The sequence below is a fragment of the Lycorma delicatula genome, chromosome 7 (genome assembly GCF_047948215.1).
Source record: "Lycorma delicatula isolate Av1 chromosome 7, ASM4794821v1, whole genome shotgun sequence".
Taxonomy (NCBI): Eukaryota; Metazoa; Arthropoda; class Insecta; order Hemiptera; family Fulgoridae; genus Lycorma; species Lycorma delicatula.
Genome location: NC_134461.1, coordinates 96,243,149 through 96,531,506, shown reverse-complemented (window position 1 = coordinate 96,531,506; position 288,358 = coordinate 96,243,149). Strand labels below are relative to the sequence as shown.

Genomic DNA, 288,358 nt, shown 5'->3' with positions numbered 1-288,358 from the left:
AAAATATCCTACGATCTTCTTGGATACCTTCTCTTGTTTATTTATTTTTCTCCACCTAATAAAGCGCTACATTAATTCAAAAACATTTTATTTGTGTGTAAGAGAAGAAAAGTTACAAAGATTAAATTTTTAATTTATCAACATAAGGAAGTTACAAATATTCAAAAAATATTTAATCAGATTTTAAAATCAGATTAAAATATTAGCAAAAGTAGTAAATTGTAAAATGATTCCTTATTCTTTTAGTTATCATGTTAAGCTCTTTTTAAGTTCGTAAATTGTTTTGGACTGTTCAAGAATTTACTTAGATGGTACCTTTTTATTTATTTATTTTTTTTTAATTGTAGAATTTATGTTATCCAGATCCGCGATATCAGTTTTATTTATTGCGTTTTTACATTTCAATAATCTCTACACATTTTTAATCTGATTAATTTTACAATTTACTACTTTTGCTTTTCCGTCTAGCGCTATAGCAGAGTTACAGCTTTAGCAGCGAAAGTATTGTAATCGATCCAATTTGTGTGTATGCGGATCTTGACGTTTTGACACATAAGGAATCCAGAAAATCCAAAAACTGGATGGAAATTTTCCGGATTTTCGTATATAAGAACTGTGTATGTTCGGTGTTACCCTCTAAATCACCTTATATCTCCAGAAATACTGGGCGCATTTTGACCAAACTTGGTCAGATTACTTCTATATATTGATGCGATTAAATTGGCATTGATGCGATTAAATTTTCAACACAAAAGGTCAAGGGGGTGAGGCTGCAAAGCAAGGTCACCCTCAGTATCTCGAGATTTTGCCTAATTAAGATCTAAGTTTTCTTAGACCTAAAACCCAATTAAAAATAAATATAATATTTAATTTAATTAAAAGACCCAATCAAAAATAAAAATCTTTGCAAAATCGTACCCCACCACAAAAAATGCTTTAAATAAACTAGCGGCTAAGTGGGTATACTGCGTCAATAGTACCCCTCTTACCACAAGGAGCACTAGTGTAACACTGACGTACAGCTGCTGTAGTCGACTACTATGTTGTGACGTCACAAGTGAGCGGTAGAATTAAATAAATAACTTTTAAAGTGTAAAAAACGTATTTAAAGTGGCCGCCAGTACCACCACATCCGTACGAATGAAATAGGATGTGTGCGCGCGCTTTACTTAGAATCACTGAATTAAATAAACAAAAAATATTATATTTAAATAAAATGATAAATATTTTTAATTAAGTTGTGCTTGTAAGTCGTACATCAGAAAAAAGCCGCGTGACGGGAAAGTCGTAAAAGTGTGTTGTCAGCTTTTTTTTTTGGACTAATGAAATCTAATTCACAAACTATTTAATTTTAACTATATTCTCTCTCTCTCTCTCTCTGCATACGTAATTTGTACGTAAACAGTTTATAAAAAAGTAACTAACTTACTTCTTTTCAGGTAGGAAAAAATGGAAGAAGAAATACCAACTTGGTTGACCAAAGATTACATAAAAACTGCTTTACAACATGATGAAAATTTAACCAATATTTCATCAATTGAAAACATGGAAATTGATGTGCCAGTTCCAAAAGGTAGCCATTACAGTTCTGTAATATTTAGAGTACAAGCAGAATATAAGTTAAAAAATGAAGAAAAACTACAAAATATATCATTAATAACAAAATCACTGTCGAAAAGTGAAACATCTGAATTTGTATCCCAACTAGGAACTTTTACAAAAGAAAATATAATTTACAATGAATTATTACCAAAGTATAAATCATTATTTGGTGAAAAATGGCCGAATATATTAGCAAAATCATTTTATTCCCCTAACAAAGAAATCGTAATTTTAGAAGATTTAAAATTAAAAGGTTACGTGTTAGCAGATAGAATTGAACGATTAAATTTTGAGGAGTGCGCCTTAGCGTTATCAAGTTTAGCTATATTTCACGCTGCTTCAGTAAAACTATACGAAATAGAACCAGAATTAATAAAAAAGGCCGGAGCAGAACCGGTATTCCGTGAAGATATGAAAGAATTTTTAAGCGTTACGAATAAAGGATTTATTGATATAGCAGCAGACGTTTGCGAAACTCGGCCTGAATTAAGAAAATATGTTGATTCGATGCGAAAAGTCGGGGAATGTATATTTGATACGCTTATTGAACTAAGCAAACCTAAAGAAAATGAATTCAATGTACTTAATCACGGTGATTTTTGGACGGGTAATATGATGTTTAAATATATCGATAATAAACCGGTTCATGTAATACCTATCGATTTACAGATATGTCGATATGCAACTCCTGCTCTCGATATTGAATACTTTATGAATGGTAGTGTAAAAGAAGAAGTGAGAGCTGAAAAATATGATGACCTTTTAGATATATATTTAGATAAATTAAATACATATCTTGAAATATTTGGTAGTGACAAAAGACTTGGTAAAGCCGAATTAAAAAAAGCTATCGACGATTGTGGAATTTACGGTGTCCAAGTTACAATAGGTATATTGCCTTTATTAATAGCGGATCCAGATAAAATTGAAATTGTGGAAATGAAAGATATGTCGATGGATGAATTCAAAAATATTGGAAGAAATAATACTATGGTTAATTATTTCAAAAATGAGGAGTATTTGAAAGTACTGAAACCTCGTTTCGAGGAATTTGAAAAGAAACAATGGTTTCTAAAAAATCAATAAATTATGTATTTGTATAATTACGCAATAATTCTACAATAATATTAATTTTAAGAACATACCATCCAAGGAAATGAAAATAAAGGAACCTGAGAACTGGTTACGTACTATAAGGAACTAGTTTAAGTAGATAATAAAATAAGACTCAAATAATCATTAATCCCCTTTTTCATTTATTTTTTAGTTTCAATTAAACAGGCTTGACTAAAAATTACCTTTAAATTATTAGTTGATCTTTTGTACTAAACATTTATGTAAATTGTACTACGTTGTGAATAAATAACCAGCATTCTAAATAATTAAAGTATTATTTTACTGTAATACCTAATTCAAGTAAAAGGTAAATCCAAAGGTATCTAGGAATAAACCAATAAGGAGTGGAAGTGCTGTTCTTACATACAGCAGTTTGTTAAAACGTAAATCTGTGCACATACAACATGACGCCACCTTTACCGTCAAATCAGTCTACAGTCGTTCTTAATAGTTCAGTTGAATCGTTTACCTTCCTTTTCTTCCTGAATCAGTATTCAGGAATAATCATCTTTTAATCCATTTTCATTCAGTCTTTCATTTAGAGTTCACTGTTTTCAGATGTTTGCAATTACTTGATAAATTTAGCAAAGCAAACTCCCTGTGCAAAGGTCTCGAAGAGCACCATGTTCATGCTCACGCGCGCACATACACAATAAAAACCTGTAAAATATATAATTATATAAAATTGTATATAATTTATATATAATTATTATTATTATTTTTAATTATAATTATATAATTTATGCATGTGTAATTTTTCACAAGTTGATGCAATAGTATGGAAAATTTCCTGTATGGAAAACATCTACTCGAACACTAGTATTGCAAACGTGCCTTGATGGTCCTTTGTCGCCTCCTGGGGCACCAGCCTCGACGAACAGGATCTTCCATAGGTATTTCTATCTCATTTACACACAACACACACTATCAGCATTTTTTCTTCACCTTTGATATGTCCTTGACCTTGTCTCAAAAGTCACTCCTAAAACGAGAGAATAATTTTTTCATAATGTTTCGTTTTGTTAAGTGGACTGTAAATAAAACAAATACTGATTCGAATTGACAATTGTATATTAACATGTTCGTGATTTAATTTACTTTGTATTACATTGTTGAAAAATATATATATAATTTAATGTATGTACATGTCTACTGTAGGATGTGTAAATTTTGACTGAACAATATTAGTCTTCAAATGACAGATCGAGACTAAATAGACGAGACGAGACCAAGACGACTAGATTGACTAGATTCTAGTGCTAAGCCGGCTTATATAGTGCAGATAGAGCCGAGTGAATCGTCAGAAACTGTGTCTCAATTTACTGCCTGCCATAATTTAACACATCTTACGATAATGAAATAAGATTGAATCCAACAAGCTTGGCGGCTAGGCCATATCGTATACTTGCGCGTTACGCACTAACAATTAATGAATAAAAACACATTTAATAAAATACAAACAAATTACGTTGAAAAGAAGGAAATACTAATATTTAACATCTCATGGTGCCAGACAGCAGTGCTACCTGAACACATAAAATGTTTGATAATAAAAAATTATTCATATACGAAGTCAGTTTAATAACTAAAGGAACAGATTTTTAAACAAAAAGGGGGAAACAGTCTGTTTGTAAAAGTGTTTAGAATATATTCTATTTCACAAGATAATTTTTATTGAAAATGTACAAATAAAGAATATAAAAATAATACCCATACCAGTAAGATACAGTATAGAAATGAAATAAAATTAAATTAATAGTTAAAAAATTGTGATCATATTAAAATAATTAATATAGTACTTATAATTAAAAAAAGAAAAAAATATGAGCTAAAAGAACAGTAAATTGTTTCCTTAACGTATAAAAGCCATTTATCTATAGTAATTATTAGGAACATATTATAAAACTGAGACGCTGCAGTTACTTAAAGATCAAAAACATATTTTTTTATTGTTGAATAACTGTTTGTAGTGCTGGATTGTGGTATATATATATATATTTTTTTTTATTAATATATTTTATCACACAAATAGTCTAGACTTGTCACGGAGCTAGTTAACAGAAAAGACGGCGTTCACTGAGAATTTTTATCGCGAATTTAAGATGTGAAAAAAATTTATTTATTTAGTATCAAAATAACTTATTATCTCTCTCTCTCTTTCCTTCTCTCTTAATTCATTGTGTAAGTATTCGTAACTGATGAGTAGAAGCTAAAATTCCAGAACGCAAGGTCATACTGTCCATTTCATAAGTCAATCCCCCACTAGATATTTAGCCTTCACTAGATACAATCACACATTGTAACAAACATATCCTTAAAAAAATACCCAACTTCCACTTACGTTGTTATACAAAAAATGCGTATAAAATTATATAACTCGAATACTAAAAGGATAAAAATTTTGAAAATCAAATATTAAAAAAATATTAAAAGTGCAATTATAATATCGACTTCCTAAATTTATTTAAAACTAAAACTCTCATCACTCCAACTGATTATTTAATAGGTTCAGGAGTTCTCATATGGCCTTCATTTACAGATATGCTCAGAAGCATAACCAAATGTATGCGCGCGAAAACTACGCCTCTTGTAACCGTAAGTCATTCATTAAAGGTATACCTGATATTATCATCGATATCCATATCAAGATATTAGTAATATCAAATTTATATATTTCAATTTATTTATACATCAGTTACTAATGATATTAAAGTTATTTGTTTATAAGAAAACCAACTTAAAAATCCACCATACATATTTACTTATGTTTTTAACGTTTTGTAAGTAGATTGTAATGTTTCGATAGAAGAGATTTATGTAGGGCTACACCTTCGTTCCTTTTTTCATAAAACCGGAACATATATATAAATATATTATTGAGACACTATTTCTACAGTTCGTTTGAAAAGCAAATATTCACCTATATTAACACGATTATATGTTGAGGGATTGTATTAAATGTGCTGCGAGTAATGATTTCTGCAAAGATTCGTAGTTCTGCTTTCCAGAATTGTTAATCCTGCAGATTAATCCAGAGTAGTTTACATCCTCAAGTCGGTCAGGTTGGTGACCTTGACACCAAAGTGATGAGAAAATGTAACTAGTTCTGTATTTTCATTTGTATGCTCATCGCCTTTGAACGATTGAGGCTTTCCATGTGCGCTCAGAATGGATTTTATTTTAGGACAGCAAATATTTCTCGTTGAATTCGTTTTCTCCTGAGCATGGCGAGTACATAAAGTTCCAGATACACCGGTTTCTAATCGACGTAGTGTAAGAACTCTAATCGAGAAATTTAGCGAGACGGGAATAGGAAAAGACAACAGTAATTCTAAACGCCTCAACCCTTCGGAGTATGGTGTTTCGATCTGGAATTGCACCTCTACGTTCAACATTAAAATTTCGACGGAAAAGACGTTGAACCGTGAAACATTATTTTCACAGAATCATTATTTCTAAAAAGGCTTCTTTTTCTTTTTCCTGTTTAGCCTCCGGTAACTACCGTTTAGATAATTCTTCAGAGGACGAATGAGGATGATATGTATGAGTGTAAATGAAGCGTAGTCTTGTACATTCTCAGTTCGACCGTACCTGAGATGTGTGGTTAATTGAAACCCAACCACCAAAGAACACCGGTATCCACGATCTAGTATTCACATCCGTGTAAAAATAACTGGCTTTACTAGGACTTGAACGCTGGAACTCTCGATTTCCAAATCAGTTGATTTGGGAAGACGCGTTCACCACTAGACCAACCCGGTGGGTATTTCTAAAAAGGCTGCTGAACAGCAAACACACGATGTTCTACGCTCCATAACGACTGAAACTGCGTAGTCTGGTATGTCCGCTAAAGATCGCCAAAGGTCAATACCCCCACACGCCGCTGAGTACTAGCGGTTTAAAAAGCATGCGTGTTTCTTCTGCTCCACTCTGTGTACATATGTATGTGGATATAGTTTTTACACTTTTTTAATTATGATTTGTGTGATTTCATAACTGTTCTTTTTTTAATAATATTTGTTTCGCTTAATAATTCTTATTTTTTTAAATTCATTTTTTGAGGAAATAAAAAAGTAAACATTTTATAAAGTGATAAAAATATTAATGAGTAAAAAACAGTTTAATCTCATGTTTTAATGTCTGTTTTTATTTAAATTTAATATTTATTTATTGTTTAATCTATCTCCCACTGATTTAGTTGAGCTATGAATATTCGACACTTTCTTTATAAAGTAATTTATGGGTTAAATTAAAATCAAATCCGAAACTTGGAACTTAAACTATTTATTTATGGAAGGAAAATTAAACTACAAAATGAATAACTAATACTTTCTATTAAAAATTGTGTTAATTTTTATATATATATTTCTTGTGTGCATGTGTATGAAAGTGAACTCCTCCTAAACGGCTGGACTGATTTTGATGAAATTTTGTGTGTGTGTTCAAGGGGATTCGAGAATGATTTAGATTCACAATTTGGTCCACTGGAAAATGTTTTTTTAATTAAATTTTTATTTATAAGTAGTTGTTGATTTTGGAATGTTTACATTGGATCCGGCAGACTGCACTACCATCGCAGTATCGAATAATATTCTATTTTAATTTTAGTTTGTCCCGACAGTTGGTGCTGCGATCAAATTGAGAAAAATATTTCGTAATTTTGTGTTATTATTGTGTTACAAAAAATCGCAAGAAAACTGTTTTTTAATAAATAAGAGGCTAATAAATCAGATGGAAATGTAAATAAAGGAAAACCAATCAGATCAATGCAAGATGGCCGCTGTCAAACACAAAGACCAATCACAAAGAGCCCGTATGGCCGTTGCCAATGTAAACAAAATCACAACTGATTAAGTAACAAGTAGGCAGCACTGCGATCGCGTTTAGGATTGTGCGCGTATTGAGAAATATTATATTATTATTATTTATTGTAATAACGTTTTAAAGTGTAATTAAAACATATACATTGTGCAAATTTGTAAGGTACAGTATTAAAGTGAAAATGTTTTTTTAATTTATTTATGTGTTGTTGATCTTGGGATGGTTAAGGTTCACAATTGGGTCCGGTAAGCAGAGCTGCGATCTCGTTTTAGAAGTTTTTTTTTTTAAGTTTTGGTTTATCAGTCAAACCCGGTAGTTGGTGCTGCGATCGGATTCTAGGATTTTTTTTTATTTTGTTGCTTTTTCGCATATCAGTTACTTGCGTCGTAGCTTAGTGTTGTTCTTACATTAAAATCCGCATTTTTAACGGACTACTGTGTTTAGAGAATATTTTGAATTAAATCCGATAGGTAGTGCTGTTCTGACAATTGGATTTATTTACATTCTGAATTTTATAAAGTTAAAGGTGACATTTTATAAGGTTCCGTAATGTTTTGTAAGTTTCTTAATGTTCAGTATTAATTGTAATGATTTTGCTTTTCAATTGTTGTCATTTAATCTGTATGTATACTCAGATCTAGCAATAGCGAAGCATGGCCGATTCTGCTAGAATTGCGCGCTCATTGAGAATATTATATTATATTATTATTTATTGAAATAACGTTTTAAAGTTTAATTAAAAAATGTACATTGTGCAAATTTGTAAGGTGCAGTATTGAAGTGGTATTTTACATGAATTTTAATGATGTATACACGTGCATTCAATAACAATCAACTTAACCTACAAATTTAAATTGTCAGTTCTCATTTGATTCTATGCAACTTATGAAGTATTGAACGGCTCTTTGAAAATAAAAATTTAAGTTTGTAAAATAAATTATAACATTTATAAAATTAAAATATAAGTTACTTATAATAATAATTATAGTTTAAAGTATATTTAAAAATAGAATTTATAATGTTTTTGCTGATTAATTTTATAAAAAGTTTTCTAAAATTATTTTTAATTTTCAATTATCTAAAATTTGGTAAAATAGATGTTAAAATAAAGAATGAGAAAAATGATAAAAATTTCTACTAAAATTTTAACTACGTTGTTTTTTTACAGTGCTTTAATTTTTTTATTAATTGATTAATTAAGCTGTTACATGGTTATGAAACATCAAAATTATTAAATAAAATGAAAAATATGTAGGAGGTACTTTTTTAGAATGATGTTAAGTGAAAATTAGTAGTAATGTGGATGAAAATTTATTAATTACACTAATTATTAATTTTATGACGTTTCGATTTTTTAATTCAATTTTCATCGGACATCTCAATAGTTAGTGAAAATTAATATTAACCATACTTCACATAATTAATCAATAAACCCATTACAATAATACAACAATCACAAACTGATAATATCATACTAATAGTCATTTTGATGAAATTTAGAACACATTCCTGCTAATTTTAACTTCATTAAGTTACTTATATTTATGTGTGTGCATTTATTACAGAATAATGCCGCGTCAGGACAACGTCTGTCGGGTCCGCTAGTATTTTGTAAATTTAACGCTTATATTAACATCATATTGTAATTTCTCCATAATCCTAGATCCTGAATAAAAAGCTTTCAATTCAAATTTATATCGTTTATTTATTTATTTTTTGTTGTACTACTGTTAATATTGTTTATTCCTATTTGTGATATTAGAAAATTAGTTTTAGTATAAAGTTATTAATTTTTTTTTCTCCTAACATTTAACAACAGTTAAAGTGGCGTTGAATTTAAGAATGATTTCAGTCATAAGAAATTTAATTAAATATTTTGTATTAAACCATAACATGTGTATCCATAACTGTTCACAAGGTGCAGTAATTTACTGTTTTATTATTTCTCGAATTAAGCTCTTTGGTTGATGGTGGATCCTGTTTTATCTATTTATTTAGAGTAATATTTTTTGACCTAACCGATGGTTTAGGTTCAACATTTAGTTTTAGAATATTCTTAGATACCACATTTTCTCGGGCAGAATCTTTAATTTAAAGAGGTTTAAAAAAATTTAAATTTCTTAATTCGCATAAAGGATTGTGTTTTTGTTGCCTTATTTTAAATGCTTTAATACTTCCTATTATTAGGTCAAAAGTCTCTAACCTTTTGGAGTTTTAGTTTTTTTATTTCTCGTTTAACGTCTTATATAGTAACGGCTGATTTCTTCTAATTTTTTATCTGTTTCTTCTGATATTAATCTTTTTTACGTTTGATTTTTTTCTTTTTACTTCCTGATATTAATCTTTCTACTTCCCGTGTGGTTAAAATGTACACTCAAGCAAATCTTCGAGTTTTTTGTTCAGATTAAATATTTCATTCATTGATGGAATTTATATTATATATCTTTTGATTTTTTTTTTTTTTTCTAGTAATTTTCTAAAGAATGTAGTTTATAACTGCAATCATTGATAACTTTTCATGAATTATTTCTGCTTTTAATTCTTTAATTTCTGTTCGAAACTACTATGTAAGATTGTTCAGTTTGCTTTTTTCCTGCGGAGCCCTTTATCTTAGTATCAACTCCTTAATTTTTTTTAATAGTTATTTCCAGCACTTCAGTTTTTTAATTTCTGGAGTGCACTTTCAAGCTGATTATTGTATATATGTTAACTAATATTTTTCTAATTTCTCATTAAGGTGTACCCAACAAATTCGAGTTCATTCTTTCTTCTAACGTACATTTAAATCTTTCCCGTGTAACTAGAAGTAGATTAGATTTCCCGTGAACGATGTCATTCAGTATCAGCAGAATTGGAGAGTAATTAGAGTTCAAATCAGGACTGTCTTCAATTTAAAATAACTGATTGTTATGTTTCTTATGATGATAATATACAGCTGATCGATCATTTTGATACGAACAGCGGTCAGTACGTTGGTTTGTCAGTTGACACTGATCCCCTCTTACATTCCTTTATCGCATTCAAGAGTTCTTCGTCTTTGGTTGTAGTTATCTCGATTTACAATGTGTGTTTTTGTATCGAAGCCTCCTTACACACGAATCAATTTCCTAAATTCTTAAAGAGTTCTACAGAATTATCTTTCTTTTTAGAGCTTAGGAGGGATATGTAAGTTCTCATTTTTGTAATCAGTTTCGTGACTTGAATATATTCACATATTTTATGTTTTCAAAATGTTAAATATTGTCCTTGATTATTGTGCACTTCCACCCTTAGGTGTGTTATCTGGTTTAATCGTACGATAAACTTGTTATCCTAATGTTAATTTATGTTTGCTTGGTAAAGTGTATTACAGACACAAAAAAAGTGTACATAAGTAGTACTTGTTTACTGCTTGCAGTTGCTCTTGGTGCTACAAGAGCCTATTAAAATTCCACGTCACTATTCATGACAATTTTATGCAATTTTCATGCAATTCATGACATTTTTTATGCTGCTTTCTAACTAGGTTAATCGATCTCCAAGTGTAGCAATAAGTGACTCCTATTTCTTTAGCTAAATCACTTGATTTATCTTATTGAATAAGATGGTAACGCTTGACTTATCTCGGTACAAATATCTTGTTCCTTGCCTTGTTTTTTTTTTAATATTTCGTAGCTTGCACATAAATGACACCTTCAATGCTTTTTATGAAGTATCAGTATTACTGTTCCCCTTCAGACTTTTTTTTTATTTGTAACATGGCCCTGTTATTTGCCTTTGTAATTCCTAGTCTTCTCTTATTCATATTTTTTATTTATTTATTTTTTGCAGTTTGATAGTTACACTGACTGAATCATCGATAAATTATTGGTTTCGTCTCGCAGCAATGGATAGGTTTCATATAACCAAAGTTTTATATAATGTTTTCTCCCACATTTAACGTATTTGAACTTTTTTACAATATTTTTGATCGTGTCTCTAAGACTGACAACGTTTGCATCGGGGTATCACTTTGATTTTCTGATCGATTCCTTGACAACTTTACATCCCAGTAGTGAGTATTATCATAATCATACCCATAAAATCTTTCATTTTTCACTTTTAACTTATTTACATCACCTAGAACCTGAACTCCTTTACTTTTCAGGGCGTTTGTTATCATTATGGGCTTGCACAGTCAGATTTTTTAACCATAATTATGATTGGCCAAGTTTGCTTATTTTCATACGAGTACCTTCATGCACCTTACCTTCAACTAAACTTCTGGTAACTCGTTTGTGTGTTTCATCATAAAATAAACTTAATTTTAAACCATCTCCGTATAATAATTTAACATTATTTAAGCCAACTGATACGATGTTCTCCAAACTTAGATGAATTTTTTCGTCTGATTAACATCATCCGCACAATCGGTGGAAGTGGCGGCTCTTTTTTTTAACCCTGTTCATTTTGTTCTAAGATTGTCTGTTGTGAGTTGACGTAGTTTGAGTTAAAGTCAGCTTCCATTTCTTGTTTTTATTTTTAACCCGTATCTTCGTCAGTGGAGTAGTTCGTAAGTACGTTCAGTAGTTCGTTCATATGTTCTTCAGAAGAATTTTTAAAATTATCTATGGCTTCAAATATCATGGAATTTATTTGCAAGTTCCGCTATGTGGAGCAACATACTGAACCATATTTAATAGTTTATTAATCGACATGAATTGTTGTCATACGGTATTTAAAGTTTGTTGATTATCTTGTAATTTATTAATTTGAGAATGAAAGTTTTTCGTTTAACAAAATACTGATACGACAGTGTCAGTAAGTGTTGGAAGTGTTTTTTTGAGGAGAGCAATAGAACGCGAGAGCGTCAAGGTTATCGCGTACAAAATTATTAGTTAAAAATAAAGTTAATATTGTTTTGTAAACATTAGTTTTATACAAATAATATGAGACTAACATAGTATGCTATTAATGGCCTTCACAACGTCATCTCCCTACAAACAATAAAAGCGACGATAAAATTATCGTAGTAAAACCAAAACAAAAACTGAAGACTATTCAAACCTAATGTAAAAAAATGATGATTAATATTGCCGGTTAAATCAGATGTAAATAAATATATTGGAGATACAAATAAATGTTGTAATTTTATAAATCGACGTTTCCGGTTTTTAACAAACAGGAACAGAAAAAATAGCAGTATTAATTTACTATTTCATAAAACAGTAAATAAATTATAAATATCTTAAATTGAAAATTAAATAAACCAATAAAAATTATTAAATTAAATTTCAGATAGTTTATAATAATCAATTAATTAATGTATCGACTAATTGTATAGCGGTAATAAAATATTGATACTAATTTAAATAATAATTATTATTATTAGTAATATAAGAATAACATAGTACTGTATTTGTCAGTGACCACTGACATCTGGGTTTCGTCGCCCCGGATAAAAAAATACAAATTGCCGCCCCTTAAGAATATATATATATATATATTTTAAATAAAGGTACATATTTTTTATTTTCAATAAAAATCAAATCATTTTATTTAAATTTTAATAAAAGCATATATTTAGAAAGAAACATATAACATAACATAATAGTGATAATCAAGCAGTACAAAACAGTAGAAATTAATTAAGAAATATCTGTACCTAGCCTCAAATTGTTAACCATATAATTTTTTTACATTTTTAAATGCTATTAAAAATGTGTATTATCGCACAAGCAATCAAAATGTCATTATTTTGAAAATAAAACAAGGTAACATCAGCTACTCTTAAATCATAAAAAACTTTTTTTTCTCACTTTCAGTTATGCAAACATTTTTATTACATCTTTTAAATTTACTTGATCAGAAACTTCATACTCAATTGCCAAAATGGCTAAACCATTGAGACGATTTTGTACAATAGTCGAATGCAAAAAGTTCTTAATTAATTTTAACTTGGAGAAACTTCTTTCGCCACTTGCTACAGTTGTAGGTAACAGTATTCTTAAAGCAATAGTAAGGTTTGGGGGCAAAATTTAACTTTGTAATTAAGCTCAGTAAATTACTTACGCTTTTTTTTGCCCAAAAGCGCAGTTACTGCTGAAATTTCTTTTGCTAATTCAAACCCATTTATGTCAACAGAATCACCAACAGTTAAAATACAGTGCAAATTCTTACAGTGTTTTAATAGCATTTCTTTGGACATGGCATTTAAATCGTTTATATTACATCTCAGTGGAGAACATACAGCATGCATAAACACAGAATGCTTGTAAAGCCTATGATTTTTGTTAGCACAACTGAGAATACTTTAGAAGTTTTGGGGCTATACTAGACACAGTTGTAAAAATAATGGTGCATCTTTATTAAATTCTATCTGACTTTAAAATGTTATATCTGATGTTAGAGAATGGCTTACTTCTGATGATGTTTTAACTGTTAATTGGCATTTCAGGGACAGTGTTGAGCTACTTGAAGATTTAGGACAGATTTAAAAAATGCTCCATTTCTTACAAAATAAATATCAGCATATATTTAAAGAAGCAAATGAATCAAGATTCATAACATAAATTAGGTAGGTCACTGAAGCCATCAATGGCGTAATAAAAAGATGGAAAGCTTTAGTACAGGTGACACCAAAACCAGAATCTTCTTGATTAGTGATTTTGTGTGAACTGTTTGTGCTAAACATAATGTTTTTGACCAGCTCCAGTTCAGAATAATGAAGAAGATGAAATAATTGTTAGTTGAATGCTCAATTGGTCGAATGACCTAATCCATTAAAATTATTAGTAGAATCTCAAAAATGGAGAAAACTATGAGTAGTTTAGCAGAAAATTCAATCAGAGACTTTGGAAAAATTTCCTAAGTTAATCATTGAGGAATTGCCCTACTTGACTACTGGGATATATCAAATAAACAGGCTAAGTACTATACTGAAGAATTCTTTAATGAGCTGGCGCTTTATGAACTGCAAATCCAATAGGAATGCAACAATATTGTATATGTTAAAGTACAATTTTGATGTATATCCTCAAAAATATATAGTGTTTGGATTCAGTATAACGCCTGTTGTTTGCCACTGATCTTTTCATGGTTTATTGTAAAGTTGATGCATAAGTGCTAAGTTGTACACACATTGCTGTAGCTTTATGGTATTTAAGCTATCAAAGGTGTATCAAAGCAGTAAAGTCTTGCAAAGTGTACTACAATGACTGAGTGGTTATTTTGGATGCACTGCATCACAATGATCAGATAGTGACAAACAATAATCACCTTAATTATCTTTAATTATGTTTTCCGATTTTCAAATGTTAAATATTGTTTTTATAATTATTTAAAATATATTCTACAATGTATTCATTTCATATTAGTATTGGAATTTTTTCTTATCACATATAAATAGACTTTTTGGACCAATTTATTTGTTTTTCTTTTGTATTATGACCTTATTCAACTTTTATATAAATAAAAACCTCAAACTCTATATGACCAAAACCTGCCTTGTGGATATACATCCTTTATGGGATAGGTTGTGTATGAAAAGCATTGATTCTATTAAATTTATAAAATGACTGAATTGGAAGGTAGGGTAATGTGTTGGAGATGCTATATGTCATAAAGAGAAGGATTGAAATTCATGCTTTGGAATATATTTTGTATTTTGAACCAAACAGGCAAGCTAACCATTAGGCTTATTGTACAGCTACCAGTTAGGAAAAAGTAATGCTTAAGTAGATCCACAAGTAAGTTTCCTCACCAAATCACATCCAGAATAAGTCAGCTCTTTACACAGAATGATTAGCATCCTCATAATGAATATATTTTATTTTCAGCCAATATATATTAAATTATAGATCTATCATTTTACAATAATCAGCAAATAATTACACTAGTAGGTATATTGAAAAAAGTACATTATTTTATTAATATTAATTTTTTATTAATGAACCTTTTTAAAACCCTGCGACATCACCATTATCCCAACGGTAGTCACAGTTACTAGTAATTATGTTATTTTCTTTAGAAATAGCAGTTACATGAGAAGACTTATCATTAGTTAAACGATGAACTTTATGCCCAATTTTCTGCAAATTTTCCACAGCCTTCTGTAATTAATCAATAAAAACAACTTTGTTATTATATTAAAATATAATATTTTATTTAAGTTATACAAAAAACAATGCATTAAGAATCATAAGATTAAACCAAATATAAGATTAAGGATTTTACAGTTAGCTATTTTAATTTATAAATAAAAATTAATTAGTTAATAAGCAGGAGAAATTTTATAATTAGTTATAAAAAAGGTGGTAATTCTTATGATATATATTAATTAGGAAATTTTTGCAAAAAGAAGGTCATCTTGGACCTGTCATAACAAGGAACTACACTTAATGAATGACATCGTAGAAAACTGAAATTATAACTTTCATTTTGTCTTCAAGTTAATTTTAATTATTCAGCTGAACAGTTGAAGACACTGAAAGTGGTACTGTAAATAAGCATTTTGACACACTTTTCCCAACTGCAATTTGGTATTTAAAAAATACAGATGAAGAGGATTAAATTATTTGAAGTATTAATATATATAAAATATACCCAGTACACACATATATATTCAAAAACACATAAATAAGACCTTTACGCATCAACTTATTTTAGTATTCTGATCAAAACTGTTTCTATAACTCTGTAGACAACTATTAGATCCACAGTATGTACCCTCAACTACTGCATTAAAATGTGTTTGCTATGTTAACCAAAACTTATCTGTCCTATGTAATACAATATACTTCATTATAACTTACTTCGTCTAAACCATATTCATACATCAATGTCATTGGCATTAATTGATGATGTACCCGTGGTTCATCAATAGCTTCTTTAATATTTTTGCCAAACCACAAATTCATCATTGTTACCTTAAAGCAAAAACAAAAAACACATTAAAATTCGTACTTTTATAATACATGAGAAAATAAATAAGTGATGAAAACTACACTAACTAATGATACAGACTGAAAGTAACAGTTTTGAGCTGTGCAGTCACCAGTTATAGTACATTGTTTATTGATAGTATTGAATATGGCAATGCAAACACATTGTGGTTCTGTAAAAATATTGTTACTGTAAGATACTAAAAGTTAGCTGATAATATTTCCTAGACACTAAATCTAACAAAATTAAATATCCAGTTACTGTAGAGAAAGTTTTGATAAAGAAAGGATGATCATGGACAGTGATAAAAAGTATTTGTAAATTAGGAAGAAAGCATCTCCCAATAATATCATTGTCAAGAATGCTATTATCCACCATCGATTTACTCTATGACATTACAACTGTTCATCTACATTAAAGTCAATTATAATTCCATTAATTACCAATAAAGAATATCTACTGTAAAATAAATATTAATAATTAATTATTTGACAAAGTAGTATTTTGCAGATAACCATAATTAACAGGGAAAAATAATAATAACATAAATTCAGCAGTACAGCTTAGCTTCAATAAATTATACATAATTTGTGGTTTCTTCTCATGATCTCAATTACATTTTTTTTTTCAGTTAAGAGAAGTTAAATACAAAAAAAATAAAAATCATGTGCAGGTTTACAAATTACAATAAATTCTGTTCTATGCAGTCTCTTTCAGTTAATCAGAAGTTGCTATTAAAAACAGTTGTTGGGATAACATCAATAAGAAAATAAGTTAAGAAATATAACATTTTTGGGCAAAACAAGAATAATTTGCTTAATTATTAAAACATACTAAATACAAAAATGTAGTTAATCATTACATTTGGCCAAAAATATTCTAATAAACTATGTTTCTTCCATGTACAAAATAAAAAGCAATGAGGGAAAATATACATTCTGCTACACTCATATCTTACAGCAGTCTCTTTTCAGATTTTATCATAACAATTTTATTCTTACATAAATACTGTAGTGAATAATTTCACTGTTGAGTTAAAATAGTATACATATCACATTGTTTGACAATACAAAGAGGTACATGAATTTGTTGCCTTACATTATCTGTTTTAGTCTTTCTTATGACTACAACACATGTAAAACACCTGATGTACACGACAGTTGTTTTCTCTCTGACTAATGATGTTGCTACACAACTAGGCTCTGTAGTGAATATAGTGAAGATGTCACTTGTAAAGTTTAATATCAACTACACTTTAATGAACTTTGCATGGTGATATGAATTTGTATATTTAGCTCAATGAAGAAGAAAATATGTGACTACTTTACTTTTTTCTTTCCTCAGTAAACAAAATGTTTAATCTTGTTATTTTTAACAATATTCAGTTCAATTATGATATATGCATAGCAAAACAAAAATACATGATAGAGGGTGTAAACAGACACCTCAAATAAAAGCTAATTAAATGAGCTGGATGTAAAGAGCTGTGATTCAGAGATATTAAACAACAAAACAAATGTGTAATAAAAGTAAGAAGGTGAAAATTTTAGATTGAATTCTACAAAGAAACCCATATACAATACTACCTTTTAAAGGTAAAGTAAAAATAACTTACATAAGCAACTGCTGTTGTTATTTTTGGACCTCCTCCTGAACCAATAACAAGTCTAACATTGTCATTTTCATCCACAATAATTGATGGAGACAAAGATGACATTGGCCTTTTACCTGGTTTTATAAAATTTGCTGGTGAAGGATGTATACCATAGATATTTGTAATATTTGGAGCAGAGAAGTCATCCATTTGACAATTTAATAATATTCCAGTACTTTTTGACACAAACTGACTACCAAACCTACCAAAACAGTAAAAAAAAAAAAAATAATATTAACACTTAGTATTATAAACTTACCAAATATATACTTATTTTAATATTGGCGGGCAATAACGGTAGCAACGATGTGAGCGGGGCGCACAGTATACGGACGCGTTGTTACAGCATCACTTCCACCGCGCAGTTCTCCCACCATAGCGGCGCTGCAGCCCCACCACTCTCAGGTACCAATAAAAAAGCGTTCACCACGAGGGTGAACGCAAAGGTTACTCAAGAGAAGAGTTAGGCAAGGTCTACGGCTTCGCAGTGAGGTCCCACCAAAGGAAGACAGGCGGACACGCTACCAAATTACACTCCGACTTCCATACCCTTCCGGCAGCACAGCTGCCTTAACCCGTCACCCCCACATACCACGGTGATGAAACAGCAATCTTTCTCACCCCTTTCAACCGCTGTGCGCTTGGGCTTTTTCTTTTTCAGGTGAATCACGAAGAACTCCAAGGACAGCTAGAAGAAAGCGTGGTTGGCCACACACCACCAGACACCCCAAACCCTCCGCGGACCATTATATTTTCTAGGACTAGACCAGCATCTGCATCAAGTCAAAGTTTACATATAATAGGGGGGCGTCTTATTCAAAATTGTCACCACCCCGGCGACAAAAAACACCCTGCGTTATGTATATCTCTCCTGCCTGCCCTTACGGCGGGCAGACATCTAATCCTTAATAGAGGTATATCGCGCTCAGACTAGTAAATCCTAATCCATACTCCTACTGACTGAGATAGCTCTGGGGCGCAACGCCTCAGAGCAATCCATCCAACCACATTTCCTTAATTCAAACTAAGTTAAATTGAATTGAATTAAGTAAATGATTAAGTGTAGGTCCAAAAATCGCCTCCGACGTCCTTTCCTTATGAGAGGACGCCCCCTTAAATGAAGGATTTCAGCCCACTCTTGGCTGAAATGGAGCGCGTCACGGAAGATAAGCTTATTAGCACATCGTTCCGTCGGGCCCCTACCGACAAACCCTCCATTGGATCGGAACGCAATCCAAACTTCACAAAACGAATAAACGTCAGCCACTATTAATAACCGCCAATCCATTAGAATCACCCAGTATCAAAGGACGTAAGTCCGTATACTGCGAAAAGTAGGATGGTATTGCACTCTCCGACATCCTTGCGTTCCGTTCCGTTCCGAGTGAACGCAATTCAACATTGGAAGAAGAAGAAGTCCCCTGGCGGATGCCAACATTCCTGCTGGAGCAGCAGGCCTGGCCGGCCCACCGAGGGAACCGCTGGACGCGGTCGCTACCTTCCCGCCCCAGCTCGCCGGGCTTCAATCGCCCTGGCCGCGGCGGACTCAGCAATAGGAGCCGGCCCAGCGTGGAATCGCTCGGTGAGAACCGCCTCGGCCGCACCGGCGAAGGATGACCGACGCCGACCCGAAACTGCGGGACTCTGGGGGTCACCACTGCCACGCTGTAGTGGGGACCCAACTGCCGCTGAGGGAAAGCCCGGTCGGACTTCAATGGACGAGCCGCAACTCCCCGACTCGCCGGAGACCAACTGACGGATCCAACAGCTCTACTAAAGGTAACGCTAAAAAACAACCCCTTTTTCGGGGCCACCGCAAGGTTATGAATTACGTACCATCGAAGCCATTCGGCGACAAGACGAACAAGAAAGTGAGAATAAAAAATGATATAATTTTTTCATCACTTCAAAAAAGTCCATACATATTTCTTCTGTAAAAATGATAATAAATAATTAAAACTGGCGAGTGGTAGAAAATAATTAGTCTAAAAATCATTTTATACATAATTTATGCTGTAATAAGATATGCTTTTATTTCATTATTTCTCAAATTTAGCTTCAACCACAATGGTTCATATTCATTCAACATATTAATAACATTAGAGTCAATCTGAAAATAATAATTTATAAATATATTAATTTTACTAAATAAAAAACTGATGCATGCAAATATAATTTTCTTTTTAATAGTTATGTATGTATTATAAAGTGAACATATGAATATTTATGCATACATGATTATATACATAAATTCCTCCTCTATGAATCATGAGACCTTGCCGTTGGTGAGGGGGCTTGAGTGCTCAGGGATACAGAGTAGCTGGACCGAAGGTGCAACCATATCGGAGAGGTATCCGTTTGAGAGCCAGACTAAGGAATGATTCCTGAAAGAGGGCAGCAGCTCTTTCAGTAGTTGTTAGGGGCGTGAGTCACAATGACTTAAACGGCCGTATCAACATCACTCAGTCCTCTGAGTACTGCGCAGCTGAAAGCAATGGAAAACTACAGCTGCTTTTTTTCCAAGAAAATGTGGCTCTCTGCATTTTCACATAGCAATAATGGAGGCGCCTTCCTTGGTAAAATATTCCGGAGGTAAAATAGTCCCCCGTTCGGATCTCCGGGTGGGGACTACTAAGGAAGGGGTCACCAGAAAATTAAAAAATAACATTCTACGAGTCGGAGCGTGGAATGTTAGAAGCTTAAAAAAGGTTGGTAGGCTAGAAAATTTAAAAAGGGAAATGGATAGGGTGAATGTGGATATAGTAGGAATTAGTGAGGTTCGGTGGGAAGAGGAAGGCGACTTTTGGTCAGGTGATTTTAGAGTAATTAACTCAGCGTCAAATAATGGGCAGGCAGGAGTAGGTTTCGTGATGAACAAGAAGATAGGGAGGAGAGTGGAGTATTTCAAAACGCATAGCGATAGAATCATTGTAATAAGGATAAAATCAAAACCTAAACCGACAACAATTGTTAACGTTTATATGCCTACAAGCGCCCATGATGATGATGAGGTAGAGTGTGTATACGAAGAGATTGATGAAGCAATTAAACACGTAAAAGGAGATGAAAATTTAATAATAGTTGGAGATTGGAATGCAAGCATTGGAAAAGGCAAGGAAGGAAATATAGTGGGTGAATACGGGCTGGGCAAAAGGAATGAAAGAGGGGACCGACTTATAGAGTTTTGCACGAAGTATAATTTAGTAATTGCAAACACCCAATTTAAAAATCATAACAGAAGAATATACACTTGGAAAAAGCCAGGCGATACTGCAAGGTATCAGATAGATTATATCATGGTTAAGCAAAGATTTAGAAATCAACTTGTTGACTGCAAAACTTACCCTGGAGCAGACATTGATAGCGACCATAATTTGGTGATAATGAAATGTAGATTGGGGTTTAAAAACCTGAAGAAAAGTTGTCAGATGAATCGGTGGAATTTAGAGAAGCTTGAGGAAGAGGGGGTAAAGAAGATTTTTGAGGAGGACATCGCAAGAGGTCTGAGAAAAAAAGATAGGTAGAAAATGTAGAAGAAGAATGGGAGAATGTTAAAAAGGAAATTCTTAAATCAGCAGAAGCAAACTTAGGCGGAATAAAGAGAACTGGTAGAAAACCTTGGGTTTCAGACGATATATTGCAGCTGATGGATGAACGTAGAAAATATAAGAATGCTAATGATGAAGAAAGTAAAAGGATCTATCGGCAATTAAGAAATGCTATAAATAGGAAGTGCAAACTGGCGAAAGAAGAGTGGATTAAAGAAAAGTGTTCAGAAGTGGAAAGAGAAATGAACATTGGTAAAATAGACGGAGCATACAGGAAAGTTAAGGAAAATTTTGGGGCACATAAATTAAAATCTAATAATGTGTTAAACAAAGATGGTACACCAATATATAATACGAAAGGTAAAGTCGATAGATGGGTGGAATATATTGAAGAGTTATACGGAGGAAATGAATTAGAAAATGGTGTTATAGAGGAAGAAGAGGAAGTTGAGGAGGATGAAATGGGAGAAACAATACTGAGATCTGAATTTAAGAGAGCATTAAAAGATTTAAATGGCAGAAAGGCTCCTGGAATAGACGGAATACCTGTAGAATTACTGCGCAGTGCAGGTGAGGAAGCGATTGATAGATTATACAAACTGGTGTGTAATATTTATGAAAAAGGGGAATTTCCATCAGACTTCAAAAAAAGTGTTATAGTTATGATACCAAAGAAAGCAGGGGCAGATAAATGTGAAGAATATAGAACAATTAGTTTAACTAGTCATGCATCAAAAATCTTAACTAGAATTTTATACAGAAGAATTGAGAGGAGAGTGGAAGAAGTGTTAGGAGAAGACCAATTTGGTTTCAGAAAAAGTATAGGGACAAGGGAAGCAATTTTAGGCCTCAGATTAATAGTAGAAGGAAGATTAAAGAAAAACAAACCAACATACTTGGCGTTTATAGACCTAGAAAAGGCTTTCGATAACGTAGATTGGAATATAATGTTCAGCGTTTTAAAAAAATTAGGGTTCAAATACAGAGATAGAAGAACAATTGCTAACATGTACAGGAACCAAACAGCAACAATAACAATTGAAGAACATAAGAAAGAAGCCCTAATAAGAAAGGGAGTCCGACAGGGATGTTCCCTATCTCCGTTACTTTTTAATCTTTACATGGAACTAGCAGTTAATGATGTGAAAGAACAATTTAGATTCGGAGTAACAGTACAAGGTGAAAAGATAAAGATGCTACGATTTGCTGATGATATAGTAATTCTAGCCGAGAGTAAAAAGGATTTAGAAGAAACAATGAACGGCATAGATGAAGTCCTACGCAAGAACTATCGCATGAAAATAAACAAGAACAAAACAAAAGTAATGAAATGTAGTAGAAATAACAAAGATGGACCACTGAATGTGAAAATAGGAGGAGAAAAGATTATGGAGGTAGAAGAATTTTGTTATTTGGGAAGTAAAATTACTAAAGATGGACGAAGCAGGAGCGATATAAAATGCCGAATAGCACAAGCTAAACGAGCCTTCAGTAAGAAATATAATTTGTTTACATCAAAAATTAATTTAAATGTCAGGAAAAGATTTTTGAAAGTGTATGTTTGGAGTGTCGCTTTATATGGAAGTGAAACTTGGACAATCGGAATATCTGAGCAGAAAAGATTAGAAGCTTTTGAAATGTGGTGCTATAGGAGAATGTTAAAAATCAGATGGGTGGATAAAGTGACAAATGAAGAGGTATTGCGGCAAATAGATGAAGAAAGAAGCATTTGGAAAAATATAGTTAAAAGAAGAGACAGACTTATAGGCCACATAATAAGGCATCCTGGAATAGTCGCTTTAATATTGGAAGGATAGGTAGAAGGGAAAAATTGTGTAGGCAGGCCACGTTTGGAGTATGTAAAACAAATTGTTGGGGATGTAGGATGTAGAGGGTATACTGAAATGAAACGACTAGCACTAGATAGGGAATCTTGGAGAGCTGCATCAAACCAGTCAAATGACTGAAGACAAAAAAAAAAAAAAATACATAAATTAATTTTGGAAAAAAAATTGCAATAAATTTATGTTAGGAACATTTAAAAAGATTTTTGTTATGGTTTTTACATAAAATTAAACAGCAAAATTTGTTTTATAATATGATGACATTAGATTTAAGATATGCCAGGTAGTTGTTTGTGTAAATTTTTACAAACATATTCATAATTGACCAGGTTTCTATGCTAGAACTGCCACCAACTATAGACTAATATGCAATATGTAATAGAAATTTTTTACTGCACACATCACCTGTGGTTTTATTTGTAGCAATTTTTTTTTTGTATTTATACGAGTTAAATCAGTAATATATTGAAATTAGATGTAGTTACTGACAAATACTTTTTTTGTAACATTTTATTTGAAAATGACAAATCACATTAATATCATGCTATTCAAAAAACTAAAGGTAGATTCAAAACAGTGAATAGAATTTAAAATCAACCACAAATTATTATTCTTGTAGCTACATATTTATATCTAGTCAATTCTTAAAAAAAAAGCATATATGTATAATGAAGTACTTACTCCAAGTTAATTGTGCTTGTTAAGGAAACTGCATCACCATTTGGTGCGAGAACAACAATATTTCCTGTTCCATGGTCTGGTTGCAAATCAAATTTGCCATCATAATATTTATAATCCTGAGAAGTATACATGTCTGAGATATTCTTTCTTACTGAATTTATATAATCATCAGATGATAATTCTTCTAATACCTATAATATAAAAGAAAAATTAATTAATTAACATTATTAAAAATTAAATACATTACACTGCATTTTTTTTAACTTTATACTTTCACAAACTAAGTAGCTGAAGAAGTAGGATGTCAGTATAATGATCTCTTAACATCCTAAAGTTGCTATGAGTACATTTAGCCTGAATAGCACCTTTCACTCATTTGAATAGTGAAGCGTAATACTCCCCAGTGATGGTCCTGCAAATAATTTTTTTGATTTTTGCTGAAATTCTAACAAATATTCTGAAATCATTTTAGTGAAATTTAAATGAGATCACCAGGAAAAGATACCCTTTCAAAAAAAAACAGTTCGAACAAGTTTAACCAATACAAAATTATATATGAACATTGCCAAAAATATATAAATATAGGTATGGGTTGAATTGAGAACATCCTCAATGGAATCAGCCACCATGTCCATTGCTCAACCTCAGCTCTGTCCCACCTATTTTGCCAGTTAACCTCTAATTCTTCCCTGGCACTCGTTTTAATCCTCCCCCATGGCTCTCTCAATTCTTTCTGCTACCAGTAACTCTACAGGAGGGAGTGATGACACGACCAAAATGGTCTCCGTTGAGACCATCCAATACACACACACACACACACCCTGATTACCAACCGGCTCTGAAGCCTCTCCAACTTGCTTAAAGCTTTCTTCTTATGAAGGGTCTGCTTCCACGCCGTAATTACATAAAGGGTATCGGACTGAACCACCAAAGCCAACATCCTTCCCTTGGATGTACTCGGCCCGCCAATCCTACTCATTAATGTGGAGGCAGCTGATAATGTCCTACTAGCCCCATCAACTGCCTCCATTACATGAGGCTGAAAATCAATTCAAACACCCAACTACTTAGCCTTACTCACCAGCTCAATATCAGCTCCTCTAACAGTGAGCCTGATATCCTCTAGACGCCTCCTACCTGCCATAAATACTACTCTAGTTTTTTTTTCTGCTGCCAAGCTAAGATTCCTCTCCGCTAACCACTTATCCACCAATTCAATGACCACATTACCAAGGTGTATAACCTTCTCCTCTGTTCTCCTGACGATTACTAATGAAACACTGGCAAACGCAGTAATATGGACACCCTCTGGATAACTCAATCTGAGGATGCCATGATAAGCAATGTTCCACAGGGTACCTTGTGTACCCTTGTATGTTCCACCGAACCCTGTGAAACACCACACTCTATCTCAATCTCCAGCTCCTGTCCCTCAGCCACTCCTACCACCACACGATCTGTGAAGTAATCCTCCAGGATCCTTATTAAATAAAAATAAATATCAAGCCTCCTTAGTTCCTCTAGGATGCATCCAAACAGCAGTGCATTAAATACATTACACACATTCAATAATGCCACCGCAGGGATAACCCTCGTCCTCCATGTGTCTGCAGCTGCTTTGTTCACCAAGCCCATCATTCTATTCACTGCATCCATTGTGGTACGCTCTGTCTGAAAACCATACTGTAGCTCACTGAATCCTCTTTTCCTATCCACTTTCTCCAGCAGCCTTTTCACAATTACTCTCTCAAATAGTTTATTCAAACAACTGAGAAGGCACAGTAGTCAAAACCTGCTTGAGTCTCCCACTCTGCCTTTCCCTTCTTCAACATAACTACCTTGGCTCTCTTCCATTTCTCCGGCCAACTAACTTCAGAAAGGATTCTATTAAACACCATTTAAATTTGGTATGATACCACCTCAACCGCCGCAACCACAGCCTTGTTTGGCACCCCATCCAGGCCTGGATGTTTCTTCCTGGATAGCTTCTTTGCTGCTTGTTGAATCTCCTCCGAAGAAAAAGGGGGATCTCCACAGCCACTACCTCTGTCCACTTCTTAGCCGGACATTGGGGAAAAAGCTCCTCTAAACATCTCATAATTTTCTTCGAGAGAACAGGTACCCTACCAAACTTTCCAGACACTATCTTGTAGGTGCTACCCTAGATGTCCTCATCTAATTTTGAGCAAAGCTCCCTCCATTTATCCTTCTTACTTTTCCTCTTCTGTACTCTCTCCTCTCTTCAGACAACTAGCTTCTGCAATGACCAACCTCCTCATCATCATCACCCCTCCTTCTCTCTCTCTGCATCCAAAGTTGGGCCCTTATATAGTCAACCCTTGCCACCACCACCTTCGCAGACCACCAGTATATACACATATCACAACGATGTCCACATATCAGTGATTCCTCAACCACCCTGGACATCATCTCAGTCATATGTCCAGGCGTTATTTCCTCCAAATGCCCAATGCGCTCCAGTATCTTACTTTAAAATTTTTTGGGCCCCGTTTCAGAAATAATTTTCTTATTTTGGCTAATCTGTCGCTCCACTGCTCCCACTTCAAAAAACACCACCTCATGATTACTGAGGCTCTCCTCCTCATTAAGCACTTTCCAGCCCCTCACCTTCTGAGCCAAACTTGGTGAGACAAATGTTACATTGACAAAAGAACACCTATTCACCTTCACCAAACTGGGCACCACCACACCATCATTCAGACAAGCTAGTCTGTGCCCCACAACCATCTGTTCGAGAAGTGTTCCTCTCAAGTTGATGACATTACCTCCACACGCCACACTTTTGGCATTTAAATCATCTGCCACAACCAAACTTTTCCTAGTTCAGTACATCACCAAGCTAAGCTCCTCCAAAATTTCCTCAAAGTACTGGACAGTACATTTTGGCGAAATATACACACTGAACACCACCATCTCAGCAAACTCAGCCCAAACAAAAATACATCCATTGTGTTTTCAGTTAAAAAATTGTTTATAGACAATCATATTCCTTTCACATGACAAATTTTGAATTTCACATTATTATTATTTAATTTTTTCTTTACTGTTTCAAGCACTGTGGCACACTAGCAGCATGCTCTTTCAAATATAAAACATTCTGGGATCAAACCTCAACCAGGATTAACTATTTTAGAGTCAATGAAATTTAATTTTTTATACTGATAAATAAGTCTAATTGAAAATCAACATGTCCATTACAAAATGTAAATAAATAAATTCGTAAACAGCTAGTAATAATGATACAATTTTGATATCTTTGTGTCTTTATAATAAATTTTATTAGATGTAGTAAGCTTTAAAAAAATTATATACTGGTAATGAATCTCTTCATTAGATTATGTCTTGTTTACTTTAGCAAACAAGTTTAATTAAGTTGTTTATTAAGATACTTAATGCTGTAATTGGAAAACAAATAAATTCTATAGAATTCATTTTTTGTTCATTATATAGTTATATGATTCAGGAAGGGATAAACACAAAAATTTATTAATTCATGACTGCAAATTACTTACATTTGAAATATTAACATACTTCGGATCACCAAACTCAGTACGTCTGCCATAAGCATGTTTAAATGTTTCTATCATTCGTTGTAAATTTATTACATAATCACTATTTTTTGATGAAACAAAACCATCCAATACTTGTAAAATAAAAGCTAATAATGCACCGGATCCTGGTGGTGGTACTGTATATATAGTCAAATTACTGCTAAGACTTCTGGTAATTGGATCAGCCCATTGTACTCTACAAAAAGAAAAAATTAGTCTTGAAAGTTGAAATTTATTTATTTTCTCAGACTATCAATTCTAAGATACTATTAAAAACTGATCAATGATGAAAGAAGAATGCCAACAAGGCTAATCAAATGCAATACTAAATAACTTTGATTTAAACAACAGCCAAATCACAAAACAGCACTTATAAGCTTTTTTTTTTTAATTTTTAATGTAATTAATTTCTATGGTCATTAACTGTAATAAATGCCAATAGTATTAACTCAAATTGCATCAGATGTTTTTTTAACATTAGTAATCTACAGGAACTGGTTAACTGAATATAACTTTGGCCATTGGCATTTTTATTTTTTAGAGTGATACTTCCTGAGATATTTTCAGATCTTATAGAAATATCAGGTTGTAAGGAATGCAGTTTACCAACTTATCTAAGACCCAGTTACTTATTAACATTATTATGCATTGCTGGTACTTATGTAATTTTATAAAATTAATAAATAAATAAAAGTTTATTTTGAAAGAAACACTTAAGAAAATTACAGCCAAAACTAAGTAATTATTTACATATTTTATTTTTATCAAAAACATATAATATACTTTGTAAAAAAATAATATATTTTTTCAGAATTTAGATATTTTTTTAAGCAAGAGTTTTCAGCATACTGCTAAACAGGTTTTAGTAAAATGTATAAATAAACAAACCAGAAAAATACACTCATATTAAGTGAGATGTCAACATTTCCCATACTCCTTTTATTAGGTAGCTTATGAAAATTAACAACAGAAATTGATTAAATTTTTTTTAAAACCTTGAAAAACTTGAAAATGTTATGATAAAATTATAAAGATTTCATAACAGTAGCACATACTGTTGCCTCTAACCTTTTGCACAAAAAGGTTAGAGAGATCAGTTATGATTTTCATTCACCAAAATTTAAAAAAGGAATTTTTTTTGTAAAAAATCATTTATTTGCTGGATATCTTATACAAGTTTTTTCAAATTAATTCAAAATATTTTTATATAAAGATAAAAAAGATTTCAGTTAATAATTTTAAGAAACTAAAATAAAATTCTTTCATTATAAAATAATATAAGATTACATTTTCAATAAAAAAAGTACACAACAGGATCTATGCCCAAATGACATTATCACACTGAAAGCAGTAGTTCAATAATTGCATTTATTAAATGAGAAGTTAAGATAGAATTAAATACCTAAATATAACATCTTTTTTTTAAAAATTAAATATTAGATTTACCAAGAGAAACTCATATTTCTAATACTATTCTTTAATTGGTATTATTTACGATATATATATATATATATATAATATAATATTATTCTTATTTGTTTCATATGGTAAAATTTACATCAAATCTTAACACAACTAGAAATCTATGTATTTATTTTTTTAATTAAAATATTATTTATACCTATAATTGCTCATGTCTTCTTTAGTTATAATTCCACCATCATTTTTAATATCTTCAACAAAAGCATCAGTTAATGTTCCATTATACAATTCATCAGCCATTCTGGGACTTTCCGCTATTGTTCTCAATGTCTTAGCTAATACTGGTAATTTTATAATGTCATTAAGCTCTGGAATGGATCCGTCTTCTTTTAATAAAATGTGACTATGAAGAATAAAATTAATATTAAAAACATACAGAAATAAAAAAATAACATACTTTAAACAAAATAATTCTCTTAAATATGCTGAAAATTTGATGTACTAAGTATAGTCACAATGAGAAGAATTCCATTACAGTAATAGTTCTTCCATACGCTACTGATTTTTGTTTGTTTTAAATTTGCCATTTTTTAAATTACTTAAGTGAAATTATATAACTATATCTGCTATAATGAAAAGTCTGGACTTTATATGATTGTTTAACTAGCTGTGATTGATATAAAACATCTGTAAGTTGTCATACATGAAAATGGTATAAGTTAAATGGTTATTAAATTAAGTGCTGACTATAAAGTTATAGTACGGAAAAGCATGTGATGTCCCATTTCATACTTATTTAAGAATTGTCGATATTAAAAATTTAAGTTCAGATTTTGCACTGATTTCTGTGAAATTGATTAAAATTAGAAATAACTCTATTCGCACAATTAAAACACCTGTAAAATTTATTGGATATAGATTATTTTTAATTTTCTATTTTTCAGAAAGTTTCTAGATTTTTGATTGATCATAAGAGGTGACAAGATAGATCTTAAGACGTTCAAACATGATCATAATGTTATGAATTGGCTTTTTTATCTTAAGGATACATACATTCTTTGTATGTATCCTTTATATTATCATTCTTTATATTCACAAGTAAACATGTGAATATAAAACAAAATTTGATGAAAAATATGTTTCTTAACTACAGCAGAAAGACATTTTTTCTTAATTTCCAATAAAAAAATGCAACCAGATGAAATTAAGATGTTTAACTATGTAAATTTATTAGAAAAATAATAAATACATCTTTTATTCATACCCCAAGTACTTAAAATATTACATGTATTAAAAAAAAAAAAAACAACAATATAATTAAAGAATAATTACAATTTATGAAGATGTTGAAAATGGCTAAGAGAAATTTACAATTTATTATATTAATTGTAATTATCTTTGTAAATTATAAGTCTACAATTACAAAAACCTATTTTAAAAAATGTTGATTTCTAAGTTAAATAATAAACTATACTAATTGTGAATAACCAGACAGCAAGTATTTAATCTCTGAGAGAGTATGTTTGCTTTTATCTGAGAGAGTATCTTTCCTTTCTCAAAGTCTATTGAGAGTAGATCAAGCACTGTAGATTACAAAAGCAATCTGAGAAACAGGTAAATAAAACAGAACAGTGATAATACACAGAATACTTCAAAATGTTTGATAACATATTCTGCTGCAGGAAGCAGTTTGATCTACAGTAGACAAATATATCACTGTCAATAAATGTATTAGGGTCAATCCATTTGAAGGCCAAAGGTGGTTGCTTGACCAATTCAAAAAAATTGAAACTTAGCCCCTTGTTTCCTACATGTTTCAGGAACTTAAAACTATTTTTTTAAATTTTTTATTTAAGTAATTTACCTGTGGCGACCATTTTTCTTACAGTGCGCACACCTACTTTTGTGATTGTAAGGTTTACAGAAAAAATAATATTAATGGTAATTTTCTTATCCCTAAAGTTTTATGAATTTTTGAAAACTAATTTTTTTTTTTAATTTCACATTTTGGCTTCAAATAATTCTGATGGGGCTGGTGATAAAAATCTCAAATTTGCACAACTTGCAGTGTACTATAATTGAAAAAGACTTGTTTGAACCAATCAACTGCAGTGTTCATGTTATAAAAGGTTCTTGAAGTCATTTCCAGTCAAAAGGAAAATTCATGTTGCAACATGCTCATTTATGCTTATTGCATCACTTAGCTTTGCAGTTACAGACTAGTCAGTGACATCTTTACTTAGATTAGTTCACATCTTTACTGAATGTCTCAAATTTCATCCTGTGTTTGGATGTGTTTATTAAATAAATAAGTTTTACTTAATAATTTCTTAATAATAAGAAAATATTATAATTGCGAATTTTAAAATCAGTTAAATTTTTACTTATTTTCAAGTAATTTCATATAAAATAATGGAAGAACAATGTTTCATAGGAATTTATGTGAATGAAGAGTGTCGTAAAATAGTGTCATACAGTGCCAAAAGAACTCAATAAATTTGTGAATTTAATGATGAAAACGATTTTGACTGCTGTGAAAGTGTTGTTGGTACTAGAAGCTACCAAAAGTATGTTCCTATGTCAGAAGGCATTGTAAGATGTTACTATACTTCAGACTCCAAGGACTATGAAGACCATCCTGTGTCAAGAATGGTACCATTTTCATTTAAGGAAAAAGACTCTATTGTGTGTATGTTGCTTGTGTGTATGACAATTAGTGGTGGATAGAAGTGGTAGATATTAGCCTCGAAAATGATGATGTGCGGGTTCATTTTTCCAACCAGCTGGACCGCGTATATAATTTCAAAAGTCTCAAACAAGACAAAGTGTGGGTACCAATCTGCAAAGTCCTGAGAAAGTTGACATCACTTGAACTAACTATAGTGACGGGTCGTTCTCACACAATTACAAGAGAATTGTCAGAAGAGATATCACAGCTGTTGGTTAACCACACTAAATAATAAATTTTCATTGCTACAAAAATAGGCTATTTCATTGAAGAATGATTAAAATTTTGCTACAATTTATTTTTTCTTTGAAAGTGTTTACAAAAATAAACTAATGTAAAAATAAAAATGAATTATTGAAAAAAGATGTAGGCTACTCATTGAAAACTCAGTTTGGGTAAGTTTTACAAGCATTTTTGAATCAAAATTGTATTAGGTTACCGGCATTGGTTAAGTTATCATTAAATTACAACCTATCATTAATAATTAAAAAAAAAATTTAAATGTTAAAAAAGCCAACTTCAACAACATAGGAGCTAAATATAAAAAATATATAAAAAATTTTAAATGCAAAGAAGATACGTAAGCCCCTTGGAGTACTTATTTAGAGAGTCAAAATGGTATCACTTTTAACAGGTTTTCATGATTTTTGGGTGGTTATAATTTTTTTAATAGTACAATACACAAGAAACTTTTTTATATGCCATAAATATCTACAAAAACACTCAAGTTGGGAAAATTTGAGATTTTTATTACCAGCAGCCCCATCAGCATTATTTGAAGCCAAAATTTGATTAAAAAACTTTAAGGGTAAGTATATCACTATTTAGTTTTATGGTAAAACTACTAACAAATAAAAAATAATTCAAACAGTTTATACCATCCCTGCCTCTTGAAAATAATTACTAAAAGTGAAATTTCACTGTTTTTCATGTTTAATTTTATTGGTAATTTTCTCATAGAAAGAAGAGAGAAAGGTAAATAAACCACTAGACCAATCTTTTACCTTGAGAAAATATTATTAAATTTCTTTTTGTTTCATCCTTCCAGGACCAATAGTTTTTTAGTTAATTTTTTCTGTAAACCTTACAATCACAAAAGGAGGTGTGCGCACTGTAACAAAAATGGTCGCCAGAGGTAAATTACTTAAATAAAAAATTTTAAAAAATAGTTTTAAGGTCCTGAAACAAGGGGATAAGTTTCAATTCCTTTGAATTGGTCAAGCAATCACTTTTGGGTCACTTAAAATAGATTGACCCATTACTGAGAGACAGAGAGAGAGAGAGAGAGAGAGAGAGAGAGAGAGAGAGAGAGAGAGAGAGAGAGAGAGAGTAAAAAAACAATTCACTAACTTAGACATCATTTTATGTTCAATCACGTTTCCTAATTTTAATTTACATTAAAAAAATTATTTTTTTTTAATTTGTTTTATAATCTAAGTAATGATTGGTCATCAAATCATAAAATCTATAAACAGTCTAGAGCTGAAAGATCTTTGTCAGTTGGTGAGGTGTTTTATTACTCTCACTCTCTCTCTCTCTCTCTGTCTCTTATATATATATATATATATATATATATATATATATATATATATATACATGCATATATGAATAAATTAAACCAAGTTGCTTACCTTAATGATTCACTACATCTAATATTGTTTTCAAATAATTTTAAATTATTAGCTAAAAATACTCCTACAGGAACACCTTGTTCACATAACTTAATCGTAGGCTGAAGCAAATCTTTCCATTCAATATTACCAGACTTATATTTTTCAAAAGCAGCTTGATAACCTTTTAATTCCCCAGGTACTCCAGCAGCTCTTGCCCCTGAAATAACATTTCAACCCAAAAAACTTAAACTCCATTAGTTTGAATATTACTCTCCTGAATTTCACACATTTTTTTAAGTAACAATTTACCACAGTAAAATTGTCATTATTATTTACTTCAACTTCTAAATATTAAAAATACTGTTAAATATCTTTACATTCAAAGAATAAAGTTTGGAAAATAATTTAGATTTAAAGAGCAATTACTAATGAAGCAAAGCACAAACGTACACTTTGTAAAGATGCTGTTTAAGTTCTAGGATGGATCTCAAAAATAAATACTAATTGTATTACATAGTTAAAATGGATATGAGTTGTATACATGGGGAGGCTGCATGCTATAAGAAAAGTAAAGGAGGAGAAAGAGTGAGAAGTTTTGAGACTTAATATTCTACCATGAATGTTGAAGTGGATGTGAATTTTTTGCTAATTTTTAAGGATACAAGTATTGTGAGTCCATTATAATAGATATCTGTATTATCTATAACTCTAAACAGAACCCATATAATTTTCATAATTAAAAAATTATTGAAATAAATTTATCTACTAATCTCAAAGTACACAAAATGGAATAAAATTAAATTTAAAAAAATGGGAAATTAAATAACTTTTATCTCACAATGATTTATTGCTAACATGTTTATTTATAATTTAAAGTATAACATAAGTTCAAAGTAGTTGGATGTAGTTGCCTTTTGTTGACTTCAGTATTTAGCACAATAAATCCACATTTCTTGCGCACATCTTGCAGCATCAGCAATATTATTTATAGATGCTGAACTTCTATACATTGTATGTTAATATATACAGAAAAACAGCTTCCAACAACTTCATCCAACAGATTTATTGATTACAATATGCATTACTTAAACCAAATAGATTTTCTTCCAAGAGTTCAATCAGATTTATTTGGAAGAAATTTAAGTACTGTACGCCTCAAAGCCATGATAACACTGATAGACAAAAAAAAGATTTTTAATGTTTCTCTGTGTGATACTATTTCTTGCTTTTTGCATGTTAATGTCAAAAGCAAGATGTTTCTTGCTTTTTTGCATGCATTAAAGATCTGTAAATTCAATTTTTCTATCACCCTTAGTTTAAATAAATTATACTTCAAAAAAAATTAAGGGAAAATATAGTTAAAATCTGTCAAATTTTGCATGCCCTTACCTGTGTCAGAATGATTTCGCTGATGCTTTCCTTTTGTAAATAGCCTCACGCACATCCTGCATTAATCCAACAGTAATTGGCTAGCATATTAGTATTCCATTTCCCTTTATAGCGGCTTTCCATTACTGAAATGTCTTTGTGGAAACGTTCACCGTATTCGTCACTTACGTCTGCGACGTTGTCCGGAAAAAATCCAGATGTGAGTGGAGGAAATGTATTTTCAAAGACATATTACATCCCATACCACTGTATGAAGTAAGAAGTTGATTAACAATATCGTGTTAATTGTTGGATTTTTGTTTGCCGAGAAAATTTTGCAAACGTCTTTAAATGAAGCCCAAGCTGCACTTTCTACATTATTTAACATTGAATTTAATACATCATCTTTGACCAACCTTCTTATTTGAGGACCAACAAATTTCCTTCTTTAATTTTTCCTTTACTTACATTTGAAAACTTCTGCCTAATGTACAAAAATCTGGGACTATCCTTCTTCATTGCTTTTACAAAATTTTTCATTAGTCCTACCTTGATATGGAGAGGGGTTAAAATTTTTTTTGGTTTCAACTAAGGGCTCATGAATAATATTTTTCCCATTTGGAGCTAAGTTGTCTTGTTTCTCCCACTCTTTGGTAACATAATGTTTATCTCTAGCTCAGCTGTCCCAATCACAAAGAAAAAAAACACATGTACTTAGTATAGCTAACTGCATGCCTAACAAAATAACCTTCAAATCATCACATGTTCCAGCTATGTTTTTTATAATTCATTTTCTCAAGAATGTCTTTCATCACATCGTATGTCTCTTTCAAATTAATACCATAAGCAATTGGTATCGAAGGATATTTGTACTGTTGTGCAGTAGAATCACTTTTAAATTATAAAATATTTTCTCGGAAACTACTAATGACACAAGTTTTAGAGAACCTGTATCTTTTATTTTTAATTTGATTTTTCAGCTTAAAAAACCTATAAAAGTTCAAATTGCCTCTTAATTTGGGTTCTAACATTTTTTTTGTTCATTTTATTCTTGTAGCAGAAATCAGAGAGTGAAATGCTTTGCTAGCAATAACTCAAAAACAAAGCATATATTACCAGTCAAAATAAGCATATAAAATATTTAAAAAAAACCTATAGTTTATTCTTATATACAGGGTTTTTTCTTATAACAATGTCCCAAATAAGCTATTGAACACTGAAATTTTGCTACACAATTTTCAATTGCCAATATATGTATAATTATTATTAAATGATTTACCACATAACAATAAAACTCAAGCAAAATTACTAACCAATTTTTGATGCCCATTTGCTACCATGAAACATATTCTCATTAGCAGCAGCAGGAGCTTTTTCCCGTGCAATTAATACAGATGCACTCTTAGTGTCTCTCTTGTATACTGTCATTAAAAATCCTCCACCAATGCCCATGCTCAGTAATTTTGTTACACCATCACATAAACCAGTAGCAATAGCTGCTTCAACTGCACTACCATTTTTCTTTAAAATATCACTGAAAAGAAAAAAGTTAAGAATAAAAATCAAGAAAATTTTAATTAGAATTAATGGAAAAATTCTATCTAACTAAAAAACCTGATAATCATTCCAAGCACTTTTTATAATAGATATCAGTTTTAACAATAGCTAGTAGTATAGTAATGGATAATAGATAATATATATCACTTTTGAATTTGATAACAGATTATCAGAGTGATCCCTCAAATAGAAGAACTTAAAAAATGAATTTAAAAAAAATTATTTTAAACCCCTTTTCTGAATATTTTAAAATTTGGTAGAATTAGAATAATTCATAAGCAATGACAGATAATTTCATAATTGAAGTTTAAATTAATATACGATAACAACAACAGAGGTAACACAAATGTAAACAGAATTTTGTAGCCAGGATTCTACCATTTTAGAAATCAGAGAACCTTCAAACATGCAGAAATATTAAAATTTAGTGTTCTCTTTCCAAGTGATAATCAATTTCTCATAAATGTACATTTTATATACACTTTCTTTAGTTTACATTATAATCATTATTAAAAGAATAAATTTTTATAGAGCATCTAATCTACTCTAATTATCTGTGAAACACTGCTTGAAGGCAATTGCTCACAGAGACTGGTTAGCCATTGCCAACTATAAACTGTTAAATTATTAAAGATAGTGCATTGCCTTATAATGACAGAAATTGTTTTTGTGAAACACTCTAGAAGAAATTATCCTTTGTAAGCTTTACTTGGAGCATATCAGGTTAATATATGGTTACATCAGATGAGTAGTTTTAAAACCTTAACTGCTAAGAGACACAAATATCCATGTTTAAATAAAATGTGGTAGGAAAATCCACAATCAAAAACAAAACAGTAAATTGTAAAATTACATACACTCCAATATGTGCACAAGGATAACTGTTGCTCACAACTGCTGCATGTTTATGCTGGCCAAATGCTGATGAAGAAGGAGCTAAACGCACACTAAGATCTTGTTGTTGTAATTTATGTTCAGTCTCGTTATTTTTTTTTGGTTCTGGGTCGTCTGTAGCAGTGATTATAAATATTAATCCACATAAACCTACAATTACAACACCAACACAAATGCAGATTCTCATACACCATGACCTAAAAAAAATTGAAAATAAACAATTATGAAAATTAACATTTACTTTAAAATACTAATAATATTTTTTTAAAATTAATTTTTAGTAACAAATCCTCAAACCTTGATGCTCAAAAATGATTTAGTCATAATTTCTACCTTCTCATACTTTTAATTCTAACATGAAATCAGTACCTTAAAAGTATTGTCCTAAAACAGTTATTAATTCCCATAGATTAATATTCTCAAACATTTAAAATTTTCCTTTTTCTTTCTTAATTTAAAAATTGCTTAAACTATTAATTTAATATGTATTAAAGAGAAGATTTATTAGAAGAGAAATCTTAATGAAGCAGTTATGCTGAAATTGATGTTTTCTCCAACCAGTTTTCCAGATACTGTCAGGTCTGGGTATGTGTATATAGGCAACTGCAATTACTTCTACCGGCTTGCCACGTCTGATTTAGCTGCAGACTTACTACTATAAAAGTATAAATGCACCGGTAAACATGCAGTATGAAACAGACCCGGGTCGACCACTCCTGAGATATGTGGTTAATTGAAATCCAAATAATAAATATAAATACAGAAAACAGTAAATCATGTACTTCCCCACCAATACTGAATTAATGGGGAAAGTTGTTTTAAAAAATTGTAAGTATATATTTTTATAACTGAATTAGCAAATAGCTTTTGTTAAAGTAGAATAGACTGAGATAGTATTGCTTAAAACTGTGATTAAGAAGAAAAATGTAAATAAGAATTATATTCAATATTTTTTTATAAAGTTTGAATCATGTAAGGTAATTTTCATGAATTAGAATAATTTTTCAGTTTTTCAATAACTAATAATCAATTTATTACCAGTTAAAAGTGATTTAGTCTAAATATCAATAATTTTTCAATAATTAAAAAAAAAATTAGCCCAATATTTTTCCATAGGGACTCATTTACTCTGTTTAAATAACTAATAAATTTAAATACTGTTTTAGAATATTACTTACCCAATCATATTTTCTTTATTAGTTACACTTAACAATGCCTGAAAACAAAAGAATTAATGAAATTTAATGATATTAATTTGTTAGAGCTGTAACCAAAATATTGTTGGTAATCTATTGTGAGAAATAAGTCACTCCAGAAAGTAGCATAACTATATTCACAAATAGTACTTCCCATGGTATTCTTACTAAAGAAAGATAAGACCTTTTTTTATAAACTCTTCTCTCAAAATAAATAACTCTTATTAGTTCTTCAAAACAATATAAACAAAAAAAAAACTGTTTCTTAATAACAATTTTCTGAAAATTAACTATAGGCATTAAAAATATATCTAAAACCTAACTATATAAAATAATAAACAAAAACATACAAACTGTTTCTGTTATTTAGGAAAGTAGTGGTAAGGCTTTCATGTGGTGTAGTAGTCATTTTTATATTTGACTTAATTGGTTATAGTTTTTATATCAAATAATTTGTAACTTTAGTGAATTTTTGTCTTCAAACACATAGGTAAACTGTTAGTCAGCTCTAAATATGCTGAAACTTATCTAATATCTGGACTTATCTAATATGTTTAAAATATTTACGAGTATATAAAAAAAATGATAAAGTGAATTAAAAACTTATTTATACATGCTAAATTCTTGATTTAATAATAAATAACAAAAAAGAAACTATATCGATTACAACATATAAATCTTTATATTATATCTTCATTCTAAATAGATTTTTAATGGTATGATCCGCATACTAACACTTTAAAAATGTTCATTTTTAAAAGATATGGAGTCTCTCAGATCTAATCATACAGTTTCTTCTTCAGTTAAGTCACAGTTTTTAATGACCATTAAAATTATCATTGCTATTGATAACATTGTTGAAGGAGGAGCTACACAAAAAATCTTTTAGAAGAACAATTTCTAAATAGTTTGAAAGAAGTATTTATTAGTCTTTAATAATTTTAAGGGTTTTAATTTGTAACAGATACAAAAAATACTCTATTAGATAAATTACATTAATATGAAGCAACTAAATATATTAGTAAGTTTTTAAGCTTCCAGTTTAATAAAAGAACTCTCATATTTTACCTAAAAAAAATTGTAATTTAAATAATTATATGATAATAATTAAATTTTTTAACATGTAAAATTTAAAAAGAAATGTAAAAAAAGAATAAAAATTTATAAAAACAAATGAGAAGAATTTTACATTTAGCTGTAAATTTTAGTTTTTTTGAGTAAAAAAATTTAATTTTAAAATATGATTAATAAATTACCTAAATCATTGCATAAATCATCAGTAATTATTTATAAAATATAATCAGAGCACATTAGAAGACAGTTTATTCTGTATAAAAAAATCATTAATAAATGATAATTTATAAATAATAAATCATTAATAAATGATTCCAGTCATTAATGAAACCATTAATTAATAAATTTATCATTAACAAATAGTAAAAAAAAAATAAACCTGACAAACTTGCAACCAAATTAAACACTTATACTTTTTAAAAATAATATTTGAACGAACTCATTTGTGAACAAGTTAATCTTTATTTTAATTTATAATGCATTAATAATTTACTTTGTTAAAATGGTACATAACTTCTTTTGATAAAAAATGTAACTAAGTAAGATGTATAGATTTTAGCCTAATAAATTGTCAATGACATGAAAAAATATTTTGAAACTGTTCTTAAGACTATTCATTTTCACAATTTCTTTTTTATAGATGTAGATCCTTTATATATATATATATATATAATCCTACTTTAAACATTTGTATAACTTAGAAAAAATTACCTCTACTTTTAACAAATTTTGAATTTAAGGATAAGAATTTTAATTTCATTGTTTTTTTTGTTTCATTATTTGGGAATAAGGTATAAATCTAATATATAAACCTAATTTCACTTTACACTGATTATAAATTTTCATTCCTTTATTTTTTCCATTTAAGTCAGCACTATTTTGTTTCAATACTGCTTCTTCAGATGAATCACATAGCTGTATGCAATATATATATATATATATATATATATATATATATATATTTAATAATGGAGAGAAAAAAGCTAGAGGTTCTCTAGTTATCTGATTATTTTGTTATTAATTTAATGTATTGTTTAGATTCAAAATGTATTAATCCATTTTTTATAAAACAGGTCTTGATAGATATTTAAACAACAATTAAATTATTCAATCAAGTTAAATATTCAATCAGCTTGAATCAAAATTAATTTATAAATAAAAATTAATAATTTTTAAATTCAGCAATATTGCATTAGAAGCAGAATAACCAGCAAAAAATAGAATCCATTTTTCTAACCACAGAAACATAAGATATTATTTTTCCAGCTTGCTAAAGACAACACAACAGGTTGCTTTATTCACACAAAAGAAAAAACTCAGCAAATAAAGCGATTAAAGATATATTCATTCTATTGCTAGGATGAATTATAACAAACTATTTAACCGTTTTAAAAATAAAACCTAACTACAATTTTACTTTAGTAACCTACTCCCACATTATCTAAGTCCCAAATATTTTGTTAGATAATATAACTAATTTGAATAAGTAAAAAATAAATATGATATTACAAATTAAACTATTTCAATCATAAAACCAAAAATATTTTTTTAGAAACTTAGACACTAATCTTTTTAAAATTCCATACAAAAAATCCCTCCTGGAATTTAGTTAAAAGAAATTTCAACAAATAATTTAAAGTGCATGGACAGATTGATCAGACAGAAGTATATATTAAATATAATTCAATTAAAAAAAAAGAACTGAAATATAATATAAAGGAAAATAATGATAAGTTAAAAAAAATATTTTGTTAGGGAAACTTAATAATTAGACTTTAATAAATTTTCTTATTTAGATAGTAAATTAACTATACTTACAATTTTCTATGACTGGATAAAATGTTTCAGTACTTAAACAAAAAAGTATAATTATAAATGCTTAATTACCTGTATAAATTAAAAACTTCTGAACAAAAAAATTATTTAATTAACAAATTACTTAATGTGTTAATAAACAGACAAGCTGTGACAAAATAACTGATTTTATAACAGTTTTTAACAATTATTTATATGAAACAAAAAAAAAAATAATAATAAAACATAAAACCCAACTTAAAAAAGATTCAAAAAGTAAACAAAAAATTAAGGAAAAACCATAACATGTGAGCATATCAAATCATGAGATTAAAAACAAAAAAACCAGCTACGCATATAGTCAAGTGAATAAATAATATTAATTATTCTTTAGATAACTTACTGATAGTAGATTGATTTCTTATATATTAAAAAAATAGTTTGAAAAATATACGTTCTTATGGTTTAATCCATGAATAAATTAAATTATTAAAAACAAAAAAAGCAAAATAGTAACTCTAGTAGTGACTATTTATTAAAATTACTTAAACAAAAAAATGATAATATCAAATTGTCCAACCCAAAAGATATACAAATTTAAAATTCTATATGGAAGTTACTTTGAATCATTTTTTATCCTCTTTTTTTCTGGTAATATAGTATTTTAAATTTAACATACTAATTTCATAAAATTTGATTTCCTTCCTTCTTTCTATTTCTCATACCTCAGTCAAAAATACAAACACTAAATAACAAACTAATCACTAAACTACATGAAAGAGTGATTAGCATCTACACTTTTCATCCAAAGGTTACTGAGTTTAAATTCCAGTCTAGCTTGACATTACTCACACTTTACTAAATTGATTCTAATCAAAAAAATGTAGGGTTTTTAAAAATAGTCTACTTGTAATTCTCAAAATGAATAAATATTTTTAAAAATCAGTTACTTCATTAAACTCAGCAGATTGATTGCATTTATGATTGTTCTTTGTATAGGTAATTTTTTATAAATTGTACTTGTTTTAAAATAAATTGGTTTTAACATAATATATTAAGTGTAATTAAACATCATTCAGGTAAAAAATATATAATCATTTAGGTTGAATTTAAGAAATATGTTCGGTGACTAAAGAATATTTTTTTATGTAAATCATACAATCAAGTGCAAATTAATAACAATAAATTTCTTGTTTTACCAGAAGGTTGAAAGATCAAATAACGAACAAGGATGGAAACTTAATAATTTGGGCAAGATGGTAAACTCAAATGATCAGAGTCAGTCCCTCTGTGGGTTGATCATTACCTACTTCTTCATTCCTACCTTTTCTTATCATCTATTCCTTTTTCCTTGGCTGACTGCCATAGGAATTTTATCAGCTACCACCCTTTTTCCAAATGAGTGTCATATTTGTACTTCCAACAGATGATGGTGGCTGTCCTACCACATGATAAAGAAGCTTTTTTATTAGGGCCCAATGGACAGCGACTCTCAATATCTGAAAACAGTCAAAAGAATGATTCTTAAATAAAGGTTACACAGAAAGCCAAGGTATTAACAGAATACATACTGCATAAAGCCTCATGTTATTCATGAAATGCAGTCTAATCTAAAAATGTTTTTAAAAGATGACATGTTAAAAAATATTGATTAATACTGTCTTACCATTTCTGCCTTTGTAAGTATTATTCATTACCACATCATTAATTAGCACCAACATTTATTAGGAAACTATTATTTCAACTACAGTAGAACTTTGATAATGTACTATAACCTGGGACTCAAGGAATGACAAATTACAGAATATAACAATGAAAGTAAATTTCAATGCATTTGATAAAATACATTCTTTGGTAATAATTATAATTTTCTGTAAATTTTATTTTACTATTTTTAAATTTTGTTATATCTTTCACACTCAGCAGCAAAAAAGGTGTAGTGTTTGTTTTATGTTATGCTGATGGGCCAGAAAATCTTAGAAAGCTATTAACATGCCAATGTATTTAAGATACTGAACAATAATGCTTATAGTTAATGAAATACCATACTTCTTAGTTTATTTTATTTATGATCATAATAAATAGGGAATAAACAGAGTTCATCTCTCGAACTGTAAAATACTAAAACTATATAAGTCGACAGCAATTGTTAAAACATTTTTATATCTCTAAGTTGACCTAACTTGCAGTCAAAAGACTTAAATTATTATCATATATTAACACCATTGCACAGGATATGTTTAACAGAATCATTCATCTTTGGTATAACACAACAAAATTAGCCTAAGCCACTTAACAAAATTAAAACAGGTTGCTAGAATGCAAGACAAATTAAAGTGGTGTGTTATTTAATTCTTTAAGATTATACAGCATTTATTTTTTGAAATTATCATCATTATTAGAACATTTCATCATCACATAACTACATTAGAAAATCTGCAATCAAGGATTCTTCATGTAAAGAAAAAAAGGAAGTCATACTGAGCATAAATTTAACAGAAATTAAAAAATAACACTGGTAAACACAATTTTTGGTTCTTAGCATGTGATCTATAAAACCAATCTGTTTTTTATTACTGAAAACAAATCTGAAGTCAGAATTTATCTTTCACTCTAATTTAAAAAAAATTCAAACATTTAGATTTTGAAAATTGTTGATATATATGCATGATTATGCATGTATATTTTCTATTTTATATGATTACTTTATATTTATGGGCTCAGTATGTATATATTTTTAACTCTATCAATTAGTTGTTAACCATGAAACAATAACTTAAGTTATAACACAAACATCACATATCATGACATCATACCTCTCTATTGAAATACATATGAAACATAAACATAACATAATACCGGTATGCTTTGGTGGTTGGGTTTCAATTAACCACACATCTCAGGAATGGTCGAACTGAGACTATACAAGACTACACTTCATTTACACTCATACATAACATCTTCATTCATCCTCTGAAGTATTATCTAAACAGTAATTGCCGGAGGCGTGTTTAATTTCAATAGTTGTTTTGAAGAAGATTCAAAACAACACAAAGCTTGTTGGCTTCATTAGCCTAGTGCTTTTAATAGTATAATCTCTTTGGTCAGTGTTATAACTTTATTAAGTGAGTGAACACTGAAGTTTCATAATGCTTCGTAAGAGTGAAAATGATTTGAATAAATTTTGTTACATTTGTGGTGAGTTTACTATATCACATAAGAAAAACATTACACCTTTAATTAAAAAATTTTATAAATTGTACTTTGTAAAATTGGTGACCAGGATAAGACATAGGCTCCTCATATAATATTTTAGGAACTGTGAGGTCAGCTTAAGAGGATGGCTAAAAGGCATATGAAAGACCTTGCATTTTGGTATCCCTATGGTTTGGGATGAACCAGATCACTAAACCAATTATTATTTCTATTTAATTAATGTGTGAGAAATTTCTAAGAACTCTAAACACACAGTATTCTATCCTTCAATGCCATCTGCACTTAGACCTGTACCTCACTGAGAATCCATTTCAGTTGCCAAGGTTCCTGAAAACTTGTTTTGTAAAAACACTGTTGAAGAAGGAGACATTATGGAAGAATGCAATCATGATTCAGACTTTGAATTACAATCCAGTAAGCCACATCACAAGGTGAACTAAATGATTCTGTAAGAGATTTGAACTTATCAAAAAATCAGGCAGAACTTTTAGGCTTAAGATTGCAAGGTTGGAATTTACTTTTAAAAAAAATACAAAAATCTTGAGTTATCAAAGCCAACAGAGAAGGTTTTTACAATACTTTGCTGAAGGAAATTACTTAGTTTTCGTTGAATATTGATGAGCTTATGTTACAATTATGGCAAGCTCATGAACCTGAGGAATGGCATCTTTCCACTGATTCCTTTAAGTACAGCTTTAAAGCAATTATGCTTCACAATAGAATTAAACATCCCACTATACCTAATTGTTGTTATTAATATGAAAGAAATGTATGATATGAAAACTCTTATTGAAAAGTAAATTATAAAAAGCAGATTATAATATGTGTGGAGATGTAAAAGTAATAGCTCTTCTGTTAGGCATGTAGTTAGGGTATGCAAAATACTATTGTTTTATTTATAAATGGAAGCCACTGGGGATCAGTATTATGTAGTAAAACAGTGGAAGAAATGTGAAAACTTAATTTCTGATGAAAAAAACATTATTCATGAGCCTCTAGTTAAACCAGAAAAAAAGTTTTTCTTCCCCTTCATATAAAAAAAAAATATTGTAAAAGCTATAAAAGAAGAACAGTCAAGGATTCTTGTCCATGTGGCAGAAAATCGCAAAATTAAACAAAGTAAAAGTTAAAGAAGGGATATTTGTTGGCCCACAAATAAGGTAAACTGGTTAGAGATGAAATGATTAACTTTGTGTTGACAGATGTAGAACTTTTAGAACTCACTGCTTGGACAGCATCTTAAACACTTGCAAAAATTTTCTGGCTGTCCATAAATCACAAAATTACTAGAGTATTGTAGATAAAATGATAAATTCATTCAGAGCAATGGAACATAATACGTCACTAAAAGTTCATTTCCTGCATTCATATCTGGATATCTTACTATCAAACCTTGGGTAAATGATGAATGTTTCCACCAACATATTTCGGTGTTGGAAAATCATTACAAAGGCAAATAGAACATTAATATACTAGCTAATTACCTTGGGCTTTAATTAGAGATGTTTAGTGGTGAACAAATTAATCCAATCAGTAATTTTAACAGAAAATTTTGAATTTTGTTTTTAAAAGAAAATATGTTTAATAGTCAAACTTATTCAAATTTAATAGTTTGTGTCCTCCTTTGTTTTTTATTATCTCATTAATCCTCTTTGGCATTGATGCCACTAAGGTAGAATAATGATTTTTGGTTTTTTCATCGCGAAACCAAATCTGTATCACTGAACTAATAACGTCAGTTTTTGTGCCACAATTCATTTTCCCAAGTCTTCTTTTTAGTATGGCCCATAAATTTTCAATGGGATTCAGGTCGGGGGAGTTCCCTGGCCACGATAGCACTCAAATTTTTTGATTTTCTTTGACTGAAAGAGAACTCTTTTGGTTTCTTTGACATGTAACATGGTGCAAGGTCCTGTTGGAAAGGGTGAGTTCTGGGTTCTGCTGCAAAAGTGGGACTATTTTTCTTTGGCATATGTTAATGTATTGGTCCTATTTCATCATCCCAACCACAGGCATAAGTGCTCCTGGCCCTTCATGTGTAAAACATCTCCAAAACATCTTTTTGGTTGGGTGTTTGTTGCAGGTGTGCTGGCGTAGTAGTCTTCTCATCTGCTGACTTATGAATGTAGGCTACTCTCTCCCCTTGGACAAAGAAATGAGTCTCATCTGAAAAAATAACTTTTTTCTATATCTCAATAGTCCATTCTTTATGTCCCTTTTTTAAGACTCAGGGTTATTTAAATCACTTATTTAATTTTTAAATACTCTTATAAATGTTCACTTTTTTGTTGCTCCTGTTTAAATGTTGGCTAATTTTTTTTAATATAGGAATTTTAGATTTAAAGATCTTTGGCTTCGGTTGGATTCACATCGGCTCTTTATACTTCACTCAGCTCCTTTCATATGCACTCTGCTCTTTACAATTCACACTGTTTGTTTCGGGTGCACATGGCTCCTGATGAATCAGCAGCTCCACCAAAATTATATAGGCAAGCTCTTCCCTACATTTGTGTCCAGTTCTACACCAGTCTAGTTTCAGCTCTACAGTTCGGTTCCAGTTCTACAGTTCAGTCATTTCACTTACAGAAATATTTACAATTACAATGAAACAATTATAATTAATGTTATATTCAATCATATTCAAACAATTAATGTTTTATATGTATATATATATATATATATATATATATATATATATATAATATTTCAATCACAGTAAAATATTTATTATAATAAGAACTCAAGACTTAAATTATTAAAAGAATCAGTGTCAACGTTCAACACCTTTGCCCATTGAAGTCTTTTTGTCTTCATAAACTGTGTCAGTAACTGCTTCTTTTTAGGTTTCCAAGCAATCCTTCCCACTGCCAACAATCTTCTACAAAGGTCAACATCTAACAATCGTGAAATAATTTGTAATTTTCTTATTAGTAATAAGAAGTTTTCTAAATAGAAGTGGTTTTATTTTTCCATCCATATTTTCCTTTTCTCTTTGGAGAGGTGGAACCTGTTTCCCAAAACCTTTTCACGATTTCATTTACACTACTTAACCCCACACTGCACTCGCTGGCAATCTGTCTTTGAGTCATTTGTGTGTGTTGGGACAGAGCAACAATTTTTGAACACTTTTTGTGAGGTTATATCCATTGTATTAACTAGAAATGAATAACAAACTTGCAACACAAACTCACAAGTTCGCCAAAACCTAATTGACAATGAATTATAAAGCACAAAAACCACTAATTCTGTTTGTATATGAAATAACTGCATAACCTGAAACAGCAAGCAGTCTGCCACAGAATGAAAATTCCCTACAGTAGAACAAAAACTGTTTGTTTAGATTAATTTGTTCATTACTGTACCTGAGACTAGCTAAAAAAGGAGAGAATCTGCTAAGAAGTTTTAAAGTAAGTATGTGAAATCCTAAATTATTTGTTATATTAACTTCTTCTTCTTTCTTTTCCTGTTTAGCCTCCGGTAACTACCGTTTAGATAATTCTTCAGAGGATGAATGAGGATGATATGTATGAGTGTAAATGAAGTGTAGTCTTGTACATTCTCAGTTCGACCATTCCTGAGATGTGTGGTTAATTGAAACCCAACCACCAAAGAACACCAGTATCCATGATCTAGTATTCAAATCCGTGTAAAAATAACTGGCTTTACTAGGACTTGAACGCTGTAACTCTCAACTTTCCAAATCAGCTGATTTGGGAAGACGCGTTAACCACTAGACCAACCCGGTGGGTTATATTAACTTCTGTAGACCTTTAATGGGCAATTTCTGTTAAAGTGAGGATGATAGAAAAATTCTATTTACAGATCTGTAATGTACACAAAAAAATACATGCAGAGAAAGATATCACACTTAGAGAAAGATTAAAAAAAAATTATTTTGTATAACAATGTAATTATAGAATCCAGTTTAATTATTTTATTAAAATAAAATAGTTCATTACAAAATTTATTATTTTTTAACAGCTTTTATAAGTATTTTATAGCATATATAGGAAATAATCAGTCTTTTAATCTTGTGTTTACTTTTCAACATCCTTTTTAAAAGATTGTAAAATAATGTTTATTTACAAACTACTTATATGTACTTAAAGTTTTACTTACCAGTTTTATCAAACATAATATTTTTAAATTATTATTTTTTTATTTTAGTGCTCAATAAGTTGACAGTATAAAACATAATTTATTCAATTCATAATTAAATTACCATATGCCTTTGCTCCTCTTATTTTGTATTTTAATTAATTTTACTATGCAATCATTATTAAATTTAATTTAATTTAAATTTTAAAAATAGCAATTTTAAAAAGTATTTAATTTTATTTCTAGGGTTGTGTTGTAAAATCAAGTTTGTGAATTAGAGTGAAGTTAAATTTACCTGTATATGTTACATGCAAATAAAATAGAACAATACTTGATTTACAAGAAAGGACCATATTATGATTTTCTTGCATTTTTAACAAATCATTGATCAATCTATAAGCTATTTACTTATTTTAATAAAGATCTCTCCACTAGTTTATTTAAAATTAAATGAAACAATTATCTTTAACAAAAACAATATTTTCTATGTTGATGAGTTTATACTAATAAAACACAACAATAATTTGTTTCTTGTTTAACATGTATGTATTTACTCAAATTTCTAGGAAAAACATAAATGTTAATTTTTTTTGTTCTGATTTTATTACTTTTTCTAAGCTGTACCCGCCACGCTTCGCTGTGGCACATTGTGGTCGCATAGATGAGAAATGAGAAACAAAACAAAGCATACGTTTCATAAAAGTTTAATTTTGCAATACTTGTGGATATACAATATTTTTTTGTTTTCCCACTGTCTGCGAAGATATAAAGGCTATCTGGTTTGCCGCTCGGGAACACGCACATACAGTTATCCATGTGAGTAGCAATCCACATCTAAATCTAAACCACACAATTCTAAAGATTGACCTTGAGCTTTATTGATTGTGATTGCAAATGCCAATCGAATTGGGAATTGCAATCTTTTAAATTGAAATGGTGTATCGGTCAGGATCATGGGTATTCGAGGAATGAGGTCATCTTCACCTTTGAAACGCCCCGTTAAAATCGTTGCTTCCACTACGTTATTCAACAATTTCTTAACTGCAAGTCGCGTGCCGTTGCAGAGTTTTGGCTGATTAATATTCCGCAATAGTATAATTGGCACATCTATTTTCAATTTTAATATGTGTGGTGGCATCCCTGGCAGATCAAGTGAGTTTAAAAATTCCGTTGGATAATTAACTACTTCATCTCCTTCCTAACGGTGTCTATGTTTCCTATTATATTATATGCAATGCATATATTATATGTAATTTCCTCACTTTGAATGGTGGATTGAATAACATTGTTAAGTTGATAGACATTTTTATTCTTTGCGGCAAGGATAGCTCGTTCACTGAGCCAATCGTGATTTCTATTATTAATTTGAATATCAGGAAATACTTTTTCGATCAGTTCTTCTTTCGATGTTACTAAATTACAAAAATTATCAGGAAATGATATTCGTTTAGACGTCTCATCGATTGGCAGCTGTCCATTTCCAATGTCCAGTAACTGTCGTGAGAATACCTCAGCTGATGGATCATTCTGCAACTGGACACGCATATTCGTAGTCAACTGCAATGTACGTACGTGTCGCCACAGTGCTGATTATTTCAGGCAAGCATTTATTTCGTCTGCTGGTGTTGATCGAGAAATTACAGGCAATGTTTGCCTAAAATCTACTGCGAGCAATATCAAAGCATTCCCGAATGGTTGAACATTTCCACGCAAAATCTTGTAACGATCGATCAAGAGCTTTAAGCGATTTTTTATGTTCCACGTGCATTCATCCCAAACAATGAGTTTACATTTTTGTAATACTTTTCCCATACAGAATGCTTTGGAAATATTGCACGTGGGAGTCTCGATGATTTGCACGTTTAATGGCAACTTCAGAGCTAAATGCGCAGTCCTTCCACCTGGTAACAATGTCGCAGCTATTCCAGACGAAGCAAGAGCTAAGGCTATATCATTTTTTGATCGAACCGTTGCTAGAATCAATTTAATGAGGAATGTTTTCCCAGTTCCTCCTGGCGCATCCAAGAAGAGGGTCCCCCCAACTCCGTCATTTATCATTTGCATTATGCGATCATAAATGCCTTTCTGTTCACGCGTTAATTTGGGAATGTTTGATTGGACATATGACTGAAGATCACCAATGTTGTAACTCTGTTCACGGCGTAAATCCACATCAAATGAAGCAATCGCAGCTCGGGTGGGTGCTGGCATTCCCAATTGACTAAGAACTTTATTTGCATTAGCTAAGCACTTGTCTTCAATATTTGTCAATGCTTCGTTGTAAATGCCTTCTGTAAATTCAGACAAAAGTGAATATTTAACCTAACAAAGGATTTTTTGGTCATTATGTAGGGATATTATTTTCTGTGTATTTCGTTATTTCGACTTTTTTTGTTTGCATAGTCTTAAGTCTATCTGGGCTATAAGAAAGTTGGGTGTTTTAATTTATTTACTGTAAGTCATCCTTCTTGGTGGCTTTTCTTTTTGTTTTGTTGTTTTTTTTTTATAAAATACAGATGTTTTAGCTGTTAAATATAATTCAAAGAAATTTGTTACTTAATCAGTTGTGATTTTGTTTACAATGGCAACGGCCATACGGGCTCTTTGTGATTGGTCGTTGTGTTTGACAGCGGCCATCTTGCATTGATCTGATTGGTTTTCCTTTGTTTACATTTCCATCTGATTTATTAGTCTCTTATTTATTAAAAAACTGTACAAATTAAAAATAGATAGATAAATTTATTAAAAATAGACGAAAACAATCTTTGATGCGGGTTATATATCGTGCTAAAATTTTTTTTTTATCGTGTTTTAAAAAAAATAAAATACAGTTGTTTTTGCTGTTAAATATAATTCAAAGAAATTTGGTCGTTGTGTTTGACAGCGGCCATCTTGCATTGATCTGATTGGATTTCCTTTATTTACATTTCCAAATTAAAAATAGATAGATAGATTTATTAAAAATAGATGAAAACAATCTTTGATGTGGGTTATATATCGTGCTAAAATTTGAGCTCAATCGTTGCAGAACATTTTGAGTTTTTGAAGCGTACACAAACAAACTTAACATTTTTATATATATAGATTTGGATACAGTAAAAATGTTCTAACTATTGTTTATCGTAATTGATGACATATATATATTTATCTATGTATATGTATATATAATTATTTTAAATTCTTATGCAATTTATTGTTTTTCATAAGCAGAAGAACAACCACATGTTTCATTCACTTCACTAGAAGTGAAATTGAACTATTCTGTGAGTGGCAACAGCTGGCAATTCCGGATTTCGTTCGTCTGCCCTTTCCCCTCTTCGATCCCTTTTGAAGATCTTTGTTTTATACCCGAGATGTTAGTAATATGTTATAAAAAGGTTGCCTTTAATAAAAATTCAACTTTTAAAGCAGGAGAATATATTTAATAAGTCAAACCAATTAGAATGAATTTTTGGTCCATTATCTACACAAGAACTAAATCATACTCTTATATTTTTCTTACTACAATCCCAATCTCTACACTTTTGTAATGAGATAAGTTGTCTTAAAAACAATCAAGCTATTGTTAGACAAAGTAAACTTGACTCTCTTTATCCATTCTTGGATGAATTAGGTTTAGTTCATGTAGTAGGCAGGCTGCAAAATTCTCTATTATATTATCATGAAAACATTCTATTATTATACTTCCAGATGCTAATATTATCAAATTAATCATTAATGGTGAGCATTTAAGACTCTTACATTCTGGCATTTAGTTAACACACCACCCTTTACACCAAATGTACTGTTAAATGATAAAATAATTATTTTGTCCGTCATTCATAATGTTTAACTTGCTTTAAGCTTACTGCATCAACCCAAGTTCAACAACTTGGTTACCATCCTTTACAGTGACTTTCTCTTGACCTTTTGCTGCTTGTGCAGCAGTTACAGTGGTCTGATTATAATACATCACAGCAGCCAGAGATCTAAGCCCTTGAATAAGGTTTATATTGCTCTTTTCATTTGCCTTGCTATTAAGGCAATACATTTAGAATTTGTAACTGATCTCACTACACAAGCATTAATTGCAGCCTTTACAAGATTTATATCTTGTAGGGGTATTCCTACTCAAATTTTTTCTGACAATATCTCTAACTTTCACTGCACTAAAAATATCCTCTACAATCTATATCAACTCTTTAAATCAGATAAATTTAGAATAGACATACATTCATTTTCAATTAAATAAGGCATCCAGTAGTCATTTATACCACCTGTTTCTTCCCATTTAGGTGGTTTATGGGATTCTGAATTGAGTTACTCGTATATGTAACTTTAACTTTAAGATTCAAATTTGTCTTAATTCTCATCCCATTTTTTCTGTTTCTATAAATAAGGATCCAGAACCTCTCTCTCCAGGTCATGATTTTATTAGATGTCCTCTTACGTCTTTGCTTGAACCCTGTTATCAGGAAGTTGAAATTAATCGTTAGACCACTCACAACTTATTCAAAAATTTATTGATTCTATCTGGAACAGATATTCTAGAGATTATCTGCATTACCTACAGCACAACAAATGGTGTGTTCCTTCCTGTAATCTTTCAGTAGATCTATTTATGATCACACAGGATTCTACTTGCATGCTTTGGAAGCATGGAGTTGTCACCCAGGTTTATCCGGGTCCTGACAAGCTGGTAAGGGTTGTAGATGTAAATACTGCTAAAGGTCAAATAAGAAGACCTATACATAAACTATGTTTATTCCCAATTTAATTTGGTATGTAATAACATATTTTTAAGGTCACAATAAAATTGATATTATATTTCATTTGATTTAATACTCATTGTGATGAATTGTTATTGTAACTTCAGTTATTTCATGATTGATCTGGCCATTGAAGACACTTCACTTTGATGGAGCCCCAGGAACAACATTCTAGAAGCCGTATCAATCTTTCAACACGTAACCAGTAAAGAAGTAGGTACCTTATTATTGGTTTTTGTATGTTTAACTGATATTATAATGCTGTGTGTATCGAAACATTTTTGAAACCTGGAGAAACCTAAAACCCATATTTTTTAAGAAGAATGGACAATTTCAAAACTAATGCTTCTGGTCAGTAACACTGTATCCCAAAATAACCTGAAAAAAATTCTAACATAATCTAAAACTACCATTTTTAATCATAACTTCAGTACCAGTGAACCAATTTTTATTTTATTTGTACCAAATTACTTTTCATTCAAAGGGCCTTCCAGTGAGGTGTCAAGCTAAATCGTCTCATTTAAAAAAATTACGTTTTCAACCCTTGAAAATTTAGAAACAATTTAAGGGTGAAATTTTGTGTTGATAATTTTCACAGCATTAATCCACAGATCATGATTATTTCAAATGGTTTAAGAAGTTATACCACATAATTTTATAGTTATTTTTATAGGGCTGAAATTTAAAAAAAACAATACTATCACAAATGGTTCATCACGGCTAATGAACGAAGGAGTGGGTGGATTTTAATTTACCTTTTATCAAAATCATTATTTTTTTTCAGGTTGTCAATTAATGTAATTAAATGTTACTGTTTCCATTTAAAATTTTAGAAATACAATGGGTCTGATAACTGTTGAATAATAAATGTGGTAACTTTTCAAATGATCATCTGATATATAAACCAAACCTTTTACTTTTTTCTATTTTGTTTTAATCAAAGAGTATTTGCTTATATACCAGACAGATTATTTTTTTACAATTTAAACATAAACCAAATAACTGCAATTTCTGTTAAGACAAATTGATATCAAAAATCAATTTATAATTGTATACCTTTTAGAGAAATAGTATTACGATTCACAAACTGCCAATTATACACAAATATATATATAAAAAAATAAATAAATAAAATTATTTACATTTCAAACAATTGATTATTTTTTTTGTAAAACTTTATCATATTTTTTTCCTAACAGTTGTTTTTTTTTAACTTTACAATTGGTAAAAACATTATGATAAGGAATACTTACTTCTACACTGAATTAATTGTTCTTCATTTATATCTTAAAGAGAAAAAAGAGCTCTTTCTTAGAAAACAAACTTAGAATCCATAAAGTAATATTAATCTAATTATAAAAATAATTCTTTAATTACAGTTATTTCCAATGAATTAAAAAAATACATCTTATTAAGATAATACGTGCTTATAAAATACTATATTTTTTCTTTCTAAAGTACTCTCAAAATTAAGAATTCAGAAACTTTTTTATATATTCTCCATTTTTTTTTAAATTTTATTAATTTATAAATTTTAAAAGTGAAATTTATAAATCTTTACAATCAGACATTTTTTAATTTATTGAAAAATCTATCATTGTTATAAAAAAATAAAACTGATCGACATTGATTTTATTAAATGAGAGTGAATAACTGATTCTTATAATATCTTTCATGATGATTTTAAATATAAAATCAGAATTCTTCTATCAGGCTTAGTTTTTTGTAACTACCATTCTTATTTTCAGGTAGTATCATGCATGAACTCCATAAACATAGCATTTTGTGAACTTATTTTATTATATTATTTATCAACTAAATAGCTTTTGTTTATTTATTACAGTCCCTTAATTGTTGTCACATTGATTTGTTAGACATTAGTCATCATGTTTATTATTTACACACTAATTAAAATGAACAAGAATGTGACTGATACTTCCTATTTTCATCTTACTATAAACATGTCATCCAGTCATTAGTTATTTCTGTCATTATTATATTTACTTATAAATGGTCGTGTAGACTAGAGAAATATTTTTAATTCTCATTCAAGTGCGGTTCTTGTATGTGTAACATTGTTTTGTAGCTGGTTTTCGTATTTGTGGGAATCTCTTTTTTAGAAAAGTGAGTGCAATTCCAATGGTTTTAGAGAACCAAAGGATCACACCACAGCCTGTTATTTTTGAGCAATAAAGATATGTGGGATAACAGCTAAAACTAGACATAATGTTAAATACCCTGATATTCCCTCTGCCATGCAGCCAGTGCCACATAGCCAACAGCTTCCAATTCCAGTACCACCAGAAACATGGAACTTAGATAAAAATTAAAATGTTGAATCTTGTGCTGACTTATCAGGCGATGAAGAAAGACCCAAACAAAGATAAAACAAAGAAAATAGATATACTGAACCCCATTAAATTAATCAGTCAGAATTAACTGATCTAGTTCAAATCTAAATTTATCAAAGAATCAAAGTAGAAATACTGGCATCTTTTACAACCAAACACTAAAATAAGTGCTTTCCATGACAGTCAGAATTTGAACATTTCTTTTCTCAGTACAAAAACTTAGTATACTGTAATGATGTAGACTCTTAATTGAAAGCCTTGGGACATATGCACCATCCTGACGAATGGTGACTTTTTATTGATTCGACAAAGTTTATTTTTCTGTTAGCTATTCTACTTCACATTGGAAATAAATACCCATCCATACCATTGGGAAATGCTGTTCACATGAAGGAGTCTTATGACAATATGAAACTTGTATTGAGCAGGATTCAGTATGAGAAATATTTATGGAGATCTATAAGTAACAGCAGATACACTAAGTTGTTCTTACAACTTTATTTTTTTTTGTGCGAGTGAGACAGCAAGGATAGGAAAAACCATCACGTAAAAGAGCAGTGGACAAAGAGAGATGTACTGACTGTAGGAGGGAATAATGTTGTTAGTCCGACATTAGTAAAACCAGAAAAAGTTTATCTTTCACTACCACACATTAAGCTAGGTTTATTAAAAAAATTTGTTAAAGCAATGGATTGTAATGGTGCAGGGTTTCAGTTTCTAAAAACCAAATTCCCTAATATAAGCGATGCTAAAATAAAGGAAGGTATATTTGTTGGACCACAAATAAGAAAACTAATGAGTAATCTGGCGTTTGAATGACTTGGAGGTTGCTGCATGGAAATCACTTCAAAATGTAGTAATCAACTTCCTTGGAAACCATAAGGCCGGTAACTATAGAGAATTGTGAGTGAATGCCTTGAAAACTAAAGAACTTGGGTGTAATATGTCACTCAAAATCCATTTCTTACATTCACATTTGAATTTTTTCTCTAACAATCTTGGCGCTATTAGTGACTAACATGGAAAATGCTTTCAGCAAGAGATATCTACAATGGAAATATAATACCAGGGAAAATGAAACCCAAAAATATAAGCTGACTACTGTTGGAATCTAAAGAGGGATCACTTACAGCAAATTACAGCAGAAAATCCAAAAAAATAAATTTTAAATGAGTACAAAATGCATATAATGTATTTTCATATTACAGTCACCATACATTTTTTGTTACAAAAGAAATTTAAATTACAAAAAAGCTGAGCCCGATAGAAAAAATCTATTACCATATATGAAATCAGCAAAAAAAATACTATAAGAATCAGTCATTCACTCTCATTTAACAAACATAAAATTAAATTTTGCTGACTAGTGTAATTAAACAGTGAGATAGGTAATGACATATATAATGATTATATGTAATCACATTTAAGTGTGCATCCATCCATATCTATTAATTTAAATAATTCATGCATTTACACTTTAAATATAATTAGCTAAATGAGTAGTTGCATGATAAATCCTCTATTACAAGTTATGTACGGTATATATATATATATATATATATAAACTTTTGAGCTGATGGTGTTTTTTGGGTATGGAGGATGTGCATCATGGTGAAGATATGTCTAAATTTTCCAGAAGTCAAATCATGGTACCCATTAAAATAGGTAGCTTTCTTATAAAGTATACCTAAAACAGTTTTGACTGGTTTGGAACTTTATGATTCCAACCAAATGTTAAATATTAATTAAATATTACATCATAATTACTCATTAAAATTTAAAAAAAAATTATACACTTATTTTAAAACAAACTAATGAAAAATTACTTCCCTTATTGTTTTCAGCACTATGTAGATTGAAAAAAGAGATCTTATATATAATATGGTAACACAGGCATAAAAATGAAAGTTATAAATGATGAAAATAAAATAATAGTAGCATGTAGTTCCTGGTATCATAATTCATTATTTAATAAAGCCAATATGATAGAATTGCTTTCCTTGTCTGATCCTAATATAAAATTTCATTCAGATTTACCTATTAACATGATTATTTTTTGTTCATATATTTATATTTTCTGTTATTACATAATTTATGTAGTAAAGCCACTTGCCTGCCTTATTGTTGATGTGCTCACTTTTATTGATTTCTTTACATCCTTCAGTTTAAAAGTAACACAGATTATGAACTGTGTTATTTATAATTTTATTTAAGATACAGGTTTGAATTTCTATCTCAACCATGTGATCAATATCAGTTTATTTATTAAATGTAAGTTATTCTTTGTTGAGTGAAAACGTTTCACTTTCATGTCACTTGATCAAATTTTTTTTAAAAAATCAAGGTACTACTTTATTCTTTCAACTGAACTTTGCCACTAACATGTTGACTTTTTAACATTTTCTGTTTATATACTACGAGGGTTATTTTTTCAAGGTCCGATCGGTCGCGAAATAAAATCGGATGAACCTTTGCGCATATGTGTTGCACAGCATCTCTAGTATGGCCTTCAATCACGCCGCGTCACTTCGTTTAGTTCTGAAGACGCAGCTAGCACGTAAACATGTCTATGACAATAGCAACTCCCGCCAAGTGTGAAGTGCGAGCGGTAATTAGATTTCTTCAGGCTGAGGGGTGTAATGCAGCTGAAATTCATCGTCGAATAAGTAATGTGTATGGTGAAACTTAATGAGTGACAGCAGAGTGCGATAATGTGCAGGAACTTTAAAGCAGGACGTACAGATGTTCATGATGCAGTTGGTCAGGGAAGGAAGCGAGTGGATGAGGCAATTCGAGAAAATAGTCGGTTCACAATTTCTGTATTGAGTGATTCGTTTCCTGAAGTTTCAAGGTCAGCTCTCTACACCATTGTGAGAGACTTCAGTACCGCAACTGTGTGCGAGATGGGTTTCCAAGATGCTGTCCGACCATCACAAAACAATGAGAATGGACGCCTCCCTAACGTTTCTCCAGCGCTACCACAATGAAGGAAAAGATTTTTTGAACAAAATTGTCACATGGGACGAGGCATGGGTCCATTTCGAAACTGAAGAAACAAAACAATCCAAACAGTGGATGCATTCTCATTCTCCCAGTAAACCAAAGAAGTTCAAGCGAACCTTCTTCAACAGAAATTGTATGGCTACTGTGTTCTGGTACCGGAATGGAGTTCTGTTGGTGAAATTCATGGAACGTGGCACGATCATCACTGCAGCCTCATACTGCGTGACTCTTCAACGTCTAAGAAGGGCAATTCAGAATAAGCGGAGAGGAATGTTGTCATCAGGCATTGTCTCCATGACAATGCTCGGCCGCACACTGCAGCTTTAACAAAGAAGCTCCTGCAGCGTTTTCGTTGGGAAGTGTTTGATCACACACCATGCAGCCCGGACTTGGCTCCACCCGATTTTCACCTCTTTATGCACATGAAACGGTGGCTAGGAGGACAACATTTTGGCACAGACATCGATCTGCATACCAACGTAGAAACATGGTTGAAAACACAGGCGGCTCCTTCTATGACGAGGGTATTGGAAAGTTGGTACCACGCTACGACAAATGTCTAAATCGGAGTGGTGACTATGTAGAGAAATAGCGTAACTATGTAAGTACTTGTTACAAATAAAACATTTTTTATTTTCCCTGTGGCTTTAATTTCGTGACCGATCGGACATTGAACAAAAATAACCCTCGTATATATACAGAATTCACATTTCTTTTTTTGTAACATCTTCTAAGTTTTCGTCGGTTTTGTTGTTAATAAAAGTAGACATGTTTAAAATTTTATTTCTTTTTTGTTGACATTATTTACATCAATCTTCTTATAATTAAATTCTCTACAATTTATGTTTAAAAAATGTATGATTTATTGTCAATTTAACAACGTTATTATATGTCAAACGTAAAAAAATGTGTTTTTTTGACCCTATTTTTGGCGTTTTACATGGGATATCTTAGAAACTAACAGAGATAAGTTCTGGGAACTATTTTTCGATTTCTCAGCTCAAAAACATAAGAAAAATGAATTTGCCCCTTAATTGACCTTCCCAGAATTTCAGAAAGCCTTAATTTACCCGGAGGAATTGAAACTCGGGCGAAATCGTTCACTCTGTATAACTCGCTAACGAAGCGTTTTCGGACCTATGTTTATATGAACATTTTTCTTATTTTTAGCCTCTAGAATGAGTTGTCAAAATATTGCCCTATTCTCCTGAATCACTCTGTATATATATATATATATTTCACTTGTGGATGCGATAACTGCCGTAATTTAACGCCAATCACTTTCAAATTGTTCCTTAAAAATAACTCATCCCCAATCTCGGCCGAGTTCGTAAATGGGCAAAATCGGACCTTGGAGGTGGAAATGGGGGGGCTTTTTCGAAAAAGCAAAATATCACTATAATTTTCTTATTAAGTAAAATACTGAATTTGTTTAACGTTCCTAATATTCTTTGGATAAGGGTCTAAAATCTATCTAAGAAAAGTTTTTTTATATCACCAACCATTGACCCAGGGTTGGAAAAAATGGGGTTTTGAAGACAAAAAAATCATACCTCCCAAATAGGCACATTATCAAATCAGTTTAAAGTGGTTGTTAGTCCTCTAAACATTACCTAAAACTTTTGTCTGAAACAATTTTTGATATGACCCTTACAGCAAGGGGTGACCAAAATGTTGCTGGAATTGGAAGAAGATGGGGCTTGTCATATGCCAAACATGTGAAACTTTTTTCACGTACAACACATGTTGTATTGAAGTTTTTCTTAACTTTAAGGTAGAAATCTTTTTTATCAACGAAAAATTCCCTTTCGGCACACCAGGTGTGCCAAAAAGGACACATAACTAGTTTCATTTTTTGTAATTTCAAGATTATAAGTCACATCTTTTACAAATTTATAAAAAAACATTAAGTTAAATGTGGGATAGGTACATGATAAATTTTTAATTTCTAATATTAATAGGATAATGTAGTTTGGATAAGTTAATTAATATAATATGGATAGGCAGGCTTATCCGTAGGAATTTTGCGGTACATAATTAAAAACTGAATAGTTTGTGTAATCACAGTTGGAATGAGTGAAGATGATTTGGCCAGGTAGTACTCACTAACTGAGATCTATAGGTAGTAATTTTAATATACTCATATGCAGTATACTTAAGCATAGTGTATATAATTATTCAAACTAGTTCTTGTAGCATTTTTCTACTTAAGCTTAAAAGTTTAAATCACATGACTTACTATAATGTTGTGCGACTACAACTGTGAGTTAACTCACTGTTCAACTCAAGTTGCTTTTCCACTTTACATAATAAATAATAAATAAGGATTGTTATTTTAAACTAAATAACACTTTTAAAAATTTACTTATGTATGTAAAATTGTATATGAATGCAAAATTTATAAAAAAAAAATTATACAATTTACCTTCATCTTCATTAATACTTTGAAAATTCTTCATCTATGTTGAAGTCAATGGTTAAGATCTTTTCTTTGCATTAACTGTTAACCAACCATATTTCTACAGCTTCTTTTTCCTTTTGTGTTTTTTTTTTTATAACCTTTGATAAGCTAATAAAGATTTTAATCTGCTGCAAGTGTACTAATAAAAACGTGGATCTTCTATGACCCACAAAAAAATTAAATTAAAATGAAAGTATCTTTGAGGTTCAAAATTATACTACCAATTATTAATAATATACTTTCATATTTAACAAATATGTACCAGATTTAATTTTTTCAAAACTAATCATTAATAAATAAAAATAAATAATTCATATTACTAAAAAAGCTACCTTAGTCATAAGAAAATATAAAGTTAATTTATCATTATAGGCCTCTTTTAACCATTCATTTTAGTTTTATCATTACAACCTCATAGATGAGTTCGATATGTGATTTTAATAAAGAAGAGTAATTTTTTTTTGCATGCTGAATTAATTCCATATAAGTGTGGGGTAAAGTGAAGGTGGAAAGATGTAGAATATAAATAGTTTCAACCAGAAATTGAACCGGGACCTCTGGATAAAAAGTGAAGATGCTACCATTTCACCACAAAAATAATTATGGCAACTAGAAAAGAATAATTTACATAATTCTGATATTTTCCTACACATACTTTTCTTAAATTTTTGGTGTAAGTAATGTTTTTCAAATAGCTACTTTTAAAAGTACTACCTTCTTTATTTACTTCTTTTGATTTGGTCAGAATAAAGTTACTGATGAGCTGACAATAAAAAAATATTGTTTTTTAATTGAGACCTTGCTCAATACTATCTTTAAGGACAATGAGAAGCTTTCTATAGAAAGCTTCTCATTAACAAAAGTGACTGAAGAAAGGTTTTGAAGTAATAATTGTTTTACTCTTTCAGGACAGGAAATTACATGGTTCCTACTACCTCCGTCAATATAGGACAGAACAATTAGTGCAATTTTCATGGTAGCATTTTTAAGTTTTTAAACTCATTAAACTATTGCAGAATTTTACTGGTTACATGACCACTACTTCTTCCAAAAGACTGCTTACTACAAATTTATTAGAAAATATTACAAAATATATATATATATTTGAGTTAACAAAAAATTTAATTATAGACTGTAAAATCAGCCAGTCAAAAAATAAGCGAGCTACAAATGGTAACTGTATAACCAATAAGACTCCTCTTTTTGTTGATAATAACTAATTTTATGCAATTATCCCTTTGTTCATGTAGGCTGCTTTTAAAAATAACATTTTTATTAGATGATTCTGTGAATAGATTTCACTCATATAAAAATCAATTTAATACATTGATTTCTATAAAGAATAAAATTAATAAGTTAAATTTAAAATAAACTACAAAACAGAATTTTTTTTATTAAACGCACTGTAGAGGGTTTAGTCACTTTCAAAAATATTATTACTGTATTAACAATTCGTAAGTCATACTGATTAGAACTGAACCAATAGTCATTTTGATTATAAACTTTGTTATAGGGACACTAGAATCATTGACTCATGTTTGTCAATTGGATTACCTCAGTATACTCCTTTTTTCCTTTAAATTTTTTTATACTCTAAAAATTACTTTTTTCTAAAAAAAAAGAGTTCAAGGGAAAAAGTAAACAACATTTATTAAAACTAATTCAAAATGTATAACACTGTAAAAAAACACTAGTGAAGAATGCACAATGCTACATAGTTATAGGAGACCGACTGATCAGAGATAACAAGTACAAGTACAATGTGAAAAAGGGAAGTGTCTAGTGCATAGACACTGACAAACAAATTAGAAGTAGTGTCTAGTGATAAGAGTAGAAAAGTAGGCTGCATCATTAGCAGAGGGGGAACCATGTGTTAAATCTGTCAATAACAAATTGGTTATAGAAACTTTCCCTCCATAAATCTTTTCCATCATAAAAATGTATCTTCTTTTGATACATCTGTCACCTTCTGAAAGATAAAATTTCATGAAAAATCATTTCACGTGTGTCATTCCATCTAACAGGAAATCTTATTGTAAAATCTCATAAAAATCATAAAATACCATAACTGAATTGCTAAATGTTTTCAGACAAATGCCAACAGTTGAATTAAAACAGTAACTTACTTCACTCAGTCATTATTAAAATCAGATATAAAAAAGTAAATTGTTTAAATAGCTAACTAAACAAAAATATGTATGATGTAATTTACAGAACATGAAGGTTAACTAAGTAATGGTGTTATGATTTGTTTGAACAGTATTATTAAAAATGGCCTTCATGTAAAAAAAAATCATTCATCATTGTTTGGAACTCTGAGTCATTAAAACATAACATCGTGTACCTACTTAATGTAATAACTAAAGAAAGCTTAACAAATATAACAAAAAAAATCTGTCTAATTGGCATTACTTTGCTTGTCAAATCCATAGTACTGTACGATTTTTATTTTAAAGTTTAACTTATAAGTTAGACATAACCTTGATTTTAAGAACTGACAAAACATTGTAGAAGCTGGTAAAATCTCATTAACTGTTAATGACATCTATAAATAATCATAGTTATGTTTGTGAAATATATTTCTTTCCTTCGAAGCGGATGATGGTTTTTCATATTATACAAATATTACATAAACATTTTTTTATTTTTAACTGAAGTCAAAGAATACCATTTTATTATAAGTATTTTATTTTCAAGGACTTGTACAATTATTATATTTTAACAAAGATGTTCTTAAAATTAGTAAATTATGATTGGCAGCAAAATTGTGTGATCATTTTTATGCTACTTTTTAAAAGTTAACAATCATCCAACTGATTTGATGTACTTTCAATTCCACTTTTTTTATTTTAATTTTTTAACCTCAACATCATTACTGCATCCTCATTTATCTGTTTTAAAAATTCCCATCTTTATCTTCTTGTACATTTTTTGGTTATCCCAATATTTCCTGGATACTTAACATAAGGCTCACCAACCTAGTGCGACTCTTCTTCTGTTCATCTTAAAAAACTCTTCATTTTTATTATACCGACACGGCAAATTTTAAATATCCTCCTGCAAATTCATTTTAAAGGTCTCTTATTATTTTTCTTTCTTCTTGATAATAATCAAAATGACTATCGGTTCAGTTCTAATCAGTATGACTTACGAATTGTTAATACAGTAATATTATTTTTGAAAGTGACTAAACCCTCTACAGTGCGTTTAATAAAGAAAATTCTGTTTTGTACTTTATTTTAAATTTCTGAATAATAAATATCTGAATAAAATGAGGCAAGGAAGAGAAACAGGAACTGATGAGATTAGTGTGAAAATGATGAAAACAGCAGAACAACCTGGTACCTATTGGTTGAGCAGAGTGATGAAGGCAGCATGGAGACAGAAGAAAATTTTGATTGACTGGTGTATAGGGTGATTATCTTTAAAAAAGGCGATAGAAAAGTGCAAAAATTACAGAGGGGTAACTTTGACCTCCCTTGAAGCAAAGTTATGCTAGGGAGGAGAATGAGAGATGAGATGGATCAGAAGTTTAAAAAGAATAGCATGGGTTTCAAAGAGAAAGGTATTTGATATATGCAATAAGCCAGATAGAAAAGAGTTGAGAAGGACAGGGTATTTTGTTTCATTGGTATTAAAAAGCACAACAAGGAAGTTAGTATGGAAAATGTTGGAAAGGAAAGGAATAGAAACCAGCATGGTGAAGATAATCCAAACATTGTATATAGACTGCGAGAATAATGTGAGGACTAAAGTGGAGGAGACAGATTGGTTTGCTGTAAAAACAAATCTGAGACAGTGGAGTATACTCTCTCCTCTGTTATTCATTATAGTGATGGATGAATTGCAGAAGTAAGTAAAGGCAAAGAGGGGAGAAAAACATGGCTATTTGCCAATAATGTGGTAATTTGGGATGATAGTGAAGAAAGGTGCAGAAACAACTAAATGTGTGAATGGAAAAATAGAGGATGGGGAATAAGAGGATGGGGAGATAAGAGTGGAGAGGAATGTGAGAGGGGTGAGATAAGGTAAAAGTAAAGGATGAGTTATTGGAAGTAGTTGAAAGTTTTGACTATCTTGGGAATTTAATAGTATAAGATGGGAAGTTGGACAAAGAAGTATTTAAGAGAACCCAGAAAGGTGAAGGGTTTTATCAGAACATTAGGAGCATGGTTTAGGATATGAAAGTGTAAGGAAGTGCTATATAAAATGTATTTCACCCAAATTCTATCATATGGATTGGAAACATGGACAACCTCAGGACAGAGGAAGATGGTAGAATACAGATGGAAATAAAAATTTTGTGAAACATGATGGGGAAAACTAGAAGAAATAGAATTAGAAATGAGGATATTTGAAGTAGTTTAGGGATGGAGAGAATGATGGAAAAAATAGAAAAGAACAGAATGAGATGGTTTGGGAAAATGGCGAGGATGACTGAGAAAAGGGTTCCAAGAAAAATGCTGGAATTGGGGGGAAGGAAAGGGAACATGAGGTAGACCTGTAAGGTGATGGATGGAGAAAGTGAAGGAGAATATTGGCAAGAGATTTGAATAGGCAGAAAGGGGGTTGGAGGAGGGAAAGAAGTAGAGGGCAGTCACTGATGCACCTACTGAAAATGGATAAGGGCTAAGAAGAAGAATAGAGAGTAATAACCATTTTAATCGATAAAGTATTTATGAGAATGAAAGATGAAGCAAGGGATGCTCAAATTGAGAAAATAAGTAGAGCACAATTTCATCACATAAACTCCAAGCTTAATTTTAATTAAGTGACAATTCATATATTTCGGATAATTATAAAAAGTTTATTAGTTTAATTTTTATGACTAGGGGTTCGGTGATGCTGCTAAAATCACCGGCCATATAATTTTTTAATAATAGATAAGATTTAATAGCAGTTTTTCCAAGTTTCATAACAATTATTTCCTGTAATGAAAAACTTATCGTTTTTTTCTGCTAAACAAAAAAGCACATGTTATACAAATGAAAGCGATGACCAGACTAATTTGTGTACAGAAACTCTGGAGTGGCAACAATCTAAAAAGAAGGCTTCACGCTACACAGCTTTCAGTCCTATGAATTTGGCACATACGCAATTCTTCTGTAGCAGCATTAGTCTCGTTATTTAATAGCCACTCCTCGTAACTTACAGAACATTAGTTGGAGACATATATTTGTAGGTAAGTCAAGAACAATTCAACTTTTGACAAATAGAAAAATACTTCAGGAATATTTTTAATTTCATGTATAAAGGAGCTTCAACACTAACATTTGGATCAATTTCAGATTCATCCTTATTCTATCCTTTATGTAATTTGTCAAAAACTGAATCATCATCATCCTCAATATCATTGTTCACCATAATGGCCGCAAATAAATAACAATTCATTATGTTGTATATTTCTTCTCTTTAGATAAGCATAATGGAAATTGGGAGAGGTAGCCATTCAAGTTCTATCAGTGTTATCAGTTTCCTACCTAACCGTTTTGAAAAAAAAAGAAGCCAACTAGTAAAAGATCTGACTTCATCCAATCTTTTAATCTATTTCTCACAGAATCTAATCTGAGATGTACATTCATGTTTGATTTTAAATGGGGCTAAAGCATTATCCCAGTCGTCAACTTGGTTTATTATTTTTTATGGTAATTTTATTTTTAAAATTTTTGAAAATTGTAAAAACATAATACAAAATAAGAAATTAATTTATTACGAATACACAAAGAATTATACTTCTAATTTTTCTAACTTTGATCCAACTATAGGACTTAACACTAACAGAAGAAAACTGGAAAATATTAGCTTATCACAGGCTAGTATAATGTTGATTAAATAATGAATTATAAATAAAACACAATACAACTTTGTTATGATCAAATTACATTTTTAAATTTTTTTATTTATCTGATAGCAGAACTATACATTAATTCTATCTGTTTAACATTATTATTAATAGACTGAATTTTTTCATTAATAATAAAAGAAGGATGATTAACTAAATTACCAATTACCCAAATTATTTCATTAATTAAATGAGGATAACAGTTTTCTGATTTAATTAAATTTTCAAAAATCATATAAATTTTTTCGAAATTATTAACAATAATTTCAGCATAGCGACCAGATTCTTCGGAAACAAGATTACCTATTATCCTAATAGCAGCTGTAGTTGTTATAACTGAATATCCATTCATATTTATTAACACATCCAAACAAAAATTTATCATTTCTGATATTACATTATCACAATAGGATGAGCAAGATAATAAATATAAAATCCACATTACACCAGGTGAAAATATATTCAATTCCATTACTGATTTTGCAACAGACACAAAATCTGAAGGTCTGAAATAAAAACCAAATACATTTTATTTATAATTGTTTGATTCCTTTTTTTACTCATACACAACATATTATTTCTAGTAGAATAAATATGTATGTTCTATCACAGTTTTAAGTTGCAGGCCGTCGCGGTCAGCCCGAACGCCTGGGGTGACTCGGCCTGGCTAGGGTGTGACCGTCACAGGCAGGGTGCCTGGATACGATCTATCTGCCTAGATGTAAATCTCGTGTCCTATGTAGGTTGGATGGTAGCATAGTTGAAGGTCATGTGACATCAGAGGTGTGAATTAGATCTAAATCTCGTATCTTATGTAGGTCCGATGTCAGTATAGCATTTACCAATCTAAACCTCGTATTTTATTAAGACCGATGTTAGCACCGTTGACAAACATGTGACGTCAGAGCAGTTGTCGCCTGTGACTGGGGCTCGAGAAAGTGGTGTCTAACCGACCTCGCAAGATAGGGTACGAAAGCGGGTGTCTATCGGTCACTTTAGCTGGTCGAATAGCGTAACATTAAACTGCTGGTACTAGCTTTCAGCCGGTATAGCTCTGGTGCTGCTTGGCAAGGCACATCCACACTCTTACAAAAGTAATATCTTTTTCGCGGCGGCATCATTAGCAAGCAAGTGTAGAATGACGAAATTTGATCATTCAACACGTCATCCTTTAAGAAAGTGCAATTACCGAATGATAGCCAATCAGCCCTCTCAACGGGATTTGCAGGTCGCTGGCAATGGGATCTGTGTTCAATATCGGCACTGTGTTTAAACTGCCGCCCCTCTGCAAACGTACTGACATTTCCGAGCAAGATGGTGTGATGTGTTATTGTTTATGAACAATTACTGAACAATATGAACATTTTTCGTTTAACTTTATCTAAGGTGAATGTATGTATGGATGGTCCAGTAGTGAACAATGGTGTTTGTTGGATGACTTGAATAAACCTAGATATTATATGTAACCGATCCTCAAGCAGCAGGTCCTTTTCTATCCATGCACCAAATACGTGTACAGTATCATGTATTAATTTTCCAAACAACAGGAATGATTTTATCTTTGCTTCTGGGAAGGCTATTATGGTATCGACATGCATCCTGATTATATTTTCTATGTTTTGATACAATAGATGTATTTGAAAGTTATACTTTTCACAGAACGATACCAAGTCATCATTGCACACTGGTTGTAATTCGCTGTAGTCGTCTGACAAAATTGAATCTATATCTACATCCAACAAAATTATATCCTCATCCTCGGTATCCAATTGTGATTCATTTACATTATTTAACTTCATGGTAGAGTTAGACTGTGGTTTTTCTATCTTCAATATTTAAACCAAGATTACAATTTACATATTGCATATTTACCCGTGTGTTAGATACCACATCTCGAACCCCATCTGCAGGCGACAACTACTCTTGACATCACACAGTCTTGAACTGTGCTTCCACCCGACCATAATAAGATGCTAGATTTAGGTCAGCTGCAAACTATAGTTACATCATCTATAGCACAATGGATAATGTAACAATGGCTAAGGTAGATGAAAATATAAGAACATCCATCAAAATGCAGTACGCAGTTCTTGGAGCTGACATTCTTAAATGCTTTTTAATTTACAAGTACAGAGAATATATAGATTCATTTCTTCAGTAAGATGAAGAAATGATAAAAGAGAGAAGAAGTCGCAAGCATTACAAATGGTGTATTGCAAAGACAGATGGAAACGATATCGATGATAGGGATGGGCCAAATCCAAAAAAACATTGTAAACTGTGTATGAAAAAAGGTAATTAATGTTATGTAAGTCATACTTTTTTATTTTGTTACTATTAACTGCTCTGTTGTCAGATGGCCTTCAACTGTGCTAATATCAGTCCTACATAAGATATATGATTTAGATCGTCTGCAGGCGACAACTGCTCTGATGTCAGATTGGTTTCAGCTGTGCTAACATTGATATTATAAAATATAAGATTTATATTGGTAAATTCTATGCTGACATCAGACCTACATAAGATATGAAATTTATATCAAACAGACACCTCTGACGTCACATGGCCTTCAATTTTTTTGTGCTAACATTCGATCTACATAGGATATGAGATTTAAATCTAGGCAGGCAGACAATCTCCAGGCAACCCACCAGTGATGTCAAACCTGAGCCAGGCTGAGGCAACCAGGCGTCTGGCCGACCTCAACAGCCTGTGACCTTGAACTGTGCTAGAACATACATATGTATTATACAGACTGATTCAAAGAAACGGGAAATTTAAAAAATTAAATAACGTTAATGAAATTTTTTTTTTAGAAAATGAATTTTATTTCATGTAATTGTACAAATGTTGCCATTTTAGGATACATACATTTTAGTTTATTTTTTAAAGAAGACATCGAGCAGGTGACCTCTTCTACTTAAACACTCACAAAGTCTCTTCGTTAAATTGTTCATGGTTTGACGTAACATCTCAACTGGAATTTTCGCAATTGCTTCTCGGATCTTTGCCTTCAGTTCTTCAGTTGTAGCAGGTCTACTGTGGAACACTTTGCTTTTAAGGTGACCCCACAAAAAGTAATCGCAAGCTGAGAGATCAGGCGATCTGGGAGGTCATCTAATGTCACCATTTTGTGAAATGACACGTTGTCCAAACAATCGGTGTACAGCTGCCATCGATATTCGTGCAGTATGTGACGTTGCTCCGTCTTGTTGAAACCAGGCTGTGTTAAGAATTGGTGGAAATCTCTTTTGTTGCTCCACAACAAAGGTTTCAAGCATGGCTACGTAACAAGCCGACGTCACTGTAATCGCAAGACCGTTGTCATCCTCAAAAAAATAAGGGCCTATAACACCGTAAGATGACATAGCACACCACACAGTCACTTTCTGGCTGTGCAACGGACGCTGGTGTAGCTGCGTACGATTTTCTTGTGCCCAGTATCTGAAATTTTGTTTGTTAATAAATCCACTTTGGTGGAAATGCGCTTCGTCTGACATCCACAGTTCGTGAACTAACTCTTCGTTACCATTTATCTTCTTAAACATTACATTACAGAATTGTGCTCGCACAACTGCATCATTCGGTTTCAGTTCCTGGACGATCTGCAACTGTATGGATGGAATTGCAAGTCCTTCACTAACATTCTTCGAACACTTGAACTATGCAATTGTAAAGATGCTGAGAGACGACGGATTGACCGATGTGGACTTCGTGTGACAGCATCTTGTAAAGCTTGAACATTCTGTGATGTACGGACGGTTCACTCACGGCCTGGAGGTTTTTTTTTCATTGCCGAACCAGTTTCCTCAAAATTAGATATCCATGTTTTAATTGCATGTGCTGATGGAACACGGTCGTGCCATCCCAGATTAAAATGACGGCGAAATTCTCTACGCGCTCCCTCCACAGTCATTGTTTTTGTAAAACGCTTTGATAGCAAATGCACGTTGCGCACCACTCCAAGGATCCATGACAACTAAATGGCAGGTTAGGTTAAAGAGGCTGGCGGCACTTATCAAGTGGTACCAATCACCCACGGCTACCAACACAACAATCAAAATTTCCCGTTTCTTTGAATCATCCTGTACAATAAATATACTATAACATACAGTATACTGTGCATAATGCTACCATATTACATTAGACTAAGGTACATTTTACAATCTATAGTCCTTTAACCTCTGATGTTTGCATCAAACTCTATTTCTATTTTGTAAATACCAATAGTTTTAAGAAAATTGAACAACTGAAAAAAGTTTACACATGGTAAAGCAATGAGCTGACATATGAACTCACAAAGCACAATGAAAATATTTCCTTTAACACCTTATACAAGGATGGGGTGAAAAGTTCTAAAACTGGATAAGAAAATAACATATTTTTGAGTACATTTTATTTATTTTTCAACATAGTCTCCATTAAAGTTTATACACTTGCCCAGCGTTCCACAACTGCTTATACCAGTTGCATACATCAATTTATCCAACTCCTTAAAATAACCATCTATGGTGGCAATAACTTAATTACTGGTCACAAATCTCTTCCTTCCTAGCCATTTTTTTTGGTGAGGAAACAAGTGAGTCATTGGGAGCCAAATCAGTCTCATCAACTGTCACAAATCGATGTAAAAATGTTTTTGGATTGAACTGAAAGAGCTCAAGACAATCACTTGAAAATATTTTTGTGACACTGTTTTTGATTGGGTGTGAGCAAAAATTTGTTTTTGATCGGTTGTGCCCAACTAGCACAAATTTGTTCATGTCCAAATTTTCATGCAAAATATTGTACATGCATTCTGCTAACATGCCTACAAACTCTGCTAACTCATTGATCTAAAAAAAATGACCTATGCACTTTTTCTATAATTTCTGGCATTGTCACTTCAGAAGGTCTTCCACTGTGTGGTTCATTGAGTGTTTAATCCATTTTAAATTCAGCGACCCATCATTTAACTGTTGTATTTGTAGAGAAGAGTCTCCCAGTGTTGTATCAAGCTCTGCTTTGATTCCCTTCGCATTAGCCTTTCATAAAAAGTATTTAATCACTGCATGGATTTCAAGTCCATTCCATTTTTGACGAATTGTAAGTGATGCAGTGACTTGAAACTCTTATAGTAAACTAATGAAGAATGGAATCATGGGCTGCCATAGAGAAATTAAGTATACTAACACCATCTCTGTGAGGCCCAGAACTTTTCACCCCCTCATATATCACAGGCAAAATGAAAGAAAAATACGTCCTCCTGGTTGAAGGTGATTGTTATGGCAAACTAAACATGTGGAACTGTCCAAGGACTTATTTCCTATACAGAGTTAGCATAGAAACTAGTGTTTAGATACCAATTAGATGTAGCTAGGCCTCCTACTCTTCAAATCTAACAGTCATTACATTTCACTTAACAACTACATACAACATCCTCTGAAATAACCAAGCTGGAATGATATGTAGAAAAAATACAAAACAGCTTAACAGTATTAGTATATTTCATTGTCAATATAAAGAAAAAATTAACAACTAAAATCACCTAATTTATGGAATGTACAAGCGGACAATCAACTTTTTTTTTTATACACTCTGAATAATGTATATACTATCTAACTGCCTTAGAGATGTTCGGAATTAAAAAAAAATTCAATAAAATTTGAGAAAAATTGGTAACACTACTGAAAAACACTTTGGTGAATAATTTCTACTGCTAGGAAAAAATGTTAGGGACAGATTTAATTTTATCTTCATACTTCACCAAATGTATCAATAAAGTCCACTGCACCAATAAGTAATTCCATCTTGACTACACAACAGGTACTTAAAAAACAAACATTAGAGATATCAATAACATATACTTAATCACTTCATAATTGAAGAGAATGTTCCCTTAACGAAGCACCAATTGATCAGAGAACAAGATTCCAAAATCCCAATCAAAACTTCACATCACAAGATATAAAATTTCTATATTTAAAAAAAATTATGAGAGTATATATAAATATAAGTTTTGTTCACAAAGAAATTCTATTTATTTGTTTTACAAATTAATCAAATTTATCACCTTTAAAGAAGTTCCCACTATAAATATACTCCAAAATAATTTTTTCACACATGGATTGCATTTTGGTACATACTTCATAGATTAGCCTGGAATTAGAATCAAAATTTTCTCTTAATCCCTTCAATCTCTAGAAATGTTATCCTTTCCAAGTAGTTTTTATCTTTGGAAACAGAAAGAAGTACACAGGTGCAAAATCAGACAAATAGGGGGAAGAGGTTGAGTGCAATGGTTATGCTTTGCCAAACAATCTCAAATAAGGAGAGCTAAATACAAGATTATTGTTATTGGCTAGCATAAATATTTTGTTTACCAAAACTCCAGGCCTCTTCTTTCACGCTGGCTTCCTAAAATGATGTGTCACTTGAATAATTTTTTTTTTTACCAAACAGATGAAATACACACAAAAAATGAAATAGTAATCATTCAACGTCAGTTCATATTTGAGTGACTTTGAGAAGCTTTGATTTGAAATACTTAATCATTGCACTGTAATACTAATTCCCTATAAGTTGCTTGCAATATTTTCAGAGTATTTGTAAATTTATTACCCAGTTTAGTACCCAAAACAAAATTTCATATAGCACACTTCTCTCCAAGAATCTTTATTTTCTATGTACCAGAAAACTGTTGCAAGTATAAAACTCAATCCCACTTACACCCATGCAGACGTAAAGTGAAATATTCTACTTGCTGCATAAAAAAATGCAACTAACAGAATATTATTTCTAAATAACACCATTACACAATGATACTAGTAATAAAGGAAGAATCAATATATAATTATATACTATTTCAAAAATTCAGTTTCTTTTTGGACAACTTAAATCTAAGTGAAACTGAATCTGAAACTTCAATTTGTCTTTTGTCTTTTCAGAGAAACTGAATTTATTAAAATAAGAAAAATAAAATAAATGAAAGTTTATAACAATACAAAAAAAAAAAAAAACAGCTATAATTTAATATTATTATTAAAAGATGTAAATAAGCCATACAAAAGAATTAAATAGTTTGAATGAAAATCTATCTAGTAAATAACTAAAAAGAATTAAAAAAAAAAATAAACAATACACTTACAATAATTCATTAAATCCAATTTTAATGTAATGAGTAAGTGCATAGATAACATTTTCTTGAAGTTCTGTAATTGGCAATAACTCTAAAAATAATAATAGCAGTCCTTGAGAATTTAACAGTTTCCATGTTTTTATATCACTGCCGACTAAGTTACCTAATGCCCAAATACAAGGAACCTAAATAAAACAAAACAATAATTTTATAAATATCTCTACTTATAATACATGCAAAGAGTAATATTAATTAACAGCCCACATTTAACATTTATAAAATGTCAGCATGTAAGTGGATATATGTATTACAAAGCTTGGCTTTACCAATTAAGAATCTCTGATTTTCAGCCTTAGAAAGAAACTACAGAAACCACCACTCTAATCAAAAGTGTTACTTGGTAGCACAGAGGAAAGAGTAACCATAACATAAATTAACATGATTCAACACAAATGTGTTACTATATTTTACATAGATCATAATTTTGAATAGATCGTTCATTCTACAATAAAGATAATGAATCTCCTACCAATCTGAAAATAAAGTAGTGTACTCTATAGGGATAATAAACAGAGCAGTGGACAACAATGGATTGTTTTAAAATAATGTTGAATTAGATATCAGATCAGAGATACATGTTTTATTTCCTGGATCAAATAATGGCTGATGCAAAATTATGATATACACAACTTAATAAATAATGAAATTAATATTATTATTTACTATTCTATCGTACAGTTTTCCTACTTACCATACAATAGATTTTATCCTTCCTCTTCCTGGAAAAAAGTATTTTAATTATCGAGAAAGCTTAATTGTTACTATTTAAAGATAAAAATTGTAATTAACAGGTTGTAGTAGAACTTTTGGATGATTGGTGCTCAATATGCAATAGAGATGCAATGCTAATTCAACTGATATGATTTGCTAGTTAAATATTTAAATTGTCGATACGTAATACCAAACAGAATAATTACAGATTACAGCTGGAGTACTCATTACAGAGTAAAATGGATTACACCTAAGTCACTTTCATCATTGTTTGAATTATGAATTCGTAACTACTAGAATAATTTTTGTTATTCCTCACCCCAAATGCATTTTCTCATAACTAGAATGATTAAAAATTTATTTTTTAGAAATTCTTTGACAATCATTTTTACTTATTTGTTTATATTCTACTATTCTAGAACTCAATAATGAATGTTGCAATTCATCGGACTGAACAGTCTTTTTCTGTGAAATTTGCACGGACGTTTCCTTAAAAATAGTGGAAGGAAAATTCTGCAGCTAATTTGAATAAACATCTATCTATATTTACACGATTACATAAAACATTTAATGTAATATAATTTTATTGACTGATCTTAGGTGGCATCTGTCGAAAAAAGTGTTTTATACTGTAGTTAGGAAATTTGTTCTAAAAAGTTATGTCGATTAATGTAATAACTTCTGATATTTTAAATTTTTATAATGTTATAATCAAATTATCTGGTATTTCACACTTTTGACAAGGAATCAATCATAGACTTTTATTTATCGCTGATTTGGGCCCACTGAACAAACATTCAGTCACACTAGAATGTTATTAGGGCAGCTGCTAAGTGTCACTACAAATTTAATGTGGAAGTATAAGAAAAATGTTAGCCATCACTGTGAAAATGTGCATTTTTGAGGCATGAACCGGATATTGAAATTAATTTATTTGACTAAAATTAAAATAAATGGTTTTGAGATACTATGACCACTAAATTTGTTGACTTAGCCGACAATAGTTTGCATATACAAGCGTGTGTGTGTATTTTTATGTGTTTGTAAAGATAAAATAATAGCTGTTATGATGAAAGAATGGAGTTTCTTGTAAAACTGTATATTTCTGTATTTTGTTGGGACTGATATATTGTTGTGCAACAGTATACATCTCGATAGCTGAATACAAAGAAAACCAGTTTGTTCCTTTCTTTCCCTCGTAAATCTGCCACAGGATTCTTTTTGTTGTTCAATACACTATGTCTTATATCAAATAGCCTGCAACCGTTCAGTTGCAGTATCTAATATACTAACAAAATTTATAAAAAAAAAGGTTAAAATTAAACTTAATTTTTCTCTTTTAACTGCATTAACATTCTTTCAACATTTTGGAATGCTAGTAAAAATAATTTACATAAATTCTCACTGTAATAGGAAGGGTTAGTTCTGTCAGAATTACAAAAAAATTTTAAATCATATTAATGTAATATAGTTCATAAAATGAAACACTTTAGGTCTATATCTGAAACAGAGTAAAAATGTTTGAAATAACAAACAAGTATGAAAAATATTGTGAATAAAGACACTTACACTATTAAAACTCTAACTCTACAGTAAAAAGTTACTTAAAAAAATTACTAAAACTTCAGAAAAGTTATTTCAGCAGTTGTTATAGTTATTTTATCCTAAACAAGTCATTTTTTGGTTAAAACATGAAAAAAGATAAAATCTAAAAATATATTTTACCTTTAAATTTAGATTCATCCCTTGTAAATGTGTAATGAGATAAGTACCAGCAGATTTAGCGATTTTAAAACAACATTTGTGATTGCCCAATGACATATTAACAAAACATTCAGCAACAGCCAACTGGATCAGTGAACTAACACCTATACAAACAGAAGAATTATTTTTTAAATAAAAATTAGACTAGAACAATCAAAGGCATCTTACTAAAATATGTGAGAAATGAAATTTTTTAAGGTACTTTTATCAATACAGGTGCCACTGAATATATGTTTTAAATGTCCAATTTACTTCTTTTTAACAATAAAATATGGTATTTGTATAAATGCCTTGAACAACAAGGATAAGATAGGAGTAAGTTTCTACTATTGTAATATCAATTAGGTATCTGTATATAATACATCATAATGTGGTGTTGGTTCTGTGCTTATTATGAAATCTGTTTAATTTTGCTACTGACATTCAACATGAATATTTGAATTTTCCAACTAATGAACATGATGCAACCATGATGAACATGTTTACATTGTTTGTGATACAATCATTCTAGTACCCAGTTCTCACAAAAAATAAAAAAAAGCAGTAAGGGTTATCACTTTCAAATTAAAAAATAGAATAATACCAACCCGTCAATTCTCTAACAAGTGCTTGCAGACCTAAATTACTATCTGCATTTAAAAACGTGATAATATTACTTTCATTCTGTATAAATGCACAAGTCAATGTATTAATATCTTCATCAGTTAATTTACTTTTACGTTTGATTTTCTGTAAAATAGTGAGAACTGTTTTAGAAGTTATGATTTGTTTCTTGGAGTCAGAAACTTCTCCCAATATTCCTCTTCTTCTGTTAAAAATAATATCTCGTTTTAGTTGTCTTTCATGTTTACTGATTTCACGATGATATTGTACCATTTTTTCTGTATAAACTTCACCGTCTTCTTCCATAATCATTACTCGTAAATAATACAAAAAATAATAGATAAAAAGTAAGTAACTACTAACTTAACCTCCAAAATCATACACATTTAAATGCGTGCACTTACAGGCAGATCAAGATTTGTGACCACCTTAACATTCTTAAAGTGTCGTATATTCAATGGATAAAAAGTTATAGATTTAAATTCAGGTCCATAAAAAGCAATATGATAATTTTCATGAATAAAAGGAGATAACGTCACACCATTTAAAATATTTTTTAAACCGTCTACCATTTAAAATTTAATTTATTTTTTGACGATTTACTAATTTTAATTAATTTTTTTAATTGTATTTTTTTTTTAAGGAACTTCTTTCTTTTTCCTGTTTAGCCTCCGGTAACTACCGTTTTAGATAATTCTTCAGAGGATGAATGAGGAAGATATGTATGAGTGTAAATGAAGTGTAGTCTTGTACATTCTCAGTTCGACTATTCCGGAGATGTGTGGTTAATTGAAACCCAACCACCAAAGAACACCGGTATACATGATACCGGTGTACTGTGTAATCGTACTTCCACGATTAGCTTATCAGCAACCTTTCTTTTTGTAGCGTGTGAAAATGCCATGCCTGACCGGGGGAAACTCGGGACCTCAGGATGAAAGGCCGAGACGGTACCAAACGCGCCACAGAAGCCGGCAGCTTATTAGCAACCTGAGAACCGGCTTGGTCTGTGTAGTGGTTAACTCATTATCGCAAATCAGCTAATTTCGAAGTTGAGGTTCCAATTCTAGCAGACGTAGTTAGTTTTATACGGGTTTGATTACTAAATTGTGGATACCGGTGTTATTCGGTGGTTGGGTTTCAATTAACCACACATCTCAGGAACGGTCGACCTAAGGCTGTACAAGACTACACTTCATTTACATTCATACATATCTTCTGATGCAATACCTTACGGTGGTTACGGAGGCTAAACAGAAAAAAGTAGTAGCTTGTTAGCAACCTGCTGCTAGTAGACATCTGTAGATAGCTCGTTGCTGTGAGTGGCAGTGAAATATTTATTTTAAAAATTATAAACGACTAGCGTAAAATGCATATAAATTATTCCACTAAAAGGTATTTTTGAAAGTAATTGTGCAGCAAGTTATTATCTCAAAAAAATAGAAACCAATTTAGTATGTGAATATGTTAATGATGTTTGTAGTATTATGCTAATTGCTTAACCAATTAGCCTGTACAATTTAATTGTGATTTATACTATATAAATAAATCTTATTATAAAAGAAAAAAGTATTAATTAATTAATAATTTACTTAATTTGTTAAAGGTAATATATTTATTAGTTGTGTTGTTTTCACATGATTAAGCTTATCCTTATTAAAGGTAGATTACATTTTTTGTTTATGATATTAGCAAGGTGTGTTCTATCTGTGATTGACAGAATATTTACTACTGTTTTTATCACATTCACTGCAGACTAATTTGTATTAATAAAATCGATGGAGTAGTACTTGTTATCAAAATCAGTTGCTACATTTTACTGTTAGAGGGTTGTTTATTGTTTTCGTAATATACATACATTATATGGCAAATTGACCATAAATCTGGGTTTGAAGCTAATAGAATTGTTTTATATTTATTTATTTCACATTGTATTTTACAAACGTTGATAAATATAAATTTATTGATTTATTTAGATTAGTTTGTCCCTGGCATAGTTTGATTTTAATTATTGTCCCTATCAATATATTCAATACTGAATTTTATCATGATTTACAAATTTACCTATGGCTAGCCATTTGGTTAGAAAGCTGGTTTTTTGTTCAGTTGGTCTCAGGTGTCAGCTTATTAGGAGGATGTGGCATTTTTCACCTGTAATTTATAACTAATAAAGGTACAGTAAATCTAGTTAAACTGTGAAACTTTTATTAAACCTATGAATCGAAATATTTTTTCATTCTATAACTAAATTCAGTTTAATCACAGTTGAACAACTGAATTTATTCTAATCATGTTCATAGATATGTTGTTTATGAACATCTAAATATACATTATCCTCTTATTTAATTTACTGTTTATTGATGATGATAGTGTTCTGTTCACATTATTTTATTATTTATTAGCTGACCCGGCAATGCTTTACTGCTAGATTTGAGTGTATATATATATATATATATATTAAATGAACGCAAATGAAAGTTTGAAAAAACATTAAAAAACTGAACATTACAGAACATCACAAAATTTAACATTTCCCTCTTTCCCTTCTTCCCATTTTTGAAAAATGGTGGGTCCATTTTTGCAAAAATATTTCTTTTCACGTAACTTAGTATGTTCTGAATATGAGCCAGATTGGACCATAAATACAGTTTTTCTAAGTATCTCGACCCCAGCACCACCTAGTCGGTCCGAACTAATTCAGAAACCATGCCATGCATGGCTTGTGCACAAGAACTCACAAAAGTTTCATCGCAATCAGATGAGTGGTGTAGGAACACATATGGAACAAACAAACTAAGAAACATTAATTTTCATATATATTTAAGATTCAAATGCATAATTCAACCGGTATAGACTCAACTGGTATAGATACGGCAGTGTGAGTTGATTCTCTTTGAGCTGTGTAAACTTTTGTGCCATTGTCGACACATGACACACCTGTTGTGTTACGAACAGGTTGAGTAGCGCTACCAACTTCGTGTCACAAAACAAAATTTCCCTTTGTAAAAAAAAATTACCAGACATTAACAATTGGGTAACAGGACTAAAAAATCACCTGTATATATTAATAAAATTTTTTTATCCATTCTACTGGACCCAAACCTTAACTGATTTTCATGAAATTTGGTGGCCCTATTGATTTTCAAATGAATTGGTTCACAGGAACTCCAGTTGGAGTTTATGACAAAAAATTTGGTTTTGGTTATGTTTTCAAGATTAATTAAAACTGGAAATCCACCCTTCTAATGCACTTATTGCGGCAGTGTGTTTTGTGACAAATTGTTTAAAAATTTGAAACTTTTCTTTATGATTGGCATCCACAAAAAAAAAAAACAGAATGTAATTTTATGTGGTTTTGTTCTTGAAACCTGAAAAGATCTTTTGGGTTGTAATAACTGAAAAACAAAATTTTTTTTAAACTTTTTGAAATTTTTTTTCTTCATTTTGACCTTTATAATCCAACAATGAAGTATGACTTTCCTTTTGATTGGAGGTTCAAATTGTGTTAAGACTGCTTTACGTTAATAAATATTCCAGATAGTTTGTGTGGAAAAAATTCAGGTGGTTAGATAATCAACTACCATCCTTAAAGTACAAGATGAAGCATAATCGGCTCCATATTCTTGGTTTGAGAGTAAAAATCAATGACCCACAAAAAATTACATCACTGGACTAATCATAGTCCAGATTTGCATGGACAGGTTCATTTATCATAGATTAAATTAACAGGCAAATACTTAAGATGAGATTTGGATTAAGGGATTTCAAATCGGTTAAAACTGGGAATAATAGAAAGAAAAGTTGGCATGAGTTGAAATGTGTGTAGAGAAGAGTTATATGGAAAAATGGACCAAGTCCCTGAACCTGACCCTGAACGGTTATATATAGAATAAAAGAAAATATTTTTTAAAAAGTTTTACAGTACTTTTAAGTTGCATTTTATAATTTTATTTACACAAAAAAATTGGTTGTTACAGCCAATGAAAGGTAAGTTATTTTCATTCAAAATTTATCTTGTAAAACATTATTCATTTACTATAAACGTTTCATATGGAGAACATTCTTTGTTTGAAAAAAAATGATTATTTTGCTTCTTACATAAGACATTATCTAAAATATACTTTGAATATAGATTTCGATTCCACTGATAATGTCTTTTCTCCCCATATAGCATGATATAATTTTTGAATGATCCTATTTGTTTTATTTAAATGCATAAAATCCCTAATCATGTGAGATTAAAAAGAAACAGATGCAAAATATATTAGTTAACCAAGTCATTTATTTATTAACAAAATGAAATTATAATATAAAAGAAACAAACTTTTACTTATTCTTAATTTCAATTATATATATATCTTTACTATCAGTTAAGGCAAATTTGAATCAACAAATTATTAACTACTGCTTTTACTTGATAACAGCTTAATATTTTATATATAAAACACAGTTTGTAATAATGCTATAGCTTAATCTATTGCCTATATCACAGTATCTAAATATTAGATTATTCTAATAGCTACTTAAATGCACAATATTTTCCTCTTTAGACAATTTTTATAATACTAAACAAAATACTTTTTGTATTTTTAACAATGAATGAATATCTTTTAAATATTTCTTAAACTTAGATTAAAAAATTACAGAGTTATTCAAAATTGTTTTCTTCCATTTTAAATTAATTTATTTTAGTACCTGTCTGTTACTTATATACTAAACTGTACATTAAATAAAAGTGATAATTTTTCTGAGTTTTAGTGTCTAGGCTTTGCTAGTGTCCCTCTGTGGCATTCAGCCTTAGCAACTTAACTTTAAACATCTCATGTAGGGAATACTTAGGATATTGATATACTGTCTGCTTATAATTAGTGACAAAACTTTTTATTTAAGTAGAAAGGTGAACTATCACATATCATTCATGTAAGTTGATTGAAACCATTTGCAACAATCAAACATGAAATTTACTTGCATCATACAAGCCATTTATCAGACAAAGGTATAATGTCCATTCTGTATTGTTACTCCTACCTCTCTGCTACATAATTGACTATTTTCCTAATAAAAAAAGTTTTTCGTAAATGCATTTTCCAGCAAGATTGAATGTCACTACATTGCTTCTTGCCATTACATTAGTAAACATGATTTCATAACAATGTTCTTGAGCTGGAAGTCATGGTTTTTATATTATGTCATATAATTTTAGCAGTGCAAAGACACGGTAAATGCTCTGAAAACTTCAAATATACTGAAAAAACACTCTGTTACTTCTTTGGAGTCATGACAACAGATGAGTTGCAACATGAAAGAAATTTTACAGTTCTTACTGCAGCTTTAATAACTTTGAAAAGTTATACATAAAACAATTATAGGATAATATATATAAAAGAACACTTTTTTCTTTTAATTGACTTTTAAATGATATGAATCGTTTTGTATTCTCAAACTTCTAATATTTTGTAACTTGAAAATCTTTTTTGAATAACTCTGCTTATGGCAAGCACTTAATTTTTTTTTAGCTTCATTCATTCATATACACTCATACAGTTTTGTAGTTACACAATATGCAACTTATAATTAGCTAATATTTGTAATTACTGGGTGGGGTTTATTGTCATAAAATATATTTATTTTTCTTATTATTAATAAAAACAAAATATATATCCTCATTTATTTATCAAATAGAACTTGTGAAAATTATTTCCTGAAATGTTGTAAAAAAATTATTATGACATTGTTTTTATGTATATAAAAATATTATTATAAATATATATCTGACTTTTTACTACTTTTTATTTCAGAGTAAAATGTGATTGATTTCTATTGCAGTTTATATAGTATTGTTAAAATTATTTGTTTATATTTACTGAATTTAATGTTGAACTTCACAAAAAAATCACACTTTTTGAAGCACAACCAATTAATTCACTTACTCTATTTTTTTTTCATTAAAACATGTATAGACTGATAAATTAATATAACATAATTTTTTTCTTTTAACTTCAGAATTATTTTGTTAAATTCTAGATCTTTGTCATAGTGCTTTATTATATTTCTGATGATTCGTAGTATTATTATTTTTGTAATACTTTTTCCTACATTTTACCATGCACTTTTCAACTGAATCATTCCATTTTTTATTTTATCCGTTAATTTAAATCTTCTAATCAGAAATATCTGAAAGATTTAAACTAATGATAAAATACAGACTAGTATACAAAATTCATATGCTGATTGGCATAATATTTTTTTATTTACACTGGTAATTTACTGATCTGTAATGGTTGTAGTTTGGATTTGATCATTCATTCTGTCTGCATGTTAGCAGAGAGAAGCTCATGCGCTCTGTGCATAAACAATGGAAATTGGGTTAGTAGAGCTTTATTAGATGTGGACTTTTCAATTTGCTTTTAGGGAGCATAGAAATCCTACCTAATGAGTGATTTACTATTGAATGAAGCAAGTATATGTGTATTATAATTATCTGAATAAGTGTAAGATTTGTTATTTTAATTTTAAATAAAATATTACATGCAACCATTGAATATATCTAATACTAGTATATTAACTCATTTATGTATCAGCAAGACAAAATAATTTTTTTTTTTTTGCACTTTCATATAATTATAAAAACCAGGATCAATTTTCTAAATACCTGTAAATATACTTCTGGAAGAACTTTTCCACAGACTGTTCCATAGTACAAGAAAAATCTTCTGAAAGTTGTGATTTTTATTGTTCTATGGAAGTATTATCATGAATTATACAAATTTTATATGTTGTTAAGGCACACACTACATTATTATAGCAATACAATACTATTTCATTTGAGCCAATGATATACAAACAATTTTTTTTTATCATCCATACAGATCTACTCATAAAATCCATGGTTTGGTCTAGTGGTGAACGTGTCTTCTCAAATCAGCTGATTTGGAAATCAAGAGTTCCAGTGTTCAAGTTCTAGTAAAGGCAGCTACTTTTATACGGATTTGAACACTAGATTGTGGATAACAGTGTACTTTGGTGGTTGGGTTTCAATTAACCACCCATCTCAGGAATGGTTGAACTAAGACTGTACAAGACTACACTTCATTAACACTCATACATATCATCCTCTGAAGTAATACCTGAACAGTAATTCCCGAAGGCTAAACAGGAAAAAGAAAGATCTACTCATGAAAAGGTTTTTGTAAATGAAACAACTAAAGTATTACCAAGAAATATATTAGTAACTGAACTAAAATCTATTCTTCAGGTTCCACTGTTATCCTTCACATTTATCAAAAAAAAATTTGCTATCTTTGTCAATTTAAAATAATAAAAAAACATATTTATCATCCTATTTAAAATTAACATAAGATGATGTTTATCTATGACCAGACAAGATACAATTTTTGTGTATCTTTAGCAGCAATGATTTCCAGAACATAATCATTTCAACACCAACTCTTTTTTTCTTTGATTATTTTGAGCTCTTGAAAGTTAGAACATTTTTTGTTGCACGTTCTTGAGCAATTTACTTCCTTGTACGAAGTAAAGAAAGTATTGTGATAGCAAAAAATTTCAGATTTCAACGGAAATAATCATTTTGACCATCCCTGAATTCATTTTGACTAGTTTTGGTGTGACGCCTGTATGTACATATGTATGTCACATAACTCAAAAACAATTAGCTGTAGGATGTTGAAATTTTGGATTTAGGACTGTTGTAACATCTAGTTGTGCACCTCCCCTTTTGATTGCAATCGACTTGACCAAATGTCTAAAACTATCCAAAAAAATTGGACTTTTTCTTTACTGCAGTAATAAGCACTCACTGAGAGCTTTTAAGTGGTACTTATTTTCATTGCATCCTGAATTATAGTCAAATAAAGTTTTAATTAATGAAATATTTGGATCTTACAAGGGGAAGGCACATCAGTTTGAATTCAACTTCATTTCCTTTTTTGTGTTTACATTTTTTTTCTTAATTTAAATATACTGATTTATTAATAATTATTAACCTGTGATTGTAAAAATATTTTTACAATAAATAATAATTAAATTATAAAAATTAAAAAAATAATATGAAAAAATCAGAAATTATTAGTGAAATAAAAGGTTATATACCTTTAAAATTGTATATATATAATTTAATAGGCATAAAAGGAAGTAATGTGGTGTCCACATAAGATTTTTTTTGTTTATTATCATTAAGACTGTTTAAGTTATGATTGACCAACCATACCTTGTTTTTTGAGTTAAATTTTTAAAAAATCTCCTTTATATTTTTAAAAATTTTTTCACTTCTTCCATGTTTGTTATTGCCTATTATAACTTTTTTTTTTGCTGTAAATTATGGATTGGTATGTTTATGTTCATCTAAAGTAGTTTTCCAAGAGTTCAAATAGGACGAGATAAACAGTCGAGTGAACTAGATATGTTTCAGAATTCAAACCCGTTCCAGCAATGACTCAGCTGATGCAAAACAAAAAAGATGTATCTAATGGAGTCCTCCAACTCCATTACATACTCCAACAACTAGCATCCCATCAGGTGCATTCCTGCTAGACTAAAATGGGCTAACACTGACAGGCCTTCAGTGGATGAACTGAAGGGGAATTGTGCAGGGAGAAAGATGTAAATACATTATTAATCTCCCAAGGTTAACCCAAGTAACATTTGTCAGTTTGATCTGGAAGGATTGTAATACAATCCACAATTCCATGCATAAACAAAACTAATATACAACTGACAGAAAATAAACAAATACTGTCTGATTATAAGAAAGACCCACCAGCAAGGGACTGTGGTCCAGGTTCTGCATTTAATAGAAGGATATATATCTCCTGTTATCCTTGCGTTCCATTCTTTTCTGATAAACAGTTATTAGAATTTGATGATGAAGTACTAATTTAGATGAAAATGGTATTTTGTCTAATCAAATGTAAAGATGGATTTTAAAAAACCAATGCTGTTGAAAAATGGCAATGGTGATTTAAGCGAACAAAAGAAGTATTATGAAAAATATGATAGCAGGTGGTACATAAATTTACTACACAAGGGAACTCAAGAACAATCAGAGAGAATATTTTCATGGTTCAAAAGCTGAAGCACTTGAACTTTGTCTGAGATCAAACATATGAAGAAAGCATCAGGTATTGCTTTTATGGTACATGTATATCTTTCTGTGACTGAATTGCAGTAAAAATAGATGAATATCTATTTTTCAGCCAACTGTGTGATTAAATTAATATAAACTTTTATTGAATAGTCTATGATACTGGCAGTAAAAAGTCATGACTTCAGAAAACGTCTGATAATAGATTTATTGTTTTTTATTCAGTTTGGACTCAGTTTAGTAGCACTGTGAATGATTTCATCAGAATATGTTACAACAAATGAATTTGAAAGATCAATCCCCTTTTCAAAATTTATGAAAAAACAATTCTTATAATTATGGGCTAACAGTTTTTCCCATAAATAATGTAAATGTTTTTATGATTTTTCAGAAATACCTTAAACATGAAAAGAACCTTCTGATTGTAACCAGTTAGGATCACATGATCCAATTATCTGTGTTGTCTAAGTGATTCAATATGTAGAACTATAATGTAACCTATGGATAATTTGTTTCATTAGATGGAACCTTTCTTTTTCTTTTAGTCTCCAGAATTACCATTAGCTATTACTTCAGAGGATGAATGAAGATGTGTGAATGTAGATTAAGTGTAGTCTTGTACAGTCTCAGGTCAATTGTTCCTGAGGTGTGTGGTTAATTGAAACCCAACCACCAAAGAACACCAGTATCTACGATCTAATATTCAAATCCGTATAAAAGTAACTAACTATCTTTACTAGTTTTTGAAATTTTAGAACTCTCAACTTCGAAATCAGCTGATTTCCGATGACGAGTTCACCATTAGACCAACCTGATGGGTTTTCATTACATGGAACCAGTCAAGTTAAATCTGTTTTAGAACTAGACTTATGGATGGTTCAGTAATACATTTGATCAGTTGTGTTATTCCTTGACAAATGTAAGAAAGACAAAATAATGGCAGTTTAATTTTCAATGATATATTAGCTGCTGTGAAGTTTAATCCTTATGTACTTCATTAAATGAGTCATGATGAAAACATTAGAAAAATTTGTTAAAATCTCTGCCATTTTCTCTGGATGAAAGATAAATGAAATAAGTGATAATTATCTTCTAAAACATTTACAACTAACAATATAATGTTTTGAAAAAGGTGAGAAGCATTATATTATGATCTTGGTTCTAATCTGGGAAAAGTCACTTCAAAGTATCCTTGAAGGTGCAGTTTTCATGATAGAAATGAAATGGTTTGAGTGTGAATTTGCAAAATAAATGTTTACAAAGATCACAACCATATAGTTTGTGGTGAATTATTTTCAGACATAGATAATAATCATAAGTTTTTTTTGCTTGTATTATATTTAATCTCTATTATGTCCTGAAGATTTTTTAATAATTGTAAAATGAAAAATTGTTTTATAATAAAGATTTTCCAACATAATGAAAAGTAGTTTTTAATAAAATAATTAAATAGATTAATTAATGAAAAAGTAAAGAATTGAAACATGACATTAAATGTTTATTGAGCTCAATATAAGAGCATTCATGTCGATAATGATTAAAGAATACTAAGTTTGCGAATCTTTCATAACCTTATAACCTTACCTTCTGGTTTATGTCACGAACATTTTGTTTTAAGGGATGATACTATATAAAATATTTTTATGATTATAATGATTCCAAACTACTATTTGAAAATTAGTATCCTTATTAAAAAATAATAAAAAAGATTGATTACAGGAAGATGAAAAGTACTACTGGGTAGATGAAAATTAACTATGCATTTGATAAATGATTTAAGTTCTACATTTTCAATGGAAAGATAATAATCATAACTTTTATATGTAAATTTGTAAACAGGAATTTAACCGTGAATGTCTATGCAGCCAAATACATATTGTAAGAGCAAAGCAAGACAGTAGTGGCCTGTTCTGTATCAAAATAAGTTCATCAGTGTTTTTCCAGCTAGATACAAATAGCCACACATATTTTTCCATCATCTGGTGGCAATGTTCATGGGATCAAGCAAAAAGTATGAACCATTTCCTTCATGGCCATCATTCCATACCACATGGTTATTTTTGGACAATTTTGCATCTTCTTTATCACTTTAGGATTGCGTGCTATGCAGTAATGGCAGTTACATCGATTGATAAAACTGCTGATATGAAAAGTAGCCAACCCAGCATCACCCTACCCATATTGAATTCTTTTTCATAGTCTTCTTCAGTGTCAACTGCTAAATGTTGACACTGCTAATGGTTTCCACTAGTGAAAATTCACGTTTTTCTGTATATCGTGTGCCTCTACACTTTGGCACCTAACAAGTTAACTTATCTGAGGTACAGTTGCACAATTTCTGTATCAAATCCACATTTTTCTCATTTGTTGAAGGATGGCCACCTTTCTTCATATCTTTCCACTAAATTTCATATCTCATACATGCAGTAAATTGATCTCGTTCCTGAATAGTCAGGGGTTAACCATCTTTGATATCACTGCATGTGCTGCTTCTAATAGCTACTACCCACATTCACAACAACAGAATTATGAAATCCCATTTTGTGATGTGTATCTACACATTATTTTCATTATGATTGCATTAATATTATGAAACTTATAGCAGTTATTTAATGCCTACTTATTTTTAACCCACTACTGCACTTCTGACAGATTTAATTATGTTCAGCGATTTTTTCATTCTACATAACCTATTGTTGATTGTAGCTTCTGCGAGTCCAGCATCATTCTATATTACCATATCATCTTACATTATATTTGTCTGTGTGAGCGAAGTAGGTAATGGTCAACATATAATTTTAATCTACTTAACATAAAAAATATATCATTAAAACCTAAGTTTACATAAGTTTTTTGTAAGTTATCACAAAATATTTATGCAAACAAATGAACAAACAAATTTAACGACAATGTTGGAATTAAGAGTTGATTATAATTAGTCAAATAAAACTAATTTACAAATAATTAAATATTCACAGAATTGTAAATTATATCCTTCATTAGAGCTATAACTATAATTATATATATATATATATATATATGTATAATTATATATATACAATTTCAAACTTTTAACAATAATTTACACACTTGATATAAAATGCCTGTATTTTATCTTAGAAAAAATGAGTGCTGCATCAATTTTCTAAATAAGGTATCATCAAATGTTTGTAATAAAATAACACATACTAAGATTTAAATGATAAAAATACAACACCTTAAGTATGTATCTAACTAATAACAGAAAGCATATAATTTATTCATAGCAATAACAATTTTTCCGCAACATACAAGAATTTCCAAATCAACTACAGCTTATATTTCTATGTAACTAGGAATTTTTACTTTATTTCATTTACATAACTATTTTACTAGTTAAAAGTATTTTGCATGATTTTTTTTTTAATAAGTGATTTCTAGATAAGCTTTCACTTGTATGCCAGTAATACAATGGAATAACTGTAAATACTCATACTAATGAATAAATGTTAAGCTCAAACTGTAATTGAGCTCAGGACCTTAAGTATATAATTCAGTTGTTTTGAAAACTGAATCTCCAGTCACATAATTACAACAGGATTGTATTTTCAAAACTCAAAATTGCAGTAAAAAAAAAATTAAAAATTACTGGAAACAATGCCTGTACAATAAAATTTATTCTTACTAGACAGTTGATCTCAGTTTCATACCTACTTTCTTTTTTAAATGGATGGATTGCCAATAAACATACTTTTATTTATATGAATGAATTTATAAATGAACACCATGATGAGAAAAAAAACTTTTATATCTAATAATAAAAAAAAAGAATAACAAGTGCAGTTATCAAGAAGTGCTTTAACATGTGTTTTCAGATATGTGAATTCTTTCCAGTTTTTATCAATAAGTAATAGTTGAAAAATGACTTATTTTAATAGTTTAAATATAAAATCATAAGAATTAATTTAAATTAGAAAGTATTAATTGTAAAAGAAATTAGACGACTTTAAACATCATAAAAAAGTTTTTAATTAACTATTCATTAAATGTGGTCTGATGGTTAATTCAAAATTTTTCTTTTGAATCTATTATTTTTGTCATATAAAAAAGTTGAAACAATAACTTTATTAAAAATTATCCAAAATAATAAATTAAATACATAGAGTTTAATAAAATAATTCATGATATAGCTTCTTTTTTTTAAATTCAAATTCTGTTACTTCTGTCTTATTCTTAACACAAATCCCTTTAAGTGATCAACCTTGCTAACCAGAATATTATAGAGGTGAAAACTTTTGTCAGGGTAATGCACACAAAAGTAATTTGTAAAGTATTGAGGTAAGCAAGAAAGTAATTTTGGTTTTCATAAGTAAAACTGAAAAGCCAGAAAAAATTCATTATTTTCCTTTCATCCTTTTATCAATCCATTTTTCACCCTATTTTCCAACTTTTTAGCTTTATGCTTGTTTTGAAGGACTTTTGTCATTGTTATAATTTTTTTCTTTTGGCAACTGATAGCTTTTAGCGTACTAGATGCAAACTGCCCATATCTGTTAGTTTATGGTCAGTTTTAACATGGAGAGCAAAAATGAATATTTTCAACATAATTTGCTTTTTTATTTTTGTAAAGGCAAGAAAGCTGCTGAGGCTCACACAGAGGAATGCAAAGTTTATGGTGTTGTTTGTGTAACTGAACACATGTGTCAGAATTGGTATAAAAAATTCTGTTCTGGAGACCAACATTCTGGTTGATCTACTGAAGTTGATCGGAATCAAATCAAAGCCATAATTGAATTGGATCATCATATAACTGTGAAGAGATTGCAGAACAATTAAATGTATCACAAACAACAATTGAAAATCACATAAACTGTCTTGAGTTGTTAAGAAGCTTGGTATTTGGGTTCCACATGAATTGAAGGAGATTTATTTAACACAAGGAATCAATATTTGTGATATGCATCTCAAATGCATGAAGCTAACTCTTTTTTGAAACAAATCATCACTGAAAAATGAATCGTCTACAATAACAACAATTGAAAACGATCATGGCCCAAACCTGATTAACCAGCACAAGCCACATCGAAAGCAATATTACATGAAAAAAATGATCATGCTATCAATTTGGTGGGATTACAAAGGTGTTGTGTATTTTATGCTGCTTCCAAGGAATCAAACAATCAATTCAGATTACTGTCAACAACTGATGAATCTGGAGGAAGCGTCAAAGAAAAATTGCCAGAATTGCAAATCGCTAAGGAATTGTGTTTTACCAAGTCAGTGTAAAGCCTCACACATTTTTGGTGAGGAAAATTATTGGAGCTTTGTTGGGAAGTGATGTGTCATCCTCCTTATACCCCTGATTTTACACCAACAGATTACCATTTATTTCAAAGTTTGCAAAACATTTTGAATGGTAAAACTTTCATTAATGATGAGGATCTGAAATTACACTTGGTTCAGTTTTTTGATGATAAGGACCAGAAGTTCTGTGAGTCCAGAATCATGAAGTTGCCAGGAAGATGGCAAATGGTCATCAGCCAAATGAAAGATATATAATTGATTAAAGTTCATTCTTTGTATTAAAAAATTGAGTTTTGTTTTATACTACAAAATCAAAATTAATTTCTTGCCAACCAGTATGTAAGCAAAAATCTCTATTATATGTATTTTTGTATTATGTTATTCTATAGAATTCCTCTGTATATTAGAAAATTTTAAACTAATACAGGTCTCTTAATGCTACAAATGCTATTGGAAATATCTTTAAAAAGAAGGGAAGAGATACTTTCAACTTGATATAAAATCATTCATACAAAATCTATCATGTTGAAAATGTATTTTTACATTAAAAATGCTAATTGAAGACACAATTTTTAAAAATAGGTTTCGGGGGAAAAATAATTTCTAAATAGAAAGTTGATCATTTACAAGTTATAGTCCATTTATTTTCATTTCTGGGTTAAGTGACTTTGTGTAATTGTGAGATACTATTTTATGAAACTGATGCTAAATTTAATGATTAAAGTTTTAAGTTCCTTTTTATCATTTGTCCATTAATATCCTTTTGATAATTTGTACTTTTTAATGGTTAATGTACAAACATAACTTTGAAAATCCTTCATAAATGGTTATGAATGTAATATACCCTAACTAAACTTCCATTAATAAAATGAAAACATTACAAATTTTAAAATGTTTGTAATATTTTCCTTATAAACATTTATTAATTTTAAAACAAACATAACTTTTAGTTGAAATTTTGAATATGATCAGATATATCACAATGTAACCATGATATACTCAATAAGAACATTAAATCAACAGAAGAAACATCACCTTTATTCCAATTAACTCAAAGTTTTCATAAGTTTGTCATTCTTTTAATGGCTTAATAAAGATTTATCATTATCTCATCTTCATTATTCTCCTTTTCTTGATGCAAAAAAATTTTCATTCATAAATTTTGCAGCAGTTTCATTATAAAAAAGAACTTTATTTTTTTAATAATCCTTAGCATCATCATTTTCTGTTGCATTCTCCTGCTCTTTGTCTTTTTTAATTATTGTTATTAGCTGTCACTGGAAGGGTTGTCTTTCTAAGATTGCATCAAGTTTGTTTGACAGCCATTTTTATCTAAAGTTATTCTGTTTAAATATTTTTTATTGCAGTTCTGTTTAATAAACATGTAATATATTCAGCTAACTGTTATAAACAATCAATCTATTATAAAACTAAGTTTTTTTACCAATAATATGTACTTTCAAATTTACTTAAAACATAGTTATAGTATTACTTCATTATTAGATACTGCTTTTAGCAAATTTGAATTTAAAGATGTTATTTGTGTCATATATATAAAATATATATGATAACTTACAAAATTATATGATTTGTTAGTGTACTGATATGATTTAGGCGCAATCAGCTCAGTTACTCCCAATACTTTCTTTCCTATGATGCAGTCATAGTCCAAGTACAGTTTTTTTGTCGTCAGACAGAAATACATTATTTGAAAATAAATTAAGTTATTATAAGTCACCTTTATTTTTCATGTGTGAACATATTTTTTGAAATTATATTTCACCATCTTCCTCAACCAGACCAAGGACATAGTTTTGTTTTCACTTGCTAGGTGCATTGTTAAAAATTTCAGTTAATCATTACCATGAAATATTTTTGTTTGGGATGGACGGCATTGAAAATTATACATTAATGATGATCAGAATTTAATATGAGTAATTTTTTTTTAATTAACAGAATTCTTAGTGCATTCAAACTGAACATGAGTTTTCTGTTTTGTTTTATCTGTTTACTCTATGATAATTACAATATAATATTGTGATATAACACACCTATGCTATAAATAAAAAGATTACATACTACCCAGTTTTCATCATCCTTCCATACTAAAAAATCATCATACGTTACATAAATAATATAAACACAACAATTTTTTTCTTTATTTTGTTTTGAATATGTAGACAATTGAACTAAAAATTAAAAATATAAACTAAAAAGAATTCTTATAAACTGTTATAGCATGAATTTCTCCTTCCTAAGCATAATATTTCATTTTGATATTGAGTATTTGTAGGGTTTTACTGACTGATTTAGATTAGCTGTAATGGAAGGAAGGTAGAGTAGATTAATTCTTAACAAATTACCCTCTTCTTAGTTTTTTCTATATCTCATTCCCATTTTATAGACAGCTCCAACATATAAAAATAAAATGTCAAATAATCAATAACATTGCATTAAACTTAGATCTAACAACTCTTATCACAACATGTTACTTCATAATTAACAAAATTTTACACATAAAACACCCAATTTAACACTTCATTAGTATTTACAATATAATATGTTTGTCCTCAACTTTCAATTTGGACAAACAAGTAGATTTGCTCATATATTATATATTTCAGAGAGCATACAAAAGTGATTAAGAAATATTTAACAACACATTTTTTATAAACATTCATAAACGCAAATCAAAGATAGGAAATTTAGTTCAAAAACTGGTCTAATAGTTAGCACACTGGGTTCTGAATCACCTAGACTTAGGCTCAATTCCTGACAAGGTCTGATATTTTTCTGTCATTTCAATCTTCTTTTCTTCCTTGTCAAAGTATGTGTAGAATTATACCTGTCAATAATAAAAATAAAACAAACGACAAATACTCTCCCTTATAACAAAATACTTAATACTAATCAACTTTTCAAATGGCAAACTGAATCTGATCTATTAGCTATATAGTTTTTTTAAAATGCATCATAACACTTTCAGTCAGTCCAGCAATCATTTTGAGTGACTGGTGCAGCTCTTGTCAGCCTGATACCAACTATTAATGCTGGACTTTTTTTTTAGTTAGGCATATCCATTCTTAGAATGTGATCAAAAAGTGTGTTTGATTTGAACTGTGTTTGTTCATTTAGTAAATCATTGCTCTGTGTTTATAAATTTCATAATCTTTCAGTGTTTATAAACTTATAAATTTCTGTGTTTATAAACTTCATAATCTTTCAGTGTACAAAGACAGGATCCTTTTTCTGCACATTTGTAAAATATCAAGGTTGTTGTTTGTAGGTGGATTTGTAATTTTCATGTATGAGATAGTTGGCAAATGTTGATTACATTAATATAAATATAAAATTAAATCCAAGTAACACATTCTGTTTGGCCTTATTTGAAGAATTTATTTAAATAATGTAGGTAAGTTTTATTATTCTTTTTTTTTTTTAAATAAGTAGGGGAATTCTTACAAAATGAGGTTAGTTAAAATTTTCACAAAAAAAGGCTTGTAATCCACCCTGCAAAACATCTGTATTGTTGGACTAATCTATTGAGTGCTAAAATGAATCAGAGCCACAATTCTTGCCACATTCCAGAGTAATGTTGTTAAAGATCAGAATAGAGAGATATAAAGAAATGGGAAAAACATGATAGATTCAAAATTATAAATTAAACTAAATTTAATTTATAAATTAAATTAACTATAAATTTAAAATGAAATAAAATTTCCAAATTGTGCAAATTAGAGGATGATTATTATTAACAAATAAATAATGTTCTTATGATAATGATAAAAAAATATAATGACAATAGTTATTTTTATGGGCATTTTTAGTGTCATGCGTAGACGTCACTGTTAAATAGAGATCATGCATTGTTGACATCTCAACATGCTTGTATAGACTAATCATTTCAGTTTTTAAGTATTTTAAATCCTATTTTACAATTAATTTCAATCCATTTCATGCAAAGGTACAGACGCTCCTCTGTTTTTATTACCAAAACAACCAGTAGTGCAACATGTATCACCATCACCAAATGTTTCACCATCTTCGAGAGATTGAGGCATAGGCTGATTCAGAGTTTCTGGTAATAATGTTGTTAATGCTCCTGATAATAAGGCAACTAGAGCAAATATTACTGTCGGTACCCGTGGATCGAATGAATCCAGTAAAGAAATTAATGGTGTTAGCGTTGCACTCAGTCTTGCACACATACTACCCACACCTACAGCAGTATTTCTTATCACTGTTGGAAACATTTCTGCACTGTAATTATAAATAATTGCAAATGAACTGGCAATACAAAATTTTCCAATGAAGACTACTGATGTAGCAATAACACTTCCAGTTACGCTAACTGTAACAAAACAAAACAATAGTAATTTTGTTATTAAAAATAGTGGATATATACAAAGAGTGTTTTAAAGTAAGGTCACTTTAAAATAAAAACAACATTTTAATATATGAATAAACTTTATTATTTCCACATAAAACTTCTTTTATTTACTACTTTTCTACATAGGTGCCTTCAACATACTTTTCATAGCATTTCACTAGCTTTGTATCCTCTTCAAGAAATTCTGCTGCCAGTGGCTTAAACCATGCAGTAACGCCATTTTTCATCAATTCGAACTGAAACACAGTGGTTTAACAATGATTTGTCAAACCACTATGACTGTTAAACCAAAGAAAAAGAAAATAATCGCTCGGAGCTAAGTCAGGGTTTTAGGATGGATGACTGAAGATTTTTAATATGAATTGTTTCCATTTGCCTCACTGTCTGGTTTGGCGTGTGTGACCGGGCATTGGCTTGCAGAAACAAAAACTTGCGGCATAGCATCCCATGTTGTTTGATTTTAGAGCTGTTTCAGATTTTTTAATGTTTCGCCTGTGAATTTCAGTGGCAGAATTGTTTTTTGTCATCAAAAATCATATTATTGCTCATACTTCACACTTGGCGGGTTCACGAGTTGTAGGACTCATTATAAATGGATGAATATAAACAACAACAAAATTACTAAATTATTATTGCTATTAATTGAAGTAACTGAGCTACCCAAGTACCAACTATTTACATCGCATATATAAAGGGGAAAATTCAAAACACACCTTACTTTAAAAGTGTGCCTGTATACATTTCATTCAACTGTATACATTTTATTTCTAAAATAAGTCTTTACTTATTGATGATTTTACAATTATGTGTTAAAGTAATATAAAAATTATTTTGTCTATTATTTATATATTTGTATTGTACATGTATTATTTTATCTATATCTGTGTATTTATAATTGCTAGCTAATTTAAGGATGATCACTCTTGACATAAATGAAACTATTCAAATGGAAATAACCTGTAGTCAATACTAAAAAAAAAAATATTTCTATAACATTAAACATTTCCACTTTAACAACAAGAGTGTTATGAAAAGTTTCTGATGATTTCAAGGTAATTTAAATATAATGGAATAACAAAATATTTTTACATTATTATTCATTACACAATTATTACAACGCACTAAATATGTTTACTTGAATGTACGTTGCATTAAGTGTTATCTACATTACTGTTGATAATAAATTTTTTTCTAATCCATTAATATTTAAAGTTAAGTAATTTTGTAAATTTTGAGTTATCAACTGGCACTGGGCTCTGCCCAATTTGGATGTTATGTAATGCTAATAAACAAATAAATAAAATAACTTGGAGGTTATCATTTGTTTAAATATGGCCTGCTGATAGTCAGTATATCCTACAATACTGAAATCTAGATTTCTTTAATAAATAAATTTTTTTTAAATATAACTTTTTTAAATACTAAGGAGAAATATACTTTTCAGCTATGCAGCATACATGTATTACACTAACATGTATGTAATACATACATATGTATTACACTAACAATGTCTACCAGTTGGAGAATACAATTTTCTTATTTTTTTTGTAACACCGCAAAGATTTATGCAGTGCAGCAAAACATTTCTCCTTATGTGGGTCGGTTAACATCTTCAGCATCCAACTTGCACACAATTTCTTATAGCCCAATTTTCCAGTCAAATCTTCATAAATCAAAGATCGTAAACAGCACAGTGATGAGCATGTTGCAATCTACTGCTAAGGATTTTAGTTATGCAGGTTTTAATGAATGATAGTTCTAGTGATGCTTGGATTTATTCCACTGAATTTTAGGAGTCAATGAAAATTCTAAAATTATTTTTTATGGAAATGGATATCTAAATGGTGGAGTTCCACACTGAGACTATCCTAAAAGAGTCTTCTTTTAGAGTCTAAAATGAGGCAAATTCTTTTTAAATCTAAATCCTAAAATGAAGCAAATAAAAATATTCTTATAAAACATCATCAGTTTATCTGTAAAACTTGTTTAATGATTTATCATTCTATATCGTAGTTTGTGTCATTATTAAGACCTTGCTTCAAAAGATTAATGGCTTTAAAGAACATTAGTTGAAGATACACTGATATATTGTTCTATAGATTCATAGCAAATGAACATTTATAACCTGTACGTTATTTTAATATATCCCTTCAAAATCATATTCATTTAACTTCAGTGGTTTCCTTAATTAAGCTAATCATTAAGAAATTATGATACAGATTTTTCTTTCCAGTGACTTTTCTGTTACATGACTGTGCAGTCTTTAATTCTCTTGGATAAGGTATCATACCCTTTTATTAAGATCACATTGAACATTAGATTTAGAAGTTACATAGGCCACAGCATTGGCAGTTCAATTTGCAATCAGCTCTGTGGTGACTACAGCTCATGAGGTGAATTCTTTAGCCTGGAGTTCACTTTGCTACGCCCACATGTCAATTGAAAGCTTCAGAGGTATATTTTTTTAGAATCAAGTAAAATTTCCTACAAGTCAATCATTGGAATTTCCAAATTTCTTTTTTTGGTTAATAAGTTTTGTAATAGCATTTAAAAAAATGGCAAATATGCTGGTAATGGTTAAAAAAAAGACTAACCTCTTGGTATGATGGCTGCAGCAAGACAAGCAAATCCTCCAAGTAATAAAAATATTGCTGTTAAAAATCGTCGACCTACTCTGTCAAGTAATACAGTAGATACTATATAACTAGGTATTTCAACAAGACCTAGAATAAACAGAACTAGAAATGGATTACCAAATAATTTTCCAGCATTCAATGACAATCCATAATAAACAAGACTGTTGGCAAACCTGTAAACAAAGATAATACAACTAGTATTAGTTTTTACAATTTTATGTTTAACTTGACTGAGAATATCTTCCCAATCTGATGACAGAAATACATGGTTTCTGAAAAAAAAAAACTGAATCTGTGAAACTGCTACAGATATAACTTAATTTTACACTTTCAAACTATTCTTTATTGCGTGCAACTAATGTATTTTCTCCTATATATAATTTTTCCTATTATTTTCTCTATCCTATTTTATCCTATTTTCTCCTATCCTATTATTTTCTCCTATATATAATTTTTAATCTCTTCAAACAGACATTTATGCAAATGTAGATGGATTTTTTTAATATTTTATGACAAGATAATGCTTCAAAATTTGAAAAATCTAGTTATGATTTCTATGAGTTAGAATCATCCAAAAAATAACAGCTTGACAATCAGAGCTCTAAAAGCAGAATTTTTTTCAGATTCACATAAAAAATCTCTCAAGTAATGTTGGAAAAATGTTTAAAGAAAAACACAAACCTGATTAACAAGCTAAACTTTTACATAAAAAACAACAGACCAATTTCAAAATATTTATCCTAAACTCAATTGACTACAATATTTAATTGTATGATGCATAGTGAATTTAAAGGCAGTCAATAAGAATTATAAATTCACAACCAAAATAATTTTTTGGTTGTTTTAATTACCTCTTTTTGTGAATAATTATTTAATGTGTTTTTTATATTGTTTGCTGTTATAATAAAATTTTCTTTATCTGGCTTAGTATGTTTATGTATATCTGTTATATATATATATATATATATAATTATTATTATATCATTTAGTATAATTTGTATACAGTTGAAGCTGTAAATAAAAAACACAGCTATGGAAAGATGTAATTTAAGCAAAATCTTGTTTGATTAAATAACTTGAACAAATTACTGTGACAGTTAAGGTCTTCACGGAAAAAATTGTAAAATTTCTAGTTTGGGCACACTATTCATAAAAACAGTTTATATTAGGACAAACCACTTTAAATGTGGGAACTAAATCTCAGGTTTCTTCTTTATATAGTTATGATGTCCTTTTTTATGACCAAATAGTGAAATTACAGATTTCTTGTAAGATTTGAATAAAAGAGAGAATATTTTACAGAAATCTAAATGTGTTAAGTATCCTAATTTTGAATTCTGACAATTTTTCTGTCTCTTTCTTGGTACTATAAGCATAATGGTTGTAAAGGAAAAAACAAATCATTCATGAATGTGTCGTAAACATTCTAAAGTACTGTTTCTCATGCCAAGCATTCTTGGGAAAGGTAGAAGTGAAGAAGTTTCCTGTTGTTTTCACTGTAACTCACATGAATGCACAATGTAAATAATACAAAACTTCATTTCTAACTTTCGCAAGAATGCCCAGTTTGAAACATAGAAATAAAGAATGTTCATAAGTGGCTTGTTTCTTCAACTGCAAACCACTATGTTTGTGCTTAACAATATGCTAATGCAAAATTACGCTGATAGTGCCAAGAAAAGGATAGAAACACATCAAATGATAATTATGGCCCTATTTCCTATTGTTTTCACTATAGTTTGTGTACAGTGAAAACAATAGGCAATTAATTTACCTCCCTTCCATAATACAGACAATCTTGTGTGGTTTCAGTTACATAAGAGAGACCTTTACCAGATTTATTGGTTGTTCAATGAACATGATTACAATAACTTATATGTTTAGATTAACTGCTATTGCTATGTTTTTATTAATATCAACTGCTATAACAGTTTCCTTTACTTTATTATTGAAAGAGTATATTTAAATAATGAAGACACCTTGCTCATACTGTCATTATAGGGTGAACTGACATTACAACTTTTTATTACTCTCTTGTTAACATTGTGAATATTTACAACTCTTTCAATTATTATTAATTTTTTTCATGTATCTCATATATTCTAGTTTGTATCCCTAAAGGGATGTATATGTTACAGATTGGAGACTACCAAAATAGATTTTATCAACATTTAAATTGAAAAATAAAAACTTCTAACTTATGTTTTCATTTATATGTAGGAAATTTATTTCTGAAGTACAGAAAAAAAGAACCAAAATAATAAGTAATATTTAAAATTTACCAGTTTAATCCAACATTCAATGATTTGAGACGTAACTTAGGAGTTCTAACCATATCAATAATGCTATAAGATTTATCATCTTGAGGCACATTTACAAATTTAGTTGCAGAGAGATATGTTGTTTTGTCAAGTTCAATGGTAAAACCATTTACTTTTATGGCTTTTTCAATAATATCAACTGCTTCATTATATCTACCTTGAGACCACAACCACCTTGGTGACTCATCTATTAGCCTGAAACATAATACCCATAAATAATAGTTAATATTTATTTATAAGTAAACACAGATGTATACTTACAGCCCCATTCTTAGTCACCCAGTTTTGTTTTTCTATTTTGCAATGAGATGAATGTTTTTGCAAATGAAAAATATTGTCCTAATGGTTTTTGAACCTAGTACTTTTGGATAAAAGGAAAAATGCTATTACTCTAAGGAGATCAGTCAGTAATGTATATATACATATTATACATATATACATATTATGCATACATAGTACACATACATAGTAACATATTATATTATTAATTTATTTTATTTAAAAATTCAAAACCTTTAATCTTTTTATATTTTTATTTTAAATTTTTATATAGTTAAATTAAAAATTAAAACAAAAATTAAAACAAAATTTAAAAATTAATTAAAATTAACATTAAAAATTAAATTGTAAAAATTTTTACATACGTAAAAATATGACATCAAGACATAAAATCAAATTAAAATCAAAAATAAAACTGAGAATTGAAAATTGAAAACGGAGAATGATGTGATGATGAATGGAGAGTGAATGGAATAAAGGACCCTAAGAAAAAATTTCAAAGAATTACTAGAAGTTTAATAAAATACTGCAACATTTTCAGTTATAAAAATAATTTAACATATCACACAAGGTTGTACCCTTATCAACCAAGTGCACGTATATTAACAGGACTACCAAAAATACACAAACCGGGTATATCTATGCGACCTTTAATTAGCTTCAAAACCGCTCCTTCTTACACTATCTAAAATAATTGATAAAATACTTAGAAACAAAATAAATTTAGGTTACAAATTTAATATAAAAAATGGATACGAATTAGTAAATAAATTAAAATACTTAAAAATTAGTGATAAAACTAGGATGGTTAGCTATGATATTTGTAATATATCCTAGTATGCCCATAGAAAAAACTATTAAAATAGTAAAAAATAAATTAATACAAAATCATGAAGATCCCTTATTTATTGAAAATATTATTGCTATTATAAGAAATATATACAAACAGAATTATTTTAAATTTTATGACAAATATTACACCTAGGAAAACACTCTACCGTTGGGTTTTCCTTTGCCATCCATTCTATCTGAGGTTTATTTACAGGAGTTTGAAAGTAAAGTTGTTTACGGGACAACTCATACCCATGATATTTTATTATGGATGGAATAAACAAGTCAGGACTCAAATAACGAAGGATAGAAGGTGTCATGACTTATTTATTTAGTGAATCATACATTATTAAATGTAGAGTAGGTAATACAACAATAGTCAATGAAACACAAATTATTTATTCGAAAGTTATAAGTTTTTTCATAGTTTTTTTTCAGTTAGTTTCATATAAATAATTTTTGTTTCAATGACTATTGTTGTATTACCTATTCTACATTTAATAATGTATGATTTACTAAATAAATACTTTTAATATCTAAACAATATTATTTCATCTTTTCACTAAAACAGTTAAGGGATTTGATCAAATCACTTACTTTCTTTAGGGAAATCGCCCCACAGAGTTGAAATTTTAATATATTCCGTGAATTGATAATCTACCTTAGGGATTTGATCAAATCTCTGTTTTCATCATTTCGCTGTGACATATATACTAATAAAATAGTTGAACATATTACAAAGGTTTATTGTAATAATAAATTTAAACCTGCATACCAGACAAATAACCACAAAATATAACATCTAATAAGTAATAAACATAATAATTCATCTGATTTATATAATTTGAGTGGTATTTATAAAAGTGAATGTAATGATTGTGACCATATTTATATAGGAAAGAACGCTAGATCATTTAAGGCTAGATTCTTGGAACATTTTAGAAATTATAAAAAAGTTAGTAAACTGGGTTTTACTAATGTATCTGATCATCTGATTAAAAATAAACATACAATATCTGACATTAGGACAAATTTAAAAATACTGGGAGTTAAAAGATATAATATGAATATGAATAGTAAGGGATTAGACAGTTTAAAAAGATTATATGTATACATATATATATATATATATATATATATATATATTTATAAACATAAAGATAGATTTAATATGATTAACCTTCAGACAGAATATGAGGGTGACAGTATTTTGAAAGCTGTAATAGACTGCACAACCATCTATTTTGATAGTGATGTATATAATTTAATATATTTCAATCAGAATATAAAGTAAGTTCAGTTAAATGGAAGACATGCATAATTACTTTACTTAAAATTTTTTTATTTGAATTTTTGATTTTAGATTGTTAATTTTAATTTGATTTTACACTCTGACATCATATTTTTACATATGTAAAAATTTTTATTATTTAATTTTTTATATTTTTAAATTTTGTTTTAATTTTTAATTTAACTGAATAAAGGTTTAAAATAAAGAAATAAAAAGATTAAAGGTTTTAAATTTTTAAATAACTGTATGATATGTTATTATATTTTACAAAGTTTGTAATGTAATTTGAGATGAATATATGAATACAATGGAGCTGATGATGCAAGTAATGTATGAAAGCGCTCCTGCATATATAGAGGAATAAGGTAAGTCATCCCTTTATTTATTCTGAACTTTGGTTAATCTAAAAATAAATATATTTGTGTATAGTACAGAGGAGTATGATTCTTAAAAGAACAGATTTAAAAAAAATAATATACATATCTTTAAAAGTATGTAAGTATTTATATATTTATATAAAAGTATATTGTATTATATATATACTTTTTAAATGTTGCAATTTACTTAGGTTTAGTTAATTCAGATAAATTATTTTTTAACTGTAGAGAGTTATAACTGAACTACAATACAAAATCTTACAGTGCATATTTGTGAAGATGCAACTGTATTATATTTCTACTGGTTAAAATTTAATTTTCATTTGATGGTAGCAGCAACAGTATTTGGCAATATCTTTGTAAAAGTCAATACTAATATCGTTTCCTTAATTTTATAGATCTAATAAAAAAAAAACAGTTGAATATTGATTAATATTATTTATGTATAGTAATATGAAACATAATGTAGTTATAAAATTTGTTGCAGTGTTAAAATATGACTAAAATGCGATAACAAAATAATTGTTAAAAACAGAAGAGAAATCACTTTGAACATCTCATGCTCATATCTTATGCATAAAAAAATTTCATGACAAGTGAATGTAGAATTTTTATGTAAAAATTTCATGATCATGGAATGTAAACACACTTTAAATAAAGACAAAAAGGAATATTCAATCTAAGGTCCTGTAATCAGTGATGTTGATTCTTTTATAATTTTTTTGATGAAAGCAAGAGCGATAAGTCAGCTCTGTAACTAAGATAATACTAATGACAATTCTGGTCTCAAGGAACGTGAATAATTCAGTTTAAGACATTTATCAGTAAGAATAATATTTCATCTAAAAAGTCTATCATCACATAAAAAGGTTTAGCTCAAAAATATCTTTAGGATAAATAAGTATTCTTAATGATAAATTGATAAGACAGCAGTATATCATAAATTGATTACATCTCATAAACAACAAACAACAGTGTTTTGAGGATTGTTATTTAAATTAAATTTTGGAATAAACTTCTAGGCTACTGAAGGAAGTCTGGAGAAAAATGGCAGATATAAGAAATATAAAACCTGTAAGCATTCTTATAAGGAACTACAATTAATGAACTTTCATTGTTTTTGTATTTTTCCATTGTCTAAGCATGAAATAATAATCAATTTTTGTAGGCTGATAAATTTATAAATTAGCTTTTAGTAATTATGAAACAAAGTTTTTTGAAGTTCATAGAACTACATTATTTGAATACAAACCATCTTATACAATAATAAAATTCATGGAAAACCTTTTATGACATTAGTTCCTGTAAAAACACAATTTTTTATGAAAATGCTGAAACAGTTTGTGGAAAATTTTTTTATCACCATATAGAATTTTACCATTCTCAATAAAAACCAGTTACAGAAGATTATTTTCAATACAAGAAATTAATTTCTAATTTTATTATAAAATGATTTGTAAATCTCTAAGGTATATAGAGTTCAAATTTATAGGCACATTCATTTTTATAACAATTCTGATGATGTATTAAGACTAAAGATTCTTTCTTATCTACATAAAGAAAATAAAAATATATATAACATTTTGTATGAGATTTAATTACCACCAATGTCCAATCAGAACTAAGCTGTGCAAACCATAAACAACTTGAAGATAAACTCTGTCAGATATGAAAAATCCCCATACTGCTACTAACATAACACCTAATGCAAACATCCCTTGAAATGTCATACCACATGCTGTACGTTTTGATGCTCCAACTAGTTCCATAGCTAAAAAAGAAATTCATATTAAAATACTAAAAACATTATCAAAAAATAATGTTTTGATGTTATCAAAAATAATGTTAACAAATAATAATGTTAAAAATAATTTCAATACTAAAAACATTATTATCAAAAATAATTGTCAGTAATGTAAGTGGGAAATTTTGGTATAAAAGACCTAAGATTTTCTTAAAGAGATATTTAGTAAGTCTTTCATCTTTTTAAATTCTAAAGTAGTTAGTCACATTCATATGCACAGTGTAAACTTCAAATTTATACCAGAGAATTACTATCAGTTACAAAAAAAAAAAAAAAAACTCAATAAATACTAAAAGAAAAAAGAGTACTACTATTAACAGAAATGGAAGCTGTTAGATAAAAATCATGAAATTATCCCAAATACTCTTTGGAAAATAACAATAGGATGTTTAGGTAAAATATTTACACAACATTAACATTTTTATTTCTCTATTTGTTATTCACATCAGATAATGTGAAATTATCTCTAAATAAAATAATTTGATGTTTATTAGGAAGTGAATAAAGAGTAATCAACCTTTGTGAAATATTGAAAGGCATTGTTTCTAATGTTTTAAGTAAGTCTTGAGAAATATGTATCTAGACAGGTAGTTTTGAATGTAACCAATGAACATTCAGAATAACATAAAACACCATTGCTGTGTTGATGTGTCAGTGAGGAGATAGATGGAAATATGTCTTCATAAAATTTAAAAAATAGAATGCATTCACTTATTACACTGAATGGGCATGTAGTGTTTTTTTAATTTCTGTAATATTACGAGATAAATAAAATTTAATTTTGAAGACTACAGTGCATTAGGATGCAATTATGACATACTAGACTTATTAAGTTACAGTAAAGGGAATGTATGCCTGTTTTTTATTGTTTATTTGCTTCAAATATAAGTATGATTATTTTTGTTTAATTTGCCTTTTAAGTAATGCAGTTTTAAGACATAGTTCTTTTGAGTTCAAACCCTAGAAAGGATTAGATATCAAAACTTATTGAATTATCTACATTCAGTTTAGATTATGGACAGCAATTTCTATTACATTTGTCTTAAGGTCTGGAAGATAAAATGGTGGTTGTGCAACATGTAAAATTATTCTGGAGTAAATAATTATTTATTTTTTCTATAATATCTTATGTCTTCAATCATCATATTAAATGACAATGAGAATCAATAATTTGCAGAAGAACAGAAGTTAGAATAACATTTATTAACTGGATTGCCAAGAAATTATTAAAAAGGGTAATGAAAACTTCATGGTTGAATTTAGGGAAGGATACCTGGAAAAACCTTTACTGTAGAATAAAGTAATAGTGGATAAATTGTTTGTGTGAACAGTTCAAAGATTTAACAACTAAAATTATACAGATTGGGCTGTAAATTATACCACACATAAAGACTCTAAACAAAATGAAATAATAATAATAATAATAGCACTATGAGATTGCCTAATAACAAGTTTATGGGTACAATTTTAAATTTTATTAAAACCAAATATTAATTGAAGCACATAGGTAAAATATTACTTTACCACCAAATTTGAAAAACAAACTGCTTTGTTTGTATACATTTTCTGCAATTGAAACAAATTGAAAACCTATTCCATTACCTCTATCTTTCAAAAATTAATTGTTTTAGATGAATTTATTGGTCAGTGTGAGGGTATATGATTAAATGTTTTTTTTTTTTAAATTATACCATTAAAAGGATGCTTTTAGAAACTTTTATGGAGCTATTATGTAGCTGGATTATTATTAAAATGTCAATGTAAGACATGATAATTAATTAATTAATTAATCTTTTTTAATATTATAAAATTATATAAAATTATTTATTACCAATATATAAATCAATGTATAGTACAGACTCCTGTGTAGTTTGCTTGAATAGTCAATTGATACATGAAAGATTCTCTAAATACAATTTTTAGCTCAGAATTTTAGAATATTTAAAATTTAGTTGTACTACATATATACAAGAAAAGGTATATACATATAGGTAGTTCAATTTTTAAGAACATTTTCTTTGTATTAAAAGTATTGAATCTTTTGTTGGTACATAAAGAATTTCCTTTAAAAATTCCCAATTTGATCTATATATATTACTTTTTTGTGTAAGCTTTGTTCATCTCTCTGTGGACCAACTTCCATGATTTATTTAAAAAAAAAAAAACTACAAAAAATTATAAAATAAGATAAATTAAAAAAAATTGCACTAAAATATTGAAAATTATACTGTTTTAATATTTCTTTAAATTTTGAATTTGATATCTTGCCAATGCTAAATTAAAGATCAGAAGGTTATTATTTATTGTTGTTTTATGTTAGTTTATTATGTATGTTTATTTTGGTTGTTATTATTTATCACTGAGACTTCTAAGGTTAAAATTTAAAGAATTGAAAAAGTGTTATTTTCTAATTTGTTACACTTTATTAAATAACAATATAAATTCATTAATGCCTGATACTACTTTTAATATTTTCTTAAAATAAGTATTGTTAATGATTAATAATATTGAACTTACTCATAACAAATCCAGTTATATAAGCACCAGCTGATCCAAACATACCATAGATAAACATTGCAGACAAATAAATATAATAGTGTGGAATAAAAGCCACTAATAAACCAAATATTAGCTGAAGCACAGCTGATACATAAAATATTATTTTACGGCCATACCTGAAAGAAAAATGCTATAATGAAAGAGTTGTATGATAAACAATTTCTCCCGATTAAATGATATATGTAAACATATTTATTTTTTATTACATTAATAACATAATCTAGTTTGTAAACCATTAAATAAAAACCATATAAACATTCATACATATGTAACACACTACAAAAAATATATTACATACCACAGAAAACTGTAATGCACTTAATTCAAGGACATTATGAAATCTAATAACATAGTAAAATTGAAAAACAAATGTATATACAAGTATAATTAAATTATCAAACACTATGCAAACATAACTTTTTGATTTCATAAGTAAGACTTTTCTTTTTCCAGGCATCTTTTTTTTTTTATGTTTGTTTGTTCTCCTGCTCCCCTGGGTCGGCTCAACAATCAAGTATTACTCAGCCCAGAAAATGTCCTTGCAACTCTAATGAGCTTCCCCACCTGCTGGCAGTATGTCTGGTATGGCAGGTCGGCTCACTGGTTCCAGATCTTTTCCTTATTTTCATCTTGCCTCTGCCTGTAACCGCATTTACAGGCATCTTAGAACTGTAAAAATGTTATGTTATTGCAAGTGAATACTAACTGATAATGGAGTTGGAGTACAACTCTGAAGAGAGCTAATTAGCATGCAAAATCTACTGAAAGCTATTAAATGGTATTCTTATAGGGATGTTTCATTATTTCTTTTATGATTAATTTTTTTTATACTTAAAAGGCATTAATTTTAAATTAAATCGACTATTATTGTCATCATTTATTAATGATTAAATGCCAATAAAAGAAGTCAAAGGAAATTAAATAAAGTATTTTTTAATGCTTCATTTTTCCTTTCTAAATTTGAATGATCACTGGGATCAGCATTACTCAGGAGTTTTAGAGTTTGTTCTTATTAGTTACAACTGAAATTTGATTTACTGGCTTATCAACTGATTGATTTGTATACTGACATGAGGTGTAGTGTAACTCATATGTAACTGACTTACATATATATGTGAATGATATGTAACTGCTGCAGCTCTTTATAATTTAATCCTCAGGCCAAGATATATTTAAATTAGAACTCAACAACAAAATAATGGCTAGCACACAATATCAAGACGCCATTAGAATTAAAATTTAAACAATGAGATCAGATTTCAGATTAGCACCCAGAGTACCTATCTATCTACCTATCTTCCACACCAAGTACTGATTCAGTGCAACATTCTAACACCCTACAGATCTATTAATAGTTTTTTTACTGTTTACATGGATTGCATCATCATACATTCTTATCATATAGAAATGGTTTCTATAATTTTAGAATTTCTGTCTGTTTGTGACAAAAATTAAAAAAAAACACTAATGAGATTTGAATAAAAACTTTACTGAATGCTGTTTGAATGAAAGAAAATTTATTAAAAGGAAAACAATTAAAAAATATACAAGATGCTCGCATCTTGTAAGTCAAGATTGGTATTTTGCCAGGGTTTTTTTTTAGTGTGAATAGTTGCTCCATCCTTAAGGTGAAAAAAACATGGTTTTCTGTTTCTTTATTTGATGCTGAAACATAAAACAAAATTCAAATACTGGATAAAATTAATTTCCACAAAGTTTTTACCAATGCAGAAGTTTCAAAGTTATTTATAGAAATCTTGTTTGAAACGATACTCTTTCAAACAATTTTTCTGTAGCATCATTGTAGTCATTGGTATGATTCTTAGAAAGAGGTTATGTTTACAATATTAGTACAGGAAATATTTGCATGATTTTTATTCAAAATTAACCTTTCCATTGTATTCAAGACTTCACTTTGAAATAGTTACTCATGTCTAGTCACAGGTGTAGCTAACATAAAAGTAAAACTGTATAATCCTGTTAAATGCACCAAATTCTATATAACTGATGAAAATATAATACCTTTAAAACCGTAATTTAATAGAATATCTTTTTAAGCATTCATGTTATTAACCACTGTATCATTATAATGTTTAAATATTTTTACCTTAATATGGAAATTTAAAAAATTATATTACAAAATGTAAAATATAAAAAAAATAAAAAAATAATTTTATTATGTAGCTTGAGCACAGTACTGAATGTATGGCTAGGCACATTAAAAATTTTTTTTTTTTTAATTTTTCAATTTTATATTTTTTAATATTTATGACTACATATTTTTATATGTTATAATTTTAATGGTTTGAATTTAATGTGTGATTTTGAAGAAAAAGTTGAAAGCGCTGTTGGAAAAAAATAATTAGTATAAGGTAAGAAGCATTATCGAATTCTGTACTCTTGGTGGTAAACGGTTTTTATACTTTTATATTTGAGATATTAGTACAGAAGAGAATATGGACAAATACAATAACAAAAGAATTGTTGTTGCTAAGTTAATACTTAAATAAAATACTTGTTTATGGTAGTAAGTGTTTGCATATACTAAATATAAATTTTATGAATATACAATGATGGTTTGTAAAAAGTAAAAAAATTTGTACTACTCCATGTTCAGCTATCTTGACTGTTCACAAGGCACCAAGGTGAAACCAGTTTTTATTCATTGCCGACTTCCGTGGTGAAAGGACCTCTCGGCCTTTCATCCAGAGGTCCTGGGTTTGAATCCCAGTCAGGCATGGCATTTTTCACACACACTACAAAACACTTATCTCATCCTCTGTGGAAAGAATTACTTGACTGTGGACCTGGGATTAAAGAAAAAAAAGGGGAAAAAAAGTTCTTCTTCATTACATTACATTTACTGCATTAGAGTACAATTATTGCATCTAATCATACTTATTGCATCTACTTTAATCTACATTAATCATACTTATTGCATCTAATGCAATAAGTATGCAGCTTTAACAGTTTGTAGCTCTTGAAAGCAGTGCTGCTGAGTCTTGACTAAGAGGATAAGACTTGTTAGAGGTTTTCTGGGTGAATGAGCCAAATGTTCTTTCATATCCTCAAGATCTGCAATTAACAGCAAAAATTGACCTAGATCCTTTTGATTCTGTATGCTCCCAATCTCCTAAATTTATGTATCAAACATTATATTATTAATATAGCAGTAATGCAGACTGGGGGAATTTTAACAGAAAATTATTCATATTTCAAAAATTTGTTTAAAAATAAATTTCTGCAGTAAAAATCGATTCATCTTTGACAAATGGATGCTGAAGTAATACTAAAGCATAACAAAATTACTTCAACTGTTAAATACGACTAACATTGAGTGAGTATGACTGAGTATTGCCATGTGGCAGAACATAACATAAAATTTATCATTGCATATTTATGCCTTCATTTTATGGGTTGTATCATTTTTGAGTATCATAATTGCATGTAAATGCCATTTTATGTTAATTTCATAAGTTATTCTTGTTGTCACTTCATAGCATTTGATAACATCATATAACACCCACTGAGATAGTCAGGCCATGAAATATGATGGCAATAAAGGAGAAATTTTTTTCATTTTGACTTAGTACTCCATCATTTCTTTTTATCCATTTACTAAACATTTTTATACAAACATTCAAGATGCAGTAAAAGAAGTTGGATGATTTACACATTAAAAGCTACCACTTCTTGTTTATTGTATATATTTGTTCTATTCAGTTTTATTTACTGGCAATTACAGTATCAATAATATACTACTATACCAACTTGTCAGCCATGCTACCGAGTGTAACAGCTCCTGTAAATACTCCAAACATATATACTGATTGTGTAACTGCTCCCATCCATCTATTGTCACATACAAAATTCCACTGGAATAGAAATTGATAAAAAAAAATTAACTGGAGAGATGATCATTCATTAATTTACATTATTATTAATACATTTAATTGCTTCTGTAATAATAAAATGAGAATGTGTTATTTTTCAGGGACTGTAACAGGGACATTATACAATAATATGCTCTGATCACCAAAATTTCAAATAATATATATTTTTTTTAAATTTGGAGTTGGTCATAAACAAGATTTTATTGTTTTTACATTCAAGAATACATTACTACTGTATACAGCTTGTAAACATAATTACATTTTTGCATTAAAAATTATTAAGTATTAGTTTAAGATTTCTTAGACACCACTGGTAATTGAACCATAGTGACAAAAGTATAACATTACATTATAAAGGAGCTGTTTATCAGCAGTTTAGCAATTATTATGTTTTACATTATAGCCAAAGAACATTACATAGTCAGTAGATCAAGTTCTTGAATAAAAATAGCTTTTTATTCATTTCTATTATAATAATTAATAGCTTTTTATTCTATTATATAACTTTTTGGGAGGGGGGGGGGTAAATAGTTTCTCATTAATTTTATAGCTAAGAAAGTTCAGATAAACTTTAAATTATTATGCATTGTGCTGATATTTTATCTATCTATCAAGGGCTACCTTACAACAGGGAAGAAATTCATTAAATGTAATATTGCATTAGTAGTAAAATTTTTCTTAAGAATTTTAAACTAATTATGTGATAAACTATCTTAACCATATTTAATACCATTAAATTTTGAAATACAATATATATCATATGTAATATATTCAGTGATTGATATGGGTTGTTTTGAAGCAACTTAAAATTTTATTGTTAGGTATAAGTATTTCTTCCTTTTACAATCATTAAAGATATAAATTTTTTTAGGCAGAAATTACTTAGCTGTTTCATATATTTTTGAACATGAACTGTTTCTGTTTATTAGATGTCACAACTAAACAGTAGTTAAAGACAAGGTTTATCTGAGACAAACAATGGTACTGACAATAGCGTAATCATTCTAAAGCATCTCATGCCTGGTTCATTTAAGAATGTAATTAAAAGCTTTTTTAACTTAATTAATCAAGTATTAACATAAAAACCTTTTAATCAGTTTTAAAATTGTTTGGTATTTTTTAATTCTATTATAATATTAAAGGTGATAACCAGCCATTCAAAGTAAGTAAATAAATTGTCGTAAACTTAAGTAATAAATTTACTTAATTTTTTTTTTTTTTAATTTTATGTACATAAAATGTAAATAATCATCAAGATAGAAAAGCATTAAGGAATGTAGAAATGTATGCTACTGTTCAGATATAAGTCTAATGGATTTCAGAGATTTAAACAGCATGTAAATTTCACCCACATCTTCACTTAAATTACTATCACCTTGATGTGTTAATTTAATTTTGACAAAATCTACAAAACATAAACTATAAGGATACTATGATTCACAATTATATGGTAGTTATATAAAAGGGCATAATAGAGCATCACTAGATGGCATGAGGAATACATGTTCCCCAAATGCAAATATTAAAGGGAATTAGGTTCTGGATAAGACAGTAAACTGGATTGTTGCAACTCCTGGAACCTCTCAGTAAGTAGGATTACAGAAATTGAAGGGTGTGTAAAGTAAAATGTGAATAGCCAAAGCCACATTTAAAAAACTGTTTCTTATAGATCACTAAAATAAGGAATGCTTGGACAACTTGCTGTGCCCTGTTGGCATTTTTTTTAGTGCTATGACCACAGCAGTCAATGCCATTTAAAAAATAAAAAAAAGTAAAAAAAGAGCTTCTTTTATCTTATATAAATTACTTCTGCATCAGCATATCACTTTTAATGAAACGCAGCTTATTGTTGGCAATCGTCAACAACTCTGATAAAGTGCCTTCAAACTATACTTCAAAAAGAAATGTACATTTAACCCAAGCTTACTCAAATGCAGGAGATATTCAGCATTAAATCTGACACCTTCATTCTATTCACCAAAGAGAGTGATTAATTAATGAATCTCATTACACTCAGAAAAAGCAACCCTGGTTGTTCCTCAGATGCCTTACATGCATACATAGCTAAAAAAAAGTATAGAACAAATAGTACAAAACAACAAGATTATGTACCTCATTCAGTTACCAAGGAAATTTACAGAAATTGGTCCAGAACTCTATGAGTACTGAATCATCTGGATGGATCTAGAATTTTCATAAGTTCAGGCTGGAAAACATCCCACTACATATCCCCAAAACCCTGAGGATGTAATTTATGATAAATTTAAATTCTTAATAATAAAACCAATTGACATAGAAACAACACATAAATTAATTGATCCAAGTTCTAGAATAAGTATATAATTTACTGTAGAAAGCATGTAAAATCAACTGATTTCCATTTTGGGTAGCCCACTCTTTATATTTTCCCATGGATAAGACAGACTAATAAACATGAATTGTTATATTTATAAACTGGCTACTGAGGTTTAATAATGCATTTAATACATACCTCCATGCCGCGAGATGTTTTGTAATACGTAGTATCATAAACCCAATGGTTACATGTAGTAGTTAAATTTGTCTCTGAATCAATGACATGACATGAATCAGGTGCTCCATTACTCAATTTAGGTATCCACTGGTCTATTACTTCTGGCGAATTAAACGGAAGATAGGTATTATTTTGTTCTAAATGTGGAACGGCACATCTGTAATTAAAGTACAAATATTCAAAATTATTCTGTTATTGAATTGAGGTATAATATTATAATTTATTGTTTTTCAAAAAAGGGAGTACTTTAATTCCTATACATTATTGATCCCAATCTTTAATACTGGCTTATTGACGGAAACAAGAAACATTTCACTCATCATTTTTTCACAGTATTCACTCATCATTTTTTCACAGTAAGTGCCACGGGAAGCTTGTTATTATTAGTTATGGCACTTAAGGGAGTAACTAATACTTCTTGTCATATCATATCATCTAAAACCATTCAACTGTAGCAGTTAATGTACATGTACATAGATCGATAGTTACAAAGTGTTGATAATTATCATTATGTTACAAATGCTATTAAATTTCTGGGTTGAGTTTCATGTACATATGTATTATACAAATACAATTAAAAAAAAGTATTTTGTAGATGAATGTCCAAGCATGAATATATATACACACACAAACACACTCAGAAGTTTTCTACATTTCTTCTGTTCTCTCTATCTACAAGGGTGGTCCAGAAAGTAATTTACGTTTGTGCCTAGCATGGAGATGGGTGGGGATAGAGTCGCTAGCCATCTTGGTGTCAAAACGTTTTTACACTTACGCATCAAGCTGTTGTAGTGTGTGGACTGTGATTTTTCTGCTTTGTTCATTGTGAATTATTGAAATCTGCACATCAATAGAAAATCCCAAAAGTTGTGAGGTGCATTCAGTGATTAGGTTTTTACTGGCAAAAAACCTCAAAGCAATTGAAATTCATTGGCAACTTTGTGAGGTGTTTGGAGATATAGTAATGAGTGAAGGTGGACTGAGGCAGTAGTGCATTCAGTTTAAAAATGGCTGCACCAATGTTCATGATGAGGACTGCAGTGGTTGGCCTAGCTTTGTGACTGATGAACTGACGATGAAAATCAATGATAAAATTCGTGAAAATCTCAACATTACAATTACAGAACTCTCGCTTCATTTCCCCCAAATTTCACAAAGTTTACTGTATGAAACTGTATCGGGGAAGCTTGGTTATGATAGCTTTTGTGCAAGATGGGTACCAAAAATCTAAGGTGGCAGATTTCTACAGTGAAAGAATAGAAAAGCTTGTGCATCATTATGATAAGTGCCTCAATTTAAATTGTGACTATGTGGAAAAATAGTTTAAGATTGTCTCTTTCAAATGCATATAATAAAATTTATTTTTTTTATTTGGTTGGTTTTTTATTTCAAAACATAAGCTACTTTCTGGACAGCCCTCGTATCTCATTTTGTATGATACAATTTGGCAGTCTACCTTTGTTTATCTGTCTAATTGGGATAAAATTTATGTTTTTGGGTACCATTGGTCTTTGCAAATGTTGGATAACTTTAATATTCAACAAAATCTCAACATGTGAGGGTTTCAATTTTTTAGCAAGTATTTAAAAAACTAATTAAACAGAGCCCCCTTCCCCTTAAAATTATAACAATTTTATCTGACTACGATATAGATATAGAGCATGGGAGGTACAGTGATTGATAAGTGACACTTCATACTTAAGTTGCTTACTCTAGTTTTTCTTTAAACTAAGTTTTTATTTACTGAGACTTTAAAAAGTCTCAGTAAAAATAAATAAAAATTTTAGTTTGATCAGTGGTTAATAATATTTATTGCATAGATGACAGGAATGTGTGTGATTTGATACCTTGGATAATAAAAGAAATTCTATTACTTACACCTGGAAGATCAAGAAAATCTTTAGGTTGGTAACATTAAGTAATTTATTAAAAATAGAAAAAGAAACATAAGAAAAACATTTCTTTGAGGCCATTTATCATATTATTATTGCACACAGTCTTTGGGAGGATGGTAAGTATTAAATCAGAGGTGGTCCGTCTGAAAGTTATCTCTCTCTTTTTTCCCTCTTCCTTACACTTTATTTCTTATTCCTTAAACAAACTGGATGGGATAGCCACTCTGGTTTCATCTGTAATGGCATACTGGCAACTTACAGTAAATATACTGGAACTTTCAATTCCTGTAGGGATTGGCCACATGCATTTCATTGGTGATTCTGCCATTTCTCAATATATCATTACTAACTAGATACTCCTTCTTCACATAGATAAAGAGAATCATTGTATTTTAATGGAATATCAAAAAATTTATAACTGATTTTCACGAAAATTAATTTCTTGGGCAACTCAGTGAACAGTGTAAAGTTATATTATCTGTCTGTGCATTTTTATGATTTTAGTTCACTTTTCTCAGAAAAAAACTGAAGATATTTCTTTAAATTTCAAGAAAAGCTAATGATTTTGAATTAAAATTGCTATTGAAAGTTTAAGCCTCTTTTAATTCGCGTAGGAGTTTTCCTACACGAATTAAAAGAATTAAAATTTCTCTTGGAATCAGAAAGACAAACTGATTTATCAATTTACAGGCTCTTAGGATCATAAATCTAGCAAAATCAATGTTAGTAAATGAATGATATTGGCTTTTATATATATATGTATGTTTAAACCAAAAAGTAGTGTTAATATCAGACACTTGAATTTTATTGATGTTAAATCAACAACAAAAAACTTGTGATAGATCTATTTAAAAAGATAAAAATCGATCACAACATATTAATCATTATTCTTTCTCTTGTCAAATCTTAAATCTACTATTTGCCTTATATTTTTATCATTCTTTATTTGTGTGTAAACATGTATTTGTGTGCGTGCTTGAGTAAATGAATCCCTTATCTATATCATTTATTTGAATGGTTTTAATCAACTCCCATTCATTTATTTTTTATGTCAGAACTTTACTCTTAAAGAATTTGCCATATATCCTTATCCAGATTTATTAACTGTTTCATAAATTCCAATAACACTCTTTACTGTTGATCACACTAATTTATAACTTGATTCATTTTTGTCGGAGGTATGAAACTAGAAAAAATGAAAACCAATTTCTATTGATTTCCTAAGTTTTTTTTAAGTATCTTGATAATATTTCACTTAGTTTTATATGTACACACAATCGCTGTTATTTTTGTTTTTATTTTGAATATTATTTTGCATTAAAGTATTTTGAGCTAACCATTATAGTGGAGTGACATTAGATTTATTCCTCGGAACCCGAGTATTCTAAATGAATTTAAGTAAAAACTGTTGGGTAGTGTTTTTTTTTAATATATAATACTAAAATGTTTACCTCATAATTCTTTGCGCTTTTTGTTTTTTAATTATTTAAACAAATAATGACCAATTATTTAATATATCCAACTTATTTATGATTATTAAATATATTCGTCTGCTTTAAAAGTTGAATTTTTATTAAAGATAACCTTTTTATAACGTAACTAACATTTCAGGTATAAAGCAAAGATCTTTGAAAGGGATCGAAGAGGGAGAAGGGCAGACGAACGAAATCCGGAATTGGCAGCTGTTGCTACTCACAGAATAGTTCAATTTCACTTCTAGTGAAGTGAATGAAACATGTGGTTGTTCTTCTGCTTATGAAAAACAATAAATTGCATAAGAATTTAAAATAATTATATATACATATACATAGATAAATATATATATGTCATCAATTACGATAAACAATAGTTAGAACATTTTTACTGTATCCAAATCTATATATATATAAAAATGTTAAGTTTGTTTGTGTACGCTTCAAAAACTCAAAATGTTCTGCACCGATTGAGCTCAAATTTTAGCACGATATATAACCCACATCAAAGATTGTTTTCATCTATTTTTAATAAATCTATCTATCTATTTTTAATTTGGAAATGTAAATAAAGGAAATCCAATCAGATCAATGCAAGATGGCCGCTGTCAAACACAACGACCAAATTTCTTTGAATTATATTTAACAGCTAAAACAACTGTATTTTATTTTTTTTAAAACACGATAAAAAAAAATTTTAGCACGATATATAACCCGCATCAAAGATTGTTTTCGTCTATTTTTAATAAATTTATCTATCTATTTTTAATTTGTACAGTTTTTTAATAAATAAGAGACTAATAAATCAGATGGAAATGTAAACAAAGGAAAACCAATCAGATCAATGCAAGATGGCCGCTGTCAAACACAACGACCAATCACAAAGAGCCCGTATGGCCGTTGCGATTGTAAACAAAATCACAACTGATTAAGTAACAAATTTCTTTGAATTATATTTAACAGCTAAAACATCTGTATTTTATAAAAAAAAACAACAAAACAAAAAGAAAAGCCACCAAGAAGGATGAATTACAGTAAATAAATTAAAACACCTAACTTTCTTATAGCCCAGATAGACTTAAGACTATGCAAACAAAAAAAGTCGAAATAACGAAATACACAGAAAATAATATCCCTACATAATGAGCAAAAAATCCTTTGTTAGGTTAAATATTCACTTTTGTCTGAATTTACAGAAGGCATTTACAACGAAGCATTGACAAATATTGAAGACAAGTGCTTAGCTAATGCAAATAAAGTTCTTAGTCAATTGGGAATGCCAGCACCCACCCGAGCTGCGATTGCTTCATTTGATGTGGATTTACGCCGTGAACAGAGTTACAACATTGGTGATCTTCACTCATATGTCCAATCAAACATTCCCAAATTAACGCGTGAACAGAAAGGCATTTATGATCGCATAATGCAAATGATAAATGACGGAGTTGGGGGGACCTTCTTCTTGGATGCGCCAGGAGGAACTGGGAAAACATTCCTCATTAGATTGATTCTAGCAACGGTTCGATCAAAAAATGATATAGCCTTAGCTCTTGCTTCGTCTGGAATAGCTGCGACATTGTTACCAGGTGGAAGGACTGTGCATTCAGCTCTGAAGTTGCCATTAAACATGCATATCATCGAGACTCCCACGTGCAATATTTCCAAAGCATTCTGTATGGGAAAAGTATTACAAAAATGTAAACTCATTGTTTGGGATGAATGCACGATGGCACATAAAAAATCGCTTAAAGCTCTTGATCGATCGTTACAAGATTTTATGTGGAAACGTTCAACCATTCGGGAATGTTTTGATATTGATTGCAGGCGATTTTAGGCAAACATTGCCTGTAATTTCTCGATCGACACCAGCAGACGAAATAAATGCTTGCCTGAAATATTCAACACTGTGGCGACACGTACGTACATTGCAGTTGACTACGAATATGCGTGTCCATTTGCAGAATGATCCATCAGCTGAGGTATTCTCACGACAGTTACTGGACATTGGAAACGGACAGCTGCCAATCGATGAGACGTCTAAACGAATATCATTTCCTGATAATTTTTGTAATTTAGTAACATCGAAAGAAGAACTGATCGAAAAAGTATTTCCTGATATTCAAATTAATTATAGAAATCACGATTGGCTCAGTGAACGAGCTATCCTTTCTGCAAAGAATAAAGATATCTATCAACTTAATAATGTTATTCAATCCACCATTCAAAGTGAGGAAATTACATATAAGTCGATAGACACCGTTCTGGAAGCAGATGAAGTAGTTAATTATCCAACGGAATTTTTAAACTTACTTGATCTGCCAGGGATGCCACCACACATATTAAAATTGAAAATAGATGTGCCAATTATACTATTGCGGAATATTAATCAGCCAAAACTCTGCAACACGCGACTTGCAGTTAAGAAATTGATGGATAACGTAGTGGAAGCAACGATTTTAACGGGGCTTTTCAAAGGTGAAGATGTCCTCATTCCTCGAATACCCATGATCCCGACCGATACACCATTTCAATTTAAAAGATTGTAATTCCCAATTCGATTGGCATTTGCAATCACAACCAATAAAGCTCAAGGTCAATCTTTAGAATTGTGTGGTTTAGATTTAGATGTGCCACAGCGAAGCTTGGGGGGTACAGCTAGTAGTGAATATATTTAAAGTTTTTAAACACAATAAGTATATACATTTGTATATATAATTTTTTTTCGTAAGTAATGAATCTTCTTAGCAGCTAGTTTTATATTATACATATGTATTTTTATATTATGTATATGTTTTTTTTTGAAATATCAAATAATAATAATAATTGTTAACAATTACATTACTGTGAAAAAATTAAAACAATGTATTGTTACTTAAAATTATTTTTCTTTCATTTTCACTTATATCTGCAGATTTTCATTAAGGATGGATAAAGTTAATGCCAACGATCAGAATGAAACTGACAGTGGCTTCATATGCGAAAAATTAGATACTGGTTCCGGAAAAAATACGGATTTGGGAGAAATAATAAAAATTACAAGAGGATTACCTACTTTAAGGTAGGCATCTGCAGAACGAGGAGATGTTTGTTTTAATTTTTTAAATAACACAGAATTTGTTTTTGTATATGCAGTATGTTGTAAAAGATAAATAACTAAAAATATATCTAATCGTTTAAAAGGAAGGATCAAAAGCAGTTAATTTACTCTCCACCGAAGAAAAAACTGCGTAAGTCATCATCAGTAGCTTTTGACTGGAATAATATTTATTTTATTTGCGGAAAAGAAGCTGACCAAATAAAAGAACAAAAGCGGTGAAAGGCTAAGCGAAGAAAACTTATAATTGTAAACCATTTAAATTTTAAAGAATCGATACTTGGTTTGCTGGCATTATGAAAATACGATTTTAACCTAGATATTTTTGGAAGAATATCAGGTGTAATGAACTTAGTAGCCGTTGAAGGCAAGTATCCCAAGGATTGCTGCACTTCATTACAAAGTTCCGCAAAAATAGCTGATCATGATGAAAAAGTCCATCCTCAAGTTTTACAAGTTGTTGCAGCAATGGAACAAATTTATAAATACATTGAAGAAAATGATGATTGCCAATTATCATTACAAGAATTGAAAAGTATTTTAACACAGCATATTCCAGATGAAAAAACAAAAAGACAAGATTAATGAATCATTATGGTGACAATATACTATTTTTCAGTAAATTTGGTTCCAACACAATTATTTGTTTTAAAGATGTCTCTCATGAAATTTTATTTAATACCTGATATAACCAAAAGTCGGATGATGAGGAAGCGGGAAAAAAGAATATTAGACGCTGCTGGTGAGATTATTCGAAGAGATATCCGATCGCAAGTTTATGATAATGAAATTTACCCGGCAAGTGATAAAATGTTTGAGTGTTCACAAATTTATTCCAGAATCTTTATGTTTCATGTTATCTGATATAATTTTAACAGATAAATAGAGCAAGCTGGAAAATATGTGTAATTATGAAAATAAATGCACCTCAGTAGTACACGCTATTATTTCTGCAGTACGATCACGATCTTTCATATCACCATTACACGTTTCTTTATCTGTCATGCTTCATCAAAAATTTGGTTAAAAAAAGTAATTTATATATGTGACGCTTTGCGTTTTTGTAATTCATATAAAGAAGCAAAGTTATATGAAGCTTCAGTGACTTTCACAAGTCCACCTAAACTAGTGAAAGTGACAGTATTCTACTCATTTACAAGTGAACTACTGTTTATCAATAACTCATCAAACAACTTCCTGCATTACCCCACTATCTACAATGGAATGCTCGTGAAGTACTCTTTATTTGTTGTTACCACATACTTCTTGATATCACCGTCACTGCAACGATGTCGAACGTGAGCTCACGGAACTACTCTGTTATCGCTTACTATCATGATTGCACCGAACACAGCCTTGCAGAACTACTGACTATCCCTGCTAATCTCTGGCAGTATTTATATCACCTGGCCTGCAGAACCAGTATCCACCTCATCCCTTTAATTGTTGAAGCGTAACAATTTTCGTCATCTGTGCCCTTATGTTTTTCTATTAATTCTTATTCTGGTCTGGTAACCATTCTGACCAACAGTTTTTGGAAGTACCATTCATTGTTTGTATGACAAAGAATAGATTGTTAAATGGACCTGTTACCCTGTAAAAAGATTCCCTTTTAGTTCCTTCTGGATTCTTCTTTTCATAATTATTTTCTCTTTCTTTCTTCTTAATTGGAAGGAATTTATTACCCTGGTCTGTAATACGGGTCCTTTAAATATAAATGCCTTGAATATATTCTCAATTATCTTTTCATATAATCTACTGTTTATTTTATGTACATTTTTTTGCCATCTACAAATAGACCACTAAATTAACTATACGTGGATATCTTAATACATAGTTTATCTCTTTTTAAGATACTGTTATAAATTTCCAACTTCTATTTGTCATTGAATATCTTGATTTTCAATTTTATCAACCTACCTAATTTTCAACATCCTCTATTAAAATCACATTTCAAAACTTTCATCCTTTTCCATTTTGCTTTTTCTATTGTACATTCTTTACAACCATACAGTTTTCAATACAAAGATTTTTTAAAATTTATTTTTAATTCTTATTCTTACTAGTATTTATACTAGCAGAGTTCTTTTTACATGAAACTCGATTTGTTTGTATCACTGCCGCTTTTGATATCCAGATTAATTTAGCCATCATTTGTAATTTTACTACCTAAATAAAAATCTTCTGGTGCACGGTGTTCTCCTATCTTAATTTAATATCTTATTATCCTTCTTTATATCACATTTTCAAACTGAATTTCTCTTCTTCTAGTAATCAATTCATCCCAGTGAGAATTTTTTTCCAGATAATCTGTGGTTTCTGCTACAACAATGAAGTTTCGCATCTTATATATTCTCCAAACATAGTTATTTTGCTCTTAAAAATTTATTTTAGTTCATGCATTGCTTCTTTGAACAAATTTAAAGGTAACAGGGTCAGATTACCTTGTTATTTCACTACTTTCTAAATCAGAACTATTTTTCCTTTGTTTTCTACTCTTGTATTTGCTGCCTGATTGTTTTACAGATTATAACATTCTTTTTTTGTATTTAAGTTCAAATTTTGTAAAAATTTATACATTTTATTCATTTTGAAGTATCAAATATTTTCTAAGGAGGAACACGTTATCTTAAGCCTGCCATCTTAAATTAATCCTAAGGCCAGAATGGACTCTCTTATATCCATGTTCTTTCAACTGAAAAGTCATCTGATCCAGCTCCTACTACATGTTCTATTTTTCCGTGTACTATTCTTATAAGTATTTTTCATGCATAAGGCCAAACTGATGAAGCAATATTTTTCATATTTGTTTACTTCTGCTTTGCCAGTATGATAACACTCTTTAAAAAATAATTTTAAGTAAAGTTATGTAATGTGTACATGCTAAAACTGCATTTAAAAACAAGAAAAAATTGTATTTTTGTCAATGAAACTACAGATATGAAAATGTCTCAATGGCAATAAAGATACCTCCTTTCTTCTCTAAACAGAGTGAAAATTCAACAATGCAGGGAAAGATTGTCTGAAAACATCCATTATCATTCCATTTAGTGTTACAGCTCATTGTACTTTGAGTTCACTTGGTCTTTAGTTGCATGTACTGAGCCCTTTATTCCCCATTGTTTATCCACCCTGGATGGTGAATAATTTGATTTCAGAATTTTCTTATCCACTTATAACAAGAACTCAGTATATATCTATCTTATACCAACAACTCTTTCATAAATTATTTACCATGTTAAACCAGATATTATTTATATTAATAGGTCCAAATATGAATATTTGGTTAGTTATAAATTTATTATTGATAAAATATGATATTTTGGGCTGCAATATGTAATATATACTACGTATGAGCAGAACATCTGTCATCAGCTAGCTGGCCAATTATAGAAATTTTTGTTGTTCCATTTTACAAATTGTAACAATTCATAATAGAATAAAGCATTTTATGTTATTTCATTGGTTCAGAAGAGGATATAATGACACTTGGATTTACAGATTGCTTTACAAGCATTACCTGACATGATCTCTAAGCATATTTTTATATGCAAAATTTGTAATACAACATTTAATCAGATTGATATGAATAGCAGAGACTTTTTTGGTTAGGTTTCAGGTTATCATAGAATGTCTGGAAATGTAAAGGCATTTACATAAAATGCAGTAAGAAAGGCATTAATCTTATTGTCTTTCACCAAGCACATTATCACATTAGGTTTTATAAGTTTAGTAAAAAAGCCTTGTCAATGAAAATGTAAAACTGGCATGCAAGTCTTATGCCATGGTTGTAAACAAACTATTGCATAAATGACTTAAGATTTTTAACTTAGATCAGTTGAATGCTTTACTAGCTTTTACTAAGACTAATTAAACAAAGTCTTAGAAAGGTTGTTAGTTTTCTAACTGGACATGGTATACTCAAGTCTCATTTGACAGCTATGGGACTTTAAAGAGAAGGCCAAACTTGCAGATTATGCCAACAGTTCCATTGAAACTGCTCACCATCTTCTTTTAGAATTTAAGGAGTTTCAATACATAAGAAATTTAATTTTTGAAACTTCCTTCCTTCCAAGTGAAACATCTAAGGTAGTGCATAGACTCTGCATGTTTTTTAAAGCTGTGTTGCTAAATTTGTGGGTTTTGAATAAAACAGATACAAGACATTATGTTTAGACTGAGGTGTTTGAACTGACAACTATTTCTTCACCTAAATGTCAATTGCAATATTACATTAATACTAAAACAGTTCTACTAATACGGTATTATTAACTGAAAATGTCTTTAATGATCTTTTAAATCTGAATTTTATTACCTGTGATCAGGTACAGCAGCAGTTGTAACAACAGATAACATATGAAGACCAGCCGTCATTGCAGCTAGTATGTGAAGTAGGAACTGCTGCATTTGGTATGTCCCGAACTCACCTATAAAATTAAAAAAATCAGAGCTTGTAACATAAGATGTATAATTTGATAATATGCTTTAATAATGTTTCAGGATCTTTCAAAAGTTCAAGGAGTATGAAAATCTCAAAGTAAAAACCAAGTTATGTAGTAAAATTCTTAGTTATTTTTATCTGTGAGTTCACATTTACCAAATCCCTTAATTGTACAATTACAAAAAAGTTTGTTATATATTTAATCAAATACGAATTTTATGATTTTTTATCCTTGGATATTATAATATCTTCAAAAACCTTATTTTTCATCATCAATAAAAGCTAGAAGTCAGTGAGAATGAATATTTTAAATACACTAGTTCCCATATAAACAGATATAAGTAATATCAGTCATGGAAGTAAATGGAATTGTTTCTTTCATTTACTTTGTTATTGCATTAATCCTGCAGTAATTACTGTCAAGGGCAACCATCTGTAATAATTTTATCAAATGCCTCCTGTCTTAGTGTGTAGATAAACTGTCAAAAAAAAAACGTTGTGTAATAAAATTACTGAGAATAACTTAATAATATATCTGTGAATTGGAGAATAGTATTATTTGAATATATTTTTTTTTATTTCCATCATAGTCTGAGTAGATTGTTGTTTTGCTATGAATGCATGTTATATGCAGCAATAACATTTGTCCGTATAGGAACAAGTTCAGAGTTTGCTATGGTTTCACCAGTGAAAAAAGCTATCAGTATCAACTTCTCTTTGGATTTTGGATAACAAAAATGAAATTACTCTTATGCTAGCCAAACAGTTTCATTTCCTTCTTATTTATTTATTTTTTTATTTAATATCTCATGTAAATGCTGTACTGAGTTGAGTTCAGGATGAATCAGAGTTCAACTTATATATCATAAAACTACAAATCAAAAAGTATAAAACTTATTTTGAGTTTTGGAACACACATTATTTTGATCAAATTGTGAAGTTCTTCAGAAATATTCAGAATTATGTGCAGATAAAGGAGTATACAAAAAAAATTGCTTTCTAACTTTTCACATTTGGTACTTACACATAAGTTTATAATAGTAAGTTCCAGATGTAATGAAATTTAGACATTGGTGCATACTATTTATGGACTTTTTGAATCTTCTTCTAAAAATTGTAGACAATCTCTTATATGTAAGGTAAAGCTTTAATACTTTACATACACTATTCTTCATGGCATTAACATACATAGGAAATGAAGTACCTTTCAATTTATACTAATATAAATTTTATAAACAAAATAATTTTTTGAGTGTTTTCTTTAAAAAAAATTTCATTTGTAATAATTTAAAAAAATGTATAAGAATTTAATTAATGTAATTAGCAGTTAATCAATCCTTAGAGTATTTGAAGCAAAACAGGCAAGTCAAAAATGATATCTCTTAATTTGTTTAATGAATTTAAAACAATCTGCAATTTATTTCGGAAACCCAAGGTTGATAATGAGAGTATGTAGTAGATTTTAATTTTTTTTGTACCAATAACACATGTATATATATATATATATTTTAACCTTTATTTGACAATTATAATGTAGAAATGTGCATGCGTGCGCACACAAACACACACACCAAAGAGTAATAAATAAAACAAAAGAGAGCCAGCCTTTCATCCTGTTCAAACCTTATCTTATTCAAACAAAAGATCTAAATATAATTTTAAAGAGTTATTTTTGTCATAAAGATCCTTTATCTCACAAGCAGTGTTCTTTCATCTCACTTCAGTTCTGTTGTAAATTTCATTGTTATATCTAATAACAAATGTTAACAATGCTTCCAGGAAATCTCACTTCACTAACTTTATTATTTTAAATTACCATCAGTTTATTATTTTAATCTATATTTAAAGTCTTCAAGGTTAGTATTACCAAACAATGTAATGCAAAATTGAAAATAAAGTGAAATCTGCTAGTGTACTTGACTCAGAACATGGATAAAATATATGTGTATCTTGGCAGGAGCAGAATGAAAGTATTGTCTTCTTATGGAGTTGGCAATAGCAATAAGATAACTATTTACTAAGTATTCATTGCACATTCTGTCCACCAATTCTTATCCCCTTATTTAATCTATTTATTCTATCTGCTACTCCTTTTTTAACCTCATATTTAGTTCTTAGAAATGTTCCAAAGTGGCATTTTATCTAGTTAATATTTTTCATTAAGCGGGTTCGAATCCCGGTCAGGCATGGCATTTTTACACACACTACAAAAAAATTTCATTTTGTGTTTGTCATAATATATAACAGAAATAAAACACTGCTATCAGTTAAAAATGTATCAATTTTTACATTTCTTGTATTCAAACACACAAAAAACCCAGTTATAGATTTCCCACCCACGGCCATGATATGGATCATTCAACTGGGGTGGAGGCTTTCCTCACAGATTATTTCTCTCGGTTGGAGGATGATGTAGTAAAATAGACTGAATTACTGAAGAAGAGATGACTGCGCATATTAAAGCCACAAACTCAGACAAGGCTCAAGGGTTAGAGGGATTAAGGTTCGAGCATACCGGAATATACCTCTGACTATCATACCGACCGTGACCACCCTGTTCAGGTTAATTTTGTACATAAGGATACTTTCCAGCTTGCTGGAAAAAGTTGAAAGTGGTATGCTCGCCCAGTCCGGAAAAATGTTTACTTTTCCCCCAGAATTACAGGCCAATTTTCCTACTGCCTGTGTTGTCAAAGCTGACAACACAGAGGGTGCATGAGTTCGAGAGGAATTTTTTTTGAGCGACTTCGATGATAATTGGGGACGGAAATCCGGCCTGCGTTCAGAGAGGGCCACTCGACAACCCTTTAGCTAGTACGGGTGGTGGACGACCTTGTTGGAGGTTTGAATAGGAAAGTGGTAACCGCAACCGTTTTTCTAGATGTGGCCAAAACGTATGATAAAGGTTCGGCATAACGGCTTGCTATATAAACTAGCCCACACGACGATCCCCGGACGTCATATCAAAACTGATTAGCAGTTTTACCTATTGCCTACTGGGCAGATAATTTTCTACGGGGAACGCAATTCGCAGTACGTATGGTGGGATCCGTATCATCCACCGAGGCAATAGCCGCCAGAGTTCCCCAGGGAGCGATGCTTTCCCAATTTCTATATACGACATATACGATCGATATGCCAAGTTCGGAAGGGGGTCAGCACGGCTTTACACACCGATGACACGGCTTTTTACTAAGAATCCCAAAATGTGGATTCCGCTGTAAAGAGACTCCAATGGCAGCTAGCTTTAGTGGAGCCGTGGCTCGATATGTGGAGAATCAGGTTCAACAGAGAAAAGTCCGTGGCCGAGTTATTCACATAAAAGCGAAGTGCGCAGTCAGATTATAGGAAATCTCAGGGGAGAAAATTCTGTTTGTGACGAAAGTCAAGTATCTGTCTATCTCATGCCGTGTTAGATGAACCACCATGAATGGCGGTACGCACAGTCGAGAAGTGATAAATCAGGGTGGAAACCTCTATATCGAGTAATCCTCAGAGCTAGCCGTAGCCACGAAAAAAAACGATAAAAAGTAACGTTTTGCACTTTTTATGTAAAAAAAAATTATTTTGTAAATTCTAGCCTTTATACAAGTACGGGCATACTAGCCCACTAGTCAGGGCTGGTCTAGTGGTTAACTCGTCATCGAAAATCAGCTGATTTCGAAGTCGAGAGTTCTAAGGTTCAAATCCTAGTAAAGGCAGTTATTTTATATAGCTTTGAATACCAGATCTTGGATACCGGTGTTCTTTGGTGGTTGGGTTTCAATTAACCATACATTTTAGGAATGATCGACCTGAGACTGTACAAGACTACACTTCATTTACATTTATACATATCCTCATTCACCCTTTGAAGTAATACCTGTTGGTAGTTTCGGAGGCTAAACAGAAAAAAGAGAGTACGGGCAAACTTATTACGTCGAAAGACAAAGAAGAGAAAAACGCTGAAGGACGCAACGTACTATTGTAAGTTTGTAATCGGTGTTCCAATTTATTTTCTCGATTTGAGTCTTATGGCGAACTAAACCTTTGCTGTGGCCCTGAAAAAGTTTTCAAAATATAACGTTTCAAAAATTTCAAAATCACTTTTATTATATTTCGTTTTTACGAATTGCATACGGGCTAGTTAATATCACCGGGAACCGGTGATAATTGCGACGTTTTATACCCGAAGAGTGTTTTAAATAACTTTTAACCTTGAAAGCTACAATTATGTCACTGTCAGCACATGTGACTCCCTCCAATGAAGAAAGTGCATTGCATCCTCCAACTTCTAGTGCTCCCAAGAGATGTATTCCTGCTGGGGCAGAAGGCTTTAGTACCAAAAAGACTTCAGGGGGTGGACTGAAGGGCAATTTCGTTGGAAGAATGAAGTGCACACTCACACACACACACACACACACACACACACACACACACACACACACACACACACACACACACACACACACACACACACACACACACACACACACACACACACACACACACACACACACACACACACACACACACACACACACACACACACACACACACACACACACACACACACACACACATGGCTTGTCTCCCAAGGTAAGTCCTGGTGAATACTCAACCGGTCTAAAGAATCGGAACGCAATAATTAATTCGGTCCATAAATAACACAAAATAAATATAACCACCATTAAATAATTACTGTCCCGATAAAAGAAATACACAATAGCAAAGGACTTTTGTCCATGTTCTGCAATTAGTAGGGAGATACTTAAATCTCCCGTTACCCTTGTGTTACGTGTTTAGATTTGAGTATTTGTGTTATGGCTACTTTACCTTTCGTCTCAAGTACATTTAAATTTAAAGTTATTAAATTTGTCAGGTAACTTGTCTAATAGAAGATTGATATGATTAATTTAAAACCAAATTAGGAAATATTGATATTGTTAAGGGTGATATATCTGAAATGGGATGATATTTTATGTATTACATGAAAACTAGCCTTTACCTGACAAGAACCTCTCAGTTCCAAGTTCAACATTTTGTACACTGAATAGAAAATATTTCTCAGACAGTTTCATAGAGAAAGCCACTTCTGCAAAACCAAAAAAATTCCAAGGATATAGTAACTCTAAAAGTCTCCAAATTACAATTTATCCAGTGAGGGCATCTAGCCAAAACCAACAGAATGACTCTTGGAGAGGGAAAAAGGTGATTATGGAAAAGAGACTGCAAAATAAAGAGATAAAATAATACTATAAAATACAAACTTATAAACCTATAAAATAACACTGTGAAGGATTGAATCAAAGCAAATGAAAAAGGATGATTGTGAAAAAGGGGCTGAAAAATGAAACATAAACTTTACAAAGAAAAGAGTGCTGTAAAACCTTCTCCAGGCAGTGGGGGATCCATTCTTTCTAAAATTCCTTTGGGGACTGATCAACAATTTTGCACTGACTTGCTGAAATACATCATGGAAAAATTAATTAATTCTACCCGAATGCTGCCCGAGAACAAGTACAAGTTTTCTTAAGGAAACCCTTCCTTATCTCCAGAGTATGATTGTACTGCATGTGGAAGTATCCAACAGAATAATATTTTAACAAAATGCTTAAGCCTTTGCTTGAAAGTAACACGGTAAACTGTGGGAAATCACAGTATTATCATAAAATACTAAGTACGAGTATAATAATGCTAAGCATGCAATGTATGTAAAATGCTAAGTTACGACTGTATTATGTATGTTATGCATGTAATAAAGACAACAGTAAATCACTTTCCCTAATAACCATGGCATGGAATGATTGTTATTCTTGGGAATGGCTAAGCTGTTTTTAGAAGTAACTAGCATTTCATGTTGAGTGGCCCATAAATACTATGGAACTTAACATTGCTGAAACATACTTTAAATAACAGTGATATAAGTATGTAAAGATTATAAAAAGATTAAAACTGAAAAAAAAATTCTTGAAGGTGTTAATTTTCAGTTAAAATCAAAATATTCAAGTTCATGTTAAACAAGAATACAGAAACTGTAAGTACATTTGATAAGTATATTATTAAAAATTTGCATGACAAACAATTTTTGTAAATTTTTAATTTAACTTTACATAGACTTAACAGAAAAATCTTTTTCAGTGATTAGGTCATTTATTAAAAGTAGTATCAGAGCATAATGTAACCCTTTCCTGTAAAATGAAGGGTTTTATTATGTAACATAAAAATAGTCCAGTGTCTGGTTTAGAAAATGTAAACATTATTAGTCTTATTCTTAAAAATAAATGATTTTATTTTAACATAGTGTAAATAATTTTTAATTTATTAATAAATATAGTTTAGATGATTAATATTTAACTACCAGACACTAATGTGATAACTCATTTTTGTATCTTGAAAATTGAATCATTCTGTTTTGAAAAAGCTCCAAGATATATTTATTTTAAACGAGAATTTAGATAGGTGTAATAAATAATGATAGCATGCTATCTCATGCAGTGTGTTTTATAAGGTATCTATGCTTTCTAAAATACAGCCAAATACATCTTCAATAAAATTAAAATTTTTTATATTACATGTTCTACTGTTAAATATGAAAGTTTTAATAAAAGTTAATTATTAAATGTCAGTAGTTTTATAAACCAACAGTTATAATAAAAAGTATTTTATTTATATGTAAATTTCTTGTAGGTAAAAAAAATACAATGATTTTATTGTCAATAAAATATAACAAAACTGTCCTATTCTCACTAATCGTAAAAAAATTTATTAAATGTATTATTATTATTGATTTATATCAAATTTGCTTTAAGCCCTAACAATCAAACAAAGCAATGTTTTTCATCTCTATAAAAATATCATCTTACACTGGATATCAAGTAACTATCTTGTATTTAATTCTAACACTAGTATTATTATAAATTTCTTGAGTATAAGTAGCTAACATCTGAGTTAAATAATATTTTATGTTTTATAAATAAATAAAAAAATACAATTAAAACCTTGGATTTACATAAAGAAATGAATTTTAACATGCAAGATGGTATGTGAATATCTACCTTAAGCAAAGCAAATGTATCTTTTATCAAAGATACAACAGAAAAAAGTGATATAATAAAAAATTGTTTCTTGTCCGCTAATATAATATTTTTGGTTCAAATAACAGCTTTAATTTTTTTACATATTAAAAATCTCAATCACCATCCTATTCATTACATCTTCAAACTTCTATAGTGAATTAATTACACAAAACAGAATAGAACTGTTCAAAAGTACTGGAAGATTCATATTTATAATTTAGTTTTTCTTACCTGTTATTCAGAGTTTAAAAAATGGGACAAATAATGGCAGAGCCATAGGAGTAGAGGTTAAATTCAGCATTAGATCTTAAATTCTTGAAATTGTGTGATGGGTCAACTGACAGCTTTTAGTATGTGGTAGACTGATTTTTATTTTATTTGTTAACATGATTCGTACACCAGTAATTATTTTGAAGGATTTCTTTATTTATGAGGGATTAATTATCAACTCTATTGCTCTTGACTTTAGGAACTTGAAGGAATGTTTGTAGTTCAGTTGGATACTTCATATATTATATCATTTTTGGAATAGGCAAGGATGTTCTTTTAAAAAACCTGAACTTCTCTTTGGGTAGCTGTAATATCAAATTTTAATTTATGAAAGAAAAATTATTTTTTATAGTATGTATTAAAGCTGGTAGATCAATAACCACCTGTAATATAATTGATTAATAATAATAATATACTGCTTCTATTCTGGAAAATAAAAATTTACTAATTTCCTAAGGGAATATGAATGAGATAAGATGTGAACCACCAACTAAAGGTCAAAAGGAGTAATTAATACTATCATCTGAAAGAAATTTTTTGTCTCATACTATGTTTCTGTGGTAGATCATTCTATCTCACTATTTATTCTTTTTCCTTATATAGTTCCTTCTTCCTTTCTTGGATTGTATAGTAAGATTGGATACCATATAGTTAGGTCAATGCTGGGTAGTTAATCTGTAGAGTAAATGCAATAACAGGAAATGATTTCCTGTGACCCTGTCTAATACCTGTTATGAAGTGCTTATTGGTTAATGTCAGTTCTCCTACTTGACCTATTGCTGTTGGCTATCTAATATGATACTGTTGGTTTAATACATATCAATAATGCTGCATTGATTTTATAAACAACTAATGGCAGCACTTGTTAGAATCAAACAAGCTTTCTGGCAGATAGCTCATACATAATACATGGAAATTATAACAGGTAATTAAATAGCAATAACTTTTTTTTTCTCTTATCCACAGTACACAAGAGATACAATCGATCAAACACCTCATTGATTATTTTAACCCAACCTACTTTTCAAAAATGAAACAGGATAAAATAAAATTTTAAGAATAAACCTAATGTGGAGCCGCATGACTTCCTTCTACACCTATTAAATTACATTTACACATTTTTTTAAAATGAAAAGTATATAAAATTTTATTTCATTAATAACTTCTAATTTTTTTATTGTTATTATTGAATTATTATTTATTGTAATTTTTTTTACAATCAGAGGTTAATATTATTGATAAATCAATATATTTAAATTAAAAAAAAAAAACAAGTTAAAAGAAAATAGAAAATGAAGTTGGATTCGAGCCAATGTGCCTTCCCCTTGTAAGATCCAAATGTTTCATTAATTAACATTTTATTTGGCTATAACTCTAGAACTAATGAAAATAAGTACCATTTATGATACATTGTTCAAAATCTCTCAATGAGGGCTTATTACTGTAGTTAAGAAAAAAATTTTGATTTGAATTGCAGTTCAAATCCAAATTTTTTGGATCTTGAGCTTTTTTCGACATTTTTGGTCAAGTCAATTGCAATAAAAAGGGGAGGTGCACAACTAGATGTTACAACAGTCCTAAATCAAAAATTTCAACATTCTAGGCTAATAGTTTTTGAGTTATGCAAGATATATACATACGTACAGACATCATGCTGAAAATAGTCAAAATGGATTCAGGGATGGTCAAAATGGATATTTCCACTGAAAACCAAAAATCGAAATCTTTCGCGAATGCAATACTTCCTTTATTTCCTACAAGGAAGTGAAAACTGATAAGATACATACAACTAAAATTTTTTTAACAGTACTTTTAATTTTTCTTGTAGTATGAAGTAACAGATTATACCGATTCAATGATCAAGATAAAATACTTAGCATCTGGTTATAGATCTCCCACATTACTTTATGCTGTTAAAAAAATACACATGAAGCTATTAATTCTAAATAAAAGACTTGCAACTCTTAGCCCCATAGTTCTGGCACTATTCCACAAATTTTTGAGTACGATCCTTTCATAATTAATTAATAAAAATTAAAATATTAATTAGTAGTTTTGTATGAGTGAACAGTGAGAGTTTACCTATGCCTAGTGAATGGAGAAACATGGATTTATGTATTTCTGAATATTTCAATGAGATTTTTCTGAAATTAAAATTAATTACACACAAACATACACATACACACACACGAACATACATACACACACACATACACACACACACACACACACACACACACACACACACACACACACACACACACACACACACACACACACACACAGATACATACATCTCCTCTTTTTTAAATTTTAGGATAAACTGAATTCATATCCTCCATAAATTGAAGGAATACATGAAGGCACTATACATAACGAAATTAATTTTTGCAAATTACCTCATAGATGCAGAACAGATTTACAAATCCACTAACCACAAAATTTGAAAAAAATTACGTATGATACATAATAAATAAGATCTCAAGACACTTAAACAAAATGAAATTTAAGATCTCATCAAAACTGATAACATATTAAATGAAGAAATGTGGTGTAGATCAAATATATTATTCAATTAAGAATCAAATATCAATCAAGAAGGAGTTTTCTTATCTTTATAGGCAGCAGTGCTATTGGAAGTAAGTGATAATTAATTTTGAAAAATCCTTTGTAAGAATAAGGTCATTTATATTTTTTTATTATATACTTAATATTAAGGATGCATTTACAAATAAAAATGTTGTAAATAAAAATAAAAATCATAAAATTTTAATAATCTTATTGAACCATGTTTCTGATGTTTCAAATAGTGGTCCATTCTCTTCAAGTAAAACCAGCTTTTTTGTATATTATTTTCTGGAGATGGGATTTGGTAGATTTCAGGGGATAACTGAATGAAGCTGATTTAATTTGAAAAAAATTATCAAAGGTGATATTTGTTCTTACTTTCTTGGAAGGTACTTTTACTTTTATAGAATGTTCTTAGGGTCTAACTAGTTGGAGTAGTTGGACCCTAGGAATACGTATGTTTTTAAACATATGTAAAAGAATATATGTATGCTCGCATACATATGCTTGTATGTGTGTTGCACTACTTTTGGATTCATATCTCAGGATTGATCAAACCAATTTTCTTCAAATCTAGCTCATATGTTTCTACATATGATACCTACAAATGATCTTATTAATTTCTTTTTTCAAAATTCGTTAAGTGAGTGAGGGATATTGTTAAAAAACCAATTTTGATTTTCTTCAGAGGCATTTTACAGAAAACTTTATTAAAAGCAAATTTGTTTCATACAATATATATATAAATAAAATTAAAAAAAAATTGGTACTTGTTTGTTATCGCATCGCCACTTTTTTTAACACAACTTCTTTAGGTTTCATGGAAAAATGAACAATAACGTTTATTTAAGGTGGAAAAAGAACATTTTTTGATAAAAAATTGAAATTATAAAACACTTAAGATTATGTTGACTCCGTGTACTGACGAATCGTACGTAACCTACGCTCGCTAATCTTGTCTAATTAACGTTAAATAGCGTATAATAAGCCTATTTATTTTTCTTTAATGTTTGTAGATCCTTTGTATATAATCATTGGATTCAAAGGAACACCAGGTAATTACGTAAAGATAAAAATATCAATTCAATCTGTACATTAACTGATAAAGAACAGTTCATTAATTGTTCCTTTGACTACAGTATTCTATCACGTTACCTTCCCACAAATAATAAAGATTTAATAATTTATCTTTGCGGTTGTCTCATAATATCTGGAATTAGCCTAAATGAGCTGGCAGGATCGACTAGTTGTAATATAAATGAATCTAAATATGTAATAGTTTATCACTTTGTCAAAATTACAGTACAAAATGAAAACTTTTATATCTTTTTAAAAATCTATTTTCCTTTATGTAAGTGACGAAAATTGCAGTATTTGTAATAACGATAAGGGTCATGGGTATAATCCGATTAGTTTTCTTTAACAAATGAGATTTCATTTCATTACTCAATTTTTCTTCAAGAAAGTGAAAAAACCTAAAGAAAAGAATAATTTTTTTGACTACTTTTTAATCGACCTTATAACGTGTAATAAAATTTTATTAATAACTAATCTTTTTTCTTCTACCTCGTTATTTTGTTGGACTTTTCTGAGTAGTTTTCCAACTTGTTAATTATTTTAATAAGGATTTAAAATATTTTTTTTAAATAAAATGAAAAATAAAAACTTGGATTTTTAATAATATGAATAAAAAAATATGTTTAATAATTAATAACAACTATTATGGAGAAATTGGTACTAATAAAAAAAAAAAAAAAAAAATGAATAAATTGTAATACTTTCCTGACACTGGTTATTTATTTTTATATAGTAGAAAAATAGTGTGATTCAAGAAATAAGTTACCTAAGATCTGTTACTGGGGTTAGGGGTAACCTATGATTAAGTATTATTGTAAAATTTTTATTATTTGTTTAAATCGCCCGAAAAAAGTAAAAAAAAAAAATAAATAAAAAACCAAACGGTATTTTTTATTTTTTTCTGCTCCTCACTTCTACGTTTACTATGTTAAAGTGAAGAAAATAAAAATAATCCACTGAAAAATGTAGACCAGTTAAAAGTTTCATAACATTATTTTTTTTTGGAGATGGGGTAAATTTTGATGAAATTTTATTGTAATATATGTAATATTTAAAGTTTAATAAACCAAAAAAAAAATAAAAATTAATATTAAAAAATCTATTTACTTTTAAAATTTTATCGGCTTTCCATATCCAATATTGCCCACAAAATATTTTTTTGGGGGGTTTCATGCACTATTACTATGGTTATGAAGACATAAAGAAAATTCAGTTAAAAAAATGTGTAATAAATAAAAAGGTAGTTTTTTCGATATTTGGGGAAGGAGGAATTTTAGGACAAATTAAAAAAAAAAAATAGTAAGATACGGTAAAATGGAGATGGCATGCCCGCATGTAATATAAATAGGGGTTATATTTGCAGAATTTTTAAACGATTAATCCTCAAAAATACCCCTGCAAATATTGATCCCAAAGTTTTACCAAAAAATTACGTCATGTACACGAGTCTCTCTAAAAAATTTCATTCAGATCGGTTTATCCAATCAAAAGTTAATTAAACTTCATACACGCCATCTCGCGTACATACATACATATGAATAGTACCTCCACTTTTTTTTTGGAGTCCCTGGGTCATGAAACCCATAACCCATAACCCATAACCCAGAAATGCAAAAAACCATAACCCATTTTTTTACTGATTACCTTGCTTTCCTTCTTGCAGAATATTTCTACCAGGAAAGTAAAATGTGATAATATATTTCACACCACTGTAGATGAACATAAGAAAATAAAATTGGCAAATTGTCATCTAAGCAGAATTTCAGAACTGCAATATCTATTCAACGTAATGACATTATTTTTTCTTCTCCGCTGTAGTTAATATAATAATAATAATAATATAGATATTCTCATTCAGCTTATCAAAACGAACATTATTATTATTTTTTATTCATTTTCAATAATAACCGTTACAGATAAAATTGTTGTTACTTGAAAAATAACTGGAATAATGTTAATGGAATAACGCCCAAATTGGTCAAATAAAATGAGAAAAAATGATTTGTTGTAGTACATTATGCAACGAGCCAATAATGATAGCCGTTGATACACGACTGCGAAGTAAGTTACGACACGTACCTTGGCGAGTGTCGTAAACTTCACAAGAGTGCATTAATGGCCATTATAGAGAGTCGCATACCACATTTTTTCTATGGCTGAGAAAATATTGGGTTAATTGATTTAGATCAATGATAGAATACATTATTTACAGTCATTTTTTAAATTTTTAAATACATTAAACAATAGATTTCAGTGACAATAGTCATAATTATGCTAGTCATAAGTTCTGCATTTTCTTTAATATCGAGCGGTGTTAAAGAGATTTGTTTCTAAGAACCCGACATAATTAACAAAAGAATTAACAATGTAATATAGAAACTTAATTACCTACTGCTGTACTTTCAAATTAACCTCTGCTTGCTAATACTAAATCGGATTAAAATCAAAAAAGTCTCTTTTGGCATGCCGGAAGGCGGAGGTAGATTTCACCGGCGCTAAATAGGGGATAAAATACATTTCCACCTTAAAATGAAGAAAAACTTCAGATTTACTCAGTACGACAATGTTTGCATGTAAAAAAAGTATCACATGTTTAGCATGCAAGCCCCATCTTCTTACAATTCCAGCAACATTTTGGTCATCCCTTGTCGTAAGGGTTGGTCATATCAAAAATTGTTACAGACAAAAGTTTTAGGTAATGTTTAGAGGACTAACGACCACTTTAAACTGATTCGATACTTTGCCTATTAAGGGAGTATGATTCTTTTTTTTGTCTTTAAAACCCCATTTTTTTCCACTCCCTGGGCCAATTGTTGGTGATATCACAAAATTTTGTTGAGATAAGTTTTAGGCCCTTATCCAGTCAACAGTGGAACTTTAAACGAATTTGATATTTTACTTAATAGAAAAGTTACAGCGATATTTTGTTTTTTCGATATAGTCCCCCCCGCCATTCAACTCCTATGGTCCGATTTTGGCCGTTAACGAACTCAACCGAGATTTTGGGACAAGTTATTTTTAAGGAACAATTTGAAGGTGACTGAAGCAAAATTACGGCAGTTATTGTGTCCACAAGAAAATGAAATATATATATAGTCAATTATTATCCGCAATGTAGTTATAAATTTTATTGCAATACAAATGAGAAACTTACATGTACATCATTTTTCAACATAGTCCCCTTGCATTTCAACACACTTGGTCCATCGTTGCACAAGCTTCCTGATGCCCTCATAAAAGAAGGTTTTCGGTTGAGCTGCGAACCAGGAATGCACCGCTTCTTTCACTGTTTTGTCCGAGGTAAATCGACGGCCTTTTAATGCCTCTTCGAGTGGACCAAACAAGTGGTAGTCAGAAGGGGAAAGATCAGGACTACACGGAGGATGAGCCAGTACTTCAAACTTGAATTTCTGGAGCGTTTCAGCAGTGTGGGGAGCAGTATGTGAACGGGCATTGTCGTGCAACAACACAACACCTTTCGACAGCAGTCTTCGGCGTTTGCTTCGAATTGCAGACTTCAGCTTGGCAATAAGCATCTCACTGTAACGCGCACGTTAGGACCACGCAACGTAACACGTATTGTCGTGGTCCTTTCCTCACAACGTTCCAGTACTGGGCCTTGTGAGTTTCAAAAAGCCGTAAGCAGTTTTCCTGCAGATTATTAAGTCTTGAACGTTTTTTTGCAGGGCGAATTTAGATGTTTCAATTCCATACTCTGCCGTTTACTTTCCAGCTCGTAATGATGGATCCATGTTTCGTCACCAGTGATGATTCTGTTTAAGATGTTCCGTTCGTTACAATAGCGATCCAAATGTTTTTGGTGGATGTCCAAGCGCGTTTGTTTATGCAACTGTGTGAGTTGTTTTGGGACCCATCTTGCACAGACTTTATGAAACCAAGTCTGTTGTGGATGATTTCGTAGGCAGAACCGTGACTAATTTGCAGACGATGTGCCACTTCATCAGTAGTTACTCGTCTGTCTATGAAAACCACGTCACGTGCACGCTCAATGTTTTCTTCATTTGTGGCGGTAAACGGTCGTCCGGCTCCTTCGTCGTGCGTAACACTTGTACGACCATTTTCGAATTTTTCAATCCATCGTAGACACTCCGTTGCGGCAACACACTGTTCCCGAACTGTACCGGAAGTCTTCGATGAATTTCGGTCCCTGATACACCTTCTGACTACAAAAAATGAATCACTGAACTTTGCTCTTCTTTGGTGCAAACAGAAAGCGGAGCAGCCATGGTTAACGGCAGGGCAGCGATAATGGAACTAACCTAACAGCATCAAACCTTCACAGACATAACAATTAAACCACGCATGCGTCATATACGCAATACGACAGTACTACAACATAAACAAAATATAATTAAATTGTGGATAATAATTGACTTACCCTCGTATATAAATATAAAAATGTTTGTATAAACCTTTGAGATGACGATGGTTTTGGTGTCTGGGGGATGTGAAACCCGAAGATATATCGAAATTTTCCAGAAGTCGAATCATGGTACCATTACAAAGGTAGCTTTCTTATGAAATCTAACTAAAAACAGCTGATACATTAAACAATACCCGCTTCTGATTGGACAGTGGTTGAAAAGAGTTGGTTTTTGATCGGTTGATCACCTGTATCATAATGAAATTATGTTTCATAATGACCTTCATTATGATATAGGTTCCAGCCGTGTAATTCTAACGTTATAATACAACCGTAGAAAAAATAATTGATTGGATGTATTCTTTGATATTTTTTTTTGTTCATTTCACATTGACGTAAAATCTTATTAGTTTAAAAAAGACTATTTTTATTTGGTCTTAGTTCCGTGTTTTGAAGATAAACTTTAACAATAGAATAAAGTTGCGTAAGTTAACAGAAAAACGATTAAGTAATGAAATAAGAAAATAGATCTTTCTATTAATATATAATTAGTTTATTAATCATCAAACTTAATAGCAGACACTTGAAGCGACTGGTGTAGCACTTCATTTTCATTCATATTTATGTGAAGTAAATTATTATTATTATTATTTAATTATTACAGACTGTAATCATCTTCACTCGGGCATTGTATGCCAGATACATTTTCTCATAGCCTAAAGTTTATTATTCTTACGAAAAAATATTATATAGACGAATTCACGTCGCCTTTTACAATTGTTAAGTACAACAGACTTGTAAAATAAAATAGATATTTAACCCTATTTCTCAGCAAGAAGAAGGTCACCGGTCATAATTTGAAATATTTTGTAATCGTTAATAATAAATACGGTATTATGAAATCTACTATGAAATCTTTGTACATTCATAACTTTATGGGCTATTTGTATACATTGGTTTAAATATGAACAATTTTTAACGTAGAGAAACCATACTCCAAAAGCTAAGCACTTTTTTACCTTTCATTGAGTACAAGTATGATGTATAAATGAGAAAACGAAAATCTATAAATTTATATATTCAGAGTGATTCAGAAGGAAAAGCAAACAATTTTGGAACTGTTTCTAGAGCTTGAAATAAGGAAAAGAGTTCATACAGACATTTACAATGTTGGCCAGGAAGGTAACGCAGGAGCACAACAGGGGTGGGCGAAGAAGGAGCCGCCGGAAGGCGTTTAGGAGGATAGGCTCTCGGTTGAACGCCTAGGGGGTCCTCCGTACGTGTGGCGGTCGCCTGGGTGTAATGAGTCAGGGGCACTCCTCTTTTGCGTCCGATGGTGGCCTGTGGTAAGTATGTTGTATGTCAGTGACTGTTGTTTATGTTGTTGAGGGATGTGTCTATGTTGCAATTGCATGTGTGTGTGTGTGTGTGTGTGTGTGTGTGCATGGAGTGCGATTGATGTGTTGCTGTTATATGCTGAGTAAGTTTTGACGAATGTGTTGTTGTTAAGGGGATGGATGTGACTTGTAATGTGTAGCGACGTGTGTAGTTTGTGGTTGTTGTTAAGTTGTGTTGCGTGTGTGGTGCGCTTTTGCCTTATGTCATCTTGTTCGTGTGTGTGACTTTCTGAGTGGTGTTTGATTGTGAGTATGGGAGTTTACCCCTTTCCTAATGAAATGATGCACACCAGCTGTACCAGGAAGGGGGTAGTCAGGGGTGGACGTTTAGTCGGTAATGCGCAGGAATACAATACGCACCTAATATCATCTTGCGAAACCTGTCAGCGAGTCCGATACTGCTTCGGCGCCCGTAAATGGGGTTCCTCTACCTCTTTTAACCTGAAATAAAACAGGTCCCAGAACTGTATCTTCCGTAGTTTTCATGATATCCAGCCTAAAATAGAAAAATTTGGTGACTAAAAACATGCTTTTTGAGTTTGAAATAACCTAACTTTAATTTTTTTAAGATTTAACTTAACTAAATGATTAATAAATACGTAAATTTTATTTTGAAAACCTGCAGAGAATTTAATTCTGAAAAAAATGGTATAATAAAGTTTATGAAAAACAAAAAAAAATTAACTTTTATTATTAAAAACAAAACTTAACAAAAAATGTTATGAATCTAAAAAAATCAAAAACAGTTGCTTTTAGTACAATAAATAGACCTTTACAAAACTAAGTCGACAATACTGACTATATACTTCGATATTAATTTGAATACTAATCATTGTTGTCATAAAATTGTGATTACTTGTTAATAAACGTTAGGCGGTTTAATTGTTTTTGACAAAATTTTGATTGCGTTTAATTATTTTTTAGAATCTAGTTATGTAGTGTTTTGTATTTGTTGTATTCTAAATCGTACCTATATCTTTCCAACTGTCGGTTCAATTTAAAAAAAATAATAATTATTCTGTTAAGTTTTGTTCTGTTTTGTTTTTAATAATAAAAATTGATTCTTCTTTCATAGACTTTATTAATCAATTTTCTCAGAATCAAATCTTCCACAAGTTTTAATAATAAAATGTAATCATTTATTCGTTATTTAACAAATATATTGTACTTCAAACCTAAAAAAAAAATTTTTCTCACCAAATTTTTCTGTTTTACTTGAGTATCATGAAACTACCGGGGACTCAGTTCTGGGATCAGTTTTATTCGATTTCTCAGATAAAAAAAAATTAAGAATCCATTAAGTTTACCGCATATATAACACCTAAAAATTTCAGTATGACCTCATTTCATCGGGGAAACTGAAATCAGAGTGAAATTTTTCGCTAGCCGTTATTCAATAACAGACTGTTTTCGGACATATATTTGTATGAACGTTTTTCTTATTTCAAGCTCTAGAATGTATATATATATATATATATATATATATATATATATATATATATATATATATATATATATATATACATACAGAGTTTAAATACCAGGTATATGTATACCGAGTGTTTCAGAAAGGACGCAACCCTTTTTAAATTACATTTAATAACTTTAAAAGAGTCATTTGTTCAAAATGATTTCTTGTGATCCCGGATACAGGTTCGTACACATTTCATAACATTTACAGCCACTTTTCGTAATATTTTCAAAATCTCACTTTCAATATTAACCTTGCATTCGTTAAGTGTATGTGGATTATTTTTAGAAACTACACTTTTTAAATACCCCCAACGTAAAACATTACGATACAAATGTAAAACGATGTCCAAAAAATTCCTGTAACATATCCAGCGTTTAGCGGTATGATACATTGTGTTATCCTGCTGGAACAAACATTCTCGTTTGTGTAACTGTAACATGGCAATAAACTGTTAATATAAATACGATCCGAAATTTCAATACCGTTGTCATAAACGAGAGAACGAAACCGACGACAATACTGTAAACGTTTTCCGTGGTCCACTTCTTTCAGATTTTGAACGCACCGATGCAATAAGCATGCGATAGTAATTTTTTAGTAGCGCTGAAAGTTGTAAATAGTGAAAGTCCAGCCTGGGAAGATAACTTTCTGAGCGATTTTCTGGGTGAGCCAGTCAAACTTTCTTTTACATCCTCCAGAACTTCTACTATTAACATTGATAGTCGACCTTTGCTTTTCTGATCGTGTACACTCCCTGTCTCACGAAGTTTTTTAATCAAACGCGATATTGTCGACTTATTAAGAACTGAAGAATTGGGAAATTTTATCCGAAACTCGTCTTTCATACGTTCGTAAGATTTGTACGCGCAGTAAGTCTCAATAATAAACACACGTTCGTCCTTGGAAAACGAGATAGTTAACACAATAGAGACGAATTTATACTGGTATAACACTAGTGCATAAGAAGGACATTTCAACTGTTGCAAGCCGCTAATCTTTAGTACAGTGTTGCCAACTGACATGTAGAGAGAAATAAAATTTACCTATGCGTGAATTTTACCCTCTTAATCTTAGGGTTGTGTCCTTTTTGAAACACCCGTTTATATATATATATATATATATATATATATATATATATATATATATATGAGATTTTATAAGATCTTCCTTCTCCCTTAATTCCTACGTAATATTTTTAACAAGAATAGAAGTAAAAAGTAAAAATTTATTTTAAGATTTTCAGTCGCTGATTGTTTAGACTAATAGAAGTTGCTCACTTTTATTTTTGATAAATTTATTTAAAATAGTTTTTGGGATCAATTTTTTCAAAAATTTACAAACATACCCCCACTTACTTACAAATCCCTACAAATATTAAGCTAATTGCGTGCATTAGTTTTTTTTGGATAAAATACTGTGTCAATATATCGGTAGTAAAATGTTTGCATTTGTTTTTAATTTTATTTTTTTATAATAAATGATATAATTTAAAATATACCTACATAAGGAAATTGAGCTTCGGCCAGGCAAGTGATAGTGGTTTTGTTCAAACAATATATGCAGCCGGCCTCCGTGGCGCGAGTGGAAGCGTCTCGGCCTTTCATCCGGAGGTCCCGGGTTCGAATTCCGGTCATTTCACGGTCATGTTCGAATTTCCGATCATTTTTACGCAAGCTACAAATCGTTTATCTCATTCTTTGAAGCAATACCTAACGGTGGTCCCTGAGGTTAAACAAGAAAAAAAACAATATATGCAGTAAAGGAAAATGGTTTTATGTTCTTGGAAACGTTCTTTTGATTGAATTTTCTAAAAGCTTTTCAAACATATCCCCACTTCATATTAAGCTACTTGTAGTGCATGCTTATATTACTGTTTAAAAATATTAACCGCGAAAATTTTTCCTTCACCAAAAATCGGAAAAACCTTTTTTTTTTTTTTTTTATTTAATGAATATTTTTTAACCAAAGTTTTTTTTTCCTAGTCATAGAAGTAGTGCTGCAAGTAGTCCAAAAAATACTTTGGGAGCAATATTGAGGAGAGAGCCGATCATAGCTTAAAAATATCAATTTTTTGAATTTTTTAAGACTGTTTGGTTTTAATGAGATAAAGAGTTTAAATGACTTTTATTACGACGCTTTTATATTACAACACAATTTCATCATAATTCACTCCCGCAAAAAAAAGAAATTTCAGGTAAATTTTTATTGATTGTACATTTTTCAGTTAAATTTTAAAAAATTTCTTCCATTTAACATAGTAGTAAACAAAGAAAAAAAAAAAATATTTTCTTGGGAAGTGATTTTAGTGGTAGGGGAACAGAAAAAATATATAGATTTTTTAACATTTTTTAAATTATTTTGTTTATTTTTACATGTAATGATAAATAAAATCATACATAAATTTCACCGCCCCAAAAAAATCTTAGATAACGTTTTTCATGTATCATTATTTTTCCACAATATAAGTATAAACAGCCAGTGTCAGGAAAATATTACTACTTTTTGTCAGCTTTTTTAAAATTAAATTTATGCTTTCTCTTTGGATTGGCTAAAACAAGTTTTTTTTTCTCTTGTTCTAAAAACTGTGTTTAAAATACACGCTTTATAGTGTTAATGTACTGTTTATTTGTTGTTTAACACGCTTAATTTTAATATTTCAATTTCATTTTAATTTTTAATTTATTTATTTTATTTGCTTCTATGTACGTTTCGTCAATGATTATGATGATAATTGTTTACTATTGATAATTGTCTAACAATCGAAATGACCATCTAATTTAAAATTTTTTAAAAATATTTTGTGCGCAACTTAGTTTTATTAAAAAATATTTTGAAGTAATTTTATTTTGGTTCGTTTTTATTGAAAAATTTAGATAATAAGGATCTTAGGTAAGAATATTTTAGATCCCCTTCCATCCTGCACATAAAATGAAACAAAATTACGTAATAATGTCTAGCCTATAAGAGAGGCGAATAAAAGAAAAATGAAAAACTAAATTTTTTTTGTTTATTATTTTTTTTAATGAAATAATTTCAGACTACTTTACTTTTACTCTCTCTCTTCTCTCGTGCAGGGTGTGTGGGCGTTTGTGTGCATGGGCGCGCGCCTGTCGCTGTCTGTGAAACCTTATATTCTTAGTAAGCAATCATGCATCATATAAATAACTTAAATGTTTAAACTTTCATCGCATGATATAAATGCATTAGAAGATCATGCAGATCGAAAATAACGATCTCCAACACGAATTACCGTGACATAAATTTTACTTTTTTAAGCGAAAGTGACTTTAAATTCGCGTATTACATGAATTAATGTAAATCTTAAGTTAGCTGAATTTATTTATGAACCAACTAGTTAAGTGAAATATATATATATATATATATTTTTTGTTTTTGTAAAATTAATAAAATTTTTCTGTAAGTTAATTTTTAACAGAAAAAATAAGAAATAACGATCGATTGTACCAGAATGCCTGTTTTAAAGCTTTGCTTATAAATGAATTTTTGTTGTAAATCAAATCGTTTTTTAGAGCTTTCATAACTATTTCATTCCTTATTGTCTGTCGTAAGCGTGGCATGGAATACTTGCTATTCTTAGTAATAGATGTAATGATTCATATCAGTCATCAACAATCTTTATTGTTATGGTAAGCGTTTAACAGATTTCAGACCTTATAAATATCCAGTCGTTTGACTTCTAATGCAACACTATGGTGATAAGATTGTAATTTTTGTAATAGACTATGAAAATTATTTTCCGATGTAATCAAAATAACTTTCTTCAGCGCTCCTTTTCATCCTTTTTGTTATCGAAAACAGTGAAACTTGTATTTATCATAATAGCGTTGTTAAAAAATGTGTTTCAGTGGAAGAAAATATCCTATTTTTATTAAGAGCCAAGTTAATAATGTTTTAAAAAATAGTTATAATGAAATCGATCAACTGAAAATTAAAAAAAAAAATATTTTAAACAGAGACAAAACTATGTTCTAAATATATTAAAAACTAATTTTTTTTTGACGAAGTCAGGCAATAAAAAATTGAGTGATGAAAAAGCCAAATAACAGGGTACTTTAGAATAATTTACCAGAATTATATATAAGATTTTTTTTTTTAATAATGTCATAAAAAAAGATCAAATTTAATATGGTATAATCTTTTTTTTTTACTTATTTTTTTTTTAATTTCGAGATAGATGTCTTGTAAGTTATAATTCTGTAAAAACATCGTTTCTCTTTCGTGAAGTACGCTGTACATTTATGAATAAATCTATATTTTTATTTCAGTTTTTTAATGATGCAGTTTACTATTTTGTTCGTAAATAATGCTTTAATAATCACAAATTACTCCTAACCGGATTCCAAACTTAAAGAATCACAAAGAGAAATCTTCTGTTGCAATTTTAATACTATTTTGTTACAGGTCAACAACATTACTTCCCAAGAAGATTATTGCTTTTTTTCTATTTTCACATACTGAACTTTCTAGTGCTGTTAAAAATCGTCTATAAAACATATTATTTATAGTTACAAAATTAAAATACTATAAACCGAAATAGTTTAAGGAAATATTAGAAAGTATTTTAATAATATAATAATTATTGTTACTTCTATTATTATTATAAACGTAGATTTAAATTATACGTTTTCATTTAATAAATAAAATTAGCTTTGTATTTTTATTATTTTGTAAATTGATTTTATTTGCGTCTTTTTTATTACATTAGAGTCATTTACTCATTTCTTTATTATGGGTAACTATTATAATAAAATCTAGTATAAAGCAGTTATGTTGATTTAGGATTAGAACACAGTTAAAATTAAACTTACTGCAAACTAATTCCACCGTCATTAATATTGTTATAAAATGTTAAAGAAATACATTTTTAAGCAGCTTTTTCTAAGAAAAGTATTTGGGATTTTGACCAATTATTCTTACAGATAGTAAATAAGAAAGGGCAGAAAAAGGACGTGAAGTAAATTTTTTGATTAATAATAATTAATTCTTAAAAAAATTGATGCCCGATTTATTGAACTGTTATTATTATTGAACAACGTTTCACTGTTTACTTATGTTGTTTTCTGTTTTTTGTTCTTTTTTGTAATTGAAATTATTATGTTCTAAGTTATAAATTAATTTTGTAATTGAAATTATTATGTTATGTTATAAGTTCGATCTCAGTTGGAATTTTGGCTTATAATAAATATAGACAAGCAAACAAATCGGTTGTAGTCCAACATTACGTAAAAACGTTTCACAAAATTAGTTTTCTTAGAGACATCAGTGTTAAAAATGTACTAATAAACAGAAATTAGATAGTTGAGAAATTATATGTTCTGTCATGTTTGTTCAAGGTTTCCATGTTTAAAGTTTGCATATCTTGCTCTTTTTAGATTAGTATTTTGCGGTCTTTATTTAAATAATTAATATGATCCTTTCAAATATTATAATAAAATATCGAATTCATTTTTTATTGTCCTTGTATAACAGTATTTTGAAGCCTATTAAGCCGTTTATAATAAATTTTAGCCATATTTAGCAATTTGTTGTCCAATTTTACATGTCTTACGGTTTTGTTTTTAAATAAACAAAATAAATTTATATTTACCGTCAGCTTGTCTATAACATAAGGATATATTCATACAAACAGTGCTTTGTTTTTTAATTAGAGGTTAGATTTTTGGTTACAGTGTAAATTTTGATTCCAATGAATTTTTATATCTATATACATAAAAATGTTAAGTTCCTTTGTATACGGCTTCAAAAACTCAAAATGTTCTGCACCGATTGAGCTCAAATTTTAGCACGATATATAACCCGCGTCAAAGATTGTTTTCAATTATTTTTAATAAATATATCTATCTATTTTTAATTTGTACATTTTTAATTTGGAAATGTAAACAAAGGAAAACGAATCAGATCAATGCAAGATGGCCGCTGTCAAACACAATGACCAAATTTCTTTGAATTATATTTAACAGCGAAAACAAATGTATTTTATTAAAAAAAAAAAACACGATAAAAAAAAATTTTAGCACGATATATAACCCACATCAAACATTGTTTTCATCTATTTTTAATAAATCTATCTATCTATTTTTAATTTGGAAATGTAAACAAAGGAAAACCAATCAGATCAATGCAAGATGGCCGCTGTCAAACACAACGACCAAATTTCTTTGAATTATATTTAACAGCTAAAACAACTGTATTTTATTAAAAAAAAAAACACGATAAAAAAAATTTTAGCACAATATATAACCCGCATCAAAGATTGTTTTCATCTATTTTTAATAAATCTATCTATCTATTTTTAATTTGTACAGTTTTTTAATAAATAAGAGGCTAATAAATCAGATGGAAATGTAAACAAAGGAAAACCAATCAGATCAATGCAAGATGGCCGCTGTCAAACACAACGACCAATCACAAAGAGCCCGTATGGCCGTTGCCAATGTAAACAAAATCACAACTGATTAAGTAAAAAATTTCTTTGAATTATATTTAACAGCTAAAACATCAGTATTTTATTAAAAAAAAACAAAAAAAAAACACCAAAACAAAAAGAAAAGCCACCAAGAAGGATGACTTACAGTAAATAGATTAAAACACCTAACTTTCTTATAGCCCAGATAGACTTAAGACTATGCAAACAAAAAAAGTCGAAATAACGAAATACACAGAAAATAATATCCCTACATAATGACCAAAAAATCCTTTGTTAGGTTAAATATTCACTTTTGTCTGAATTTACAGAAGGCATTTACAACGAAGCATTGATAAATATTGAAGACAAGTGCTTAGCTATTGCAAATAAAGTTCTTAGTCAATTGGGAATGCCAGCACCCACCCGAGCTGCGATTGCTTCATTTGATGTGGATTTACGCCGTGAACAGAGTTACAACATTGGTGATCTTCAGTCATATGTCCAATCAAACATTCCCAAATTAACGCATGAACAGAAAGGCATTTATGATCGCATAATGCAAATGATAAATGACGGAGTTGGGGAGACCTTCTTCTTGGATGCGCCAGGAGGAACTGGTAAAACATTCCTCATTAGATTGATTCTAGCAACGGTTCGATCAAAAAATGACAATTATCCTTTTGCGGAATATTAATCAGCCAAAACTCTGCAACGGCACGCGACTTGCAGTTAAGAAATTGATGAATAACGTAGTGGAAGCAACGATTTTAACGGGGCCTTTCAAAGGTGAAGATGTCCTCATTCCTCGAATACCCATGATCCCGACCGATACACCATTTCAATTTAAAAGATTGCAATTCCCAATTCGATTGGCATTCGCAATCACAATCAATAAAGCTCAATCTTTAGAATTGTGTGGTTTAGATTTAGATGCGGATTGCTTCTCACATGGACAACTGTATGTGCGTGTTCCCGAGTCGGCAAACCAGATAGCCTTTGTATCTACGCAGACAGTGAAAAAACAAAAAATATTGTATATCCACAAGTATTTCAAAATTAAACTTCTATGAAACGTATGCTTTGTTTTGTTTCTCATTTCTCATCCATGCAACCACAATGTGCCACAGCGAAACGTGGCGGGTACAGCTAGTAATAAATAACTTTAAATATAATCATTTTCATAATTTTCTTTTAATTATGTATTCTTAATTATTTTCAATGGTTATAAATAGTGGGGCAGAAGTAACTTCCATATTTTGATCATTAATACAAATAAAAATTTAATAAGTACACGAATTTTTTTTTAATATTGAAAAGCACATATGTTGCAGTTTTTTTTAAAATTAAGTTTGAAAATTATGAAATTGTCACTAAAATGTCGACTGTCATTGATGATATACTGTCGAAGCCTTTTTCGGAAGTTATCTATTTCTCTTCGACACATCTTTATAGGAATCGCAGCGATTTCTTCCCGCATCCTTTAAAAAAAAACTATTTTTAAGTATTCCCAAAGAAAGAGATCATACAGTCAAATTTGGAGTCAAATCTATTGAGGGAACGTGCCATTACATTTCACTTTATAAAGAAATTAAATAATCCGGAAACATTTCTCTCAAAACTGCGAACGAATGCCGCGAGGTGTGAGTTGTGACTCCATCCTGCTAAAACCACACATCTTTTAGATTTTCAAGTCCATCTAATGTAGGCCGCAAAACATCTGAAACACGTTTATATATCGGTTTGAATTTACAGTAGTTGCAACACCATTTTCCTAAAAAAATACGGGTTTCAAATGCTAATTTTACCTATTGTACACCAAACAGTAACGTGAGGACTGTACTGTGGTCCAGCAACGAAAATTTTGATTTTCGACGTTATCGGAGAGATAAAAATCTGCTTCACTCTAAACAGGACAGTAGCTAGCTGCACGGGGATCTGTTGATGATTTCCTTACGAAGTTTTACTATTGATCCGATCTCGCTCATTTAATTTTTATGCCATCCCCATTTTATAGAGATATATTTGAAGGTCTTTACGGAGAATTCTTTTTGCACTCCGAGCAGAAATCCCAAGTTCACTTTCATTTTACGTTCGGAACGAGTTGGAGATCGTTCGTTGGATATTTTTGCCATTGTACTTTTTTTCAATGTCGATCAAGTTGCAAGAAGATTAGCAATCAATCGGAAAATCGTTTTTCTATCTAGAACGGTGTTGTCGGTCGAGATTGAAGCGTATGCGGAAGGCTGTCTGCGTCGCGATACCTGATCCATTGTTTCTAAAAAAAATGCTTCAATAATGAAGCCACGATGTTCACCCGTCCAACTCATGGTGGTAATTAAAAATGACAGGGTCGCCCGAACTAAAAGTAACGCGCTGGTTTCGGTATCCTTTTACAGTCTACATAGGAATATTTTCAAATGTGGGAGTTATTTCTACCCCATCTTTTAAAATTTATAATAATTAAACAATTAACATTACTTTATATGTTTATATTTTAAATAATAAATATAGACTTTAATAAATTCTACTTTTTATTTATAATTAATTGTGAATTCTGTATAACTGCACTGATCGAGGTTTAACCACTGGTTCCCTTGATCCATTCCAGGCAAATATTGAGCAATTCTTTTTTTATCTGTGGAATACACAGATGCTGTGTATTGTTAATGTACTGGCCGTGCAGTGGTTTCCACTGCCATCTTTCTCTTCTGGTAATTTGACTCTTACATTATTTCTTAAATGTTCATTTTTTAAGAGTTCTTTCTTTGTGAGCTTCCTTCAACCATTTTTCTTGACTTTCTTCAAAATATTCCGCCAGTGTATACTTTTCTTCCTCTATCAATTTCTGGACTTGAATTATATCTCTTCCTTCTTCATTCCTAGATAAGTATAGTCTGTCAGTGTTACTTTGTTACTTTATAAGTGTAAGGCATGACTAACTGTCACTATCTTTCGGGTCTTTTGGTCTAGGTTCTTTAATCCAGCATGTGTCCAATTAACTATTCCAGCAACATACCTAACAGAAGGCATAGAGCAAGTGTTCATGGCATTGATGGTGTTGCCAGCATTAAGTTTTGACTTTATTAGTTTCCAAATTCTCCTGATATACACCTTGTTTTTTCTGGCTTTTACGAGGGTAAGTCAATCATTATCCGCAATTAAGTTGTATTTTTGTTTATGTTGGTAGTACTTTCGTATTGCGTAGATGACGCATGCGTGGTTTAATTGTTGTTATGTCTGTGCAGGTTTAATGCTGTTAGGTTAGTTCCATTAATTTGCAAGTAGCACTTTAATCACTACACCACCATCGCCGCTTAAATATCGTGGATACCGGTGTTCTTTGGTGGTTGGGTTTCAATTAACCACACATCTCAGGAATGGTCGAACTGAGAATGTACAAGACTACACTTCATTTACACTCATACATATCATCCTCATTCATCCTGTGAAGAATTATCTAAACGGTAGTTACCGGAGGCTAAACAGGAAAAAGAAAAGAGGTTAGTTCCATTATCGCTGCCCTGCCGTTAACCATGACTGCTACGCTTTCTGTTTGCACCAAAGAAGAGCAACGTTCAGCGATCCGTTTTTTGTGGTCGGAAGATGTATCAGGGGTCGAAATTCATGGAAGACTTTCGGTACAGTACGGGAACAGTGTGTTACCGCAACGGAGTGTCTACGAATGGATTGAAAAATTCGAAAATGGTCGTACAAATATTACGTACGACGAAGGAGCCGGACGACCGTTTACCGTCACAAACGAGGAAAACATTGAGCGTGGACGTGACATGGTTTTCTTAGATAGACGAGTAACTATTGATGAAGTGGCACATCGTCTGCAAATTAGTCACGGTTCTGTCTACGAAATCATCTACAACAGACTTGGGTTTCATAAAGCCTGTGCAAGATGGGTCTCAAAACAACTCACACAGTTGCATAAACAAACGCGCTTGGACATTTGCCAAAAAACATTTGGATTGCTATGGTAACGAAAGGGACATATTGTTAGATAGAATCATTCTGATCTTGCCCCTTCTGACTACCACTTATTTGGTCCACACAAAGAGGCATTAAGGAGCCGTCGATTTACCTCGGACGAAACAGTGAATGAAGCGGTGCATTCCTGGCTAGCAGCTCAACTGAAAACCTTCTTTTTTGAGGGCATCATGAAGCTTGATGGACCAAGTGCGTTGAAATGCAAGGGGATTATATTGAAAAATGATGTACATGTAAGTTTCTTATTTGTATTGCAATAAAATTTATAACTACATTGCGGATAATAATTGACTTACCCTCGTATATATTCATTCTTTATGTTATTCAGCTGAAGCATTTGTAGGTATTTGTAACGTGCTTCAGCAGCTCATTTCATCGTTATCTGAAATTAATATGTCATCGGTGTGAACCATTCTCCCTCTATTTATTACCAAGACATCGCATTTATCTAGCCCGAATTCCATGGACATATCTACATAATTTCATGGAGTTATAAATTTATATTGTATTTAATACGGACTCAATTTCATCTTGGGATTTTCCGTATAGTTTTAAAATAAATATTATAGTTATTAAAAAAATAATTTTATTATTATTATGTTTTACAAGTATTTGATTTCTTTTGTAAAATAAATTTCCTCCTTTCTCTTATACTTTCTCTCTATTTTATATGTTTATATAGTGTCTGTGTAATACCATTCTTGAGTATGTGAAAAGAATGATGGGATCATAAATAGATAAACTTACTATTATAATTATCGCGTGGAACAGCTGTTTATCGTAAAGTAGAAACATGTGCTTGGTAAACAATATTTATAATTGCAGTAATAATAATTGTTGTAACCTATATAGCGTTAAATAAAATGTCAGTTACTCGTGTGTTAGTTACATAGTATCTCTAATGATAAATACAACCTTAAAGCTTTGTTCATAAAAAAATTAATACCAACTTCTAAAGAAACTGGAATTAATGAAAAAAAACAAAACTTTTTTTATTTATTTTTAATCTAATTCAATTTTATGCCCAAGTGACATATACACAAAAAAAAAAAAAATATAAATATACGGTTAAAATAAAATGATTATTTTTAATGAATATCTTTTTTTTAACTTAATGTTTGTTTGATAAGCCAATTAGAAACACCCCTTTCGGCACGCAGGAAGGTGAGGGTAGATTTCACCGGTGCTAAGTAGGGGATAGATAAAAAATATTTCCACCTTAAAATTAAGAAAAACTTTAAATTTACTCAATACGACAATGGTTACATGTGAAAAAAAGTTTCACATGTTTATTATACGACAAGCCTCATCTTACAATTTCAGCAACATTTTGGTTATCTCTTGCCGTAAAGGGTTGGTCATATCAAAAGTTGTTTCAAAAATTGACAAAAGCCTTAGGTAATGTTTAGAGGACTATCGACCACTTTAAACCGAATCGATACTGTGTCTATTAAGGGAGGTATGATTCTTTTTTTGTCTTCGAAACCCCATTTTTTCAACCCCCCGACCAATGGTTGGTGATATAACCATCTTATATAAGTAAAAAAATTTACTTATATGTGTTTTAGGCCCTTATCCACTCAATAGTAGCAACATTAAACAAATTCTATATTTTACATAATAAGAAAGTTATAGCGATATTTTGTTTTTTCAAAAAAGCTGCCCCCCTTTTCCATTCCCATGGTCCGATTCTGGCTGTTAAAGAACTCAACCGAGATTTTGGGACGAGTTATTTTTAAGGAACAATTTGAAAGTGATTGGCGCAAAATTACGGCAGTTATCGTGTCTATAAGAAGATGAAATATATATATATAAAATTTTGAGCTGACGGTGGTTTTGGGATCTGGGGGATGTGAAACGCGAAGATATATCGAAATTTTCCGGTAGTCGAGTCATGGTACCCATTATAGTAGAGTACTTTTAGGTAGCTTTCTTATGAAATCTACCTAAAAGTGTGTATATTAATTAAAAATTGGCATTATTACGATGTAAAAAGTAACATATATACGAGCCAAATAACTGCCTAATAATAATAATAATAAATTATTATTATAATTAATTATTATTAATAATAAGTGTTATTATTATTATTATAATAATAACTGTCAAATTTTCTGCTGCAGAAACGAATATATATTAATACTGAAATAACATAATGACATAGATTATAGCACAGCAGCAAGGCTGTAGGAATTTATTCTTTTTTTTGGCTTGATGGTATCATCACATAAGTTTGAAACCTGTGCATGAGATATGGAAATGGCATTTTGTAGCGCATGAAAAATACAATGCCTGACCGGGATTCGAACCCGGACTTCCGGATGAAAGGCCGAAACACTCCCACTCCATCACATTTTTTACTTCAACTATTACATCATATTGGTTATTTTTTGACATAATACTCAATCAGTTCATTAAATCTAAGTTTTAGGAGTTTTTTAATTTAATTGTTAAAAAATAGCTATTTTTTACTAGTAATACCTACTGTTTGAAAATTAGGTGATTAAAAATTATTAGTTCAAATATAACCGAAATTAGGCAAGGATAATAGAAACGTACGCGGGTAAAGTGTGTAATTGTAAGTAACTAATTAAGTAAAGTAATTATTAGTCAGGATATTGTTCTTCAATTTCTGAAGAAAAAAATTAGTAATAAAATAGAACTGAGTTTGTTAAAAGAAAAGTAATTGGTAAATGTAATTAAAACCCTTCTATTATTTACCACTGTTATAAATAGTTATGAATCTTAAATCGCATTAGATTAGCAATGAGTAAAGTTAAGCTCAGCTATGAAGTGAAATAGTTTTTTTTAGTAATGTTTTAACTTTATTATCCCCTCCCGTTTCAGGATGTGTAAATATTATTTTCTTATCAGGCACTACAATTAAGGAAAGCTAGAGGAGGTGATCGCTTTTCTACCACTGAATCTACTTTAATAAAATTTTTTCCTTAAAGATAATGGTAGTTGATTGCATACAGATTGTTATTTTAAAAGAAATGGTTTCCAGCATAAACACTTTCAGGTTTAATTAGAATATTACTCTTCTTTCGATGCATGTTTTAGTACATAAAACATATTTACTTTCAAAAATAAAAATAAATCTCTGTCGCAATAAGTGTGCTAAAGGGCGGATTTCCGGTTTTAGTTAAACTTGAAAGCCTACCCATAAACGTAGTTTTTACCTCTAACTACATTCCTATTATCGTTTCGCTTGAAAATCAGTAGGGTTCTATTTGTACTACATAGGTTTTACATCGTCCTACCAAGTTTCATCAAAATCGGTTAAAAATTGCGTCAAGTAGAGAGAAAAAAAACTGAAAATGTACCCGAAGAGCCCATTTTTTGGCTTAACTCCGGTTCCTTTGAAGCGATTCGCTTGAAAATTAATATGGCTCTGTTTCTAATAGGTTTACATCACCCCACCAAGTTTCATCAAAATCGGTTAAGATTTGGGTCCAGTAGAGGACAAATAATCTTATACATAGTATTTAAACATGACCAGAGACGTAGAGATTTCCAATTTCTTTTGAAATCCGTGAATAACATAGGTATTTTGTTGGACAACTTTAGAGTACATAGCTCGTAAACAATATCTCTAGTTAATAGTTTGGTTGTTACAGAAGAACTGGACATTATTTATTTTATATTGCTAGAATGAAATTTTTTTTACGTTGGCAATTTAGATTGTTCGTACCTAACTTCTTATTACTATATAATGTGTGAAAAGAGCGCATTATAAATCAAAAAAGAATTGTGATTTAAGATTCACTTTGTTTTATTTATGTTCATTTTCAATAGTTAATGTTTTTTTTTTCTAAATAGCACTTCACTTTTGTTTCGAAAATCTCCAAGAAATACTTGCCGAGATTAAAATATGAACTATTTTTATACTTGCAATTAAAAAAAAAAATGGCTTGCTTTTTTTGATCTGTTGACGTTTTGGTTAAATTAAATGCAACATACATTCTACTTGATGATACAATGACTAAAAGACAGTAAAAACAGATATTAATTGTTGATAAAAAATATTAATTTATAAAACTAATAAGAGATAATACCTAGGTAGATCATAATATAGTACTAATTGAAACAGCATACAGACAAATTTACTATTCTAATTTTATATTACGCATTTTTCTTATATTGTGTCCGGAATGTTTTGCGATAACAAGCAGGATATTCTGAGTAGGCTGCAGAGAATCTTTCTGCACAGAGCCATCATCACATCCCAGTCACAGATCCAGTCCTTTCTTTCATGATCGTCAGCCTTAGGCTGTATTTACTGAGCCTTTAATATATAAAATTTCCAAAGTCAAACATTACTTTCATTTCTCTATAATGCTTTATAATCTACAAAATTTAAAGTACAAATAATAATAAAATAATGAAATAAAAAAATTGTGGTTAAATATATTTGAAATATATTTTTTTAAACACAAAGATATTGTAAAATAAACACAATATTATGAAAAAAAAAATTTTTATTCAAACACTATTGGGTCGAAAAAGGAATACGAAGTCCTATCGCAACTCAAAATTCTTCGACTACTGTCTTTAAGATCTTTCGCCTTAAGATTACGTATAAAATCAACATCTAGTGGTCGTAAATGAGAGCTACGTACCAGCTCGCACGGACAGTAACAAGCTCCCTAGATTTGATTTATCTGCCAGTATCCGTAGCTTAAGTGGTAACATCTTTCATCTGGAGGTCTCGGGTTTGAATCCCGGTCAGGCATGGCAACTTCACACGCTAAAAAATTGTCATTTCATCTCATTCTCTGAAGCAATACCTAACGGTTGTCCCGGAGGTTAAAAGCAAACAAAAAAAAAGATCTGATTTATCAATGATCGATCCTTTTGATATACAGTAAATAGCCAAGGGTCTCTATACCCCACTCACAATCTCCTGTCTGTAACAGCCCTTAATCTGAGCGAATTATCTATATTTTCTATTACAGATCTGAGTTTTTCTATTAAAACCCACCGGATTGGTCTAGTGGTGAACTCGTCATCGCAAATCAGCTGATTACGAAATCGAGAGGTTTAAATCCTAGTAAAGGCAGTTAGTTTTATACGTATTTGAATACTAGATCGTGGATACCGGTGTTTTTTGGTGGTTGGGTTTACCTCAGGACCTGAGACTGTACAAGACTACACTCCATTTACATTCATACATATGATCCTCATTCATCCTCTAAAGTAATACCTTACGGTGGTTCCGGAGACTAAACAGAAAAAGAGCCCTGTGTAAATGATTATAAAAACCAATTTTAGTTTAAAACTTGGTCCAAAGTTGTTTTATCTTCTTTGAAAAAGGATTTTAGCAATGTTTTATCTTTAAAGTTCGAACTTCGATCACATGATATAAAATCGTTTATAAAAAAATAAAGATAAGTGTAATTGGCTTTTAGTTATCGGAGAGAGAATAAACTAATCAATAAAGTAAATAAATTATTATTCAGCAGTCAATCAATCGATATAGTTGTTTATACTGTCACCATGTCTTGTCAGCTGTATCTTTCCACTATGCCTTTGTTTAGATATGAGTGGGTATAAGCCTCTCCTAAGGTGTTATTAGTACACAATAGTAACAAAGATATTGTGTAAAATAGTATCGTGTTTCAAGGTTGTAAATATTATGCCATAATTTCATACATACACGCTTCATTTATATTATGATGAAGAGTGATATTTCGATTTTCAATTCGTCATTGCGAAAAGGATAAAATCGACTGTTACATAACCTTGAATGAACTCTCCATTTAACACAAACACATACCTCTATGTACAGACTGTCTACGGTTCACCTCTAAGCACATTCTAATGTTTACATACATTATCTTATATAATATTGTGTTTATTTTATTACAAACTTGTTTCTCTCCCTACACCGGAATTTTTGGAAGATTATTTATTGTAGCAAATTATTTTTACTGTGGTATTTTTAGGGGAGAATTTTTAAGTTTCAAAAGTAATCAGTACGTGTCTGATTAAATGAATGGAAGGAATGAATACGATTAAACTACAATACTGCATTTTTTATAATACTAGCACGTTTTTTAGTCACGTAACAGTGTAGTAACAGTGGTAGTGGATGTGTTGGTTGAGCGCCGTACACCATCATCGCACCCTTTAAAAAATCTAAATTCTAAAAAACCAAAAATGGTTTTTAGATATTTATCTGAAGAATATTTGCAACCCCAAATCTACTGAATAACTCGTTTATTATAGTGAAAATTTTGCAATCATTATTCTAAATGTTTTTTTGCCTTAGTTTTCCCCTTTCAAGGTCAAATTTCGAAAAATTATAAATTAATTTTTAGATATTCACATAAAGATTACACACACCAAAAATCAAGTTGATATATTCATTTTTCACTAGTAAATTAAATAAATAGTCGGGTTTAAAAAAAAATTCAAAAATTAATTTTAACCGCTTTAACTCCAAATTTCAATAAAATCTAGAAATTCGTTTTTAGATATTAACACACACACCAAAAATCTCAATTTGATAACTTCATTTATTACAGAGAAATTTAAAAAAAAATAGTAAATTTCATTGTTACTCCGTTTTAAGCCTTTTAATCTTGGAATTTCAACAAATCTTTTATTAGTTGCACTTTCACCGTAAGAAGAACGTGTATACAAACTTTCATCAATTTATTTTAACAGTTTTTGCTGGGCGTTGATTATTAATCAGTAACGACATGTTGTCTTCTGTAAATAAAAGAACATATCCTTACTGATTGAATCATCAACGCCTAGGAAAAACTACTGAAGTTAAATTGATGAAAGTTTGTATATATGTTCCTTCTTGCGGTGTAGTGTACACTAAGAAATGATTTTTTGAAATTCCTAATTTAAAGGGTTAAAATGGATTAAAATTTTTTTTGAAACTCGGCTATTTTTTTTTTAATTTCTGGGTAACAAATAAAGATGTTAACTTAATTTTTGGTGTGTGTAATTTTTATGTAAATATCTAAAAACTAATTTCTAGAGTTTTCGAAATTGGAACTTGAAAATGGTGAAGAAAGGTAAAAGATATTTGAACAACGATTGCAACTTTTCTCCATTTTCAACTATACTAAACGAGAAATTCATTTGATTGGGGCTTGCAAATAATATTCAGATAAATATTTAAAAACCATTTTCGGTTTTTTTAAATTTCGTTTTTTTAAAGGGTGCGACGGCGCCGCGGCTCAACCAACACAGCCACTGTCTGAATGTGCGACGCGACTAGCTGCATCTACATCCGGTTACTTAATTAAAAACCATAAAATAAAGTTATTAAAACAATTAGAAACGAAGCATGGTCACATTCTATAGGTGTTTGTCGGGTAGCGATATGAACTAGACAAAATACATTTTTACCTGTGATTCGTATAGGTAATCAGTTATAACTAATATTTTTTAAAATGGAGACCGACAGATTTGAAACACATATTCTTAGATCACTCAAATTTAAGGCCTGTACTGATCAAATTATAATACACTAATACTTAGAAATTACAATACACTAATAGTTTTTATAAATTTAACAGATTTTAGTTTTTATTTACTATTATTATTCTCACAAGCATGTGTTTAATGAACACAGGGCGTGCATGGGGCAGAGTTCCCTGGCTAGACGGGAAGGGCGACCCTGACCGATTAAACATCCTCTGATCGCGATGGGAAATGCAAGGAATTACATAGCATGGGTGAAGCCACTACGGGTCTGCTATTTATTTAAATAAATGAAATTTATTTTTTATTGATTTTTACTAATCAGTTGGACTATGATTGTGGTCTAAATTGTGCTAGTAATATAAAGGAAGTTGTAGGAAGGGTGTTATGGGTTTTATAATGAATTATAAATTTATAATATTCATACATTTTATTTGTAATGCTAAAATATATTTAAACATTACCATAATATTTATTACTAATTTTTTATTTACTGTAAATAAATAATTGATAAAGAATGTTATTTATTCGTATTTTAAATGATATATATGCATATATATAGGTTAAATTTTACAGATAATTTCTTAAACTAATAAAGAATAAAGATAAAATAAAAAACTTATTGTTTTATGTACAATAGTTTACAATATTAATACTCGTAGGATAAACTGATAAAGAAATATTACGCTCCATAAAACCTTTTACAAATAATTTTACTGAAACGTAGATGGTCATTTACATTGTTAAATATTGATAATCAGTGCCCATTACCGAAATGCTGATACATATAAAATGTAAAACGAAAAAAATATATTGATATGTAGGATGGTATGTATGAATGTAAAAGAAGTGTAGTCTTGTACAGCTTCAGGTCGATCATTCCTGAGATGTGTGGTTAATTAAGAAGGTACTTTTAGCCTAGATTTTAAAATAATAATAATAAATAAAAAAAATGTATCAAAACACAAAAACGTGCATTAAAGTAGAAAAGATAATTTTATTTTTATTGTCAATTAATAATGTTTATTATATTATTATTTCTTTGTGTTTTTTTTTTATTTATTTACTTTTTATTTCTTTTAATATACTTTACCCGTAGTGATCACTAATGATGATTATTTAACAACCAAAATGTCCAGTCAAGATTTAGATTTTATTCAAAATTATTTCTAAACGTTTTCTGGAGCAGAATCGTGGTTTCCATTTTATTTCAATAAACGTTTAGCTTTTTATTTATATACCCGTAGAATTAATACCAAAATTAAATTAGTTAAAATAATTCAGATTTTCATTGCAATAACTTTGAATCCGTCTGTTTTCAAAAAAAAGATTTTAAAGAACATTTTAATTGTCAAAAGTATTCAGTAGATATACAGAATGTGTCATGAAGTTCTCCAGGGACTTTGATAACCTATTATACTCGTGAAAATAATAGAAAAGGTCTTGTAATAATAATAATAATATCTTTAAATGCTTCGTTTGCGAGTTACGGCTAATGAAAGATTTCTCTCGGATTTCAGCTACCCTGGTAAATTGAGGTCGTAATGAAATTTTTAGGACGTTAATTAAGAGGCAGAATTAGTGATTTATTATGGTTTTTGACCTGAAAAATTGAATAAAATAGGTCCAAGAACTGTATCTGGAGTAGAGTTTTAGAAATCTAGGGTGAAAACCATTAAATTGGGGCAAAAAACCCCTGTTTTTTATGTTTGACGTACAATATCTTTGTTAAATGGGTAATAAACACGTAAAAATTATAAAAAGACTTAAACAAAATTTAATTCTGAACAAAAAGATGTAAGATATGTTGAATAAAACAAAGAAAAGTTAGTAAAATTTAGAAACTGAGAATTACCGAACTGTAGAAACAAAGAACTTTACAACTTCTTTAGAAATTTATTTAGAAACTGTACATTACCACATTTGTCAAAAGTACTTATTTAATGTAAACAAAAACCAATTTTTTAGTGATGTGAAAAATTTGTAAAAACAAAATTTACTGTTAAGAAAATTAAAAAAAAAAACCAAAAAACTGGAAATTATACAACAATTTAAAATAAAAATTATATAGATAATAATATTTTTATTAATGGCAGAAATATAATTAATTATTTGAAAAATTATTATTTCAAAGTTGGCTATAAAATAATAACAGCTGATTAACAATGCGCAATACTGTAATAATGTTTAATTCGTTTTTTAAAGTACATGTATTGTGAACTGTGCTGTCGTTAGCGAAGATTTTCTGTAAATTTTAGTTTGAACGTGATCGGTTTGTCATTGAACTAATGCCGTATTTATTTACAACAAAAGAATGCGCTGATATAGTATTTAATTTGAATGTCCATAATATTAATGTTACAGGTGCTGCAGTTGAATATGAAATACCTTTTCTGAATCGCAGGATTCCAGATCCCAAAACAATTAGAGCGACTTTCCGTAATCTTCGGAAAACTGGTTCACTACCTAGTATTCGTGCCAGCTACGAACGATCTATCCAACACGACGCTGTTATTGGTGAAAATCGATGCAGTTTAGCGCACTTCAGGCGTGAGTACACGGAGTTTCTACGCGGATCAGAGTATTGCATTCGATGATCTGGAAGACACTTAAACAAAACCAGTTTTATTCTTATCATAAACAGTCAGTTCATCTACACCCAGGAGACTGTCGGCTTCGTTCAGAGTTCTATAACTGGTGGAATACAAATCGACAATTCTACTAGTTTGTTATGTTTACCGACGACGCAAATTTCACTCGAGATGGCGTCAACAACTTAGCAATGAGCATACATGGACAGAAGTAAATTCTCATGAAACGATGGAAGACAATTTTCAACAACGATTGCGAAGAAAACCGATTTAGCGGCCTTCTTCACAATCAAATGTTTGGACCGTTCATATTACCTGGCCGCTTAAATGTTGAAGTCTACTTGCACTTTCTTGAAGAATTGCCGCAGCTGCTTGAAGATGTTCCCCTAGTGTTGAGGCGGGAAATATATATTCAGTACGATGACGCGCTCCCCATTTCTCTTGTGCCGTTTCCACTCATAAATCATTTCCCTGAGAAATGGATCGGTCGTGGAGGTCCACATTCCTGGCCACCAAGATTTCCTGATCTAACACCTTTAGATTTTTGTGGGGATGGATAAAAAATATTGCATAGAAAAGAAAAATACATTCACGTTAGGAATTATTTGTTTGCATTATGGATGCGTGTAAGCAACTTAAGGACAGCCCTAAAGAATTAAAAAGAGTAACAAACGCAGTACAGAAGCGTGCCAAGAGATGTGTTGAAAATGACGGGCTCATTTTTGAACATTTGTTATAAACTGGTTTGTGTAATACACTTTGGTCTTGTGTACCATTTCTGAAAAAAATTTGAATTTTTTTAACTTTTTATTATTCAAGTTATCTTACACCATCTTGGTCAGAATTAAATTCTCGACAAGTGTTTTATTTTAATGTTTTATGTGTTTATTACCAATTTAACAAAGTTATTGACTTTGAAAACATTAAAAACAGAATTTTCCCCCCAATTTATTGTTGTTCACCCCAGATTTCTCAAAAAGTACTGCAAATACGGTTTTGGAATTTATTTTATTCGACATTCAGGTCAAAAACTATAAGAAATCACTAATTATGCCCCTTAATTAATGGCCTAAAAATTTCAGTATGACCTCATTTCACCGGGTAGTTGAAATACAAGCAAAATCTTTCACTAGCCGTAACTTGCAAACGAAGTATTTTGGGACATATATTTATATGAGATTTTTCTATTATTTTCACGAGTAGAATAGGTTATAAACGTCTACGGAGAACTTCGTGATACACTCTGTATAGGCTGATTTATTTATAACGCATCTGACTGAGCCCCCAACTGAAAATCGGTATTGATGATACCTCTTTTAATATTCCAATTCTTGAAACATATTAATGACTTATAATCGCTTAATTATTTGCACATTCAGAACAATTTCCTGGTATATTCCAAGTTCTGAATATTTGGAAGTGATACAATGAGTCATTATTGTAGGAAAGGAATGAATTGATAATAGTAATGTTTTACTGAAATGTCTTCTAGTGATAAGCTATTTACTAACCGCTACTTTTTTTTTCACTTATCAGACGTTTTACAGCTTTTAATTTAGCGAAATCATTAGGAATTCGCTTATAATTGTCAAGTAGAATAAAAACACTTACCGGTTCACAGAATCCGGTATGCAGCTCTCGTTTACATTCAACAGTTGATTTATACGTTATCTTATATCATTTATAAGATGATATAATCTTATAATCTGTTAATAAACTTATAGTACTTTTTTTGGAACGATAGTTTTCGAGAAAATATTACCCCGTTTATTTTATAATATTTTTTATCATTATATTTTCTAAAATATATTTTAAATAAATTTAACCTATTACAATGTTTTTATTTTATTATAATTTGTATTTTTCATTTTATACTTTATAACGCGTTATAGAGAAAATGAATCTAATGTTAATATTGAAAATTTCATTAAGGAATTGTATAAAAAGACGACTTAGCGAATACTGTCGAGAATCGTTGACAAAAAAGATTAGTCATGTAATCTGTAAATGAGATGTAGAGTGAAGTGCGCAAAAGTCTCTCTGTGTAGCAACAGATCTTTGTAACCTGTTCCCAATTAAGTGTCTTTTATCATTCCAGGAAAGCGCTTAAATATTCTAATCAAACTGTAATGAAAACACACAACATAAAATTGAGATAGTAATTTATTGTCTACATTAATATGTACTACCTTATGTCTTCTTAATATATTTACTTTTACTTTCCCGTCTAGATAGCGCTATATGAGAGCTATAGCTCTAGAAGGGAAAGTATTGTAATTGGTCCAATTTGGGTATATGCGGTTTTCACCGGATCTTGATGTTTTGACATCTAAGGAACCCAAAAAACCGGATGGAAATTTTCCGGATGTTAATGGTTGTATGTACATTTGCGTGTGTGTGTTCGGTGTTGGCCTCTAAATCATCTTATATCTCTAGAACTACTGGACCGATTTTGACCAAACTTGGTCAGATTACTTTTATCTATGAGGTATTGATGCCATTAAAATTAAAAGGTCAAAGGGGTGAGCCTGTAGACCAAGGTCACTCTCAGCATCTAGAGATTTCGCCTAATTTAGGGCATATTTTTCTTAGGCAGATTTGATAACAATTAAAAAATATCAATATTTGCGAAAAAAAAAGTGTTTTCAAAATCGCACCCCCTACACTAAAAAATGCTGTTGTAGTCGTCTGCTATGTTGTTAAGTCACAGGTGAGCAGTAGAATTAAATAAATGAATAATATTTTAAGTCAAAAAAGTAACTCGGTCTGGCTGAGTGTTTCAAACTCGATCGCCCGGTTGACTCGGTAGCTTGTGCGTTAAGCCTACACCAGTCTTCCGACTGCACAAGCAAAATATTTTTCTATGTAAGTTATGAAATTAAATTATTTTACTTAGTGTCGACAGTCACCGCTAGTATTGAATTAAATAAACGAAAAATATATATTTAAATAAAATGATAAACACTTTAAATTAAGTTGTGCATGTAAGCTTTCCATATCTTGGAGGCACAGAGAAAGCAAAAAGAGTAATGCGTGCGGTTGCGGCTTTCCTCGCCAACACAAGAGGACCTAGTGAGCAGAGAAGGAGGCTTCTGTCGAGTGTGACGTACGCCTCACTATTATATGATGCGGAAATTTGGACTAGTGCGTTAAGATATGGCAGATACAAGGGGGGAGTTTGAATACTAGATCGTGGATACCGATGTTCTTTGGTGGTTGGGTTTCAATTAACCACACATCTCGGAAATGCTCGACCTGAGACTGTACAAGATTAGACTTCACTTAACACTCATACATATCATCCTCTGAAGTAATCCTGACGGTGGTTCCGAAGGCTAAACAGAAAAAAAAGATACAAGGGAGTGTTAAACTCACTGTATCGGAACTGTTGCCTGTGGATAACTCCGCCTATCCGACGATATCTTGCGAGGCAATAGAGGTACCAGCGGGAGCAGTGCCGGTTGATCTACTGATAGACCTCAGAGTGAAACGTGTGTAAACTAGCAGGTTGCCACCCCAGGAGAAAAAGGAACAACTTCAGGCCTATACCAGGGTACTGATGTGTACATGGCAGGAGCGGTGGAACACACACCAGAAGGGTCGGTGGACCCGCTGTCTAATTGGGAACATTCGAGCTTAATGTGAAAGGAAACGTGTGGCCAAATTGATTTCTTCCTTACGCAGTTTTTGGCGAAACATGAGGGTTATAGGGCTTACCTTTATAGGATTGCGCTGGACCACTCGGACCGTTGTCCAGTCTGTGATGACGAGAAGGAAACGGCGCACCATGTTTTCTTTTCTTGTGTGCGATTTTTTGAGGCTGCTTGACGTCGTATGTTGGATGTACTGGACTGTGAGGATATGTTCACACCGGAGGAACTCCAGTGCATCATCGTCATGGGAGAACAGCAGTGGACGGCAATAGCAAGTTTCAATAAGCACATAACGGAAAAACTAAGAGCTACAGAAGAATCCCAAAGGAGACGTCGGAGGGTACCGGGGCGAACAGGCCCGCGGCCGAGTGCCTCCTGACCGTCTGGGGGTCGCCTTAGTGCGATGAAGCCGTGGGCACTCTGTTCCTGATGCTCGACGGCGTTCTCGTTACTACGGAAGACAGTTGCTTCTTGGTAAATACTGGGCTGGTAAGTTCTGTGTTGTGAGACTGTTTGTGTGATGTGTGTGCGTGTGATTTTTTTAATCTTTGTGTTGGTTATTGTGGTTGAGTGAGTTATATTGCGGGAGTGTGTGTTACCATGAGTGTTCACAGAATGGAAAAAAATTCCTGTGTTACGTGTGTTTTTTCCTTGTTGTGATGTGTGAGTGATTTGGTACTCCTTGTGTTGGTGTAATCCTTGGTGTTGCGCGAGTGTGTGTTTGGATGTTTCAGTTGTGATCGTGGTGACTGATTGTGTATGTGGGCGTTTTCCCCCTTCCTGAAGTAATACTGCAAAGGGGTTCCTAGGACGGGCGAAAACCCAGGGGTGAAGTTTTAGTCGGTAGTGCGCAGGAACACATACACACTTAATAGCATCTTGCGGAACATGTTAACGAGTCCGACATTGCTTCGGCGCCCGTAAATGGAGTTCCTCCACCTCTATAACAAATAAAAAGCTGTAGACGCGTAACGGGAAAATCCTACAACTGTATTGTCAGTTTTTTCTTTTTATTTTAAACACTAATATTTTCCATTAATCATTAATGTTTGTCTTTTGATCAGTGTATTAAGTAGTATCCTAGTTTTTAAAAAAAAAATGTAGTTGAGTGATCTTTTCACGATGTCCAAATGAAATTGATTTAATTGTTAGTGAAGGAAGTATTATCAACATATTATTGTATGTATCTATGATTTTCAGCTAAAAATAATGTTTAATTTTTATTAATGTAACCATCATTTGTTATACAAAATCTAGTCAACGTTAATGAAATGTACAAATCAAAATTTAGGCGTAAAGAATTTACTCGATTTCTATTTTATAAACTGCAAAGGCATATAATCGAATTGATATTTTAGCAGTATGATACAGAATTGTCTAATGAAAGAAATTTATCTATTTTCATAACTATTATCGATTAATTATTTGCATAACTCGAGTGAACCCCTCATAAATATTAGATTTGTTTACACCTCTTCAGCAATATTTATGTTTTATATAATAAATAAGTAGATTTGGATAGAATCAGATCAGTCATTGAAGTATTAAATAAATTTTTTATACATAAAAAAATTAAATAACATTAGATATAAAATAATAAAAGTTTTATAACAAAAATAAAATGATGTTTTTGCCAATTTAATATAACGGAAATGTAGAAAATGATAACGTTAATGTGGTTTATAACTTTAAATACGACTGTCGTTACGATTTTAATGTTCAGCTTTTCTTATCGTTGATATTGAATTTTTAACAATTTCGTTACTTTATTTAACATTAATCTTCTAAACATTCAACTTCTAATCGAAATATTTAACTTAAAAGGAATAAAAGGTATCAGCGTATGCTGAATTTTAACGATATTTACAGCGGTCTTTAAATTTTTAATTTCTTCACTGATAAACTTAAAAGGGACAGAAAAATGTTGTATTATATATTCTGTGAGTATTTAGTAATATAATTCATACAGCCTTTATGCCACTGTCTCTGATATCACATAAAATGTTTTCCTTTGATATAGATATTGAGTACGTCAACCATAATTAAAAATATTTTTGAATTTCAAATAATATTTTCATTGTAATTAAATTATATAAAAATTTGGTCTATAAAATTCATGCAGAAGTCAAGCCGTGATAAAATGAACTTTGTTCTTTATATGTAAGATATTGTATCATATCAAGCAATTTGTTTCCTCTTCGCTGATTGGTAGAAGTTCTGACAGTTTCATTTTAGCCATATTTCCTTATGTCTTTTGAGAAAATTTGATAAGATATCCACGGTTTCAAAACATTATGCGACTGTTGCCTTAAGTAAATTGTTGAAGAATCGTTTGCTTTAATTTTTAATAAAATTAAGTAAATGAATTATTTAATCTTTTTAACTCAACATTTAAAATATCCAAATCCTTAAAATTCCTAATTTATTTCAGTTACACATATGATTTATTTAATCTGGAAGATCCGGTTTAAATTTTAAGTAAATTCTTGTAAACAGTTTTGGAGCGTAATCATCTTTTCCAATTTATTTCTGTCATATTTTTGAAATTATTTCTAATTTAAATTATTTATAACTTAGTAAGGCCTTGTTAAAAAAATTGTAATAATAAAAAATTTCGGTAATTAAAAGTTGTAAAAATAAATAAAATTGCTACTTTTTGGAATGAGGTTTCATTATCCCCGAAAATCACTTATTAGGGTACATAAAAAGTTAGCCCATCCTTATAATATTTTATTTAGAAATATAATAATAATAATAATAATAATAATAATAATAATAATAAAATTCAAGACAATAAATTGAAAATGTTAAGCGTTTTAACAAATAATAATTTTTTTTATTGGCATTGTGATTTTGCGATATAAAAAAGAATTAATATTGTTTTTAACGTTTTTTATTTTTTTAGTACACTCAAATAAGATTTTCATAGAATACATTGCCTTTTAAGATGTTTCATCCTCTTAATATCTTCTCCACAACCAACTTTTTTCAAGCATTTAATACAACAATCTTCTTAACACAATATCTACCGCTCCTAATTATCTGATTGTGGGTTAAACTGTTTATGATTCATAAAGCTAGACCTCCAGCATTCATAAGCGAGCGCACATATGCATTAATACGTGAAAACGTTTTAACTAATATTTTTATATTTTTGGTCAGGGACCTCAAAAAAAATGAGTAAATAAAAAAAATTTGAAGGAATCATATTTTGACAGTTGACAATACTTTCTCCTGTTATATAATTGTTATACTAATCGATAAAGTGAAAACTTTTTTTGGCCAAAGATAGATAGGGTGTATACTGTCCTCCATTGTAGGCTTATAAGGAAAGTATGGTTTACCATTGCATTCTTCATTATGCTGAACATAAAGCTACATATTAGGATCCCAAATCTGCCAAAATTAAAATTAAATTCAGAACTTTAAATAATATTTTTATTATTTTCATCGTAGGGATTAGCTGTAAAATGAATATCAATACTCTCAGAGAAAGATATTTTCACTAGTACCTATTGCATCTAGTGTTTTATATATTCGTTAAAGGCGCAAGACCGGTTGGAATAGAAAGTTTACATTCTTTATTACAGGAATTATAAATTTCTAAATTAACTCCGTAATATAATTTACAAATTCAATATTTTAACAAGTCAATTAGATTCAATTAATATTTATCCAACTATTGTAGTAAAGATCTAATTTTTTATTGTGTATGATTAAAACTAATTTGTATGCACCTAGGTATATTAAACAGAAATTATATATGTGAAATTCATTTTTTCCTAAAGAAACATTTTTTTTTCTTTGTACTCTCTATTCGTTTTCCTTATAATTAATAGTGATATATGAACTGGGGAATTACGCGAGTTACAAGCGGTACTAGGCAATATTGTATTTTCTCAAAGTTCATTACATAACAATTCATGTGGTACGAAATGAAGGTGTCGCTTATATGTTTGAATATCACCTGGATTTTGATAGGTTTAGAATGCTGATACGCAAAAGATACCCAACTCAGTGACGAGAAACCAATGGAATGGGACATACATAATTTTAATGCTAAACTTTTACTAATAATATTACAATAAAATTACATCATAATTCACCCTCCCCCCCCAAAAAAAAAACTAAATTTTTTATTGGTTGTACATTTTTAGTGGAATCTTATGTCTTCCGTTTAATGTAGTAAACGTAGAAAAATCAAAAAAAAAAATTCTTGCAACGTGATTTTGAAGGTGAGAAAACAGAAAAAAAGACATCGATTTTGAAATTTAAAACGTTTTTTGGTTTATTTAAACTTATAAAGATAATTTTACATAAAACTTCATCATAAATTATACCCCCCAAAAAAAATCTTACAACTTTTTTAATAAATAATTATTTTTTCACTATATAAGAACAGATAACCCTGGAAAGTATTACGATTTTGTCGACAGACTATTTCATATCACAGAAAAAATTTAGAATAATAAATAAAATGGAAGATAAAATATCTGAAGCTAGGCATTTCAGAGATAATAAAATAATTACAATACCATCCTTTATATATGAGATTATCTTATACAAAGATAACTGAATTTTTTATCTACAAAACTACAATAAAGTACTCTCATGCTAATATTGTTAATTAGAAATATTTCAGATAATCACTCATTTATAAAACAAATCACTATTGTTATTATAGAGAAATAATTTTATTTCAGTAGCAGAATTAATTAACGAGAGCTACAATTAAGCAATTCCCTTGTACACCCAAGAATAAACAATATTTTTATAATTTTAAATGTAATGTTTTTATGAACTGATTACGCAACGTAATATATTAACGTCTGTCTACTTATTTCGTATGTTAACAAAATAGTATAAAATAATAGCAATTTTGTTGTTTTTGTATTTATTTGACATCTATTTTCATGTGTTCACAAACAAACACACACACTCAAATATATTTATATATACAGAATGAACTGAGAGGTGTTGACCAACTTAAGAAAATTTTTCAGGACTTCAAAAAAAAACAAAAATGTTAACAAATCCTCTACCTTGCTTAATTTTTACTCTGCACGCCATTTTGAATTTTTAAAATAAAAATGTATATCTTGAGAACGAATTGAGATATTTTAATGAAATTTGGCTTACATATATCAAAAAAACCTTCGAAAAAATAAATAACATTGAAAATTTCATACTGGCAGCCATTTAAATTGTTTAATCATTAATATCTCCATAAATACAATTTATGGAATTATGTTTTATTATATAAAATTTTAAGCCTTTTATTATGAAGAAAATTGTATTTTAATTGTTCAAATCGGTTGATGAAAGCTGAGATATGACTGAAGATACTGACAGTTTTGTGTGGTTGCTTTACTTCCTACACTGATTGAATTTAAAATAATAATAATAATAATAATAAATAATCATTCCTATTAATGTTGACATTCCTTAAAAAGAATTTCTCATAATTAGATTGTTTACAAATTTTTTTGCAAAAATAATATTTACTTACCTATAATTTAACGAAATTATTGTATGCCAAAACTTTAAAAAAATCAATCAATTTTTTACTAGAGATACAGTTCCGGAACTTATTTTAATCAATTTTTCAGGTCAAAACTTATATGAAGCCAACCGCTTAGTTTAAGTTTCAAGAATTTCAGTACGGCTTCATTTTATCCTTGGAAAAGAAATCTTGGCGACTTCTACAATTATATACTCATATCGAATATCAAATATTACTGATCTTAATCAAGTACTAACTCTTGTTCTATTTGCATCATGGTTTAATTACAATTTGTTTGAAAAAAAAATTGTTAGGATTATGGAGAATTGTGTATAAAAGTACACAGGTTTTCCTATGGTTTCTCGGAAGTATGTTTTCAACGTTCTTTAATTTTGCCGAGAAATCTCTCTCTCTCTCTCTCTCATACACACGCACATGCGCGCGCGCGCAGAGAGAGAGAGAGAGAGAGAGAGAGAGACATATACATGTATAAAACAACATGTCGTGAGTGATTCATAATCAATGTCCAGCAAACAATTTCTGAAAATAAAATGATGAAAACTTGTATACACATTCTTACGGTGTAATACACACAAGAAAGGACTTTTGGAAGTTCAGAGTTTAAAGGATTAAAATGAAGTATCAATGAAATTTACTATTTCTTTTTAATTTCTCGTTAACAAATGAAGATATCTTGATTTTTGATGTGTGTAATCTTCATATGAATATCTAAAAACCAATTTCTAGATTTTTTCTCGTTCACAAATGAATTTCTCGTTAACAAATGAAGATATCTTGATTTTTGATGTGTATAATCTTCATATGAATATCTAAAAACCAATTTCTAGATTTTTTGAAAGGGATGAAGAAAAGTAAAAAAAAGAACTTTGAACATAATTGAAAATTTTCCCCATTTCCGATTATACTAAACGAGATATTTACTAAGTTTGAACTTACAAATATTAGTCAGATAAATATCTACGAGGTAAAAACTATTTTCTAATCTTTTTTTTTATTTCAATTTTTTAAGGGATGTGACGGTGGCTCACCAATACAATCATTTCTACTGTTACTATATGCGTATGTGCGAACGACTGGCTGAACTTGCCCCCGGTTACTTGACTAAAATCATAAAATAAAAAACTTTTTTAAATTAAAAAAAAATATGAGAAATGAAGTATGGTCACCTCCTAGCGGTGTTTATCGGGTAACGCTAACAACCGAACAAAATATACCAGCTATAGCTACTATTTTTAAGATTGAAGCCGACTATTTTGAAACTCACATTCTTTAGATCACTTAAAGTTTCGGGCCCTGTCTGACCAAACTGTTACTCTAAAGAAATTACAGTACTTTTTATAAATTGAATAGAATCTTATTTTTATTTATCATTATTATTTTCATAAGCATAAGTTTAATGAACGTATGGGGGGGTCCAGGTAGCAGAGCCCCTGGTTAGAAGGGAATGGTGAGCGAAGCGAGTTCTAACCGACTATCTTTCCTTTTTCAGCTCATGCGCATTTCGTATTATTTGTGATCATTTCTTTTTAGGATACTTTGTATTTTTAAATAATTACTCATTTATTGTAATTCTAAAAATAAAATAAGCTTGGTGTTGAAGAATTAATTTTTTTATTCATATTCAAATTCTGATTATGCATTTTGTGACCGAAGGCGACGGGAAATGCTAGTTTGTATATACGCGTATGTATATATATATATATATATATATATATATATATATATATATATATATATAAATTTTTAAAGGTTTTGAAATAACAAAGTATTAATTATCGATTTTGTTTTTATCTCCCATGTTTGGCTTTAATATGTCAATTATCCATAAAAAAATATATTATCTCCTTTCTCAGAAATGAAAGAACAGATTTATACCAAACAATGTTTTAATATTACTACTATTAAGATACGTACATACCTTCATAACTTCAATTAATAACAGAATGGAAAAAGGGCCGTAAAGAATAGAAGAATCTCTTTTAAAACGATCGGGAATCTTGGCAACCTGTTTATAAAAGAGTGCAGTCATGCAGTCACTTTTCGCAAGCGTAGAATTACAATGCAAAAATGTATTTACCGTCAAAGCTTAGAAAGGTGTATTATATATCAGAAACGTTTCATAATATGAATAAAAGCTATTATAAACATATAAAATGAGACGGTTCCGGTTAATATGATTTATTTTTTTTTATAAATTAGGCTACTGTTGTCAAACAAAGATCAACTCTTAAAACAGTTACAATTGAATTATGAATAAAATAGGTAACCTTGATTATTTATTATATTGTAGATAATTAATATCTTCCGGCAATTTTTTTCACGTACCTCCTATAATAATGTAGACTTATATAAGCACAACACCCACACACATATACGTGGTGCTTTAATTTATGTATACGTCTGCACAATCATGAAAGTATCCTAAATAAGATGCCATTTTATATACATATATATAAAATCCCTGAGGTTAAAATAATTAGTTCCACAAAAATGTTAATGTTAATTAAACCTGGTCAGATTTAGATTTATATTTGCACTTGATCTCCTTTTTTTTTAATGAGTTATATATTTTTTGAATAGGAGATTACTTAATTGCGATACGTGTTATATAATCTGATGTAAATTTAGCTAATAATTTTAAATGGCTTAATAGCAATAACAATAATAATAAATTATGTGATGATATTTTATTAAATAAATACTTGTTGAAATAGACAATATTTGTCAGCAGAAATATTTAAAAATAATTATTATTTAAATGAACGGGGTAAATATTGTTCGTTGTAAATATTGCTAAATAAATAAAAAACAAAAACATTATGGAAATTAACAATTTATATATATATATATATATATAAATTTGCGTGTTAGGGTCCAACTAGTTCAATTAGACCATTCGTTCTCAAAGTGGGCGATAACACTCCCTTTTGGGCGGCGCTGCAGGCCTTCTGGGGGGTGGTAGAAGGCCCACAGAAAATTGGGGGCGTCTAGAAAGGGGATGGAGCGATTAAAAAAAAGGCAAAAATTATGTTTTCTAATACAAATTCACTCACTCAATTTCTGACCGGCCACAGTTCCTTTAGGGCGTACCTCTTTTTGAAGCAAAGATCAGAGAGTCCAGATTGCCTTTACTGTGGTGGTAGAGAGACGGCAAAACATGTTTTCTTTTCATGCATATTTTGGGAAAAGGAAAGGAAAAATGTACCTCTGCAACAGGAATAATCGATCCCGATAACGTGATTACTGTTATGTTGACCGGAGAAGATAAATTTGGGGCAGTTTCTGGCTTCGTTTACAAAGTCCTGCATCAGAAAAAAAGAAGAGTCCAGCGGTGTAAGAAGCTAGTGGTACAGCGGCAGCTGTGCCCCGACCGCTGGTTCCGGGAACGACATAGTCGGGTCTGGTTCCTCTTCTTGTGGTTCGGGACTAGCAAGAGGATATACAGAGACCATGATAAGGTAAAAGTCCTGAAACCCAGGTGAAGAGCTTGACCGGAGAGCATAGGGGTATGGACAGTTCCCTGCGGAACTGCCGTTCATCTGCACTTGTGCGGATGGGCGGTGGTAATGAGGCACGGGGACTCCTAACCCCTCAAACTCAAAGGCACCCCCAGGGTCGTGCTAAGCTCAATTGCTGATCCGAACTCGGGTGGGGAGGAACGGTGAACTACGAGTTTTAGTCAGTAGGGTGCGGACACCCATAGACTTAATAATAACATGTAGTCGAACCCGTGTGAGTCCGACACTCCCCCACTTGTGAGGATTCGTAAATGGTATTTCTCCACAACACCGAAAAAAAAAATACCACCAAAAAGAACACCGGTATCCACGATCTAAAATTCAAATCCTACTAAAGGTAGTTAGTTACTTTTATACGGATTTGAATACTCGATCGTGGATACCGGTGTTCTTTGGTGGTTGGGTTTCAATTAACCTCATGTCTCAGGAATGGTCGACCTCCTGAGACTGTACAAGTCTGCTTTTTATTTACATTCATACATAACTTCCTCATTCAACCTCTGAAAAATACCTTACGGTGGTTCCAGAGACTAAACAGAAAAAGAAAAGAAAAAAAATATTTTCATCTCATCTTCTGAAGCAATACCTAAACTGCAGAAAGGTCTTTTGAGAATTTTTTTTCTATTTTAGCCTTTTGTAATTGTTTTATAAAATGATGTAATTATTTTATTATAAAAATAAGATTCAAATCTTGAATGTTTGAATTGAAAAAATTTTCCAGGTGAATCTGGAAAAATTTTATAATGAAAAAGCTGTGCAAGTTATTTTATGACTTGACCGTTGTAGCTCGGAATGTCATGCAATACTTTGCCAGCTATTTTTTGTATTCCGTTATTTTTATATTTAACCTAATATATATTTTTGTAATTTTAATTTTCTTTTAAGCCACTTTGTTAGATTTCTTTTAGAAAATAAATCTAAATTTTTTTTTTAATTTAAATATTAGATAAATCTAACATTTTTTTATTTTTATTTAAATATTAGATTTTTGTAATATTTAAGAACATTCTTTATTTAGTTAATATTTTATTAAACAGACAAAATAAAGTTAAACCTAATTTTAAGGCAATATTATACAAATTTTTCATTGAAGATATAGAATTTTTAGCGGGAAATAAAAAATTGATAGAAAAAAAATTAAACTTAAAATTCAGAATTTAAAAAAAGTTAATTAAAAGGCTTAACGAATAATAAATAAAATTTTCGAAATTTCTTTTCTAATCAAAATTTGTTTTATTAACTAGTGGACCCGGCAATGCTTCGCTATTGCGAGAATGTTTACCACAGTTCAAACCTCACCCAATCTTACTAGTATGTAAACCATAAAAATAAGTATAAATAAATATCCTAAAACTTCTATTACTAAATTTAAAGTCATTGCATATATCGAGAGATTCGTCTATATCGATCGTTGTCTATGTCGATATCGACTAAGAAAGTAATTATGTGATTAAATATTATTTTATTAATTATTATATTATTAAATATTATGGGACTAATAACATGCAAACACTCCCGGGATAAATAATAATAAATTGTGAAGTTTTTAGCGAAATCGGTTAAGTATTTTTTAAGTTATTAGGGTGCTCACAAAACGAAGATTGTCTTTTATTTATTTTTATTTTTTTGTTGCTTTTACGACCTCATAAGATCACTTTAGTTCAATTTCTGGGCCAGTTCATTTTATAATCGGTTCTTCTTATTTCCGAATCGTGTGAGTTGTTTTATTCTTGATTCTTTTCTTTTTGCCCACATCTTTTTGAGGCGTTCTGATCTTTGGCGCCAGTCCTCGTCTGAATACACCCTGTTGGATTTCTTTTTGATTTTAGGTTCAAATGTTATCATATTAGTTTTAATTAGTTCGTCGTATTTTCCAGATTTTGTGATTAGATCTACTTTGGAGATTCTCAACTCTTCCATATCTTTTCAGACTTCCTTTATTCATTTCGGTTTTGTTGTTCTTTCCCAGTATAAGTTAATTATTTGGTTTGCAAGTCTGGTGTTTTCTGCTCTAAGTAGGTGCCCCAAGAATAAAATTATTTTTTTCCTGAAGAAATTTGTTAGTGGGGCTATTATTTTTTATACTTCTGCATTTGGGATTATCCTCCACTATCCTTCTACTATTTTTTTCTTGTTTATGCATTTTCTGACTCTTCCTTTCTATCTTTTCGATCCTTTCCACTTCTACAATTTTGTATGGTCCGAAGAGAGTCTCGCTGGCGTATTGTATTTCTGGAAGAATTACTGTTTGGTAATGTCTGATTTTAGTTTAATTGGTTTTAGTCAGTTGGTCCTATGTAACCAATCTTTGAAATAATCAATACTTACTTTACTTTTTCGTGTCCGAGCGATGAGACATTAAAACCTTTGCGACCAGTATTGTGCCACCGAAACACCAGAAGCATTTCCTAGCCACAGATCTTCTAGTGTGCATTTGGTTGGGCAGAGGGTGCATATTCATAGTCCTGAATCTCACCGCACTCGCAGTTCAGGTCGTTAGGCTCTATTTGACGCCATCTAGCGCGGTTAACTCTGGTTGGTGCAACCCCAGTTCGAAGCCGGTTTAAAGTCACCCACGTTTGCCAGTCCATGTCATGTCCTGGAGGTGTTGGAGCCCTTTTTGGGAACCATGGAAGGGGCTCGATAGATGTAGAGTTCAAAAATCCCTTTCTCGATTTCAGTCTCGGAGGGGGTGGTCGCTCCATCTGGTACATTGTATGTCGTGTTTCGAAAGATTGTCTGAATCGTTCAATGTACTCGGCTTCAGCTCGACGTATTCCAGGTTCCTCCATGCTTGCCGCTCGGTGCAACTTTTCAATAGGAGTGGGTTTCATACATCCCGTTATTAAACGACAGGTCTCGTTCAGCGGTATATCAACCTTTTTTGTGTGTGTTGATCTGTTCCACACAGGACATGCATATTCGCCTGTTGAATAGCACAAAGCTCTAGCTGTCGTCGACAGGACGGTTGGCTTAGCACCCCATTTACTGCTTCGGAGTTCCCTCAGGAGATTGTTCCTCGTATTTAATTTCAACATTGTGCTTTGACAGTGAGCCTCTATACGTAAGTGATCTGTCTAATATAACTCCAAGGTACTTTGGCGCTTCTTAGTGTTCCAGCTGCTGATCGTTCCATGTAACATTCAATCGTTTTTTAGCTTCCCTGGTTTTCAGATGGTACGCGCATACAATTGTTTTAGCTGGATTTGGTTTTAAGGAGTTTGTTTTATAATACTCAGTTACACCATTTAGGGCTGCGGTAAGTCTCTTCTCAACTTCTGGAAAAGTTCGATCTTGAACAGCCAAGGCAAGGTCGTCCGCATACAGGAAATGCTCGGCCTCGGGGAAGATAGGTTGATCGTTGGTATACAGGTTGAAAAGTAAGGGTGATAGCACACCGCCCTGAGACAGTCCATTCCTCTGGTTTCTCCAGCGACTTTTCTTTCCTTCGAAGCTAACATAAAAACGCCTGTTCTGTAGTAATGATTTTACTATTAATTAAATAATCAATATTTAAAATATACTTAAATTTATGCAGGCAAATTGATTATCTCGCCTGATTTTAAAATATCGGACAAACGTTCATAGAAACATTGGCTGCCAGATGAGAAGATGGTTTTCGGAATAGACATCATTGACTAATCATTGTAATGAGAAAAGAAGATTATACTGTTTTGGGCAATTTCCAGATATTTGGGTAGATAAATATATTTATTCTTTTTTAAAATATGTTTTTATTACCCTTTTAACAAATCTTTAATTTCCGGTATCTTAGCTCTAGAGCTATGCGGCAAGACGCAAAGCATGGTAATTAGTCAAAAATTGGGGTATAGATTTTTGTTAATTTCTCGACGTTTCATGTCCTAGGGATCTCAAAAAACAAAAAAGTGAAGGTAATGTTCATACTTATATGCGTGAGTTGGCGTGTCTGATATTTAATAACTTTTGACTGGATTAACCAATTTTGTACAAAGACTCGTGTGTATGAGGCAATATATAGATCAAATTCTGGGGTCAACATCTGCAAAGGGTGGAGTAGATAGTTGTTTGAGGTCAATTTTCTCAAAATTTTGCAAATATAGCCCTACTTTATATTAAGCTCAGTGTATGCGTGCATGCTTATCTTAACATTTTTTAAAAAATTTTTTCCAAAATTCCCCTTTCCCCAAAAATCGAAAAAAAAAAATTTATTTATGGCATATTTTTAACCGAATGTTTTTAATATCGTCCCAGACATAATAGTAGTGCAAGTGCTTCGAAAAAAATACTTTGTGGCCAATATTGGGGGTGGGGAACCTATCAAAATCTAAAAATATAATTTTATTTTTTTTTTTTAATTTTATTTGGTTTATTTAAACATTTTTTTACAATAACATTTCATCATAATTCACACACGCCCAAAAAAAGAAATCTTATGTAACTTTTTATTGTTTATACATTTTTCAGTGGAATTTTTTTTAGTTTCTTCCATTTATATCGTAAATGCTCGGAGAAACTTCATCCTAGGTCTGTAACGTTTCACGTTAAACCAGCGGCCGTACGCCCCGACACAGCCCCACCCGATTTTTTTCTTTCTGAATTGGATGTGAATAAAATGTATAACCGTTTCTACGAGGTTATGTTGATAGTATAGCATTCAAAATGGGTCTGAGGATTATCACTAGTTTGTTGTATTAAACTCAAAGATGCAGTAGAAAATTTCTTTAGGGGTCTTCAACAGTATGACTGGTTTGATGTACTTTCCCTTCCTCTACTTACCATTCTGAGTAATCTGTTACTAATTCTCGATTTATTATCTATTTTGTATACTCTAATCTTTGTCTTCCTTTACGCTTTATACATTATTTTGTTCTATACCACGTTCCATTAACCTTGGTTGTGGAACCAAGGATAATATTAAATAATAAGTAAGAATAGTATTTAATAAATAATTTCTCCTTCCATCAAAAACTTCTATCTTTTACTTTAAAATATTTTTATTTCTTGCTCTATTTTTTCAATTAATTCTCCTATAACATTTATTTTTAAAAAAGCTTTTATCAAAAGGCTTTATTAAATTTTTTAAAAGTATTTTTTCTGACTGACCATGCTTCTTACCACTTCTACAAATACATTAAAATATTTATTTGTAATTCCTGGCTCTGTGTAAGAAATAAATTAAAGTTCCTTTGGCTTTAATCTGCTTTTAATATTTAGCTGATGCAGTTTGCTTTAGATATTTTAGAAATTGAGGTTTTCTTACAAACGTAAAATCAAGATTTTAAATTTATATAAATCTTATATAGATTATTTTAGTATATTCATCTAAATGTAAAAAAAATAAAATAATAGTAAATATCAACACATTACATGAAAATATTTGATTTAAAAAATGGTTTTCCTAGTTTTTAAAAATTTTATACGAAATATGAAATTATTTATACTACTACGGTTCGAATTAATGACGTTATTCTTTATATACATTGTCTTGCATGGATGCTCGTGTTAGTGCTGGATGGTTTGGGATTTAAATTTGCATTATAGGTTGTTGGCATACTTTGGTTGTAATCCTGTTTCTAGAATAAATCTAATTAGATGGTATAAAAATGGTTTCATTCAATCGATATTATTGCAAGCAACTAAATTTAACGTAGTCACAATGTCATTTAAACAAAAAATATACACTCAAACTACAGTTATTATTAATAGTATGTTTGATCTTTAAATTTCAAAATACACTTTTTAATCTATAATTAACTTGTACTTACAAATAATTTTTGTGTCGTTAATATTTTGATTTTCAGTTTAGATGCGTAGATTAATTAATTTTTCATCACTTTATAGTCTTTTTTAATAGAAGATATTTCATCTCCAAAAAATTACATTTCCCTTTCATCCAAATTCTATTACATTGAATGTCTTATCCTAGTAAAACCAAGATAAATAAGGCTGTTTTGTTATAAAAGATATGTTAATACGTAAACAACATAACGATAGCAATTCTCTGTAATTTATTTATTGTAATAATGAAATCACGAATGTTGTTTTATTTTTATGCACGAATCTTATAATCAATAGGTAAGAGTATCATTATAGGTTAAATGGGATAGATTACATATGAAGAAGGATCAATTTTACTTATTAAAAAAAAGAAGTTATTTACATCAATTTTCTCATAATATTTCTACAAAGTAAACTAGAATTTCTTTTGTTTATAGGTAAATTAGTTATTTTATTGCAAAGCTAAAAAAGTATTTTTTTCAGACAAATTATTTAGGTGTTTTATCCCGCTTTTCTTAAAATCTATTTGAGATAGAAGTCTGGGATTATTTGTATCCAATTTCTTAGATTAAAACCCATGAGAAAGCACAAATTTATCCTTTGAATTGTACTCCAAGAATTTTACTATGGTTTAATTTCACAAAGGGAGCAAAAAGCAAAGCTAAATGTTTCGCGAGCCGAAACGCTAATGAACCGTTTTCTGACTTATGTTTATATGAAATTTTTTTCTTATTTTTGGCAATAGAATCATTTCCCGAGAAATTTCCGTGCAATTTGGAATTACCTATATATACGAGTATATATATATATATATATATATGTAACGCACCGGCTCGTCGTGCGTTCTCGTTTGCGGAATTTTTGGCCAAATTCCAAATTCCTGTGCTTTTTCAATCCCTTATTTCCCTAGCCTGCTGACTTTTACCGGTTTCCTAAATTGAAATCTCTGCTGAAAAGGAACCCAATTTGACTCAATTAAATATATCCAGGCCGATACGGAGAGGATTCATCAAATGAATTAAGGGTTTTAACACCCTTATGAAACAAAATTTCCAGGAATGCTTTCAGAAGAAGAGACCATTGGTATCGGTGTGTTTAGTCAGAAGGGGCCTACTTTGAAGGAGATCGATCAATAGTCTGTAAATACTACTATTTTGAAATTACAAGCTCAATGTTAAAACTTTCCAATCACACCTCGTAGTATTTTTAATAAATTTTCACAAGTTATCGGTTATTCTGCTAAAGATATGTGAAACAATAAAATAATATAAAGTTCTTCTAAACATTTATGAAAGATTTGTGAATAAATAATTTTACTATCGTTCTTCAAATTCCATTTTTTTGATGACAGTATCAGAATAAAAAAAAACGACTATCAATAAGTAACTAACTCTTATTATCGTCTCAATAATGGAAAATTAAAATAAAAAATTGAAAAACTGTTATTTAACTTTCCTGGCATAATAGGTGTGCTGCAAGAATCCCATAAAACAAACCCCTGTAAGATCCCATAAAACAAACAAGGGCGGTAATGTTAATACGTACGTTTGTATGTGTATTGGCATGTTCGAATCTTTTTGATTGCATAAACCGATTTTGATGAAATTTTGTATAAAAACTAGTGTATATGAGACAATTTGTTGGTAAAAATTTTAGAATTAATATCTCCAGAAGGTAGGGTAAATAATCTTTTGGGGCAATTTTGTCAAAATTTTGTTAACATAATCCCACTTTATATTTAGCTCAGTATATGTGTGTATGCTTATTTTACAATTTTTAGAAAAACTTTTCCCCAATAATAAAAAAATGTAGGTTTTTATTTATTGCTTATTTTTTAAAATATCTTCCTAGGCATAGCAGTAGTGCAAGTGATCCAAAAAATACATTTGGGGTAATATTAGAGGGGAGCCTATCAAAGTTTAAAAATAATTTTTTTTGAATTTTTCAAACCTTGTTTTGGTTTAAGTAAAATTTTAATAGTGTTAAAAGTTAAAAAAAATATTATTTTAGTAATAATATTACAATTAAATTTTCGTCATAATTTATCCCCCTACCACCAAAAAAGATTTTAGGTAACATTTTATTTATTGTACATTTTTTAGTTTCTTCTAGTTATCATAGTAAACGTAGGTAAATAAAAAAAATTCCTTAGTAGGTGATTTTGGAGGTGGGAACAGAAAAAAAGTAAAAAATACCGACTTTTTAAAAGGTTTTTGGTTTATTTAAACATATAATGATAATGTTATAATAAAACTTCATCAAAATTACCCCCACCTCAAAAAAAAATCCTTGATAACTTTTCCCAAGTATAATTATTTTTTCACTATACAAGAATAAATAACAATGCCAGGAAAGTATGACAACTTTGTTGTCAGCTTTTTTTTTATTTTTAAATCTAAAATATGAGTAAGCTTATAAAAAAGGCTACTCATATTTAAAAAGTCGTTTCAAAGAAACACAAAAAGCGAGAAACCCGCCTCTTAATAGAAATAAGAAAAGTAATCCCTAGATAAACTATATAAAGAGAGAAGTATATATTTATTTTATTTACTGTACATTTTCCAACTACGTATTTAAAAAAAAAATTATATTTATACTATTAACTTCTTGGATGTGAAACATTAGTGCATTTAACGAGGAAGATGAGGTGATTGAATGGTATGTGAAATTTAAAAATACCAGATTAAATTTGCCAGAAATCAAACTCGAGACCACTTCATATAAAAGCCAACGAGCTGATTACAAATGGTTAGTTGAATATCAGAATGGTATCAGACAATAATTATTAATAGTTTAGTAAATTAATTTATTAATTTTTTAGTCATAAGTTTAAGACTAGTCGTTGAGCGTATACTATTATATATATAATTATACATCTCATTTTATTTTTCCACTTCTAAACAATGATGTGAAAATAAGTAATTTTTTTCAAATCATCTAAAAAGATTATGAAATTTAACATTTCAAATATGTTCCAGTTAAGAAACTTACTATGATACCACCAGAAGAAGTTCCACCAATAAGAAATGAAAAAACAAAAATTATAAAAGAAAGATGTGTATACACACCAGTGGCGGCTCGCGTATAGGCACTGTGGAACTGTAGCAACCCCTATTTCCACTTGAGATTATCGATAAAATTGAATATAATGAGTCCTTTTTTCTTTAATTCTTTCTTTATGCTTGTGCAATATTTAATCCTCAATAGCCAGCCCCCCGGTTTATGAAAATATACAAAATATTTTGTATGGAACTGTGCGCTTCGTAGTTCCAGCGGCGTGGTGTTTGGCTGTTGTGCGCATGCGCACATAGGAAGCTGCACGCAAGATTGCGAGGGAGAGAGCACTGTCGTTCTCACAGTGTCGACCCTGGCGTGCTGGTGGAAGGTAGTTTTTTACTCCGCATGTGTGTAAAACGTTCCTTGTTTGTACTCTTTTCTAGTTTAGTCGGTGGAAGGAATATAAAAGTGGTTTAGTTTGGTGAAAGAGAAGGTAATTAGTAAAAACTAATTACGTATTTCTTTCTGTGTGCATAGAAATTTAAATTAAGCACTATTCGGCTATAGTGCTTTTAAGTGGACATTTTATTAAGTTATTATCTAATAATACTAAAAAATATTATCTTTATTGACTTTTTTTATTTGTTTGGTTAAACCGAATACGGTTTTTAAGCCCAGTTTTCTTAAAAACCGTGTACCATATTCTTGAATGTGATAAAGTGTTGAATTAGATTATTATCCTGCTTCCAGCTATTTTATTTGATTCATTTTTTTCGGTTCTTTCATTTTACAGAAAATTTTAACCATAGCCTTCAAAAAGTCCAGAAAATTTTTTTCTGGAGCAGCACCCCCACTAATTTTAGCTACGAGCCACTACTGATACACACATTTATTTATCCAAATGGATCGCATTAAAAAAATCTTCTTTTGTGGTTCTATTCTATTTTAAAATCCTATTAAAAAAATTACCTGTTAGGAAAATTACGTAACTCAAGAATGCTGCTGAATAACCAGAATTATTTTAATTACAAAAAAATGTAAAAATGGTAAACGATAACGATTAGAATACAGAAACTAAATAAATATATATTTATTAACGTAACTAATCAAGCTACAAAAAACTAAAGACTTATCAAAAAATAGATAATAATAGGGAACTATAATAAACACCTCAAATTAGTTTTGAAAACAGTAAAAATATAATACAAATAGTAATTTTTTTGCCAATCCTTTATTTTTTACTCACAACGTTTTAATTACTATGTTTACTATCACATGTTTTGAACTTTTTAATAAAGAACTTATAAATAAACAGATTGAATTTTAGTTTCACTTCAATTAGTTAATTTTATTTATTTTTAATTTGTAGAACATCAGACGAAAGGAATACCTGAATAATGTTGGAAATGAAAGGAAAATAACCTAAATACTTCATTCTGTTTACGACTACTTTTATGGAAAAACGTCTCCTAGAGAATGTGGGATTGACAGGTGATGTGAATAAGTTCACTTACGCCTGATCCAAGAAATCTCCAGTTATTCTTCTCATGGATTCCAACTGCAATGTGGAAGACCTCGACAAAAGTGGATGGACGGTGTTATTATGCAATAAAAGAAAGTTTTCTTTTACTTATTATTTTAGTTTATTCTGAAATTAACTCATGTTTATATGGTTATTAAATTGGCAAGTAAAACATTGTTGTGAGCGTTGGAGTAATAATATTAGTTAATTTTTTACTTTCTGACCTATCATTAAAAAATAACATCAAATAAATGAGAATTATTAATCTTGATGTAATTCATTTAATTAACAATAACATCTCCATTATTGCGTAGGCTACAAATAGTTCAAAGTTACAGCATCTTTAAGTTAGTATTCTTATTATTATTAAATATTTTTTACGCCTACATAAATTTCCATTTGAATAAACTAGTTCTTGTGGTTACATCAAAAAATCAAAACCATGTTTTAGAATACAAAATCAGATTGTAAGATGATTGTTCGGCGACGGTAAATTTATTCCGAACTGATTTTTTTCTCAATAAAAATAAATTTTAAAAACTCATATATTCCTCTAAAAAAAAATTATTCAAACTTTTTAACTACTTTCTCGTTACACAACATAATACAGCTTAAAATGGACATTTTTTAAATTGTTTGGTAATAAATTATATTTTAATTAAATGCAGTTTAAAAAATTTTAATAAAAAAGAAAAAAATATTTATGCTTTTAATGAATTTAAAAAAAAAAAATAATTAAAGCTTAATTTTCTATAATTCGTTAAACCTTTACTTAAACACAACTCATTTTTTTCCTTTTTTAATAACGGCTTTAAAATGTTTATCTGAATCGATTTTATGGTCCTCATATATTTTCATTTTATATTTATATTTTACAATTATTATTTTTATGACTTAATGCGTTAAAATGTGTTATTAACCAACCTCTTCTATTACAAATAAAGAGTAATACAAAATGGTTATTAAAAATCCTGGAAAAAAATATTATGCTCAAAACTGTTTTCCATGATTATTACTTAAAATTTATATAGTGATGTTTTTAAATTTAATATTAATACGTAAATATAATAAAGTAACTTTGATATAAACAGAAAAAGTATAACCACTTACAAACGTATCACCAACAATTCCTTTTTCTATATAGCATAATACAGCAATTTTTATTGCGTTGGTTTATAGAACGAGAAACCGCTTAATCTACTGGCTAATAGTAAATAAAGTAATTTTATTAAAGATAAAATTTACTTTAATCGATTGTAAAGAAAGATCATTGACAGAAAACTGAAAAGACTCGATAAAAGATTTAACAAATGCAGCAAAACAACAAAATACAGGAAAAAGTAAAATATTTATATAGAGGGCGTTTCATTTTAATCGACCCAGGCGATTTTCTCTTAAAATACGCACAATAAGAAAAATTACCTAAAAAAAGTTACTGAGATTGAAGATTTACATCTCATGGTGACCTTGTATTTGACCTTGACCTTATTGAAGATTTACATCTCATGGTGACCTTTTATTTGACCTTGAACTTATTTCAAGGTTAACGCGATTTTTTTTTTAATGGAATGAACTATTTTTAATCTCACCAATGAAAAGAGCAGAAAATTTTACGTTGGAATATGTAGAGTTACACAGGACCTTTTTTGAAGGTCATACAGTTAACCATCAGAGATAGTGTTATACGATACTGTAAAGTTATTTTTATGCTCTTTCCCATAGTTTTCGAGGTAAATGGCCTGGAATAAAAATATTTCAGGAATATTGTATGACCTTCAAAAACGTGTAACTGGTATAACACTATCAACCGCGTATATATATATATATATATATATATATATTTGAAAAACTTACAATTGTGACATTGTTGTGGTAACGTCTAAAAAATTGGCTTGTATCCTTGAAAACACAAAAGATAAAACTAAATCCGTAGAAAGAGCAAGCATTTATAATTTGATTTGTAAAGATAGTAACTATAAATTAGGATACGTAACAAACTAATATAAAGATTGGAATTAGAATAAAAGAGTATTTGGATCATTACCAGAGAAATCGATTGTAGATATGATATAGTATGTATTGTAGATATAATACATCGCGTGAAAACTGCTCAGAAAATTATTTATTAGAGACAAAAAGTTTTTAATTCTTGCCAGTTCTGCGCAAAAAGGCCGACTTTTCGATATTTTATTTTGTTTCCTTTTGAAAAATTATCAACTCATTTTAATTTAAACTTTTACAAATAATAATAATAAAGCTTTAATCTACAAAAAGTTAAAGTACTTTGTTAAAGTAACACCAAACAGCAAGCAGTCTGCCACAGAATGAAAATTCCCTACAACAGAACAAAAATTCCCTTTGTTCGGATTAATTTGTTCGCTAATGTATATATATACATATTATATATATATAAGAAACCCCTATTTTAAGTAAATGGTATTTTCGTATTCCTCATTCTTAAAAAAAAAAAAAAAATTCATTTTCACCTCCCATTATTCTCACCATGCGACCGAATGTAATACCGTACTTTTCTTCGAAAAATGAAAATAATAAACAGAATTTTCATTGTTAAACATTAAACAATGAAATTTAATAAATAAATTTGTTAACGATCTTTTTGTAAAAGTTTTCAATTGTAAGGACATTGGAAATAAATTGCATAAAACTGGATAATTAAAATAATATAACATATTTAATACCAGAAACATTTAATAACTACTTTTTTTTGGGAATAGCAAATGAAATTGAAAAGGATGTGGAGCTGAGTAATGATAACGTGGATAATAAATTTAGTAGATATTTTAATAATGATGTAGAACCAAGAAACTGGATACTTATGAGACTCATAAATAATGAAAAAGTACTGAATGTAATACAAATTTGAAAACTAAGAAATCTACATGAATAGATAATATTGTAATAAGATTAACAAAAAGCATAAACGATTGTACTGTTTACCTTACTGGTATTTCTATTTACTATGAGCTAAAATTCAAAACTAGATCGCATGATTTTGTTGATGAAACAAGTTTTTTTACTGAGAATCAGTATCGTTTTCGTTATCAAATATAATAAATAGTAAAAATAAAGAATATCAAGAATTGATATCAAGGCTAGCAAGGATTGTTTCTATATATGTGGAAAACATTTGATGTAGTTGATTATAAAATATTGCTAAATAAATTATGGAAAGCTGGAGTTAGAGGACTTTGTAATTAATTGAACTATACCTGGAAGGTAGGACTCAAGAAGTGAGAATATACAACAAAGTAAATTCTCAAGGGGTTTTAAAACGTGTAATACCACAGGGTTCTGAACTTAGCATTATATTGTTCATCATTTACACAAATGATCTATGAAATGAAATTTTCAAGAGTAGAATAACAACATTTGCTGATGATACGGCGCTTAATTATAAAGCAAAGAACGTGGGGATAATAAAAATGAACATCAAATAAAATATGATTAGAATTAGATGATGGTTGACAGAGAATGAAATAACATTAAATGTAAAAAAAAATTGTTTAATTTTTCAATTAAAAGACTCACCGAACTATTTAGAAAATATTAAATATCTTAATTTAAATTCTAATTTAAAAAGACTATCCAACAGTGTCTCAGGTTAACATGATAAAATATTTAGAAGAAAATCTAGATCTAATTGTCACGTGGATTGACAAAAAAAACTAAAAAAACTAAAAAAATAATTAGGTACAGTAGGTATTCACAAATTTTATTTCTTTAAAGAAATTGTGTCCACCAAAGGTATTAAAAATGATATATCGGGCACTAATTGAGCCAAGATTAATGTATAGTCTGACACGTTGGGGAGGAGCATATTTTGAAAATATAGAATAACTTTTATTGCTCACAAATAAATAATGAAATTAATTTAAAATAAAAATCGACTGGCAAAATCTTTTCCCTCTTTTAAGAAATTTAATATTTTACTTCTTAGGTATTTATATGTTTATAAAGTTTTAAGGATATTATTTAATAAAATTATGAATAATAGAATATTATCTAGTAGTAAGCAATAATAACTGCTTACTACTGCGAGATGTTGAACGAGGTGAGAGCTTTATATCGCCGCAAAAGACGAGACCAGCCGATTTGAGAGGTCATCTTCTCCATGACAACGCCAGGCCTTATACTGTAGCTCTAACGATCTCAAAAATAGAAGAAATTCACTGGACTCAACTTGATCATCCTCCCTAGAGCCCGGACCTGTCGCCCTGCGATTTTCATTTGTTTGGGCTGCTTAAAGAAGCTCTAGAAGGGCAACGATTTGAAAATGAGAGGGCCTGGAGGGATTCGTGCGCAACTCACTCCTGACGCAACCAGCTTCATTCTAAGATGCTGCGATAAAAACCTTCCATCTCGTGGGAAAAATGTATTTCTAAAGCAGGAAACTGTGTAGAAAAATAAATTATATTTGCCTTTTATTTTTCAATAAATAAATTAAAAAAAAAAAAAATCCCATTTATATTTGATTTACCCTCGTATATGTACGAGTAAGTATATATATACATATATAGGTATGTATTAATAAAATTGAGTCACTTTACGTATAAAAAATATTTTTGGAAAAAATCGATTTTGCAATGTACTGATGTTATTATTCCAGTAACTTCGTCAAGAGATAGGTAACAATAACTTAATTATGCAATTCATAGAAAATATTATGGGGTGAAATCTTTATTGGTTTCTTAGTACTATTTGATTCTACAACCATAAATTTACAATTACCTTTTCTTTTTGCCTTTATTACAACAGAAGGTGGATTAGTATTATGTAAGACTTCTTAAACGATTATGTTTTATGGATCAATAACAGATAAACACAACTGGCAAAGTCTCTTTATCATTTGCCTTCTTTCTCTTACAATTTAAGATGTCAAGGTGAAAAAGAATTTCAGAATACAGTAAAACCACTATTTTTTTTAGATGAATCAATTGGTTTTGTAACAAGGATACCTGTCCAGAGAATTAAAATCTAGATAAACTAGTACAGAAGCAAGTGTGCAATTCATCAAAATAAATGGCCAACAATATTAACTATTGTATAAATACATATATTAAAACACACAATCCATAACATATTTTACGCGTTCATTTATTGATATTTTATTCAAAAGTATTTCTATACAACCAACAAATGTTGTTATAATTTAAAAACAAAATTAAAATCTAAAATAGATGTCAAGTATTAATTTTCCGATCTCCATGGCGGAATGATAGCGTCTCGACCTTTCATCCGGAGGTCCCGGGTTCGAATCCCGGTCAAGTATGGCATTTTTCATACGCTATACGCTAAAAATTCCATTTCCATATCCCACGCGAAAATTTTTTGATCAATGTATTAATAAAAAAAATTTCATCAATTTTTATGTAATTTTTTATTTTCGTGTAGACTATTTTTCGTGTATAATCTTTGTTTTTGCTGCTAAAATCAATATTGAATGAATTAATTAAATAGTAGTTAAATTAGGATACAACTTTAAAATAAAATTTATAAATTACTCCCAAAAAATATTCGTCATTCGATTCATCAGAAGGCAACGCAGTACTCAAGGTCAGAAACGTGCAGCAATTGGATAGATTTCGAAATGACACTACTCATTTCGATATGTCGAAGTGACAGTAGTCATATCGGAATGACTAGTACTATTTAGATATCGATTCCTTTCTTTTGTGCTAACTATTTAATTTCCGACAAAGAATGAGGATTCGTTAATATTGAAATTTATTTCTTATATAAATCTTTAAAGTATGAAAAACGAGTTTCAGTTATAATTTTCCAAGACTGTAATTCTCAATAAAGTTAACAGAACAATATCACGTTTGACATTACTAGATTTTTCATGTATTTAATCAGAGAATTCCATCCGATCATTTCAACAGCGGAAATTCTTGAAGACTTGAAAAAGCATTTAACTTACTCGGGAAGTCAACCTTATTGACTCTCCAACAGTTATTGAGGACAAAAGAAAAAGTAAATAAAGTTTCATGCTTCAAGCATTGCTATTCATGGATTTTAAGAACTAGGCCATGAAAAACTTTTATAATATCGTCGTGGGTTTCAATAATTTGTGGATAATAATCGAATTAAATGTTGGATCTTACTTATTATACAGAGTGACGCAGAGAAACGGGAAATTTTGTATTTGATGTTGACAGTCCTGTAGGTGTACCATACGTGGAAGAAAGACGTTAAACTGTAGAGCAGTAACGGATATTTAGTTGTGAAGGAGCAGTAGAATGGTGTAGAGCGTATGGTTGCCATAAGATCATTTTACCGACATGGTGACAACGTGAAAGCTGCACAGTGTTTCGGCAACACTATTAGATCCCGCCCGCGGTCAAGTTCCTTCTTCACACGCAATCAAACTTTCATAACTTTGAAGAGACTGATTCGGCTTTGAATAAAAAAACCTAGTGGGCGTGTATTGTCTGTACGTACGCCAGGAAACATTAATGCCGTGAAAGCTGTAGTGATAAGGAGTCTTTGTCGTTCTGTGCGGAAAATTGCTCCGTCATTGGAGCTCGAATGTCGGACCGTGCAAAGAATACTCCATAACCTAAAAATTTCAGTTCTTGGAGAATTTCATCTTTTACAAGATTCAAATTGTCGAAGGAGTGAAACCTAACGATTGTATATTACGTTTTCAATTTTGTGAAAAACTGTTTTCTAAAAATAAATGAAAATGCTAACTTTATTGAAAATCTTTAGATGTCAGATGAAGTCCATTTTCACTTAAGTGGATACGTAAATAAGCAGAACTTCCGTTACTGAGCACAAATAAGCTTCACCTGCTCAGCTTCACCAGCGTGCGTTGCACAGTGCTAAACTTACTGAATGGTATGCAGTTTCGTGTCGTAGGGTGATAGGACCTTACTTCTTTGAAGATGGAGGAGGCTCTGCTGTCACTGGGACGTCTCAACGTTAAGTCAAGATGATAGACATTTTTTGCTCCTAGGCTCCATTCTCTTCCAAATCATGATCTTCAGCAAACCTGGTTTCAATGGGATGGAGCCACCTCACACGCTGCCCGACAGTCTATGGTAACAATAAGACGTGTGTTTGGGAATTGCTTAATTTCAAGGACTGCTTACATTGCTTGGTCACCCCGGTCTCCAGACCTTTCAGGCTCCGACTTCTTTTTATGATGACATCTGAAGAGTGTTGTGTGCTAGACTAGACCAAGAAAACTTGCCCGACTGAAAACACTGATTAAAGAGGAAATCGCCAACATCCCGGAGAACTCATTGCGTCACGATATGAAAATTTTTCAGAATCGATTTACTGAATGTGTACGCAAAAATGGACAACACTTAACTGAATTAATTTTTAATAAGTAGTATATATATTGAAATTTCCACTCTTTTAGAACCTCAAACAAAGGTTAATTACTTTACTTAATTTTTTTAAAATTATTTAAACTTTTCCCGTTTCTCCGCGCTACCCTGGTAGTAACGATTCTTGGTTTCACCTTAGTTGGTCTTATGAATTGGACAATGTAAGTAGCCAAATATGGAGCAATGTAAACTCTCATACTTTTAACGAACAATCATACATAAAATGTGTTCAATGTATAATTTTCTACTTCCAGCTGATAACTCATATACTTTATAATCAAAATCTAGATACTGATGTTTATTATGATTTAATCTAACAGTTTTAGAGAAATTTTGATTTCAACAAGATGAGAGTAATTAGGTGAATGATACCGCTATTGAAACGATAGCCATGTTGCAACAACTTTTGCTTATCATTCTTTGATTTTAGATGAACTGTAGCCCCCAAGATCTTAAGAAAGTATTTCACCATTTCATTTTCCTTTAAAGATATTTAAAAGGAAAAATATCCTTTTAAATATCCTGGTCCTATTACTAACAGTTTTGAACCAGGCTGTACATTTTTACTACATATGCAACATCATCACTAATGAAAATATATTTATGAGAGAGATTAATTAAAGAATATCACTAGCTAAAAAGTACTTTAAAATAAACGAATTTACTAATAAATAGTAAAATATGATTGGATCTCAGGAAAATGTTCGCTAAAACGTTTGTGTGAAGTATGTTAAGATATAGATGTGAGATTCTCCAGAAAACGGAAATAAATAAACTTAAAACAATGAAAATGTGGATCTGAAGAAAAGTAATAGGACATTCGTTGGATGGATAGAAAAAGTAACGAATAAGTTCTAGAAAAAGTAAATGAGAAAAGATGGCTTTTTAATTTGACTGGACAAAGAAAGAAAAATTTGATTTGACATGTGTTAGGCATAATCAACTCCTAATAAATATATTTGAATGGAAGTAATAGAGAAGAAACCAGAGGAAATATCAGAACTGTATTCTTCAAGATTACGGAGAAGGGGATGGATTTCGAGTCGTACAGCTCCTTAAACATGGCACCGATGGGGAAAAGAGACGTAGCTATTCGATAAGGCTTTATTAATAAGTTAATGATTTACGATAAGTTAATGATGATGATATTTAAAAAGTATACTTTTTTAAGAACAATCCGAGTACATTTGTGGTGAGGAAGACTGAGGTGGAGGTGGCTAACGAATGCTGCTATAGCTAAGATCGGAAGATGGATGACGGAAAAGGGGTTGTAGCTACCCCGAAGAAAATTTTTTTTCGTTCCGCTGGCGGGGAGAAGGGTGCTGGCGTCCATCGCGATCAACATCGAGGGAGAGGTGGTCCAGAAGCGGGAAACTACCAAGTACTTGGGAATGTGACTGGACTACAAGCGATCGTCCACCTACCATGTGAAAGAGGTTAGCGAGAAGGCGGAATGAATGGTCCAGCGTCTGGATAGGTTGCTCTCAAATATCGGCTGACCACGAATATCGAAAAGAAGGCTGTATTCACACGTGGTCAATGCAACACTTCTCTACGGCGTTCCGGCGTGGAAGAGGGCCATGGCCGTGGGGCGCAACAGGAGAATCCTAGAGGGGGTACAGCGCCGCATGGCCCTCAAGGTGGCATCAGTATATGCCTCGGTGTCGACAGAGGCGGTGCTAGTGATCACGGGGCAGTCAGCTCTTCAGCAGCTGGCAGAGGCTCGAGTGTTGGGCCACCAGGAGTTCCCAAGCGGGACGTACATGCGGCCCTGTTCCGAGATTGGCAAGCTAGGTGGAATGCGTCCACCAAGGGCAGGCGGACGCACCCCCTGATGGATATAAAGCCGTGGACCAGTCGGAGGTTTGGTGAGCTGAACTACTGGCTCACGCAATTCCTGACCGGCCATGGGGTCTTCCGCGCCTACCTGTGTGGTAGGAGGAGGGCGGATGACCCCTACTGTCCTTACTGCGGCGACCCAGATACCCCAGAACACGTTGTGTTCAGGTGCTCGCAGTGGGATGATTACCGCCTAGTTTGTTCGGCGATTACCGGACCGCTCAGCGTGGAGAACATCATCGCCACCATGTTGCGGAGCCCCAAGAGTTTTGTTACCATTGCAGGGTTTTTGATACCATTGCAGGGTTCGTGGCGAGGGTGTTTCAGGAGAAGGATCGGGGGTCTCGGCGATGAGGTACGGGGACTCTCGCACTCCCGAGCGAAAAAGACCGAGTCCCGGCGGGGATGCCCCACTCGGGGTGTCACCTTTAGATGCATTGACATAAAGAGCGAGTCCAAGCTCCTGGAGTGGGGACCCAGGGACGGCATAGCCGGGCCTGGTGGATCTAATCTGGGGGTTTGAGGCGGGCGCAAAGTGATATCCGACTGGCGGGCCGAGTCGTGGAGGCCCGTTAGAGTAAAGGACACTCCCCTGGGTTGTGTAATACTTAACTGCGGGATCCGGTCCGGGGAAGAAGGGGAAGAAATCCCAGTACACTTGAAATTAAAAAGTATATTTAAAAAAGTTTTGTGAACAAACATTCGGAAATTAGCTGCTAAATACCATGAAACGCTTAAAAACCTGCAAGTTGGAAAAAAAATCACGTTCATAATGTATTGTAAATGTGTATGATCTATTATTTTTGTCTTTTTTTTTTTAAAGAAAAATAATTAAAATATATTCTATCAAAATTTTGTTGCATTCTTTTGAAATGAAAAATTTAATTTTATAAGGATTTTACTTGAAAAATATAAATAACTATTATTATTGTTTTTAGATAAAGTAAATAATCTATTCTATTACTTTTTTGTGATTAAAAATGACCTGACTTGTTTAGTGACTGGTTTTACAAGTATGAAGAAGGGGAAATAATTATTATTCATCCAATTTTAACTTGTTTGTGAGATAGTTTTATACTGGAACATCGTTTACCTACCTCTTAATAGTTATTTTTATTAAAAACACGAATTAACGAAAAATTTTACTTTTTAAATTGTTTTAAAGATTTTAACAAAGAATTTTTTTTTATTTTAATAAATTTATTTTTAACCAAAAATGAACCAATAATACATATATATATATATATTTTTTTTTTTGGATGGTCTCCTTTCATACCTTTCAGCCATCCCGTCTTCCATAAAGATACCTATCTATAAATCTGTTCTGTGCAGCAGAATAGTAGATGAAAAACCTTAATGTACAGCATGACCTTATCTTGGATTTGGAAACTAAAAAATACCTAAATAACATAATCAGTATTTAAAAACAAATCAGCCGTAAACAAATTGCCGACACTCAAATCAACAGTAAATAGAAGATGTACCTAGTTTAAATTAAATATTAAATAAAAAAATTACAGAAAAATACTTTTAGTCTAATCTAATTTTAAATAATTATTCCCAAAGATAAATTAAATACTAATGTCAAGTGAAACAGTAAATAAATTAAAACAAAAAATAATTATGAATTATATTAGATAACAATTAAATCTTTATAAAATGAAATAAATGTCTAATCTGCGTAAACAGAAATAGAAAGAGTATGAAAAATTTCATAATCAGCAGTCATTACCCAGAAATATGTTTCTAATCTTAAACGAAATCGCATTTTCATTAGGCTCATCTGCTCTGTTATCGGCTTTCAATAGATCATTGAGAACGAGATAAGATGCCTAAGTTTTGAATATTTAAATAACTTATGCCTCCCATTATTCTTATATGTAACCCTCATGCTTTTACCAAAGATGTCATCATCAATAACTCCATGTAGTGCCTTACAAATGTTCATAATATCTTGAATTTTTCTTTTTGATTCCAAGAACGCAATACCCAGTTGACTAAATTTCACTACATATAAAGATTGGTGCGTAATCAGCTTTTATTGCCGTAAATTCCAAAAATTTATAGAGTGAGTGGGTTATTTATGAATGGTTCACTAAGAATGTAACAAAATTTTAAATAAATGTTCTACTGGTGAAAATAAAGAAGAAAATTCATACAAATATAGGTTCGGAAACGGGTTCGTTCGTGAGTGTCGGCTAGCGAAAGATTTCGCTCAAATTTCTGTTCTGTCCCTTTAGTAAAATTAAGTCATAGTGTAATTCTTGGGATCCAAGTTAAGGAGATTTTAAGTTTTATTTTTAAATTTATTCCGAGTTCGAAACCCGGTCAGGCATAGCATTTTCAAACACTACAAAAAAATTGTCATTCATCTCATCCTCTGAAGTAGTACTTAACGGAGGTTACGGAAGTTAAAAAAAAAATAAGCGCAAAAGACTGGAGGATTGAAAAACACATTATTTTATGTTTCGCGTAATATAGCTTTGTTAAATGAGTAATAAATACACAAAAATTTTAAACAAAACTTGCATAGACTTAGATTTTGAGTAAAGTGGTATGAATAAAGTCCACAGAAACTAAATACAAACGTAAGAATTTCCAGGTTTATTAAAAACCTGGAAATTCTCGTGGTAGCGCCTCGGCCTTAACCCGGAGGTCCTGGGTTCGAATCCCGGTCAGGCATGAGATTTTTCACACACGCTACAAAACATTCATCTCACTCTCTGCGGAATGAATTGCTTGACCGGAGGTAAAAGAAACCAAAAAAAAAAAAAAAAAGGTTTATTAACAACAAAATATATCAAAATGTGAAAGATTTTTATTAGATATTAAACGAAATAAAATTTCCAATATTACAAAATAAAAAAAATTAAGGGAGTAGTCTACCTTCCAATAAATTTTCTTTCTTTTGGGATTATAAAGTTAATATTTTACAGACAAAAATAATGTTACTTATACAATAGAAAAAGTTTTCAAAAATTATAATTTATTCAAACTCCCCTCTGCTAACAGGAGCGAAGCGAAAAATATGAGTCTCACATTAAATGTTAATTTTTTACGTATTCCATATTTTAAAATGATTCAAAATTAAGAATAAATTGTGGTCTGTGCAATTTAGTATGGATTTTATTTTAACTACTTCCATGGAAATTTTATAAATTTTCTAGTTTTTTCAAAAATTCTAAATTAAATTTGTCTTTAATACTTTTTTAATAAATGTTATGTTAATAATTAAGTAATGACTGTACTAGGTTATAAATTTTCGGGAAGTAGATAATAAAAAATTTAATAACTTATAGTTTTTACTCACTCCTGGAATTCCCTTTTTTAGAGATCGAAATTTTGGTGACATTATGGAAAACTAATAATTTTATTACAAGTTAAATATACTAATAACAAAGACATAAGTAATATTTATGAATGTTCCAAGATATATAATCTAAATACTTAATAGAATATAAGCACTAAAATACAAACTTTTTACCGCACATGAACATAATCTCAAACGTGACAAAAAATCCTTAAATACAAGAAAAGATTAAAAAATTAATTTATTCAACGCAGAAATTCAAAACAAGCAAAAATTATAATTTAAAGTGAAAATGACCTAAAAGAAACACATAAGTTTCAGAACGTAAATATTACATACGTACAAAAATGTATTAACTATTATTCCATTTATTTTCCAACTAGGAGCTAGGTAGCAGCTATTGCTACCTTATGAACAAAATATATACTATTAAAGAGTGATGTACGCTTTCAAACAACATAAAAATTACCTTTGTAGGTAACATAATTGCTAAGGTAATCGCATTAAAACTTAACGTTTTTTGAAAGGGGGAAAAAAGAACATTTCATCACGGCAACGTCATGCAAATAATTTTACTTCCTTGTACGAAGTAAAGGAAGTATTTTAATAGCGAAAAATTTCAGATTTCAGCGGAAATATCCATCTTGACCATCCCTAAATCCATTTTGACTAGTTTCGGCGTGACGTCTGTATGTGTGTATCTCGCATAACTCAAAAACGATTAGCCGTAGAATGTTGAAATTTTGAATTTAGGACTATTGTAATATCTAGTTGTGTACCTTCCCTTTTTGATTGCAAGTGACTTTACCAAAAGTGTCCAAAAAAGCCCAAAATTAAAAAAAATTAATTTTGGACTTTTTCTTAACTGCATTAATAAGCCCTCATTGAGAGCTTTTCAACGATGTGTAATAAATGGTACTTATTTTTATTGGTTCCAGAGTTGTAGCCAAATAAAATTTTAATTAATGAAATATTTGAAACTTATAAGGAGAAGGCACATAGGTTCGAATCAGACTTCATCTTCTTTTTTTAATTTAAATATATTGATTTATTAGTAATTATTAACCTCTGATTGTAAAAAAAATACAATAAATAATAATTTAGTTATAACAATAAAAAAAAAAAAAAAAAATTATGAAAAAATATCAGAAGTTATTAATAAATATGTAATTTAATAGGCGTACAAGTAAGTCATGTGGTGTCTACATCAGATTTTTAATAATATTTTCTAGCCATAATTCTTGGGAAAAAAATATCAGTAAAAATAATTAATAGTTTATACTATTAAAAGAGCAAGTAAAACTTTCTTTGTTAAAAATAGTTTTTTTTTTAATTTCCCCCCATTAAATATTTTAGAAAAATAACAAATCAATCCTTTAGTCCCCTTAGTCGGTTTCTCAGAATTGCAGCCTTGCTTAATTTTACCGAAGGCACAGAAATCAGGGGAATATTACACCAGCCGACAGTCGCTAACGAAGCGTTTCCGAACGTACGTTTACATAAACTTACTTCTTTATTTTCACGAGTAGAACATGTCCTGAAATTTTTTACATTCTTCATGAATGATTCTACATTAAAAATATATTGCAGAATTAGAATACTAATGGATTGAAATCATCCAACTGGTGAAGAGCTTGAATACATACCAATAAAAAAAAAATTTTAAAGGTTAGTTTGAAATTTAATTTTGGTGAAATCAGTTGTAAAAACACCTTACTTATAATTTAACTTTTTTGATGGTAAATTTATTAGTAGGATATTTATTACTTACTGTTCTCAATTAATTTTTAGTTAAGGAGTACTTTTAAAAACTATAGTCATACTATTTTAGAGAGTTCCTTCATCAGAAACTATTTGGTTTTTCTAGTGAATGTAGTAAATGTTTTTACTTTTTTCTATTTTTGTTTTTTTGTAGTAAATTATTTTGTAGTGAATATTTTAATGTAATGTACCCAGTGATTCAACAAGGACTTCACAACTTTAAAAGAGCATAAAAATTTATTTAGATAACTTACATATTCAGTTGAGGTCTCATTTATAGAAAAAAACATCAAGTGTGTCACCCAACATTCACTTTGATTCGATATGGCTTTCATTTGTATTGTGATATACATCCCACCAGAAGTCGATTTCATTCCAGACTGCAACCAACAAGTCGCGCGTTACCTCTGTGGCTGCGGCGTTAATCAAAGTCTTAGCTCAACAAGATCAGCAGGCAAAAGTGGTGTATATCCTGATCTTTAATGAAACCGCTCAAGAAAAAATTTAGCGAGGTCAGATCTGGGAATCGGATTTGTAGGCGGTAGTGAGATGGTGTGCTTTGATAACAAAGCACACCATCATGAAGTCTCATTTCTTATGAAATGAGACTTCAATCGAATCTGTTAGTTATCTAATTAAATTTGTATGCTTTTAAAATTGTGAAGTCATTTTTGAATCACTAGGTATTGGCATGATTAAGTTAAGATCGACTGAAATGTAATAGTTTCTTCTTATTATTAATTTAACTTTTTTAATTTGGCTGTTTTTTTTCTCTAACTCGGGATCGCTCAGTTTATCAATATTCTGTGTTCTTGCTTTATCAGTTATTCTCTCCGTCATCAATTAAGTAAATATTTTTTTTTGTTATCTCTTTCTTCCTCACTCTTTCATTTACTCACTTAATAAGTAAATATCTTTTATTAAAAATATTTTAATTGATTGTGAAGGTTACTGAAATTCGGTAACATTGGTTCTTTCGTAACATCAACAAAAGTAGACTAAACCATTTTTGTTTCTTTAATATTATATTTTTGTGGAATAATCATGCAATTTTTTTGTTAATATTTATAAAATAAAAAAATTAATTGTAAATTGTTCTAGTAAAATTTGAAAGCTCTTTTGATGGTTTATTATTATTCTATTAATAAAGGATCTTTTATTTTCAGAATAAAAAGTAAAATTTCAATAAAACAAGAAATATGTGTATACCAGCCAATTTTTTTATTTTTTTTATTCTGAAACTTATAACATTACATTATGTTCTAAAAACAAATCATTCATATGAACACTGCGGCTTTGGTTGACATAAACCAAGTTTACCAATAAAAGTTTGCACTAAATCAGCTTGAATTTCATTACTAACGCGTCGAATATTTGCTTTCAAATCATCAATCGTAAGTGGGTGGTTTGTTGCTAAAGATTTTTGACTTAACATAACGCCAGATGAAAAGTCTGAGGGAGTCAAATCACACGATGGTGGTAACCAATAGCCATTACCGTTTTATGAAATTATCGAATCGCCAAACCTTTGAAGTAAAACTGAATTGTTTCAACAGCTGTGATCATGTGGCATCATCCTGTTAAAACACATCTCATACAATTCAAAATTTTCCAAATTTACAAACAAAAAATCACGAATCATAATTCGACAGCGTTCACCATTTAGTGTAACATCGTCTCATTATACATCTTCGAGAAAAAAAATTGCCCAATGATGCCACCAGCCCATAATTCATACCAAGCAGTGATTTTTTTTTATGTAATTGTCACTGTTGAATCATTTGTAGATTGGGATCATCCCAAATAAGCCAATTTCGCTTGTTTACAAGCCAAAAATGAGACTCATCTGAAAAGATAATTTTTTTTTTAAACTTCGAGCTGTTCTAGAGTCCAATCAGCTAATTGTATACGCAAAGAATGGTCCTGTGGCTTTAATTCTTGAGTTATTTGAATCTTATATGGGTGTAGATCAAGATAGTGACACAAAAAATTCACCATGTTGTTGCTGAAGAAAGGCCCAATTCGTGTGAACGAAGTGAAACCGATAAATTTCGATTTTCACGAATACTTTCAAATACTTACGGCAGCAGTATTCTCTTGATTTCTTGCATTTCTCTTGTGAATTGGTGTTTCAACACCAAGTAGAAATAAATTTTCTTTGAATTGTTTAACCAGACGATGAAATGTGCTTTTTTATACCGATTGTAGTGCACGATACGTAGCTGTAATCGATTCCACATTTCGATAATAAGTTTTTATAATTTGTAGACTTGTGTAGTTTATGATTTGCTATAAACTACTGAAAAGAAACGACGCTTGAAAAAGTTTAAAAAAAGTTAACGTTGCCACCACAATCTGTCAATTTTTCAGTTTGAAAGGCCCCTATTTATCTTTACAAAACCAAAAAAGATTTTTTTCTCATTAAAATTTTTTATTTTTTTATTTTTCATTTAATTTTTATCGGCTTAATTGCAACAATATATATAAATTAGACAATACTTATTCATAAATACAGGAAATATTTTATTGAAAATTAGATGAAATATTATATTTTACCAAATATGATTACTTACAATTTTATCCTCTGAAGATATAACTTTCATATCAAGTAATTTGGATTGAATTGATATGTAAAATTTAACAATTCTATCTTCTGAAGATATAACAACAATATCAAGCGCTTGATATGAATCTTATATCTTCAGAGATTTGAATTATTATGTATTATTATTGGCATAATACTATAGGGTACCCTCTTATAAAACGTAGAAATACTGTGATTTTTTTCGAATTTTAGCTATAAGTAACCCCTGCTGTTTTTGTGATAAAGAAATGGATCTTGTTTAAAAAATGTTCAGTTTTTCAACTGAACATTAATTTTATTTTGCTTTGATTTTCATCAAAGCAAAATAAAATTAATTTCGATATTCGGAAATCGTCCTCGTGGATATTTAACGTAGATAACGTGAATTCAAGCATTTTTGGTTCACTTGTATAGCAATCCTTTTTAATTTTTATTTCCAATAATTATTTTAACAAGAAAAAATTAATTTAATAAAAATGCATCAATATAAGGTGCTTTCCACTAAAATGATTAAAGTTGTAGTAAATATTCTAAAAAAAAGCTTTTAAAATGCAAAAAATTCTTTTTATTTTAAAAAAAGGAGAAAAAAGAAAAAGGAAAGTGGGAAAAGGGAAATAATGGAAAGAGATGTGAGTGAGGAACGGGAAAGGGAAGGAAAAGGGGAAATGTGAGAAAGATAAAAAGGGAAAAAAGAAATGGTTAAATTGTGTGAAGTTCCGTAATGTTCATTTTGTTAATGTTCTATAAAACTTTCAACTGTGTTCATTTAATCTATATGTATACTCAAATATAGCAATAGCAAAGCATTGCAGGTCTACTAGTTTAAAATAAAATAGAATTCTACCTGAATGACAATAAGCCACTCGGAAGAAAATCAAAGGAGGTAAATCTGAATTTTGATAAATACGAGTATGAGAAAATTGAGCGGAAAAATAATGTATTTAACATTTTGATCCTAAGTTTTTTTTTTTTAATTTTTACCTGAAAATATCAGAATTAAATGAGTGAATTAAATATATAAAACCACATGTATTGAGTGATTCATAATTAACGTCCAGCAAAAAACTACTGAAGACAGATTTATAAAAATTTTATACATGTTCTTCTTATGGTGTAACTGCATACTAAGGAAGGATTTTTTAAATTCCGAGTATAAAAGGTTAAAATGGAGTAATAATGAAATTTATTATTTTTTTTAATTTCTTGATAATAAATAAAAATATCAACTTGATTATTGCTGTGTGTAAGCTACATCTGAATATCTAAAAACCAATTTCTAGATTTTTTGAAATTCCGAGTTTAAAGAGTTGTAATAAGATAACATTAAATTTTATTTTATAATCTTTAATTATTTTACTATTTTGTGAATTTCTCGGTAAAAAATGAAGATATCAACTTGAATTTTAGTAGATGTAATCTTCATGTGAATATCTAAAAATTATTTTCGATTTTTTTTTTAATTTCGATTTTTTAAGGTGTGCGACGGTGGCTCAACCAACACAGCCACTGCTACTGTTAAAGAAACGGGCAAAATACATTTTTACCCGTACGAAGGATGGGTTACCAGTTATAATTAATATTTTTAAGGTAGCATTCGACTACTTTGAAACACGCATTCTTCAGATCACTGATAGTCTCAGATCCCGTATTGACCAAACTGTTGGTCTGAAGAAATTACAATACACTGATATTTTTTATAGATTGAACAGGATTAAATTTTTATTTATCATTATTATTCTCATAAGCATTAGTTTAATGAACACAGGGGAAGTCGAGGGAACAGAATCCTCTGGGTAGACGGGAAGGGCAGAAGCGAGCCCTGACTTGCTTAATATTATCTGACCGCGATAGGAACGCAAGTAATCATATAGCACGGGCGAAGCCGCGACGGGGATACTAGTGTATATCTATATATATATATATATATATATATATATATATATATATATATATATTTAAGTAATAAATGGAAAAATGCTTTAATTATTTTTTTTTGTAAAATGAATTTGTTTATTGAAGTAATTTCTTCACTAATAAGTTTAATAGCTTACTAAAAACTAGATTTTTCATGCAAGTATTTTCCTTTTTAATGAAGTTTGAACTGATAAATTGTGATCATTTTTCATTTTTTTCTAAAACAAATGGATTACAGAACAGTATTACAGAAAAAGATAAAAAGATTGCAGACCTAGAGCTATAGAACTGCTTTAAACATATTATTAGCATGTAACGGAGTGTTAATTGATAGTCTTCTTTAACAAGATTACGATTATGTTCACAGTATTTTAATACATCTGACGAGAAGGATATCAATTATTTAATTTTTTTTTATAATTGGCTTGTAAAATTGTTTTTTATCTGATTAGTATTTGCGCAATTTGTTATAATTGCTTTACCGCATAATATCCTTGAATATTTCCAAGAAATTAGAAATTTATTTCTGTTTTTGTTTCCTCGTTAGATCTTTCAAACCAGTAAATTTAGTTTAACTTCTTTAGCTAGTTTGTAAAACATTTTGTAGTCGATTGCACTTTCTATTTTGAATGTAGCCAAACAAACAGAACAAGTCATATGAACAATTTCATTTACGGCATTTTATTAATTCTTATCTTGAAATAAATTAACAAAGTAATAATAATACGAACCAATTTTTTTCTTTCAATAAATTTTAAAGAAAATCTTTATTGAATTAAGAAAAAAAGTTTTTACAAATACGATTTTTTAAGAAAAAATGTAGAACGGTTTAGTAAATTCTTTTTCCTTAATTTGACTTTTAATAAGTGAAATGTGACGAAATGTGACTTAAATTTACAAAAAAAAAATAAATAAATAAATAAAACGTTACTTTTTTTAAGCAGTATTGATTTTGATTAACACCAGCCTAGATATAGAAGTATAGCATTTCGTGTTAACATTACTCTTAGTTAAATCAAATTTTTTATTGTATTTAAAAATTTATTAAAAATATATATATATATTGTAACAAGACCGGTATAATAGACCTGAGTAATGGATTCCTGCCAATTAAGAAAGAAGTAGAAAATATCATAATAGTCGGAATCCAGAAGGGGACTAAAAGGAATCCTTTTTCCAAGGCTAACGGGTCCGTTTAAAATCGTTCTTTGTAATACTGTTTAACGACACACCTACCACAGCTGTTGTTTCATGAGAAGAAATATCGGACCAGGGTAGGAATGTATGGAAAAATGTCTTTGAAGATCATTCTCACGCTTCAACTTGAATCTGGTTCTACAGGTAAAGAGAATAGGAGTATCAATACTCCAGGGAAGAGGAGTTGAGTTCAGTTTTGATGAAACGAGTATTACACGAAGAGTTTAAGCGAGTTATTTAGCGAGTCAGCGAAGAAGTGAGTATTTTAATTCTTATAAACATAGTGTTCGACGTGACGTCATAAGTATTCTAATGTGAACAGTACATGAAAACAGGAAGTGGTTTGGTGAGTTGTACTGAACTCATTCATAAATTGTTAAGAGTATTTTATTTGTGAACAGGAAGGTATTTGAGTGAAAGAACTTTAGACTAGTTGTATTTTCATAGTAATACAATGCCAGTTGGTATAGGTGTAAATATTAGCGGACATGATAATGTCTTTTGTTAATGGGACTGAATTCTGGTTTTTAATATTTTAACTACCTGTAAATAAATCCTGACCTTACTTTAAATTCAATTTTGTATGTAATCATTATTACCATTATTATTGTTGTTTTATTTTTTATTTATTTATTTTTTTATTGTTCCACTTTGTTTATCCCCCCTGTAGCCGGATCCGCAACTAAGCTTGTACACAGCTCCAGGGGATGCCATCGCCTCAAACTACCTCGGCAGGAACTAAGGTTCTCCCCCAGATAGCCGAAACTCGGTCTTTAATCATTCGCCATGCCTCTAATCAGGGGACCCAAGGAGTCCTCCCACCAGGACTCCGGTCTTGACGCCACGCCTCTAATTGGGAACCCCAGAGGTATCCCGCACCGGGACTACGGTCTTACTTTACTCCCCGTCATGAAGTTCCAAAAGGATTCCCCGTCTAATCATCGAAAGTGGGACACCTGAGCGTCCCACCCCTATTGGACGAGCTGTCCCAACCCTAGAGCGTCCTCAAAAGCAAAGGCCAACGAATCACATATCTTGCTGCCGGTCCTACAGCCATGGCCCCCAAGTAAATGCCCTCAAACTTTACATAAGGAGCATTTAGCCTGTTTGAGAGTTTTTCCGAAGATGCTCCTCAGTCCCACAATTAAAGCAATGCCCCCTTTTGTCGGGACCGCTGCAGGACCCAGCCCGGTACCCTACCCTCAATACTGGTAACATCGTTTTTCGGCGGACCTCTTCGACAATCGACAAAACACCCAACCGATGCGAATTCGCCCAACCTTCAGCAACTGATCAGCCAGCAGAGGCGGAAGGGCGCCACCTTCGTCTTTCCATAAGACGACCCCAGGGAGAGGACATCGATCGTTACCGAGTCCTCAGCAATCTTCCGCATGTCATTCACCAATTCCTCCTCCTTGGTAAGGGCGTCGACGTCCTTTATCAACAAATGGACTCACCGGAAGCCCCTACCTGCCGTCACTGTCGTACCTTCAACTTTATCTATTATCTGCTGCGAAAGCTTGGTAGCAGTATTGTTGTTGAGGTTGTGATTACCACTATAATTATTTGTTTATTATTGTCGTTTATTATTATTATTATTATTATTATTATTATTATTATTATTATTATTATTATTATTATTATTATTATTATTATTATTATTATTATTATTATTATTATTATTATTATTATTATTATTATTATTATTATTATTATTATTATTATTATTATTATTATTATTATTATTATTATTATTATTATTATTATTATTATTATTATTATTATTATTATTATTATTATTATTATTATTATTATTATTATTATTATTATTATTATTATTATTATTATTATTATTATTATTATTATTATTATTATTATTATTATTATTATTATTATTATTATTATTATTATTATTATTATTATTATTATTATTATTATTATTATTATTATTATTATTATTATTATTATTATTATTATTATTATTATTATTATTATTATTATTATTATTATTATTATTATTATTATTATTATTATTATTATTATTATTATTATTATTATTATTATTATTATTATTATTATTATTATTATTATTATTATTATTATTATTATTATTATTATTATTATTATTATTATTATTATTATTATTATTATTATTATTATTATTATTATTATTATTATTATTATTATTATTATTATTATTATTATTATTATTATTATTATTATTATTATTAATTATTATTATTATTATTATTATTATTATTATTAATTATTATTATTATTATTATTATTATTATTATTATTATTATTATTATTATTATTATTATTATTATTATTATTATTATTATTATTATTATTATTATTATTATTATTATTATTATTATTATTATTATTATTATTATTATTATTATTATTATTATTATTATTATTATTATTATTATTATTATTATTATTATTATTATTATTATTATTATTATTATTATTATTATTATTATTATTATTATTATTATTATTATTATTATTATTATTATTATTATTATTATTATTATTATTATTATTATTATTATTATTATTATTATTATTATTATTATTATTATTATTATTATTATTATTATTATTATTATTATTATTATTATTATTATTATTATTATTATTATTATTATTATTATTATTATTATTATTATTATTATTATTATTATTATTATTATTATTATTATTATTATTATTATTATTATTATTATTATTATTATTATTATTATTATTATTATTATTATTATTATTATTATTATTATTATTATTATTATTATTATTATTATTATTATTATTATTATTATTATTATTATTATTACTATTATTATTATTGATTTGTCTTATTTTACTTATGTTCTGAAACTAATAAATTGTAATTATACGAGTATAAACAATTTCAATTGTCAATCTCTCAATTTCCTGATTGGGCCGCAAACACACGACAAGGTATATAATTAGGTTTTGTTTTTTAACTAGATGTACCAAGCTTCTCACAATCATTGCATCCTCCTCACCAACTGTTTTTTTAAAATCTAATAAATATACCTCCTTTTTCATTTTATATTGATTTAATTTAGAAACCTGTTCCTTACCCATTTTTACCTAGTTCTGTCAGGTCTTCCCTTCAGCTTGATCTATATTTTCATGCTATTAAAGGTGTTCATAATTTTTTTCATCCTGGCTATATATCCAACTACAGTTTATACTGGTTCTAAGCTACAATTTCATTAAAAAAATATAAATCTAGTTTTTTCTATATTAAACAATTTTTACGTCATCTACTCTAATCTAATCTATCTGAATTCAAAACCTGGTATTCTATATGGCAGTAATCGTTTACTTTTTTTTCACCTTTGCTTCATTTCCAAACAAAGTACACGAAAAGTTATTACTATACCTATTATTATCTAACCTTTCTTGTTTCTTTCCTTGTTTGATAACGTACTTTCCTGAATCATATTTTAAATACTCTTATCGTCTGTCTGATCCTTCTCGTGGCTAAAATGAAATAATAAATACATTTACTCATTAAAAATTAATAATACATTTACTAAAAAAAATCCTCCTAACAATACATAAATGATTGAGAATTAAATCCAATTTTTTTTTATTTTCAGTAACATCTTTTCCCTATATAGAATCTTTAAAAATTACGAATTAGAAAAATAATAAACAAAAAATCCTCAAGATGAGAGGGACAGAATCCCGAACAGAAATTCTGTACTACTTTCTCTCTGAAAATTTTGCACGAGTATTATTTTATTGACTTATCCTTTAAGTGATTACAGAAATTAGACCCATTTAACCGATGGATTTTGTATTATACTCATATTATATACTATATGAATGGTATTATGAGAAATACCAAGCCTAACCGGGATTCGAACTCGGAACGTGGATTTGAAAATTTTTCTTTAATTTTTAGTAGAATACATTCAAAACGAAAAGTAAAATTTTGCTACGGTTACTGCCAATAATTAAAGGAAAAATAAAGGCCAATTATACATCATTCAGTTGTTACCGGTCCATCTGGAGCTCAGAAACGTATGAGGACTAATTTAAAAAAGTACCCCGGTCGGCGGAAAGACCAATCAGAGTAAAACGTCTTACCAGAGTGTTTGGAACAATGGGGGGCACTAAACATTAGTGACTTGAAGATAACATCAAAACGTTCACTTCTCAGCAGATTGTACTCGGGAAAACTAGTGAAACTTTATGCTCCGGATAAGTAGGAGAGAGGCTGCTTTTTTCAAACTCGGGGAAGGTCTATTTTGCTCCAGCCGTTCGTGTTTTAATCTAACTACTTAGATAAATGGTCCCTGGCGCATGTCTCTACAAACAGTATTTGGGTTCACACGCTACGTAAACGATAACCCAAGGCTGGATCAGTTTCATGCAGTTGGTTATTCATCGGTGAAGCGTTCCTAAATTGCGCATTGAGTCATTTGCATCCTTACGACTCACAGCTAGGTCCAGAATACTACTGTTTGTGGTCCTGAATCAGGTCCCCTCTAACAAAAATCCATTGTTTTCGGCATCTATCCCTACTGGAAGTGGGTAGGATTGATTTAGACTTCCCAGAGATCATGCTAACTGCATGTTGGACTTAAGTTGGATCCTGGAAATGAGAGGAAGGGGTAGGTAATCAGCATTACATCTTTCTCTGCGACCCACGATGCTATCTGGGTAACAGCAGGAGATTAACCTATCTTCTCCAAATTGACACTAAACTTCAAGTTTGGCTTATTGTTGGTTACGGATGATTGCTGATCACATTCGAGGATAGGCAAGTGATTGCGATATTGCAATCAGGATGAATGTGGAAAAGGAAAATATATATATATATATATAATGTGGCAAAAAAATATATAGAAAATATAAGAGAATATATATAGAAAATACTTATATAAAATGTGACAATAAATAGTAGAGCCCCAACAGATAAATGCTTGATCTTTGTAGACATTCCCCAAAGGAGACCCGCAAAGGTGTTGAATAAAAAATTAGCAATTATAAACTAATACAAACATTTTCGTAATAAGATTCTTATAAATATGGATATGTACATCTCTTTTGAAATCTGGTATGTTTTATATCTTTGCAGCATTCAATCTAAAAATATTAATAAAAATTACCAATGAGAAGCTAACAACAAGGACCTGAACCAGCCTGGGGACATCCATTACTGAAAGTCACGACATGGGGAGAGCAGAGTTGGTCCTGAATTTGAGAATGCACGAGTATCTTCTTGCCTGCTCTGAACCGTAAGAACCTCTACTACCACTATAAGTTCTAAGTCTGCTGATAAATCTTCGTTTTTGCATTATCTGCATATCATTAATAACTCATGGTACCAGATATTCTGGTCAGTTTACAGACAGGTGTATAAAGGTCAAAAAGCCGAGTTAAGCGTTTCCAAAATTCAGCCCACCTGCACGGAGAGACCTTCAGGTTGAAGTAGTATAAAAGAACCTCAAATCGTAGAAAAATACTAAATCCAAGAGAGTTTTTCATTTGGTCGTTTTAATTTTAATACTTTCCCACCTGTTCTATTCTATGACATTCTAGAAAAGTTAATCGATGTTAAAGTTTATGTGAAACATGTTTTTTAATGAAACCTTTATTCTGAAACCTTTTTGTTTAATATTCGTAAGAAATTTTTTTTCTATCATTACAATAAAAGAACACTCTTGTAACCGACAATATAATTTAAAAAATAATTTTAATAACTGAAAATAATAACATGTAATAGATTATTATTAAGAAAATCCCCCTCTATGAATCATGAGACCTTGCCGTTGGTGAGGGGGCTTGAGTGCTCAGGGATACAGAGTAGCTGGACCGAAGATGCAACCATATCGGAGAGGTATCTGTTGAGAGCCAGACTAAGGAATGATTCCTGAAAGAGGGCAGCAGCTCTTTCAGTAGTTGTTAGGGGCGTGAGTCACAATGACTTAAACGGCCATATCAACATCACTCAGTCCTCTGAGTACTGCGCAGCTGAAAGCAATGGAAAACTACAGCTGTTTTTTTCTCCAAGAAAATGTGGCTCTCTGCATTTTCACACAACAATAATGGAGGCGCCTTCCTTGGTAAAATATTCCGGAGGTAAAATAGTCCCCCGTTCGGATCTCCGGGTGGGGACTACTAAGGAAGGGGTCACCAGAAAACTAAAAAATAACATTCTACGAGTCGGAGCGTAGAATGTTAGAAGCTTGAAAAAGGTTGGTAGGCTAGAAAATTTAAAAAGGGAAATGGGTAGGATGAAGGTGGATATAGTAGGAATTAGTGAGGTTCGGTGGGAAGAGGAAGGCGACTTTTGGTCGGGTAATTTTAGAGTAATTAACTCAGCGTCAAATAATGTGCAGGCAGGAGTAGGTTTCGTGATGAACAAGAAAATAGGGAGGAGAGTGGAGTATTTCAAGACGCATAGCGATAGAATCATTGTAATAAGGATAAAATCAAAACCTAAACCGACAACAATTGTTAACGTCTATATGCCAACAAGCGCCCATGATGATGATGAGTTAGAGTGTGTATACGAAGAGATTGATGAAGCAATTAAACACGCAAAAGGAGATGAAAATTTAATAATAGTTGGAGATTGGAATGCAAGCATTGGAAAAGGCAAGGAAGGAAATATAGAGGGTGAATACGGGCTGGGCAAAAGGAATGAAAGAGGGGACCGACTTATAGAGTTTTGCACGAAGTATAATTTAGTAATTGCCAACACCCAATTTAAAAATCATAATAGAAGAATATACACCTGGAAAAAGCCAGGCGATACTGCAAGGTATCAGATAGATTATATCATGGTTAAGCAAAGATTTAGAAATCAACTCGTTGACTGCAAAACTTACCCTGGAAAAGACATTGATAGCGACCATAATTCGGTGATAATGAAATGTAGATTGGGGTTTAAAAACCTGAAGAAAAGGTGTCAGATGAATCGGTGGAATTTAGAGAAGCTTGAGGAAGAGGAGGTAAAGAAGATTTTTGAGGAGGACATCGCAAGAGGTCTGAGTAAAAAAGATAAGGTAGAAAATGTAGAAGAAGAATGGGAGAATGTTAAAAAGGAAATTCTTAAATCAGCAGAAGCAAACTTAGGCGGAATAAAGAGAACTGGTAGAAAACCTTGGGTTTCAGACGATATATTGCAGCTGATGGATGAATGTAGAAAATATAAGAATGCTAATGATGAAGAAAGTAAAAGGAACTATCGGCAATTAAGAAACGCTATAAACAGGAAGTGCAAACTGGCGAAAGAAGAGTGGATTAAAGAAAAGTGTTCAGAAGTGGAAAGAGAAATGAACATTGGTAAAATAGACGGAGCATAGAGGAAAGTTAAGGAAAATTTTGGGGTACATAAATTAAAATCTAATAATGCGTTAAACAAAGATGGTACACCAATATATAATACGAAAGGTAAAGTCGATAGATGGGTGGAATATTATTGAAGAGTTATACGGAGGAAATGAATTAGAAAATGGTGTTATAGAGGAAGAAGAGGAAGTTTAGGAGGATGAAATGGGAGAAATAATACTGAGATCTGAATTTAAGAGAGCATTAAAGGATTAAATGGCAGAAAAGCTCCTGGAATAGACGGAATACCTGTAGAATTACTGCGCAGTGCAGGTGAGGAAGCGATTGATAGATTATACAAACTGGTGTGTAATATTTATGAAAAAGGGGAATTTCCGTCAGACTTCAAAAAAAGTGTTATAGTCATGATACCAAAGAAAGCAGGGGCAGATAAATGTGAAGAATACAGAACAATTAGTTTAACTAGTCACGCATCAAAAATCTTAACAAGAATTCTATACAGAAGAATTGAGAGGAAAGTGGAAGAAGTGTTAGGAGAAGACCAATTTGGTTTCAGGAAACGTATAGGGACAAGGGAAGCAATTTTAAGCCTCAGATTAATATAGAAGGAAGATTAAAGAAAAACAAACCAACATACTTGGCGTTTATAGACCTAGAAAAGGCATTCGATAACGTAGACTGGAATAAAATGTTCAGCATTTTAAAAAAATTAGGGTTCAAATACAGAGATAGAATTGCTAACATGTACAGGAACCAAACAACAACAGTAACAATTGAAGAAAATAAGAAAGAAGCCGTAATAAGAAAGGGAGTCCGACAAGGATGTTCCCTATCTCCGTTACTTTTTAATCTTTACATGGAACTAGCAGTTAATGATGTTAAAGAACAATTTAGATTCGGAGTAACAGTACAAGGTGAAAAGATAAAGATGCTACGATTTGCTGATGATATAGTAATTCTAGCCGAGAGTAAAAAGGATTTAGAAGAAACAATGAACGGCATAGATGAAGTCCTACGCAAGAACTATCGCATGAAAATAAACAAGAAAAAAACAAAAGTAATGAAATGTAGTAGAAATAACAAAGATGGACCGCTGAATGTGAAAATAGAAGGAGAAAAGATTATGGAGGTAGAAGAATTTTGTTATTCGGGAGGTAGAATTACTAAAGATGGACGAAGCAGGAGCGAGATAAAATGCCGAATAGCAGAAGCTAAACGAGCCTTCAGTAAGAAATATAATTTGTTTACATCAAAAATTGATTTAAATGTCAGGAAACGATTTTTGAAAGTGTATGTTTGGGGTGTCGCTTTATATGGAAGTGAAACTTGGACGATTGGAGTATCTGAGAAGAAAAGATTAGAAGCTTTTGAAATGTGGTGCTGTAGGAGAATGTTAAAAATCAGATGGGTGGATAAAGTGACAAATGAAGAGGTATTGCGGCAAATAGATGAAGAAAGAAGCATTTGGAAAAATATAGTTAAAAGAAGAGACAGACTTATAGGCCACATACTAAGGCATCCTGGAATAGTCGTTTTAATATTGGAAGGACAGGTAGAAGGGAAAAAATGTGTAGGCAGGCCACGTTTGGAATATGTAAAACAAATTGTTAGGGATGTAGGATGTAGACGGTATACTGAAATGAAACGACTAGCACTAGATAGAGAATCTTGGAGAGCTGCATCAAACCAGTTAAATGACTGAAGACAAAAAAAAAATTAAGAAAATATGTTTTCCATGAGTATGTTTATTTAAATCGGTTTCCATTAACCCAATGAAATTCTCTTATTAACATCCTTTTATTCTCCTGTCATAGCTCTAGAGCATTGATTCTCAAACCTTTTCGCCCACCGCCCACATTGAGAATCAAAACTTTTCTATCGCCCCCAAAATTTTTAAACTTTTCATCTGTTAAAAATAATAATTGCAATTGCTGTTTTTAAGATGCGCTCTTAAATATAGCAATTGCAATTATTGTTTTTAAACGTGGCATATCCTATTTCTGAGTTGGAACTTACATTTTAAATGAGAGCAATTAAAATGCATATTTAATCATATTTGGAAGTATTTTAATTAAAATTGCTTTAAAAAAGAAAGGGTTTTGATCTAGCTTTAATGACAAACTGTGATCTTTAGTGTTGCAGTTTTCTGATTTTTTTTCATTTTGTGCTGAGATATTGAAATCTTTAATGATTGAGACCGTAACATGATCTTGGGTTAATTTAAAAGCGGGTGATACATCTTGCAGTCTCAGTTTTTAAAGATTTAAAATACTTCGGCACAAAAAAACACAAATGAACAAAATCCAAAAACTGCAACGCTACATTAAAGACCTCACAATTTATCATTAAAACTAGATCAGCTAGATCAAAACCCTGTAATTTCCATATTTATTTGTATCAATACGTTGCTTTGATCGAGAGATATGCACCACTAAACACGAAAGTGACCTTTTCTCTTTAAAGTGGAATAATTCGGTTCAGAAAAATCGTAGAGAAACATACAAAAAACGAAATTAAAGCTAAAGTTTTAAGTTTTTAAACGGTTTTAATGCAGTTTACTGAAACAATTTTGTTTCCCCATGTGGTCGATCAAACATGAAGAAAACCCTTCGAATTTAAAAAATCTTTCTTCTCACTGATTATTTTAAAATTTAATTTTTTTTTTGAAATCTAAAGTATACAGTCAAAACGTAGAGTATTCAAGCCTTAATTTTTTTTTATTCGTCTCTCTAAGCCTCTTAGTTGCAAAGTTAAAGTAGTTTGAATACAGTAATTTTTTATTATAAAATACAGGTGTTCCTTTAATCTTTGTACTAAAGTAGTAGTATTTAATTTTAGTTTGAAATATCAGGAAAACATATTTTTGCCCTTTTTTTCAATCAGCCATCACCTTCCTAGACCGCCTGAACACCCCAAATCTTCTGTGGGCCTTCTACCGCCCCCCCTGAAGGTCTCCAGCGCTTACAAGGGGGCGTCATCGCCCACTTTGAGAATGAATGCTCTAGAGCTATGCTGCAAGTAGAAAAGTATTGTAATCAGTAGAAAAAATGAGTTATGTTTTTTTTTGCATTTCTCGATATTTCGTGACCCAGGGACCCCAGAAAACAATAAAAATCAAGGGGTAATATTCGTAGGTACATATGTACGTGTTGGTGTGTTTGAAGCTTAATAACTTTTCACTGGATAAACCGATTTTGAAGAAATTTTATACAGAGACATGTGTATATGTGGGCAGTTTGTTGGCAAATTTTTGGGGTAAATATCCCCAAGCGGTAGATTAGATAGTTCTTTGGAGTCAATTTTTTTCAAAGTTTTTGCAAACATAACCCTACTTTATGTTAAGCTCAGTACATGCGTGCATGCTTATATTACCTTTTTATTTTTTAAATTGTCCTAAATTCCCTCGTTCCCCAAAAAATTAAAAAGTTATCTTTTTATTAATTTTAAACGATATTTTTTTTATCTTTCTAGGTACAGCAGTAGGGCAAGCGATAGAAAAATGTACTTTCGGAGCAATATTGGGAATTGGCAAATCAAAGTTAAAAAAAAATCGATATTTTGAATTCTTTAATTTTTTTTGGTTTATTTAAATTTTTAATATTATTAACGGTTTAAACAATAAACTTTTAGTTATAATATAACAATCAATTTTTTTCAGATTCACCTTCCCGCCCACCAAAACAAAACTTCGGTAACTTTTATCGGTTGTACATTTTTTAAAGGATTTTTTTAGTTTCTTCCGTTTAATAAAGTAAATATAAAAAAAATTAAAACAAATTCTTGGAAGGTGATTTTAGAGGTGGGGAGCAGGGAGAAAAAAAAATATTGGTATTTTGAATAGTTTCAACTTTTTTTTGGTTTATTTAACCCTATAATGATAATTTTGCAATAAAACTTACTTCATCATAAATTGCCCCTACCCCAAAAAATAAATCTTAGGTAACTTTGTTCTAGCATCTTTTTTTCCACAATATAAGAATAAATAATAAATGCCAGGAAAGTATTACAACTTTGTTGATAGCTTTTTTTTTATTTTAATTATTTTATTTTATCTAAAACTACTCTCTCGTAAAATGAGTAAATTTAACTTTTAATGACGGTGTAAAACTAACTACGTGGATATATAATTGTAACAGCGACATCAATATTTTCTCTTACGGTATTAAGCTGGTAAATCGAATTTATTTTAGCTATTTCAGTTTCACAGTGCTGCTCTCCAGTGAAAGGTCGAATGTACTATTTAGGTATGAGCCATGGTTACGATTGGTCGGTTGTGGTAGGGCAACTGCGCTCGCTAGTGAACTACTCACTATACCAAAACGATTGCACACGGAAAGTTTTATCCGATCAATAAGGTGCCCAACCTATATTCTATTTACGTACGGTCGCGACCAGTCGCCAGGGCACCGCTATCATTATCGTAAAATTCACCCTACTTATTTTAACTGAAGGGAAAAGTTACTTTTTAACAGTTATAAGATAAACTTCTGAAACAAAAAGTTATTAAAATTATTCTGTCTTTATTCAAATTCCAGTAAAAGTACTTTTATGAACTGTTTAAAATATCATAATTAGCTATTTTGGAATACTCTTTCGATTGATTCTTATCCAGTTTACTTCATTTTTCGAAATTCATATTTTTCATTTATAAAAGTTTTGTATGAAATATGAAAAGTTTCGAGAACTCTACTCATTATGAGTCAGTACAGTATGTTTGATTTAAGGTATTTCTTTAATATTTTAACGTTGAAATATATATTATTTATAAAAATAATTATATTAATTCTCAAGTATTTTCATTATATTCAAAACTTTATTTTTATACCCCGAAAAAAAGCGATTTAAGAACAAAGAAGAGATGAATTGTGAGAAATAAATGCTTTACCCATAAAGACACCGCAAAATGAAACAAAAAAATCCACTCAAAGTGTGCTTCAAAGTTTAATCAAAGCATTAAGTGTTGATATTGCTCATAATTACTTAAGATATAGGGGTATTTTTACTCAAGATAGAGAAAGCACATTACTGAACGTTGAATAATTCAAATTAATGCTACCACAAATTTCTTTCTTTTTATATACCAAAGAATAGACAAACTTTCCTAAGGAAAACCTTGAACCATACCTAGGCTTGTGAAATTACACAAGTGAACTATAAATCGTTCAGCCAGGCAGACACACCTTGAAGTACATTTCATAATTTAATTTATCATTATTCCGTTTATTGTTATTCTATTTTCATTTTTCATTTTTCATTCTTTACTTTTTTATTTTTTTAAAAATTTAATCTCTTTTCCAATAATTCATTAAGTTTCACATTTGTTTTTAATTTCCATTCATTAAAATAATAAAATTCTCATATATTCTTAAAGTATTTGATTTTCTCATTCAGCTTATAAAAATGAAAATAACAGTTTTTATTTTTAATATTACAGTTTTTATTTTTAATATTAAACATTCCTGATTGAAATAGTTATTAGTTAAAAAAAGATAAATTAGTGGATGATCAGGAAGTATCCAAATTTAGCAAAGAAAATAAGAAAAAAACAAGCTATTATGGTATATTTTTAAAACGTTTTTAAAAGCGTGTCAAAAGGATATAATGTCGAATTAGATTGAAAAGAAATCTACCTATAAAGAGTTAGCTGAATTTTTTTAAGACAAATTTTACTTCTGAAATATAATTGTATATGTTAATATTAAGTGTATTAGATAACACAATTAGATTTTGCGTTCGAATGATGTTTTTACATTTTGAATTGAGTTATTAAAACTTATAATTCTTTGTCAAAGATATAACCTGTTTAGTATAATATAAAAAATATAAAATTTATATCTATAAACTAAAATTATTATTATTATAGTATAACATTTTAATTCAATTTTAAATGTAGGTTTGTAATCCGAAAATGTCTCTTTTTTTCTCTCTCGTTTTTCTTTTTTATAGGAATTCATTCACGTTCAAACTCGTTAAGCCTATTCATCTGCGAAAATTATTTTAAATTTTAATTTTTGATTATGTAAAAATTAAAGAAAAACTTGATTATGTAAAATATTTAACGTTACGTAGATCTGAAGTCATATAAGTAACAAGAAACCGTTATTTTGATTTGTAACTTCTCAGTGAGCTTAAAACCAAGTTTAACAGGACGGGTATGAAACTTAAAATCATAATATATTAATATGATTTTTTTTTAGGGCCATCAACTACTTTGTTCATTAGCCCCTTTCCACTTCAAAAAATAATAAAAAAGACTTAAATTTTTCACACTTCAAATGAAAAATTCACTAAAAAAAAAATTCTGTTAATTCTTTCTTACTTACAAAGTCTAACAAATACAGAAATTTAATTACGATGAATTTGGATACTTGAAAATATCACATTTATTTGTTTACCGCCTAGGCTTTCCTTTCAGCCATCCTTTCTTGCACCTTTTTTCCATTCTCCTTACGGCCTCAACTTCTGATGACAAACTGTCTGAGGCCTCGGACATGCATCTTCCTCCCTTTCTGATACCAGTGACGTTCTGCAGCTGATATTAGGTGATGACAACTTAGATGGAGCAGTTAGCATTGTTGTTATCAAATCTAGACTTAATGCGATCGCTAGTGATATATTTTCGGCGACTAATGAACTCGATTCGATCTCCAAAGGTGTACTTTCTTCTTTCTTTTTCCTGTTTAGCCTCCGGTAACTACCGTTTAGATAATACTTCAGAGGATGAATGAGGATGATATGTATGAGTGTAAATGAAGTGTAGTACATTCTCAGTTCGACCAATCCTGAGATGTGTGGTTAATTGAAACCCAACCACCAAAGAACACCGGTGGATACCGGTGTTCTTTGGGTGTACTTGTTACTCCAAAGGTGTACTTGGGGCGGCTGAAGTATACGCCCTCTCCTAAGCTGTCCTCTGGGATTTTGGATGTTCTATAGGTGGGGATTCTATAGCATCTGTATTCAGTGCCTTTTCTCTATTATTACTTGCACCTCCATTGCACTATAGATTTTTTATAGTACAGATTTTTTCTGTACTATTGGCACACCCTCCTTTGCCTTATTATTGGTCGAAGGAGTGATTTTTTGTCTTTTTCAGATGTTCTTATCTTTACGTACAACATCGATTGGTTGTGTCATGGTCACGAGTTTTTCTGCTTCTTTACGCTAGAAGGTTCGTTTCTTGTGTCAACAATGTCAATCTTGGGAAGAATCTTCATAGGTTTTATTGGTTCTTTCTGCCCACTAGACTTAATCTTAGTATCAATGATTCTCTCTATCATTGTAGCAAAACTTGGTGCAATCGTAGTAAGCAACTGCTCTACGTTAACTTTAGATGACGAAGGGGCAGCTGCTTCTGCAGTAAGTAGTTGTCGGTCGAGGTGTTCTATTGTTAACAATATTCCTCGCTTCAGGATAGCTTACCTTTTGAAGCGTTTTAACTTCCTGAATGTCCGTTTCCAATTTATACACCGGGCAGTTCCTTGATCAGCAGTTGTGGTGCCCTTTGCAATTAATGCAGACTGGGGGATCTTTACATGGATCACCCTCATGTGTTTTCAGTCCACACACGCAGATTTCTTGCGCTTCACATATGACCGCAGTGTGTCCGAAACATTGACACTTAAAACATCGGATAGGTTGCTGAATGAATTCATGTACATCAAGCCAATGTATGCCAATTCGTACTTTTTCAGGAAGATTGGACCTATTAAAAGTTAACACATGCGACGCTGAAGGAAGAACCTCACCATTTCTCCTCGTGGTTAACCTGCGTCATTGAATGACTCCTAGACTCGACATTTCCTCTACTACTTCTTCTTCCGTGCAATTAAGAAGTTCACGGCAAACGATTCCTTTCGATGAGTTAAGCGTACTATGAGGTTGTACAGACACCGCGAACTCACCGATCTTCTTCATAGACTGAACTTTTTGGCTTTGAATATCGTTAATAGTTTCGACGTATAATCCATTAAAAGTCTTTCGAATCTCCTTGATAGGACCACCAGCACAATTCGTAATCTCTCTGGCTATCGTAATGATTAAATATCTTGGTTTGGGCGCATTATTGCCAAACAAAGCTTTCATAAAGTCTCTACTGATTCTGTGAGTATCTTTTCTGATTTTCTTTGTCTCCTTAATACGTTTCCTCTTCGCTTGTGGCGAATCAGTTGTTCTAAACGAGGGTGTTTACGTGCACCTTCTGCCACGTTTTGTTGCTCAAGTTGTTGCATTCTGTTTGATCTCTTCCGTAGCAAGGCTAACCGCTGGGGTACACCCCCACTCCAGAGCTAATAACCCTGGAGGTCCGATCCGGTACTCCGGTGGAACCGGCATATGTCCTGGCAGAGTGCGGATGCGCAATCTATGCACTGACTCCAGGCCCCTACTCACCGAAGCTTTTTAGGGCTCCCATACCCCGACATACGTGGGCACCTTCGCTGTATGCTTGCCATCGCAGGAAGCATATGGACAACAGAAGGGGTCTCCGTTACACCTGCAATTTCATCGATCCTGGTCGCCACATTGCCAGCTCTAAATCTAATGTAAATCTATTTCCAAATAATTTTCGGTGTACATGATCCGCAGATGGCCAATTTAATCCAATCCAAAAAAGTGACCTGAAGGTGTAAGCCAGGTCAAAAAGATCACATTTCTGAGGAATATACACGGAGCCCCGTTCGTCAGCTATATGTATTGTACGTATGTACAGCTGTTGCCGCCCTGGATGTGGTACCTAGATGGTGTGTTCCGGACGTGAGGATTACCTACCTCAGGGCATTATTATTATTATATTTTTATTATTATTATTATTTTGGATTCAGGGCTGTACTTTATGGAGTATATTGAAGGCACGGTCAGTAGGGCTCGGCGGGATCTAGGTCTGATTTTGTAGCTCCATAGAAGGTTTATAAATCTTAATACATGTAATATTTTGTATAAGGCACTTGTCAGAAGTCATTTCGAGTTCTCTTGTGTTGTGTGGAACAGTAATCGTGCTTGCACATCTTATCTTATTGAAAGTGTCCAGAATCGTTACCTCAACTGGATTAAACACAAATTTAATAACTTTTATGGCAGCACTGGTAAAGCAGATTTATCTAAATAACTCAACCTTCCGTCCTTATCCTCGAGGCGAATCTACTTCGACCTCGTTCACTCCCATAGAAACTTACATAATCACCTTCCTATAAATTATCCTGTAACTATTCGTAATCCATATCGTTCAATAAGAGGCTACAGATTATTTCGTACAAATGTTGGTTCAACCATAATCACCAAAAGAAAGATGTACTGGTGTTGCTGTTAAATTTCAAAATCAAGTAGATTTCTGGCTGAATGAAGTGCAGTTTAAGAAGAAAATTATTGAAATAATTAGGGCTTGATTGATTTTCTTAACCTCAGTCACGGAGCCTCCCGCGGCTTACAAAATAACTTAAAAACGCATATGGATCACAGTTTATATATATTAATTTGTCCATAGGACGTGCACACTACACAAAGGCTGTCGGGTCGTTCTAGTGTGTCAATTGTTTCCCAAGCTGCCTGCCTCTTCTTGGTGGTAGTCAGTGTTTTAGTTGGTTGTCTGGTTTTTCCAGGAGTCCAACACTAAAAGACCGTGCTCTCAATTTTTATACCCGAGTACGTAAATGCAAATCATCGTACCCCCTCCAGAAATAAAAAAAAAAAATTATTATTCTTATACTACATTATTTTTGGTGTGTCCTAACTAGTATCACTGAGAAGAACTATACTGTGTATTATTAAATAGAAAAATGATATAGGTTCAGTGCCCGAAGGAAATACAGACTGTTATAAACTAAGCTATAACATTTAATTATGTCTAGTTCAAACTATCAGTTCAATTAAAGCAGATATAAAAGATTAATGTTTTAATTAACCCTTACTGATTTATTATAGGTCAGTTAGTAGTGGGTTTTTTGATAGAAATGAATTTTTATAATTACTAAAATTCTTTTAAGTACAATATCCTAAATTAAATTGCTTTGCAGTGAATTTACGTTATTTTAAACCCGTTCTCAGGAGGGAGTCCCTTTGATATTCAAGAAATTTCATGATTACGGATCCTAAGGTATAAGGCTAAGTGTATGCAAACATAATTGTACATACATGTAAATATATAGAATTTTATAAAAATAATTTTAATATTTCTGGACTCAAAGACCACTAAATAGGGAGGGAAGTATTTTTTGACTGATTACAATACTTTCCCCTGTTTAATTTTAAATTGAATACATTGTTAATTCTCTAGTTACTTAAAATTAAGGACACGTTTTTTTTAATTTTCTTCTTAGTCATTTAATAAAATTATGCTTTATCCTTTAGCCGGTAGTAGTTGAAGGACGAATAATCATAATTATTTTCTTAATAGTATTACGTCATACCAGTAAAATTAATTATCTTCTAGTTATCCCCTCTTTTATTTGCGATTTTGCTCTTTGTATTTGTTATTTAATAATAACAAGATAATTATTAAAGCTATTTTAAATTAGTAAAAACTTGTGGAGGCGACTGTTAATTTTTAATCATGCTCTTTAATTCATCCTTCTCTAAGCAAAAGTTTTTTCTATTTTTTTAATTTAATCAGTGAGGATCAACTTCAATTAACAATTTCTGTAAGTAATATTAAAGAAATTAGAATTTTTATACAAAATTTATTAGGAAAACATTCTTACAAATTATTTTTAAATAACTTCGATAAAAACTTAAAGGGAGCTGAAATTTACAGCAGTGAAATGTAAAACAACCTTAATTTTTGGGAAATATTTTTCGGAAAATGACCAAGGGCCATTCCTTTATGAAGTAATATATCTAAGAACTTATAACCGCAATAACGCCACTCAGTTCGACTAAATTTATATGACGTGTAATAAATAAATTGTTTTTAAGACAAAATGACTCCGCCTACTACATCGAGATTCTTGGTCAGATTATCTTAAAGTATTCTGCAGTTGTAGTTACAGTATTTTCTACAGAGAAACTCTTTTTATGAGTGAATATCAATACAACTTTAAAAGACGTATACAGCTACTAATATTATTAACCCGGATTCGAATCCCGGTCAGGCATGATAATTTTCACATGCTATAAAATTAATTTATCATTCATCGAATAACTGTAAGAGGTCGAAGGGTGTTGCTACTATGTAATTAAATAAATAAATTATTATTAATTTTTTTCTACTTCTGTTTCTTAATAGAATCTGTTATAATTTTAGCACATATATAAAGATTAGGTTCTATGTTATGTTTATTAAATATTTCTTATAAAATTGATAATATTACGTTGAACTTAATGGATATTCTCCTAATATTGAGAATAAGTCTAGCTATTGTGTTCTCTGTTATCTCCGTCTATTGGAAAAAGTAATTCCTCATATCACAGAATGTTTAAAATTTTCATACATATTGCCCCCTTTGATGAAAAGATAAAATACTGAAAAATATTTTGAGATCCTCTTTGAAAAAAAAATAAAAATACCTCTCTCCCTTGTAATAAAAATGAATATCTTCTAAAATTTTAGGAGTTGAGATTAGCAGTAGAAAATTTCCATCTCTAGTTATTTCATCTCTAGAAAAAATAAAATTTTCAAATATTTTATGTCTAAAAATTAAAAGGTAGTCTGATAAGAAATTGGATGGGAATTGAAAAATTTACTTTTTACAAAAAAAAACTCTTTTATATAAACTAGATTTCCTTCTTTACTTTATTTCTAGTTTACTGTAAATATTTATTTGGCGTGTTTTATTTTAGTAATTTATTTTATTAAGTTTTATAGGTAAAATAAAGATAATTATTTTTTTTTATTCTAGTCAAATAAAATTGTTAAAAGTCAATTAAAAATAATATTTATATTAGAAAAGCCAACCAGGCTGATCTAATGGTAAACTGGTCGTCTCAAATCACTTGTTTAACAGCTGATTTTCGAAGTCGCAGGTTCTCAGGTTCGAATTCTAGTAAAGGATTCAAATACCACAGAGTAGATATCGGTGTACTTTGGTGGTTGGGGTTCAATTAATCTCAGATCTCAGGAATGTCGGCCTGAATCTGTACAAGACTACACATCATTTACATGTCATTCTTATCAACTTCATCTTATTGGACCAGGATGTTTTGCTTATTGTTTACTACCTTAACATATTGCAACGTACACATTAGAAATAATAAAAAAAAATATTACAAAATAGTCGTAATAATAACAACATTTTCAAAGAATCACCTGATTTTGTTATTTACCGATTCAATTTCTGTTTCTTCAATTCTTTTTCTGTCTTTTGTATTCATATTTATTACCTTCTTCATTTTTTACTTCGTTTTAGGAAAACAGTAAAAATAAAAAATACTTAATACTCGTATTTGTTTCTTTTATAATTTTTTTTTAATCTCTTGTTAATTTTTTAATGGAAATTATTAAATGTACAAAATTATAAAAATTGGATGTGAAAAACCCACTTTCTGCCTATATTTTTTTGTTTTAAATTTGTTTTAAATAGTCGTACACTGAAAAGAAATATATTTTATAAGATAGGCTATAATTTATATTACTTTAAAACGTTGGGATTTTTTTCTATGTAAAAAAAAAATATACAAGGTAAAACCTACAAAGTAAAATCATGATATATAAAAAGAGTATCTTACGAAGAATTTCAGGACATGTTCTACAAGTGAAAATAAAGAAAAGTTTATATATATGAACATGGTCCGGAAATGCTTCGTTATTGCATCACAGTTTACGAAAAATATCCCCGTAATCTCTACTCCAAGGGCAAAATGAAACATTATTAAAATTTTTTATACTAAAATTAAGAGATAAATTTTGTATTTAATCGATATTTAAGCTGAAAAATTAATAAAAAGTCCTTAGAATTGTAACTCTAGTAAATTTTGAGAAAATGCTTATAAAACAAAAAATACGGTGTGGCAAAACACAATTTTTGTTAGGTTTGACGTACAATATATTTTTTTTAAATTGCCAGTAAAAAATAAAATTCTGTAAAAAATTTGTAGAGTATTTAATTCTAATAATAGTAAATTATGTTATGAGCCTATAATGATAGCCATTACTGCACGAGTGCGAAGTAACGAACTCGCCAAGACTCGTGTCGTAAACTCCGGAAGAGTGCATTAATGACTATTATAGAGAGTTGCATACCTTATTTTTTCTACGGCTGAGAAAATATTGGAATTATTGTTTTAAATCAATAATAGAAGAATATATTTTTTACGGAATATTTAAAAAAAAAAAATACATTAAACAATACATTTCAGTGACAATAGGTTATTAGTCAAAAGTTCTGTTTTTCTTTTTTTTTTTTTTTTTTTTTTTAATATCGATCGGGATTAAAGACATTTTTTCCTTAGAATCCAACATAATTAACAAAAGGATAAACATAGTATAATATAGAAACTTTATTGATCTAGAACCTATTGATCTACTTTCAAATTAACCTCTGCTTGCTAACTACTAGATCAGATTAAAATCAAAGTATAATACATTTTTTTCTTTTTCTCTTTAGCTTCGAGAACAACAAACAACAAATGAAATGTGTAGTCTTGTACAATCTCAGGCGACCATTCCTGATATGTGTGGTTAATTGAAACCCAACCACCAAAGGACACCAGTATCCACGATTTAGTATTGAAATCCGTATAAACGTAACTGCCTTTACTAGGAACCTTAGAACTCTCGACTTCAAAATAAACTAGACCTGATATTATTAAACAATACCCGTTTCTGATTGGACAGTGGTTGAAAAGAGTAAGCTTTTCATTGGTTGAACACCTGTATCGAAATGAAAATTTGTTTCATAGTGACCCTCGTTATGACACAGCTTCCAGCCGCGTAATTCAAACATTATAATACAGCCGTAGAAAAATCGATATAAGTTAACTTGACATGAATAACAGTTAAAAAAAATTGACTTTTTCAGCAACAACAAAAAAAAAATCGACCTGTATGTGGCAGAAAAATACTGTATTTTATCATTTTAAACTGAAGTTTACATGGATATAACATATATGTTGAAGTCAAAAGATTAAATACATGATAAAAAAACTACATAAAAATAATGACATCACAAAAGATGGCTAGTAACAGAAATATAGGACACCACAAAATATTTCACGTTAGTCAATATAGAGGGACTGGGAATACTTTACTTGGCTGTACTTATTCCACACAGCTTCAATAATTAATATAAATGTCCCTCTCTTAATTATAACCAATACCATGAGTCAACTTTAAAATAAAAGATGTAGTAAGCAATAATTCTGTATTTATCTTTTTCTCTGTTTATTTCATTAACTAATTTTTCGTTAAGTGAAGAACTCAATTTAATATGTCACTTTAAAGCAGATATCTGGGGGACGACATCACTTTCAAAGCACGTCCTGGCTACTATATCCAGTATACAGAAGGGCGAGAAATTATAATTCTTCTTTTGTATAAGAAATAAATATATATAAATACGAATATATATAATAATTTTTCAATTTTAATTATAGCAACAAAAGTCATGTCTGCCGCAGTGTGATGAACAACAAAAATTACTTTTCGTAACAATGACGTGACTCTCATAAAACTTTTGAATCGTTTAAAATTTATAAAAACATTAAAATAAAGTAAAAAATTCAATCTCTTTAAAAAACAACTTCAGCACTTTCGGCTTTCATATCATCAGAAGAATACATAAAAAAATAATTTTAAACAGTTATATTATCATCATATTCAAACGTTTACATCCAGTTGGTTTTTTTCCAATTATTTAACCACAAATATTAACCACTCGTCTCAGGAATTGTCGGCCTGAATCTGTATATGACTACACCTCATTTACATGTCATAAATATCATCTTCATTGTGGGGGGGGGGGGTTGCTTATCGTTCATTAGTTGAACAGATTGCAACGTACAATTAGGAAAATAAATATAAAAAAATATCTGACGAAAATTACTTTATATAGCGCATAATGTGCCTAAATTAAACTTTTACATAAGATGATAATATATTCAAGTTTTTTTAACTTTACTGGTAAGAAGCTAATTTCATTATTATTAATTTTTTTAATTTTATTTATATTGACTGATTATGGAAATATTTCTGAATGTGCAAGTTAAAAAAATAATAAGCCTAAGTCTAGTTAAATTATTTTCGGATATGTTAAAATTAAATTTTATATATTTTTATATATTCTCAACCCTGTTTTAGAGGTAAATATGCCTTTTTAATCATTTTACGTTTTAAAATCAGAAGTATATATTTATTTGATTCAGTAAAATAAAAATGAATTATCATATAAATTATCCATTTCTTCTCGAGGGCATATATACAGGTTATATTATGACGTTACAATTCACGATGAAAAGCCCGAAAGATGTTAAATAAATAAATAAATTTTCCTTTTTACTCGACAAATTTTATGAAAAAGAATTTTTTCCTAAAATTAACACTTTCAACTCTAACAAAGCTACTTCTTCGAATATTGATTTTTTATTACATTTATTTTAACCGTTGATTTTTTTAACGTAAGTAAGCTAAACGGTAATATACTTTGTACTTTTATTATCTTAATTTTAAATGAATATTCTACAAAAAATAAATATAGATGTAAAATGTAGCAGGTATTTATAGTTGAATTTTTTCTTTATCAGGTCTAGTCCTTGTTGTCACTGACCTTAATTGCAATGTTTGTTTATTTATTTAGCTTCTGTATTTTACACAATGTTATTAAATTGATGCCTAATAATCAGAATTGGTCAAAACGTAAAACAATATTTCATAATATTAAATTTACATAACCTAATTTTATTTCATAACTGTTTATTGGATGTAGCCGAATATTTCAAACAAGAAAAAAAATTGAATTTTTTTTTTAATAGCTACATTTATTTATTTATCGCAACATCTTTGCGCTAAATACTTTTTTACTTTTCCGTGTAGCGCTATAGCTGTAAAGGGTAAGGATTATAATCGGTCCAGTTTGGGTATATACGGTTTTCATCGGATCTTGACGTTTTGATACCTAAGGACAAACAAAAAAAAAACCTGATGGAAATTTTCCGGATGTTTATGTTCATATGTATGTGTTTGGTGTTGGCTTCTAAATCACCTTATATCTACAGAACTACTGGACCGATTTAGATCAATCTTGGTCAGATTACTTCAATATATGGGGCATTGATGCCATTAAATTTTCAACTTAAAAGGTCAAGGGGGTGAGGCTGTAGTGCAAGATCACCAGTATCTCGAGATTTCGCCTAATTAAGGTCATATTTTTCTTAGGCACAATTGTTAACAATTAAAATATAACAATATTTGCAAAAAAAGTTGTCAAAATCGCATCCCCACACCAAAAAATGCTGTTATAGTCGTCTGCTATGTAGTGATGTCACATGTAAGGGGTAGAATTAAATAAATAAATAATATTTAGAGTGTAAAAAAAGTAAGTCGGTCTGGCTGAGTCTCGATCTCGATCGCCCGGTTGAATCGGTACCTGGTAGCGCACCAGGTACCGATTCAACCGGGTAAAAGTGTAGCCAACTCGCGGGTGTAGCCGCGAGGCTTAGCGCAAGCCTCGCGGCTACACCAGTACCCGATCGTACAAGCAAAATTTGTTCTATGTAACTTGTAAAATTACATTATTTTAGTTAGTGCCGACCGTCCCCGCTAATGCCCGTGCAAATTAAATACAGTATGCATACGCGCTTTAATTAAAATCGTTGAATTAAATAAACGAAAAAATATTATATTTAAATAAAAAGATAAACATTTTTAATTAAGTTGTGCGTGCGTGCGCGCGCGTGTGTGTGTTTAAGTCGTGTATCAGAAACATCTCATAGTTGTCAACTCTTTTTTTTATAACTTTTTATATATACATTTTTATTTACAGCCACATCAGCAATTAAAGTCATTAACGACTCATCAATAACTGTGTTTATGTACAATAAAACGTATAATCTTGAACAGATTCAGGCCTGAGACGTGTGATTAATTAAAACTCAACCACCAAAGAATACCGGTATCCACAATCAAGTATTCAAATTCGAAGATTAATTTTTAACACATGAAGGATAAAAATATTGATTCAATTAAATCTGTTCGATAATATATTATATACTCAATGAAAGAAAACTCCATAAAATAAATAAAAATCAACTAAATTAAGTAAATACAGAATTATCAATTTACTGAATCATCAGTATTTACTGAAATAAAAGAAAATTAAGTTAATAATAATATCTTAATTTCATTTATATTATTATAATAATTTATAATTATTATTTATATATAATAAATTATATATTTTATTACTTTTTATTATATACATATATTAATTATCTGTTATGTTTTAAGTAAATATTATTAAGTTAATAACATTGCATTGTTATTAACTTAATAACAATGTAATATTGCTTCATAACCCATTTAAATTTCTGATAAAGCGGACAATGAAACGATCTCGACGTTTTATTGTCCGTTTATATTACACTGCTTCCAGATTTTTAATTTAAAAATTTTAAATGCAGGTTAATACATAAAAATATACCAAAATATTTAATTCCTATAATAATAATAATAACAAAATTTCTGCATCTAGTCTGTTATGCACGAATAATATGAGTAAATACTCAGTTTAAGCCATTCCTTTAAGCTATTCTATTTCAAACTGATTTTAATTTCTTACTAAATTCAAATACTCGTTTTCTTATTAATTTATATATTAATTAATTATTTTTTATATATTTACGTTGACGTTAACAATTTCTTCTTTTTTTCATAATAATTTTGGATTTTATGGTACTGCTCAGATCAAGACAATGTTGAAGTAATTCCTTTTTTATTCGTGGATTAGTACATTTATAATTGTTTTTTTTTGTTAAAAAAATTATAATAAAATATTTTGTTAAAAAACGTTTTGTAGGATGATTACTTCTATAAACAGGAGGAAAGATTTCATTTGATTTTTTTAAAAATCCGTCTAGAAGTAGGGAAATGCAGGTGTAGGGGGTTGTAATATTTTAATAAACATCCCCTATGGGTAAATTTTCCTTATTTATCTATTGTCTTTACGGTATGATTAATTACGTAATATATACATTTTTTTTTTTTTAATATCACCCATTCCCAAAAAAATTTCAAATTATGAATTTCAATGAATGCCGGTTTTTACAAATTTTATTGTAATTTATAATAGTTAATTATTAGTAGAAAATATGTTTTAGATATGTTTAAGTCTAATTTTGATAAATATTTTAAAAGGAAAGGGGTAGGTAAAATTAATTTTTACTAATTCTATTGTGATTTAATAGTTAATTATTAGATTATAATATGTTTTACGAGCAAAGCCGGAAAAAAATTATTCACACTGCCGCTTTAATTAATTATTTATCTGTGCGAGTTAATTAAGTCATATAAAAATAGAAATTAAATTTTTATATTAATATTTAATTAGCTAAGACTCAGCCTACACTTTACTATTTGCTCAATTTAAACTCCCTCTACACTTTAGATTATTACGAGATGAATTTTTATAGCGCGAGAAAAAATAAAGCTAAATGAGAAAGATATCACTTCTTCATTTACACTTTATTTATAAATCCACTACTTTATTTGTATATATTTCTCTTACACAACGCAATACTTGGACCTATGAGAGCGTATCTTACATTTTTGTTTTAAATTGTTTTTTTTTTTTAATTATCAACTTATATAAATGATTCTTACTAGTTTTGTAAAATCTTACATTTTCTTTTACTAAGCATAACTTTTTTGAAGTTTTACAGTTATAATAATAATAATACTTCTGCATTTAGACTGTCATGTACGAATAATATGAGTTAATACTTAATTTAAGTCATTCTTTTAAACTGTTATTCTGTTTCAAAATGATCTTAATTGCTTACTGAATTCAAATATTTGCTTTATTATTATTTTATTTCATGACTGCCCAAAAAGGAGTGTAATGTATTTAGGATGTATTATGTTTTTTCCACCGTAGCAGCTGAACGGCTGAACCAATTTAGATGTATGACTCCGCACTGGAATCCTTACGTTACCGGGAATGCCGTAGGCTCTAATATATGTGTGAGTTCAAATAAATTAAAAAAAATTATACTATATACAAATAACGCAGAAAAATCGATACATCGAATGAAATGAACAGTGTCATTTCCAAGATATAGGCAACGATAAGTTTATAGTACGTGGGCATTTTAACCAAGTCATATTGACATAAAGCCTTCGCGGATCTGAAGGCAATGGTCCGAAATTTACGGGCTCCGCATTTCTATATTATACTGTCGTGAAATGATCTGCACTGGCCGGACATCCTATTTTTTTTTTTTTAGTTTTCTTTCGGCAGTCGTGTTTTTTTAAATTTAAAACTTGTATATTTATTATTTTTTATACATTTATGTTAACTTTAACCATTTCTTCTTTTTTTCATAATAATTTTGTATTTTATGATATTGCTCTGATCAAGAAAATATTAGAATAGTTTCTTTATTATTTATGGATTATAACACTTATCCACTTTAAAGATAACACATTGAATTTATAATTATTTTTCTATCGATCTGAGTAACAACATACTTATTCAAATTTATTTATACTCCATTATCTACAACCGGATTTAAAAAGTATACCAGCCATACATCCACTAGTATTTTATGAACCATTAAATTATTCCTTGTTCACACATTTATTAAATTCTTACAAACATGAGAAATTGGTCGTGAGAATATTTGGTATACCAATAGATCAGTTACCGGCTACTTAATTATTGTACATTAGATACATCGAAAATTTTCGATATATCGAAAGTTAAACTTAATGGTCGAATTATGCTAATGCCTTCCATTTTACAGGCTTAGATCAATGCTGTTTAAGAGAAAAATAATACATTATATAGATTTTTTGAAGTTTGAAGTTTATAAAAAATACATAAGTATTATATAAATGCATAAAGTTCAATTGCTATCGTTAAATAATTATACGAATCTAAAAATTATCTTAACGTAACGAAAAATAAAATTATCAAACAATCTATATAAAACTATAATAAAACTGAATTCTCAATTAACAAGAAATCCTTTAGTTTTATAATATTGATTTGTAGTTAAAAAATTTTTCAATATTATCCACCATATCGTTTAACACAGAAAGAATCTAAGAAACTACGCATATCAGTAATCTTTAGGGGAAGAATAATAAATAAAAGAATAAGAAATTGTAAACGATGTCAGAGAGTTTAAAAGTGGTTTCGATCGAACATTCCAAAAACTGGTCTTAGAAAATCTAAATATTTTTAAAAATTCTATTCAGTTTCTAGGCAGCCGCTAATAAATCTTTTTTTTTTAAATCATCCCCGATCTCGAAAGATAAATGAAAAAGTACCCTATAAAAGTTTTAATGATTTAAGAAAGAAAGAAAATTGAAATTTTCTAAATGTTTAAAAAAATCGTAGGGGAATATAGATAATGTTTATAGATTAAAAATACAGACATGATGAGTAAATTTAATGTCACAACATTTAGCGAATATTATAAATACTTAATTTTATATTTTTATCGTAGATTTAATATTAATTTATGAATTCCAATAACTCATTAATATGATGAATTAACAGAATCAATGAACTTAACATTATAAAATGAGAGATATATGATAAACTAATGTATCTTTATTATTTTTTTATGAATAGTTTTTTTATAGCACACCTGACTTATATTGCTTTATTCCAAAAGTTTTCAATATATTTATCCCGTGATAAGATTACCAACAATAATCCCTAGAAATAATATCTTGATAATATCTTTATTTAGTTCGTTAATGTTAGACGTAATGTATGTATAAATTACACTTTTTTCTTCCTTTTTAATGATTTAATTTTCTGTTTCTTTATTAAAATCAATCAAAATCAGATTTCGTATAAATTTATTTAATAGAAAAGTTGAATAAAAATTTTGATCAAATGACTGACGTATTGCTTTAATTGTTAAATTAATTTCGTACATTTACATAAAACTTACCAAGATGTAACATAAGTTGATCTAATTTATCTTCTGTTTCTAATGAATTAGCCATTACGATTTTTTTTTTTTTTAGTAAATTATTGTATTTAATTATTAAATTACTAGCACACTTTTTGCAGTTAAACCCCCGTTATTATACGCACGTGATATAATTAACCGTCAGGCCGTTTACCACTACTTTTTGAATTAGGTATTACTTGCCGTGTATGCGACACCAGAGTGAACGATTACGTATGTTTCCATCCGACGCTATGTGTAGTATTGTATACACATTTCCCCCACCATTTATTTTATTCTTTCTTTATTCCCCACTCTAAAAAAAGCTCATAAAACGAACATTACTTATTACAATTTAAAAAAAGTGTGAAATTGACATAGAAAAATAATTGTCAATATATTACTCAAACTAGTTGAGTTTTTTTTAAAAGTTTTACTTAAAATGTTTAAAAATTACTACTAATCACTATACAATTCGATTTCTATTCACTACTGAAGAAGAATAAAATAAAAGGATGTTAGAAATTAGATCAGTTATTGAAATATTTAAAAAAAGAAAATAGACAATTTAATTACAAATTAAATGGAACGAAAAATTGTTCTGAAATTAAGTTAGATTCACATATTACAGGATTTAAATTAATTTGGTGTTAAACAAAACTTTTGTCCCCCAGATTCACAATAGTATTGCTGGAAATTAGTGTTGATTTTTCAACACCATACAAAGAAATCTTCCCATTTACAATATTAAAAAATTTGCTGTCCACACCACATGATTTCCTTGTACGTATGTCTTACTTGTATGCCTATTAAGTAACATATACACACTTTTATTTCACTAATAACTTCTGATTTTTTTCATATTTTTTTTTATTGTCATTGAATATTATTTATTGTAAATTTTTTTTACAATCAAAGGTTAATTGATTGTAAAATCAGTTATTTAAATTAAAAAATGAAAGTTAAAAAAAGGAAATGAAGTCACACTCTAACCGATGTGCCTTCCCTTTGTAAGATCCAAATATTTCATTAATTAAAATTTTATTTGGCTGTAACTCTGGAACCAATGAAAATAAGCACCACTTATGATATCACTGAAAACCTCTCAATGAGGGCTTATTACTGCAGTTAAAGAAAAGTCCATAATCCAAATTTTTTGTATTTTGGGCTTTTTTTGGACACTTTTAGTCCAGTCGATTGCAATCAAAAGGGGAGATGCACAACTAGATGTTACAACAGTCTTAAATCCAAAATTTCAACATTCTATGGCTTAATCGTCTTTGAGTTATGCGAGATACATATGAACATATGTAAGTACATACAAACGTCATGCCAAATGGATTAGTCAAAATGGATTCAGGGATGGTCAAAATGGATATATCCATTGAAATCTGAAAACCAAAATTTTTCGCGATCACAATACTTCCTTTACTTAGTACAAGGAAGTAAAAAGAGGTCACTGTTACAAATTAAATAGAGTAATGGGACTTAAAATTGAGTTTGTGGTAGTAACCACAAACTCAATTTATTATATATATAAAATGTAAAATAGCATTTTCATTTTAATTACAGTTTTGAAATATTTAATTGTGTTATATGTTATTCTAGAATTCTCCAAATATCTAGTAGAGCTTTCTTGACTCAGGGATGTAGGTAGTGCTTCATTTGTTCTTGAAATCAATAACTTGTACTTTATCACCTACTACTACCTAAGTACTTCAATAAGTGGCTGAACATATGATACGTGGATCACCAGGCTGAGAAGTATTGTTAATCTGAACTCAACAACAGATGGTGGCCAAGGAAAGTAAAAAAAGTTATAAATTATGTTAATTATTATTTCACTTCTGTGTAAGAAAAAATTAGTTGAGAAGTCTTCAATTAATTGTACATAATAATCAATAAATTGTAAATAGTATAATTTTGAATATATATATATATATATATACACACACACACACACACACACACACACACACACACACACACATCAATTTTTAGTTTTTTAACCTTCAGCCTGTTCCTAACAAAGTATTGCTGTTGGCCAATAAAAATCTCTAGAGTTTTGTAATCCTCAACATTTGAGGTCTCACAGGTTTAAAAATATTGAATCTTGGATATAAATTCTGCATGTTGAATATATGTTTACTTCTAGTGAGTGCCTGACTAAATGGTTTATAATTCATTCAAATAGTTTTATAGCCACGCAGTTTTAGGTATAGGTGAAGTTGTTCCTTTAGGAACCCCAGTTCCTAAGTGTGCCTCAGTTGAATTTATATCTCAGATTTATGCTTCTTGGTTTAATGCATAATTTCGAAATTTGGTGAAGTAGCTTGTGTTTAAGATATGATTTATTAATTTCTTTTAAATTAGAGGAAAGAGGGGAACAATACTGAGTAAAAAGAGATTGATAAGTAGTACAGGGTTAAACTTTATGAAAATTTCATTTGAGCATATTTTTTAGCTCATTAAAAGTAACACCACTGAGAATTATATCTACATTTTTTAAAAATACTTTTAATTCCCAAAAATCTTGAGTTTTAAAAATTTTATAAATTATTTTATTCACCAATTTAGATTATCAGCTTCATTAGTTTTGCCTGCTCAAAGTGTTATCAGGATGGGAACAATTTTTAACACTAACAAGAATTTTAAGTAATAATAACCCACCTACTCCTAAAAACAAAAGTGCTATAAATTTTTGTAACTTTTATCATTTCAGTACATTGATTTGCAATCTTTTTTATTACTTGTTTTGTTAAATTTCTTCTACTTAGATGCAACATTTAAATGCATTATTATTTCACAACTGAAAAAAGTTATTTAATTTGTTGCTTTATACATCTGTCCTCAACTTTCTTATCATTTTTCTGCATTTAAAGGATCTGAGTTATATGAAACACCAGGCTCTGTATTGATATCTCTTAGAGTAATAATGCTCATTTCACAATCACTCAATCTCATTTTACAATTGTGGTGAAAAAAGTGTAGTAGATATCAGTGTAAAATTGAATCTTACAAATGGATTTTGATGATATGCAACTATATATTTGGTTCACTAAAGAAAACAAGGGAAAACCAGTTCATTCCTTGTATTCCCTTATAAGCTGGATTGGAAGTTGGTTATCCTTATTCTATTTTTAGAAACAGAATTCAGCTGTAGGGATCTGATCTTTTGTCAGTCCCTACAGTTTCAACATGGCAATTGTTTATTATTCTCTCCTACCTCTAAACTCTTTTATATTGAGATATATTCTACGAAATGGTTTGCAAACAATAAGGAAAAACGTCTCAAGAGTCAGAAAAGCATTGGATTAAATAGATTGTCACTATCAGGTAGTAACATGGTTATTATAAGTCTGAAGATCAATGCTTGAGGATCGTGTAATTCAGTTGCAGTTATAGCTTTGTCATGTTCATGTGATCAGGATTTTTCATGCAATGGATGTGAGTTTACATTATCTCAGTTTATTATTTTATCATTAGTTAATGACTTTTTCATCAAAATTTAACTAAAAAACAGCTTTTTTGATTTTATTGTGTTTTGGATAACAGTATAACCACCACGTCAAGATTTCTTGTGCAGTGACATTGGCATATCTTCTTAAACATACGCGGATTGGAGTTGAAGTCTTCATGAAGTTTTGTTCATGGTGTACTACAGAAGTCTTCAGTGATTGATGGTGCATGAATAACTGTAGAAATAGACAAAACAAAAATAGGTTATAGAAAATATAACAGAGGTAGGTAGATTGAAAGTAATTGGATCTTCAGCAGTAAACATGTCACTAAAAAGTGTGTCTTTGTTCCAGTTCCAACTCATGAAATATTAAGATTAATTAAACAGTACATTTTACTGTTTACTGAATGCATTACTAACATTAGAGACTGCTGGATAACTTATAAGAGTTTGCAATTTGAAAGTTATAACCACCTAACAATATGTTGTATTACCATCTTACTACGTTTCTTTATAGAAACGTAATTAAATATTACTAATATTTTAATATGAAAACATGAATGCAATGATTCACTTCAGGGGTGCATAAAAATTTAAGACCAATTAAATCTTTTTTTGTGTGTTTATATTTTCAGTTAGTATAGAATATAATTGATAATTCTCAAAAAATGATATGATTTCCAAATATATATGAGAAATTTTAACTGAAGTAGATTAATCAATTAACTATCAGTGGTAATTTTCTTAATATTTTGGCTTTTTACGTAGATCGAGGAAATAGAAATAGCAAATTACTTGTTTGTTAGGTCTAGATTTGTAACATATAAATAGAGTTCAGCTTTTTTTTATCATTATTAACTCAACACTAAATTCAATATAATCGTTCCTTCATATATGCTAGAGTTTCTAGTTATGAATAAATAATAAATATATAAAGACATGCAAGAATGATTCTACTGATTTAACGATTTTTTCTGACAGTTGACGAAATAATGTTGGTGGACTTGGCTGACATAGGATCAGCTGATCGACTTTGAAACTTTAGAAAGTCGATTTGGAGTTTAACGTTAATTGTTTATAAATTGCATTTTAATGTTTGTGTAATATCAGTTTTGTTTTAGATACTAAGTAAATCACTGACGAATTGCATGTTTTATTGCATAAGTAATGTCCGTTCAAGTCGCAGTATCGACCCTTCCATTATTTGGTGTCGGTAAAAATAGAAAAATGTTCCTGACTGATGTTGAAGCCGCCAAAAAGAATGAATGGGATAGACGACGAAAATTACGGATTCAGCAGGTACTGCAGTGAAATTTTATTTATTTTTTTGTATTTAAATTTAGTAATTATATTCAAGCAGCATTTATTCATTTTATTACTGCAGTGATTTCATTGTTTTTACTGTAATGTTTACTTTGATTTACATGAGGGTTTAACATTAAAATATAAATATGAAAACTTGCCGGCACCTAAATATCCGAAATAAAGATTATTTAGAATTTTACAAAAAGAGGATGTGACGTTAGGTTAGGTCTTTAATTGCATCTGTCATGTTAAAGTCATTACAAATTTTATATTCTTCATAAAATAAAATTTTTCGATGTTGACAACTGTATGTTTCCTTTTAGTGCTAATTAAATAGTACCATGTTCTCATTAAGTAATAATGATGATCATTAACAATTTGCCCATTGAATAACTTTTAAAAATAAGTAGAAGGTGCATTAAAGTACATTGAACAAGTAATAGAGTGACACAAGTATATTGAACTTGATTGTTATTTTCAGAACAAAGGGAGTGAAGTTCATTACATTAGTTAAGCGAATTATATAACCCCTTCCTCCAAAAAAAGTAACCAACTTTTAATTAAAGCTATATAAAGATTACAACAAAACTGTGATTGCATGTTGTTGAGGACGTAATACTGCAATTTAAATATATGATAAGAGTGCATCTGTATCTTAATTTATCTTTATATCTTTATTTTTTTGTTCAAGCATTGCATAATAATGTGGCAATTCCTTGCAGGTATCACAGTAATGCTTCATTAATGAAAATGTACTTGGATAATATCACAGTGATTTTTTTTTTTTTACAGTAGGATTATTAATAACATTTTCATTTTCGAGGGAGTAATATAAACGTGCCATGGTATGGGATGGAATAACATAATAGCCATATGGAGCATCATTACTGCCACCACTGCACCATAATTTATTTACAGTATTTCATTCCTCAGAAATCATTCATGCAGTTGAAGCCTTAATTCATTGTTGTCATTATTTTCATAAAAATGTAATTTTTATTTGCTAAAATGAATTTACTGCAATTGACCAGTCACATTTACCAATAACAAAACAGCTAATCAATTCTTGCAAAACAAAAGGAGTTCTACACAGTCTATGCTTATGTGTTAATAAGCACAAAATGAAATTATACACTCGAGGTAAAGATTTATTTGAAAAATTCTTCAATGTAATGTGAAATTCAAGCTGTTCGAATAAATTATCCTTCATATTTTGTATTGTTCTACATGATTATTATTTATTTATTTATTTTTTTTAATTAGATGTGCAGGCATTGATTGCTATGATCATTTAGCCCGAATGGGTATTTGTAGCAAATGAAAAATGCCATGATTCTTAAAATTGCCATGTTTTTAAAAAAAATTTTTAAGTTTATTTATTTTATATATATGTTTATTATTAAATAAAGTAAAAGATAACAATTTGTAAAAAAAAAAAAAAAAAATTTAAATTAAAAACGATCAATAACATTGTAACTAATTGAATATTGAATTGAATTATTATTGCTTTAACAATAATCTGGCTCTCGAGTCGTGGCCAGCGGACCAGTCACTGTGGTGTTGCTGCCAATTTGCAACAATGATATCATCCCAGCTTATATCGAGGCACATTTATACTATTCCCAACAGAAATGCAAATGTTGCCACTTAACAGAAAAGGTCCATAAACAAATTCAAACATGTTATATCAACACACAAAAGACATTTCTTTAAATAAGTCGATTATGAGATGTTGGCCCTTCATCATAAATAATGAAAATACCCCTGCCCACTACCCCACCTGATACATAAAAAAGCACAGACTTCATAAATATTAAAATATAAAAAACATCAACATACTCCACCAATATTGCATCATTTGACATAACAAACTTTTACAGAGATATCCCAGTAATTGGAAATTTGTTTATGCTTAAAAAGGTAACTTCTCAGAAGAATGCTTTTTAAACATTATTACAAAATAAATTACTTTACAAAACAAATATTGGCCATAACTTTATGGCCTTTCTAATAGTTACCTTATTTCCAGCATCCTAGCTGAAATCATTGTTCAACAAACACATCTACTCATAAATAATAAACATACTCACAAAGTAATATAATGGCACATATATATTGATTACATGATCACTTATTTCAACAAGACAAGACAATATGAGTGACTAGTAACTTTCATAAATAAATATAGCACAAATTAAACAGCTGAATAAGAATACAATAAACAAATACTTTTGATCTCATTATCATAAAAAAAGTACTTTTAAAATATATAAAAAACCAACAATGAAAGAATTATTCATACCTCGCCAATCCAACTTTGCAAAAATTGTCTGCATTTATAAGAATGCTCTACAAACTACTCCATACACATATTTCACCTGGAGACCATTTAGAAGAACTCAATTGCAAAACATACAAATAAAGAAATGGTATAGTTTTTTGTTGTGCCAACATCATACTAAGTTAAAGCAATAACAAAATGATATTCATTACTGCTTAAACAAGTTAAATTGTTACTGATAGGCAAAATGTTCTGCAAATCACAAGTTTAGTCATTTCTTTATTCAATGTTGCAAACAAATGAATCATTTCAATTCGTAGACTTTTTGCAAACCACAATGTCATAATTTGTACTTTATTATTCAGCTGTGTTAAATTATTAAATCCTTAATTTAAGATATAGGTTTGTATATTTGTTAGTGTTTAATTAATAAAAATGCAAAAGTCAGTTAATATTAAGGTTTTTCACAGATTAATGATTAATGTTGAAAAGGGTAGATTGTAGCCTTGCAACACATTAAGCTTTATGCCATATTTATATGGTATTACATCTCATTTATCATGCTTTCATATGATCTGATTCAGTAAGGGCAGTTGAAACACGTTTGGATATTTTTATTACTTATCTGCTTACTTTGGATATTATGCATGTATCTATCTGTTCTTGACAATTTATAATACACGTGCCAGTGTTTTGTGTCATAGTTCCTAGCCATAGAGGAATTTCAGATAAAGAATTAACCGATTTAGCTGTAAAGAAAGCATAAACTCAGGCAACCTTTGCAAAGTGTGTAACCAGTTCAGATTATATATGTTTTGTGAAATATTAATAATAAATAGTATGTTAAAGTGAGTAGGTTGGATTTGTTTGGAACTGTGACACATTAAAGAATACTGTACTGGATCTTCAGTTTGGATCAATTACCATTAAGTTCATTGTTGGTTACACTTGGAACTCAAGTGATGAATAGTTAACACCATTTTGTTTTTGCTATTTTTCCTTTTTGAGGGGTTCACTACGATCTTACCTTTAATGTGCTGGCTTTTCTTTTACATCTGTCAGTGTTTTGATAATTATATTTTTTTGTTATATCTGTTTTCTCCTTAATGTTTAAGGTACTTAAAAATTCCTTAAGTACCTGTATCTATGCAGCAGAAATTTTCTTAGAAAATGAACAATAATAATATTCTCGTTATTTGCCCCTCCCCAGTAAATAAAAATTTATAGCAATGATTTGAAATGAATTCTTATTTGAAAATATTAAGCTGTTATTATTTACATGAAAAAAGAAGTGGTTACACTATTCATATAGCACAAAATGTTTCTTCTGTGATATTGTAGTTTGTAAGAAACTATGAAGGTTTTCTGCACACCATTCTCTATAATCTGCCTATTTACATTACCAATTAGGTGAAACCATGCTTCACTACCAAAGTAAACTACCCATTACCTGAACTATGGTGTAAACAAAATTTATGAACCATTGGCAACAGGTATGTTGTTTTTCGTTGTCATTCATTTATAACATGAATATAATATAGGTAGAATTTTAGTCTTTTTTTCGCTAACACTCCCATTCAACATTCCAGTTTATTAAAATATTTTTTTGTGATAATCATGTGTGAATGTTTTCAAAAATTTCATTAATTAAAGGTGACAAGAAAAACATTACTAGTTTTTTCCAAAACAAGTAACTATTCATGAAAGTAAAAAATAATGTAAAATTTCTTGACAATTTAAGAATGATGACATTGTGTAGATTAATCTCATGAATGATTCCACATTTAAATTTTTGTAAAATGGTTCTTAGTTAATTAACAGAACACTGGCAGTGAAATATGTAAGAAATTACATTGTATACTGTCATAGTATGACAACATTATGCATATTGAATTAGTGCAGATATGTCAACATAAAGGTATATTTTCTGTTAAATTGATTTTTATCACGAGGTATATACCAATGGAAATTGCTAGGTTGAGTAAAAAATTTAGCAGCAGTTTATCATGTTCTCATTTTGGGAGGTGCCTTATGGAGTAATTTACAAAACAATAATAAATTTGAAAACATGCTTCGCTGATTATGGGGACAGATGAACTTTGTGAGCAGTTGATTTCTTTTTTCAAAGTTTATTAACAGCTCTGATCTGTATTTATTTGAAACTGTTATGTATATAAGATTATCTTATTTAGTATAATTATTCATGTGGAAGGGATAAGGGCAATCATTATTCTTATTGAATGATATATTAATAAATTAATATCTCCATTAACATACAACTATGTAGCGGATTACTTAAAATGAGTAGTGTCAAACAAACCAAATTTAAATTGAATATGTTTTGTAATATCATTCTAGTAATACAATAATTCATTGTGTGTAGATATGATGGTATTGAAAACATTTTGACAAAAGTAAAAAGATGTATTAGTTTTAAATTTGATTCGCTTTGTTTAGAGGGGGGTTCAATTATTTATTTTCTTTACTTTTAAAGACTGGGTGTATTGTGTATGATTAATAAGGTTTAATTAAACTTTGTTAGGTCTAAACAAATAAAAAAGAACAAGCTTGAAATCAGTAGTATTTGTATTCTCATTATTCCATTTTATAGGATTTTTTACTTACAACTATTTTTTCTTTACAAACTGATAATTTTTTTATTCAAACATGTTTCCTAATTTTGGTAGAAGTATAAATAAGCACATTATGAAATAAAACTAGGTAAGTTTAATTTCTTAAAATGTGTAAATTCTTAAAAAATCTTTAACTACATTTTCCAGATTTTATCATTTTTATAATTTCTTATTAAAACATGAAGAGTAACAAATAAAAATAATTTACATTCCAAGTGTATTTGATTTTATTGTCTTTTCTTGTTTTTCAAAAATAACATATTCTATAGGGATATAGTTTTGGAAGGTCAATGTAATAATTCCTCAAGTACTTCAAATACATTATTTCTTACTGTGTTCTTACAATAAAATCTTCTAATTTAGCTCTACTTAAATATAAAATTTTTCATCATGGATAGAATTATGCCTTTTTGAAACAATCTTCATGCTTGAGAAGTTAGAGGGTTTTAGTTTTTACTTGTAAAAAAGTAAATAAAGAAATTTTATCAACAGTACAGTCATTGAAAGAAAATTTGTGATAAAAAGTTATTGTAATTCTATTTTTAAGGAAAGCATAATCTTAATACAAGAACTATACCTGTTACTCAAAATCGTATTTTAAATAATTGAAAATTTTTAAATATTACTTAGATACTTCTTTTTTTTTTCATTTACAATAATATTAGTTATTTATTTCTTAAAATATTTAATTTTTTAAATTTTTCATTGAATGTATTAAGTAGTTAATTTTTGAATGACCTGTTTATAATTATGCCATTTTTTTCATTATTGCATCTCTTTAGATCAAGGGTATATTTTAAGTTTGTTTTTAGGTGTGGTGGTGAAGTGGAGCTATGGTGAAGTGTCATTGATTATTCAGCTTACGGGACATCAGAATTAGCTCTGTAATTCACATACAGAAGTGTTCTATTTTAATAGAACAATTTCAATATAATAGATAGTTTAGAAAACTGCATCCTAGTCCCAGAATATAATATTTTTCTTATATATACAATTCACCACTTTGCTTTAAATCTGGGTATAGAAACATGAGATGGAAATTTTTTAGTTATGGAAAATCCCAAACCGAAATTCAAACTCGGGACCTTTAGATAAAATGTTGATATGATAAAACTGTTCCATGGAAATCGATTGTGGTAATTATTTATTCAAATTGATTTTTTCTCTTACTGGTTTATTTTTCTTCTATGTTTAGTAATTTTGAAAATATCTTGGTTTCTTCAGAACATGTTTGTGAAAATTTATATTAAAGCATACAGTCTTATATCCTGATATGAAATTTGATGTCAGTGTCAGAGATTGAAACACGTATATTTTTACTGTGTTTTTAATCTAAGTTCCATTAAAAAAATCTGATTAAGCAGAGTTCTCAGCAAAATTATTAAACATATAAGAGAAAATTTAGTAGTAAGTGGGAAAATTAATTTTTATAATTAACTTTAGTGTAATTTGAAAGTGAGTTTTTCTGATGATTATAATTATGATAAGTGTTATCGTGTTTTGTTTACATATTAATTCTTATGAATGATGTGGTTTTGTATACATTCTTTGTGCTTCGCAATAAATCTACCATTACATGGTTAACGTATCACAGTTTTATATGGATGTTTTCCATGTGTATTATACACAACTCTTGTAGGATTAAAGTTTTTATTTGAATTGTTATAGTTAGAACAATAATCAGATTTTTGTTTCCTTTAGGTCCGTCAGCAGTCTAAAGATATTGCAAGTGCTCTAAGGGAAAAAGTGCGTAACGAACAAGGAAAACAGAATAACAGTATCAGACAGCAAAAGTTAACATTTATGAAACAATGGGAATGTAAAAAAGTTGATCATTTACAAAACAAGTACTACGAATGTTTAAAAGATGTTGGGAAAGCACATACACAGGCTGCTCTTCAGGTATGTTTTAGTTTAAAAAAAAGTATTATATATCATTCTGAATGTTAGAATGAAGTGTAATGACAAGCTGTCAGATTATTTTATTACCTCTTAAACATTACAATTATTGTTCATAACGTATTATCTTTTATCCTGGTCTGAACAAAGTTGCAGTGTTCATTTTCAGAGGATGTAGGGATATACCCCAGGGCTTAAAAGTCATAAAACTTGTCTACCCACCTTTTTATCTAATGAGTGCCAGATATTTTTCAACTAATTCAGGCACATCCATAAAACTTAGACCAAGTCAGAAAAATGTTTGTAAAAAATTTCTTTAAAGGACCTAAAGTTTGAGGATGATCTTTTTATTTCAGAAGACTGATCATATTTTACATTATTCTAGAGTAAACCAGTAGTATGCTGAAATGGCTCTAGAGTGGGCCATGTCCAGTAAAAAAATATAGAATCCTCTTCAAACTGCTCCTACTTAGGCAGATATGAGAATTTGAGAGGACCTATTTGGCAGATAAGCGTCTTTCACAGAGTTATTATAGGCCCACTTAAAAACATCATTTCTAGATGCAGTTGAATTTATATTACAAAGTGTCTCTAGTCCTGTAAATGTAGAAGACAACTTCGTAGGTATACCAGTTTGCTCATTATCTTTACCACTGTATCATAGCACCTAATGCAGCTCCACCTTGTTGTGAGCTGAGCTAGTAGTCTATTGCATTCTCAAACTAATCCACAATTAAAACAGTATGTGTTGAGGGACTCCAGTTTACTGTTTGACTGTCACGGTAGATGAAACTTCACTTGCCTGTGCAACCTATTTCATTATGTTAACACATAAAGTGATGTAAATCTTGGATTGTAACTGTAGTATATTTGCTAAAGCTTAACCACTGGAATGGCCTGAACCACATTTTTCAGTCCTTGCCTGTTGATTGATCCTGGGATCATCCATGTAAAATACAAAATGGTTCTGATCATCTCAGGCAAACCTTCAAAAAATAGATACTCAGTTACAGCTTTAAAAGTATTACCTATTCTTATTTCAGACATAAAAGTAAAGGACTCTATGTGGTTGATAGTATTGACAGTCTACTTTTCTACTTGTTAAACATTAGAAAAATGTTTAATAGCTTATCATTGTTTATTTGACTGAGTACACTCACCCTTTTACACTTGAAAAGATTAAGTCGGCGCTCAAAGATGTTGCTCCAGGAAAAGCACCAGGATTTGTTGGCATCAATCTGAAATTCCTATTAAACTGCGGAAAATATGCAAAACTTTGGTTGGCCAGATTCTTCACTGACATAATGCAGACTGGTATCATACCCAGAGAGTTCAAGCAATCGAAGGTAATAGCCATCTTCAAAACAAGGGAATCCAGCAAATTTACCTAAGAGCTACAGGCCTATAGCATTGCTACCAGTGACATATAAAGTACTAGAAAGGCTTATCTACAACAGAATCTGTCAGAGAATATTTGATGATATACTGATTGAATAAGCAGGCTTTAGGCCAAAATGAAGTTGCACCGACCAATTTCTCTTGCTCACAACATACATTGAAGTGGGGTTCCAAAGAAATCTTAAAACCTCTGCTGCATTCATTGATTTATCAGCCACTTATGACACTGTCTGGAGAAAAGGCATGATTTGTAAGGTCCTCCGTGTAATCTCATGCAAATTAACATCTCACTTCCTTAATAATATGTTGAACGACAGAATGTTCAAGTTATCATGGGATCCGATATAAGCTCACCAAAAAAACTAAAGAACGGCCTACCACAAGGGTTGATACTTGTGCCTCTCCTTTTCAGCCTCTATGTTGCATAGATGCCAGAGACAAGATCTAAAAAGTATGGCTATGCCAATGACTGGGTGCTAACAACAAAATGTAGATCATTTGAAGAATCAGAGGAGGTCCTGATGGCCGACCTGGAGAAACTGGGAAGGTACTTCCAAAGATGACACCTCCAACCAAATGCTAGTAAAACAGAGATGTCGTGCTTCCATCTAAGTAACAAAAAAAAAGTTTGCTAATAGGGAGCTTAAAATTCTATTCAAGAATATATGGCTTTTTCACAATAAGACAGCAAAATAACTAGGTGTGACACTTGATAGAACGCTTTCATTTAAGGAGCACCTAATGAAAACTTCAGAGAAATTGAAAGTGAGAAGCAACATTATACATAAACTCTGTGGAACAATGTGGGGAGCATCAGCTTCCACTTTGCACACATCGGCTCTTAACCTTGTTTTCTCAGCTGCAGAATATTGTACACCAGTATGGCTTATCATACTTCCATTGGATACTTCTATAAAACTGAGCTTTTACAGTATGTCATTACTGTGTTCCTCTCTCTATATAAGAGTGTAGATTAACAAAAAGTTCAAACTGTCTGTATTTATATGTTTTAATAATAGAAATTCATTTTCCCAGGAATATATTGATTATGTTTTGTGTATTTGTGTACATCAAGATTCTAATAGGTATATTTAGTGATTATAAGTAATCAAGCATCAAAATAATGACTATGAATTTTTAATTCATAATCATATAGAAATTAATATCTTTGTAACTTATTAATATTTTGTATTATTATTTTTATTAGTTCACTCTTAAGCATTTTATTATGAATAAAATGTTTTTCATTAACTCAAATACAAAATAACAGTTATTTCAAATAACTGAGTTAAAATGGAAATACAATCTAATAATTTATTATACTGGGAAAAATAGCCTATTAATTTGTATTATAGTTCCGCTAATTTATATAAATTTTGATTTAAACTGAACTGTATCTATTTAAATATGAATAGAAACAGTTGATTTGTGGTGGAAACCCACATACATTTAAAATTAATTGTTAAAGTATATTTACTCCTTACAATTACATAATAAAAGTATTAGATTAGGTACTAGTTTTTTCTTTTTTTTTACTTATACATATGAACTGCTTACATATTGTCATTGCAACATCATATTAAATGTGCAGTATTGTCTTTATTTACTTCACTTCAGCATTGACCAATATGGTCATTGACGCTAGAATACATTCATATATTCCAAGTATTAATTGAATTTGTTAGCAGCTATTAATATCTTTGCTCTCAATTCCTCCAGAATTTTTATTGGTATGATATATTCACCAGTCACTTAAAATGTGTCCATTGGTAAAATTTAAATGAATTTAAACCAGGAATTATCTAATATTAGTACAGAAATATGCAGGCATGTTGTTAAGCATGAACTAATTTTGTATGTTTGCTAGATAAAATATTTTCAAATATCAATTGCTACATGTTAGCAAGAAATTTTTGGTATGATTCTCCAGTCAGTGTTTGGCAAGAAGAGGGAAAACCTCTAAAAATGCCTGTCCTTAGATTGACAAAAACTAATATTATACCATGATGTGTGATTTTTATTCTGACCAGTAGTGCGTTACGAAAACTGTTACTTATTCCTAAGTAAATAATGACCAAATATAAATTAAAGACATCTAGTAACAAACATGCTGGGTTCAAAAGCCAAAATGTGAGTTTTGAACAGAATATTTTTTAGATTGATATAAAGATAATAGACCATTTCTTATGGATTTAGTCATTAAATTTAATATCACTATATTTTTAGATTTTTTAATGTTTTCATTTAATGTATTCTTTAATTTAATTATTAATTTAATTTAATGTATTCTTCATTGTTATAATTACATTTTTAATATGAAGTGAGTTGTTTTTATTTATTATTTTTTTAAGTCTAATTTTTCTATAAAATATTTTATTGTTTTAGCCAGATCCTGATGACATATTGAACAGAGAGAGGGAAATTAATCATGCTTATGCTGCTGTGCGTGGACAGAATGCTGTAGATTGGTTACATAAAGAACAACAACAATGTATTGAAAGAGGGATAGCTGATATTAGGCGTAAAAAATTAATTAGGGAGAAGGAAGATTTACGGTCTCGTCTAATTGCTTCTTTGCCTTCTCCACAACCAGTAACTCGAAGTCGCAGCAGCAGTCGACTTAATAGTAACAAACGATGTTCTCCTCTTAAGAAAAAAATGTATGATAAAAATTGAAATTTTGTTTGCATTATGTTTTTGTTTATTATCCAAAATTAATGTAGGTCGTAATATTGATCAGTGATATCAAACCAATGTTGTTCCTCTATACCTGTTCAAAACATCTTTAGTGCTGTCTATTTTTCTTTTCCTTAACCACAGTCACGTTTTTGTTGACCTACCTCCCAATATTTTACTATTTATTTTGGTGTGAATTATTGTTTTTGGCATTATTTTTCATTTGCCATATATTGCAAATGACCAGATCTCTAAATGTAGACATAAAAGAATCGTGACTTCTTAAGTGAATGAACATCGGAAATTGGTGATCTACCAGTGATCTGAGCAGAAAATAACAAACATTTTTAATTACGTGCCAATGAAGATATTTATTGATGTGCGGTTGGCAGCATTGTGTTCTGCATAACCTCCTCTGTAACCACATGTTCTTGGATTGTTGATATCTTGTTTAATTTTCAAATTATTGTTATTTGAGTGCAACATGTTGGTAATGATTTTTGTAATGTTCACTTTTCAGGAGCAATGATAAATATATATATCAATGATATATTTTCCATAATGGAAAATTTTCACAGAAACTTTTCAGCTTATGGAGGTGAGGCTCTGGGATGTGTGTAATGTTACAAGTGGTTTTCCTGATTTAAAAGTAGTCTTCAGTCAATTGAAGATGATCCTCGACTAGGAAGGCCTTTGACTCAACTGATGACATCTATGTTTAGAAAATCAACAATCTGGTGCATGAAGATCACCAGCTGAGTGTCAGAGAACTTGCATAAGAGGTTAGCATCTCGATTAGATTATACCATGAAAATTGAACATGCATTGAAATACAGCAAAGTTTGTTCCTTGTTTGATGACCGAACAGCAGGAAGAACATTGAGTGGGTGTTTGTCGGCAACTTCGTGATCAAGCCAGTGATGATGAAAAATTCATGCAAAGGATAATAATGAGAAATGAAAGCTGGGTTTACGGCTACAACATTGAAAGGCAAAAGTTCAATCATCATAATGGATGATAAATATATATATCAATGATATATTTTCCATAATGGAAAATTTTCACAGAAACTTTTCAGCTTATGGAGGTGAGGCTCTGGGATGTGTGTAATGTTACAAGTGGTTTTCCTGATTTAAAAGTAGTCTTCAGTCAATTGAAGATGATCCTCGACTAGGAAGGCCTTTGACTCAACTGATGACATCTGTGTTTAGAAAATCAACAATCTGGTGCATGAAGATCACCAGCTGAGTGTCAGAGAACTTGCATAAGAGGTTAGCATCTCGATTAGATTATACCATGAAAATTGAACATGCATTGAAATACAGCAAAGTTTGTTCCTTGTTTGATGACCGAACAGCAGGAAGAACATTGAGTGGGTGTTTGTCGGCAACTTCGTGATCAAGCCAGTGATGATGAAAAATTCATGCAAGGATAATAATGAGAAATGAAAGCTGGGTTTACGGCTACAACATTGAAAGGCAAAAGTTCAATCATCATAATGGATTGGCAAAGGATCTCCACTTCCCAAGAAAGCACATCAGTCTAGATCCAATGTCTAAGTGATGCTCTCTGTTTTTTTTATTTTATGGAATTGTGCTTTTTTAATTCTTGCCTCAAGGTGAAACAGCAAACTGTGCATACTATCAAGGCATTTTACAACTGCTTTGTGAAATGGAAATTCCGCTGGGAAAAGTGTGGGAATAGGGAAGGGGACAAAGACCAATAATCTGTAAAATTAATAATAGATTAAAAAAATAAAGTTCAGTTATTTTCTGAACAGACCTTTTGTGTGTGTGTGTTCACATGCGCATGAATATCAAATTAGAATATATTAATAACAGGATTTTAATTGCCAAAACCTTTTTTGCCCAGAGATGCTTTGCATAATCTTAATTAGGCTAAACATTTTCTGTTTTTGGGAACGGAACGCAAACGTGGCGGGAGTATCACAATTCTCCCTTCAAATCGCAGAGCCTGGACAGTGTCTCTTGCTGCTGTATGATTCTGTAATCGGGCGTGTTTTAGGGGTTTATTTTTAGTGTCAGTTAAGTTTTAATTTTTGTTATATTTATGGACGGATTTGTGATTAGCGTTCCTATCAGTTTTGGACAGCGTTCTCAACTCATTACTGGGTCTGACCGTTTTTATTAATCTAAAGTGAGATTAGAAATTTTTTCTTTTCTATTTTAATGATATTAAATGAAAAAAAGAAGAGTTTTACATCATGTTTATTACTATCTTGATTCAGTACAAAGGTTTCAGTCATATAATTGTTTCTAACACTGATAAATTTATAAGTAAAAAATTTTTACTGTCGCTGCCAAACAGCTTACATATTAATATAAGTGTAAGATATGCACATAAGTATCAAGAGTTCTAAATTTGTAGGTGATTAGTTATGTATATGATGCCTGGAGAGATCTGTAAACACTGTAATCTTAAAATTAAGAGTTAAATCACTTTGAATGTTAACATTCATATTCAAGAATTAAGTTCACATGAATAACATTAAGCTTCAACTTTGATGACCAATAAGTATGGGATTCCTCAAAAGATAAAAGTGAATTTGATTCTTTACCACTCTGAGTTGAACATTCTGTATACATTATTCGTTTTTTGAGGATTCATATTAACCTCCTCACTTTGACAATCATTGCTTGACGTGGTCCATTCATTAGTTTTAAAGAGCAAATCACACAGTGATATATTGCAATATGCTGTATTTCCCATGTTCATTTCATTTCTAACCATGAAAGACCTTGTTAATGACATTACAAGCTTTCATTTGTATCAAAATACAACAGGTGATTTGAAGAATTTTCACTATTGAAACGAACTTATAAATCTTTGTTTACAAACTTAGCTCTCAGTTGTGCTTTGTTAATGTTGTTTCTTTGCATTAAACCTATTTAATTTTTTTTTTTTAATAAAACCTTTTAGTGATAGTGTTATTAAAGAGTTACTAGGTAAGTGATTAAAATATTTTGCCTAAACATTTTCCACCAAATTTAAATGAAATGTTTCAATAATCTTACTGTAAGTAATTGAAAAACAGGTAGTTTATGCAAAATTTTACCAAAGGGAGGTATTTAAATAATATTAATTTAATTTTTTAATCAAATTGGTTAATTGTAAAAAATCGATTTCACTATTAGAATGTAGGGCTTCAGGAAAGACCAACAAGTAACTCGTCTACTGTGCATTATCTTTCTGTACAAAATTGGGTTTTATTCCTGACTAGCTGTTGTAATCAGCTTCACATAGATTTAAAAACACTTTTTGTGCCACTGAAATACACCAAAATGTTATAATATACTGAGTCTCACACAAGATGGCCAGCATTGGGATCTTGGAAACTATAAGTTTTATAAGAAATTTTAAATGGGAAACCTTCCCTAGATTTTCTCTTGCATTAAAAATACAGTATTACTACTTTTTAAAATTTTTGCCCTTTTTCCAATATGGGGGCCAGTTCATTATTTCAAATGGAAACCTCATGTTTTTATTGAAGTTGTGGGTAGAAAATAGTATTTTAAGACGTTTTTATTTTTGGGTACTTTTCTCTAAACACAGCCATTACAGATCTACAGGCTGTCAATTGTAAAATCAAATATGGAGGTCATTTATATTATTTTAAATGGAAACCTAATGTATTAATTAGTACCTGATTTACAAATAATATTTTTAAAGTTTGAAGATTAAATAAAATGGAAAATAAAGTAAAGGTAAAATTAAATTTTTACCATGAATAGTTTGGTTTTATTTATTAGGAAGAAAGAATTACAACAGAATTGCAGTGTTGGTTATAACAGTTTTCCTGAATGGCCACCATTAGTAAAAATGCAGGCAGTTGCTTTCCTGAAAATGTCAGTAACAGCTTTTGACAATGCGTTGTGATGGATGTTTTACAAAATTTTGACTACCTTAGCTACTATTTCTTTCTCTGAAGCACACTGAGATATATACAACTGCCCTTTCACGTATCCCACAGAAAGTAATTTAAATGGGAAAGATTTGGACTTATCACTAGCCAAGCAATATTTCCTTGGTTAGCAGTTCACCTGTTTTGGAAATGAGAATAAATATTCCTTTACCTTGCTGTAGTTTTAGTGCTGGAGCTCCATCTTGTTTTTTTTCTTGGAATTAATTAGATTTCTAATATTGATTTGAATTTAGAAACAATTTTTTAAAATGGCTCTTGCATATACAAAAAAACTTCCTTGTCAGTGAATTATACTTTGCCATAGGTAGGATTAAAAAGGGAATTTTTTATTATTATAAACATATAATTTTTTTATATTAATTATATTTTAATCATGATTATGTGTCATGTCTTAAGGTTCAGCGTGAAGAAAAAAAAACAAAGATGGGTAATGGAAGAAATACCCAGCAATTTGCCCAGCAGTGTGAATAAGAAACAAACTTTAATTGATGAAAGCAATGACCAAGACTGTAATAATGATAAAAGAGATGTACCTATGTTTAGCCATCACTCAACCAGTAATGATAAAAAAATTGTTTCACGTAATGATAATGATGATATCAGGATCAGATCCAGTGGGCCAGTAAAATTTAATGATCGAAGAATGTTATCTGCTTGCAATGTCATTAAAGCAAATTGTGATGAGAGAAAAAGCAGTGGTGATCATAATGAAGTAAAAGAAAAACAGGCTACACAGTATTCAGCTAACTACAATTGTTCAGTTTCAGCTTTGGATATAGCCAATCACAAATGTACTGGTTATGAACTTCATTCTAGAGAAAATTTAAATGCAAAAAAATCCCTTAGTAAGAGGTAATATTAGCATTAGTATTAATTATTATGTCTTTCTTTTACTTGTTAAATAGTCAGTGGCATTTATTCATATATTTTTTTACAATTTATTAAAAAATAACTGTACAAGTGTTATGCAATAAATTAATCTCTATAAAAAAAAAAATAATAAAAAATAAAATTTATGCTGTCTTATGTTTACACTAATTATTGAAAATCTTGTCCAAGAACTTGCTTAATATACTAAATATCTTAGCAACTTTTTAAGCATTTCTTTTAATCTTCAAAAGTAATTATAAGTTTTCAGTGTTTTTATTAAAGCTGATAATAATTTATCTAAGCTTATGGTTTTTAAATAAAAACATAAATAAACATATATATAAATACGTATATATAACATATATATAAGTAATATATATATATATATTTTTTTTTTAAACATCTTTCTTCTGCTGAAGTACCCTTTCCTATTTGTCTAAAGACGTCTTCATTTTAGATTTTATGGGTCCAGATAATTTTCAGTATTAACGTTAAGACTTCAAAGACTGCCTTCATTTTTCCCATTGTTTGTTTCACCACCATAAAGTGCTGTACTATAAAAAATATTTTCAAGAATATTTTTCTAATTCTTAGATTTAAATTTGATATTATCAGACTTGCTTTTATATGAAAGTTCTCCTTGCTTGTGCAATCTGACTTTTACAAGATAAGTTCAAAAAATTCCCAGAATTATTTTGTCTATTAAAAACTGCTTCCGTGAAAAAGTTTAAGAACATATTTCTCTCAAACTAGTTTCTTTCAGTGCTATACACTTTCACAACATCTTTAAAATTACTGGAATCATTACTAATACATTTTCAGATTCTTCCTCAGCCCACACATTCCTCAGCTTTGCCACATTGGTCTCACATCATTGATGTTCTTGTATTTTTTCCCTGTGAGCATTTTTCAAGTGAGGAAGTAAATCAATTGGTGTCAAGTTGGGCTAATATGATGGATGCTCCAGAGTTGTTCCATTGTGTCATTCCAGGTACTCATTGACAAGCATAGTTCAATGTACCTGTACATTATTATGCAGAATAATCTAATTCTTTGTTTTTTATTTTCCAGAATTCTCCTTTCTTTCTTATGTACATCCCATTATGATGTACTTTTCCTGTTTTATTGTCTGCCATCAGGATTGAATTCAAACTTCTGACATAATTTATATACGTAAAATACTCTATCTCATCTCCTGTCATGAACTTGATTAGGAAATTTTGATCTTGATCAGCCATAGTAATGAAATCTCCCGCCCGTGTCATATGAATTTCTGTCTGATGCACAGACTACATTTTTGGAAAAGTACGTTAAGAAATGCCGTGCTTCTTCATTACATTATGCAGAATACTGTGGTGACCTTTAATTAATATCCCAACTGTTGATGTTATTTCCTTGAGAGTTTTTCTTCTACCATTCCAAACAATATTTTCAATGTGCTCTGTATTTTCTTCATTTGTCGGACCCAAGACTGGTGACCATTATAAATATCATCTTCATATTTAACATAACCATCACTAAAATGCTTATACCAATAGTAAACTATAATTTTCTTCATTTTTGCTTTTCCATATTCTTGTTCAAGCACGGTTAATATTTCTAACTATGATTTTTTAAACAAAATATTAAATTTGATATTTGTGTACTGTTCAGGTGCTGATATTTTTTACTAAAAAATAAACCTTTTGAACATTTACCTGCATTATTTCATCCATATTTTTAAATTTTGTCTTTTAATTTTACTACCTAGATAAAATTTTACCACTTCCTATATATAATGTTCCCTACCTTAATATTAATTCCTCATTGTCCTCCATTCTTTCACATTTCATTACTTGTGCTTTAGTTTTATTTCCAAAGTAAATTTTACTCCTAGCAAAAAATCCATGCCATTTAGTATTTGTTTAAAGTGATTTTAGAAAATTGTTAAGTTTCATTTTAATCGTATTCAATTAATTTTTTATATATTGTTGTTCTGTTTTTATTTTTAATTTCCACCAATTAATTTATTTATTTTACATTTATAGAATAATACAGCTTAAAATTGAATGTAAAATTATTAAGAATGACAAAAGAAAAGTAATTTGTTTAACTGCAATAAAAAAAATTCTCTGATTCTTTAAGAAATTAAACTAATATGTAAAAAATCTACATAATAAAATAAAAATAGATGGTAAAATAATGGATACCAGTGATATTAAAATTAACATGATATCTTTAATGGTGTAAAATGAATGATTAGTATATAATGTAATAGTAGAATTTTTGAAGTTGTACTCACTTTTGATTTTCCCCTTAAGTGATTTTGCATTGATCATGGCTTCATCAAGGAGCATTGATTTAAAATCAATGAATTTACAATTCATTGGCCTAAAATTAAAATAAAAACATTGTTGTATTAATATAACAATATTATAAAGAAAACTATTTTACTGTTTTGTTGAAATCTCTTTAAAAGATTAGGACAGTGATTTCCAAATAACTGTCATTACATGCAATTATTTGTTTTTACTAGTTTTTAATAGTGTATAAGAAATTTAATTATAGTGAAATAATAATATTCAAAAAATATTGTAGTGTTGACATGAGAACATATAAATGGTGAGCGCCACAAAGATCTACTTTCATGTAGATTCATCTACAAACCCACCGGGTTGGTCTAGTGGTTAACGCGTCTTCCCAAATCAGCTGATTTGGAAGTTGAGAGTTACAGCATTCAAGTCCTAGTAAAGCCAGTTATTTTTACACGGATTTGAATACTAGATCGTGGATACCGGTGTTCTTTGGTGATTGGGTTTCAATTAACCACACGTCTCAGGAATGGTCGAACTGAGAATGTACAAGACTACACTTCATTTACACCCATACATATCATCCTCATTCATCCTCTGAAGAATTATCTAATCGGTAGTTACTGGAGGCTAAACAGGAAAAAGAAAGAAAGAAAGATTCATCTACAAGGGTGAATCAAATATAAACCGAAATTTTTGTTTTATAATTTATTGAAGAATAATAAAAATACATACTCATAATATTATTTTTCTACATAATTTCCTCTTCTGGAAACACATTTTACCCAGTGAATAGGTAGCCTTTTTGATCCCACTGTCGTAAAATGAAGTTGGTGTTGACGTCAACCAATTGGGCGAACAAATGCTTCAACAGCTGTATCGTCATCAAATTTCTGCCCTCCAAGTGCTTCTTTCAGTGGCTCAAATAAATGATAATCACAGGGCGATAAGTCCAGACTGTATGGAGGTCTCCAGTGTAGTCTAGGATAAGGATGCAATTTTTTCTTGAGTTTGAGCTGTGTATGAGGTCAAAGGTTGTTGAAGCAGAATGATGTCTCCTATCGAAAATTGACGTCTTTTTTGACGATATGCAAGTTTTGCTTCGTTTAAAAGTTGGCAGTAGTATGCAGAATTCATTCTGCAATGTTCATGGAGAAAATCAACATGCTAAACTCCTTTGAAAGCAGAAAATACTGTGACCAGAACCTTTCCAGCTGACAGTCAAGTTTTGGCTTTAATGGCTGCTGTTTCTACCTTTTCCCCCACTCCATATGTGCCTGTTTTGATTCTAGGGATGTAATGGTGCACCCAAGTTTCTTCACAGGTCATGATTTGATGCACAAAAAATTCTCCTTCAGCTTGGTAAAGACTCGACAACTGCTGGCACACCTCTAGCCGATAGAGCTTCTGACCTTTGGTGAGAAGGCAAGGCTGCCACTTTTTTCCCATCATGCTGCCACTTTTTTAAATCCAAGATCGCCAGTGATAATTACCTGAGCACTGCCATAGCTTATTCCAATCTCAGAACAAATTTCTGCAATTGCTAATTGACGGTTGACCTTGTTAAGGCGATGAACCATGAGAACGTTTTTAGCAGTAGCACTTGTCCTTGGGCGACATTGGTAACCTTCATTTTCAACTAGTTCTTGTCCTTCTGAAAACTACTTATGCCAATCATACACTTGAGACTTTTTAAGTGTGTTGTCCTCAAACTGTTCCTGAATTCTTCTCAAAATTTTGGATGGTTTTTACACCCTCTGAATTGCGATACTGACTAGAAAAAAGTAGTGAGCTGGTTTTCTAAGAGTGGGATCCCCTCCCCCATCCCTAACTATAACACTGAGAAGCCATGCCCCTCTCCATTAGCTGTGCATCAACGACGACAAAAATTCCGTTTTATGTTTGATTCACCTTCTTATATGTAATTCCACTTTGTGATTCATCATGAATTATTTTAATTGTGTGGTACATTTCACTTAAAATTTTTGAATGCTGATGTATCATAATATCATATTAATAAACTATAGAGCTTAAACATGGTTAGCTGTAGTATTTAAATTTGTTTGTATTTAAGTTTTTTATGAGTACCTTCAATTAAAATTCAAAAAATGATTGTGGTTTTGAAATTGATACAAACAGTTTTTCTGGCTTAAGTAACTATAAACCAATTTCTGTATTATTTGGTTTAAACTGTTGGATAAATTTTAGAGATTTAAAGGTATGTAATAAAATTCTGTATTAGAAATTGACATTTCTTGTAAAACTTTCTATTGGGAAGTTTTACAATTTTTAATTGTATTAAGAAATTTATTGGGTATTTTTTTGCTCAAAATTGACTCAAATAAAATTTGAGTTTGGAATTTTATAACTCAAAAAATATTTTATTTCTAGCATTTCAAAGTATAATTGGCGACGTCGAAGACATTATTCAGAAGCAGACTGTTATTCGGATGATAGTTTTGACTCTGATGTTACATGGCCACCTTGTACACCACGATCAAAATCTTCTGTCTCTGGTGATAAAGTTGCATCAACAAGGGTTGAATATTATGATCATAATAATAGATTTTATACCACATCTCGTCAATCCAGACCAAACACCTGTGTTACAAGGTTACATCATTTACAAGTACGTTTCATTAAGAAAAAGTTATTTAGTTTTATAAAAGATCAATCAGTTTTTATATTATAAATGTTTAACACTTGCCTACTGTTTAGATATTTTAGGTTTTATTTCTTTTAGGAATTAATTTTAATTTTATTTTTTTTAAATTATATATTTTTAAGTAGTGTTAAATAAATACATCATACATTCTGATCAATTCATAGTAATACATTATAGAGATCTTGTAAGGTATAGTTAGATATGCTACTCCATGGATAAAAAAAGGAACTGTCCCAGCATTTGCGCAGATGGATCAAAAGGAAGTGTGATAAAACTATAGTCAGACAGCATCAAAAATACATAATTTGTTATAAAACAAAATAGTTGTGATTAAAGTTGGCTGAAATAATATTAATATGCATGAAGATACTGAATGTAAAAAAAAATAATTACAAAATAAATTGCAATTCAGAAGGCATTATTAATGAAAAGTTATTTGAACACATACGTATATACATATTGACCAAAGATGCAGAAAAATTTGTTTCATTATCTAAATATTCATTAACTAATATTATTTCCATAAAAGAAAATCTTTTAATTGTATTTTAAATGAATTAGTGGGAAGGTTTTTTTTTAAATTGATTTTAATTAATCAGTCTGGAACTATAAAAATCAAGGTTGCATAAATTCAAAAATGTTCATTAAGTAATTATACTTTCAAGTAGAAAAACATTTGATAATTTCACCTATATAATGAATAATTTACAATAATGATGGTTATGAATATGTTTTTATTAGCAAATTAATTTCAATACTGAAATGCAAATTTAAAAAAAAAACAAGGTACAAATTGCAATTTTTTTTTGTTGAACATTCTTTGTTTACTTCAAAAATGCAATTAGATTATGTGAAATCATAAACACCTTTTAGATTTTTGAAAGTATTCTTATAATTTATATTTCAATAATTTTCAGAACAATGGTGCTAGTGCAGAACTGGAACGCATTAATCTGGAGAACAAAGTATCTAAAACACAATTATTAAATAGTAAGCAATTTAAACGCAGTAACAAAGCAATGGAGAAACAGAAATTAAGAAATGATTTCCATCAGCTGATCGAAGACCTTCGTAAACTTGATTTGAAAGAACGTAAATTGAGATTTTCAAATCTGCAATCTTATAACAAAGTAAGCACATTACATGTTCGTAAACAAATGTATAGAAATTTTGTAAAGGCATTTCACCTATTTTTTTTGAAAATAAACTATTATTCTATGCTACATATAAAATGTACACTAATGAACTAATAATATTAATAGATTACTGTACAGATTTTTATACTAAAAATGTTTGTGTATTTATAAAAATTTCAAAACTTGAAATAAGTTAGAAGATATCTGATAACATAATGGAAAGAATTAGAATGTTCTTTACATCCTACAATATAATATTAAAGTTATTTCAAAAGTACCATTTATAACAATGCTCCCTTAACCCTTTGACACTGAATTTAAAAAATTGAAATACCTGTTGCTCTCAGAAATTTAGGTATCTGCTGCTATGAGTTTTAAAAAAATTTCAAAGTTATTGGATTTGAAATTTATATTTTTTTGTAGTTTAAATTATAAAAAAAAAAAATTTTAAATAGAATTATAATTTATTTTCCTTACAAATTTGTCATAACTGCCTGTACAATGGTTTCATAACCTTAATATTATTAGTATTTTATTTTTTACCAGTTCATCTTCGTAGCATTATATCCATTTTCAACTGAATTAGATTTATTGTTTGAATATACTCTTTTATTTCATTTTGAAAAAGATTCCCCAATGAATCTGAAATAAAATAAATAAGAGAACTAAATGTGGCAAACAGACAACCAAAATACATTTATAAACAATCAGTAGACTTTTTAATGGTGATTTAGAAACAACATTTTCTTTATTTATTATTACTATTTATTTCTAACAGCTGTAAAATTTTAAATTGTTAATTAAACATATTGTACTAAACCAGAGCAGTAACTGTAATCTTAAAGGTGTACTGGGTAAAACGAAACTTGATGTAACAATACAAGTGTACAATCTGGTCATATTTGCAAAATCATAAATGTACAAGCATGCAGGTAAAAAAATTTTACAAATATTATGGAAATTTTAAAAATTGCATTTGAAAGATAAACTGAATAAATTTTTTCTACGATGCATTCCATTCAGTCAGTTAATTTGATTTCTCTTAGAACTTTGTATTTGTACAATAAGGTTAAAAATTTTCTTCATTATATGTCAGATATTTTTATTTATGCTTCTTGACATTTTTGAGAATTTAAGATGTTATAGAAATGTAAAAACTCAATTGTATCTGGTGAGCAACCTCTAAAATCTAACTGATAGAGACTGATAACAGCTGCGACATGTAACATTTTATAAATGAAATGAAAGAAAGAAAATGTAAATAAATTAAATGCCATATTTACTGTAATAAAAGTTTACATGTTTTTACTAAAGATGTTCAAAGTGTGTGCCCTGCGCAGTAATGCGCTTTTGGGTTCAAGTGATCATATTGATAGTTACTCGACTCAAAATGTTGTCAGTTCAATATTTTTCTAGTTTAATGTTTGCCTTCAGTTTATCAAGAATGTGGGAATTTGATTCATAAACTCTGCCCTTCAGATAGCCCCAAGGAAAAAACCGCAATTGATAAATCTGGTGAATATGGAAGCTAGTGAATCCTTGTATGTTTTACACATCACCCCATCTTGTAAGAAGCCGTACTCTTTTTTATGATTTCTAAAATTGTATGGTACACTTTTGTATTGACAGTCTGGTCAGAAAATATTGGTCCCACTATACAATTACCAGAAACTTCTCATCATGAAGTGGACACTCACACATCCGATGAGGATTTTCAGTCATCCAGTAGATGCTGTTGTGAGAAGTACCATGCCCAGATAAATGAAACCATGCCTTGCCAAACATAATATACAGCATCATATCTGTCCATCTACAATGTTTTTGAGAAGCTATTCACAATTAATTAAGATGTTTCAGTTCATCTGTTCTCTTAAGTTGTTGCACAATAAGATTTTAAATTTAAATCATGAATCCTACAGCAATATTATATATTTTACACCACTTTGTTGTAATAACTTATGTATAGATTGTTTTTTTGGTTTGGCAGAAATTCTTTTTTGAATATATGCTATGGCCTCTGAAGTTCTAAAAGAAGGTTGCTTATTTCATTCTGTTTTTGAAACTGACCCATTGTATGCCTTTTATATAACAAATCATATATGCTCTACTATTTGCTGGAGCACTGGCATTTTTTACCACAAGTATTTGACATGTTTCATAAAAGGATCCAGAATGTACAAAATCTTCCATTGGAGCAACCCTTTCCTTGATCAAGTAAGGTATTTTAGAAAACAACTGCAAAGAACGAAACTATACTACACTGGAATATGAATAGTGTACAACTGTCTATAATAGATAAGAGTAGTAACATACATTATCAACAGTGGAGATGGTGGTAGCAGCATTGAAGATGATACTCAAATAACTGGAGTCAGAGGTTTTCACTTCAGTTTTAAGTTTTTCACCCGGTATATCATCATAAGGTTATTTGTCCTGAGACAGGTCCCATGTGCCGTATCCGTATCTGTAATCCCTGCTAAATTTTTGAGGTCTATTTCCTTTAGATTGTGTTGGAGGTAGAAGTACTGTCAAATTAGTAAAATAAATAATATAAGTTGTTTAGTTACCAAATAAGAAATAAAAAGAAACATTTGTTTTTTCATAACATTTTTTGTTATTTGTGTTTGCTAGCTTCAATATGATCCAATTTTTTAGTGTGAATATTCATTGTTAATACATTATACACAGTGATTCAAAGAAACGGGAAATTTTAAAAATTAAATAACGTTAATGAAAAAGTTTTTTAGAAAATGAATTGTATTTCATGTAATTGTACAAATGTTGCCATACATTTTACTTTATTTTTTAAAGATGACATCTAGCAGGTGATCTCTTCTACGTAAACACTCTTCGTTAAATTGTTCATGGTTTGACGTAACATCTCAACTGGAATTTCTGCAATTGCTTCTCGGATCTTTGCCTTCAGTTCTTCTGTTGTAGCAGGTCTACTGTGGAACACTTTGCTTTTAAGGTGACCCCACAAAAAGTAATCGCAAGCTGAGCGATCAGGCGATCTGGGAGGCCATCTAATGTCACCATTTCACGTTGTCCATGAAATGATACGTTGTCCAAACAATCGGCATATAGCTGCCATCGATATTCGTGCAGTAAGTGACGTTGCTCCGTCTTGTTGAAACCAGGCTGTGTTAAGAATTGGTGGAAATCTCTTTTGTTGCTCCACAACAAAGGTTTCAAGCATGGCTACGTAATGAGCCGACATCACTGTAATCACAAGACCGTTGTCATCCTCAAAAAAATAAGGGCCTATAACACCGTAAGATGACATAGCACACCACATGGTCACTTTCTGGCTGTTCAATGGATGCTGGTGAAGCTGCGTAGGATTTTCTTGTGCCAGTATCTGAAATTTTGCTTGTTAACAAATCCACTGAGGTGGAAATGCGCTTCGTCTGACATCCACAGTTCTTGAACAAACTCTTCGTTATCATTTATCTTCTGAAGCATTACATTACAGAATTGTGCTCGCACAACTGCATCGTTCGGTTTCAGTTCCTGGACGATCTGCAACTTGTATGGATGGAATTGCAAGTCCTTCACTAACATTCTTTGAACACTTGAACTATGCAATTGTGAAGATGCTGAGAGATGACAAATTGATCGATGTGGACTTCGTGTGACAGCATCTTGTAAAGCTTGAACATTCTGTGGTGTACGGATGGTTCGCTCACGGCCTGGAGGTTTCTTTTTCATTGCCGAACCAGTTTCCTCAAAATTAGATATCCATGTTTTAATTGCATGTGTTGATGGAACACGGTAGTGCCATCCCAGATTAAAAAATTCAAGGAAAATGACGAAATTCAAGGATCCATGACAACTAAATGGCAAGTTAGGTTAGAGAGGCTGGCGCCATTTATCAAGTGGTACCAATTGCCCACGGCTACCAACACAACTTTCAAAGTTTCCCGTTTCTTTGAATCACCTGTATTTTCTTCTAACAGTACATTTCTTTATTTATAACTTAAAATTTACAAACCCACCAGGGATGAAGTAGCACCTATTAATATATGAATATCGATACAGTCCATATGTTATTGCTTTTTTACATCTTTCTCCAACAATTTTTTTTATCCTCTTAGGCTGGGTCTTGTAAATCTTCTGGTTTTCATGATTTTGACACATGAGAAAATTGTAACACCGTGCATCAGATAACTTCTTATATACATTGTGAAAGGCTATATTGTTTCAAGTTGAAATCTATCAATTGTATTTCTGCGAATTGCTGTACCACACATAATTCATAAACTAGCCATCAAGTCGCCATCTTATCAGTGCTCACCAGCAGTGTATCAACAATTTCATTAACTAATTGTAGTCAACTAAGTTAATCGTAATTTTTTTTTTAATTTCTATATTACATGTTCATTCTCCAAACTCTCTAGAATCATTTTCCTTGCACTGTTCTCATACAGTCATGACCTACTGTAATTACTTTCAGAATTTAAATGCATCAATTGCTTGAAATTTAATCTGTAATTTACTAATCAAACTCTAAACATAGCGTCTCTATAGAAATTGCATCTACTCAGTCTAATTTCTCCATGAATATTAATTGTAACATACTATCAAAAATTACAACAGACTTACTATCAGTTCATGTAGATTTTAAACATTGGAATGTTCCTACTAACATGAAACTTTCTGATTCATCATTCAACATCCCACAATGAATTGATCTGTTATTAGGGGCTAGGTCTTCTTGAAAATTTTACACATGGAACAATTAACTCACAAAGGAACTTATCCAGTTTTATAAAACACCAAATTTGGTTGGATAATAAGTGGTGAATATTACACAAACTCATACTACGAGCCTTACAATCACCGTTTATTTATTCGTCATGACACTTCATTGGATGAACAAGTCCAAAGATTCTGGCAAATCGAAGAAATCACCACACCTCCATGGTCGCAGGTAGAAAAGCTTTGCGAATCACATTTTAATGAAAATACAACGCGGGACATAAATGGACGTTTTATTATAAGACTACCCTTTCATCAAGATCCATCTTCTTTAGGTGAATAAGTCAACAATGATGTCCAGCTTACAATTTCTCAAAAGGAAACTGAATCGCAACACTGAGCTAAAACAAGATTACCATCAATTCCTGAAAGAATACAAAACTCTAAGGCATATGCAACTTGCCAAACCAGATAAGGAAACTCAGACCGTATATTACTTACCTCATCATGCGGTATTTAAGAAAGCTATCACTTCAACAAAAACACATGTCTTCGATGCTTCTTGTAAGTCAAACAGTAACATATTATTAAATGACATTCTTCGAGTCAACCCACAGTACAACAAGATCTGTGCTCTATTATTCTTCAATTTCAAACACAAAACTGCTTTTATTGCAGATGCCAATAAAATGTGGTGACGTCACAGACAGATATGGGTCGATCCTCAGAATCATAATTTTCAGTGCATACTGTGGAGAGAAAATAGTGATAAGCTTGTGAATACCAATAATCACAGTCACATATGGTAGATCATCAGCATCATGTCTGGCAACAAGATGTCTACTGCAACTTGCAATTGAAGAATCCCATCAATACCCAGATACAGCGGAAATCCTTTTACGTCGATGACTGCATTTCTGGCACGGAAACATAGATCAAGCCATAAGGCTGCAACGTGATCTCCAGGAACTCTTTAAGTGCTGGTGGATTCCCACTTCGTAATTGGTCAACAAATAATAAGGAATTCTTAGAGGCAATCCCAATGAAAATGAGAGAAATGACGCATTCACTGAACATTGATGGCAGCGATACAGTTAAAACACTTGGATTATTGTAGCTACCAACCAGTGACCAACTTCAAATTGTGAAGTTGGCACTAAAGATAAATATTTTCAAGTGAGACCCACTAAAAGAAACATCTTAGCTATTATCACATCAATTTTTGAGCCTCTGGGACTGTTAGCTCCAGTTATAATTTGTAAAATAATCTTGCAACAGATTTAGCAAGAAAACCTTGGATGGGATAATCCCTTGCCTGAACACTTGGAGCAATCGTGGAAAAATATTCATCAGCGTCTGTTCTCCATGAACAAAATCAAAATCAACAGACTAGTCTTGGCAAATGACAAATGTTATAACTTGCAGTTCCACGGATTCTCAGACGCCTCTGTTAGGGCATATGATGCTTGTTTATATATACCTTCCGCAGTCAGTGGCAGAAATGTTACAGTCAAACTATTACATGCAGAATCAAGGGTAGCTCCTCTAAAACAAATCTGACTTCCAAGGTTAGAACTCTGCAGAAATGTATTACTTTCGCGATTGACATCAAAGGTTCTTGACATCATCAATCCCATCTTTAATCAAATCTACCTGTGGACAAATTCAGATATCGTGGTAGCTTGGTTAAATAAATGTCCTTCATCATGGAAAATCTCTGTAGCAAATAAGGTAAGCGAAATTCAAGAAAAAATGCATATAGAGAACTGGAATCATGTACCCTCAAAATGTAATCTAGCCAGTTTGTTATCAAGACGTCTTGATGCTGAATATCGTATCAATAGTTCACTTTGGTGGAATGGCCTCAAATGGTTAACCCACGACCTTTTAGATGCCAACTTCCATGACCTTTTGGCCAACTAAAACAAAATTATCAGAAGAGGAGGATATTCTTGAGCAAAAACATAAGGTTAATTTAATACTTATAAAATCGAATTAGAATTTTATTTCAAAATTTTCAAAACTTTTGCAATTACAAAGAACTATTGCATATTGTATGTGTTTTATAAGACATTGTAGAGTAACTTGTAACCAGAGATATAATGATAAACTACTTGTTTCTGAAATAGATGCAGCTTTAATTACTTGCATTAAAATAAGTCAGTAAACCTGTTACACTTAGGAGATATCTGCACTACTAGTGGAGACCTATTACCCACCAAAAATCAGGTTCGTGACCGGCATCCTTTTGTTGATGGTTCTTTAATACTCACAGTTGGAGGACACTTACATAAATCAGATTTACCATTTGCACCCAGACATCAAATTATCTTACCACCTAAACATCACTGTAGGCATCTCATAATAGAAAATAAACATTGTAAGTTATACACATTGGTCCACAGTTATTGATCGCATCAATTCGATTGAATTATTGGATACCGAACATTTGTCACACTCTCAAATCCTTCATAACTGCCTAACATGCTTTAAATTAAATTCATCAAGTCATTCTCAATTAATGGGAACTTTACCTGCTCATAGAGTTCGTTCGTCCTGAGGATTTCTTAACGCTGGTATTGACTACACTAGCCCTTTTTTTATCAAGGCAGGACAAGATGATTAAAAACAAGGGTGAAGGCTTATGTTGGAATTTTTGTTTGCTTTACAACAAGAGCTATTCATCTTGAACTAATAAGCGATCTTACTACTGAAGCTAACTATTGAATAATATTTAAATATAACAAAAAAAAAGAAGAATTATGTTACATAAGGTTGCTGTGATAAAGAATAGAACATGAGAAAAGGCAAATGACAAAGTTTAATACAAAAAAAGTCAAATGAGGATGCAGCAGGCAGGAAAAGTTAGGAAATATAGATTTAGCCAGGAAAAGTCTGGAATTTTTAGAAAAAATCAGGAAAAATTGCAAAAAATTTATAGAATTGCATTTTTGTTTCCAAATTAATATTAGTTATTAATAAAGTATTTATTAAGTAATGCCATAATATATTTCATATACTTTCCCGGCATCAACTACATGCATCAAGCAGCCATTAACATGTCCTGTTCTAACTTATGAGGGTTGTCTGAAAAATTTTGACCCTAACATAGAAAGACGTATCTTTTCTGTCAAATATAATTTTATTTTTCAACAGCCTCCTTTCAAGTCAATACACTTTTTTCAGCGATGCTCTAACCTCTTTAACCCTTCCAAGTAATAGCTGGCATCTTTCTCTGAAAAAATATTTAAGTATGCGATAACCTCCTCATCTGATGAAAATTTCTTTCCTAATATGAAACTTTAATGTTAGAAAACAAGAAAAAGTGACTTGGGAGCAGATCTGGTGAATACGGTGAGTGGTCAACCAACTCAAAGTGCAATTTGTAAATTTTAGCCATGGAGGTCGTCAAAGTGTAGCGCATTGTCCTGATGAAAAAGCACTTTTTTCTTCTTCTTCAAATGTGATCATTTTTTTGCAGTTTCTGTCTTTAGCTTTTCAAGTAATGATACATAATTCTGTCCTGTTATTGTTGTACCTTTTTGAAGACAATTGATAAACAAAATTAAATTACTATCCCAAAAAGCAGTTGCCATCACCTTCCCGGCCAATGGAACCATCTTCACCTTTTTCAGAGCAGGTTCACCCTTTGCAGTCCACTGTTTTGACTATTGTTTCGTCTCAGGAGTGTAGTGGTGGATCCACATTTCATCTACAGTTATGAATCTTCGCAAAAAATCTGACTCATTTTGCTTAAACTATTCTAGCAAGGCCTTGGAAGTGTTCATTTGTTCAAAGTTCTGAAGACTTGGAAGTCCTCAGGAAGTTGCTCATAAATTACACATGCACATTTTTAATGTGCATGTGTAATTTAATAGGCGTACAAGGAAGTCATGCAGTGCCACATCAGTTTATTTTATCTGTGTTACATTTAGTTACCATGATGTTCATTTTTATGCAAGAAACTTATTAAATATTGTTGTTGTTTTTTTTGTACTTTTCAGTGTAGTTTACTGAAACAATTTATCACAAAAAATAGCTTAATTTTAAATGTATATTGTAAGACATCAAAAAATAAAATTTAAAAATGAATGTAATAATAAATAGTAAAAAAAAGCATGAGTTTGGCAGCTATGGGGATGGTGGAGGTTGCAAAAAAATAAAATATCTGTATATTTTGCCAAGAAAATCGAAGTAGCATAACATTATGAGAGTCAGGAAATTTTTATTAAATTGGTCAGGAAAAGTAGTAAAGGTCAGGAAAAACAAATTTTAAAATTCAGTGGGAACCCTGTAAAAGAAAAATTTAATGGCAAAGTTATATCAAAAGGACAAAACAATTATAAATATTTATTATTTGCTGTTGTTATTCTTAACTCTGGTTGAACTAGGAATAAGCTACATGAAGTAATTAAAGAAGTTGATTTATTGCTGTGGGAGAAATCCAGTTTAAAATGAATAATACAAAAGAAATGAAATCTGACATAAAGGATGGTAGTGAAACTCCATAAAGGATATTTTTGACACCTCCTTAAAGGACAAATTAACTATTAAGGTTAGAGAACTGATATAGTAGAAGTTATAGTTTTTTGTTTTTTTTAAGAAGTAAAATTACGAGGATGGACAAAATAGAGTAGATATCAAACCAGATTAATTTTAATACAGAAAAGAAATTATTCAAACAGAAAATATTAATAACATCAATGATAGTGAAACATGGATATAAATACCAAAGTGGGTTTTTAAATCTGGTGTTACAGTAGAAGTCAAAAGTTAGGTAGGTTGATAGAGTAGGAAATGAAGAGGATTTAAAATGAGAGGAGAGAGAAATTTGTGATGTTTTAAAAAAAGACATGTTATTGGGTTATGTATTTGAACTTTGGTTTGTGAATTTCATTGTAGAAGGCAGTTTAACAACTAAAAACAGTAAAGGAATACAGACAGATAATTGAGGATATGAGTTGTAAAAGATAAGTAGAAGTTAAGAGGTTTGTATGGAGTGAAAACAGATGTAGAAATGTATCAAATCTGTTAAATGACTAAGAAAAATAAAGTTTAATTGTACAGGTCTTTAAACATCTAATGTAATTGATGTAATGACTAGCATATTAGATTCAGTTTCTGGCACAGATCTTTATATTTTTTATTAGTTATTTCAATACCAACTTAAAAATAAATACTGTATTGACATCCATTATAGAACTAAAGTTGAAAAATATTAATTTTTTTCTAGAATGATTGATATGATCACAAAATTTCCATATTGTATTATATGTGATTTTGTTAAAAATAAGTAAAATATTAAACAGTTTCTTTTATGTATCTATATATATAGAATAACCCAGTATTCGGGGAAACACTGCGTAAAGAAAAGTTACTAAATCATCAAAAGAGAATGGAATCTGCTGTTCAGAAAATATTGCCGCGTGGTAATCTGCATACTGATAATTTGCTGTGTAATAAAGGTAATTGATTATAATTTTTTTTCTAGATACTACTTATTTATTTCTTTATTCATTTAATACATACATACATGTTACATATTCATTCATACATTTATTCATATTTATTCATTTAATACATATATGTTACTTAGACATTATATCCCATGAAGAGGTTTACATTTTTGGCTGTTTGTATTACTTCCCATCTGTATAGCAGCTTTAGTTATGTACAAGGGCTATTCAGAAAGTAAGGAACGTTTTGGAATTTTAAAAAACCAAGTACAAGAAAAACTTTTTATTGTATACATGTGAAAGAGGGACTAAAATACTACTTTTCAACATAATCACCATACAAATTCAGGCACTTATCATAGCAGTGGACAAGCTTTGAAATTCCTGTGTCATAGAATTCTGCCGCCTAACCCATCTTGCACAAAATTTGTGGTATCCTAGCCTCTATGAAACAATTTCAAACAATAAAGTCCGTGAAACTTGTGGGAAACATAGAGAAAGCTCAGTTATTGTGAAACGGCGGTTATCACGAATCTTTTCGTCAACTTTGAATCTTTTCGTGACTGACCAGATCGTCAGTCACAATGCTCGGACGTCCAGTCTTCTCTTTATCGTGAATGTTTGTTTGGCCATTTGTAAACTGAATGCACTACTTCCTGACAGAACTTTCACTCATTACGTTGTTCCTGTACACTTCAAACAGTTCCCGATGAATTTCTATTGGTTTTAAGTTTTTTGCCAACAAAAAATGTATCACAGACCGCACCTCACAACTGGCGGGATTTTTTATTGCAGCACACATTTCAAATTTGTATATAAAAAACAGGCAGTGCGGAGATGTTCCCGTTGTCACGGCTGGACGCTGACTGAGGTGCCGAGCACGAGCACACCAATATATACGCGATTGGCGTGCGCCTGGCGGCGTCAGGTGGAAACGTTCCTTACTTTCTGAATAGCCCTCGTAGAAGGGAAATTATGGTGATGGGTCAAAATTGTGTATATCCAGTTTTCACCGAATCTTGACTAATTGACCCCAGAAAACTGAAAAATGTCATTAAAATTTCTGCAACAAAATGTGCATACATATGTATGTTGGCATATAAATCGCCTTATATCTTCAGAACTATTTGACTTTACTATTTTCACCAAACTTGGCTATAATATTTCTATAGTGGGCATTGAAGCTATTAAATTTTCAATTAAAATGGTCGAAGGGTTGGGGATACAGGGGAAAACAAAATCATCTCCAGATTTTGCAAAATTAAGGTTATATTTTTTTTTACATAATTTTGTGAATATTAATAAATTAAACAACTTCTGTAAAAAAAATTTTTTGATAAATTTCATCCCCACCCCTAAAAGTGGTTTTAATTTTGAAAAGTTATAAAAGGCAGTACAAGAAGTGATTTTCATTGCATTTATTTTTTAAATATTTTTGTGAACAATTATAAGAAAGACATGTGTGTAAAAGGTTTTTTTGCTAAATTGCGCCCCCATTCCAAAAAATAGTAATAATTTTGAAATATTGTAGAAGGCAGTACAGTGGTCTTTCTCATTGCAGTTTTTTCTATTAGCATCACATTGGATCCACAAATTTTTTCCCTAAGTGGGAGTCTTAACCCAGCCACCCCCCCTTACACTCCCCATATCCCACTTTGTGGCTGGAATATTGCTGTAGTCATCTGCTATGTTGTGACATCACAGGTGAGCGGTAGAATTAAATAAATGAATAAAGTGTGAAAAATCTAAAGTGGCTGCTAGTACTGCCACATCCGCACAAATGAAATACGATATGTGTGCGCACTTTAGGTAGAATCATTGAATTAATGAAACAAAATATATTGTATTTAAGTAAAATTATAAATATTTTAAATTAATTGTTTGTAAGCCATGCATCAGAAAAAAGCCACATGACGGGAAAGTCCTACAACTGTGTTGTCACCTTTTTTTTATTAACTGACTGCTTGGACTGAATTTCACATGGACACAAAAAAAAGTTATAAAACCATCAAATATCAGCCCGTTTTTGTTACAAATAAATTGACAATCTTTCAAACAAATCTTAGGTTTTAAATCCTTTAACTATAAGTTGTGTGTTTATATATATATTTTATGTCATCTTGGACTCAAGTTTTTAGCATTCTAGCAGTTTAAATTTTTCTGTATTTTTGGACTATTCCACCAGAAAAGGACTCCATTTTGGGAGATGATTTCATTATTAAAAATAAGAAAAAAGTCATATGATCCTTTGTTTTCAAGTTACAGGTGCCAAAATTTTTCACCTTCTTTTTTTCCCCCATGGGTAAAACAAGATAATATTGCAGTACTAAATTTTTTTATACACTAACTATGGTAAATAAATATTTTTTGTTATTTTACGTGAACATTATGTTAAAAAATGGTTCTCAGAACTGTATCTCTAATACTTTTTACTAAAAAACACAAATTAAATTAAATTTTAAAAAAACCTGTTTTTTTTTTAGTGTAATATCATTATTACATAGCAAATTAACAAATTTTGTAGAGAATTTAATTCAAAGACTATTGATGTTAACAAAAGTTTATTAATAAAGTAAATAAAAAAACTATTACTTTTAATAGAGTTTTTTCTTTTAGTGTTGTTTTTTTAGTTTTTTTTCTTTAGTTTTGTTTAATGTTTTCTTATGTGTTACTTTATCATTTTGTCATTACAAATGTCCTCAAAAATCACTACAGAAAAACCATTACTATATTTAGAATACAGTTATATAAATAAATAAGCCCATCTTATTATTTAAACAATCAGTACTCCCTGCTTTTATTTTTAATTACATAACACTAACATTATTTTGATGGCTGAAAAAAGAAATTTTGTTTATTTTATTGCATTTTAAACAAATCATTCTTTATTTTTTTTAATATGTGTAGTGTATATTTGTATGTATGTATTTTCATTGTTACTTATTTCTTTTTAAGTTTTATAATCTTTGTGATTTACAGATTATGAGAGCAAAAAACATTTTGGAAGTGACTATGAAGAAAGTTTTTTATCAGATGAAACGCCAAAATTAAATGTTGCTGACTGGAAATGTGATGGTGCTACCAGTGATTATCATGTGAAAGAATCAAAACCAGTGAAAACTAGTATTAAAGAATCTGACAGCATAGTTAAAAATAAATTAAATTTACAAACTCTAATGCAGAGGATAAATCAACAAAGAGAAATGTTATTTAATGAAATCAAAGGTAATAATTATCCAACTGAAATCTCAGATTCTTTGAAGAAAGAAAAGAATAAAAATTTTGTTAGTTCTAAAGATGAACATTCCATTAAACAATCTTTTGTCTCTTATCGACCTTCACGCATTCATGAAAGTAATCAATCTTCAGATGATAACAAAAGAAGAAACATATCACCCAATGTAGATGACAAAAATATACATTTGTCTGAAAAATTAAGCCCGTGTCAATCAAAAGTGATTTCTTCTTTTAATGCTAAACATAATCTTCAATCTATACCTGGTTTTAAATATGATACAAATCCTGATTTAGAAAGTTGGAGGCATAATCTTGTTAAAGAAGGAATTATATCTCCTTCAGGTAAATATAACAGTAAAGAATTAAGAAATTCTTTTGAAGAAATAAATTTCCGTCATTCTAAAGAAAAATGTTCTGACCATTCAGATATAAGACATCAGTTTCAAGAAAATATATCTGGAAAGGCACCAATCGTTGATACAGATATATCTCCTGAAGTTTATGTTAGTAAGAAACCTAAATATTTAGATGATAAAATATCACCCGTTGAAAAGTATGATAAACTACAGAGAAGTCCATCAGTAAATGAATATTCACAAGAAAATACATATGGTATATCTGAGCAAGAAAAACTAAATCCTAGTCATCCTAATCATGAGAATAAACCAGTGAGAGATTTAGACATTTGCAAAGAACAGAGGATTAAATGTGTTAAAAGAAAAGATCCGTGTACGTGTAAAAGTCAACTATTTGTAACGAAAAAAGATAGTAAAAAAGTGGATAAATATAATCAACCTTTTGATGAAACTGATAAAAAAATAAAAGGTGATAGTAATAAAATTATTGAACAAGATATGGTACAATCTGCTTCTCCAGTTCAACAAGAGGGTAGTGATGAGAATAAACGTAATTTTGAAGTATGTAAACTCATACCGCACAAACACACAGATTCCTTTATCAAAAGACAGGATGAACATACAGTGAAAAATCATCATTTTGTTCAAGATGACTCCAATGACAAAAATAAAGTTATTGTTAATGAAAATGATAACAGTGTAAGTAATAGATTTGTTAAACCAGTTTTGGTACGACCTGTTTCTCCAATTAAACATGGTGATCAAAATGAAAATGAAATATGTTTCAGGACACATAAACAAAGTGATTTACTTAATAAAAGTTTTAATGATCATGCAATGAGAAATCATAATTCTGTTCATATTGATAGTAATGGTGAAAAAGATAAAGTTACTGCTAATGAAAATGAAAGTAATAATAGTAATAGTTCAACAGAAACCAGTGGTGCTACATTGTATAGCCTCGATATGGCATTGTCAAAAGTATCTATGGATTCAAGTCATGATACTTCAGCTAGTAGTTTTAAGGGTGTTAGAGTCGTTGTTAAAGTTAGTGGACATAAACATGATAAAACGAAGGATAAACATGATAAAAAGAAAAGTAAAAAACAGAAAGATGATAAGAGTAAGAAAATGAAATTGCAACATTTGGAAGAAGAAAATCTGCTTTTAGTGGATAAAAGTAATCAAAGAAATATGAAAGATGCCAGTTCTCAAAAACAGCAAAGACAACCACTGGTATATGATGAAAGTAATGGGAAAGGTATTAAAGGTAAAGAAAAAGAACAGCATGTACCACCAGATCAGTCGGCCGGTTCATCAAGTACTTCTTATTTAAGTCCGCCAGATCATTTATCACCAGAACAACTAGATATGTTAAATAGCATATTTAAAAAAATTGAGAATAAAGATTATAGTAATGGTATACCAATGTTAAAACAGTATATTTTAAAATTGTTGTCAATGAGTAGGGAGAGCATTGACCGATTAGGTGTTAGCTCCAGTGATGTTTCTATACAAAGTTCATTGTTTCAAGATGATCAATATCATAATTCATTTAAGAAAACTGAAGAAAGTATTGTAGATGAAAATCATGAAGAAGAAAGCGCTGAAAATAAAAATTATGTTAAAAGTGATCAATTTGATTTTAGACGTGATTTTGATATATTAAAACAGCAAGTTAATGAATATTTTAAAAATAAATTAGATGATAAAAAATCAAAAGCAAGAAATATAATTGAAACAAATGAAATCGTTAGTAAATACACTGAATTAGCTAAAAGTTATGCAGAAAGAATAAGTAATTTAGCTGAAATGATTGGCGACATCAACACATGTGAAGCTATTAAAAAATCACTGACAATCAATGATGAGACATCGTATTTAAGTTTACCATCTGAAACTCATGTTAATTTACCGCTCGGTAATGTTGAACCTTGTGAACGTATTTCACCTACGTTTATTAATGGTGATATGAGCCATGAACATCATAAATCTTGGCACCATGAATTGAGCTTTAAAAGTAATGATGTTCCACAGAGTTCAGTTCCAATTTCACAAATTAGCTCTCATATACTTCCATTACCACCACAAATTAATACTACGCATCAACATAATATTTCATCTGCATCATCCCATTCAAAACCACCTCCTACTATGTTGAATGGTAAAATCAGGTAAAGGTATAATTTATATATGCATACATTATTAGTTTAGTTTTACAAATAAATTTATAAAAAGATTTATCATAAGAAAGAGAAATCTACCTTTTTTCAGTCAATTTTATAAAATTGATTGCTTGTTAACTGTTATGATTAATCATCTAATGACAGATATTTTTAACATTATAAATACATATAGAATAAAAATTTGGATCAGATTCATAGGTAATATTTTAGTAACTTATAACAAACAAATCATTTGCGAATATGTTATAATAAATACATTTTACAAAAGTACACAACAAATGCTAGAAAAAGAAAATATTAATTTTATCAGTTTTAGAATTGGAAAAGGTAAAAAACTTAATATATATAGAACTCAACATTATTCGTAACAGGAATTAATAATCAGTTAATATATCACCAAAAAATGTCACCTTATATGTATGATTTACAGAAATAGGTGATAAAATAAAATTATGATGAAATTTAGAGCTTATTGTTGCAAAAATGACTCTTAACACCAATATTCTTATAAAATATCAATAATAAGTACTAATTAGAATATTTTTGGTATTAAGGAAAGAGACGATGAATGCTGAATACATTGTGGATTTACAGATACTTCTTGAATATTATCACTATCAAAGTCAAGCTAATGCAGATTTCTCTCTCTCTCTCTCCCTCTCCATCACCCTTTCTGTACATCATTTTTAATGATCTATATGTATATAGCATTATCATTGTGAGATTTTTTTTCAATATGTAACCATCTGTAAGATATTAAATAAAAATCCATTGTAACTAAATTTAATCTATTTCCATATGATCAAAAAATACCATAAGTTTATAATACATTAAATTAATTGCATTGACTGAAGTAAAGCTTTTTTTTTTTGGTATAAAATAAAAAAAATTAATAGTGCTTACTCCAAGTGAACTTCTTAAAACTGATCCAAGTGAGCTTGAATTGCAATTGTATAATGTGACCTTTATTTAACACTGCTACTGCTAGCATGAGTATTGATTGTGTATGTTAACTCTTGTCTATTATTGTCAGTTATAAACTGTTCATATTTCAATGCAGTAGTTTTGTTCTTTGCGGTTATGTTTCTCTAAAGTGCCTTATCCAATCAAAGAAAGCGTTGCTATAGTGAAACCTTTTGTGTGTTCCACAGTTGAAAGGATTTGGATCCTTTTAAGAAAATGATCAAATATTTGTGGGAAGTTTCCAAATGCCATTATCCAACAAAGAGTAGCATACATAAATTGATTAAAAAATAGCATACTCTAAAGTCAATTTCAAACAAAAAATGAAATAGGCAAACTTCTGTTTGGATAGGAGTCGTAGCCAATATTCAAAGACGAATTCTGGCAGTCAAAAAAAAATCTATCAGTTATCACAACAAAATGGTATAGAAACACATCATGTCAAAGGATTTTCATGTTTTAAATTTGAAATTGTATTGTGCAACAACTTAAGAGAACAGACAAACCAAATGCCTTTAATTGTTGTGACTGGCTTCTCTAAAACACTATCTATGGACAGATTAAATCTAATGCTGTTTTTCAAGTAGACATGGCATGGTTTCATCTATCTGGGCATGTTAAAGAGCACAACACCAGGTACTGGATGACTAAAATTCTTCACCAGATGTTTGAATGCCTCTTTACAATGAGAAAGTTGGTATACATGCTGTTTCTAGTAATTGCATAGAGAGCACCAATATTTTTTGACCGGACTGTCAGTACAGAACTGAACCACACAATTTTCAAAGAATTCTATACTCTGTTAACAGATCATGTTAATGAATATGTCCTCCAACAGGACTGAACAACATGTCACAACAAACAATTCACTAGCTATTGTTTATAGCAGAATGAACAAGTCAGCAGAGTTGATGAGTTGATGTATTGTAATGTAAATACAATACATTTAATTTAATCAATGTTTTACTTCGTTCATGAAATTTTACATGGTGCAACTGTAATTAGCTTGTAGGGTTTGGTTTTAAGTTGCTCACACTGCAAAAACGTTCATTAGTACAGTGTGATCATTGGGAAAAGATTGCATTTTCTTCATGATTGTGTAACAGTGGCACAATATAAATGAAAGTTTTTAAAATAATATTTTTATTTCATAAATTTCACTCTTTCCATTAAAAAAAATCCAAAATCATAAAAAAATTATCTGAGTACAGAAGATAACATTTTTTTATTAAATCAGATATAACTACTCATATTCAGGTGACTTCTTTTTTTAAGCAGAATATACATTAAAATTCTGGAAGAAGTACAACATTTCACTTATTTAAGGATTTACTCCAACTCTTCTCTTAAGGACTTCTACTCCGCTGTGTGATTATTTAAGATCAGTTACCCCTGCTCTTTTAGTTAGTCTTTTTTTATTTTCATTTTTTTGAAGTGTCTTTCTTAAATTCGAAGCTATAGTGGACAGGATACAACCTGATCTCATTTCTTTCTGTATTGCAGCTTGGCTTATCGTTTTATACTACTATTACTGCTTCATAATCTTGTAAAAATTATAAAAAACCTTTATATTCAAGTCTGCTTGTCTTAAAATATAAAAATATTCAATTTTCTACAAATGCTTTTTCAAGTTTTTCAAATATTTTGGTTGGCTGAATTGCTACTATCAATGGCAAGAGCATAAGTATTTGTTAATATGATGGTTGTTTAACAGAGACAAATGGCAAACAGCAAAAAAACTGTTGCCATTTAGAATAGACTGAAACTGTTTTAATGTTGGCATCCCAGACATTGAAAATATCAGCTGTTAAAAAAGGATTTATAATATTATAACCTCTAGTTTATTTGAAAATGTTGGCTCTGCTTGAAATGTGCACTGAGGAAGAACAGCATTTTGTGGTAAGATTTTTATTTTCTGAATGTATAAAACCAGCTGAAATTCACTCGTAAATGTTAAAAGAATATTAAAAAGGTGTATTAATGGGCAGTATCAGCACTACTCATTCCATTATTCATAATGATTAGCTGAATTTTCATAAAATGTATCCAAGGTAGGTTCTGAGAAAATCGATTCAAAATCACAAAGAAAATTTACATTTGTACTTAACTTAACTTAAACAGCGGTTTTTAGCAGAACATAATGATTTTTTAAATCTCATACTAACTAATGATGAAACTTGGATTCTTCATTTTGAACCAGAATCCAAACGTCAGAGTACGGAATGAAAACATATGAGCACACCTACCAGGAAAATATTTAAAACCTATGTGTCTGTGGGTGAAGAATATAATGTCAACAGTGTTTTGGAACTGTTAAAGGCAAAATTTACTGCAATGATGTGGCAGAAAAAAGCACAATCAACAATGAATACTATTGTGACAAAACTAAATCCTGTACTCTCAAAAAGAAATCCACCATAAAGAGGAGACGTAATTCTGCATGATAGTGTCTGTCTCCATATCACCAAAAGACACAGGAAGCTGCTATTCAAAAGTTGAATCTGGTAGTGTTGCCACATCCACCATATAGTCCTGATCAGATTTTAGTTTGTTTGCTTGGTCCTCTCAAAGAGTTTTTATACAGTACAAAGTTCAGCAACAGTGAGCAGGTCAAGAGTGTGATACAAGAATGGCTCAGACATGGAGGTGAACAATTCTTTACTACTGAAATAAGAAAGCTCACCCAAAGATGGGACAAGTGTCTAAATGTATTAAATGTAGTCTAGGATTACATTGAAAAGTAGCCTTAATTTCAGTGTCATTGAAAAAATAATCATTTTTCTACAGTCTTTTATCACTGTATTATTGAAAGACCCTCATAAATGTCTGCTTGCCAAGATTCTTAGCCTTCAGTAGTAAAAGTAAACTAAAACAATAAGGTAATGTATTACTGGCAATTATGACATGAGTACAGTAAAAACTTTAAAATTACATACCCTTGTAATAATTTGAGTAAATTTTCGAACTTAAAATAATATAGAAAATTTTATTTTAAATTTAGAAATTATTTTTTGATGGTATAAAATATTTATTTTATTTTTAGTAATGCTTTTTATTTTACAAAGCATTATTTTCATTATAGCTGTGGAAGTTATTAAAGATAATATTAAATGTTAACAATTAATTACTTACTGAGGGTATTGTATGTCATTTTTACATACATAATTTTTACATTAAGAATAGTGTAGGTTTAAAATATATAACAAATTTTAATATCGATGCAGTAAAGTTTTAATTTTTACCATTATGTAAATAAAATAACGTATTGTCTCAAAAAAATTTTAACAATTTTGTTTCAGCCATATTCACCTTGGACTTTGTTAACATTGTTATATGATTTCTTTAATTTATCATTTCTATTTTATTACAAGGGACATTCAATAATTAAAGAAACAAATTGATGTAGAAAAAACTGTGTATTTTTACAAAATGAGACTTTTACTACTCAACATAATCCCCACCAATATTAATACACTTGTCCCAACAATGAACTAGTTTTTTTATACCTGATGCAAAGAAGTCTTTGTCTTGTTTGAGCCACTTCCCCACAAATTCTTGATCTTGTTGCTGAACTTTTTTCCACGTAATGGCTCTGAGTGGGCCAAACAAAAAAATAAAATCCAAGGGAGCCAAATCTGGACTATAGGGAGGATATAGCATCTCCCGTCCCATCTTATTAATGGTTTCTTAGGTTAGCTTGTGGGGGGGAGGGTGAGTGCGAGCATTGTCATGTAGCAATATCATCACGCCTTTTCTTTGAGACCCACAACATTTTTCTCTCATTGCTGGTTTTACTTTTTTCATCAGCATCTCTGAGTAGTAGGCACTGTTTATTGTATGGTGATTTTCAAAATAATCACCAAAGATGACACCTTAAGCATCCCGAAAGACAGTCAACATGACTTTTCCTGCTGATGCTTGCATTTTGAATTTCTTTCGGACAGGCAAGCTGGTGTGCTTCCATTTATGCTTTGTCTTTTGGGCTCTGGTTCAAAATGGTGAACCCAAGTTTCATCAAACATTAAATTTTTGTTTAAAAAAGGGTCACCTTTCATAGTGTTCTTTCAAGTCTGTACACCCTTTGAGTTTTGTTTCCTTGTATTGTGTTAACTCTTTTGGGACCCACCTCACACTTGTTTTGCTGTACTTGAGCTTGTTGCTGATTACGTTATGAACTGTGCCAGCACTTACTTGCAACTGATTTTTCTATATGTTCAACTGTAATACATCGGTCTTCATAAATAATGTCGTCAATGTGAGTTTCAAGTGAAGGAGTTGACACTTCAACTGGCCAGCCAGGATGTTCCTCGTCAATCACTGAAGTTCGACCGTTTTTTAACTGTTCTACCCACTTATAAAAATTTTCGTGGTTCATACAATTTCACCATACTGTAAGATCATTTGAGTAAAGATTTTAGTCGGTTTTTCACCTTCAGAAAGCAAAAAAACAGATAACTGAATGTTGTTCAATGTGGAAACTTTAAGCAGACATGCAATCATTAAATGCAATATTGAGCTTATAAACAGAACAATTTTTATCAGTCAGCTGTTCTCAGATCATCCCAGTGATGCCAACCTAAAGTCATGAAAGTACAAAACTCCTCCTACAAACTGATTCATTTATACTTAAATTTGTCTCTTTAATTATTGAATGTACCTCATATTTTATAAGTATATGAATAGAAATTGTGTTAAATAAGTAGATTGTTTTGTAATCTGTTATATAATTATTTTTTTATTAATTTTTCTGGCTTATCTTTATCGATTGAAAATAAAGTGCAGACTTTTATTTATTTATTTCTTTAACTTTTTGCATGCTCTTTGAAAATTAAAATTTTTTTTAGAGGTAATGTTTTTTTTAAAGTCAGTTTTCAGCAGTCAGGCTCTAAGTTTTTATCTAAATCTTTAATGTTTGATGAAACCTTTTATAGAAGTAAAAGAAAGGATTGCAAATAACACTTTTGGAATTTGACAGTTGTGATCTGAAAGACTGTAACTAACACAAAGTAGTTAAAGGCTTGATCCAAAACCTCCTGAAAAGGGAGTCAGAAGACCGTGATTAGTACTAAAGTATGCATAATTTTATTGCATGTATTTTAATATTTGCTGTTTGGTTATCCAATTATTTCTAATTTGTGTTAGGTGATAGAAAAGTATTTCCTTAGATCCCTTAGTCTTTAATAGTAGTACATAATTTTAGCATCTAGACGTTTAGCATATATCTCTCAGGTAGTTGTAAACATTTTCATTAGAAACTAATTGGAATTCCTATGTAACACTAAGACTACAGTGATATTTTAACTACTGATTCCTATGGGAACATCTTGATTGTAATATATGTTTTATTGAACTTGCATTCCATCTTTTTACATAAAAATCTTTTACTAGTGATATTTAGTGAGTAATGAAATAACGTTCAGTGTCGATTGAAATTTATATTAAAACAAGGTAAATGTACTTTTTGCTGTTTTTAATTATTGAATGGTAAACATTTTTGTTTCAGAATGTGTACTCCTCATGAATTATCAACAATTCAAGAAATTGATACTCCATCTACATCGAGACAGTTACCTAATAAAAAAGCAAAACCAGACCAGAGAACATCACTATCACCATCCTCACATCATAATCAACATGAATTAGATGGTATACCATTAAGCAATGAGAAAATTGAAGATATAAATTTATCATTTTTAACTTTACAATCACAAGAAGATAAAAACTCTGATGAAGATGTAGCTTCTAATGAATCCATTCCTAATATAATGGAAGAATTATTACGTCGTGGTATATTAACGAGTCCATTTTCTTGGGCAAAAGACTATCATGATGACAATGTTAAAAGTGACAAGGAGTATGATATTAAAAATAAAGACGTATATAATTTTATGGAAGATCTCTCCAGTTCACAGTTAGCTGATGAGGAAGTTAGAGTTATTTTAAAAGAATCATCACCAGAAGATATCGAAACTGCTTTTGAATCTCTTGGCTTAGGTTGGGCTAGTACAACTTTACGTAAAACACGGCAAGCAGGAGAATTAAGTGCTGATTCTAGTTCAAGTAATGGTATTGCTAACCGAAGTAGATTACCGCCAAGTAGAAGCAATAAAAATTTATTCGGACTTGGGACGAGCACACCTGATAACAGTTTAATATTATGTAATCCATCAGCTGCTCATGCAACTTTAATTCCAAAGAGTGAAGAAGAGCTATCCACCATTAATAAAGTATCATCTAATAACAATATAGCTTATACATTATCTCCACCTGATGTATCGCTTTTACCTAATTCAAAATTTAGGACTTTAAGCGATGAAAGTATTGATAGTTTTTCTTAGTTTTTGTTAACATATTATATTCCAGATGATCTTTTATTTTATCACTGAAAGTTAATTTATTTGTATAAAGTATTAGTGTATGTTATGTTGTAAATAGCGATTGACTATTTTGTTTTAAAATTACATATTTGGTTATTAAAAAAGTTGTTATAATTTTGTGATTTTATTTTTATTCAAAAAAATAAAATGGTGCAGTTGTTTTATATTATTAGTGTTAATTTATCTATTAATAGTATAGTAGTAAATTACGTATTGTTTTATGATACAAATCTGTTCTTGGAATTATTAGACTTTCTTGTTAGTGGGGCAGCCTTTAGTCTTCAAGAAACTGATAGTTATACTTAAGTAATTAAGGAAGCGAGTCCTTTTAAGGGTCCATTTTTAGCAGTTTACATTGACAGTAAATAGTATTAAAGATTACATTATATAAAATTTGCCAAATAGTATGATAACAGAAGGAGATAAAATGTTATTAAATTCAAATAAAAATAAAATGTAAAAAAATAATTTATTTGATTAGCCTACTACATAACAGTTCTGTAAGTATGACTAATAAACCATTGGATTAATGAATATTGCTCATATTTATAAAGTTAAGAAACCACTTTTGTATCTAGTTGAATAATATTTAGCAAAACTGTTGTAACATTTATCAATGGGGCGTGACCTTTATTGATTGTATCAAGTATATTTCTTTCTCTAGAAATTGCAGTATTGTACAGTATCAATTCTTTTAAATTCCTTTTAATCTTCAGTTGCTACTATTGGCTCATACTTGACTCTGCATAATTTGTTTTTTCTACAGTAATAGATTACGAGAGCGAACAATGTGTGTTGTCATGTAATCCTAGAAGCGGGGATGGCTCATCAGTTGATCAAAATATTGCTTGAATCTGTTGTTTTCATACAATTTAGATTTGTCCTTTTTGACCCAGTAATAATGTACCATTTTGTAAAAAATGTATTTGTGATTGTTTTGACACTATTTCAGGATGGATGACCAAGAGATTGAAGAATTATTAATGAATGATAATGACAGTGACATTAGCGATGCTGAGACAAATTCTTGTGACCATGAGAGTGAGTAGTGTAATGATGTTGGACAAATATAATCCAAAAAATAATTGTATGTTAGTTCTGGGACAAATGCTACTAACAAAGTCCAAACCTATCTTAAAACCCCAGTGCAACTAACAAAAGTACAAAAAGCAAACTGTCAAATTAAAAATAAATTTCTGGATAACCAAGATTTGGTTGATCATTAGTGTACCTGATTAATATAACAGTTATCTTTCAATCTACTAACACAACCCTGTTTGATCATGAAAATTGAACAAATGGGTGTGAATATATTGTAAGAGCACTCTCCCCTCCCAAAACAGCATGCTCAGGGCACCCCAATGATATTAATTGATGGGTGGTAAGAAAATGAAATGGTTTGTATCATTATGAAGGGTGGTGAAAATTTTTTGAAAGCTCTAGAACCCACCGTTTTCGTAATTGCAATTTTTAATCTGAAATTTGTACCATTTATAGACTTAAATTATTCACAATTAGGAGTTGCAATTGCAACCGGAATCGCGAACTCAAGACATTGTATAGCTTCTACTTATATATTTCACTTTCTTATAAAACTATTAGAGTGTGTTGTTTAGCTGCCATCATTTATTTCAGTAGTTACTGTATAATGTACATATTTCTTCATTATTTCCTGATATGAGAAGTATGCAGATAGGTGGATTTCCCCCAGTCAACATATTGCACAGTTTCTTTCTGGACGTGATAGGTTTCTTTTCGAGATAGGTTGGTCAGATTTGGTTTGATTAATTCAGGCCTGTGCCCTGTGTGTAGGGCCATTGATGATGTGTGTGCCATGTCTGCCCAGGTATAAAGCTGAATATACCAAAGTAGCTAGAGAGCTTGTGAGGATCAATTCTACTTTTGATCTGCAAATTGGAAAACTGAAAGGGTGTATAGATAGAATAGAGGTCCACCTGGGTCCTTACTTCACCAAGATGTCTTTCTCAGAAGATCAAAGTTTCGCATTGTTTGGAAGACACTTAAACGAAGCAATTTTTATCTGTATCATAAACAGCTATTTCAACATCTACACCCAGGAGATGGTCTGCTTCGCTTGCAGTTCTGCAACTGGTGTAATACAAAAAGGCAACTCTGTAAGTATGTTTAGTTTAAAGATGAGGCAAATTTCACTTGAGATGGCTTTAACTACTTACGCAATGAGCATACATGGACACAAGTAGATATCCTCATGAAACAGTGGAAGGCAATTTTCAACACTGATTTAATGTCAATGTATGGTGCAGCCTTCTTCACAATCAGCTGTTGGACCATTCATATTACCTGGCTGCTTAAATGCTGAGGTTTACTTGCACTTTTTTCAAGAATTGCTGCAGCTGCTTGAAGATATTCCTTTAGCACCGAGATGCAAAGTACACTTCGAGCATGGTTATGCACCTTCCCCCTTCACATGTGTCATTTCCACTCACTTAAATTATTTTCTGAGAAATGGATCGGTCATGGAGGTTCACATTCCTGGCCACCAACGTCACCTGATCTAACACCTTTAAATTTCTATGTCTGGGGTTGGATGTATTCAAAACCTTGGTGATTGGGCTTATCATATCTGTACTATTTAATAGCTTCACTGTAAACTTATGCTTCACTTGAATTTTATGGGATATGGAGCAGTTGGTAGCGAATGAAATGATAGTTCCTTTTCAAGGAGGCTGTGCGTTTTACATGTATATGAAAACTAATCCAAACAAAAAACTTAAAAGTTTTGTACCTTTACAATAAAAAACTTTTAAATGCATTCTTATACTGCAAAAAAAATAATTCTCCTAATCCATATAAATTGGTGGTGCCAACAAGTAATGTTTTATCCCTTATCCCACATATTGCTCAAACCAACAGAAATATAACTGTTAACTGATACAGTTCAATTGAGCTAAAGCTAATGGTT

General features: G+C 30.2%; 5 protein-coding genes across 9 annotated transcripts in view; 2 read left to right on the top strand and 3 right to left on the bottom strand.

Annotated features, from left to right (window-relative positions):
* The window catches only part of LOC142327377 (uncharacterized), a 13,035-nt gene extending 10,046 nt beyond the window's left edge, over positions 1 to 2,989 (top strand). The window contains exon 2 of the mRNA XM_075370377.1: positions 1,440 to 2,989. Coding sequence (XP_075226492.1) covers positions 1,450 to 2,688 — 1,239 coding nt within the window. The 5' untranslated portion in view covers positions 1,440 to 1,449 and the 3' untranslated portion in view covers positions 2,689 to 2,989. The remainder of the gene's footprint in view (positions 1 to 1,439) is intronic.
* A 12,466-nt stretch (positions 2,990 to 15,455) lies between these two features.
* LOC142328348 (scoloptoxin SSD14-like) lies at positions 15,456 to 52,729 on the bottom strand. The gene is made up of 10 exons (XM_075372055.1): positions 52,548 to 52,729; positions 37,285 to 37,518; positions 36,184 to 36,404; positions 33,521 to 33,719; positions 29,361 to 29,564; positions 27,701 to 27,935; positions 24,168 to 24,358; positions 18,056 to 18,296; positions 16,311 to 16,424; positions 15,456 to 15,608 (listed from the first exon to the last, which is right to left on the bottom strand). Exons 1-10 carry the CDS (start codon positions 52,727 to 52,729, stop codon positions 15,456 to 15,458), a joined length of 1,974 nt encoding a protein of 657 aa, XP_075228170.1.
* A 14,414-nt stretch (positions 52,730 to 67,143) lies between these two features.
* On the bottom strand, positions 67,144 to 77,774 carry LOC142327439 (uncharacterized). Of its 2 annotated transcripts, XM_075370517.1 has the most exons (5): positions 77,344 to 77,774; positions 76,718 to 76,860; positions 74,231 to 74,406; positions 73,157 to 73,242; positions 67,562 to 67,610 (listed from the first exon to the last, which is right to left on the bottom strand). In XM_075370517.1, exons 1-5 carry the CDS (start codon positions 77,669 to 77,671, stop codon positions 67,576 to 67,578), a joined length of 768 nt encoding a protein of 255 aa, XP_075226632.1. In that variant the 5' UTR covers positions 77,672 to 77,774; the 3' UTR covers positions 67,562 to 67,575. The 2 variants fall into 2 exon arrangements, with proteins under 2 accessions (XP_075226631.1, XP_075226632.1); XM_075370516.1 differs by lacking the exon at positions 73,157 to 73,242 and having other exon boundaries at positions 67,144 to 67,610.
* An 11,776-nt stretch (positions 77,775 to 89,550) lies between these two features.
* On the bottom strand, positions 89,551 to 235,820 carry LOC142327396 (organic cation transporter protein). 3 transcript variants are annotated; one of them, XM_075370427.1, is made up of 9 exons: positions 235,582 to 235,820; positions 125,433 to 125,544; positions 114,615 to 114,813; positions 112,002 to 112,105; positions 108,189 to 108,346; positions 105,470 to 105,638; positions 101,051 to 101,284; positions 98,727 to 98,941; positions 89,551 to 96,093 (listed from the first exon to the last, which is right to left on the bottom strand). In XM_075370427.1, exons 1-9 carry the CDS (start codon positions 235,634 to 235,636, stop codon positions 95,687 to 95,689), a joined length of 1,653 nt encoding a protein of 550 aa, XP_075226542.1. In that variant the 5' UTR covers positions 235,637 to 235,820; the 3' UTR covers positions 89,551 to 95,686. The 3 variants fall into 3 exon arrangements, with proteins under 3 accessions (XP_075226542.1, XP_075226544.1, XP_075226543.1); XM_075370429.1 differs by lacking the exon at positions 89,551 to 96,093 and adding an exon at positions 96,206 to 96,329; XM_075370428.1 differs by lacking the exon at positions 89,551 to 96,093 and adding an exon at positions 96,246 to 96,368.
* Positions 235,821 to 240,072: 4,252 nt separating this feature from the next.
* LOC142327630 (uncharacterized) lies at positions 240,073 to 285,944 on the top strand. 2 transcript variants are annotated; one of them, XM_075370837.1, is made up of 9 exons: positions 240,073 to 240,340; positions 246,962 to 247,162; positions 250,943 to 251,217; positions 255,573 to 256,028; positions 260,729 to 260,966; positions 261,920 to 262,132; positions 272,175 to 272,304; positions 275,275 to 278,062; positions 284,541 to 285,944. In XM_075370837.1, exons 1-9 carry the CDS (start codon positions 240,209 to 240,211, stop codon positions 285,373 to 285,375), a joined length of 5,268 nt encoding a protein of 1,755 aa, XP_075226952.1. In that variant the 5' UTR covers positions 240,073 to 240,208; the 3' UTR covers positions 285,376 to 285,944. The 2 variants fall into 2 exon arrangements, with proteins under 2 accessions (XP_075226952.1, XP_075226953.1); XM_075370838.1 differs by lacking the exon at positions 240,073 to 240,340 and having other exon boundaries at positions 246,990 to 247,162; positions 250,947 to 251,217.
* Positions 285,945 to 288,358: the final 2,414 nt, after the last annotated feature.

Coding starts and splice junctions, on each gene's coding strand:
- LOC142328348 (XM_075372055.1), bottom strand. CDS start 52,729: ATGTATTGCCTTAATAGCAAGGCAAATGAAAAGAGCAATATAAACCTT. Junction 37,519..52,547: donor GTTGAACTTGGGTTGATGCA/GTAAGCTTAAAG, acceptor AATTTTTTTTAG/GTCATGGTGTATGAGAATCT. Junction 29,565..33,520: donor AGATGTAGTGAATCATTAAG/GTAAGCAACTTG, acceptor TATTCTTCATAG/TCACATTTTATTAAAAGAAG.
- LOC142327439 (XM_075370516.1), bottom strand. CDS start 77,671: ATGATTATGGAAGAAGACGGTGAAGTTTATACAGAAAAAATGGTACAA. Junction 74,407..76,717: donor GGATGAATCTAAATTTAAAG/GTAAAATATATT, acceptor TGTTTTATTTAG/GTTCCTTGTATTTGGGCATT. Junction 67,611..74,230: donor ATTGGATTTAATGAATTATT/GTAAGTGTATTG, acceptor TTTTTATTTCAG/ACCTTCAGATTTTGTGTCTG.
- LOC142327396 (XM_075370427.1), bottom strand. CDS start 235,636: ATGGCTAATTCATTAGAAACAGAAGATAAATTAGATCAACTTATGTTA. Junction 114,814..125,432: donor GCTGCTGTACCTGATCACAG/GTAATAAAATTC, acceptor CTTTAATTACAG/ATGTGCCGTTCCACATTTAG. Junction 101,285..105,469: donor GTTCTGATTGGACATTGGTG/GTAATTAAATCT, acceptor ATTATGTTTCAG/GCTAATAGATGAGTCACCAA.
- LOC142327630 (XM_075370837.1), top strand. CDS start 240,209: ATGTCCGTTCAAGTCGCAGTATCGACCCTTCCATTATTTGGTGTCGGT. Junction 262,133..272,174: donor ATCTGCAATCTTATAACAAA/GTAAGCACATTA, acceptor CTATATATATAG/AATAACCCAGTATTCGGGGA. Junction 272,305..275,274: donor TAATTTGCTGTGTAATAAAG/GTAATTGATTAT, acceptor TGTGATTTACAG/ATTATGAGAGCAAAAAACAT.